The 288358-nt window shown below is 39.5% G+C and overlaps 1 protein-coding gene across 1 annotated transcript; it reads left to right on the forward strand.

Annotated features, from left to right (window-relative positions):
• The first annotated feature begins 1498 nt into the window (after positions 1-1498).
• LOC136858228 (NFX1-type zinc finger-containing protein 1) lies at positions 1499-162943 on the forward strand. Its single transcript, XM_067137614.2, has 14 exons — positions 1499-3887; positions 26748-26831; positions 33954-34225; positions 37632-37775; positions 43058-43500; positions 44667-44922; positions 65812-65955; positions 78839-79241; positions 82914-83082; positions 94258-94369; positions 113620-113843; positions 125289-125379; positions 135241-135424; positions 160734-162943. Exons 1-14 carry the CDS (start codon positions 1727-1729, stop codon positions 161321-161323), a joined length of 5277 nt encoding a protein of 1758 aa, XP_066993715.2. The 5' UTR covers positions 1499-1726; the 3' UTR covers positions 161324-162943.
• Positions 162944-288358: the final 125415 nt, after the last annotated feature.

Here is a 288358-nt window from a genome sequence, read left to right on the forward strand (position 1 = left end):
GGCATTGTATGGAAGTGAAACATGGATGATAACTAGCTCAGAAAGAAAGAGAATAGAAGCTTTTGGAATGTGGTGTTACAGAAGAATGCTGAAGGTGAGATGGACAGATCGAATCACGAATGAAGAGATACTGAATCGAATTGGTGAGAGGAGATCGATTTGGCTAAATTTGATGAGAAGAAGAGATAGAATGATAGGACACATCTTAAGACACGCAGGACTTGTTCAGTTGGTTTTTGAAGGAAGTGTAGGTGGTAAGAACGGTAGGGGTAGACCAAGGTATGAATATGACAAGCAGATTAGAGCAGATGTAGGAAGCAGTAGTTACGTAGAAGTGAAAAGTTTGGCACGGGATAGGGTGGCATGGAGAGCTGCATCAAACCTGTCGATGGACTGATGACTCAAACAACAAAAGGTTGTGAAAATTTAATAATGACTCTCATGCTTCTAAACTATCAATATTATTCTGTTAAACAAGCCATGATGTTGCAGTGCTGTGTCTGTGCTACTGCTGTGACAACATGCAGTACATTTTTGTTCATTTAGACGAGCGAGTGAGTGAATGGGACTTCAGCTGAATCTGAGGAACAGCTCGTCACTCAGGTGCTTGTAGCTGCGTATTCTCTACAGCACTTACCTGGGCATTTTACAGTGTGTATGACAGGCATTAGCATGTCATTGTAGAGCCTGTATTGAAGCAAGAGTACACTTTTGAACAATTTTTGTAAAGGTTTACAAATAAACTGACATGTAATGGAGTTCTATTCTGAACCACTTCAAAATATACTTCAGTTAATTTCTAACCTGTGGCTAATTAAAAAAAAGTTTTCTATCATCCCTAGAACTTTGAGTATTAAATTTTGATGCATCCTGTAGTTATATATTAGAATTTGAGTACCTTTGAAGTTGTTTTCTTTTTTGTGTAGAACAACTTGGCTAGTTTTTAAATTTAAACCATACTATTCTTGAGAAACTCAAAACTTGCAAGAGTATTTGCATTATTATTTTAATGTTCGTAATTGGTTTTGTAAAACATGTTCTGAAATTCTTTTCTCTTTGTTTCAGGAGTGGGAGCTGCTTTCTTTCTCAGATATATCTAGATAGGTGGTTATCCTGAATTAAGTGGTTAAAGTATTATTAGATTATCATCAACTTAGTTTATTGTTATTTCATTGTGCTCTATCAGGGTATGATTTGTTCCCAATGAGATAAGATGATCCCATTGTACAAATTGGATCTTCAAATTATGTGACTTTTCCATTGAAAACTCCTTAAAGGACAACTCCAAACCAATGAAGAACCCGGTCACAACATGTCTAGTACATCAGCAGCAATTGTAGATCCCATGACTGAGGTAGAAAATGATTTGACTGATTCTGTTCTTGAGACTGCATTGCAAGCTCTGAAGTTGGGTAAATCAGAAGAATGTGATGTTCATACCACATCAAAGGTGAAAGACAATGGTAAAAGGAGTGTTGGAAATTATTTGAAACTTCATCACTATGCTGATTCAGATTCATCTGAAAATGGACCTTCTAAAATAACCAAACCATATTCTGTGGAAACTGCTTGTAAGAACAAAGCTTCTGCTATTATAGCCATTAAAAGAAATCACTCAAAGAATTCTAGAGAAGCACACAGACCATTATTGAAACATGGGTGTAATTACTTCTCTAACTTGAAAAATCTAGGTGAACATTCACAGGAAGACTCTAACCATGCACAAATGACTCAGACTGGGTCTCAAGTAAGAACTCGACCAGTGAAAAATTATGGTAATCAAGCGAGAAGAAAGAACAGCTCTCTGAAATATTCTACTGTTGAGGTTGTGGAATTAGGACTGCAGAAATTGAATCTGAGTAGAAAGGCAGTTCAGTCTTTCACTGAAGTTCCTCCAAAGGCTTCAGAGGATGTTCCCTCTCATAAAAAAACAAATAACTGGTATTATGCACCAAAGGTGTCTACAAAAGATAAAGTTAATTCTAAATTCTCAAAGAAAAATGTGCAACATTCTCGATCAGGGGAGTTTTCAACTGACAAGCTTTCTCGTATTGAGGATGACAACTTGCTTCCTGATAGAACCACCGAGTTTCGAAAACATAATGTCTTCCTTGGAAAGATTGATATTGAGGAAAAAGTGGTTTTACAAGCAAACATCATCAAAGGTTCTTTTGATAGTGTAAATCAGTATTTGAAGATTCAGTTTTACTTACTCCGTGAAGATTTTGTGGGAACTATTCGTGATGATATCGCAAATTTTACAAAAGCTAAGCCAAGGAATACACCGCAAGTTAAAATTTATAATAGGGCCAGATTTATAAGGTATGAAGTGAAGAAGAATAAATGTGGTGTACTGGTTCAGTTTGAACCAAAGAAAGGTCAGAATACTTCAGAGTTCATGCAAGGTGCTTTGCTGGGATTTACAAAAGACAACTTTAAGAATTACTTTTTTGGTAGTGTTTTAGAACATACCAAAAAAGGAGAAGTAGTTGTTAAGATGTTTGATCAGTTCACTGTTGGTGAATCGTCCCACATTGAATTCACAATGATCGAACCTGTTGTGTTTTACGAGCCTTATTTTCATGTGATGAAAGCTCTTCAAGATATTGATGATTGTAACTTCCCAATGAAACGGTACATCATCAATGGTGACAATGTTCAGAGACCACCTGCATATCTGTTGGGTAGGAACATGAAGTACACAATTGGTGATTCTGAAAATGTGCCTGTGCTAGATCTTGCATCTGATAAGTGGCCAACTTCTGAGAAGTTAAATTTGGATGAATCACAGTACAGAGCTTTTCAAACAGCTCTCACTCAAGAATTTGTAGTGATTCAAGGTCCTCCAGGAACTGGTAAAACTTATCTAGGATTACAAGTAGCAGAAGCACTGCTTAACAATAAAGATGTGTGGTATAAGGGAAGCAGTCCAATCATGGTTGTATGTTACACTAATCATGCACTAGATCAGTTTCTTGAAGGCTTGCTGGAAGTAACTAAAGACCTAGTCCGAATTGGTGGTCAGTCTAAAAGTGCTTCTTTAAAACCATACAATCTCAGGAACCAAGGTAAGACGGTTGGCTGGGGATTCTTTAGTGAAAAGAAGTTTATTTCACAAGAACTCCATCATTGTGTGAAGATAATGAAACAAGTTTCCTCTGATTTAGAATCAATTGAACGGAAAGAGGGTATCATATCTCTTGGGTATTTTGCGAGAATGGGTATTGTTACTGAGCAAGAAGTTGAAGCCTTCATTGATGTAAGCAAGAAGAATAATTTTCTATCATGGCTTCTATGCAATGATTATAGAACTCAGAATGAAAACTACTTCAATGTTTATGAAAAACCCTCTACGCCATCACAACCTTTGTATGATTGGGGCGATACCGAAGTGGATGATTATTGTCCAATACAATACTACCTAAGAATATCTGATCTTGAGCAATCAATTCTGGCCATTAAGGATGAGATTCATTATTGGAGGACTTCTGATAAAGATCAGCACTTGGTTCATTCTAGGATCTGGGTGTTAGAGGAACAATGTTTGGAAGTGATGGGCCAGTTAGAGAAGCTGAAATCATTTCTTTCCTTAGAGCATTATGCAAGCAAGACACTACTAGCAAAGTTCTCAAGTGGGTGTCAGATATGGAACCTGAGTTATTCTGAAAGGTGGGCAATCTATAAGCACTGGGAGGCAAAACTTAAAAACAAGTTAAGAGAGATTCAGTACACATTGAATAAAAATGCACAAGAAATTGAAGATAGGTTTCAGAGCGAGCAAGCCAGATGTAATGCAGCCAGTCTTCACAAGACTCTCATTTTTGGAATGACTACAACAGGGGCAGCAAGAAGTAGAGAATTACTACACATGCTGAAACCAAGAATAGGTATTGTATAATTTATTTACTTGGATGAATAGTAATTTAATTTTAAGTATAACAGTGTTCTGTTATGTAGTCCATTACTTTTCAGTGGTATAGAAATACGGCACAATTCTTTAGATCAGTTTCTTGAAGGTTTCTTCTTTCACCAATTTTCTCACATCCTGGTTGGGTCATGGGTGCACACTGTGTCGCAATGTGAATTTGGGCCTTTTTTATGGCTGGATGCCCTTTCTGATGCCAATACTATGTGGAGGAATGTAAGCAGTATGTATTAAGACATATGCAAACATCCAGTCCCTGAGCCAGTGGAATTAACCAGACACTGCTAAAATCCGTGAACTAGACGGGAATCAAACCTGGGAACCTCTGAACAGATGGCTGCAATGCTGACCATTCAGCCAAGGAGACAGACACTTTCAAGCTGCCCCTTTACTCAAATAAAATCATGTTTTAATGACTTAACACCTCCAAGTAGTCCAGCTCCATGACTACATGGTTAGCGTGCTGGCCTTTGGTCACAGGGATCCCGGGTTCGATTCCCGGCAGGGTCTGGAATTTTAACCATAATTGGTTAATTCCGCTGGCACTCAGTTTCATATCGTTTGCAATCTCCATCAATGGCATAGTTACTGTTGTTGGGCATGCAGTTGTTCCGTCGATGGGTGTAGATGATGCAGTTCTGCAATGATGGTGGTTGCTATAGGAAGCCGGTAACTGGGTCAACAGATGGGCCCTGCAATGTGACTTATGATTTTTTGTGGTGATAATCTCAGTTGTACACTTCTCCCGGTTGGGTTGTGCATCCCAAACCAGAGCTCCATTTGTGAAACAGTGTTTTACCAGTGGTAGAAACTTGCAGGTTCCTGGGTCTCCATTCTGATAAGCATGATAACGTGGCAACCCCATATCCGTCAGTTGATGGTTGATGGCTTCCTGCATGAAGAGACTTAATATGTTTAAGTTTCTCAGTGGCACTTCAGGGGTGGCTGACTGTGCAGTGCTGCTACATTTTTTCACAGCTATGGGGCTTTTCTCTTGTGGACTATGGTAGTGTGGCTTATGGTTTGGCATTAATATCTATGCTGAACCGTTTAGACAGTATACATCATAGTGGAGTTAGGCTGGCAACTAGAGCTTTCCGTACTTGCCAGATTCCCAGCCTACTCGCTGTATTGGGAGTTCCATCTTTACGAAGAAGTCAGTAGCAGATACTCCTCTCATATGCTGCCAAAATGAGTGAAATGCCACGTCATTCAAGCTATCAATGCCTTTTTAATATCCAGTACCATCAGACATACAAAAACCGGCTGAATGCCACATGACTCGTCAGGATTCAAACTGATAGCTTGTGTCATGAGTCAGATGTGGCTGTCATCAGTTGCCTTGAGTACGCCCTTAATGATATATCTTCATGGCTAGTTCTGTGGCCAGATATGAGGGGTCTAATAGCAAACCTAACAGTATCCACTCTTGGAGGAAATTGAGCTGACAGTGGATAATAATAGTTCAGAACATTATCTTCTATGTCGTCAAACATTCCATAGCATTCTTGACTTTCTCCCTGTTGTATGAAGGCAGGAAATAATGGATTAATAGTAAACACGGCAATGTCCAGACAACGTTGCACTGCAAGGAAGGCATTCTCCATCACAGCCAGTCATGGAACATCACCGGTATTACGTGACTCAGTCATCTGCTGTAGGTCCTTGTGTGTTTTTTCATTTATGTGCTTCAGTGATTGTGCTACAGTTGTAGCATTTTACTGTGAATACAAGAGCATTCAAGAATGGAATTACCAATGTCTCCAGTATCACCAAGGAATAATGTACAACAGGTGATAGTTTAGTCCGCCTTGTCAATATATTATCAATATTTGATTTTTTTACAATGTTTCACATGTACATGTTTCAGGAGCCTTAACTCCCTTCATCAGCGCTTTCTACATCAATATCAATCTTCTCCAAATCCCAAGATCTAACATCCCTCTGTTTTACATTAAACATTGTAATTTATAATATTAACTCTCACCGGTATAAATACATTGTTCATTTCTTGTTAATGTCTGTTGTAATTTAACACATTCACACATACGAGAACACTTTAAAACACTCATGGCAAGTTCAAATATTCCTCATGTATTGTACAACTCTCACAAATATGTACCGTATCATAACCTTAAAATGGATTTACTAGCCGAGTCAGCCACAGATAAACTGATTCTTGTCACTATTTGAATTGTTGTTACCATTTAAGCATAGGCCCATTAAAACTCAACTATTTTATTGTCAAATTAAAATCTTGTTGATATTAAAATCCTTTCTAGGAAGCACTGATTTAATAATAACTCTAACCCATATATATATATGAACAGTGTGTGTATGTGTGTATATATATATATATATATACACACACTGTTCATTTCTTGTTAACGTCTGTTGTAATGTAACACTTCACACATACTAGAACACTTTAAAACACTTGTGAAAAGTTCAAATATTCCTTCTATATTGTACAACTCTTAAAAATATGTATCATAACATTATTGTATCATGTATTATATATGTATCATAATATTGTTATGTGTCAATACGGACCAATTAAGGACTGATAATAGTCAAATTTGTCGATCACCAAGGATGCAAGAAGGACACCGTCGCAACCAAAGACGTGGAAAAGAAATGTAGCAAAGTGTTTGAGGTTTGTTTTTTTATATTTTTCATTATATTCTCCAAAATTACATAAGGTATTGCAAGGTATGTGTATGATTTTATAATTTCTGTTACATTATTTCACTTCTTTGTAGGTATGGTTCTAAATCATTACCAGAATATAAAAGCCACAGAACTTGAAGACAATGGAAGTAATTTTTCCTGTGGTAGATCATAGCTTCATTCCACCTGAGAGTTTTTGGAAATATTCAAAAAGGCATCCAAAAGAAAGAAGTGATTGAAAATCCTGATGACTACTTTGACATTATTGGAGAGCATGCTACTGTTGTAAAACTAGGTAAAAATTGTGCAGTATATGATTGAAAAAATTCTGTTCAGGAACATTTTAAAGTAACTACATCATGGCACTTCCAAATTTTCAAATACAAGAGATTCTGCATATCAAGAACTAGAACAGGAATTTATTAGTGCCATCAAAAGAGGAGAACCTCACTATAAATTGGATGTAGGTATTTATGCCTCGGTTAATGGAAAATACAAAGGTGTGAAAGTGCTTGTACTTCAGGTAATTCAGGGAGGGAATCGTGTTACGGAAACAAGAAAGCATGACGTCTGAAATTTACTGATTAAACATTACGCAGAAGACTGGAACAACATCAACGGCCTATGATATTAGAGTGATCTGTTTGCAAGGGATGAGGGGCATGAAGCTAGGCCTTGTAATGAAGAACCATTGTGTGACGAATTGAAAAATTAGATGACTTAGAGGTCTGAGGACTCAGATTTAAATCCCATGAGTGGCTGAAATTTGTTTAAGAATTAACGAGACTCTAGAGGCCAAACTGAAGAACTAAATGACTAAAGAGTGTGAGAAGAAAGATTTCAATTATAGAACTGTGTAAAATAATTAACATAATATATTGCTTAACCAATGCATAATGGTGAATCATTTGTTTTCTTTACCACACCAAATCTAGTAGTCTCCATCATTTACCAGCATACCTGGCAATCTCCAAACTTTAATTCCAATTTTCCAGACCACTGAGCAATACATCAGCCTCTAATTATCTCCGAAGGCTTAAAATATATTTCCAGATATTATTTGATGAAAATGAGCATGCACTGTACCTGAAACCGTTTTTGGTTTATATCTCAAAACATTTAAAAGTGGAAATTGCCCGGTTTCCTATTAGACCCCTCATATACAGCTAGATCTACTCTGTGGATCCAAGGTGAACACAGATGCCTCTGTTCATTGGAGTTATTTCCAGGACTTGGTTCACCAGTATCTGGACACATGTCTTCACGGATGGTTCTCAAGACAGGAGAAATTGTTGGATAATCTTCAGCCTCTGATAACAGAAGCACAACGATCTTGCTTGTTAGTGTCTGTAGTGTTAATACTGTGGAACTCTTTGCCATCTCAGAAGCTCTACAGCTTGCGCTGAGTGACGAAAGAGGCTACTTTCTCGTGTGTACCAATGCATTCAGTTATCTGCGGTCTATTGATAACTGTTTCTCGCAACACTTACTGGTGCAGCAGATTCATGTCCCAGCCAGCTTGTACAATGCTGACACTAGAATCACTTTCACATAGTTTCCAAGCCACATTGGGATTGTGGGAAATGAACTTGTGGATCAAACTGCAAAAGAAGTGGTAGTTTTACCTCCTAGACTTATGAGCGTACCTGCTAGGGATATTTGTTCTCAGCTATGGGAATCAGAGGGGCCAGCTATCCGAACTTCAGCAAGCTGAGAGCAATTAAGAAGACGACCGCCAAGTGGTGGTCCTCATTCCAGCCTTTACAGAAAGTGGCCGTAGATATTTGTAGGCTGAGGATAGGTCATGGAGGATCTATGCACTCTTTACCTCCTAAAGAGGAAAAACAGTGTGTTCTGGTGCCAAATTCACCGTGGCCCACATCCTCACAGAGTCTGTTGATCTCTCTGATCTAAGACGGAACCTTGGCCTACAGGAGACGCTGGAACTCGTACTAGCCAATGTTGAGAATACTGCCAATCTCGTCATTCACTTTGTGTGAGAGTGGATTAATCAAGGGCATATAAATTTTAAGTGTTTTGTGTGCATTTTGGCTTATAAAATATTTTGTTTTTTAAAACATTCATTTTCAGCCCCATATTTTATTTTCATTTTAGTTTCCACTTAATTTGTTCAGAGAAGATAATTACCTAGTTGTACTTCATGTTAAAACAAAAATTGCCGCCACCACTATCCAGTGTTATGGCTCGAATTTCTGACGTCATGTTTTATCCTGGTCTTGTATTACAAAATTGCATTCCTAGTTTTTGTGAACATGCTGACACAGTTTTTATTGGTCATAAAAATGTATATTTCACTTTATTTCATCATTACATTTTTTCAATCAATTAATCAATCACCACCTATCTGCATTTACGGCTGTTGCTCAGGTGGCAAAATTCTTATCAATTGTTTATCATGTTTTCTTAAATGATTTAAAAGAATCTGGAAAATTTTAGATCATCTTCCTTGGTAAATTATTCCAATTACTAATTCCTCTTCCTATAAACAAATATTTGCCCCAGTTTGTCCTCTAGAATTCCAATTTTATCTTCATATTATGATCTTTCCTACTTTTAAAAACTCCATTTAAACTTATTCATCACCTGATGTAAATCCATGCCATCTCTTTGCTGAAAACTCAGAACATACCACTTAGTCGAGCAGCTAGTTTCCTTACTCCCAATTCTTTCCAGCCTAAAGATATTAACATTTATGTAACACTACTTTTTTTGTGTGCCTGAAATCACCCAGAATAAATCACACTGCTACTACTTTTTTCTTGCAGATCTCACCCAGAAGGAATCTTGCTTCTTTCCTTTGGATATTTTCCAGTTCTTGAATAGAGTAATCCCAGTGAGGGTCGCATACACTTGAATCATAATCTAGGGGACTTATTTGTCCTCTCCTTACTGCAATCCCTAGATATCCTCATAACCTTGTGAAGAGATCTGCAACTTTTATATACAACCTTGTTAATGTGATTACCTCAATGAAGATCTTTCCTTATATTAAAAGCTACATACTTACAGTGATCCCCATTAGATACTTTCACACTAACACACTAATTAAAACTAAGTGGACTTCTCTTCTCTTCTTATTGAAACTTACAACCCTGTGTACCAATATACTGTTAAGAATAAAACTCTGTCTGTTTTATTACTCTAATTTATTTCAGGATTAAAACTCTGTCTGTTTTATTACTCTAATTTATTTCAGGATTAAAACTCTGTCTGTTTTATTACTCTAATTTATTTCAGAATAAAACTCTATTTTATTACTCTTAATTTATTTCAGGATGACCCAATATACATACTCTTTCTAACAATGAATGGCCGCACTTACTAATTGCTGTCTATTTACAAGTCTCGGCTCTTCTCACACAGTGGGTGGTCTGGCTCATTGCTACCTGAGAGAGATTTAAAACCTGAGTGATTGCATTCACCAGTCTAGCCACCCCGCACAGCAATTTCATACAGACAGGTGGCTACTTGCCGCACAACACACGACGATTGTTCCTTAGTTCGTTTCCAGAGACAGTCCAGTAATTCACACAGTCACATGCAGTGAAAAACTAAACAGCAACAGCTCAACAATATTTAACAGCGACTATTAACACAGATCCGATTCGGCACGTGCACGCGCCCACCCACACACACAGTCTTCAGTCCAACTACTTGCTGGACACTCCAACACAACCACCACCACAGCTCCTCATTCAGATCTCGGTGGGACACTAGCAACAGCCAACACCTCGGTCGCCCTCAGCCCAGCCACCAAACCCCCAAAACACACAGACTCCAACACTGAGTCCTACAGCGACTATAACACGGACTCCACCATGGAGTCCAATGCTGACCGACTGTCTGTGACTAGCCTCCCTTTTCATGTGTACCAGAATATTCGCGACATGGCTAGAGACGGAAGATTCTTTTTGTATCTCCCAGAAACTCGCAGGTAAACCAGCCGACCGAGAACAATACATAGAAAGGCCGGCTGGGAGATCCCCAGTCATCTGACTCGCTGGCCCCTTCCAGGAAGTGCCGAAAGGGGCTACCGCTGGGCTGGCATGTAATAAAACCATTGTCTGCTATCCATCTCACAACTTGGTCGAGGTCTGTTTGCAGTCACCACAAGCCTGTAATTTATTTTTCTATACAGCATATCATCTGAAAAAAAGTCTAGAATGCGGGCCCAGCTCTTTACTCATATTGTTCATATTTGACCAAAAGAATGGTATAATAGCATTTTTTTGTTCATATTTGAATTGCTTTTGCTGTTTTCCAAGAATTATTCACATGTTTTGTATTAATAATACTAAGAGATTCTGTGTATGGTTCGTTATTTTGGATTTCCTTCCCTTACTGTCAGAATTATTTTGTGGTTTAATGAATTTGAAGGTAACAGGATTTACGAGCAGAAAATTTTCAGAATGAAATGGAAAGAGGGATGTTAGGAATGGGCTAATTTGCTGTTGGTCTGATGATCGAATAAAAAACAAGTTTTCTAAATTTTTGTACAATATTATATTTCTTTTGCATCATAGTTCCAAGATTTTAAGCCATATCTCAGTATTTTTTGGGCATAATTTCATGCATATTAGTAGTGCTATAGGTCATAGAAATCCAAGGAGGAAGAAGTAGAATCTAATCTAATTTCTGTTCTTCTTGTGGAGCATTACAAAATGTTCATAAACCACTGGCTTGCTTGCACAAGTGCCAGTCACTTATACTGTAGTTATTTGTGCCCGAAGGTACCTTGACGAGTGGAAGTAGCAGTCTTTTTAATTAATTTTTGGCTTTTACATGGTTCAAACTACCACTGGAAGGTGGGAAATGTTTATTGAAACATTCACTACCAGGAACTTGACGTGCAGAAATACAGCCTTATTTATAAATAATTATTTTGTTTCATACTGCTTCCATGTATGTTCATTAGTCTCCATGAGAAGGGACAGATGACAATCTCAAATTTACTAATGCCAGAATATCTACATAATTTTTCACATAAAAATATTAATCATTATACATGAAAGAAATGATATAAATTCACATTGCAAAAAAACCTAAACCAAGTGGTCACACACACTTGAGAAGCCCCCCCCCCCCACCATCTTGTGCTACAAAATTAATTTTCGTAACAACTTTTCATGCTATTTTCATTAGCGCATAATGAATCCCACAGGGGGATACTCTGACATTAGACATCTGGAATGTAGGTTAGGATAATCGTCATTGTCCAGTTTCATTCAAAAACAACTCTGTCCTCACATATGTCTAAACACTACTGCAACAATTTTTGTACATATTCTTTCATTTGTTTTCCAAATCCTTTCCATGCCTTTGCTCTGAGTACACTATCATAAGCTTTTTCTAAATTAAGGAATGTAATCACCATATCTCTTCTGTATTCCCTATGTTTTTCCATTACCTGCCTCATACTGAAGATGGAATCTAGTGATGATTTTCCATTTCAAAAGCCATAAAAATCTTCTCTTTGTAATTGTACTTCCACCTGTTTCCTCATTCTCAAATATTTCTGCTACCTGAGAGACAAGTGTGATTCTTCGATAATAAAATGCATATCTTCTTGTCCCCTTTTTTAAATATTGGTATATTTCTCTTATACTCCAGTCGTTTGGTACTCTTTCTTTCCAAATACATCTAAATAGCCTATACAGCCATTGTAGATCAATGGGTCTTACTGCTTTTATCATTTCCACACACAATTCATCCAAACCTGCTGCTTTTCCCACTTTCATTTGTTTGACAGTAGTTTCCACTTCTTTCATTATGATTTCACTATCGGATTCTGTCTTTGCACACTATATCATCTTGTCTATACCCCTTCTCACATTGCGGAGATCATCAAAGTAATCCTTCCATCTTTTCCTTATCGTGTCTGATTGTGATGTTCTCTCCTTTCTTCCCATTCTCCTGCTTTGTGTACTCTTTTCCCTCTTCCTTCTTACAAGTCCATATAGTATCCACTTACTGCTATACACATCTTCGAGTTTTTGTGTAAATCCTTCCCAGCTTTTCTTCACTTGCTATTTTCCTGCACTTTCTATTAATGTCCTGATACTTTCTTCCTTTTTATCACTGTTCCATACTTGCTATGCATTATTTCTTATTTTCACTGCCTCTTTTTCCCACTCATTCCACCCTGGGGTTTCTTTATCTTTCATTCAGCTATTCTGCCACAAATGTGCTGTGCACAGCTTACAGATGGTCTCCATCAGAGGCTACTCCTGGCAAGGTTGTTACATCTAAGAACTGTTCTACAGTTTGCGCTTTCCACCAAAAAGTAATCAACCTTTTGCTTTGTCCTCCTGTTTCCCCATCCATATATTGTAATTTTTCTACTATTCTTCCTGAACCACATTCTGCTCATTCTTAACCCACCTCTCACATAAAAATCCAACTTCTCTCCCTCTTCATTCCTCTTTCCATTTTCCAAATGTCCAATTACTTCTTCCAATCCTTTTCTGTTTCATCCCACCATTGCATTGTCTCCCATGAGTCACTTCCACACCCTTTCTCTCTCTCTCTCTCCAGTGTCTCCAGGAATTTGTCCATATCTTCTTTGCATCCAGTCTGGGGTCCATGCACTTGCATACCTGCCAACTTTCCCGATTTAGGCGGGAGACTCCCAATTTTCGACAGTTTTTCCCGCCTCCCGATTATTCTATTATTTCTGCTGATTTTAGCTTATTTTTTTTTGAACTTCAAACATTTGTTTTCAAATCCCGCCACTTCAGCTTTGGATTCACAATTAAGTATTTATTTATTTTCCACCTAGTCGATACAATGATTGCTTAAGGCAATTTTTAATGGTCAAAAGTGGTACATGTTTCGTATATTATCAACATCTTCAGCCACATAACATTGTTTAGATGAAAAATATATAAAATTGACAAAGTAATGCTTTGTACGCCAGTGGCTGGAAGTCCTTCGTACATTGGCCACTTTCAAATGAAATATCGGCGTTTATGAATATGAGAAATGCGCGCGAATGTGCGATGTTTATTGAAACCTGTATATCGCGACGAGTATATATCAATTGTCAATCTCTCGTTCTCGCGTGCTATGTTCGTGTTCGTTCACATTAGTCTAGTCTATTCTAGAGACTAGTTGCTAGATTTGGAGTTTTTAAGTAATTTCAAAGATAGCGACTAGTGAATTTTCTAAAGATTTTAGGAGCCATTTGAAGACAATTCTCGCAAATTTAAATTTATTACTTGATAAAAAAGAAAAGCATAACGCTTCACATAATCGTGCGGGCACATGATGCAATATATTAATCTATGCATTTGCTAAGTAATGGCTTCTAAGTGCATTACTGATTCACATGTGTGAAGCACGAGTTCATACTATTTTCGGAAGGCTTATCTGAGACCGATCATCTCACTCACATACTTCCTGTGGTGGAATAGAGATGCGTAATTTTTAGCCTTGTAGCCTCGTATAGCAACAGTCGGGATAGGAGACAATAAGTGTTATACGATAGTACTATATTGCGCAAGACACGTAGAATAAGCAGTTTTGACCAATTGTATCTCCTGATTTTTCCTGATTTTCAGATCAAAATCTCCCAAATTTTTGTTTTGTAAAGTTGACAGGTATGCACTTGGATAAAATCCATTACTCCATTCTCTTTTCTTAACTGTATGTTTATTATTCTATCACTTATGTTGTCTGGCAGCCCTGAAGTTGGTTTTCCATGGTTTCTCAGTTTCACACCTAATCCTGGTCCTTTTCCATCCTTCTGTTGCTGAAAACCTTTGATGTGTTAGTGAGACATTAAACAAGGGAAGAAAAACCTTGCATAGTCCACTTTTATATACTGTCTGGCCGTATATATTGCTACGATAATGAGCAGACCACATAGCCAGTGTCTCAACATTCAACATCGGATGTTGGGTGACAGTAAATAACCCGATCCCCTCTGTGAGCGGATTTAGGTGGTGTGATGGTTCCCTCAGTGTAGGAAATGACACAGGAACCCATCAATTAGTGTCTGACCCCTGGTTAGGGCCAACAGCAAAAGGTGTCGGTATGCCATGTCAGGAGCAGCCTGACACCTGCTGGCAGTAGCTCTACAATACTTTGAGAATGGCGACACCATTTTGATAATAGCCTAAAATGAAAGTGGTACTTTTAAATCGGCATCAGAAAAGGCTAAGGTATTCTCCGGAAGCGACTTGCAGTTCTAAAGACCACCACACACAGAAAGCTAAGCTAAGCTACGCTATACTATGCTACGCTAAGCAATGCCAAGCTGTGGTGTGCTATGACATGAATAAAAAGCTAAGCTAAACTATGCTAGGCAGCACTTTTATTGTCTCGCTGTTGTAAATAATCAATTACTCTCTCTGCACTACTGCTCGGTGGCATGATTTTTTTCGAAGGGGTTCGACTGGCTGAGATTGTGTAGGTGTGGGGGCAGACGGAACAGATGATAAATCAGATATATGTGATAGGGAGTGTTGGTCATCACTAGAGCCCGGATTTCCATGCAAATGCATGTTTTTAAATAAGCTAGCTACACTTCTCAAACTTTGCAAATATTCGTTTTACGGCTTAACAATTCCAAATAACCGTTCTCTTTCCGTGCAAGTTTGTATGTTTTGGCATTTTTCGGAGAAAATTCATGCATAATGCATATTTGGAAGATTTTGGATTTAATAGCGCATATTTGGACGTTTAATATTGCATAATATGACTTTTATTCTGACTTTGATGCATATATATTGTTAACTTGCAGCATAGTGCATTTTCTGAATGTTAGTTTGCAGAATTTGGGACAATTTTTCACGTTGTAGGCTACAGTATGTCTATTACTGAGAGACGGAGAGAATGTATTCCTGGCATCCTATGTGACAACCATAGTTAGTAGCCTATATACGGTACAGGTCCTGCAGTATAATGCAATTAACCAAACACTTTCTTATCTGTTGCTTGAGTAAACAGTGAGGTAAGTCGGAAGGCCCCACGTCGAAATCTAATTCTTAAGAATAAGGTGTCCCACAGTTGTACATTGCTATAAATTGAACCGTAAATTGTGCATTAATCATTGAAGGCTCATTTTTTGTCTGTTAGACGAACAAAAGATACCTTGTATCGCACTTCTGTGGTGCAGCGTTACTGGGATAGCAGCTTACAAATTCTGGTTTTTCATTGAACCCTCTACCGTTGTTATTCTGGAATGTCCTACCCGGAACTCTCAATCGTCACACGTCTGTGTTATCGCATAAAGCAATCGTTACCACTTATTGAGGACATTCAAATGTCTGCAATCATCGCATGGAGAAACAGCTGCCGCAGATAGAGATAAGTTGAACAAACTAATTCGTTCAAATCCTGATTTTGAATTTGTCAAGCTTATAAAAGGCGTATTGTGGTGAAAATGCAAAGGACGTACAATTTGACCTCACTTTGTCCAAATGTCTTCATTGAATTATGCATCTATCACTTCTCGTGACGTAAGTATGTGCTGAATGATAAACGGATGAGCTTAAATCAAGACAATTTGGAGAAATTAGGGTAGTTTTTGTTCATGTTTCAAAAGGAACTGAATTTTGATAGTGCATATTTTCCAGTTTATTGTGCATGTTTTGCCATATGATAGTGCATGAATGCATGCATATTTTGAGATTTGATAGTGCATGGAAATCCGGGCTCTAGTCATCACATTCCGGATTCTCACAGTTATCTCTTGAAATCGATATGTTTCCTGCCTGTTAGTGTTTGAATGTGTGCTGTAAGGAAAATTAAGCTATTAATACACATCCAAAGTATATTAAGAAATGAAGAAATGACATGGAGATCTGTTTATGGAGAATGAACATATTGAACTGTCCTAGTCCTTGTGCTTCAAATGCAATTATCCATGTTGTTCATTTTATTAGTGAAATGTTTATAATGTCTTAGCTGCAAAACATAACAAATCAAGACCTTCTTATTTTCTTATAACCTCGAATGAATTACTTTTGTTTTAAATTATAATATACTCAACATATAAATTCACTTATAATTTCATCAATTTTTAATATTTTAAAAATATTTTAAATATTAGTCATACTACGTGCGTTAAAATGAGAGCTCACCTTCTTGTAGAAATATAAGGCAGAAGGAATTCCATTTGTTTGTGGAATATCCACTCCTTCATTTTTTCCCTTCCTGTCCACTTTTACTCTCTTTTTGTCTCGTTAGTGCCTCCCTAAAACAGTCTCTCAGTCTTTTTCATAAGTTTTAAAGTTCTTTACCTAAAACAATATATGCTATTATTTTACTTTTCACTTTCTTAGTAACTGTTGATATATTTAAGAATATGGCATTCAGTTGCAGAACAGGCCCTTCAGCTGTATCTGCTAAATTGTAAATAATGCACGTCAAGCCATGCATTCTTCTCAAACAATTAGAACTGTCAAAATCGTGATTTTATAGCTAATTAATCAATTGTAGTCTACTTACAACAATTTAAAGTACTGAAGTTATTTCCTGCCAACAGTTTTCCTTTCTTGTCAAATCTCTGTAGTAATTTGATGACATAACATAAAGGCAGGGATATCTTTTCACCTCCTCAGTTAGTCGTTCTTCTTTTGGCCCGTTATCCATTGTATTAAAATCTCGAAGTACTATACCAGAAGAGACTCACACGACACGACTAAACACATACGACAGCCCACCAGACCAACTGCTCAGAAATGAAAAGCGCATGCACCAGGCCAGCTACAGCCAAGAAAATCTCCTGCCTAGCGATCTGTCTAGCTTAGCTTAGCTTGGCATAGTATAGCTTAGCATAGCGGCCTGTGTGTGTCATCGTCCTTAAAGGCATTGGGTGCAATATTTTTCACAACACCGCTTAGCTTAGCATAGCTTAGCCTAGTTTTCTGTGTGTGGTGGCCTTTATGCTGGGATAACTGTGAGAACTGGGCAACCCGTGGAGAACATTATGAAGGTTTTAATAATAAACCTCATGTCACTGATTGGAGAATCGGACGAGGTGATGGATTTCATGAAAAAGGATAATATAGCTACAGTACGATGTGACGAGTAAGGTTAAGTGGACAGAAAAAGGAAGGAAGAAGTTGTAGGGATACACTCTCTACTGGAGTGGAGGATGTAAGGCAAAGAATGGAGTGAGGTTAATATAACCAACCTTATCCTATACGAGGATATTCTTATCTGTACTAAATTCTGTGAATTTGGGCAGTGTTCTTACCACTCAAGATGTTTTAATTGGTTATTATTTATCAAATATAACCACATAACACATTCTCTCCCCTCCCTGCTGAACAAAGTTAACGCCTTTCACCTTTCTCTTGACCCCTTCATAGCAAACAAAGACCACAAGAACATTTCACATTGTTTTCCTGTAGCGCTCAATGAATCCTACAGCAGGCTAACCTGGCACTAAACTTCTGGAATGTGGGTTAGGTTATTTTAATCTGTACTATATTTCTTGAATTTAGGCAGTGTTGTAGTCACTTGATACGTTTTAGTAGGTTATTATTTATCACTAAAAATAATGTCTTACAAGGTTTTCTTTAATTCATGTCCGCATTTTGATTAAGATCATTACCATGCATTTACTCCCTAATACACAAAGTCAACCTAATATCCACAAACTTAATCATAATACAGGGCTTTATTTTTAACTCTTGACCAATGAGAGCATTTTCCTTCTCTGCTGCCAGGCGTGTGATAGCAACAGTCCTGTCTTTGTAAGCCAGGCTGTTGCATGTGATAGCGAGTGCTCAGTCAAGGAAAATTGTTCATTACAACAACACATCTTTGTGTGTAAAAAGTATTTCAAATACAAATCAGCTCATCACATACGTGTTGTATTTGTGAAGTGTTGATCTCTTTCCCCCCTCACTCCCCAGATCTAATGGTGTTGGAATCTTTCTTGTGGGGTAGACTGAAAGAAAAGGTTATCACACAAACTAAAAGGAACTAAAAGAAAACATTACAGTCAAAGGACTCGCTCATGCCTGTTAGAATGTGCTTTCCAGATACAATGCCTGTGTAGCCCAGGAAGGATGGCACTTCCAGCATTACAAGTTATGAATCTCATTATAAAACCGTATTGGATTTCAGAATAAGAAGTTATTATATTAATAAAAACCACCTTTCCAATACACAATAGTGCTTTATATTTAGGATAAAATCATTAATAGATATTACATGTTTCGCTCATTCTTATTGAGCATCATCAGCTAGAGATAACTTAATCCATGGTGGGTCAGGGCCCTGATCCCGGTATATAGCGAAGAAGCACAAGGGTAAGCGCCTTCTATTATTATTTCCTTACAGTAGTACAGCCTTTAAAGTCCAGCAACTGACACACATGCTCTTCTTCTCTCTTCTTTTTACAGGATACACCCGCTTTATGTTTTTTCACCTACATGATCAGTAGTTTTCCATTTGAAGCCCAATATTAATACACTACTACACAAAATGTTAGAAACACAACGCGAGGAAGTCCCATAAGGTTATTTACACCGATCCAGACGACGTTTTATCTATCAGTGCAGTTCGTTTTTCAACCAATATATGTGATTTTAGCATTCCTCATCATGTTTATTTTATGAAACAACATCATAGTTCATTACAAGAGCTCACCCTTATGTGAATAACTGTTTTTAATCACAAACAGTGTAATGCCATTGAGCGAAGATTTTTATGGTCATTGATTTATACAAACAATTAATCACTACATATTATAGTAACATTTTCATGTCATTCATTCCACTTACATTTTAAGCAATTTTAACGATCAATATTTGTTTTAATAGACATAATATAATCTTATTGATTATTTTTAAATTGTTAAAATTCGTATTTTGCCGGGCTGAGTGGCTCAGACGGTTGAGGCACTGGCCTTCTGACCCCAACTTGGCAGGTTCGATCCTGGCTCAGTCCGGTGGTATTTGAAGGTGCTCAAATACGTCAGCCTTGTGTCGGTAGATTTACTGGCACGTAAAAAGAACTCCTGCGGGACTAAATTCTGGCACCTTGGCATCTCCGAAAACCGTAAAAGAGTAGTTAGTGGGACGTAAAGCAAATAGCATTATTATATTATTAAAATTCGTATTTTATCAATGTAATATTAGACGCTATATACCGGTATCAGGGCCCTGACCCACCATGGATTAAGTTATCTCTAGCCGATGATGCTCAATAAGAATGAGCGAAACATGTCCTACTTGTAATATCTATTAGTGGTTTTATCCTAAATATAAAGGACTATTGTGTATTGGAAAGGTGGTTTTTATTAATATAATAACTTCTTACTTCCAGCATTTGTTATAAGGTAAGATTGTATTGTATACACAGTATTTCAAGTAGGGTGGTGGAGGAAAAATGTTAAAAATAAAGCCCTGATTAACCAAGTAGCACTTCCCCTCCCTTTTCTTCTGAACAGAGATTTTGCCTACTGCTTTTCTCTTACCTCCTACATAGCAAACCTCAACTGGAGAAATGGAACTGGTTTCAGTTCAAACGTAGTTGTTGTAGTTGGCAGTTTAAGAAAAGTGCAGAAAACTTTCTCAAAGTTACTAAGGTGTCAGTGAAGACTTCTGCATTCATAACTTGTCTCAAATGTTCATAACATCAAAAGTTCACAATTATTGACAATTTTACATACATACATACATACATACATACATACATACATACATACATACATACATACATACATACATTATCATTATAGACTGTTATGCCTTTCAGCGTTCAGTCTGCAAGCCTATGTGAATTTACTAAACGTCACCACAATCCTCAATTTGCAACTAGTGTTGTGGCGTCATTTAATTCTATACCTCTTATCTATAAATTGTTAGAAACTGAGTCTAACCATCATCGTCTTGGTCTACCTCTACTTCTATTACCTATCCTCCATTCGCCTCACATGACCCCACCACTGAAGCCAGTTTATGCGTACAGCTTCATAGAGTTCATTACTAAATTAGCCTTTATCTCCTCATTCCGAGTACCCTCCTGTCATTGTTCCCACCTGTTTGTACCAGCAATCATTCTTGCTACTTTCATGTCTGTTACTTCTAACTTATGAATAAGATATCCTGAGTCTACCCAGCTTTCGCTCCCGTAAAGCAAAGTTGGTCTGAAAACAGACCGATGTAAAGATAGTTTTGTCTGGGAGCTGACTTCCTTCGTACAGAATACTGTTGATCGCAACTGCGAGCTCACTGCATTAGCTTTACGACACCTTGATTCAATCTCACTTACTATATTACCATCCTGGGAGAACACACAACCTAAATACTTGAAATTATCGACCTGTTCTAGCTTTGTATCACCAATCTGACATTCAGTTCTGTTGAATTTCTTACCTACTGACATCAATTTAGTCATCGAGAGGCTAATTTTAATACCATACTCATTACACCTATTTTCAAGTTCCAAGATATTAGACCGCAGGCTTTCGGCACAATCTGCCATTAAGACCAAGTTGCCAGCATAGGCCAGACTGCTTACTACATTTCCACCTAACTGAATCCCTCCGTGCCATTTTTTACCTTTCAGCAGATGATCCATGTAAACTACGAACGACAAAGGTGAAAGATTACAGCCTTGTCTAACCCCTGTAAGTACCCTGAACCAAGAACTCATTCTACCATCAATTCTTACTGAAGCCCAATTGTCAACATAAATGCCTTTGATTGATTTAAATAATTTACCTTTAATTCCATAGTCCCCCAGTATGGCGAACATCTTTTTTTTCCTCGGTACCCTGTGATATGCTTTCTCTAGATCTACGAAACATAAACACAACTGCCTATTCCTCTCGTAGCATTTTTCAATTACCTGGCACATACTGAAAATCTGATCCTGACAGCCTCTCTGTGGTCTGAAACCATACTGGTTTTCATCCAACTTCCTCTTAACGACTGATTGCACCCTCCCTTCCAAGATGCCAGTGAATACTTTGCCTGGTATACTAATCAATGAGATACCTCGATAGTTGTTGCAATCCTCCCTGTTCCCTTGCTTATAGATAGGTGCAATTACTGCTTTTGTCCAATCTGAAGGTACCTTACAAACACTCCATGCTACTCTTACTACTCTATGAGGCCATTTCATCCCTGCCTTCCCAAAGAGGCCATTTCATCCCTGCCTTCCCACTATACTTCACCACTTCAGGTCCAATTTCATCTATTCCTGCTGCTTTATGTCAATGGAGTTTATTTACCATCCTTTGCACTTCCTGCACCGTAATTTCACCAACATCATTTTCCTCCTCCCCATGAGCTTGGCTGTTCGCAACACCACCAGGATGATTTCCTTTTACATTGAGAAGATGTTCAAAATATTCCCTCCACCTCTCCAGTGATTTCCTGGGATCTATTGTGAGTTCACCTGAATCACACAAAACACTGTTCATTTCCTTTTTCCTTCCCTTCCTAAGATTCTTTATTAATCATTACTGTCCAGAAATGTTTCCCTGCTGCTTGATCTAGCCTTTCCAGGTTATTACGAAATTCTTCCCACAACTTCTTTTTGGATTCAACAACTATTTGTTTCGCTCTGTTTCTTTCATCTACTACGTACAAATCCGTGTCTGCCTCGGCCCTCGTTTGGAGCTATTTCTGATAAGCCTTGTTTTTACGTTTACAAGCTGCTCTCACTTCATCATTCCACCAAGACGTTCGCCTTTTCCCATCTTTACACACAGTTGTTCCTAGGCATTCCCTTGCTGTTTCTACTACAGCATCCCTGTATGCCACCCATTCACTTTCTATATCCTGAACCTGCTTACTGTCTACTGTTCGAAACTTCTCACTAATCATATCCATGTACTTCTGTCTAATTTCCTTGTCCTGGAGATTTTCTACCCTTATTCGTTTGCAGACAGATTTCACTTTCTCTACCCTAGGCCTAGAGATACTTAGTTCACTACAGATCAGATAGTGGTCTGTATCATTGAAAAATCCCCGGAAAACTTGTACATTCCTAACAGATTTCCTGAATTCGAAGTCTGTTAAGATATAGTCTATTATGGATCTGGTACACCTAGCCTCCCATGTGTAGCGGTGAATAGCCTTATGCTTGAAGAATGTATTCGTAACTGCTAAACCCATACTAGCACAGAAGTCCAGCAAACGCTTCCCATTCTCATTTGCTTCCATATCTTCCCCACATTTACCAATCACCCTTTCGTATCCTTCAGTTCTATTCCCAACTCTCGCATTGAAGTTGCCCGTTAGTACTATTCTATCCTTGCTGTTGACCCTGACCATGATGTCACTCAATTCTTCATAAAACTTGTCAACTTCATCCTCATCTGCACCCTCACATTGTGAATACACGGAGACAATTCTAGTCCTGATTCCTCCAACTGACAAATCTACCCACATCATTCGCTCATTTATGTGCCTAACAGAAACTATGTTGCGTGCAATGGTATTCCTGATAAAGAGCCCTACCCCATACTCTGCCCTTCCCTTTCTAACACCCGTCAAATACACTTTATAATGTATGTCTTCTTCATTATCTCCCCTTCCCGAATATCACTTACTCCTAGCACATCCACATGCATCCTCTTTGCTGACTCAGCCAGTTCTACTCTCTATCTTCCATAATCCCCATTAATATTGATAGCTCCCCATTGAATTCCATTTCGTTTGCCAAGTTGTTTCCAAGGAGTCCCTCACCAGTCAAATGGGGGTGGGACTCAGTTACTCCCATAGGTCCGAGGCTTGCTTAAAATGTTCTGAGCTCTGTAAATTCATGAAGCAGGATGCTACCCTACTTGCACATAGTCCAAGTGAGGATCTCTCCTCTAACGGGTTATGGACCCCCGGTGAATTGTATAGTCCTAGCCGCCTAAGCTCAAGGAGGGCCATGACTCGGAATATGTCCAAGGTGCCCACTCCCATTCCATAGCAACTGGTATCCCGATTCTCGGGACCACTTACTAGGCCACTCAGCCGTTGCCCATGGTTCACGAACTAGGACCCACTACAGTAACCCACACCATGAACCATGACAATTTTACACTATTTAAATAATATTAAACATATATACACATGGTTAAAAGTGATTTGACTGGGCGAGTTGGCTGTGCGGCTGTGAGCTTGCATCCGGGCGATAGTGGGTTCGAATCCCACTGTTGGCAGGCCTGAAGATGGTTTTGCATGGTTTCCCATTTTCACACCAGGCAAATGCTGGGGCTGTACCTTAATTAAGGCCACGGCCACTTCCTTCCAACTCCTAGGCATTTCCTATCCCATCGTCATCATAAGACCTATCTGTATCGGTGCGATGTAAAGCCAGTAGCAAAAAAAAAAAAAAAAAAATTTAAAAAAAAAGTGATTTGATAAGAGCCTGGGGATGTTGCTATAGAATGAAACGTGTCATTCTTCATTTATTAGCATTTTTTTACAGGTTGTTATAGTGTTACTAATTATTTTTTTTACAGGCTGAAAAGCTTTCAAGTTGTATCATAGCGAATTGAAATAGCAAGTGAGAGTACTTCGACTCACTTCCTAGTACAGCAATAGAGAAACTAGTGGCTAAAATGCGGAGAATTGCCACTGCAGCATAACAATCACTTTGGATGCATAGGTCGCATTGTTTATACTGGGCACACGTGTTTTACTTGGTGTTTCAGGAGTGATTTTTTAGTATATAGACCATATTTGGGAATATAGTGAGTGTGAAAATGCAGTCGAGCTCTTCACCGCAATGGCGATCTGATTACAGGTCAGATAAACATGTCTTCTCACTTTCTGAAAATGAGGAGCATTTCTCTTAAGTAGACTAGAGCAATCCCAAGTAAAGACAGGCTGCTTACACTTTTCTAGGATTTGCGAGTGTCGCTTTTTGGAAGATCTCATTATAAAGGTAAGACTCGTTCATTGTTAATGGGGAAAAGTTGAAATTCTGAGAATAAGGTGTAGCACAAAGTCAGGAGCTGTCCCACACATTTTTCCAAACTTACTGTCCTATGCAAGAAAGTCCCTGAAAATTCAAAAACCCCCATTGGTTCAAAATGGATCAAAAGTTATTTGAGGACATGCTGGCAATGAAGCAATAGCATAGAATATAATTAACTCAATTTGTCCTCTACATCTAAAATACTTAGTAGTGATGATACTGTAATAATAATAGAATCTCATCTCAATTTGCCCTGCAGGCCCTCTAGGCCTACATCTAAAGTAGCTGATAGTGACTTTTATGCTTCTAAAATTATTCTAAATTTGAGAAGACAGGTAGGAATTTAGTCAAAACCAAAAAGAAATTAGCTGCATGCAGAGCTAAATTCAAGGAGATTGAAAATAAGGTCAGTGTGTCAAGTGAAGCTGAAGAGGTCTTATGTTCCTTAGCAAGAAACAAAAAAATAATTGTAGACTCATTGCTCAAGGAATGTAATACCAGCTCCAAGGGTATGTGCTATTATATAAAGATTCCACACAGGCCAAAATTAAAGAAAAATAATCACGGACTGAGAAAATGGAATAACACAAGTGAAACTTCATGAAAAAAGTGTTTCACTTAGCAGACTACACAGTGGGAAAAAAGTGAAAGATCTGTCAACTGCTTAGATTGTGCTTGCACCCTTCATAGTGGACAGCTACCTGAGTCTTCAATAACCACATTTAGCGGGATTGAGTTGCTCAGACGGTTCAGGCACTGGCTCTCTGAGCTAGTTGGCAGGTTCGATCCTGGGTCAGTCCGGTGGTATTTGAAGGGCCTAAAATACGTCAGCTCTGTTGGTAGATTTACTGGCACGTAAGAGAGCTCCTGCTCTTCTGGCACCTCGGTGTCTCCGAAAACTATAAAAGTAAGTTAGTGGGATGTAAAAAATTATTTAAAACATTTACCCTTATTAAAGGTTATGGCACAAAGAAAGACATCAGATACTTGAAGAGGTCGTCTCAGAAAAATTGCTATCAGAACAAAATTAATGGGGGAATAATTTTTTTGCATATTTGTACAGCTTAGACTTTATTGTTGTTGGACTGCATACTTTGGATGCAGCAGTGATCACTGATATGACCTTGTGGGGAAAATTAATGTTTCATAACATTAGATGTTGCTTCCTCTTCCATTATGAAGGAAATGAGGAAATAAGGAAAGAGTTACCATCATCCAAATAAGCTAAATTATTGCAGAAGTTCTCCAAGGTTTTGGACAAGTGACTCCTTCATGAGAGAGTTAAAACATTTTGAATGACTTAGATAATGTGAAATGCATAATAGTTTCAACTATATCTTAATACATTGTAAATCATTTCAGAATTACTGATGTTCAAATCTTTTTGGAGGATAACATTAAGCCACTAAATTGGTGTTAACCAGCTTCCTCTATTCAAATATTCCTGGTAGGCACACACAAGGCACATGAAAGGAAATTATTCAAAGGTCATTCTGTCAAATGAATGTCTTCGTTTTTCTTTCATGTGTGCTAATTGTATTAATGTGAGCAGCTTAATGCTGCCATAGCTACACTAGCGCAGTCTGCCATCACCTATTAAGTATGATAGAGCACTCATTTTCTCTTTCCATACACAGTGGTTGTATTAATTGATAAATTAATACGATTAAATTTGGAATATTTAAGTTAAAAATAGTAATTATTGGCGTCATACCTTATTAAAAATTTATGTCAATTGTTTGAAGTATGTTTTGACATTCCAAGCAAGCAAAATATGTCCAAAGTTATGTCTATTTCATCTGTTGCCTTCATATTTTCATTTTTAATGGGTGCAATTCTGTGAACTTAGATGGTCTTTGAAATCAAAATGCACTTGCTGATTAATGTAATGCGTCCCTCCACCCCCCACCCCCCTCGCCCTCTAGTCCTTCTCTCCTGCTTTAATATTCAAAGTAAATGCTAAAAATGTCTGTCCTCCCAGCTCCAAATAAATACAGTTACTCTTAATCCTATCAAGGGGAGAGGTGACAGTATTCCAGCATTAAGTCATCAGTCTTCACACACAATCTCATGTAAGCCTAATTTACCAAAGGTATTCTAACAAGCCTGGATCACAAACTAAAGTCCTATTTTTCCCTTTCACCTCCATTGTAAATTGAGCTTACATGAGACATATTCCCAACATTGGCCCCATCAATTATTCTACTGTTACGGCTCAAGCTTTTAAAACTTGTTTTTCTTTTTTCAGTGATTGTGGAAGAGGCAGCTGAAGTCATGGAGTCTCATATTGTAGCTTCACTGACACCATACTGTGAACATCTGATTCTTATAGGTATGGTTTAGCATTTCTATTTCTATTCCATAAAACTAAAATCATTAAGATGGGAAAAAGACATTCCAATTGCTTTTTGTTTCAGGTGAGATAAGCATCTCATTGAATTTTAGTTGATGTGTCTGTCTATGGGTTTTTCTTTTGTTTCATCTTGTAAATGTATTTTCATTTAATTTCACACACACACACACTCTCTCTCTCTCTCTCTCTCTCTCTCTCTCTCTCTCTCTCCTTTTTAGACTATTATGCCTTACAGTGTTCAGTCTGAAAGCCTCTATGAAATTACTAACAGCACTTGAAAGTCAAAACAGTTCTGTGATGCAGGTGGAGAAGATTCGCAGTTCACCTGTTAACGGCCCCGCATCACAGAATTGTCGTCAGTCCATAGGCTGGTTTGGTGCAGCTATCCATGCCACCCTATCTTGTGTTAATCTTTTCATTTCTATGTAACTACTTCATCCTACATATGTTCTTATCTGCTTGTCATGCAGGTGGAGAAGATTTGCAGTTCACTTGCATCACAGAATTGTTTTGACTTTCAAGCACTACTTTTACCTTCAGTTTTTTAAGGACTTTAATCTCTTTGAATGACATGTACCATCTTTCTACATTGTTCACTATGTGTGCGTAAATTGTTTTCTTAACACCACCACTACCTTTGATGACATACAGCTGTTAGAACTTCATAACGAGTGATACACAACTCTAAAGATTCTTCAGTATCCATAAGTTATGCAATATATCCAACACATCGCAGTACAAGGTATCAGAACTTCATAACGAAAGAATTACAAGTCTCAAGATTTTTCAACATCCAAATTGATCATCTTGAGTTCTGAATGACAGCTAAGTGCATTAATTTATGCATTTTATGCATTATCTGAAACTTTTACCACAATTGTGACTATTTCTTCTTCATGTTTATAGTGTCAAATCCACTATGTTTTTGCGACTTTTTTTTTTTACATTTTCTATGAACTATTTGATACATTGTGCAACTCGTGCTTTTGGCTGATGATGACCCTGATAATGGGTCAAAACTATTACCTAATATATGTTTCTTCTGTAAAGTAACCCACTTTATTTGAATTTGTATTGTAAAGGTGGAACTATTGTAATTTTAATAGTAGAGTGTATTCACCATGTGGGGGTGCAGATGAGGATGAAGTTGACAAGTTTTATGACACATTGAGTGATGACATAGTCAGTGTCAGCAGCAAGAGTGGGATAGTTTTAATGGGTGATTTCATTGCAAGAGTTGGAAATAGAACCGATTTTTAATTCAGGAAACTGTTAGGAATGTGTGTTTTTCCAGGGATTTTTTTTTGATATGGACCACTATCTGATCTGTAGTGAACTAAGTATCTCTAGGCCTAGGATAGATAAAGTGAAATGAATCTTAACAGGTGAACTGCGAATCTTCTCCACCTGCATCACAGAACTGTTTTGACTTTCAAGTGCTGTTAGTAATTTCATAGAGGCTTTCAGACTGAACACTGTAAGGCATAATAGTCTAAAAAGTAGAGAGAGAGAGAGAGAGAGAGAGAGAGAGAGAGAGAGAGAGAGAGTGTGAATATGTGTGTGTGTGTGTGTGTGAAATTAAATGAAAATACATTTACAAGATGAAACAAAAGAAAATAACAGTAGAAAATCTTCAGAATGAGGAAATTAGACAGAAGTATATGGATATGATTATGAACAAGTTCCAAGCAATGGACAGTAAGCGGGTTGAGGATATAGAAAGAGAATGGGTAGAATAGAGGGATGCTGTAGTGGAAACGGCAAAGAAATGCCTAGGAACAACTATGCTTTGTCCTGGTTTAAAACTACTTGATGGACTGTACTTAAATTTGGCAAGCTCTGCAGTGAAATCAAATGTGAAGCAATTCGCAGGCAAATGTATGCCTGGGAACCTCAAAAGTGAATAAGCTGAGTGAATGGTTAGTCCTATTACACACTGGAGCAGGGCAGCTGCAATTAAAATTCAGTTTGCCTGAAAAGGTTTATATCAGTTTACTTTGTAATTTAAATAACTTCTGAGAAAATAATGTTTTGTTGTTTTGGTGCATACTTTTGAGGGTTGGAGACTGACATTCTTACTTTGAATGAATAAAATAAGCCACCTAATGGCGGAAGATGTACCATTTAATTTAATTCAAGAACCGTTACACACACATTCGTGTGTGATTCACAACACCCACTCACCCTCTGCCCTTTTCTCTACTTTACACAGTAAGCAAATACAAACCATATATAGTACAACTGGCTGTGCTTTAATTTGAAAACGGTACACTAGCACCTTGTGTGAGCCTGTTTTATTTTGAATGTCTGAGATTGGCAAGGGACATAAATAGATTTTAAAAAGTGATGAAACAGAAGCAGAAATATAATGTGGTCAGCTATCATAGCATGGAGGTTCACTGCAAGATACTGCAGAGAGAGAGAGAGAGAGCCATCTGTCCTCCAATGAGGGTGACCATTTGGATCCAGAAAACAGTTTCAATTTTAATGTAGTTTAAAAATATAAAGAAATGAAAACTGAATCATTAATGCTGTTATCTTCTTTTTTTCCAAGGTTGTTAGTGGGGGAGGAACGTCAATCACATTCTCAAATACAGATGGAAATGAATGATTTGCAGGGAGTCCCTCAGTATCTGTATTACTATTTTTTCTAACTCGCAGAATGGAACTTTCAAGTTTTGTAGGAAGTTTGATGTCTGACTAGGGACTTGCTCCGAATAGCAGGCCTCTGACTATCCACCGATCGATAGGTATTTTATACTTAAATGAAAGGTAGGGCAAGCATGGAACATAAATAGCTTGCTTTTCTAGGTCCACATTCCGAACCTGATTAAGGTCTCTTTCAAAGCGAATGGTGAGGGCCATTGCTTTAATGTCCTCTCTGTTGATGGCTACGATGTCCGTCCTCCGATTAGAGTCATCGGTAGAAATACAGTGAACCTCCTCGTGCACCTCCCATCCACGGTGTCTCAAGCCTTGAGCAATCGACGTTCTTACACGGTGGTGGCGATGGTTGTGCATTAGTTCAGTGCTCCGGCAGAATCCCAGCACATGTCCAAGGGTTTCTGTCTCGTTGCAGCCATTTTGGCGGCAATGGGTTGTGTTGAATGACCTACCGGGAACCGACCTGACTGCGGTGAGGTTGCATGTCATCTTCACTGCATTTATGTATTCAGAAGAGGACAGAGGTGATTTATGAGTCATCCAGGAGTTTGCTTTCGGGCAGTCTGAATATAACACTACTCCTTTTCCTTTATGTGGTAGCTGGCACCACGACTGAAACGATCGATTTCTCATAATTTCACGTAGTTTTCTTGTGTCTTTGGGGGGAGACTTCCTTTCTTTTATGTCAAGTCCTTGGAGTGCCATATCTTGTTCTTCAGGTAACTTCCTTACGTATGGTAGATGAACGTCCTGAACATGGTGTAAGCGATTACAAATATTGTAATGCTGTATATTGGCTTCCCATTCTGCGCAAATTATTCCCATCCCTCTGACCTTTCTGGCAGGTTTTACCTCTCGCTCGTTCGGAGCCTTCTTGTTTCTTAACATTCTCCAAGTTATGACAGATTTAGTGATATGTCTTGGAAATATATATAATAATAAATAAATAGTTTATTATTATAGGGACTAACCCCATTTTCTGTATCTTATTCCTAAAATAATTTATGCTTAATGTTTTGAAGTTCTTTATACTGAGTACCTATAGCAAATGCCATTCCTTTACCGATTGATTCCCTCCAAAACTTCTGCTTAATTTTCCCAGTAATCATATACTCAATAACCAATGACCATGCCAAGTCTAATTTTCTCAACCTATCTGGGAAGTGGGAGAATTAGTGATGAGTAAGTCAATTGGTCAGTGATTTTGATTTTATATTAATTGGTTCTTTCACAAGTTACTCAATCTGAAAATTACTATTACCATCCCAGCAATATAAATTAATTTGTTCATCTTCGTCACTTCATAGAATGTACTTCTTATGGAATAAATTATGTAGTCTGGTTTATTGTTGTCATTGAAGGAGTATTTCTTACCTACATTCCATATTATTTGTAATTTTTTGTCATGCTAAATAATAATAATAATAATAATAATGATAATGATGATGATCATATTGTATGGGCTCAGCTACAGTATTCAGTCTGGGATGATTTAGACTCGGGCAATTATTGCTGTTAATCAAGTAGACTGCTCACACTAGTATCAGTCTTGGATAACCAGCTGGTCTTGACTTGGACAGTTTTAGTATCTGTACTTCTCCTTTAGTAGCAAAAAGGATATAGTTTCAGACAGCTCTCAGAAGTTTATCAATACTTTCAGTATTCATTTTGAAGTACAGTATGTGTAAAATCATTCTTCATCCTTCAGGAGTTGGGAAATCAATGTACAAAATTCTCCCAGTTCATCTCTCAACATGTTTATATCCTGGTCCCAAGTGTTGCTGCTTTTTTGCCTAAAATGAGAATGTCATCAGACACTCTTGGCACGGAAATACATAAGCTGAATAAATAAATCAATCCATTATCTAAAGGCTAAGTCTTGTCGCTGCAGCCACATCCCACGATCTTCAGCAGTCCTTTTCATCGTGACATAGGAAACAAAACCCAGCTGAGTGATTATGTTCCTAAGGTATGAGAGATGTGGTCTTCCTCTCGACTTCTTCCTTAGGACCTTTCCTTCGAAGATATTCTGGAGAAAGGTGTCATGTCATAGGATGTGTCCAAGAAATTTAGCTTTCCTCCACTCTATTGAATAAATTAAGGTTCGTTTCTCATCAACGTCATGCAAGATTTGGATATTAGTCATTTTTTCTGTCCAACTCGTCCTTGTCAGTCTTCTCCAGAACCACATTTCCGCAGCAGTGATTTTGATTTTATATTAATTGGTTCTTTCACAAGTTACTCAATAACAAGTATGACTCACCTGGTGCAGGTCTTTCTACTCTACGCTCATCAGGGTCCTGCATGTCTAGGTGTGAGGAGAGATGATTATGGTGGTGGTGGTGATGAGATAGGGTGAGGGTGAAACCGAGTGTCGGCACATATTCTATTCCTGTCGAATAACACCAGGGTTTTTGCTCAACGTTTAATGTTCCCATCTGACGGATTTATTTATTTATTTGGCGTATGATGAATAATGACAACCTATAAACTATTTACACAACCAGTGAAAGATGAGTACAAAGTAAATACAAATTATCATATCTATACAGTCAAAGAAAGCAATTTACAAAGTTTGAAAGTACAAGAAGAAAACACAATATATTTACATCACTATCCACCTATCAACTCTGACAGTTCATAATATACACACTGAGTGCGAGTGATGTACATGTCACTAAATGTGAATGTCCAAACCCGCCACCCACTTCACTGCTTCGGGTGTTGCTGAGTTGAGGTCTTCCATGGTGCCAGTGAAAGCATGGAGTGGACATTCCTGCACTACATGTTTCATTGTTTGTCGAACCTCCCCACAATCACAGTATGGAGAAACTGACCAGCCTCAGGTGTGTAAAGTAGATGCTGTTCTACCTACTCCACATCTCATGCGGTTTAGTCTACTCCAGGTGCAACGTGGCAGATCAAAGCCTGCCAGCTTTGTGGATGGGTTATTAATATCCACTATTGCCCGAGGTGGGGATAAAGACCACTCTGTTAACGATTTAGAGGTGGGGTTGCATTCGCTAGATGTTATCTCCACGGCTGTCTTCCAAGCAGGCTGGCGAGACTTTAGGCGTGTGCATTTCTGTCTGATATCCTCATGAACAGGTAGACGTTCATTCTTTAGCATTCTGGTCCATAGCTGAAAAAGGGCCTTTTGTCTCCTGATATGTGGAGGTAGTATATTGCTGAGAACCGGTAACCATTGGGTCGGTGTAGCACGAAGTGTACCAGTTATGATTCGCATGGTTTGACAAAGTTGTGAATCTACTAGCTGTGTGTGAGCACTGTTAAGCCAGACACCAGAGCAGTATTCTGCTGCAGAATAGACTAAGGCCAGAGATGTTGTCCTTAATGTGTTTCCATCCGCTCCCCAGGAAGTTCCAGCCAATCGTTGGAGAATGTTATTACCACTTTTTAGTTTGTTGGCGGTTTTCTGCAGGTGATTTTTGTACGTAAGAGACCTGTCCAATGTTACTCCTAAGTAACTGGCATTGGCACAATATTGTAGTTCATGGCCCTTGAAGAATACCCTTGGATGGTGGTTTGCTTCTGCGTTGTTCAGATGGAATGTAGATGTCACTGTTTTCTGTGGATTGGGATGAAGGTACCATCTCTGACGGATGAATCGCCATCAACAGCATCGTATGCCTTCACTCCACATGTACACTGTAGAGAAATTTGGAATTGAATGTAGGATTTTGGCATACAATGTAGTAAATTGAAATTGTGTATCATCAACTCTCCTACTCCGCTGGTTAACATTTTGATGGTGTCATTTTTTCCACCCACGGGCCTTGAACTGGCTAACTGCAGTGTCAGACCATATACACTTGAAACCTTAATGATCATGACCATCAGGCAGTTATTTTTATTGGAAATTCATTCTGATTGCTGCATGTATGCTCCTTTTATGATAAGATTAACACTTTATCCATTACCTTCGTTTTTGTTATATAAAACCTGTCCCAAAATGCACAAAAGAATTTCTTCCTTGCAAAACTATTATAATTTGGAAGAAAGTGTAAATGTACTTTTGTTTGTAGAAAACTGAATTCTAAGTACTGTTAGTGAACTCCAGTTTTTAATAGGGCTAACAGTTTAGGTTTGTATTCACTTTAAATTGTCCCAGATACATAACTTTTCTGACTTGTTCTGCTTCTTGGATAAGCTAGTTTAGTTTTGTGTAGCCCGTAATAATCTGGAAGAAGTAAGCTTTTGAATAATGAGAGAATTACTGAAATCGGTCGACTGATTCCTGAGACTACCCTTCATATACAAACAAACTTGCAAACTTTCTCTCTGTAATATCTGAATAGTTGATATAGGATGATTGATGGAGTATTCAGGTAGCTGTACATAGAATACATTGTTGGAATTAGGGAGATTGTTTACCCACACATAAAAGTTAATTAATTTTTGTATTTCACCAAACAGGAGATCATCAGCAGCTGCGACCTAGTGTCAATGTACATAGGCTGCGGCTTCACTTTGGATTTGATATTTCTCTCTTTGAAAGGATGGTGAACAATGGATTGAACTGTGAAACACTGCAGGTTCAGCATCGTATGAGGCCAGAAATCTCACGTCTCATTGTACCCACCATTTACCCTAAATTGGAGAATCACTCTTCAGTTTATAATTTTCCCCCAATTAAGGGTATGACAGCAAATGTTTATTTCCTGTCTCATGACATTTCTGAGGATGAGGTAAAGTATTCAGATTTGCATTTGTTATTTTTTCTTACCATCTTTTGTGACCTAACTATAAAAAGAACTTTTAAGTTAAAGCCACTTTATTTTTCTTTCTTTACGTTACGAACATTGCTAGCCGATGGATCTAGAGTTATGGAAAACTGCTCATGAAGTTCTGTATTTACTCATCTATAAAATTCCCCTCTGTAGATATTCATTGCTAAAACATTAAGGGTGTTTTTTATGATTACATACCTGGTTCAAAATACAGGGTGTTACAAAATTATTGGTACAGACTTACAGGTAATGAAGCAATGAAGAAAATACTAATAAACATAGGTCAGGAAACCAACAGTTTCTAAGATGTGATGTAATCATATTTGCAACAATTATATTAATTTTTGTTCATGCTTTATGCTCCAGGTACTGGACTCCACATTGGATGTCAACAGTTTCTGGTACTTTACATGTAACAAGCTTTAACAGCTTCATTTTAGATAAAAACTCATATTGATTATAAAATCAAGTAGCAAAAATTTAAGAATAACTTAAATATCATATTTAAGTGGCCCGCCTATTCAATACATATATAATTTCTTAAATCTAGTACATGTTTCTTCCCCTAAGGGACATCATCAGCTAGAATAAATTACAACAATATATCAGAATACAAAAATTACATTAATAGATTGGAAAGACAAATTTAAAACACTGTTATATGCAAGGACATTAAAATTATTAGCAAACGTTCATAAAGTTGTAAGTCATATAGTCAATAAAATTGGTTGAATTGTTCATTAAGCTCTTAATGATAAAGTTCGTGGGAACTAACAATCCTCCTGTGGGTGGGGGACGCATATGAAGAATACACCCCGGTATCCCCTGCCTGCCGTAAGAGGTGACTAAAAGGGGCCCAAGGGGCTCTCAACTTGGGAGTATGGGCTGGCAACCACAGGGCCCTTAGCTGAGTCTTGGTATTGCTTCCACTTATTTGTGCCAGATTCCTCACTTTCGTCTATCCTGTCCAACCTTCCTTGGTCAACTCTTGTTCTTTTCCGACCCCGACACACCCTTCGTGGCCCTTGCCTTTCTTTGTCCGTTACTTCATTTTTCGAATTGTCGGATGACTACTTTTTTCTTTTTTCTCTTTATCTACCCCCTGTGAGTGGGGGACCCAGACGAAGAATACACCCACGGTATCCTCTGCCTGTCATAAGAGGCGACTAAAAGGGGCGACCAAGGGATGATCAAGTTAGAACCATGAAACTATTTGGTGATTAGTACCACCACGCGGGGAACACCATGGGTCGCCTTTACTTGTGCGTAGTACCACTATGTTGGGTACCAAATAGGTTTGTGATTAGTAGCAAACGTGGGCACAATGGCTTTTACAGTACCTGTGATTAGTAGCACTATATGAGCGACACCATTGGATGAAGGAACCCATGGTTCTGGCTTGCCTATGATTAGTATCCCCTATATGAGGAACACCACGGGATAGTACGAGTCCCTGTGGTTAGTACACTTAGGTGCTGAACAACAATTTACCTATGACAGCAATGACATTTACAGTAAGATACAAAAGTTGAAAACTAGAAAAGCAGCTGGAATTGATAAGGTTTCAGGGGATATACTAGACAATGAGTTGGGATATAGTACCGTATCTGAAGTACTTGTTTGATTATTGTTTGCATGAAGGAACTTTACCAAATGAATGGAGAGTTGCTCTTGTAGCCCCTGTATATAAAGGAAAGGGTGATAGACATAAAGCTGAAAATTACAGGCCAGTCAGTTTGACATGCATTGTATGTAAGCTTTGGGAAAGCATTCTTTCTGATTATATAAGACCTGTTTGCAAAATTAATTACTGGTTTGATAGAAGGCAGTTTGGGTTTAGGAAAGGTTGTTCCACTAAAGCCCAACTTGTAGGATTCCAGCAAGATATAGCAGATATCCTGGATTCAGGAGGTCAATTGGACTGTATCGCGATTGACCTATCCAAGGCATTTGATAGGGTAGATCATGGGAGACAACTGGCAAAAATGAGTGCAATTGGACTTGACAAAAGAGTGACTGAATGGGTGGCTCTGTTTCTAGAAAACAGAACTCAGAGAATTAGAGTAGGTGAAGCTTTATCTGTCCCTGTAAAAATTAAGAAGGGAATTCCTCAAGGCAGTATTATTGGACCTTTATGTTTTCTTATATATATCAATGATATGTGTAAAGAAGTGGAATCACCAGGCGAGTTGGCCGTGCGCGTAGAGGTGGGTGGCTGTGAGCTTGCATCCGGGACATAGTAGGTTCGAATCCCACTATCGGCAGCCCTGAAGATGGTTTTCCGTGGTTTCCCATTTTCACACCATGCAAATGCTGGGGCTGTACCTTAATTAAGGCCACGGCCGCTTCCAACTCCTAGGCCTTTCCTATCCCATCGTCGCCATAAGACCTATCTGTGTCCGTGCGGTGCGACGTAAAGCCCCTAGCAAAAAAAAAAAAAAAAAAAAGAAAAAAAAGTGGAATCAGAGATAAGGTTTTTTGCAGATGATATTATTCTGTACAGAGTAATAAATAAGTTACAAGATTGTGAGCAACTGCAAAATGACCCCGATAATGTTGTGAGACTGACAGTAGGCAATGGTATGATGATAAACGGGGATAAAAGTCAGGTTTTGAGTTTCACAAATAGGAAAAGTCCTCTCAATTTTAATTACTAAAAGTAATTACTAGAAGTAAATAAGTGAATGTTTGTTTTTATCAGTTCAAGGAGGCATTGCATATTGTTTGTTCAGAATGTTATGTGGATGTGTTTTAAACCTTGAAAGTTATAAAGCCATCATGTCCAGAGATTTCTGCTGGGTGCATTGAAACAACATTTACAATTTTCCAAAGGAAGATTTTTCTCATCATACAATATAGTTTTGACTTACTGTACAACAAATTTGAAGGACAGCAACTCTGTCACAATGGCAGCTTTTTCATTTGAAAGCTAGAAAATACTATCACTACCATACGTAAAATCATTTCAGAGTATTACAGATTGATTTTTATAACAACTGTATGGAGGAGTTTTTTGAACATTTTCGACCTAACACCAAAACGTTCTGTTAAGTTGAAAATTGACATCTATTTCTTGAAAAAGTAACTGTTTTTGAGGAAAAATATCCATGCTTTTCACTAAAAGATATCACCAATTTTTGTTGGTCCCATTGATTTCTAGTAATGTTCATGTCTCACTTTCACTTCTCTGTTATGATCAAAGAACTGTGTATTTTATTTTTTTAAACGTGTGCATGCACATATCTGTTAGAAATTATTCTTTAAATATTTTAAAAGAGTGGTATGCAATATATTGTATAGTCTATTTCTCTTATTATGGAGTGAATTGCTAAAAGTGTAATGGAATGTACATTTTCTCTTATAGATGAGTGAAAGTCTCAGCCATAAGAACAGTCATGAAGTGATGTTCGTGATCATGCTTGGTAGACACTTGGTACTTCAAGGATATGAACCTTCAGAAATCACAATTATTACCACATACAAGGCCCAAATGCTCTCGCTTTCAAAAGTATGTATGTGGATTCAATTAGTGCTTACTTAATGAAATATATTCTTCCATTATTTTGCATGATTACAGCTTGTAATTGTGAAAAAACTGAAAAGAATTGTATATGTCTAAATGTAGTCATTGATGAAGTTTCACTGAACAAATTTTGGTAGTGACTGGTTGAATAGGTCACAATACCTGCTTTTAGGGAAATAGTTTGTCAGTTTCTTCACTAACCAAAATTTCACTACTGTTTGCTGACAAAAGTGCCATTCTCAATCTCTAATATACTGCTCTCCTTTTCATCGGTATCTGACTCAGATAGTGTTGCCAGATGTACGGTTTTCCCCAGAACAATATATTTTTTATCATTTTGTTCCGCGTATGGTGCACCCTTTAAACTGCACACCCAATGTTCCGTTTTTTAAGTATTGCGGTTTTTGACAGTATCGAAATAGTGCGCGGTTATGATCAAAGTATTCTGTATTCTGACCAATGATCAGTCATCACAGTTGAGAAGAGCACCTCTGGCAATGTGCTAGCGGTACTAGTGGACATGTAGAGCATGAGTTTCCGTTCTATTCTTGGGTTGCATTATCAGCAGATGCAGGACATGTGTTAGGTAAACAACAGCTAGGTTAACCACATGGATTATTTTGAGTGATACCCGTAATGGATAAATTTATAAACAAAGAAGAACGGGAAGAGATCGATGAAGTTGAAGAGAAAGACACAAAGAAGAAAAGGAGGTTGCAGCAGTATCGTTCCATCTCGGAAAATGATTTCCCAGAATTACAGCACGTTGGTAAAGTAAATACCTACATATTTCACACTGACGCTGTTATATTATTACCAGGATTTGTAAATACAACCCTGGTCACTTCTCTTAATCATGGCTATGGTGCCTAAATTTAATGCTATTTGTCAAGGAAAAGGAAGTGTTCCTTATTTGTTATCTGGAATAGAGCGAGTGTTCCTAATTTGCCATCTGGAAATCTGGCAATCGTAGTTTCAGAAGTACTGTAATAATAACTTGTAAAATTGTTCTTCATTGAGCGAACGATTTGACTCCGCCGTTATTGCTTACAAAACACAACCTGAGAATTATTTATAGATTCAGCAGTATAGATACAAAAATGATGTTCAGTTTGTATTGATGGATAACATCAACTCCGCATAATTCAAAAGCAGAAAGACAAGAAAGAGAGATGCCACCATATGTTGTATTGTAGAAGTAGGATTGTACATGTACCGTACGAGCATAGTAACTGATATATAAATCTTCTAAGTGTACCAGTATATTCATAGGCTGCAAGATGTATGTGGTCGTGAATGTACTGGTATGTGCGTAATAATTAAAAGGTTACCTGCTGCCTCTGCCAAGCTTTTAGAACACAAGTTTAGACAGTTTGTTATATTTCTAATTGATGGCATGCAAATGGAGGAGAAACTTTCTACAGGGCGTGGAAAAACTTTGTTTCGTAAATTAACATGGCAGAGCATTGTTCAGGCTCCATGAATGTTTGTTTTGAGGAGTAGTAAACATGTTCCTGCACTTCGTTTTCCCGCTTGTTCCTACAATGCCATTACGGTGTCTTGATGTTTTGGGTGATAGTGCAATAGAAACCCTGATAAACTTGAATTCATTATCTGACGTGGATGACATGATGATGATGATGATGATGATGATGATGATGATGATGAATTATTTCTACTTCTCTCTAATTCAGGTGTCCCAAATATGATATTAACACACTCTGTTTACCCAAATGCTTCGAACTTTATCACATGAAGTCAAAATTTTCTTAATTTTACTGTAGAAAAAGTTACCTTTATAATCACATTTTGTCTTTTAGATAGCATATTAATAATATAACAATTTTAAATGTAAATGTGAAAAAAATATCAATGCACGATTTGAAATAAATGGAAAAAATAAAAAGCTTCAAAATGTGATAAATAAGGTATTAGCCCCCTTTCGTGTTTCAGTGCTGAAAATAAGAGAATCAGATGAGTTCAGAGGTAGTTCAGGATACAAAAGAATAATTTATCTACTTTAAAAAATCAAAGTTATAAATCCTCAAAATATGGCTAAAATGCTCAGTATACAGCAGTTAACATCTATATATATAAAATAAGAGTTTTGTCTGTACATTGCTCAGAATTTGAAAAGAATGGTATTTCTGTATCGATCATGTCCACAGTAACAAGAAAATGCACTTTTTACTTTTCTGTAATTTCTGTCTGTCTGTCTGTCTGTCTGTACACGCATCACTAGAAAACGGCTAAAGAGAATTTAATGAAACCGAGCTCGATAGCTGCAGTCGCTTAAGTGCGGCCAGTATCCAGTATTCGGGAGAAAATAGGTTCGAATCCCACTATCGGCAGCCCTGAAGATGGTTTTCCGTGGTTTCCCATTTTCACACCAGGCAAATGCTGGGGCTGTACCTTAATTAAGGCCACGGCCACTTCCTTCCCACTCCTAGCCCTTTCCAGTCCTATCGTCGCCATAAGACCTATCTGTGTCGGTGCAACGTAAAGAAAAAAAAATTAGTATGCTAAGTCAGGGAATAAGTCGCTACAATCTAGGCTATAAATAATTTTATTCACGCTGAGTGAAATGGTAGTTTAGGGGAAGGCCTAAAATTTAATTTTCAAATATTTATGTTATTAGTGGTCCTATCTTGATAAAAACTGGTATAAAAAGTCGCAGAATGAGCCACTACAATATAGGCTATAAATCATTTAATTAACACTGAGTGAAATGGCAGTTTAGTGGGAGGCCTAAAATTCAATTCTCAAAAATTTATATTATTAGCGGTCATATCGATAAATACTACATAACCAAAGTTATATAAAATTAAATTTCCAACCATTTATGTCTTATACATTTTTACCATACTGGCTATGATAACACATATGTTCATGAATTTGTATTTTTGTTGCTAAGTCCATATAAACGCCAAGTCACAAGAAAATAGGTAAACAGAATTTAATGAAAATCGGTATATAGAGTCGGGAAATAAGAAACTAGAGTCTAAACTATAAACAATTGTATTCACCCTGGATGAAAGTGTAGTTTTAGGGGAAGGCATCTAAAATGTAATTTTTAAATACCTATGTCATTGGCCCTATCGAAAAGTACTAAATAAAAGTTATAGAGAATATAATTTCCGGTCATTTATGTTTTATTCAGTTTTAATGTACCGAATATGATAAGGGTGGTATTTCAGAGTCAGAAGAAAACTACATGTGAAGGACTTCAATATCGAAAGCGCATAACATTGATCAACAATAACATGACATTGACAATTATTTTTGTGATGTTCTTTTGCCTCTTATGCTGCCTCTCAACTCTGATAGATGGGATTACTGCTGCGTACCGAGTATAATAGCCTGACTGAATGTTGGCGGGAAATAGCCAGGGAATTAGAAAACTTTATTCTTTAGCATGCCATTTCTCTGGTTCATACATTTTCTGATACAGCTGGTATGTAACACACAGTGGTACATCATAGTATTCTAGCTATTCGATCCCTACTCTGACGCGCTGTTTTGATTGAGCAGTGGCCATACTTAAGGCAGAGGCTCACTTAGTAGTAGTAGTAGTAGTAGTAGTAGTAGTGGTGGTGGTGGTGGTGGTGGTAGTAGTAGTAGTAGTAGTACGGCATGGTCTAGAATAACAGAGCCTTTTCTAAAGAAAACATTCTTCCTCTTCATTTTTATTAAATTCTACATTCATTTTATTCCAAATTAGCAGTGAAGAGGCGGTTTCTCCTCTGGCTTGGAGGAAAAATTTGGCTCCAAGCCAGATAGATTTTTCCGCCGCCAGTGTAGTAAATTGATACTTTCTGACTCATCGGTACTCCTAGGAAACAGATTAGTAAAAGGGCATAGTTTTTGCCCTGGGAGTCGCCACTATTCGACCTTCTCACCACCGAAAAGGGACGAAGAGTGTTCACGGCCCACAGCAGTCTGCGCCTTGGTCATTCCAGCTCTGGAACTTTGGACTGTTAGATCGGCAGCGCAGTCCTGTTTGTTAAAAGTGAGAAAATGTGTGGTTTTCCATTTGATCTAGTATTTCATATGAAAGCATTGCTTTTTATCGCGCCATTCCTACTGACGTCATTGTAATGTATGTTCATTCCAGTTCGGAAAACCACTAAGACAGTCTTTCTGAGGATGTAAAAAGGCAGGTGGAGAGTGAGTGTCTACCATTATAATGAAAGTTCCCCAACCTGACTGTGACTGATGGTATGCAAGCAGGTCTACCATTACAGTGAAAATTCCCTAACTCAGTCTTCATATGAAAAAAGATGTTTGGTGACTTCCCCGTCGCGTTTCTATGGTATCGCTAAGAGCTATGCAATTTCATATAATCTTCCTCACAACGTGTACACTACCTAGCCTAGAATTCTGTATACAATGTAGAATTCCATAGCGAAGCACAGGTACATCAGCTAGTGTTACATATATGCCAGTGTTCAGTGTGTTAAAGGAGTGTTAGAGGGTGATTACTTTTGGATGCTTAAGTCCCAGACACACTAGTGTTCCCTCCTGTGGGGTCACATTAAAGACCTAGTGTATGAAACCCCAGTTAAGAGTGAGGAAGACCTAGTCACATGGATTGTCAAGGCTGCACATCGTGTCCAAGAAGTGCCAGGAATTTTCCAAAGAACGCTCAAATCAATGTCGCGTTGGTGTGAATTGTGTCACCAAGTTCGAGGGAGACATTTCGAACATCTGCTCAGAGGTACTGTGCATTTTTTTTTTTTCATTGTCTTCAGCTAAAATGTAAACAAAAAGCAAATGGTGTGGCACATTTATGTTAGAGAGCCTGGGAGGTTGGCAGACAATCTCAAATATTTAAGCGTGTGTAGTGCTGAAACTAATTAGTGCAGACCTGTGGTTCCTGTGTTCACAATACTTGTATTTGTACCATCTGACACTCCTTTAATTTATAAAGGAAAGTTTTTGCACATCCTATATGATCAGTCAGTGCAGCTTTGTATAGTTTTTTTTTTTTTTTTGCTTAGTTTCAATAATTATATTATATTTTAATATATTCTAAAATCAACCTATGAACCAAGGTATATTTTTAGATCTTGTTCACAAGCTGTGAACCAAGTTTGTTGTAATCTCATTAAAATTTATTTTATTTTCTACTTTACTATTATAAAAATTAACTAAAGTTGCATGTTTTGACTTTTGAAAAAAACCCATTTTTTCCAAACTGATTTTCTGCACTTTTCTTTATGTATCTAATGATAATTATGCATAAAATTTGTACTTCCAATTTTCAGGAAAGAGACAAATATCTTCAAGGTGTAAGAGTTTCAACTGTTGATGATTTTCAAGGCGAAGAGAACAAGATCATACTGCTGTCTCTGGTTCGTAGCAGTGAAGGTGGACAAATTGGTTTTCTTAAGACTGAGAACCGCATATGTGTTGCCCTTTCGAGAGCCAAGGAGGGATTCTACATGATAGGGAACATGAAGAATCTGACTAAACAGAGTGGTATATGGAAGGAGATTCATGAGACACTGATTCAGCAAAATGCTGTAGGTCCTAGTCTGTTAGTGCAGTGCCAACATCATCCAGAACAAATGAACAATATTTTCTCTGCTGATGACTTCCGTAATAAAGTGCCAGAAGGAGGGTGCAGCTTGTTTTGTAGTAAGCAGCTTGAGTGCAGTCACAAGTGTCCCTACAATTGTCATATTGTGGATATGGAACACAAAGACAGGTACACTAAATTAATTCATTAACATTCATATGTGGCACTTAAAAAGTAAGTTGATTCTTTAAGGTACTCAGATATTTGAGGTCAACGGCCCTGTATACTTAATGTTTTAATGTATAACTTATGAGATAATTGTTACTTTCATGTCTGTCCATGATCCGGAGATAAATAATATATGGTTGAAATAGTAAAATGATGGAAAACTATTTCTAGTTTGGCTGGCTGTTGGGTTTGAACTCGAATGGCTCTTCAATCTTGGTCACCAACCTGGTCGGTAATTTAATCCACTGTAATAACACGGTTGGTTTAAAAATAAATGTAAACTGAAGTAAGAAAGCCAGAGAAGATGAATGTACCCAGCGACAGATGTTGATGGAAGGAGCAACAATGATGGAAAAGTACAAATATTAGAACACAGAAGGACAAGTAGAAACTCCACAACTTCACACACTATCTTCTTCCTCCGTTCTGATCAACCCCAGTTCTGACGTATCTAATATATCTTAGATTGTTTTTGATTCATTTCTGCATCTGGGGGAGGGACATTAATGGGAGATCCTTGATCTTAATAAAAAATTAGGCTGGAAACTTTCATGGCTACAGTATTACTGTAAGGGTTATACATGGAGGACAGTGATTCTTCTACACTGGCAATGAAAGTGTGTTCTTGGGCTGAGTGGCTCAGGCAGTTAAGGCGCTGGCCTTCTGACCTCAACTTGGTAGGTTTGATCCTTACTCAGTCTGGTGATATTTGAAGGTGCCCAAATACATCAGCCTTGTTTTGGTAGATTTACTTGTCCAGTGAGCCATCTGGTGATGAATGAACGCACCACTTCCACTTCCATTATAATGTCTAAATTCAAACCTCATTGCTTGAGAAAGCTTTCTCGTGAACAGTCGAGATTTTCTTCTGATGATGCAGAGCAAAGTTCTCAAGGAATTTCACCTTATTTTCTTGACATGGCATAAGCCCAAAAACCTATATCAAGTAGGGCCTTGAAAGCATCAGTGGAAAGAAAATTAAGTCTGATAAAATTATAAATGAGGAACATGCTTTTTTGTTTTTAGCTAATATACCTTCTTCTCTTAATAATGGGTTTAAGTGGTCTATACAGTGTACTCCAAAATCTATGGTGTTGTGAATAAATAAATCTTCCAATTTTTAACAGGTACAAATGTAGAGAAGTCTGCGATAAGGTAATGTGTCCTGAGAATCACAAATGCAGGAAGGAATGCTGGGAAAAATGTAATGGAAAGTGTGTCGAGCCAGTAGTTCGACTGCTGCCCTGTGGACATGAATGGACATTACCGTGCTACATTGACTGGAAGAATCATGACTGTAAGACGAAAGTTTTGAGAGAGTTACCTTGTCAGCATATTGTACAGCTCCAATGCCACATTGATTGGAAAACTTATCAGTGTACGGTATGTACAGATACGGTAAAATTATTTTTAAATGAAGTAAAAGGAATGATCATCATTTAAAAGTAATGCAAATACTGTTAACATCAATCTTTGTCAACATTTAGTTTCTTGACCAGTTGGTCCATGATGCAATAATCTTTCAGTACATATTAAACACAATGAACCATCTCCATGTTCATTAAAGGAATATTTGATTTCTGACAAGAGAGTAGTGTTTCAAAAATGTTGTGAATTCGGGCTGTGAAGACTTGGGAGTAAGGAGACAAACGGCTTGACTAAGCAGTATGTACCAAGCTGTCAGTGGAGAGATGGCTTGGAATGGCATTAGTAGACAAAAAACGATTAAGTGGAGTTTTTAAAAGTAGGAAAGATCATAAAATGAAAATAAAGTTTTAATTCAGGAGGACAAACCTAGGCAAATGTTTGTTTATTGAAAGAGGAATTAGTGATTGGAACAATTTACCAAGGTAGATCTTTGATACATTTCCAACTTGTTTGAAATCGTGTAAGAAAAGGCTAGGTAAATAACTGATAGTGAATTTACCACCTGGGTGACAGTCCTAGATGCAAATTGATAGATGTTGCATATAGAGATACTATATCTCATGCCGTCAGTGTCTTGTTCCAAGAATGTGTTTCATACGTTCAGTCACAATTAAAGAACTTTTAATATACAGTAGAAGTCCGCTATAGCGAGTGCGACATATAACAAGAACTCCGTTATAGCAACGACCTTTTTCTGTCCCTTCAAAATTCCTATATTAAACTGTGTATCGTTCTTCGGTTACAGCGAGAACCCTATCACTGGCGCATCCGTTATTACGAGCGATTAAGCGCGCGTGATTTTTTCCGTTACCAATATTTATACACCCCAGCGATGATATTGCATGTGATAGATTGCCTTCGACATCGTTTCCTCGCTATGTGCACTAGCGATTTATCTCGTCTACATTCGAAGGCGATGTCGGAGTCGATTAGTAATACCTGCCGACAGCTGTTCCGTAAAGAAAATTTGAAATGAAAGAGAATATATTTTCGTAATAAATGCGTAAATAACGTGTCTGATAACGGTTGTTAACTCGTTAAAAATTAAGGCTGACTAAACTACCGCTTAATTTTGAGGCTAAATACTGCAATTAAGAAAGAATGGGATAAACCTCGAGATATGGCAGAGTGCTTAATTGATTTCAGAGGTTAGTTTATATTTTGTCGCGTCTGGTTAAATTACGGAAAGGCTATTATGAAAATTTATAGCGAGAAAGTTATAGTTTCTCTACTGGCGCTTGAAGTGCGTTTTCATCATACGTATAGTACGGTTAAGATAGGATACATGACGCTGTTTGAATAAGAAAACTGAAACGTTCGCAACAAAATGCGATCGATCATCTTAGGTACGGTATAGTTTTCTCACTTTGTGCATTTGCGATCTCTCTCGTTGACATTCAAAGGCGATGTTGGAGTTGATTAGTAACACCCATCGACTGCTGTTCTCTAAAGAAAATTCGAAATGAAAGAGGATAACACGTTTTCGTAATAAATGCGTAAATAACGTGGCCGATAGCAGTTGTTAACTCATTAAAAATAAAGATTGAAGTAAACGATATCTTCATTTTAATGTAATATATGGAAATTAAGTAAGAATGTGATACACCTCAAGATATGGCAGAGTACATCACTGATTTCAGAGGATATTTCATTACTTCTCGCGTCTAGTTATGGCTATTTACATGTAAATTTTTCGCGTAGAGGTTATTTCTATACATGCGTTTCAAATATGTTTTCATGATAGGCTACATATACGGTTAGGTTAGGTGACGCTGTTTGAAGAAGAAAGCTGAGGTGTTTGCCCCAGAAATCTCTGGAGTGATACCGTATTTTTCCGAATCCAAGATCTTTTTTCTCAGAATCTCATGCAAAAACTCAAGGGTTGTTGCATTCGTGGCCTAACAGTAAGTTAATTGATACCACTGGCAACTACCGCGGTAACCACGCTGCTTCTTTTCACACGTGCACAGAACTCGTTGATAATAAACAATCGCCTCTTTACTACACATCGCTAGCCGCGACAACCGGTTGTGCAGTGCCTGTGTGTTTCTCAAATCTGCAGAATGGCATCAAACCATGCGACCCTTCGAATTCTTAGAAAAGCCATAGCTACTCAGTGGCAGAGTCATAACGCGTCTATTCTTCTTGACGCTTGAAGGTTTATAGACTGCAGGAATATTTTCGTGATGGATAGTCGTATTGTAAAGATACGTGGAAAAGGTATTGCCGGCAAATTTTCAACGGATTCTAGTCGATATTATGATGCCAGTTTTAAGTTGATGTTCATTAAACACTTGAAAATGTAAAATAATTGTGCAGCCGCAAGAACACACGGCATAGGTCTAACTAAAGCCACTATTTGGCGTTAGCGTGAAGACAAAGAGCTAAAAAAATGCGTACTGTACAAAAAATGCATTCAATGGTCTGCAACAAGGACGCTTTGAAGAAGTTGAAGATGAAATTGTGAGGTCTGTGCACGAAAAACGCAAAGGCGGAAAGGCCATACCGTGGCACAAAAAACTCGTTCGTTGACTTTCAACGTTCGTGATTAGGCCTATACATCGCTAGCCGCTGAATTTGGCCAAACCCGAAAAGCGAGACGTGCGTGTTGCGGTAGCCGGTTATATCTGACACTGCGTAAAAGTATCAGTTTTATAGACAGCAAGAATAATTTCCTGATGGATCGTTGTATTGTAGAGACGCATGGAATAGGTATTGCCGGAAAATTTTCAATGAGTTCTTTTCGGTATTATGATGACAATGTTAAGTTAATGGTCCTTAAACCCGCGAAAATAAAGAATAATTGTGCGGCCACAAAAAGAATGAAATACGGCGTGACGAAAGTCAATGTCCGGCGTCTAAAAATAGTCTAAAAATGCGTAGGCCTAATGTACAAGGCATTCATATGATTTTACAAACTTCTTTTTGAGCCTGATTTAAATTTTTTGAAGGGAAAAGTGGGGTTCATCTTGGATTTGGAGAAATACGGTACTATATTTTTTTCAGAATGAAATTAAACATACACTATCACGTAGTATCGGATTACGAAAAATAACAAACAAGTAAGCCATAGTGTGGATATCATCTGTGGAAACACAAGTTTTGAACAAAATGATTGCCGTTTCATACCGATTTTAATGTGCATGGGGGGTTTTCCGACTTTTATACAAACATCGGATATAACGATAATCCGTTATAGCGAGTAAATTTTTCGCTGTTACGAATTCTCGCTATAATGGACTTCTACTGTATTCTGCTAAAAAAAAAAAAAATGAAATTTGGCCTCTTTCCAAAATCCCTCAGCTTGGTAACATTTCCCCTTCACAAATTCCTAGGAACAGAAGACGATAAAATTAATCCGAGATTTAAAAAATAGATTCTGTGTTCTTATTAGCATTAATAATAAATTAAAACAAACATAAATCATAATACAATTTAGACATGAAAACATTAAAAAGAAAGATGATGATGCTTGTTGTTTAAAGGGGCGTGACAGCTAGGTCATCAGCCCCTAATGATATGAGGTGCAACAAAATGGAATGATAATTAAAACTTCAAAATGCATCCGCTAACTAGGATCTGAAATGAATGAATGGATGATGATGATGAAAAATTACCATTAATCCAAAACAATTGGTGGATCTGATTCGCAATACCTTATTTTCTGGGATGATGCTTGTTGTCCAAAGGGATCCAAACTCAAGGTCACTGGTCCCTCATGATAGTATTAATAACTGGTAAAGCAGAACCATAATGTTTCTCCTGTATCAGTACTACACTGGTGTCCAAAGGTTAAGCATAAGTTACGAGTAAGCAGGGCAACAGGAATTAGACAGCAAATCGCCAGCCATACGCACCTACCAACCTTACGTGTTCGATCTGTATAGTAAAGGAATGTTCCCTTCTTTGACTAGCGGCGTAACCGCAAGGTAAACACAGCCAGTGCCTGCGCCCTATATTCCCTCAGTCGTGTTTGCCCTGTTATAGTGTGTATAGTGTAACCTCGTGGTGAACTTGACAGCATAATGGCACAACGACGCCATTTGTACCCCGTTTTGCAGGGTAGAATACTCGGCCGCCTGGAAGCAGGCCAGACACAGGTCGAAGTTGCCGTATCCTCGAATGTACCACAAAGTGTCATTCCCAGGCTTTGGAGATGATTTAGACACACAGGAGATGTTAGCCGTAGGCCAGTACCAGGTTGACCAAGGGTACCTACTCCATAGCAGGACCGGTATCTAGCCTTAACCGCCCGACTAAATCGGAGTGCACCTGCAAGACAATTGTCGGTGGAGCTTGCAGCCGTCTCACGGGTTGCCGTTTCCCGGCAAACTGTGTACTGAAGGCTCAGAACAGCAGGGCTGTTTGCCCGACGTCCAGCGGTGTGCGTCCCGCTCGCTCCAGCACAGAGATGGGCCCATTTACTGTAGAGCTGTCAACATCGAAACTGGACCATGAATGAAAGGAGGCATGTGATCTTCACAGATGAATCCCGCTTCAGTTTTCAGAATGATTCCTGTCGCACATTAATCTGGAGAGAACTGGGTAGCCGATACAACCACAGGAACATCATGGAACGGGACCAGTATGGTGGTGGTGGTGGTGGTGGTGGTGGTGGTGGTGGTGGTGGTGGTGGTGGTGGTGGTGATGGTGTCATGGTGTGGAGCGGCTTCATGCTGAATGACCGTATGGACCTGCACATCTTCATGGGTGTTCCGAGGAACACTGTTAATGCTCGGAGATACAGGTATGATGTACTGAGACCACATGTTCAACTCTTCAGAGGTGCGGTTGGTCCAGACCTCCTCTTATGGACGATAATGCCCGACTGCACTGGTGGATGAATTTCTGGCTGGGGAAGACATTCATCACATGGAATGGCCAGCGAGGTCTGCAGATCTGAATCCTGTAGAACATGCCTCAGATGCACTGGGGAGGCAAATTGCATCCTGCCAGCCTCCACCAAGGACCCTCCAAGATCTTCGAATTGCCCTTTCGGAGGAATGGGATCGACTGCCACAAGAGCTCTTGGACCATCCGACAGAGAGCGTCCCACGCCGCTGTGAAGCATGTGTGGCCTTTAGGGGTAACCATACATCGTATTAACAGCATATTTTGTTGTGGAAGACATTGCCAAGTTTTGTTAGTTGTTGTCAAAGGTGTACCTTAGTCTTCAGAAAACCTTTGACACTGGTTTTTTTTTTTGACACTAGTGTAGTTACAGGTAATGAAGAATTGTGGTGTTCCTCGCATGGCGGTATAATCGCAGGTAATGTTGACCCAGGGTATGTCACATGTAACGGCACTATGTTGTATGTATGCCATCTTACTCATAACCTAACGCTCGTAAAACCTTAAATTATTATGTTTACCGAGCTCGATAGCTGCAGTCGCTTAAGTGCGGCCAGTATCCAGCATTCGGGAGATAGTAGGTTCGAACCCCACTGTTGGCAGCCCTGAAAATGGTTTTCCGTGGTTTCCCATTTTCACACCAGGCAAATGCTGGGGCTGTACCTTAAGGCCACGGCCGCTTCCTTCCCACTCCTGGCCGTTCCCTGTCCCATCGTCGCCATGGGACCTGTCTATGTCGGTGTGACGTAAAGCAACTAGCAAAAAAAAAAAAAAAAAGAAAAAAAAAAAAAGAAAAAAAAAAAATACAAGTCCCAATGCACTGTTCAAGATTCTGAGTTCACTATCTGCAGAAATATTTCAATCACTTTGAGATATTTAAAGTATCACACTTCTCGATTCTATGACTAAGTTCACAAGACTATTGAAATGTTTCAAAGTTCTTCTCACCATAATTTCATAGAGTTGACTGTAGACATCGATTCTGTAATATCACATCGCAGCACCAACTTCCATCAGCCAACCATCCTAGTTCGACTGTGGGACAAGACTGAGTCTTGTCGAATTTTCGCTTCTATTTTATACCTAAGTCGCGTATATTGAAGCTATTTCATTCTTCCCTGTAACTTCCTTAATCTGAGGTGGATTTTATTAAAACTTGGTGGTATTGGAGATATTAAAATGATGTGTGCGGTGATTTTATTCTTATGTTCGTATCTTAATCCATATAAGAGTTATTCATGATAGAAGGTTTGGAAGGTTCTGTTGATCACGCAGTCAAACCTGCCAACTTTCCCGGTTTAGGCGGGAGACTCCTGATTTGATACAGATGTTGATTCCCGATTTTCGACAGTTTTTCCCGCCTCTTGATTATTATATTATTTCTCCTGATTTTAGCTTATTTTTTTGGTGAACTTCAAACATGTTTTCAAATCCTGCCATTTCAGCTTTTTTACGCCAGTGGCCGGAAGTCCTTCCTTCATTGGCTGCTTTCAAACAAAATATCAACGTTTATTAATGCAAGAAATGTGCATGAATGCGCGATGTTTAATGAAACCTCTATATCGCAACGCGTATATCGATTGTCAATCTCTCGTTCTCGCATGTTATGTTCGTGTTCGTTCACAGCAAGACCAACTACGATATCTACAATACAATGTAATTGTAGTTGGTCTTGCTCACAGTTCACATCAGTTTACTTGATTCTGGAGACTAGTTGCTAGACGTGGAGTCTTTTTTAGTTATTTAATGACAGTATTTCAATTACGACTAGTGACTTTTCTAGAGATTTTAGGAGCCATTTGGAGACAATTCTGACTAATTTTAATTTATCTCAGTATAAATAAAATAAGAGTTTTGTCTGTACATTGCTCAGAATGTAAAAAGAATGCTATTTCTGTACCAGTCATGACCACAGTAACAAGGAAAATGCATGTTTTAATTTTCCGTAATTTCTGTATGTATGTATGTATGTATGTATGCTCATCACGAGAAAACGACTGAAGAGAAATTAATGAAAATCGGTATATGAAGTCGGGGAATAAGTCACTACAATCTAGGCCATAAATAATTTTATTTGCGCAGAGTGAAATGGTAGTTTACGGGAAGGCTTAAAATTTACTTCTCAAAAATTTGTTATTATTGGCCCTATCAATATACACTACATAACTAAAGTTATTTATTATTAAATTTCCTATAATTTATGTCTTATAGATTTTTACCATACCATCTATAACAGAGATATTCGTGAATTTGTATTTTTAACCAAGCTCGATAGCTGCAGCCGCTTAAACGGCCAGTATCCAGTATTCGGGAGATAGTGGGTTTGAACCCCACTGTCGGCAGCCCTGAAGAAGATTTTCCGTGGTTTCCCATTTTCACGCGAGGCAAATGCTTGGCTGTACCTTAATTAAGGCCATGGCCGCTTCCTTCCCACTCCTAGACTTTTCCTGTCACTTCGTCTGTGTCGGTGCAATGTAATGATTTTTGATTTTTGTTGCGAAGTTCATATCAGCGCCGAGGTAAGAGAAAATGGGTGAACAGAATTTAATGACCATCGGTATGTAAAGTCGGGAAATAAGAAACTACAATCTACGCTGTAAATAATTTTATCCATTCTGTTCAAAATGGTAGTTTAGGGGAAGGTGCGAAAAATTTAATTTTTAATTACCTATCTTATTGGTCATACCGAAAAGTTATAGAGAATAAAATTTCTGATTATTTATATCTTATTCTGTTTCACTGTACTGACTATAATAATATTGGTGATGGTGATTAAATTGTGAAGAATGAGAAAAAAGTCATGAATAATAACGCAAGAGGGAGTCATGAAAGAAAGGATGACTCGCTTTATATTAGATGCTCTAATATTATAAAGTTGGAAGAAATCTATATGTGAAGGCCTGCAATAATGAAAGCTCATAAAATTAACATTACATTGACCAATGTTTGTTGTGATGTATTTCGTGTATTCTGCTGTGTAGGTGCATATCGAGTATAACAGCCTGAATATTGGCAGGAAGTAGCTGGGGAGTTAAGATATCTCTCTTCTTTAGTATGCCATTCTTCTGGTTCATAAATTTTCTGATACTACTGGTACGTAACACACTGGATCTCATAGTATTCCAGCTATTCGATCCTCACTCTGAGGCAGTGATTGGAATGAGCAGTGTGTACATTTCTGAGAATTCCGTTGTGAAGCATGGGTACATCAGCTAGTTATTTCATACAAATAACATTGCGCTTTGCATAATTGCACGGGTGCTTGATGCAATATATTAATCTATGCATTTGTTAAGTAATGGCATGAGTGATTCACACATGTGGAGCATGAATTCATACTATTTTCGAAAGGCTTATCTTCTCATTCACATACTTCCCGTGAGGGAATAGAGACGTGTAATTTTTAGCCTTGTAGCCTCATATAGCAACAGTCGATCTTTGAGACAATAAGTCTTGTAAATAATCATAGTACTCTGTTTCACAAGACATGTAGAATAAGCAGTTTTGACCAATTGTATCTCCTGATTTTGCCTGATTTTTCCTGATTTTCATATCAAAATCTCCTGATTTTTGGTTTTGTAAAGTTGGCAGATATGCGCAGTTAGTCATGGCGAGTTGGAGCTGGCTCGTAAATCACTCGCAACATGTTTGCTGTAGCTGGCAGCTCTGGTGTGCGGCGTGTATTTTAAGTTTGAAATACTTCATCACTGTAGCTGGACCAGCGTTTCTGGTACAATATGTATTGTACATTTGTATAACTTCAAATACATATTGTGAATATGTCTAGCCTCAAAATCTATGTAGTTGAAAACTGTAGAAAACTCTGTAATATTTGTATATAGGGTATGATCCACTATCATTGTGATACATATGGAGGTTTGTGGAATTTTACTGTAATGATTTATTATCCAGATACATGTAGAAACATTAGAACCGAACATTCGAGTTTGACCTACTCCAATCAAGAGGATGGTCAATCGATTGTTCCTTGTGTTCGGATGTGTTCCATTTACAGTGTTGCAAGAATATTTCCAGAAGTCTATATTTGTAGACTGCTTCTTGAATGGTCATATTGAGCTGAGAGGCCGAGAGGCCAGTTACAGGGAGTGAGTGTGTAGAGTTTGGGTTAGAGCAAGTGTTAGTTAGCTGAGGATTTGGTTGATATCTGAACTTGTCAGAATCAACTTGTTTGAGAGGGTAGTCAGTCTTGCCTTGTGTTGGGGAAGTGAATAATCAGTGAGAATTTGGTTGATATCTCTTCTTTTCAGAATCAGTTGTGTGATGGTAAAGTGAATGATCAGTCTGAGGACTTGTTGATATCTGTACTTGACAGAATCAACAATAAATTGCTTCAGTGTGTTTCCGTTAATAGTGTAGTGTATAATTGTGTGTAACTGTGTATTGTTCAGGAATAGATGTAGAGGCAATAAAGTGGTTTTATGCAAGGAAGTGAACGTATCTCGTGTGATATTTATTTACACCAAAATAAAATAGCATTGAGAATGATAACTACTCCCAGGCAATACAGACCCTTGGTGATCCTCACATAAGGGTACTGCTCACAAGCAACACAGACCCATAAAGATCCTCGCATAAGGGTATTGCTCACAAGCAACGTAGACCCATGGTTTTCCTCACATAGAGGTACTAATCACGAGCGCCGGCTTGATCCATGTTGTTCATCATATAGTGTTCCTAATCACAGGCCACATATACTCGTGGTGTTGCCTGCATAGTGGTACTCATCACAGGATATGTCTAGCCATGGTGTATAGTCACATTGATTATTCACTTTACCATCACAAGGCAAGACTGACCACCCTCTCACTCAAGCTGATTCCGACAAGTTCAGATATAAACCAAATTCTCAGCTCACTGTAACACTTGCTCTAACCCATACTCTCACTCCCTGTTAGTGATACTAATCATAGTCAATGGACCCACGGTGTATCGTACATTATGGCATCACCCACAGGCAACACAGACCCATGGAGTTCTTCATATAATGGTACTATTACCATAGTAATCCTCCCCTGATGGTACTAATCACAGACCCAGCTGAAGGCAGTAGCGGTACGTGTTCCTCAGATAGTAGTGATTTAGCTCTAAGAGGAAGTACAGCCAGGCACATGTAGTAGTACTAATCATAAGTAAAGTCGACTCATGGTGTTCATTGCGTAATGGTACTAATCACAGATTGTCTCATGGTTCCAAAAGTATCATCCCTTTGTTGCCCCTTATATTCACCTCTTATGACAGGCAGGGGATACCGTGGGTGTATTCTTCATCTGCGTTCCCCACCCACAGTGGGTTTAAAAAGAAAAGAACAATATACTACCATTTAAATATATTAACATACGAGATATTAGTATTAGGAACTTGTCCTTACTTTGCATACTCATCACAATTTTTCCATCACAACTTTCAGGAAAGTTCACTCTGATTTGGAGTTCTCTCTTCACAAAGTCCATACACATCTGGATTCTTCATTAAGCTGGAGATTCTTTCAGCAAGTTGGTTACTGGTAGGAACTGAAAAATATGAATGATATAAGCCCCAGGGGTTGGGAATGGGAGACAACAATCGTGGTTTGGTGCTTGAAGAAATCTGGTGTTCTGATTTAGTTTTGTCAAGTCCAGGGTATGCAGACCAGAAGTCACAAAACTCATTGTATATCTGATTCTTATCTAGGCAAGGTTTAGTTTGTCTGCAACCTTTGACAGAGACTCCCTCTGCAAGTAAAGATCTCCCTGGTCGTCTTTAAGCAAAAGGCAGGCAAGGATGTGAAACACATTGTTTTCAGAAAAGTTACAGTTTTTGTACAAGTAATTGATGCACAATAAGATGAAATATTCTGCCTCTTTTTCAAAACTTGAGTTTTTCAAGAATTTCATGAACTTTTATTCCAAAGATTTGTTTTATTCTGCTCTCTAGCTCTCTAAAGGTTCTGTCCTCTTGAACACAATCATTTGAGTTGTCTTCTAGTTTCCTAACAACTGTTTTGAGATAGAGACAAGTTGTGCTGCAGAAACTGTAGGTAGTATTCACGAATTAAACAGGTAGTTTCAGCATCCTCCTTTACATTTGGGGCTGCAAATTGCCAGATTAACTTTCAACAGTCTTCTTCACCCTTTAACAAAAACCATGACTCAATGGCAGGCCAGCAGTGTTCAAATCTCTCAACTGCAGGAAGGAGAGAGAGTGGTTATGTGGAAACACGCTACATGATTTCCTCAAAATGTATCTCTACAAATTCAGCAAATTTTTTCAGTGATGCAACTTTTGATAACAAAAAATCAAAGTCGCTGTAAATCTTTAGGATCGAAACTTGAATGTCATAGGGAAAAGTTTGAAGCCCACGTTTGATGGCACTGTTTATAACATGGCCATTACAGTTTGCTTTATGGATGGATGGATGGATGGATGGATGGATGGATGGATGGATGGATGGATGGATGGATTTACCTTGTGAAGTACAGTGGAACCTTGATTCTCTGTTTTTGGGGGACCACAGAAAAAAAAGGTACAATGTGGAAAAGCTGAAAATCCAGGAGCGAATTAAAACCATGAGCAATCTGGCTAAACATCACAATAATTAACCTGTTTAATTATAATCTTACAAAAACTCCTAAAACAAAACAATCTACAGCCCTAATGGACTTTGGCCTGCCAAGAAACTGCTGCTCAGCCTGAAGGTTTACACATTACGAGGCGATGCATGGTCAGTGTGATGAATCCTCTCGGCTGTTATTCCTGGCACTCTAGACCGGGAACGCCTTCTCACCCTTAGATAGCTTCTAAATTAACGATAGTCACGTAGGCTGAGTGGTCCTAGAACCAACCCTCATCTTCTTTTTCTTCTTCTTCCGTAGCGTTTAGTCCCTCATTGTTGCAGGGTCCGCTTTTAAACATGCTATCCTCCACTTCCTGCTGTCAAGGGCATCAGCTTCAGCGATGCCTACAAGACTTTTTTTGATGTCTTCCTTAATGCAGTCGAACTGTCACTTCTTGGGATGACCTCAGATTCAAGAACCTCCAGGATCAAATTGGAGGACTGTATGTATCATTGAGTCTGCAGGGCTTCTGACGACATGACCATACATCTAACAAGGGGGCATTCCCTACTCGTCACCACCGATTTCGCTCAAATTTATAAAACATGCAGGGCTTGGCTAGAAATGAAAGTACCCGAAGTGGGAACTCCAGATGGCCAAGCGTATAGAAAATAACAATAAAAATGTTGACGTGGCTCTCGCACCGTATAAGCCACTTACGTTAGTGCACATGCGGAGCAGTAGTTGGCCTAGCGGTAAGAGCTCGGACTGGTAATTCGATGGTCGTGGGTTCGACTCCCCGTGTGGAGACTGTTTTTTTCTGTCAAATTTTATATTATTCATTTTCCAATTACGCAAAGAGGTAAATAATTAATTTTATTTATTTATATGCAAAAGGCATAGAAAAGGTTTAAAAAAATTGGGATTTCAATGGCATTGTCTACCTGCGCCAAGAATGTATTGTTTGTGTACAGCTGCCAGGAGCAGCCTTCACTTGTCAGGTGAAAACGAATCTTACAGCGAAACGACTATTGACGTTATGGCCTATTCCCCTAGGAGGGGAGATAGCCAATAAAGGAGAAAAAAAAAGAATTTCTGTTTGAACACGCTGGAAAGTTCGCAACTCCAAATTTTCTACAATTGTGTGCTGATTTTTAAAAAATGACGTCCTATCTGCCTTTTGCATAAGTAAAATAAATGAAAATAAATGAATAATATAGAAATTGAGAAAAATATTCTCCACACAGTGAGTCTTACTGCTACGCCAACAACTGCTCGGCGTGCGCACTAACGTAAGTGGCTTATACGGTGCGTGAGCTGCGTCAACATTTTTATTTTTATTTTATATACGCTTGGTCATCTGGAGTTCCCACTTTGGGTACTTTCATTTCTAGCCTAGCCCTGCATGTTCTATAAATTTGAGCGAAATCGGTGGTGATGAGTAGGGAATGTCCCCTTGTAAGTCATGTTTCTTGCATCTTCTCTGGGATAGGTGCCACTTCCAATCACCTTCGGACATCTTCATTTCTGACATGTTCCAGTCTTGTAAGACCCAGTGACACACTGGGCCGAAACGCTGGCAACCAGGAGTGAGTTAGCTGGAAAATTTATAATGTCCAATAATGGACATTATTAATTTTATAATTTTATTATAAATTTACTCATTCGGGAAAAATATTTCAGGTTCCCTATGGGAATCAACATCTATATCCTCGGATGGTATGTTGTCTGGTTCTGGTGCTTTGTTATTTTTTCATGTTCAGCACAGCCCGTAAGACTTCTTAAATGGTAATAGCTGGGATAGGTCCATAAACTGGGCATTCGCATACTATTGGTAGATGAGGAAATTTCTCATTGCTCAAACCCTTGAAATAATCCCTCCACATGTGAAGGATGGCGGTCTGGTTGTGTATGGTTTGATGATTGTTGTCTTTGATTTGCATGACATGACCAATGTCTTTGGTCGCTCTGATCAGTATTTATGTCAAACGTACTTAGCTTTGATATCAGTTGCTCTCTCTGCTGTGTTAGTTTCCACCATTTTATCTTCTTTGAACCAGTCAGATGGACCTTTGTTGAATGTAGCTGCCCCATAATTATCACATCAAGAACAAGCAGGCGCTATGTTATCAGACGGAATTACCTTGGCATTTGTTACTATCTTGAGGTCATGCCTATGTATCAGCCAATAGTCAATCTGAGTGGATCATTCTCCTCCGGTATAGGTTATGGAGTGGGTAGGTCTTTTTTTAGAGTATGTATTGGCTATAATTAGGTCATTGGCTTCAGCGCAGTTTAGAATCCTATATCCATCATCATTTCTACTTCTGTAGCCATAGCCACCGTGATGCTAGGTATACCCATCCTTGGCTTCTCCCACGTGTCCAATACGTATAAAAATAATTTTAATGCATATTTAGGAGTTTCATTCTCCGGAATTTAAATATGTAAACATGTTCAAAAATTGAAAAAAAATGAAAAAGGAAATTTGTCTTGTTGCACTGATATATGCAGAATTTCTGTCTCAAGATGTGCAAATAAGATAAGGATACAATAATTATAATAGTAGTAGTAATGCTTAATAATAATAATAATAATAATAATAATATTATGAATGGATATTAAAAAAAATCATTCTGAAACTACACAGTCGGTATCCAGTTAAGGATTTATGTTGCTGATCTATCTTGTATCCTGTAGCAGACCTGCCAACCATTATGTATTTTGTGTAATTCGTACAGATTTCATAATAGTATTATGGCGAAGGGCATATTTATTTCGAAAAATCAATATTTTTTTACTTTCTGCATTAACAATTAGAAATGTTTAATCCTAAATGAAGCACGGGGTGAAAGTGTGTTATCACGATGCACATGCGTGTTCTCTTCACATAGCACCATATTCATTCAGTCAGTGATCATGCATGGTTCTTGTCTTGGCTTTCTTATTCCAATTATTTTATGGTTAAGGACTGTTTAAGTGATGCAGAAATGAAGCGGGCGTATGATTCCAACAACAGGACTGGAAATAAAAATACTGTGCTCCAAAAGTATTGCGATAAATATACAGAAGAATGGCAGGGTCTAATAAACTTAAAAATTAGTGTTAACCACGTGTTCTGTAGCATGTGGTGGTGTGATGTTTCTGTGACCCATGGGGATAGAGTTGATTGTAGAAGGCATATTGAATCTGTGAAACACAAAGCACGTAGGAAAAAATAAGACTAATAAACCAATAACAAATATCTTTGTTGGTAGTGGGGAAAATAGTGTTTCTTGCAGAATTCCTATTTACATCGTTCCTTGTAGAACGTAACACTGGCCTGCAAATTTAAACTTTCTGATTATTGCATAATCTTAAGTGATTTTTCATATTTCAGGCATGCTGAATCTGAATCTAAAGTCAGTTTTTCTCCATCATGTAGGGTTTCTTTGTAAAATCAAAATATGTACAGAATTGATTTAGGAATGCTTTTTTCTTATATTTACTCATATGAACACTCCTGTATTACACTGTTTTATATACAGTGAAACTCTGTTAAGAAGTTTTTCAAGGGACTGCAAAAAAAACCCACTTCTTAAGCAGGAAACTTCTTAAAAAGGGGTAATGCCCAAAAACTTATTCTGTACTTTGAAATACACATGAAACACATAGCCAACAGATTTCCTTGTTTGTGAACAATACCTAAATAGGCCGATAAATAAGAGCTGCTAACAGAAAGTCACAATATAAACATTTGATTATCATGACAATATTTTTAGAGATAAAGTAAAATAATTGAACATATCGTATTATAAATATATTTGATAAGAGAAGGGAACATATTATATAAAACCTTGCACAAGAGATAAGAAGAAATACTAAGAACACCAAAACGGTAAACGGGAACTGTACATAATGTAAATTCTGTACTGCATTAGACATTAAATACATTTTCAAACACAAAAGTCTAGTCTCCTACTGGGAAAAGAAATTGTCCTGGGTTGACGGTTTCAGGTTTTTACAGCATTCTTGAAGTATAAAGTTCTCCATCTCCCACATTGCCTTTATGTGTTCTGAGGCACACTGGCTGAACGTTCCATAAACCGCCTCAGTAAGGCAGATGTGTGCCTCACTGCACGATGGTCTTGGGGGATTCTCTTCCTCAACCTCTTCTTCTCATCTCCTGCCTGAATTTCCTTGCAGATCTGATCGATGGCCTGCTCCTCGCAAGTGAATACCATTACATAAAATCAGCTTCATGGTCCGTATCGCACTTCAGTAGATTGAATTGAGTGATTACCATATCATCAATGGCAGTGAAGTCGTTGAAACTTCTGGTAATCTCCATCTTCTCCTGTATAGTTTTCCAGCACCCAGGCTGTTCATCACCAACTTCCATAACAATGCTGTTGGTACCACCACTGAAGGCTGCTTTCTTGAAGCAATTTGCTGTTATTACAGGCTCCACTGAATCCCATGATGAGGCAATGAAATGCATTATGTCCAAAAGAGATGGTTTGTAGATAGGTTTGCCTGCTTCCATGCGTAGCAGCATACGGCGCACAACTGATTTTCGGTACCTCTGCTTCAATACCTTATTGATTCTTTGATCCATGGGCTGTAGTACCGATGTAGTATTCAGTGGAAAAAATTCTACCTTGATGTTCCTTAAATGGGGCCATTCCTTGGGATGAGTATGGGCAGTGGTCCGTAAACACCACAATCTTCCTGTTCTGGCTCCTCATTTTCACATCTAATGCCTGCATATACTCTTCAAACAGGAAACTTGTCATCCAAGCTGACTTCTTGCTGGTGTACTTGCACAGTAAATTCCTGACATTTTTTAAACAACGTTGCTTCCTAGACTTCCCTATCATCAGTTGAGCTAGTTCTTCAGTTCCTTCCATATTAGCACCAACCAATACCGTAACTCGCACTTTACTTAATTTTACCCCATGGCAAGATTCTCCCTTCAAAACTAGAGACATATCCGGAATAAGCTGGTAAAAAAGTGCAAATTCATAGAGTTTAAAAACGTTGCAAGGTTTGTTTATTTTAGCAGGCAGAACCATTTCCTTCCATGCTTCCCTTTCCTCCACACTTACACTCTCTGCTTCACCACAAATTGATTTGTAAATGATGCGGCTCAATTTTTAAAGCGGTCTAGCCACCTGTTCAATGCGTTATAAGGTACCCTTAATTTGCATGCAATTTTTCGGCTTTCTCCTTCACAATAGTCCCACTGAAAGGTATGTTTAAACTTTGCTGCTGTTTAAACCATATTAGCAGAGCTTGTTCTATTTCATCGTACTTTTCAGATTTAACTTCCTTGCAATTTGCTGAAGTATTCCCAGCAGAAGCAAAGATCTCTTCTTTCTTCACTATAATGCCATTCAAAGTAGACGGCGGCATCCCCAGCTCCTTTGCCAAAGCAACACGGGAAAGTGTAGATGACTCCACTTTCCTTATAATTTCCACTTTGTCTTTTATTGTTAGTGCCTTTCGCTTGATATCTTTCCTCTGAGTTCCGCTCATTTTCACTTAAAACGTTTGTACGTTGATATTACAAGTACAACTAACTTCACCGACTCCTATTCATACAAATTACGACGCTACACTATGCTTGGCAATCCGTAGTTTAGGCTTACAAGCCGCAAAGACAAAACGTGTACTACAGTTTGTTAGCATGTGGTTTCTATCTTCCTCACACCCCCGACACCTGCTTCAAGGATAACGGCAGCAAATGGGAAATCTGGCAACTTATTCTTAGAGATTCTTAGAACCTAGGCCTAAATCGCCCCTGCATTCCTACTGGTTGTCACGGCAACGGACGTAGTTTCTGGCTGTTTCGCAAGTACCGCATGGCCAAGCCAGTATTGAGTTTATTTTCCCGCTTCAATCCTCTTCATGCTATAGGTAATGAAGAAAAGAAACACAGGTTCGAAGTTGCAGAAATGAGTGCACGGAAAAGTATCTGGGGTATTACGTGGGAGTGATAAGGGCGCAGTAGCAACACTAGCACATCTAAACGTAAACAGTTTCTTTCCCCGCGAGAATTTTATTTCATGTCTCCTCATCCTTGTGCTACGTTCTAATAATGCGATGTAATAATTACGAGTGACATGATAATACAATGTTTAGCTCGTATAAAGTTAAAATTAAAAATAACTTGCAATTTTATGCCAACACATGGTATTGCAATGCCTCTGTGTGCCTCCCACCAACACCCAGTTGGCTATCAACATTCGTTCAACTTCGTAGGCGATTGGGATCTTTTGGCCGGCTGTTTGGTGGCATGTGTATCAGCTGGCTGCTGACAAGTCTCCGTTTTCTGCATAGAGTCAGAAAGTTGTTTTTGTTCACCTCACTAATAATGGACACGGAAAATCACCTCGCTAATAATGGACACGGAAAATCTTATCAGTTTAGTTCAAAAACGTAACTTCCTCTACGACAAGACCCATAAGTATCATTGCAACAACAACATAAGAGAGAATGCCTGGAAGGAAATAACCAGGGAAATGAAAAATCAAACAGGTTAGAATATTAAATTTTGTGGTAGATCAACAGTAATGTTGTGGACAAATACACTTTACAGGTTTTAATTAATGTTTAGGCCACCTCGAATAACGACTTCACCCTGTCGCAGCCCGGAAATTACTGCATTTAAGTTTTATCAAACCATCCATTGCGTGCTTTATGTTTCCCATGTAGAATCCTGTTCGATTCTATTCTGCTAGATGGAATGGTGGAGTGGAAATTTCGACTGATGGGTTTGATTCAATTCCACAAGGTGAGAGAGAGCATCTGGTGTCCATGTTGTCATAGCATGACGTCGTATGGCCTTGGCAAGCCCCCACAGGTTCTGTGACACCAGAGACACACTGCAAGCATGCAAATGGTCTAACACAGGGTGCAACTTGTGCGGATACTGGAGGGTTCTAACCATGGGCTGCTTTGAGGGGACGTTTTCTATCTCAAGGGGATCTAAAATCTGAACTGTTTAACTGGGAAATATATTTACAACAGAACACTTTAAACGGGAAAAAACACATATATCTTAATGCAGCTGATCAAGGGACCAAGAATATCACACTTCTTAGGCGGGAAAACTTCTTATGCGGGACCTTCTTAACCGAGTTTCACTGTATATGTAATCAGGCTTGAGGAAAAACACTAATTTAAAGCATCTGTAAACACCACATTGTACTTATTTTTTTATATTGGTAACATATTCTAGAGTGACAATCTACAGTTTTAAATTTGATATGTTGACTTATTTTAAAAACTTCTTTGCACTGATTTTTGCGTATGATTTGTAGTTGGATTTTCTCTCTTCAGTAACCAGCAGTAATCTGCCAGCATATTCTTGCTCCATTTCTCTTAGATTCTATCTCATTGCTCTTTGCTCGGCATTCCTAGGATTGATGTTTCTTGGAGTAAAATTGCAAATTTAAAGAATGAAAGTGGTCAAGTGAAATATAACACACTGGGTAAGGTTATGCATGTTGTTTTATCAGTGTCGCATAGTAATGCGCAAACAGAAAGAATCTTTAGCATTGTAAGAAAAAATCAAACTGTAGTTAGGTACTCATTAAGTACAAATACATTGTATGTTTCAAAAAAAGATTCACTGAGAAACAGTTAGCCAGAATAACTAAACAGGTATTTAAATACGTATATTTGTTTTAGGTTAAGTATACTTTAAAAGTGAAAATTTGCAGCATCCATGTTAATGCTTCCCTTTATTACGATTACCCTGATTACTGATTTCCCATTCCAAAGATTGGCAGGTTTACTGTTGTAACAAAAAAGAATTTTTTTCTGGAATTTTCTTAATTAGCCTACATATGGCTTTTCGTTTTGCGAACACAATCAGTTTCCCTACTTGGCTCGGATTCAGTGGCCTTAAATGTTGTTGCCTGGCTGTTGGCATAACAAATTCCCTCTTTCTGCTGTGCAGTACTCTCAAATGTTGTCGAACAGATATTTCCTCCTTGCTGCAGTCATGGCTTTTACTTCCAACTTCTTATCTGTCTCACAAATCTTCACAATTACAGTTGATCTGCCTCACAAATCTTCACAATTACAGTTGGACCACCCAATTTTTGTTGACATTAAATGACTCCAGGCAGATTCTTTTTCACAGTAATAATAATTTCGTGTGACTATTTATAGCAGAGTGTAACTCTTGTAAGGCAGACCTTCCGATGAGAGTGGGCGGCATCTGCCATGTGTAGGTAACTGCATGGTATTGTGGTTGAGGATAGTGTTGTGTGTGGTGTGTGAGTTGCAGGGATGTAGGGGACAGCACAAACACCCAGCCCCCGGGTCATTGGAATTAACCAAAGAGGGTTAAAATCCCCGACCCAGCCAGGAATCGAACCCGGGACCCTCTGAACCAAAGGCTATTACGCTGATCATTCAGCCAATGAGTTGGACTTTTTCATAGTAAAATGGCTGAAAGATGTGATCTAAGGAACTTTTTTCCAACCATATTGCCAGTCATACATATTTACTGTATTAACAGCTTGCCGGTTTCTTCTCCCATGATAACAGCGTTACGTTTTGACTCAGGAGTACTGTCTTCAATGACTGTGAAAATATCTGTCAGAGTAGAAGTGTGTCACATGGTACTTCTTTTTCATGAGAGCAAAAGTTCAGTCACAATTTTCATGAGAGCAGAAGTTCAGTCACAATTTTCATGAGAGCAAAAGTTCAGTCACAATTTTTTTTTGTAAGACCCACTGACAGAAAAGAAATTATTTCCTCATGTAAACCTGACAAAACTCTCCACGTGATGTTATTTTTGTTTTGTGTGACGCACTTGTCAGCATGAAGAAACAAATCGCAGCACTATGACTGGGCTCCTGAGCAGGCAGTACAGCCCAGTACACATCTATAATTGTAACCATACATTATCTTGATGCACAAGCTGGTTATTTCATATTTTGGTGCAAGAAGACAATGCAGTATCTTCATTTAAAGAAACCATACCTTAAGTTGCCAATGTTAAATTCGCATTGTGACTTTTCCATATGCTCACCTCACAATTTTTTAGGTTAACTGAAACTAGTATGAATCCTCAATCATTTATAATGTATGTAACGTGTAAAAATAAAAGATTTAAGAGAATATTATGATTTTATGAACCACAATTTACTTTGCTTGGTAGAAGTTTGATGAATACAGAATATGTTATTGTAAACAGTGCTAACTTGAACCAGTGAACGTCAATAGAATTGACAATTTTGGTTCATTTTCACATGTTTTTATCCCCTTATCCATTCATTAAACTGAAACCATTCTAACCTAGCTAAAGTGTTTTAAAGAGTTTTTCTAAGTAAGGCCAGGTTAAGGAAACTGACCTTATCGATTGATAATATCAACTGATATTGATATTACTCTTATAACTTATAATTAATTGGAATGAGTTATTTGTTTGTTACTGTTTTAGGAGGATGTTCAGAAAAAAGCTTCCTGTGGCCATATTATTACTGTGAGATGTTGCACTGATATGAAAAATGTGACTTGCCCTTCAAAATGCTTGAAAATTTTGCCATGTGGCCATAAATGTAATGAACAGTGCCATACATCTGAGGTAAGTTGGCAAATGTTATACTGTTTTTTATTTTTATTTTTATTTTTTATCTTTTATTCTACTGGCTCTCATATTTAAGATCAGAATTTTACCTTTGTTGTTGGATGTAAGGAAAACTTGTGCAGGATTTGAATGGGCAGATGAGGTAAGTTGGCAAATATTATACTGTTTATTATTTTTATTTATTCTACTGTGTCTTGTATTTAAGATCAGAATTTTACCTTTGTTGTTGGATTTGAAGAAAACTTAGGGGGATTTGAATGAGTATTCTTGGAGCTCCGTCACACAAGACCACTTTGGCCGCAACACCCAGTGTTTATATTATTTTAATTTAGGCCCTTCTGATGAGGTCATGGGTACGTCCTTGGTAATGACTAGAATTACCAGTGACAGGCAGGACGATTTCATTTTTTTACTAAGAGGATGCCACAACTGCAGAGAAACGCTCATCTGTAGAGGAGTGAATAACTTGCCTAGATTCTGTCAAAGATCAAAGTACAGTGTATGAAATACAGTACGTCCTTCCTTAATCTGTCTCGGTAAAGTGAGTGAAGTCAAAATTTTGTTTCTTTGTGTTTGGTGATTATATAACCATATGTACTGATAAATAGAAAGTGCGTTTTCCACTTCGTTTTTGAGACATGATGGAGGCCCTCCCCTGCGGATCATGTGAACTTGCTGTGGTGAGGAGGCTTGTGCGTCTCGGTGATCACATTGCTGAGCCATAGGTGCAACCATAACGGATGGGTACCTGTCAAGAGACCAGACTAATGAATTATTCATCAAAATTTAGGTAGCAGCATTTTGGAAGTTGCAAGGGTGGCAGTCTGGATGATTGACTGATATGGCCTTGTAATTATACTTAAGGTGGCTTAGCTATGCTGGTACCGCTACATGGCTGAAAGCAATGGGAAACTACAGCCATAACTAACTCCCGAGGACATGCACCTCTCTTTGTGTGAATGAATTACATACTGATAACGGCTTCATCCTCAGTAAAATATTTCAGAGGAAAAGTAGTCCCCATTCGGATCTCTCGAGTGGGGACTACAGGAGAGGGGGCAGTCATCAGGAAGGTGGATACTGACTTCTGCTAGTTGGAGCATGGAATGTTAAAGTTTGAATCATAGTGGTAGGTTAGTGAATATGAAAAGGGAAATGGATAGATTAAAGTTAGATGTAGTTGTTAGAAATGAAGTACATTGCCGGAAAGAGCAATACTTTCAGTAAGAAAATAGGGCAGCGGGTGAGCTACTATGACCAGCATAGTGGAAGAATTACTGTACTGTTATCATGATATACTAAGCCAATGCCTACCACAATAATGCAGGTCTATATGCCCACTAGTTCAGTAGGTGAAGAAATTGAAACAATGTATGAAGAGATAGAAGATTAATACTCGTACACTATGTAAAAGGTGATAAGAACAGTGTTGCCAACTTAGCGGATTTTCCGCTAAATTTGGCGGAATTAGAAGACTGTCAGTGGAGAAATATACCATTTAGCGGACAGCGGATTTTTTGGCAGAATTCTAGATTTATTATAGCGGAATTTAGCGTTTTATCCATTTTACTTTTAAAAAAATGTACTCCAGTCTGTCTCTGAGCTATTCCGTATTTTTTGTCAAGAGCTTGCAGTCACATGAGGAAAACATGTTACTTGGATTCGATGTTATGAGATCGTGGTATCATAAATTTGTAATGCGTGGGGAAAGGGTACTTATTTCTTAGTTGACAAAAATGATGACAGATAATGAAACTGTGAGAGAGTAGTATTTATATTTATGCTATGAAGGAAGACCGTTTAATGAACTGACCTGTTCTGTGCGTGGCGCTTGAGGTAGGAGATTCACCTAGTTTGCACCCAGCAGTAAAACGCCTACAAGTTTTAGCTCGCCGGCTCACAGGGAGGAGGTTAATCCCAGTGGAACTCACAGATCAGGTGAGTACAGACATTTACTGCTACTGCTACTACTACTACTACTGCTACTACTACTACTACTACTACTACTACTACTACTACTACTACTTGCGTATGGACACAATGGATCACGCAAAGCTCTAACGATTCTGTTTTCTGAGTTGCCAAACAACTCTCATCCTTTCTCTGTGGATCCTTTTTTGTTCTTCTGTCCACTTTGCTCCAGTCTTCTTTTTCACTTCGTTCTCTGGTTGCTCTTTCCATTCATTAAATTTTTTCCTATAGAGGTTTCTGTTCATGGTGTCATTTGAGTTCATCTGGGCTTTTTCCAGATCCTTCTTCACTTCCAGTACCCATGGAATATTTTTTAGATGTTCTATGTAGGTGAAAATCTTGGTGTCAGTCTACTTGCTGGCAGTCTGCGGACGTGCCCATAAAATTTCAGACGTCTTTTGTGGATGTCTGCTGCAATGTTGGAAAGCTCTTCTGTCACTTTGCATGACCTCAGTCTATATCCATCTTCTGTTTTTCAGGGACTGATATTTTTCCTCAGATTATTATTATTATTATTATTATTATTATTATTATTATTATTATTATTATTACTGCCCATTTTTTGAGATCGTATTTCTTGGCGGAATTTTAGCAGATTTTTAGTAGTATTTAGCGGATCTTGAAAATATAAGTTGGCAACACTGGATGAGGATCTAATTGTGAAGGGAGAATGGAATGTAGTGGTAGGCCAAGGAAGAAAAGGTGAAGCAGTAGGAGAATTCAGACTGGGACAAAGGAATGAGAGAGGAAGTTGTCTGGTTGAATTCTTCACCGATCATAATTTAGTCCTCACTAACACTTGGTTCAGACACTCCAGACGATAGCTGTATGTATGGACGAGACCTGGAGATGCTTGAAGGTATCAAATAGACTTCAGTATGAATTAGGCAGAGTCAGGTGTTTGATTGTAAGACTTTCCCAGGAGCAGGCATGGACTCTGACCACACATTAGTGGTCATGAAATACCATCTGAAGTTAAATAAATTGAAGAAAGGAAGGAATGCAATGAAATGGGATCTTGACAAGTTGAAAGAAAGAGTGTGTGAGGGATTGTTTCAAGGAACATATTGCTCAGTGGCTAAATGTAAAGGCTTAAGGAAACGCAATAGAGGAAGGATGGGCAGTCATTAGGAATGAGGTCAGTGGGACTGCTGAAGAAAGGTTAGGAAGAAAGGAAAGATAAACTAAGAATCAATGAATAACTCGGGTGATACTAGACATGATTGATGAATGATTAAAAGTTTGTAATATCTGAAGCCATCTCTTTTCAGTTTCGACTCAGTTAATTTGTAACTGTTACGCTCTTCAGTCTGCTGAATCTAACTTTGAGTAAATAAATTTATAAACTACACTACCTGAAAGAGAAAACATATGGTATCAGTATTACACCTGCAAAAGAAACAACTTAATACTGTGCAATAATTTGGCAGACATTGGAACACTGTCTAAAAGAGACCTCAAAAATGAGTTGAACACTATTCATAATATAGCTAAATCCAATGGATACAACAGTTTCTTTATAGAAAAAATAATCAATAAATATAAATACCACCCTTCTACCACCTTGAAAAAACAACTCCTCCCTTTCTATCTTTACCTTCAACGAACAAATCTACAAAGTCAGCAACATTTTTAAAAGGCACGATGTAAAAGTAGTTTTCAAAACAAACAATAAGAATGCACAGGTCTTACATAATGCCACATCCATAAACAAGTTCAATAGTTATTCAAAATCAGGAGTATACAGGATCATTTGCAACAGTTGTAATTCTTTTTACGTCGGACAGACCGGGAGGAATTTTAATATAAGGTACTCTGAACACATCAATGCCCTGAAATACAATAAATTTTCAGCTGTAGGACAGCATATGCATGACTATAATCACAAATTGACAGACATAAAACAAGATATGGAAATTCTCAAAATCACCAACAAAGGACTTCTCCTTAACATTACCGAAAGCTGCTTCATACATTTAGATCAATATTTCAACCCAATTCATAATCTTCATTGAAATTTCAGAAAAGCCAAATATCCTTTTTGACCTTCTAATTCCCGTTTTCAGAAACGTCAAACCAACAAGTCATAATTCAGTTTTTCATAATATTCACAGCACCTTTCCTCAGCTACCATCCTTTTTCCCACATCCTTCAGCCCAGCCTTAATTCCCCCCTTTCCCTCCCTCTCTCCTCGACCTCACCCCTTGCCCCGCCTCTCCCTCCTTGCCTGCCCCTTCCTTTTCATTTGAATCTCACAAGTTAGTCTGCAACACAGACAACAATAGACCAAACACCACATGCCATATTTAGAGGCAAGTCTCATATAACCTATGCCATCTAACTAACACATTCTCTCCTTCAATTCATTAATTTAATTTTATCTAATTTATTCAGGTTAACTTCATGGGCACCGCAATGAATTGCAAATTTTATACCAGACACATATCTGTTTTAACCACATCTTCATGTGCAGTCTTGACACAATGTCCAACATCATCTCAGCATGATTTAGCAAGCACCACTAGAGCATCTCATTTTATTAAGTTGATTGATGTTGAAACACCATCTAGCAGTTCTACATCAGCTGGTGGTTATTTACAGCGGCGTCCAATGACTTGCATACGGCTAACACCACTCAAGTAGATTTGGTGATTGACTATGGGATCAACATTTACCAGCTCCCGTTTACAATTGAATTAGTAATGATTGGCAGTGTTAGAACTAACACTTCTGTGAATATTAATACATGAAAGAGTCTCGATGATGAACATACTCAAGATGCAAGAATTTAGAACCTAGTTACTTTCAAATTTACTTTTCATTTCATCCCAGTTTTTAATGTCAATTTGTATATATTTGTTTCATTTGTTTTATGTCAATTGTGTGCATGTACATTTGTTTAGTTATTAGATGTTTTACATTAAAGCTGAAGATGGCCAGCCCCAGCCGAAACTAGTCCCTAGATAATGTAATTTAGATTATTGCATATTATAGTATTAAAAGGTGGAAGATTACGACAAATATTTATATTGTGATTACAATTCAAATACGGATGTAGATATATACCCCCTACAATGCTAGAAATATCTATAAGATCCTCTTTTTCTCTCTCAAGTATATTTGTTATTAACATTATCGGGGGGTTGTATATCAATAAGTTATTATTAATTAATGTACCTTTTCTATATGTAATTAATATTATATAAATGTATGTATATATATATATATATATATATATATATAACTATTGTAACTGACCAAATTTTCTTACTAAAAACTATTAACTATTCCAAGAACAATCTTAAATAAAGGCTTTATTTAAAAATTTTTAAATTTCAGAAAATTTCAAAATTGTTACTAATCTTTATCAACTAAACCTATTTTAATTATTTTTTCACTAACCTCAAAATTTCCAAGAATTCTTGATTACCCACAGAGTACAAGATGAAAAGAAATTCAAAACAAAAGTAATGGAGTGCAGACGAATGAAGTCTGGTGATGCTGGGAACTATTAAATTAGGAATGAAAAAGGAAGTAGGTGAATATTGTTACTTGGGTGATAAAGTAACTAATGATGGCAGAAGCAAGGAGGACATAAAATGTAGACTAACACAAGCAAGGAAGACCTTTCTTAAGGAAAGAAATATGCTCACTTTGAACGTTGATTTAGCAATTAGAAAGATGTTTTTGAAGACTTTTGTCTGGGGCGTGGCAATGTATGGAAGTGAAACGGGGACTATCTCAGGAAGAAGAGAATATAAGCTTTTGAAATGTGGTATTGCAGAAGAGTCTGAAGGCAAGATGGGTAGATTGAATCACGAATGAAGAGATACTGAAGTGAATTCAGGAGAGTAGGATGATGTGGCTAAATTTAATGAGAAGAGAGACAACCAGAACTTATTCAGTTGGTTTTTAAAGAAGTGTAGGCAGTAAGAACGGTGGGGGTAGGCCAAGGTATGAGTATGACAAGCCAATTAGTGCAGATGTAAGATGCCGTATATTATATTTTGAGAACTTGCTAGAGGTTTATAGGAATAAATGAACATTTGCAAGATAATTCAATTGAGGATGAGCAAATGCACATAATTAATTCAATAGATGTTATCTACTATGTGCCGGCTCCGTGGTGTAGGGGTAGCATGCCTGCCTCTTACCCGGAGGCCCCGGGTTTGATTCCTGGCCAGGTCAGGGATTTTTACCTGGACCTGAGGGCTGGTTCGATGTTCACTCAGCCTACGTGATTAGAATTTAGGAGTTATCTGACGGTGAGATAACGGCCCCGGTCTAGAAAGCCGTGAATAACGGCCGAGAGGATTTGTCGCGCTGACCACACGTCACCTCGCAATCTGCAGGCCTTCGGGCTGAGCAGCGTTGGCTTGGTAGGCCAAGGCTCTTCAAGGGCTGTAGTGCCATTGGGATGGAGTTTAATCTTCCATGTAAGTAAAAAGTTAATTCCATCTGTATACTTCAAATTTTTACCTCTTCATTTGTATCTCAAATTAAGTACACAAAAGTTGAAGGAAGCTTCGATTCAATTTTTGTCTGCTTGTGGCAACATCATGAGAAAATGGTTTAACCAAACTTCTCAGAACTTTGGATTTAAGTTCGGGGATAACACAGGAAATGTCTGATTTCTCTGTTAATATTATATGCACTGAAAAACTGTAGATAATAATAAATGTTGCGCAAAATATAATTTGCAATCTTGTAATCTTGTGATAAATACAGAGATATTTGCAATTTTTGTATTTTTCACAAACTTTAAAATGTTTCTGAAAATATAGTTCTATCTAAAAACTGTACATAATAAAAGTTAAAGAAACTATAAGTTCTGATTGGTTATGTCTTGTACATTTTTACCGCACCGGCTGTTACAATGGAGATCTTCATGAATTTAGATTTTCAGTGCAAAGTCCAATGACATGAAAATATTGGTTATTTGTCAATATAACTGTTAATTGTTGATGATTGTTATAATTGAATTCATAAGGTGCATATTTGCATGGTCATCAGCCCTATTGATGAGGAAGATAATGAAGGTGACCATCAAATTTAGAAGGAACCTGTGAAGAGCAGCACAGACTGGCTCACTTTCATTGAAGAAAAGAAATTGGTAGGAAAAAGACTGAAATGGTAGGGTGGCAGGAGTAACCTAGAATAAGAAATCCAGGTATAGCTGAAGCTCCATGGTTAATAAAATATAGCAACTGAAGCCCCGATAGCGAATATATGTTACAGTCCCATGCAAATTAATTGTAACATGACAACATACACATTTTCTATTTTTGCACTCTTTCATCTACCAGTCTTTGCTAATAGCTAATACATCCTCATTTCTATTTTATAAGTTGCTTCACATTATTTGGCATAGATTCCACAAGCTCTGAGAACATATTCTTAAGTTTATCATCACGAAACCACACTGCAACAAGACTATCATACGTATTTTTGTAGAACAGTCAAGTTTTTCTGAGTCTCTTCCTACAAATAGCCCGCAAGTTTTATATTGATTATTATTATTATTATTATTATTATTATTATTATTATTGTTGTTGTTGTTGTTGTTGTTGTTTTGACAAATTGTCGTATATTCGAAGGGCGGTTGTAACTGTAGCAGTGAATCTCGACACAATTTGGTCTTTGTGTGTTTCTTTGTCCATGAGGAGGAATGCGAAACGGATTGTCTTTTCAGATTTCTTTAACTGTGATAGTTTAACAGTACTGGAGTGCTGGATAGTGTGAACAATTATATGTGAGCAATTAAAATTTTGTGGTCAATGTGAATGAACTCTGCAGACACACGTCAGTCATTTTATATTTTTTGTGTATTTCTCTTGTTGCAAACCTCATTAGTGGGAATTAAATTATATGTAGTAGGTAGTTAATGTAATTCAATTTTCAGATGTTGTGTACACCAACTGATATGAGAACGTTCTATTCTAAATTCTTTTTTTTTAATAAACAATAACTCCTCCTACAATAATATATTTCTCTGTCTGCATGGTATCGTTATATCGAGATTTCACTGTACTACAGTAATTGCCAAATATTCCACAATCATTCTTGTCAAAGATAGAACAGAGTGGGGTAGCTGCACATGTTAACATGCTAAGGGTCTATGGACTGAAGCTTTGCATTTGGGAGACGTATGGGTTCTAACCCCCCCCCAGTTCCTTTCACCTCCTTATACAATCATTAATTTTATCTTCACTAGCTGCTCAGCTAAGGTTGGCATCAAAAAGTGCATCCAGCTGTAAAAGAGAGTCATATAAATTCAGCTCTTCTCATCTCCAACTCCATATCAAGAACTGGGACTAAGGGGTGGACACAAAACAATAAAATAAAAATTCCTTGTTTTAAGATGATGATGTCCTTGTTTCCCAAAAGAGGACAAGTATAAAGAGCATCTTTAGGGATAAGACTCCATTTGAACAAGTTCTAGATACATACATACATACATACATACATACATACATACATACATACATACATACATACATACATACAGTGATGGAAAAACTATAAGAAAATAGTAATTGGGCTCAATTACAGTTACCTTAGAAATGTTTGACCTTTAATCGGTTCAACTTAAAGTATAACTACTGGGTGAGTTGGCCGTGCGGTTAGGAGCGCGCAGCTGTGAGCTCACGTACGGGAGATAGTGGGTTCTAACCCCACTGCCGGCAGCCCTGAAGATGGTTTCCTGTGGTTCTCCATTTTCACACCAGGCAAATCCTGGGGCTGTACTTTAAGGCCACAGCTGCTTCCTTCCCATTGCTAGGCCTTTCCTATCGCATCGTCGCCATAAGACCTATCTGTATCGGTGCAACATAAAGCAAACAAAAGTTACTGCCTGCACTTCTCTAAAAAACCAACTGAACAAGTCCTGGTTTGTCTTAAGATGTGTCCTATCATTCTATCTCTTCTTCTGTCTGACTTGTTGGCTAAACGGTCAGCGTACTGGCCTTCAGTTCAGAGAGTCCCGGGTTCGATTCCTGGCCGGGTCAGGGATTTTAAACTTAATTGGTTAATTCCAATGGCACGGGGGCTGGGTGTGTATGTGTTGTCTTCATCATCATTTCATCCTCATCACAACGCGCAGGTTGCCTACGGGAGTCAAATAAAGACCTGCACCTGGCTAGCCGAACCCGCCCTGGGATATCCTGGCACTAAAAGCCATACGACATTTCATTTCATCTCTTCTTCTGGTCAAATTTTCTGGTCAAAATGTTCTCTCACCAATTCAGTTTCAGTAACTCTTAATTTGTGATTCAATCTATCCTTCTTGCCTTCAGCATTCTGCTGTAATATCACGTTTCAAAAGCTTCTATTCTCTTCTTTTCTAAGCTAGTTATCATCTTTGTTTCACTTCCATATGCTCCAGACAAAAGTCTTCAAAAACATCTTACTATACCATTGTAGTGAGCATATTCTTTTTTTCTTAAGAAGGCCTTCCTTGCTTGTGCTACTCTCCATTTTATATCCTCCTTACTTCTGCCATCATTAGTTATTTTATTACCTGAGGAACAGTATTCATCTACTTCCTTTAAGACTTCCATTTCCTAATCTAATAATTCTAGTATTACCAGATTTTATTCGACCACTCCATTACCCCTTTGTTTTGGATTTATTTTCATCTTGTACTCCTTCACCAAGACTCTGTCCATACCATTCAGCAATTTCTCCAAGTCTTCAGCAGACTCAGATAAAAATAACAATATCATCGGCACATCTCAGGATTTTGATTTCCTCTCCTTAGATTGTGATTCCTTTTGCAACTTCCTCTTTCATTTAATTTACTGTGTGTTCTGTATAAACATTGAAAAGAAGATGGAACAAACTACAGCCCTACCTTACCCCTTTCTGGATTGCAGCTTCTTTTTCATTGACTTCAATTCTATAGGTAATCACTGTAGACTGATATTTGTACAGATTGTATACAATTCTTCTTTCTTGGTATCTGATCCTGATCAACTTCAGAATTTCAAGCAGCTTGCTCTAAGCATTATCGAATGCCTTTTCTAGGTCTATGAATGCCATGTATGTGGGCTTGTTTTTCTTAATTTGATCCTCCAAGATCAGACGTAATGTCACGATTGCTTCATGTGTTCTTACACTTCTTCTGAAGCCAAACTGATTTTCTCTTAATTCAGTTTCAACTTTTCTTTCCATTCTTCTGTAAATATTAAGAGTTACTTTGTGAATTTTTGCAAGCGTGAGATATGAAACTAATGGTGTGTTAGTTTTCACACTCATCAGCACCGGCTTTCTTAAGAATGAGAATAAGTATAACAACATTGACTAAAATTGGATGGCTCTTCTCCTGTATCATACATCTTACAAACTAAGTAGAATAAAACCTTGCCATGCTGGTAATTCTGAGGATATGTCATCAATTCCAGTTCTTAATTTGTCTTCAGCAGACCTACTGATATCATTCTTCATTACTGTTCTCTCTTCATCTATTGTGTTTCTTTCAGTCTTTTTGTCTAGTCCTTGTGCAGCATGCTCCTTGAAACAGTCCAACACACTCTTTTCTCTCAACTTATCTAGATCCCATCTTCTTGCATTCCTTTCTTCCTTCAATTTCTTCAACTTCAGATGGCATTTCATTACCACTAATTTGTGGTTAGAGCCCATCTGCTCCTGGAAAGGTCTACAGTCCAATGCCTGGTTTTTGAATCTCTGCCTAATCATAATGAAGTCTATTTGATACCTTCATGTGTCTTCAGCTCTCATCCATATGTACAGCCATTGTTTGTGGTGTTTGAGCCAAGTATTAGCAAGAACTAAATTATGGTTGGTGCAGAATTCAACCAGCTGACTTCCTCTTTCATTCCTTTGTCCAAGTATGAATTCTGCTATGGCATTACTTTATTTTCTTTGGCCTACCAATGCATTCCAGCATCCCATCACAACTAGATTCTCGTCTCCTTTACATACTGTATTAAATCTTCTATCTCTTCATATATTCTTTTGATTTCTTCCTCATCTGCTGAACTAGTAGGCATGTAGACTTCAGCTATTTTGGTGGGCATTGGCTTGGTGTCTTATCATGACAACAATAATGTTTTCGTTATGCTGGTCATAGCAGCTTACTTGCTACCCTATTAAACCAACTCCTGCATTTCCCATGTTTGAGTTTGTGTTGATAATTCTATAGTTGTCTGACCAAACATCCTGTTTATTCCACCAACGTGCTTCACTTATACCAACTACATCTAACTTAAGTCTATCCATTTCCACTTTTCGTATTCTCTCACCTACCACAATGATTCAAACTTGTAACATTCCACTCTCCAACTTGCAGAATGTGTCTGTATTCTTCTTCCTGATGATTGCCCCCTCCTGTGTAGTCCCCACCTGGAGATTAAAATGGGAGACTATTTTACCTCTGGAATATTTTACCCAGGAGGAAGCCATCATCAGTACATCAATCGTATGGAGAGAACTGCATGTCCTCGGGAGTTTGTTAGGGCTGTAGTTTCCTGTTGCTTTCAAACATGCAGCAGTATCAACACAGCTAAGCCATGTTATATATTATTTACAAGGCCATATCAGTCAATCATCCAGACTGCCACAATGCAGCTTCTGAAAGGCTGCTACCCCACTTTTGATGGACCATTTGTTAGTCTGGTCTCTCGACAGGTACCCATCCAATATGGTTGCACCTACTGATTGGCTATCTGCTCCACTGGAACACGCAAGCCTCCCCACCACGGCAAGGTCACTTGGTTCACAGGGGATGATGATACTCATATGTCTCCTTATTATAAGGAACTGTCGTGGTTATGCGTACACCAGTGCAATGAACTTCATGTTATCACTTCCACACAAAATACTTTCTACCGATACTCCCAACCATCTTTATTCACTTTTTCTTACATCTCATCCTACCATGACCACAATGCAAGATCTGGCTCCTCTCTTGTCATACATGTAATCCGCACTTCTGTTTACAATCACTCCTCCATAATTTCCACATCCAGGTCATGGAAGGAGTGAATGAACAATTGAATAAGATGAATGATGTGGGGGTGGGGATGAAGTGAAATGAAATATTATTGCATGTTTTTTATGGTCGGCTGCCCATCCTGGTGCCAACCTTGGTTGAGATGTTTATATAAAGGAAATGAATGATGGTGAATGAAATTAAGTAAGCAGTTGGAATCTGCTGTGGCCTATGCTAGGAACTGTTCCAGCATTTGTCTGGAAGTGAAAGTGGGAAACCATAGAAAACCAGTCTCGGGACAACCAGTGGTGCGGTTTGAATCCTCTCGTCTCCACTGGGCTTCATACCTGTAGTGCATTACCATACACGACCACTCTACTCAATTACCTTAGAAATATTCTACTTAATTATAATTAACCGGGCGAGTTGGCCGTGCGCATAGAGGCGCGCGGCTGTGAGCTTGCATCCGGGAGATAGTAGGTTCGAATCCCACTATCGGCAGCCCTGAAGATGGTTTTCCGTGGTTTCCCATTTTCACACCAGGCAAATGCTGGGGCTGTACCTTAATTAAGGCCACGGACGCTTCCTTCCAACTCCTAGGCCTTTCCCATCCCATCGTCGCCATAAGACCTATCTGTGTCGGTGCGACGTAAAGCCCCTAGCAAAAAAAAAAAAAAAAAATTATTACTTCAGACAGTTTCATGGGGCTGATGTATGGTATATCAATTAATAGACTGTAATGATCTACAATTTTATTTCAAGAAGTAAATTATGAGTAAAAAAATTTTTTTTTGTAAGGAGTAACAATTACAAGTAAAAATGTCTAAAAATGTATTTGTTACAAGCAGTTCAATTACTGGTTCTCAATTGCAACCTAACTCTACATACATACATAATCTTTATCAGAATTTTTCTTTAAACTGTTTGACATCTTAATTCACAAAACTTATTTTGCAGTGTCCAGGTTGCACTTTTCTCACTGTGAAGAAGTTTTCTGCATGTGGACATATAGCCATGGTTCAGTGTTCTGATGATATAAACAAAATGACCTGCTCTTCTGTGTGTTCAAAAACACTGCCATGTGGTCATCGTTGTGCTGGAAAATGTGGAGCCCCATGTCCTCATTGTCGTGTTGAGATCAGTGACAAATCTCTACCTTGTGGGCATGAAATCAAAATCAAGTGTGGAACTGTGCCTTCATCCAGTGACTGCTATGAGAGATGCAACAGGAAACTGCCCTGTGGACATTTGTGTACTGCATTATGTAATGAACCTTGTGTTGCAGAGTGCATGGAGCTTTGCACATTTAAGAAACCTGGTATATGTGGACATGAAATAAAATTTCCATGTTTCCAACATGGTAAGTACAAATAATATTATGTTAATTTCAGTGTTTTTAAGTGTTGACAACTGGTTTGTGTGTTTATTGTAGAAACTTATCTTTCTTGTACTCCTACATGTAGATGTGATAGGTCAATGACACAGCGTAGTTCTTTCCTAAATAACGTCCAGTGACTTGGTGAATAATTCTGAATGTAAATATGTAAAGAAAAGTCATAACTTTTCGCCTTCAGTGCATGCAATCTGGATGGCTACAAAATATCCATGCATCGCTTGAAAGCCTTGACCTGACCATCGTATGTGTCAGTGAGACATGGTTGTCCATTAAAATGAATGATTCAGAAGTGTTTTCTGACATGCTGAAATTGTTTCATAAGGATTGGTCCCATGGCTTTGCAGGGGAGTTCTAATTGGAGCCAAGCTAGAATGTCTCCCAACATGAGTTCATCACCTGGAGACAACAGCCTAAGCGCTGTGGGTAGAAGTGACATGCAACAAATACAAATTCCTTATCAGATCTATTTCTCGTGCCCCTAAATCGTCCCTGGAAAAGGATGAATTAATTCCTTCTCTCGAGTGTGTGCAACAAGTACAACAAAATTACAATGCCATTTATATTGTCAGTTATTTCAACCTAGAAATTACATAGTCCAGAAATGCTGCCCCTGTACCAAGTAACCCCCTTGGCAATAGATTCCTTTCTGCTTTTTATGATTTATTTATCCAATTAGTATTCAAAGCCACATGTATTATGCAAACAAAATGCTCAACCCTTGATCTTTTCCTTAGTAGTATATCACAGTCCATCCACTCCCTTAATATTATTCCTGGATTTTGTGACCATCAGGCAATTCTTGCAACACTGACCCATATAAAACCATCCACCAAACTCCATACGGGAATAACTTATAACTTTTCATAAACAAACTGAAATGATCTATCCACTTCACTATCCAACCACCTCCCTGTTCTCATCTCAGAATTCACTGGCAGTTTAGACATAACATATGGAAAGACTGGAAGAAAATTTTCTTCCAATGCATAGAAGAAACTACACCAATAGTATATATAACCAGAAAATAAAAATCCTCATGGATCACCAAGAAGACAGTATGAGAGATTTGAAGGAGAGACCTGCCAATTCCAAAATTGGTAATAAAGAAAAAAAAGGCTGAGTGGGAGAAGTACAGGCTGGCTAGGAACTGTCAGACATTCCTATGATTCTTATATTCACAGTCTCAACACGAACTCCAAGGAACTGAGGGCTTTTCTCAGGAGTAACGGTTGCAACAGAGCTCTATCCATATTTAAACATAATGATACAGCAGTCTCCACACCATAAGAAATTGCAGACACATTCAATAGGAAATTTAAAAATAACTTCTCCACCTCTACTGAGGAAGAGAATAAGCTTTATTCAGGTCAACTACCCCTCTCTTCCCTTTAACCAACCTGTACTTCTCAGTAAGTGAAGTCAAGGAGAGGCTTCTGAAAAGACCACATGCCACAACAGAGCCAGATCAAGTGCCATGAAGAATTCTGAAGAAATGTGCAGCCACCTTGGTGCCCTCTCTTTGCGGGATCTTCAACCATTACACGAATACCGGAACTGTGCCTGTGGAATGGAGAAACCAACGTAGTCCTGGTTTTCAATGATGGAGACAAGGAAAATATAGATGATTACTGTTCAGTTTCAATTACATCAGGGGTCTGTAAATGTATGGAATATCTAGTTGTTAAATATATGTTGGATTTTCTCAAAGAGAAAACCTATTGAACTCAAACCAGCACAGCTTCATTCCTGGAAAATCCTGCACAACACTTTTAACAAAAGTCATTGATGACTGGCAGTTTTCTTTGTAGCAGATGGATGTCTCACAAATACTGTGTGACTCTGGACTGGAGCAAAGCTTTTGACCAGGTGTCACATCAGAGACATCTGTTAAAACTTAACAACTGTAGCATTCGGGGTAAACTGCTGGCATGGCTGAGGTCATTTTTGGTAGGTCGAACGCAATGTGTTGTGTATGGAGAAGCCAAGTCAGACCAAACCACAACTACTTCTAGAATAATTCAGGGTAGTGTGATAGGGCCCCTCCTGTTAATGATTTATGCTCTTGATTTACCAGATTGTGTAAATTTGACCATGGCACAGTATGTCGATGACAGTCATTTACAGAGGTATGAAAAATAATGATGATCTGGTACAATTCCAGTCAAATTTGGATAGTATAGCTCTCTGGTGTGATATAAATCAAAATGTGTAAAATGTGAAGGAAGTGTACATATGACTAAGCAGAGCTAGACAACCACAACCACTTTAGAACCAGCCTACTCTATGTGGAATCCAAATACCACCTTCAAACTCCATCAAACTGCTTGGTATCCATATTATGAAGAATCTAAAATGGAATAAGCATGTGGAGGAAGTGAGGTGTGAGGCATACAGAGCACTAGGTTTTATTCATAGATGCCTCTCCGGAAGAAGAAGTAAAGCCCTATGAATGGCATATATTTCCTTGGTGTGGTCCATACTACTCTATAGTCTTCCTTCCTTGCACCCAACGACAATGGAAAATATGAGAAAACTAGAAGGTGTCCAGCGCCAAGCAGAACTTATAATAAACCAACACAGCCAGTTCATTGCCACCAGTGAAGTCATTATGTAAACAAATAGACGTAGCCTTTCGTAAGAAATCCCTGACAGACAATGCACATCTTTCCCCTCTCCGCCGCAGCTTAATTACCACTCTGTTACGAGAGGGTCTTGATTCACCCCCTAGCCAGAACCACCTCATATTTAAATGGATTTTATTCATGGTCTGCTTGTCTATGGAACCTTCTACCATCTGAAGTAAAACTACTTCCTCTTCCTCATTTCATCTGTGCAGTAAAGAAAAGGTATATGTAAATAAAAACCTGTATGTGATGTATATAACTATTCTAAATTAGAAATCTAGAATGATGTGCGCAAATGCAGGTGAATGTAGATTAATGTGTTTGCGTGTGGGTGTGGGATTGGTTGTGAATGAAGTATCAGTTTGGAAGAGTATGTATAGAGGAGTATGAGTGAGGTTATGAATGACTGGTTGTTTTCACTCTTAATATGTAAAGCATAAATCAAGATAATTATTATTGTAAGAGTACAGTGTTTGGAGTGTAAATATGTACATTTAAAATTGTCCATATATCTGTAAATATTCAGATTTTATGTAAACATACATGTGGGGATGGAGGCACTTCTATGTATGTGGGGCTTGCCCTTTGTCCATCTACTATCCTTAAATTGTACATGTACTTAAGGAAAATTATTAATAATAATCTTAATCATGTTTTTAATCTACCAACACATGCAAGATTTTTTTCTGAAAGTCACTTCCTTGTAATTTAGAAGTCACTTCCTCATGTCAGTTAGTCCTACATGTTGTGGTCCAAGTTTCTTCTATTAGTAAACCATATTTTTGGTATCCTTTTACCTTTCATGGATGTTTATACAATAGAAATAAGTCACAATTCCAGTTAAAACATAGTCTCAGAAAACTTGCCAAACCTTAAGATTATATTGAAAATGAGCAGACTCTGCTTCAAAAAAGATTACAAAAGATTGTAGCGTGCTCTGAACTGAAGAATTCCAAACACATGCTGCTTTTACCTTTCTTCCTCAATTAAATATTTGTCTTTTCTTACCAAGGTTCTGTGGATGCCGATTCAGAAGAGCTTCTCTCATACTGTGATGCTCCTTGTGGAAAAATACTCCCATGTGGACATAAATGTAATGGTAGTTGTAGTAAGTGCTTGCAAGGACGGCTACACACTCGATGCACTGAGATCTGTGACAAGATCCTTATTTGTGGACACAGGTATAGTATTTTTTCGATATATAGCCTGTACTCTTAGTTTATCTTCGTCAATATACTCATTTTCCTCTACTGTACCGTATCACTGGTACTTGTCAAAAGTAATAAAGTTAGGATATTTCCAAAACATTTTGTAAAATAATAATAATAATAATAATAATAATAATAATAATAATAATAATAATCCATATATTTAAAATAGACTGATTTTTGTTACCGCGAGTTTGAGTTTGAAAGAACGGCTGAACTGATTGACATCGTAAATATTCTGACATCCCCTGTGGGTGGGGGACACAGACAAAGAATACACCCACGGTATTCCCTTCCTGTCATAAGAAGTGACTAAAAGGGGCCTCCAAAGGATGATCAAATTAGGACCATGATACTACTTGTGATTGGAGCCATCATGCAGGGAACACCATGGGTCGCTTTTACTTGCGCTTAGGATCACTATGTTAGGTACACAGTAGGTTTGTGATTAGTAGCGACAGTGTGTGCTCAGGATGCATTTTAGAGTACCTGCGATTCGTACCACTATATGAGCGACACCATGGTTCTATCTTGCCTGTGATTAATACCCACTATGTGAGGAACACCACGGGGTACTGCAAGTCCCTGTGGTTAGTCCACTTATGTGAAGAACACCATAGGTTTGCATTGCCTGTAAATAGTGACACAATGTGTGAACCACCATAGGTCTGTGTGCATTACATTACCTGTGAGTAGTACCATACTGTGTGGAATACCGCGAGTCTACGCTACTTTTGATTAGTACCACAACATGACAGATACCATGGTTCTACTTTCCTAGCGATAAGTACCATTATGAGGGGCTGATTACCTGGATTTTTGACCCGTTTAGACTACAAGCATCATCGATTCACTATTGTGCTTTAGAAGCAGTCCCTTGGTCAGTAATACTATTGTTTAACGCTAGTTTCTGGAATTGTGGGGCATTGCGGGTTGGATCCACTGATTCATATCCATCTATTCATTCTTCGTCCTCACGTTTTGAATTCTGGTCAGTGGAGGATTATGAATTTTTAATTGTCCTTACCTTTTGTCCCATTTCGTGCCATTAGGGGCTGATGATCTAGATGTTAAGCCCCTTTGAACAACAATCATCACCATCATCAAATATTCTGATGAAAGCTCTTGGCCTGTAGATTAACAGAGTGTCTTTAAAAGCATTCAAATTCCATGCCTTATATTTTTAAATGAAAGAAAAATGTAGCATTCTGAATGGCCAAAGCACTCGCCAGTACTTCAATGCCGCTTGAACTATGAGAGCACTGAGGCACTTGGCATGATAGAAGAGGTGAAATGAGGTAAGGACACTTGTGCAGTCAGACGTCTTCCTGGTCAGCAATACTTCGGCTCTTCAGCCTGTGTTTTAGAGAGTCGTTTGGCCGAGAAGAAGCTTTTTAGTGCAATTTTACTCTCTTTTCTGTTGTTCCCCTTTATTTGCTAGCTTGAAGCGATTTTGGATAAATTTAAACATTTTCCTTATCCATATCTTCTCTCCCTATATTTGTTAGATTGAGTGATTTCAGAGAAATTTTAACTTATTCTCAGGCAGTCTACATACCACAACAGGCTGGATTCAGATCAGGAAAGAGTTGCACGTCTCAGGTGTTAAAACTAACACAGCACATAGAAGATGATTTTGAAAGGAAAGAGATTACAGGAACTGTATTTATTGATCTAACAGCTGCTTATGATACAATAAATCACAGACTACTTCTTATGAAACTTTATAATGTTACCAAAGGTTATCAACTAACTTCCTTTGTAAGAAAAATCCTTGAAAATACAACATTCTTTGTTGAATTTCAAGGACAAAGAAGCAGTTGGAGGACGCAGAGGAATGGATTACCCCAGGGTAGTGTGCTTGCTCCAGCGCTGTTCAACATTTATACTAAAGATCAACCATTACCTGAGGGAACGCAGAGTTTTATCTGTGCAGATGATTGTGCCATACTTGCCCAAGATCATTATTTTTAAATGTTGAGCAGACACTAAGGCATTGACAGAATTATAGAGAGAACCATCTAAGACCAAATCCCAGTAAAACACAGACTTGCGCTTTCCACCTTAAAAACAGAAGGCTTCAAGAACCCTTAACATTACCTGGGAAGGAATCGCACTAGAACACCGCACAACTCCAAAATATCTAGGAATCCCCCTCACTTACAGGAAGCATTGCCTCAATACCAAACAAAAAGTGGCAGCCAGAAACAACATTACAAGAAAAATAACAGGCACAACATGGGGAGCTAACCCTAACCACTGTAAGAATATCTTCCCTTGCACTCTGTTATTCTGCCAGGGAATATGCAAGCCCAGTGTGGTCTCGATCTAGTCATGCGAAATTAGTAGATGTTGCTCTTAACGATACTTGTTGGATCATCACCGGGTGCTTAAAGCCTACTGCACTTGACAAGCTTTATTTCCTTGCTCGTATTGCACCTCCTGACATCCGTAGCGAGGTAGCGGCAAAACATGAGATGTACAAGGTGCAAACTTCTCAAGCACATCCTTCCATTCCGGTAGTTAGCAAAGTGAGTCGATCCTCTGTGTCATGATAATGTGTTAATTTTTAATTTCAATTTGGCGGATTTGGTACTCGTGCCTGTCTGTCTGTCTGTTAGGTCATCAGTCCAGAGGCTGGTTGGATCCTCAAATAGTACCACCAAAGCTTATGCGGTTATAAGGAAACCCCAAAAACCAATGGCAGCACCAAAATGAGGCGTACTAGGCAAGATGAGGAGTGAGGTAGTTTGCCATTGCTTTCTTCACTGGGTCAGAAAGTACTATTGCAGCATGACTGACCCTATGAGCAGCACCTTTCATAACACTCAGATGCACTAGTCATGCTCCGAATGTCATTACTCAGCACTACCCGTACCCCAGCAACTTCCATATTGTCACAGCCATGGATGTTGACTGGGACTTCGGTGGAAGCTACACTTTACTCTGGCCTGTGCCAAGAGATGGATGCAAAAGTACTGTATCCATCAAGAAATGACAGCAGGCATGGTACTCATAACAAACCAGAAACAACTTTCAGTTATTAATGAAATCATTGACATGCTCCTACAAACAGCACAAACGTCAACCAGAAACCCCACAACTAAGATCGAGGAACAGCTTCCTCAGAACAACAGAGGCTCTTGTCGGGACACCCCAGCATTCCCAAACTGATCTCTGACATGCAGGGTTTAACAGCCCTGAGGGATGGCTTACACCCTGTGAAAAACTTCCCGCTGGATACAGAAAGAAATGGACCACATGGAGATTGCTCAATAGATTACGGTCAGGTATTACTAAATGCAAGAATAATTTAATGAAATGGGGTTTCTGTATGGAGTCACCGCTATGTGAATGTGGCAAAGTGCAGATGTCCTTCCACCTGCTCCAATGTAGTCTGTGTCCAACATCATGTACTCTGGAAGACCTGATTTGTGCTACACCAAATGCAATCAATGTTGCTAACTTCTGGGCAGCAATAGTGTAAATGAACTGTCAAATTCAGTGTTATATTGTACATATTATGCATTATTACCATATTAACTTTAATCATCGTAAGTGCTTCTGACACAAATTTTAAAAGAAAATGTAATTTCAACACACTGGCTGTTAACATCTTCCATTCCGGTAGTTAGCGAAGTGAGTCGATCCTCCGTGTCATGATAATGTGCTAATTTTCAATTTCGATTTGGCGGACATGGTACTCATAACAAACCAGAAACAACTTTCAGTTATTAACGAAATAATTGACATGCTCCTAAAAACAGCACAAATGTCAAGAATGCATTTTTCATTGATTGTTTGGTTCATGTTTGTGGGTTACTGTAGTCACGTCCTAGTTCGTGAACCATGGGCAACGGCTGAGTGGCCTAGTAAGTGGTCCTGAGAGTCGGGATACCAGTTGCTGTGGAATGGGAGTGGGCATCTCGGACATATTCTGAGTCGTGGCCCTCCTTGTGCTCAGGCGGGTAGGACTATACAATCCACTGGTGGTCCATAACCCGTTAGAGGAGAGATCCTCACTTGGACTATGTGCAAGTAGGGCAGCATCCTGCTTCATGAATTTACCGAGCTCAGAACACTTTAAGCAAGCCTCGGACCTATGGGAGTAATGGAGTCCCACTCCCATTTGACAGGCGAGGGACTCCTTGGATACAACTTGGCGAACGAAATGGAATTCGATGGGGAGCTATCAATATTAATGGGGCTTATAGAAGAAAGAAGGTAGAACTGGCTGAGTCAGAAAAGAGGATGCATCTGGATGTGCTAGGAGTAAGTGATATTAGGGTAAGGGGAGATAATAAGGAATAGATAGGAGATTATAAGGTGTACTTGACGGGTGTTAGAAAGGGAAGGGCTGAGTCTGGGGTAGGGCTCTTTATCAGGAATACCATTGCATGCAACATAGTTTCTGTTAGGCACGTATATGAGCAAATGATGTGGGTAGATTTGTCAGTGGGAGGAATTAGGACAAGAATTGTGTCCGTGTATTCACCATGTGAGGGTGCAGATGAGGATGAAGTTGACAAGTTTTATGAAGCATTGAGCGACATCGTGGTCAGGGTCAACAGCAAGGATAGAATAGTGCTAATGGGCGATTTCAATGCGAGAGTTGGGAATAGAACTGAAGGATACGAAAAGGTGATTGGTAAATGTGGGGAAGATATGGAAGCAAATGGGAATGGGAAGCGTTTGCTTAACTTCTGTGCTAGTATGGGTTTAGCTGTTACGAATACATTCTTCAAGCATAAGGCTATTCACCGCTACACATGGGAGGCTAGGGGTACCAGATCCATAATAGACTATATCTTAACAGACTTTGAATTCAGGAAATCTGTTAGGAATGGAATTAAAGGTAGATTATTAAAATCAATCAAAGGCATTTATGTTGACAATTGGGCTTCGGTGAGAATTGATGGTAGAATGAGTTCTTGGTTCAGGGTACTTACAGGAGTTAGACAAGGCTGTAATCTTTCACCTTTGCTGTTTGTAGTTTACATGGATCATATGCTGAAAGGTATAAAATGGCAGGGAGGGATTCAGTTAGGTGGAAATGTAGTAAATAGTTTGGCCTATGCTGACGACTTGGTCTTAATGGCAGACTGTGCCGAAAGCCTGCAGTCTAACATCTTGGAACTTGAAAATAGGTGCAATGAGTATGGTATGAAAATTAGCCTCTCGAAGACTAAATTGATGTCAGTAGGTAAGAAATTCAACAGAATTGAATGTTAGATTGGTGATACAAAGCTAGAACAGGTCGATAATTTCAAGTATTTAGGTTGTGTTTTTTCCCAGGATGGTAATATAGTAAGCGAGATTGAATCAAGGTGTAGTAAAGCTAATGCAGTGAGCTCGCAGTTGCGATCAGCAGTATTCTGTAAGAAGGAAGTCAGCTCCCAGACGAAACTATCTTTACATCGGTCTGTTTTCAGACCAACTTTGCTTTACGGCAGCGAAAGCTGGGTGGATTCAGGATATCTTATTCATAAGTTAGAAGTAACAGACATGAAAGTAGCAAGAATGATTGCTGGTACAAACAGGTGGGAACAATGGCAGGAGGGCACTTGGAATGAGGAGATAAAGGCTAATTTAGGAATGAACTCGATGGATGAAGCTGTACGCATAAACCGGCTTCGGTGGTGGGGTCATGTGAGGCGAATGGAGGAGGATAGGTTACCTAGGAGAATAATGGACTCTGTTATGGAGGGTAAGAGAAGTAGAGGGAGACCAAGACGACGATGGTTAGACTCTGTTTCTAACGATTTAAAGATAAGAGGTATAGAACTAAATGAGGCCACAACACTAGTTGCAAATCGAGGATTGTGGCGGTGTTTAGTAAATTCTCAGAGGCTTGCAGACTGAACGCTGAAAGGCATAACAGTCTATAATGATAATGTATGTATGTATGTATGTTAGGAATGTACGAGTTTTTCAGGGATTTTTCGATGATACAGACCACTATCTGATCTGTAGTGAACTAAGTATCTCGAGGCCTAGGGTAGAGAAAGTGAAATCTGTCTGCAAACGAATAAGGGTAGAAAATCTCCAGGACGAGGAAATTAGACAGAAGTACATGGATATGATTAGTGAGAAGTTTCGAACAGTAGACAGTAAGCAGGTTCAGGATATAGAAAGTGAATGGGTGGCATACAGGGATGCTGTAGTAGAAACAGCAAGGGAATGCCTAGGAACAACTGTGTGTAAAGATGGGAAAAGGCGAACATCTTGGTGGAATGATGAAGTGAGAGCAACCTGTAAACGTAAAAAGAAGGCTTATCAGAAATGGCTCCAAACAAGGGCCGAGGCAGACAGGGATTTGTACGTGGATGAAAGAAACAGAGCGAAACAAATAGTTGTTGAATCCAAAAAGAAGTCATGGGAAGATTTTGGTAATAACCTGGAAAGGCTAGGTCAAGCAGCAGGGAAACCTTTCTGGACAGTAATAAAGAATCTTAGGAAGGGAGGGAAAAAGGAAATGAACAGTGTTTTAAGTAATTCAGGTGAACTCATAATAGATCCCAGGGAATCACTGGAGAGGTGGAGGGAATATTTTGAACATCTTCTCAATGTAAAAGGAAATCATCATGGTGGTGTTGCGAACCGCCAAGCTCAAGGGGAGGAGGAAAATGATGTTGGTGAAATTATGCTTGAGGAAGTGGAAAGGATAGTAAATAAACTCCATTGTCATAAAGCAGCAGGAATAGATGAAATTAGACCTGAAATGGTGAAGTATAGTGGGAAGGCAGGGATGAAATGGCTTCATAGAGTAGTAAAATTAGCGTGGAGTGTTGGTAAGGTACCTTCAGATTGGACAAAAGCAGTAATTGCACCTATCTATAAGCAAGGGAACAGGAAGGATTGCAACAACTATCGAGGTATCTCATTGATTAGTATACCAGGCAAAGTATTCACTGGCATCTTGGAGGGGAGGGTGCATCAGTCGTTGAGAGGAAGTTGGATGAAAACCAGTGTGGTTTCAGACCACAGAGAGGCTGTCAGGATCAGATTTTCAGCATGCGCCAGGTAATTGAAAAATGCTACGAGAGGAATAGGCAGTTGTGTTTATGTTTTGTAGATCTAGAGAAAGCATATGACAGGGTACCGAGGGAAAAGATGTTCGCCATACTGGGGGACTATGGAATTAAAGGTAGATTATTAAAATCAATCAAAGGCATTTATGTTGACAATTGGGCTTCAGTGAGAATTGATGGTAGAATGAGTTCTTGGTTCAGGGTACTTACTGGAGTTAGACAAGGCTGTAATCTTTCACCTTTGCTGTTCGTAGTTTACATGGATCATCTGCTGAAAGGTATAAAATGGCAGGGAGGGATTCAGTTAGGTGGAAATGTAGTAAGCAGTTTGGCCTATGCTGACACTTGGTCTTAATGGCAGACTGTGCCGAAAGCCTGCAGTCTAACATCTTGGAACTTGAAAATAGGTGCAATGAGTATGGTATTAAAATTAGCCTCTCGAAGACTAAATTGATGTCAGTAGGTAAGAAATTCAACAGAATTGAATGTCAGATTGGTGATAGAAAGCTAGAACAGGTCGATAATTTCAAGTATTTAGGTTGTGTGTTCTCCCAGGATGGTAATATAGTAAGTGAGATTGAATCAAGGTGTAGTAACGCTAATGCAGTGAGCTCGCAGTTGCGATCAGCAGTATTCTGTAAGAAGGAAGTCAGCTCCCAGACAAAACTATCTTTACATCGGTCTGTTTTCAGACCAACTTTGCTTTACGGGAGCGAAAGCTGGGTGGACTCAGGATATCTTATTCATAAGTTAGAAGTAACAGACATGAAAGTAGCAAGAATGATTGCTGGTACAAACAGGTGAGAGCAATGGCAGGAGGGTACTCGGAATGAGGAGATAAAGTCTAATTTAGGAATGAACTCGTTGGATGAAGCTGTACGCATAAACCGGCTTCGGTGGTGGGGTCATGTGAGGCGAATGGAGGAGGATAGGTTACCTAGGAGAATAATGGACTCTGTTATTGAGGGTAAGAGAAGCAGAGGGAGACCAAGACGACGATGGTTAGACTCTCTTTCTAACGATTTAAAGATAAGAGGTATAGAACTAAATGAGGCCACAACACTAGTTGCAAATCGAGGATTGTTGCGACGTTTAATAAATTCTCAGAGGCTTGCCGACTGAACGCTGAAAGGCATAACAGTCTATAATGATAATGTATGTAATGTATGTATGTTCCAGGGCACTACAAAAATATTTGGGATATAGAGTATAATACAATAGTGCTTCAGTTTAGGGCTTCATTTTGTATTAGTAACGTGGACAGCAATAGCCACTGTTTTGTTTCCCAGCAGTTAAACAGTGCACATTACATTCAAAATTCCTCTAAATTTAAATGAGAGTTTGGTGTCTGGATTAAAAATAAATTCCAAAGCAGCTGACGATAGTTGATTAGCATGGCTCAGTATGGAAGAAAGCCCTAATGGCAAATAGTCATTCATTAATGTGTGTGGACCATCTTCTAAAATATATTACAGGTAATGGCATTCTATTCCTTCTGGTGGGAAAATGATTGTTCTTGGGAGAGATTTTCTAAAGGTTGTATTAAATACTCACCTCTTTGACCCTTCTTCAAAACACACCACTTATATAAAAATATGCAGGTAAAACCACAAAAAAATGTAATTCACTGATTTTTTTGCAAGAAATTGGTAACGGCGACTACCCCTCTGTAGTTCGTGATGGATCAAATGTTAATTGTACTACCAGTCAGAATTTCAGCACATGATGATAGCATGATTGAAATCGATAGCAAAACGTTCACTTCTGTGAAAGATGTCATCATTTTCCTGAAGGGTTTCATTCTTAATTAATTTGAAAATCATCGGGCCTAAACTAGTTTAAACCCTATACACTAGCGCCAACAGATTAATACTGATGGTGAAAGCTAGCTACTACAATTTTGCACATAATTCTTGAATTACTTGGAATGAATGGTTTGCTTCCACAAATTCTTATTCTCAAAATGGAATCTTTGTTATGCTTCTTGGAAATCTAAACATTTCCCAACAGCTCCTAAATGGAACCAGATCAGGGCCTAATTGTAAGAAGTATGTATGAAAATTGTTTTGATTTGTAAATAATAAGTGGAGATAAGCTGGACAGAGAGCTCTAATCCCTCCAGTTGACTTGACAACATACAATATAACACTTCCATTTTTTTTCAAGTGGCATTAATTGCCAATTTGCATGGCATTTTATATCGCGATCAATAAACCTCAAAGGATGTGAAGGCCTCTATTTACCTCAGCCAGTTTTCAGCCATGGCCAGTTAAATGTTGTGATGTCAAGAGAGCAATATTTTAAAGTTGCAATAGTGCCAAGGTACCTGTACAAGGAATGCACCAAGCACGTGGTTGCATGGTTTGGGTCACATAGCTATCAGCTGCTTTCAGGAGGTAGCGAGTTTGAACCGCGTTGTTGGCAGCCCTTAGATGGTTTTCTGCAGTTTCCTATTTTCACACCAGACAAATGCTAGGGCTGTATCTTAAGGCCATGGTCACTTCGTTTCCACTTCTATCCATTTCCTGTACTGGTACCATCACTGGCATAAGATGGTGCGACATAATGAAAAAAAAAAAAAAAAGTACAAGAAGGATGATGATAATAATAATAATAATAATAATAATAATAATAATAATAATAATAATAATTCTTGATGGGTGCAGTAGTTTTGCATCTGCCTCTTGGCACAGACCAGAACAAAGTGTAGCTTCCACCTAGTGCCAGCCTCGTCCATGGGTGTGACAATATGGAAACTGCTGGAGTATGGGCGGTGCAGAGTAATGACATTCGGAGCACGAATAGTGTTTTGAGTGTTATGAAAAGTGTTGGTCAAAGGGTCAGTCATGCTTCAATAGCACCTTCTGGTCCATTGAGGAAAGCATTGACAAACTACCTCATTCCTCTTATCTAGTACATCTCATTTTGGTTCTGCCATTGGTTTTTGCAGTTTCCCTGTAACCACATAGCCTTTGGTGGTGCTATTTGAGGCTGATGACCTAGCGGACAATAGTACTACGAGTAATAGTAATTATAAATGGCCTCGGCTACCATATGCTGGCATATTGATTTGATGCCATCTAGACTGCCTGCTTATAAATTGTGATGTTCATTGTAACGCTGCTGTGATAAACGGGATATCTCTTGGTTGCTTGAAGGCTGAGTTTTAATTGATTTTGTTGGTTAAACACTAAATATATCATAGAGATCATTTTCATGCCGACATGTTGAGTAGAAATTTTTCCACCCTTCAAAAATCTGACTGCCTGTGCTGGGTTTGAACTCGCACTCTATCATTGATCCACAGAGGGAGCTAAAACATTTAGTTCATCAGTGAGGTACAAATATAATACCTGACTACTAAGTGAATTATATCGCTAAATGAATGTGCATATCCCTCTTGGTCTTTGGATCATGCTAAAAGCCGTGTTAGAAGACCCAGGTACACTAAATTTCTGATTATTCATGTGCAAGTTATCTGTTTTGCGGGTTATTCGTGCAACCTAAAGTAAAAATTTAAAGAAGGGTCTGTATTGTAGCGTCCATTACTTTTGCTCACGTTTGAGTTGAGAAATACAGCTTTTCTGATAACAATGAAGCCTGTGTTGTTTGTCAATAGAGTACTGTATCCATTGTTATCACCAATTGGTTTGTGATAGGATGATGATGATGATGATGGTGATGATAAGGGAGCCAAACATTGGGTCATTGACCAATTATAACTTGACATTCAATAATCTCACTATGAAAGTAATTTTACTGCGCAAGCTGGCTACACAGTTTGGGTCATGTGGCTGTGAGCTTGCATTTGGGAGGTGGTGGGTTCAGATCCCATTGTCAGCAGCCCTGAAGATGGTTTTGTGTAGTTTCCTATTTTCACGTCTGTTCCTTAGTTAAGGTTCCTTCTCAATCCTAGCCCTTTTCCATCCTTGCACCTGAAAATGTTTGATGCATAGTACAATGTTGAACCACTAACAAAAAAAAATGTAAGTAATTTTCCTCTCCTTTTTCTTATTAATGGCTATTATAAAATGTTCCCTTTTTCTTTTGATAAAATTGATAACAATTGATTTTCGTTATACTGTTGTAAATATTTACAGTATGGCCCTTGTTTCAGGTGTGCGGCACCATGCTATCTTTCCTGTCCACCTTGTTCTCAGAAATACACATATACGTGTTGCCATCAAAAGCAAGACAAACGATGTTTCAAGAAGTTGGATCTGTGCACTGTAAGTATGCTAACCATTGACTCAATTGGAAATGAATTAAAGTTAAATAAAATTTTTATTGCAACCTTCACAACTTTCTCTGAACCTGCTAATGAAATATAAGGTGTTCCTTGCTTGCAGAAATCATTCCCCTTCTATTTTTTCTCCCATAAGCCCAGATCATTATCTATGAGATAGTTTCATCTTTCTTATTCAGCTCCGCATATGAATAGTACTATTTCAAAATATTCAAGGTACTTTAATATGAACAACTTAAAATAATCTAAATAAAATGGATTAAATAAGCAATGTAAACCAATTACCATGTCCACACTCTTCAGATAGGGCTGCAGGGAAGAGTGGGTTCTGGCAGGCTCCTGTGCATTCATCCAATGCCTTGCCTTAATTCCTGAGTGGTAGACATAGAGCTTAGTTGTGCCTTGCATGTGTTCATTTGTAGGAGATGTCAGATGTGTTGCGACCGTGAGAATAGTTGATGGTAGTTCTGTCAGTTTCCTTCATAGAATAAGGGTAATAGTAATGCTGACATAAAGAAGACAGAGATGCCAACTATGACTATTCAATCGTAATAATTACGAATTACCCATAGTAATTACGCCTTTACGAATCACACACCACAAATTATGATTTTTTGTTGATTTTTAAATCTAAGCGTATGAAGTGTTCAAAAAGATACATAAGGAATGCCATTACAGCTTGAATTCTCAGAATATTATTTCCGGATTTCTCAGTAATCATTTATACCCCTTTCCTGTCCCTCGATTAAGAATATTTCGAGTTTTCACGTGCCGAACGCAGTGTGTGCTTCCAGTACCGGAAATATAGGCACCTGTGAACTGGTATATCTTGCGAAGTTGTTGTTTTTGTTCCTAACATGATCAGACTTCCATGCAAGTATGAGAGTTCGTTTGTCTTTGTTTTGGCGTCAAAGTGGTGACAAACTCCGTTTAATTGTGAATACTGTGTGCGTGACTGTTGAAAAAGTATTTATTGCTATTTTAGTTGCCAAATTGACATATATTGCTCTTCTGGGATATATGGTTATCATGTGTTACGAAATGCAAAAGGTTTGAAATAATGAAGCGATTCCTTGTGCAGGAAAATATGTGCGATTACGTTACCGTGACTAGTGACGCTAGTAATAAACCAAAAATAGTTCAAAAATTTAGGGAGGAATCACGAAAGAATGACCCTGTTTACTGTGTTCATCAGAATCTAATTCACATGCGTTTTGTAGTGTGTGTAGCCACGATTTTTCAGATGCGCATAATGAGGAAGAACAGGACTGAATCCCGCGCTAATATGAACTCCAAACTGTTGAAAAAAAAATATTCTATGACCGCCTCGCCCCCGGTGTCTTAGCGGCTGCATTACGAAAATTGCCTTTCTTGAAAGTTGGCATCTCTGAGAAGACTGGGAATCAAAATAAAATAATGAGTAAGTAAAATTATTATTATTATTCATCCATTCCCCTTGCCCAGCTCATACTGGGATGGGATGTTTGTGACACTTTTCCATCTTCCTCTATCCAACCACAACATTGTTCCTCCTTAACTCTGTTCTAATCCATGTTTCTTCTAATTATACTATTCTTGATCATTTTCAACAACCTTAGTCGTGCCTTCATAGCTGGGTCTCCATCATCTGCTTTGGGATCCTTTCCTCGTTCATCCTCTTAACGTGTCCGAAACATCCAAATTTATCACTCTCCATTCTGTCGTAAAGCTTTTCCACTCGGATTTCCTTCCTGATGTCCTCATTTCTTACTCCGTCCTTTCTTGTCTTTCCTATCATACTTTAAAAAATTTCAGTTCATCGGCCTGGATTTTGTTCTTTTGTCTTTGTGTCAATGTCTAGGTTTCTGCTGTATATGTATGTCAGTATTGGGTGGCAGTACATCGTATACTTCACCTATTTAATTGGTACTTCTTTCCTCCACACCAGGTTTCTCACACTCGGGTAGAATGCATTTCACTGTTGAATCCTTTTACTGATCTCCATGTAGAGCCCTGAATCCTACATCCATTCACATTTTTCGAGTACTTGAAACTCTCCACAATTGCAAGGTTTTGTCCCTCTATTTTTATAATTCCTTTCCCTTCACTTTCTTCTCTGGTCAACATCATCGTCTTACTCTTTTGTATGCTGATTTTCATTCCATAATTTTCAATACTCTTTCAACATGTCAAGTTGCCCTTGTACTTCCTTTCTATTTACTCCTCATACCACAACATGATCTGCAAACAGCATTACTTTCAGCTCCCTGTCCTCATATTATATCCTTGTCTCCTTCACAATTTTGTCCATACTCATGAATAATAAAGGTGGCAGCAAACTTCCTTGTTGTAGCCCAGTTTCATTCCAAAACCACTCGGTCCCCATGCCATACCTGTAAACTGCTGAGACTTCTCTTGATGTGGACATAGTACAAAACCAATCAGATCATGACCTGGGAACAAGAGCAAAACCACATGCACAAGAATGTGTGATATATATTGCATGATGAGACTGGATTTTCTTTCCTATTTGAACATTATTATTATTATTATTATTATTATTATTATTATTATTGTTGTTGTTGTTGTTGTTGTTGTTGTTATTATTTTAATAAGTGGGATGCAACTATATTACTGCACTGATTGATGGCTTCTCCACACATAACCAAACATTTGCAAAGCGATCCTGAGTGGCGAGGTGTGGGTATATGTCCTGTCTTGCTAGCTTGTCTTCAGCATTCGGGTTGAATAAGAGCTGCACTTCATCTGGAGTTGGTTTTTCTGGCGTGAGTCTAAGGAAGTTCATGGCGTAATACGTGGGATGACGAGTGACCTGTCCACACTTTGGTCCATCCGGTCACATGTGAATTAGCAAGCTGAACAATTTACAACAGCCTATTATTGACAATGTCAACATTATTTGTTTGGAGTAACGAATTGGTTCTGGAGATTTTGGAATTGTAGCAAAGCGAACATATTATACATGATCCCAGACACCCAGTACATAAAGGTGAATGATGCATTGAAGAGGATCAAGAGTGATTTCAATATTGATATTCCACAGTGAATGATGGTGGGGGGGGGGGGGGGGGGGAGGAATCTCCCTCATGACATCTTTCTGATGAAGTATATAAGCCAGCATGGTGCACCTACGAAATTATGAAGGGACTTTTGGGTTCGCTTTATGACTTGTGTTTCTTCCACCTTCACTTCTTGTCATATAATAAGCAAGTGGTATGCTCGTGATGTGTGTACAGGTACACTCACCTTCAAATATTCAGCGAACATTCGTATGAGTGTATTTGGCAATGTGTGGAGGAGCCATGATATACTGAGGTGTGTTCTTGCTGTGTAATGTAATAAGGCAACTACACAGAAACACCTTACTGTCCTCCCAAGCATGTCACTTTTTACCCTGATTGTGAGGGAACTATTCATCCTATTTCAAAACTTTTTTTCTTTCATAATATATTTCAGTTGTTTTGCAAAAACGTTCCTGCCGATAACTTTACTTTTAGAGCCTTTGTAATCCAAATATCACAAAATTGGTTCAGAAATGTTGAAAATGGAGCAGTTTTAATTGGAGCTTCCATCTAATTCACTGCAAGATTGCACAGTTCATCATGACTGATGTTTTAGCAGTGTATTTATTCCTCATGCTATATCTGCAAACCTCTGCAACTTCTTGTGACGTGGACATAGTTCAAAGCCATTCAGGTCATGACCTGTGAACAGGAGCAAAACCACATTGCATGATAGCACTCTGTTGTTGTAGATGTTCTTGTTTCAGTGAAACAAATTGAACAGTAGATGACTAGTTGGTTTGCAGAGAACATCTCTTTAATTCAAGGCAGACTGAGACTTTCAGATAAGGATAAAGATGTTAAGATGGCACCAAGTACTGCAGATATATTTGTTTCATTTCCTGTGTAGATGCTGGTATAAAGAGATGACATTGGTTCCAAAATGTGAAATGATAAGATGCTGTCTTTTTTAAGGGTCATGTTGAAACTATTGAGGAGCAATTATCTATATCCCTTTTCTGTTATATTGCAGGAGTTCTAAATAAAGCTTTGCACACGTTACCAAGTAATAATTTTTATGTGTTTGAAACTAGAAAGCAGAGCAACAAAGTTTGTCATGTAGCACATCAAAACAATCCAGCACCAATGAGAAGTCTTCTTCTTCCATATCCAGTCCTCTAGACATCAGCAGTCAGTGAAAGTACCCCTTTCTTTGGCTGTTCTGAAAAGTTGTTCATTATTGTCGATGCTGATCCATTTGAAGCCATGACCTCGCTGTTCTATCAGCTCTTTGCATTTCCCCAATTTTACCTTGTAATATCAGATGTAGTAGCCTGTACTTTCTGCCTCATAAAATATGATCTATATAAACTGTTTTCCTGGCTTTGATGATGCTTACCAGCTCTCGCTGCTCTCCTTAATACATTATTTGTTGAGATCTGCCAAAGGTATTCTGAGCATTCTCATATGTAACCGCATTACAAATGCCTCTAATCCGTTCAAGGAGGAAGCTTTGATAGTCCAGGACTCTACTCCATAAAGCAATGTTTGTGACCAGATATAACATTGGGTGGTGCATGAAATGTTGCCCTATTAAATTTTTTTTCTTAAAGCTACACTTTTTGGATATCAGCCTTCAAACTGTGTGCACAAGTATTTACTTTCATTGAAATTATGCTTGGTAGTGTATTTCAGACATCTTTAGACTGTGATAATGGTGGGTAAAGAACTGTTGTACAGAAGGCAAAGGTTGTGTTTCTAGTTGCAAAAACAAAGATTCTTACAGTGACCCAGAGAAGTTTTGTGATCATCTTAGTACACAGTGCCGGCCCTGTGGTGTAGGGGTAGCATGCCTGCCTCTCGCCCGGAGGCTCCGGGTTTGATTCCCAGCCAGGTCAGGGATTTTTCTCTCGACATGAGGGCTGGTGCTAGGTCCGCTCAGCGCACGTGATTAGAATTGAGGAGCTATCTGACGGTGAGATGGTGGTCCTGGTCTCGTAAGCCCAGAATAACGGCAGAGAGGATGCATCGTGTTGACCACACGACCCCTCATAATCTGCAGGCCCTGCAGTCGCTTAAGTGCAGCCAGTATCCAGTATTCGGGAGATAGTAGGTTTGAACCCCACTGTCGGCAACCCTGAAAATGGTTTTCCGTGGTTTCCCATTTTCACACCAGGCAAATGCTGGGGCTGTACCTTAATTAAGGCCACGGCCGCTTCCTTCCCACTCCTAGCCCTTTCCTGTCCCATCGTCGCCGTAAGACCTATCTGTGTCGGTGCGACGTAAAACAACTAGCAAAAAAAAAAAAAAAATCTGCAGGCCTTTAGGCTGAGCAGGGGTCGCTGGGCAGGCCAAGGCCCTTTCAAGGGTGTTAAGTGCCGTGGGGTTTGGGGGCGGTTAGTACACAGTGATCCTCCTGTCCACAAACAGTATGTGGATTTTCTTGCCAATTTGAATGTGATGGGTCTGTGTTGGAGAAGTGGCCATGTAATGTGTGCGGTTTGTACTCCAGCAAACATTCTGGCCCCATGAGTGGCTTTGACTCGAAGTCTGAGTAAGTCGGCAAGAACAGCCAGTGTTGAGTTGAGAATTTCATGCCAGTCTGTGCAGAATATTATTCATTCAAATCTTGATTAGTGTTCTTAAAAGATGACAGTTCTGTATAACCTAATGTTGAACAGATTGCTCGACTATCATGAAGGTGGGTGAATGTGGTCACCTAATAGCCTGGTCGTTAACCTATGTGACTTTTCCCTTTGAGGTTTCTTCAAAGAAAAGGTGTACCACTGGAAACTCAGAAAATGTTGTGCAATTCAAGGCCATCATTGTGAATTATAGCATGTGAATTTGAAGATACGTGTTCGAGAGTCATCGCCAAATGTAAGGGTGTGTCTTTAAGAAGCCATGAGACAAAATGGTGGTCATGTAGAACATGTTATCCATTAAGAAGATATTCCATGCTGTTGGGATTACATTTTTATCAATCTGTATAAATCATGTCCATAATTAATACATAATTCATAAAACAAATGGGGTGACACTGTATATAGGTATACAACATACTTGCCTCTGAGGGGCATTTAACAGTTTGCTCACTTCCGTGACATTGCTAGAGAGGGGCAAAGAATTTACATACACCTTGTGTCCTGTGTATCATTTTATCAACTACTTTGTGCTTTGCCATGAATATAAACAAATAGTCTGTTGACAGATGAAATCATGCTGATGACCAATTAAAAGTAATGAGTCCCCAGTATTAATTTGTTTATACTTAACCAGTTGTTGACTCGACTCCTTTCTCTGCTTGTGTACTCACCTGAAACAAGGGAGAATTGTGGAAGGTTAGTAATGTACAAAGAACTTCACAATTACTAGAGCAACATTTAGAACTGATAGCATTTTTGTACTCCTTTTTTTTTTACAGCTTATATAAATATACAATTTGCTCACTTCCATTTGACCTCTTAAATTTAAAAAGATAAACCTTCTAGCTCTGTACGTAGATGTTTGAGCTGGGGTCAGTAGCTCAAGGCGGTTAAGGCGCTGGCCTTCTGACTCCAACTTCGGAGGTTCAATCCTAGCTCAGTCCAATGGTATCTGAATGTGCTCAAATACGTCATCCTCATGTTGGTAGATTTACTGTCATGTACAAGAACTACTATGGGACAAAATTCTGGCACATTGCCACCTCAAAAAACCATCAAAAGTAGTCAGAGGGATGTAAAAACAATAACATTATTTGTAAACATTCAACATTAGTTGGCACGGGGGTCCACCTTTTCAATGCAATATATCAAGTAAATGATATTGCATAAGTCTTGGTAATATGGAACAAAAATTAAATTTATGGCTTATAATTAGTCAGCACGTTGAAGATGAGGATTACCATCTCTGAGACACTTGCCTGAAGCATACTGTATTCATGTAAGTCATATGAAAATGAGGATAAAAGCATTTTATCCATTTCATCATCAATCAATCAATTTATTTATGCTGTCGCCCAGGTGGCAGATTCTCTATCAATTTTTTGCTTAGTCTTTTTAGCATCAATCACAGAAATGGTACACTGGGAATCCTATTATAGAATTATTTGGGCATTAATATTTTACAAATGTTGCCTATACTAAATTAGCTGCTATCTAAAATATTTCACAACCTTTGCACCAAATAAATATATGCTGCTGCAATAAGACAACACATCAATGGAAATTGTGAACAACAGATTATCTCAACATGTGGCATAAAAGAACAATAAATTCTCAAAAACTTTGTATAATTCTTACAAAATATTCTTACAAAATATTGTTAAAATAAAATGTTATTCAGAATTTAATTTCTGCAGCCTGTATGTATTTTTCATCCTTCTTTGCCTCAGGCCATATCTCAGCCACATATCTATATATGTAAAAGAACATTTCCTGACTGACTGACTGGCCAACCACATCCAATGGCACTTAAACTTGACGCCCCGCCCAACACATCCCCACCTCCGTGCCCTCCCCCTGCCAATCTTGCATCGGTATAACACTAGAAGCACAAATATCGGTCATTCAAACGCTACCATGGCAACTAATTAACATTACAACAGTTGAAAAGATAAATGACATTCACTCACAACATAATTTCTTCAACTCACCTCATATTTAACCAAATTAACATCACGACTGTCGAAGGGGTAAGTAATTTTCACACACATCGTTTTTTCTTCGTTTTTCTCTCCTCCTCTAATTTTATTCCTTAACATTTCACTCTCCTCTTATTTCAGACATAACACTACAAGCTCTACACAACCTCATATAGTTTCCTTTCGACTTTTAATACAAGAAGCTACAACCACGTCTACCAGCTAATTATAAAAACAGCTGTATTTCTGACGAGTACTTGTCCTCACTCCTAAGTCCTTCAAGAAGTTGGTCGTATTATCTTTTCGTATAAAATTAACAACTTACTACCACTAAGAGTGACTTTTATCCTAAATATTAAGCTGTTATAAGCTCCTTACGCCATCTCCAGAATAAGGCACCATATTTACCAAATTTTATTTCAGCGCAGCAATTTACATATTTTTGAACTTTTAACTAACCACTTGTTACCACATTTTAAAAACAGACACATTTGTAAAGATCTACAATAAGGATTAATTATAAGACTTTGTCATAAGAGTACTTATAACTACTATATTATACTTGCTAGTCATTTTATACACATTTGTACCTAAAACAATATCCTCTTATTTAGGTATAAGAGCAATCAGGATCCTGATCTATCTTTCTTTCAGGTATGAGATTTTTAGGCTGATGATGCCCTCATTATGGGTGAAACATGTCCCTATTCTAATACGTTAAGAACTTCTTAAATTTAAATAAAAAACTGTTATGTATTGAACAGGTGGAATTTATAATTGTAGTATTATTATTTGACTTTTTTAAAGTATATTTCATTACGGACCATAACATGAGATTTGTAACATGTAATGACTGACTGATTCATCATTAATAATATAAGAGAATTTATTGGACTCCAACCTATTCAATACATTACAGGATGTTAACATTTTTAGTTAAAGATCGTTAAAATGGAGACATGTTTCGCCCCCCATGTGGGGCATCATCAGTCATATCAAATCACCTCAAAATTAAACCAGACGTCTGGTTGGAAATTTTGAACATAATATGTAAGAAAGAATACATTAAAAAACACGTACAAGGTCCTATTCTAAACGAAATAACAATAGACTAGTTACACATAGTAAAATACGCTAGTGGTTTCTTAATATTAAAATGAGGCCATCATATGTATAGTCCTCTCCGTGTAAGGACGTACCCTAAGGGTGCAACCTTACCCTTTCTCCCCTGTAATATTAAGATATTGATTTATAGTTACTTTTCTTGCTGTTGGGTCTTTTTCAGTGTCGGTAACCATACAGTTTAGGGACCCTACTTGCCGATACGACGTCTTACATTTACCGTTAATCTGGCACGTTAGCAACGTTCAATCACTGCTCTAGCGTGAAGTGCGTGTTGCCACCGCATCGCCGTTAAAGTCACTAGTGATACATTTGCGAGAATATTTAAAGCATAATTTCTTTTTCTGTGGGATTGTAAATCTATTTGGCTAATACCAGGTAAGTAGGATTGTGGCATGTTCGGATAATGCATTTAATAACATAGTTTGTGTGAAATGATGAAAGTGCTCAAATACGTCAGTCTCATGTCTAGATCTACCGGTACATGAAATAACTCTTGCGGGACGAAATTTTGGCAGTAGAACTTATAACATTATTATTTTCAAATCCGCAGTGAACTTGGAAGCTGACCTAAATTCCGTTCACGGAGCTTGGCACATTAGTATTCCTATATGTTTCCTGATAAGCTTGAAGATATAACCAGCCGGCTGGCTGAAAATATGCCCAATAATCTCTCTCCTTACTGGTTACCGGTATTGAAGAGAGAAGGAAATATTCGCGCAAAAGAAAGGGAAGTCATTGGATGTCTGGAACTTTCGAAAATCACACTGCAAAGACTTATTAAATAAATTGCATCGTTTAACACGCCCCTCTTTTCAAGAATATGGTTATAGTACGCCTACTGTATATCAAAATAAAGACAGATAATTTAAGTGAGAAAGTGTGTTTATTTCCTTAATTCCTCATTGAGGAGATATTCATAATTATCTTGATTTATTTCATCTTATCTTTTATCATTTACTAGGGTAGGGAAACATTCATTATCGGTGTTTACATTGAGGTTAGTTTGTTATGGTTATGTCTGATGATTTTAATATGTAACCAGGCAGGTTGGCAGCAGTCATCAGCCATTACAAAAAAGAGAAAAGAAGAGCATCGGGCGGCGATATTTACTTTCTGGGGTATTTCCTTACGTGGCAATTACTATACAGTAGGCCGTACTGTACCTCTGATGACGTCACGCTTTGGGGGGGGGGACTTGAAGGCGATACGCATACGCTCCGCTTGAATAACACACTCATTTAAATTTCTTAAAGAACTGTTAACACCTTACAAAACCAAAACCTATCCTCAGATATTTGTTAATTCTGACATACAATGCATATCCTTCTCCGTAACGTTCTATTTCTCATGTATATACGTTCGTTTGCGTGAGTACAGCCTAACACTTTGAGACATATTCTTGCAATTTTATCCATTCTCTGGTCAACTGGAACATTCACATCACACACACTGACAGAAAACATGCAGCCAATTATCATTACTATTTATTACAAATATAAATTATTTCTGTACCTCACTGTTTCCACTCCATGAAGGCTGCAGCTTTCCTGGACCTCTTACAGGAAGTTACACCAGTATGGAGTAGGTCTGCTCTCTTTGAAGCACTTTGTTGAATACACAAGTCGGTGTGAATTTTGGAAAAGTTATTTAAAATATATTCACCCAAATATATATAGGCCTACACTGTCCGGCCAAGTCTTCCAATTTCTTCCCGCAGTCACAAATGACTAGGGAATCTGCCAACTGCATTGACTCCAAAGCCAAGGATTTTATGACGCACTTAGGATCGTCTAAATTCAGAAATACCATCTTATATGTATCTGACACTAACACACAAAATACTTTGTACACCTCAATTCCAAGTCCTATTGACATGTCTTATAGATACTTTAAGCCCTCTCGATTTAGGAAATTCAGATATCTTACTTCTGGAGGTAATTCATAAGATCTGAATCTGTCAGAAGATAAGATTTACATAAATCACACTGCTGTTTGATGCTCATAATTTATTTATTTTATTATTATTATTATTATTATTATTATTATTATTATTATTATTATTATTATTATTATTATTATTATTATTATGCTATTTGCTTTTCTTCGCACGGACACAGATAGGTCTTACGGTGGCGATGGGACAGGAAAGGTCTAGGAATAGGAAGGAAGCTAATTAAGGTAGAGCCCCAGCATTTTCCTGGCGAGAAAATGGGAAACCATGGAAAACCATCTTCAGGGCTGCCGACAGTGGTGTTCGAACCTAATGTAACCCATTGTCTCCCGAATACTGGATACTGGCCGCAGTTAAGCGACTGCAGCTATCGAGCTCGGTGATACTCATAAATAAGACTTCCATTTTCAAATACACCAAATTCAGGTAAGCCGTAGGTCTGATTACATAAAAATATAGGGCCTACCTAATGTTACCCATGTTTATGACATAAAAAATTAACTCACCATCTGGACGAGACACTCTTATTTCTCTCAGGATGTGATTTTCAGGAAAGTGCTTAATACACACAACTGTGTTGTGATTAACTATTAAATTCTCCCTGGGAATAGCCTTCTTCATAACTTAACTCGTTCTTTATCAGAAGCAGCACTAATACGGGAGTGTACTCTCCTTGTTTACAATTGGCTTTGCAGCCAGGCACACAGCAACTCTTAGGTGTGGAGATTTCCCTCACTGATCATCTTAATGCAAGTATATACAATTCGTTGTTAATAATAAAACACAGAATGCACTAACTCAATTAATTTTACATTATAAATATAACTGTACACAAATAAACTACAAAATTAAAACACTGAAGAACGATCTTCTTAACCTATAGCTTCACATAAATACACACTCACACTAAGTTTTCTTCACTAATTAACGACTTTCCACTTAATAATGCAGTCGATGACGACTCATTCTCGCATATATCTGAGTGAGCACGCGGCCATCGTTAAAAATTTCAATAAAACTGCGAAGATCTATGTTTAACTCTACTAACTCATGTGCTAAACTTCCCCCCTAATGATCAGCTGATTGCTTTACCGCGCTTGTTACAGTACGGCCTGGACATCACGAAGGCAGTGGTACAGTATAACAATGAAAGTAATCAAAGTCTATATGATATTGAGTTCGATGGTAGTTCTACGTAGTATATACAAATGTTGGCAAAATAAAATACAATTTATAATTACTGTACACTTATTTATAATTGTCAAAATTGATGAGGTAAAACATTCCAATTTGTCTATTTGTAATTTGGCTCCAACCAAAATAATTCATGAGGTAGTCAACTCCATTGGTCACTCTCTGTATGAATGGAGTGCACAGTGCCAGTGAACAGCTTTTGTTGATTATAAAATGAGGCTGTGCTAAGACAGAGTTAAAACAACACCGGCTTCAAATGAAGATAGTTAAAACATCATTAGATTCTTCCTAGTTGACTAGAGGTTTGCGTATATTTTGTTGTTGAAGTGTGGGAAAGTCAGTTGTTAGTTGAATGGGCAACGGTTGAAATAGTGCAGTGCATCGGTGTTTGAGCTGTCCTACATGTGAGAGAATCTGAAAATGGAGGATTTGTCTTAATTAGTTAAGTGAAATAACGGAAAAAGAGATAAAAGGGGGGAAATCATTGAGAAATGAAAGATGTGAAAGTTAAAACTTACCTTGAAAGCTGTTGAGCTGTTACCTAATTGCTGGGAGGTTTGTGGAGCACTGGCTGTCGCTAATGTCCTGCTCCTCATGTTGTACTTGTGACGTCTTAGAGGAGGGGAGTGGATTTGAGAAGGCTTTGAGGTGCTTTGATATGACTGATGATGCCCCACATGGGGGGCGAAACATGTCTCCATTTTAACAATGTGTAACTAAAAATGTTAACATCCTGTAATGTATTGAATAGGTTGGAGTCCAATAAATTCCCTTATATTATTATTGATATTCTTTCAATACGGAAAATAAAATGATTTTCATTACTTGTAATGATTCATCATTGCCGAGCCAAACCTACTGGACATAAAGAAATGAAGTTTTGAGGATACAATTGTATTACAATACAGGTGCTCACTAAGGGAGGATTTTTGGATACTCCATCGCTAAGGACGTGGACAGGAGGTGAATTTTTAAAACAAGTGCTTCTATATCTCAAAACTCTAAAAAGTTTACAGATGTAAAAATTAGTATTTAGAATCTCCTTTAAAAATAAAGGAACATGTATTTTTTTTTGTTTTTGGAAAATCCCACTAGGAGGGGTGAAAAAGTGGTTGAATGCCTTTAATGAGGATAGTTATATCTCAGGAACTGAACATATTACAGACCTGAAAATTGGTATTTGAAATCTCCTTTAAAAATAAAGAAACACATATTTTTTGTTTTTGGAAAAAACAATTTAATGGGGGTTAAACAGGAGTGACAAATGGGGTGAATTTTTAGAAATTTTTAAAATAAGTGTATCTGTATCTCAAAACTTTAACAGTTTACTGATGTAATAATTGGTATTTAGAATCTCTTTTCAAAATAAACACATTGTTTTTGGAAAACCCCACTAGGAGGGGTGAAAATGGGGTTGAATGCCTTTAATGAGGATACTTATATCTCAGAAACTGAAGATATTACAGACCTGAAAATTGGTATTTGAAATCTCCTTTAAAAATAAACACATATTTCTTCTGTTTTTGGAAAATCCAATTAATGGGGGTAAAACAGGAGTGACAAATGGGATGAATTTTTTGAAAGGTTATATCTACAGTATATCTCAGAAACATAAAATGTTAAAGAAGTAAAAATTAGTATTTGGAATCTCTTGTAAAAGTAAAAAAACAAATGTTATTTGTTTTTGGAGACTCCACTGAAGGTGAACTAAAAAGGGGGTGAAATTATAAAATGAGCATGTCTGCAGTATATCTCAAAAACTTAACATGTTATAGAAGTGAAAAATGGGTCTCTATTAAAAATAAAGAAATGTTATTTTTTGTTTTCGGAACAAACACTTACTTGGGGTTAAAAAGGACTGAAAATGGGGTTGAATTCTTTTTATTAGGATACTGATATCTCAAAAACTGAAGATGTTACAGTCGTGAAAATTGGTATTTGGAATCTCCTTTAAAAATAAAGAAATACGTATTTTTTTCGGAAACCCACTTAAAGGGGGGCGGGGGGGGGAGAATTGAAGAATTAGTTTAAATATTTGTATGAAGATACTATTATCTCAAAAATGAAAGATGTTGCAGATGTGAAAATTGGTTTTTGGAATCTGCTTTAAAATTACAGGAACACATATTCCTTTGATTTTGGAAAATCCAATGGAGAGAGAGAGTGTGTGTGCGCGCGCGCGCGCATGTGTGTGTGTGTGTGTGTGTGTAAGAATTGAAAAATTAATTGAATTAATTGTATGAGGATACTTGCATCTAATAAAAACTGAAGTTGTTGCAGACGTGATAGTTGGTATTTGGATCTCCTTTAAAAACAAACATATTTTTGGGGGGAAAAGGAGTTGAATTCCTTTTGACACATATCTCAAAAACTGATGATGTTACAGTCGTGATAATTGGTACTTAAAAGATCCTTTACTAATAAAGAAACAAGTATTTTTTCGGAAAATTCTCTTAACGGGGTGGGGAGTGTGAAAGGAAGTGAAAACAGTGAATTCTTTTTTTGGGGATAATTTTATCTCAAAACTGAAGATAACAGATGCGAACATTGGTATTTGGAATCATCTTTAAACATAAAGAAACATGCCTTCTTTTTTTTTTTTGTGGGGGGGGGGGGCTAAATCAACTTAATGGTGGTGGGGTGAAAAAGGAGTTGAGACCAATTGATTTTGCTGTTCATAATATACTTGAATCTGATCATTTTTAATCTCTCCTGGGTTCGTTTTCAAGAGCCATCTTTTCCTTTGGAGAACTTAAAAGTTAGATTACAGTAGATTCTCCTGGCATATAAATAAAAATTTAAACACATTTGAAATAAACGATAGGAATGATATTGACAGTGCAATTGTTCACCTCTATAATAAGGTCAGTAATGCATGGAAGTTTATAATTTGTTATTTATAAATTTGTCTGGTATATCATTTGTATCGCCAGAAAACCCACGCACTTGCCTGCGCGCGACAATGGTGCTGGTCACATTGTCAGCAATGACAATGGCAGCAGATGTAATTTACCGCCAAGTAGCGGTCTTGCGTCTTGCTGTGGGGTCCAGAATATCAATAATAATAATAATAATAATAATAATAATAATAATAATAATAATAATAATAATAACCTAAATTCAACTAATATCACCCACCATAATAATAATAATACTACCGGGCGAGTTGGCCGTGTGTTCAGGGGCGCGCAGCTGTGAGCTTGCATCCGGGAGATAGTGGGTTCGAACCCCACTGTCAGCAGCCCTGAAGATGGTTTACCGTGGTTTCCCATTTTCACACCTGGCAAATGCTGGGGTTGTACCTTAATCAAGGCCACGGCCAATTCTTTCCCACTCCTAGCCTTTTCCTATCGCACCGTCGCCATAAGACCTATGTGTGTCGATGCGACATAAAACAAATAGCAAATAATAATAATAATGATGTTCTGGACCGTCGTCCAAATGTGCGGACCGTGCTGGAAACGGGTCCTGGCCGAGTAATGACTACGAATGCAGTCCGGCCGTGAGTTCAGTACCGCCAAGGCACCCAAGACGACACCACGCCTGATCTCCTCAAGGATTTGATCCACATTAAAAATGCTTATAGGAAAAGATGGCAAAGATTTAGGGACCCAACTGACCGGGCAGAATACCTGGACCTAGCCCGGGAAGTACAAAATCAATTGCTGGACAGAAAGGTTGAAAAATGGGAGGAACTTTGCTGTAATCTCTCAGAAAACGAGTCAGATCGTGAATTTTGGCGGATTATATATAAAACGTTAAGTATTCAATTATAAATTTCAGTATAATACCGTAGCGAAGCACAGGTATCTTGCTGGTGATAGATAAAATGCCTGCAATCAACTGTATTTATTTAGCCTTCACTGTAACATATGATTCATAGTTGATTTTACAGTCTGCGATCGAAGATTCTCTAAGTTGTATCCTCTTACCGAGTGAGTTGGCTGTGTGGTTAGGGTCACGCAGTTGTGTGCTTGCATTTGGAAGGTAGTGGGTTCAAACCCCAGTGTCGGCAGCCCTGAAGATGGTTTTACTGGTTTTCCATTTTCACACCAGGCAAATGCTGGGGCTGGACCTTAATTAAGTCCACAGCTGCTTATTTCCCACTTCTAGCCCTTTCCTTTCCCATCATCGCTATAAGACCTATCTGTGTGACGTAAAGCAAAATTGTAAATTAAGAAAAAAAGTGTCCTCCTACCAATTTCCATATTTAGTCTTGAAGATTCACTTCTTGTGCTGGGTCAGGATCACTGGCTCTTTCACTGGGTATCTGCTGTGATAATGGAATAGATTATACAGTCACTATTAAAAAAAAAATATATAGGCGCACTCTTAATAACAATTTTTGCAAAGTCCCAACAGCAGATTTACCCGAACCTTTACAGCAGTGTGAGGGATTATAAGTATATATTTTGAGATCTCTCTACTCATTCCTGTGAGATTTGGCTCTGGACTTCAGAGATAAACAGGAAAGAAGGTAAAAATATGGCATGAGACATAATTACAATCTTTACAAATAAAAACAAATGGGAATACATCAGAAAGAAATGAAGTGATACAGAGAACCACATCTGCTCTACATCTCTACAGGAAAACATGACTTCATCTCTGAAGACTGTATCTTCCCATGCAAAGTTCAGGATTCGAATAGCATATGCGAGGTGATCAATAATTTGGTCCTTGGTCAAATGGACCTCCCTAGCGGCGACATAATATCAGCCGTGTATCCCTAATTCAGTTGCATGCAGTATGCCATGAAAGGAAGACACGGGGAACCAGCTGATTGGAAGAGATTCTCCTCTGGTGCTGCTAGGTGGGCTTTATCTTGCTCTCAAGTAGAGATACAGGGTGGCTTGTAGAATGTCTCCCTGTTCCTTGAGCATGTTCCCAATAAAATTTGACCAATTATCTAAACAGTAGAGTGGTAATGCCTTCGCTATAACCAGCTTCTGTTGCTAAGAAACCAGCCTCTGACCAGTGTCAGCGTGGCTGACCTGTGATCCAGAAACTCCGACATTATAGGAATGATGGTAGTAAATATAGTATGGGAGCAATGTAGCAACATGCAAGGATATCAGACTGCTGGTAGTAAAATGTATAAAAATATTCTCTTGGACATGGCACAAGAATGGTAGAACAATTGGTGTTTCATAAGAAACACAAAAGAATGGAATGACTAAGATAAATTAACTATGAACAATTTAACTAACTACAACATTCATGAGGCGAATGGTGATATGTATCTTTAAAATGCACAAATAAAAAAGTGTCCTGGATGGAAATTAAACTCACGATGTTTGAATCTGTGTTTGCCTATGCCTCAGTCATCTGCGCCACCTGGTACAGGTGCAAAGTGACTGGTATGCATCATATTACTGAATTTGGATGACTGCAACATCCATGAGGCAAATGGTGATATTATCTTTATAATGCACAAATAAAAAGGTGTCCTGGATGGAAATTGAACTCACGATGTTTGGATCTGTCTCTAGGTATGCCCCAGTCATTTGTGCCACTTGCCACAGGTATGAAGCGACTTGTTGCACTTCACACTACTCAATTTGGATGGATGATGGACCGAATTACAAGCAGCATGTGTATTTCTTAATTTGCTGGATTAATAAGAACTAATGTGAACTTGTTGTCCTACAACACTTACATTAAGCACTCCGCGTACCTGTTGCAGACCCTGTATCACTGCTGTACAGTATCTTATCATTTGCAAATTTCAGAGTTTTGATTTGCTCTCCTTGGATTGTGATTTCTTTTCCAAATTCCTGTTAGATTTCCTTTACTGCCTGGTTATATACAACATTGAAAAGGAGAGGAGACTATACAAACTGCAGCCCTGGTTCTCTCCTTTCTGCATTGGTGCTTCTTTTTTCATAGCCCTTGATTCTTATGACTGCAGATGACCCTTCTTTCTTGGTATTTGATTCCTCAGAATCTCAAATAGCTTGGTTCAGTCAACATTACTGAGTGCCTTTCATAGATCTAAGAGTGCCATATGTGTGGTCTTGTCCTTCTTAATTTGATCCTCGTAAGATCGTATAAGTTTTACAGGTATTTTGTAATGTTCTAAATGTTATATTTCATGCTTCAGACTGAAGAACTTGAAAGTTGGACACTGAAAAATAATGGCTTCTTTCTTAACATCTTAAGATTTGATGTAAATTCAGTATTACTTCGTATTTTCCTTAATTTTTTCTAATGCCAAACTGATCTTCTCCCAACTTGTATTGAACTTGCCTTCCTGTTCTTAAATGTGTTAAATTTTTTGCAAATGTGAGAGACTAAAATAATAATGCAGTAGTTTTCATACTTGTCAGCACCTGCTTTCTTGGGGAATAGGTATAACATTTAAATGGAATAACCCCACCATGTTGGTTTCTCCTAAAGCAGTCTGTAATTCTGAGGGTGTATCATCAATTCAAAATGCCTTGTTCTTATTTAGGACCCTCAGTATTCTATCAATATTAGTGTATATTGCAACTTTCAAGGAGTCCTAGTTGGTCCCTCAGTGGGGGAAATAACACTGAAATCCATTGAACAGCATTTGTTCTCCTGATTTGGTGTGGCTGAGTAGTGTATTGTCTCCATGTTAGGAGGTATGAATTACCTCTGGGAGTTGCAACCTCCTTATGATAGTAGCCTGTAAAAAACATGAATGCAAATATGGCACTATTTTATTTCTTAATTTAAGTATTCAAACTACTCGTATTTAGGCCTTTTCAGTCGTGAAAGTACTAGCATTTCGCCACAGTGTGGCAGTGGGCTAGTTAGTTGAATTACCATACTGGCAGGTAGCCTTGTTGTAGAGACATCACTGGAAATCACCTTTGTAGGACAATGAAGTGCCTGTACACTAGGGTGATATGTACCTTCACTTGAATAAATATGCCTCCCTTTGGCTTTAACAGTATATCAAAAATTTAGTTCTGAAAGAAATGATAATTTCATTTCACCCATTGAAAGTATTAAAGTATTCAAACTCTTTAGGCCTATTCACTTGTACAATTACCAGCTTTTTGACCCAGGCAATTGGTGAAATAAAATTATGGTACCCTTCTGGAAACTTAATTTTTGATATTTCATTATTGATAAAAGTTCATTAGAACTGGTGATTGGGTAGAGAAGTATGAAAAGATACCATTAATGTCTCAATTGACTGAAGCTGAAACAAGTAAATTTATGATGTTTTAAAAATATATTTTAATTTTTTTTAAATTTGTAAAGGTCAACAAATGACTGCATTTTTTCTGTGTTGAAATGATAACATTTATAGAACTGTGTTATGTTTCGCTTTCATTGATTGTACTATGTTGCTTCTTCAACAGAAACCGTGCATGTGGGAATGTGAACATCGCAAGTGCTCCAAGGCATGTGGTGATTTGTGTACTCGTAAACCATGTGAAGTTGCCTGTAAAGAACTGCTGCCCTGTGGCCATTCTTGCATTGGTTTTTGTGGTGACCCTTGTCCTCCATTATGCATAATCTGCGATAAGGATGAGATTACAAATGGCTCTCTTCTTAGTGAAAATGTGGATGGTACTGCATTGAAGTACGTATGTAAAAGTAGCAGCTTTCCTTCATAATTTTATTGTTTGAATTTTGTTTAATGTGACATAGTTGCCCGATTATAGTCTCCCCACTTCCTTTCACTTGTATTCATGTTTTTTTTTTTTGGGGCACTCTTTTGCCCCTTAACCTTGTTAGTGCCAGCGTCTGACCCTGTGCTTGTGCTTAGAATGCTGGTGGAAAACAACCTGACATGCAGAGTAGAGAGAAGCTAAACAACTTTCTCAATTTTCAAAATTTGACTACATTGTTGGCAAATAAACATTCCTTTTATGTAACAAAGAATTACATGATCAGGAAGTAATTCTACCATGCATTGAATATATAAATCTATTTCATTACTCAAAATGCATGGATAATATTGAGAGCATTCTCCCATTTTCTATATTTTTTGACATCTCGGTTTGTTACTGGTCACCATAGGAACTTTTAGGCCGCGTGCACACCGAGCGCGCTTCGCATAGTGTGTTGCATGTTGCTCAACGCTAAGCGTCACGCTAAGCATAACCAGTGCTTTGTTCGTAATCCAGGTGCTCACACCGTCCGCGCTCTGCTGCGCTGACCGCCTACCTTACAGCTAAGCGAAGCGCCAGACAACACGCAGTGTTGGTTAATTGCTTAGCGTTACCTAGCTGGTTCTGAACCTATGGAAGAAGAAATTATTCATGCAGTGTTTCAATGAGAAGAAATATGGAACCCAAGATACAAAAACTATAAAAATGTAACTGTTTTGCAAAATAAATGGACTTAAGCATCTACAACAGTTGTATCGCATTCCTACAGTAAACATATACAGTAATATTACTTCTACTGTCACACTTTACTGGGCTTAACATTGTGACATGATGAAATTGGGTATGGATTTTAGTGTCAGAGGTGTCCGAGGAGAAGTTCGGCTTGCCAAGTGCAGGTCTTTTGAATTGACGCCTGTAGATGACCTGCATCATGATGAGGATGAAATGATTATAAATACACACATCCAGCCCCCGTGCTAATGCAGTTTATTAATTATAATTCCCGACTCTGCCGGGAATCGAACCCGGGACTTTGTGACCAAAGGCCAGTGCGGTAACCATGTAGCCATGTAGCCGGACACTTTGTGACAATGTGCATAAAATCTCCCAGACTTTGTCATATTGGTTTATAATTTTGCCAATGGAGGGTGGTAACATGAAGAATATCACTCTGCAGGCTAGTAGTGGGCTTGGAAGTAAATATTTCTGTTTATTAATTATATTTGTCACACATTTACCCCACTTTGGTTACAATGATTGTGTATGCTAATTGTAACAATATTGCAAAATACTATTTATAATTATTATATACAGAGCGTGATTTAGCTGGAAATTTAATTTCCACGTGTTTGCTGCACGGTGCTCCTAGATAATTTGGAAAATTGAATTTCTCCCAATACTTCTCTGCTACTTGACGCCACATTTCAGTTGCAGGGTTTGGAGGGTCAAAGGTATTTTTTTGTCATTCTTAACTAATCATAAAATTTATTGCGATAAAGTCTTACATCTCTGTGCAAACGATGGAATTCTCTGAAAGTACCGTAATCGTTCTTCATTAAATTCATGAACCCACTTTCGATTCTTTTTCCTAATTTTCAATTTTAGGTAACTGTTATCCATCAGTAAACTGCTTCTAGTGTACTGGGATAACGGCATTCGTTTGTGACCACCCTAAAACGCCTCGCACCAAACTAAGCTGAGAGCACGGTGTAGAGTTTTCGGTGTGAACAGCAAGCACGCCTTGCGCTATGCATAGCATTTCACGCTACATGCGACACACTATGCGAAGCGCACTCGGTGTGCATGCGGCCTTACAGTTCCATGTTATACAGTACCTGAGATATACAGTAGTTGGATGTGCAGACTACACATTTAGGTTTCTCTTGTCACTTTCCACAATATTATCATAAACAACCATGTTATTGCAACTTCTGCATCAGCTGATGTCAGTCACAACCACAAAGACAATTCAAATCATTGGCTAAACCATCATAGTTTACAAATACTGCTTTTAGAGTTAGCTGTCATTATTCTTACAAATATGTGAGAAGCACACAGTTGCAAGGAAGAAAGGCATTACAGAACTTTCTGCACAAATAGTATGAAAACAAACCTACAAACTTTGAGGTATTTAGAAACTAAAACTTTTCTTTTCTTTCATGAAGCAAGTGATTAGTGCTGCCATCTGTACAACTGAACTACAAGCCATTAAATAACGGACTGCATCATGAGCAATATATAGCTCCTGGCACTTTAAGTGAGTACACACAAGGGCTGTATCGTCGCTTATCGTCTCTCTTAGGGTGAATGTGTCTAATCCTTTCAAATTTTTTTATTGTTTCATCAGTCAATCCAATGAGTCAATCAATCAATTAATCAGTCACCACTGATATGCATTTAAGGCTGTCACCCAGGTGGAAGATTCCCTATGTGTTGTTTACCTAGTCTTTTCTTAAATAATTGCAAAGAATTTGGAAATTCATTGAATATCTTTTTTGGTAAATTATTCCAATCCCTAATTCCTCCTCTTATAAATGAATATTTGCCCCAATTTGTCCTCTTGAATTCCAACTTTATCATATTGTGATCTTTCCTATTTTTAAAAACACCACTCAAACTTATTCGTCTACTGTTGTCATTCCACATCATCTCTCCACTAACAGCTCAGAACATACTAAACATACTACTTAGTTGAACAGCTTGTCTCCTTTTCCCAAGTCTTCTCAGTTCCAACTTTGCAACATTTTTGTAACACTACTCTTTTGTCGTAAATCACCCAGAACAATCGTGTTGCTTTTCTTTAGATTTTTTCCAGTTCTCGAATCATGTAATCGTGGTGAGGGTACCATACACTGGAACCATACTCTAATTGTGGTCTTAACAGAGACATATATGCCCTCTCCCTTACAACCTTACTCATCATCATTAAGTCTTCCTGTAGGTCTTTTCCCCACCACCTGTCTTTCCAAATTTATTCTGGCTGTTCTTGTAGGCTCCATCCTCATCACATGCCCGTACCACCGTAGTCCGGACGAACCGATTCGGTCTATAGAGCGTTCCAACCTTAAATTGCAGTACAGCGTAGATGGAGCGCGCTGTTGCGAAATAGACTCGTGAAGATCACGCTCGAGTGTGACTCAAACAGGGTGTCACAGTTCCACAGTTTTTGTTTGTAAGTTTGTAATTTTAAGTTCATTCGTTCATAAATTAATATTTGTAGGATGGTAAAATAAATACAACATACCTTAATCACTGGCGTTGCTCTCAGACATTGGACGTACACCTTCTAACATTTCTGCAAGGCCTGATGTTCCCGCTTTGGATGAAACGGGTTCGGGAGATGAACTTGAGGATGATCTGGACGATGAAGAAAGTCGTATTAAAAACTTTTCATCGTCGACATCGTCCTGTAATTCGTCTGCTTTCCACAAAACTCTTTCATTTTCTTTACTTCGTTCACATAATTTGCCCAATTGTCTTATGTTTTTATGGCATAAAATTTTAGTTCAGCATTTGGAACAAAACAATGTTCATTACCCGCGTGGACTAAGGCAAATCACGGTCCTCGGCTTTTCGGTGGCCTAAGTCCCGAACTCACCCCTTCAAAAGCGGCCTGCCGTGCACTTTTCACTGTCGTATCCTTCCATTCTCTTGTCACTGTCTGCCCAATATTTACCCACGATTCATCTGTGTAAATTATAGCTTTATTTTGTGCCCTCAAACGTTTTATCTCCCTGAGATATCTGTGCCTCCAATTAATAATTTCATCGGTTTCAGTGAAAGCTGCTTTATTACCCCGTCTTAAATAACTGAAGCCTATATCATGTAAGAAGCGATACAACGTAGTTTTGGAAAATCGTGGCAAAGAATCTTCTCCATTTACACGACTCAAAATCACGTTCAATGTCAGTGGTATGTTAGCAAATAAGAGAGTGAACCACCCGACGCATCCACTTCTAACAATTTCATCATATTTAATTTTTCTGTCCTTGTCTTTTTTTTTCGAGAGTTTGCAAAGGACCATGTGTGTGTTCCTTCCTTATAGCATAGATTGTTCTTTCGGAACAACCTGTAGCTTTAGCTGTTTCACTGATTGCGCTGCTCATATTCATAGTCTTTAAAAAATAATCCAGGACACTCATTATAATATTGCGTTCTTTTCCCCTGAGTTTACCTACGGAACGTTTCTTTTTAATTTGACGATCCATTATACATCCTTCTGCACTTTTTCTTCGAACTAAGAACTATACATACGAGCACGAACTGACAACTACACAGACTACACAAACACAATCCACTTGTCCTCAAGAACTATACATTTATCACTGATCTTGTTCGGCTCCATGGCTAAATGGTTAGCATGCTGGCCTTTGGTCCAGAGGGCCCTGGGTTCGATTCCCGGCCGGGTCGGGGATTTTAACCTTCATTGGTTAATTCCAATGGCTCGGGGGCTGGGTGTGTGTGTGCCGTCTTCAGCATTAGAATTCAGCACAGGTAGGGGCCCCATTCTTACAGACGCGCAGGTCGCCTATGCGGCGTCAACACTGGAAAGACCTGCACTCGTCCTCTTCGGAGGCCACACGCCATTATTATGTATGTATGTATCACTGACCTTTATTTAATCAATCTTATAATACTGATTAAATGAACACCACTGCACACGGCTGCCAGTATATTTAAAAGCTCAGCCAGCCGAGTCACTCGTGAAATGTAAACAAACGAGACGTTCTACCTGTCATAAATTAACCCTCAAGCACACGCGCCAAATCTTAGGACGCAGACACACGCGTCGGGGTGCTTTCGATCCCACATATCATTGCATTGTAAAATACGAATTACTGTATTAATTGGAGATTTTAAGATAGATTATGTACGAATGACTCTTTCTGCAGGGATCCAGCCAGAAATGTACAAGAGCGGGGAGAGCACAGGAAAGGTATTTGTACACTTCACTAAGAAATAAAATGACCTGGGGTGGATTCCACCCCATACGCGTGTGTTTGAGGGTTAAGAGATAACGAGATAGGGACTTGAGGTATGATTTAAAAATAACTTCCATATTCGAAGAGCGTTTGCTTTGCTTTAACCACGCCATTATCCTTCTGCACATTTTCTTCGAAATTAGATCCCCACGCACGAGCACGAACTCACGAACCACACAAACGAAATACACTTCCCTCAAGAATTGTACATATACCACTGATATGTATTTAATCACTATTATACATACTACTGACGAAATGAGCACTGCACTGCATGCGACTGTCTGGAAATGTTAAAAGCGCATGTTTGGGAGATCACTACCGGTACTTCAGCCAGCCAGCCAGACAGCCAGCCGAGTCACGCGCGAAACCAAAATTCAAGGAGATATTCTTCCTGTCACAAATTAATAACTAAGCAAGATAAGAACTTCGGGATTGTTTTAAAAATAACTTCCATATCTGAAGACCATTTGCCTCGCTTTGACCCCCCATGCAAATTCAATAGGAAAGACGCTGGCCAGCGACTGACTTTTTCGTGCCTACACATAAAATTCCCCGAACATGACTGAAAATAAACGCATATACTGAGTTTTGTTATCATTTAAATTTAAAAATAAACTTATCTACATCGAGCTGAAATGTTTCTTTACCAGCAGTGAAAAAATTAGGAACACAATAAATATAAAATAGGAGTTATGGCATGATAAGTTCTATGCAATGGAGATTTTGCATTTGGCGAAACTTTTCATTATATTACCATTTTCACACTAAATTATTTTTTTACATTTTTTTTGTTAATGGCATCAAATGCGCCTTGAAATTTTGTACATAACACGATATTCACCCATTTTAACCGATAACATTCTGATTCACGGATATTTGGCAAACCCGCTGCGTTAGAGTAGGACAGCGCTACCCGCAAAACATGGGAGAAGGAAAGAGACGGAATTATCCCATTACTGCTGTACTGCAATTTAAGGTTGGAACGCTCTATAGTAGGATGTCTTTATTCCGGCTTCTTTTCTCACTTCCTCATTTCTTAACTTGTCCATCTTGGCCTTCAGGATGGTGGATCTAAGAAATTTCATCTCTGATGCTTGCAGTCTTGATGAATCTCTTTTTGTGAGAGTGCACACTTCAACACCCATAGGTCAATATTGGTATGAAATAGCTGTTAAACATGATCAGTTTGGCCGGTTTTGGAATCGTGTTATCCCATAAAAGTGTTCTTACTTGTTGGTAGAATTCTGATCTCTTTTGCACTCTGTAATTTCCTTTCTGACCAAATTATCACTGGAGATTACACTTCCAAGGTAAGGAAAACTATCCACACACTCTAGCTGGTGGTCTCCTAGTTTTACACTTGCTGGACGCCCTTCTCTGTTGACTGCCATCACCACTGTCTTGGTATCACTGATGTTGAGGTTATATTCCTGGAACTGGGATTTCCATACATTGAGTCTGATCTGTACTTCCTCTTCTGTCTCACCCCAGATCATGATATCATCTGCAAAGGCCACTGCCTTCAGTTCGCCTAGCTTTTCCTTGATGTTCTTCATAATATTGTCCATAACATTGATGAACAGTAGTGGGGACAATGCACTTCCTTGCTGAACTCCACTCTTGGTCTCAAGCCATGATGATCGACCTTCCCCAATTTGTACACAGCTAGTACAGTTTTTGTACATCTGAAATTTCTTTACCAGTCCTTCAGGCACATTTCTTTTCCTCAGGCACTCCCAGATCTTTTCTCTTATAACATTATCGTAGGCCTTTTCTATATCCAGGAATACAATGACCAGGTTCTTGCCTTTCTCCCAATACTTTTCCATCAGCATGCGGGTGTTAAAAATTAAATCCATTGTTAATAATAATAATAATAATAATAATAATAATAATAATAATAATCGTATGGCCTCAGCTACTGTGTGCAGACATTTCAGTTTGATGTCATCTGGCTGTCTGCTCGTTAATTTTGACGTTCCGTTTAACTCTAGACCCACTAGATGGCAGACGGAGTAAACTGGATCTCTCTTGGATGTTTGTGGCTGAGATTTTTAATGAATTTTGTCGGATAAACACCAAATGTGTCACCAAAGATCATTTACATGCCGACATCGTACGATATGGAGTGTCAAATGGACTTTTCCACCCTTCAAAAATCCGACTACCTCTGCCGGGTTTGAACCCACTATCTTGGGATCCGGAGGCCGACACTCTACCACTGATCCACAAATGCAGCTGGTTGCTCACTATATAAGATGAGATTCATTGTTGATCTGTTACTTCTGAATCCATATTGCTCCTCCTCTAACTGTGGTTCAATGATGGTTCTCAGTCTCCTTTCTGTGTTCTTCTCTAGAATTTTTAGCCCATGATACAGCAGTGTTATTCCTCTATAGTTGGTGGGTTTCCATCTGCTGCCTTTCTTAAACAGGGGAATTAAAACGCCCTTGCTCCAACAGGTATTTTGTTGTCTGTCCATATGGCATTTAGTACTCTGTGCAGCCATTGCATACCCCGGATGCCTGTTGCCTTTATCATATCCACATTCACTTCATCTGCACCTTACATCCTTACTACAACCCCTAAATACCCTCATAACCATGTACAGAGATCTGTTCGCTTTATTTAAAATCCTGTTTATGTGTTTGCCCCAGTGAAGATCGTTCCTTATATTATTAACACCCAGGTACTTGCAGTGGTCCCCATAAGGAACTTTCACCCCCATCAATATATATTAGTCACCTTCTCCAACTGGACATTAACCTTGTAACCAAAATCTTTATACAGTGGAACCTCATTTCCCAGTTTTTAAAGGGACCCGGGCAAGAAACGTACAACACAGGAAAACTGAAAATCTGTGAATGAATTAAAATCAACAATTTGGCCAAACATCACAAGAATGATATGTGTATAATTATAATCTTACAAACACTCCTAAACCAAACTACAGCTCTAATGGGCCTTCGCCTACCAAGCGACCGCTGCTAAGCCCGAAGGCTTGAAGATTACGAGGTGACGCATGGTCAGTGTGGCAAATCTTCTCGGCAGTTATTCCTGCCTCTCTAGAACCGGAGTCGCCATCTCATCATTAGATAGCTCCTCAATTACAGGTAATCGTGTAGTCTGAGTGGACTGTTAACCAGCCCTTATATCCAGGTAAATATGCCTGGCATACCCGGGAATCAAATCCAGCTCTTCCTGGTGAGAGGCAGGCAAGCTAATCCACAGGGCTGGCTACAAACATTCATCTCTATACTGTATGATCAGTTTTACTGGGAAACCTCAACTTTCCTGTGAAAACTTCTTTCATGTCAGCAAATGTGATCAGCCAAAAACATCGAAAAATCTTATAACATCAAGCCAAACAACAGTTGACCACAAGTGGTTTTTAAATTCTCTAATCTAATACAGTAAAGCACATTAGATACAAAAACACCCATAGTAATGGCAGAATCCCTTCGTTTTATTTTTATCTTCCATTGTAATTTGATCACGGGTATACAGTTTGTAGTAATTTTATGGAAACGTTGTACTGCATAAATTAGGCCTACATAGGCTTTTAAAGGTTATGTTGATCTCGAGAATATGGTTTTGAAATATCGATTCTCAGAAGTTCTTGAATGCATTATATATTTAATTCTGCCCATCACTAATCACAAGCATGATAAAGATGTTGATTGCAAGTGACTAATCTCATGTTTTAATCCGTATTGAAATATATTGAATAGGGTTTTCAGAAATGTCATTCAAATTAAAATTAGGGTTGAAGTATTGGTCAAGGAGAATTAAACAATTTTCAGTATTTTAAGTATTTTTATGTTTCTTTCAATATTGGTGATATTATGCATGGAGTCTTGTATGTGTTGTCCTATAGCAGAGAATCTGTTGTATTTAATGGCATTGATATGTTCGAAGTATCTGATGTTAAAGTTGCGGCCAGTTTGTCCAATGTACAAGGAGCTGCAGTTGTTACAGTTGAAGCTGTATACTCCGGAATTAGAAAAAGCATTAGATTTATTTACTGATTTAGAGTTGTGTAATATATCAAGATTTCTGTTATTGGTTCTAAAAGAAATTTTCATGTTGTGTTTTTTAAGAACATTAGTTATTTTATAAGCATCTTGAGTGAAAGTAAAAGTGGAAAATGCAGTGGGTTTGGCTTTGTCTTTTGATAACGTAGTTTTAGGATGGTATTTGAATTTGTTGATACGGTTTAAGAAAGAGTTGTTTAAGCTATTAAATTCAGCGATAGTACGGATGGTGTTCAATTCGTTATTTAAAACCCAATATACTATTTGACTTCCTAATTCTTCTTCGCAAAAATTCTAAATTCCAAAACCCAAATTGAATTTTCCATGCCTTACAAAGTTCCTAACCACATTTCCTACCTCCAATAACCCACCCTCCTAAGCCCCCTAAACTATCCCTCCTTTATTTCCCTATCTTATCCTTTCCCATCCTATTTCTCCAATCCTTTTAATCTTTTCTTATCTACTAATCCTTTCACCTCTCCTCTAAAAAAAAAAAGAAACCACCACCACCACCCTACTTTCCGAATTGAACTGTATGTACTATAGTGCCACCTGCATTTTGGGTCTTTACATTCTAATTTAAACTCGTGCCTTGCACTGCCTTGGACTACCTCAATTACGACCTGAATTCTTATCTTTAAGAAGTAGGGCACTGTGCATATACATTTTTCATTTATTTCCGGTATTGCGCTTTTTACTATTTTTCTCTTCACAATTGTTTTTTACGTCAACCGTTCTAAAGAATCTACAAGATCATAGTTACATTCTTCAATTATATTAAATTGTATTACACATATATATACATACACACATTTTTGCAACCGAAACAATTACAGACTGGACCATCAAGCCATTCACAGAGTTCTATCGGCATATGAAAGCACAGTGCCGGACATTTAAGTGTGTTGCGCTGATCTTCAGGAGCTAGCAATTCGCTTCAATCAAGCAACTCGTCTTCGGCTTCTACACAATTTTGGGACTTCATATTTACTAAATAGTGTTGTGACTTCGCGCCTGATAATATATGCATACTGTTCACCTCTTCTCGTAAACATTTTGAGATTTTGCCGAACTTTGCGTGTGTTGTGCTACTATTCAGAAGATCTTACCTTACTTCTTATAAGTGACTGACCTACTTCTAGTTTTTACGATTTAAAATTGCACAGTGCCAATCCCCATTATCTTATTTTGCCTCTTCAACTGTTTTTGTGAAAGATTCATTCTTTAATTTCTGATTTTCCTCTGCATTGTTTTTGCATTTTATTCGGCTGATGATGACCCAGATTGGGCTCGAAACTGGTACCGCTTCCACTTATAATTAAATAGAAATATAACACTACATTTCTCATTTATTTGTATTGAATAGGTTGAACTACATTATTTATTATTTCAATTTAATTGCGATTCATTTCAACACGGAACATCATGAAATTTTTATCTTTCAATTCAAGTAGAGCTGTCAAAATGCACTGTCTTCTTAGAGTTGTTGCAGCCACACTCTGCTCTATGATTTTCGAGATTTCCCTAAACAATACCAGCAGAATGAGATGCTAAGATAATCCCTAATGCATGTTTGCCACCGATCACTTTTCCAGTACTTGTTCCTACTCTAACTACTGCAATAACAAAACGTTAATGCCAAGATCTATAGGTATGCTGTAGCCGTCCTTTCATGAGATACTGTTTAGTGAAAAACGCTTGATCGAGGATTTAGCATTGATGGGACTGACCTTTCTTGACGATTGATCTGGGAAATCATTTCTTCGAGGAATGAATGATGCAGGATTTTTACAATATGATTTAATTAGGATGCTCGTGGGGCCATGTGATTTGAACGCAAAATCTGAGAAAGTGTAGTTTCCGGGAACAGATAATCAAGGTTCCACTGTATACTGCTGATTGAATATTTCTACCTTCTGTAGATCCTCACATATACGCTCCTCTTGTTCTTTAATGATTCCTGGAATGCTGATCCATTTTTCACTAAAATTTATAACTGTTAATTATGCTTGCCATCATGTTATCCTTAGCTGACTTCTTTGTTAGATTCAGTTTCCTAGTAAGTTCCTTCAAATTCTCCTTGCTTCCACAACCATTTCTAAGTGTTATTCACTTCAATAGCCAAGTTGAGCGGCTCAGATAGTGTTGTTCTTCTGAGCCCAAGTTGGTTAGTTTGATTCTAGCTCAGTTCAGTGGTATTTGAAGGTGTTCATAGTTTGAATTTTTGTTGTTGATAAATCTCATCTGAGAAATGCTCAGAATTGTGTAAAAAAAAAAAAAAAAAAATCCATACTTGGCTGTCACCCTTATAAGATTTTCCTAGATTGTACGGCCTTTGACTATGAGACATCAGTTATTTAGTCTAATGTTACGTATATGTGCATGAACATTGCAGGTTTGTCTTCTTGGTCGACTGTAAGCACACAATTGAAATCTCAGAATTGGAAGATCGAATTTCTAAGTGTGAGGAGCATGTTTTAATGCTGGTAAGTACTAAAATATGGTTATCAATCTTAAACATTTAGCAAACTACTGCATTTTTAATTATTACTGCATAAGAGGAAACATGCAAATCTTGGAGAGAATAATAGTTTCATTCTAACAGTTATAATTGTTGCTTTATAATAGAAATATTCCAAAGATAATATAGGAAGCTTATAGAAGTGTTATTTGCAAAAGCTTTATAAAAAAAGAAGGGTCTTTAAATGAAAAACTTGGAAGGCAGAGATAAGAATGAAACTGTCAGTTAAGTGTTTTTTAAATTTATTGGGCATATGAAGAGAGAGGTATTTTGAACTGATGATATATTTTATTTTCAAGATGCTTGCCTATTATCTAAGGATAAGGGATACTAAACAAACCGTATATTGGTGAGGTTTTCTTTGAAATAAGTGAAATATTATGCATCTTTAATAAAGAGTAAAACCAAACCAAACCCCATGGCGCAACAGCCCCGAAGGGCCATGGCCTACCAAGCGACCGCTGCTCAGCCCAAAAGCCTGCAGATTATGAGGTGTCAAATAAAGATTAAAAAGCAGTTTTAATTAACATCTGTTGGAATTATCCCTGTCTGTCCTGTCAAGTGATTCCTGACTATGGCTAAGTAATATTCTGACCATTAGGTGTGATTACATTAAAGCAAAAACTGTACCGTGTGGGCTGTGTAGGTATAAGGTTGCGTTCGGAAAATAGTGTATTTGAACCCAACCATTGACACTTTTGACTATTGTTTTCTTTGGTTTTCCATTTTCACATAAAGCAAATGTTTCTTCCTTCCCGTTCTACCCCTTCACTGTTGTCAAAAAACCTACCTGAGTTAGTGCAGCATTAAATCATTGTATGACAGAGGGAGTTGGCCGTACAGTTAGAATCTCATAGCCGTGAGCTTGCATTTGGGAGATGGTGGGTTCAAATCTGAATTGTTGTGTGGTATTATGAACATTCATTCCTGTACACTCTCTTTATGATGATTACTGAAATCCTTTTTGATTTTAAGTTGTTTCAAAGAACTTGGAAATTTTTATCAAACATTTCGTATGATAAATTATTCCATTCCCTAATGATTATGAGTAGAGACAGGAATTTGCCTATTTGCCTATTTTATTCCTGTGTTCAAAAACGTAGGCTTTTCAGATATAAATCCGTTTTAGGGTTCTTTAAGCTAGATTTCGTTGGTTTTATTGTGCCTATAAATGTCTATTTCAGGGGTTTGTGCTATTTGGAGTATAATTGCCTATTTGATGTCGATTTTCTTCCACGGCATTATATTGTAACTGAATTGCTCATGGTATTATCTTCAAATTTCTCAAGACCTGTTTACCCCACGAACAAAAATGGAAATTCTCAGAAGTCACCAGAAATAGTTCTTGGGAGATTTCCATCAGGAGAAACAAGGAACAATATGACCTGGAAGCCTTCAACCCCTCCAACCTTCTAAGACATATGCGAGTACTACGAAGTACGTTGCACTACCCATATCCCTTATACCTCTTTCTCGATGTCAACTGTTGTACGCGTACGCTTTATCTTCAGGACATGTTGCGATTTATTGAGAAGAAGAAATTTGTCTGTGGCAATGCCCAAAGGAAAATTACTGGGTGAGTTGGCTGTGCGGTTAGGGGTGCGCAGCTGTGACCTTGCATCCGGGATATAGTGGGTTCGAGCCTCACCGTTGGCAGCCCTGAAGATGGTTTACCGTGGTTTCCCATTTTCACACCAGGCTGTACCTTAATTAAGCCCGCGGTCACTTCCTTCCCACTCCTAGGCCTTTACCATCCCATCGTCACCATAAGACCGATCTGTGTTGGCGTGACGTGAAAAAATGTTATTGCAAAGAAAAATCGTCCTATTGGCTGAAGTGGTGGGTCACATGGGATCCCAGTTTCATTACGCATGGAAGGGTAGTCTTCTGCCAAGCTTGCTGTAAGGAGATAAGTTGGTTTGTATCTTTTTTGTGACTGAACTACGATCGCATTTCATTGTGGCATTTATAGGCCTATTAATTTACGTATCGTGGAAAGTTGTTTTGTTGCAAGGCTGTATTAGGCATGAATTTTCAATAATTTATATTGCAAAAATGTAAATAATCATTTAATTACTGAACGAGGAGTTAGAATGCTGGTGGTCTCTTGTCACAGAGTGGATGAGAATAAAAATCGGTATTTTGAACTCTGATTCATTTCCTCTGAAAATAGAGATTTACAACTGAAATATTTTCTTTCTTTCTTTCTTTCTTTCTTAATCTCTTTACCCTCCAGGGTAGGTGTTTTTCTCGGACTCTGCGAAGGATCCCACCTCTACCGTCTCAAGGGCAGTGTCTTGGACTTTGGGTTGGGGAATAAAACTGGGTAGGAGGACTAGTACCTCGCCCAGACAGCGTCACCTTCTCTGCTGAAAAGGGGCCTTATGAAGGCATAGGAAGATCGGAAGGGACAGGCAAAGAAGAGGGAAGGAAGTGGCCGCTTCCTTAAGTTAGGTACCATCCCGGCATTTTCCTGGAGAATTGGGAAACCACAGAAAACCACTTCGAGGATAGCTGAGGTGGGAATCGAACCCACCTCTACTCAGTTGTCCTCCCAAGGCTGAGTGGACCCTGTTCCAGCCCTTGCGCCACTTTTCAAATTTAAGGCAGAGTCGTGAATCGAACCCGTGCCTCCGTGGGTGGCGGCTAATCACGCTAACTACTACACCATGGAAGTGGACTACAACTGAAATGGCATTTAAAAAATCTTGAGTAACTTTCACCAGCGCTACATGTAGGCTCTAGTGAACTCTATTGCGCTTCCGCTAAGCCTTCCCGAAACACAGGTTGAAGATCAAATGTGGTGCAGCTAGGACGATGTCACAGCATGTTTTGCAAGGCTCCGAAGACTATCTTTACAAGACCAGGCCAGGGAAAAGACCGTTGATCTTGATTGGTGATGTCCGGTTAGTAACCGTTGTGCTGTGGGGAGGGGGGCAAGCAAAGAGTGTCTGGGGTGCGTAAGCTCTAGCATCCCATTTGAATCCTGCTAAATTGTGACAATAAGTAAGGTTATGGGTGCATGTCACCACACTTGCAAATCACGTGGTTTTCTAATTTTCAATGAGGGTGGCAGCCTAATGGACACACATGATGCAGGATCTATTGCAGGCAACAGAAAATAGTTTTCATGACAGCTGACCCAGCTGACCAAAGCCAGTGAATAGTAACATAAATGTTCACAAATCGGAGATTTATAGTGCCTCTGTTTTAAATCTTCTAAGTAAGAATACTGCTAGGGAGAGTTGGTGAGTCCCTGACAAGCATATAGGAAGGATCTCTCTTCTCCGCTACTCAGGTATCGTTTCACATCATTTTTTATTATTTTTTAACCCGGTGAACTTGACAGGAAACTGTTAGATTACAGCTGAACATTTCTGAGGACATATTTCCACTTAATTACGAATTCTCTTGTTCCTACGTTAAAGTTTTGTACTTCTAGAAACATCACCTCTAACAGTCCTGTTTTTTTTTTTTTATGAAACAAATGCATGTTATACTTGTTATATACTAAGCAGAGTTGCCAGTTAGCCTAGTTGTAGAAATTTAAGATATAGGAACATTGTAATTTAAGTAAATTTTATTATTTTTCAGATCAAATGTGAAAAGATACTACATAGATCAACATTTAAATACCGCGATGTATTTTATACGAGTACAGAAAGCGTTGTCATCCCAGCTTTTCTATCAGTCCACTGTGAACAGCGACCAACAACAATTTTTTTTTTCCTATTTGATTTACGTTGCGCTGACACAGATAGGTCTTATGGCGACGATGGAATAGGAAAGGCCTAGGAGTGGAAGGAAGCGGCCGTGGCCTTAATTAAGGTACAGCCCCAGCATTTGCCTGGTGTGAAAATGGGAAACCACGGAAAACCATCTTCAGGGCTGCCGACAGTGGGATTCGAACCCACTATCTCCCAATTATTGGATCAATTTTCTATAGACCTGTGCACTGCAATGGTGGGAGCTAATATCCGCCTGCATAAACTGGTGCATCTTCAAACTTCAACAAGTTTCCGGGAGCAATCACCGAGTTGGATAAGAGTGGCTTTCCCTGGTTGAGTCATTTAGGGTTGTGGAAGAAGACAGGAGAAGTTTTGACTGAACCTCTGGGAAGGTAGCCGCTGTCAGCAAAAAGTTGCATAAGAGTCCTGCAGCAGAATCCATTATGAAAAGCGACGGTAAAAGTAGCCAGGGTCCTACGAGGTGAGGCAGATGTAGCAGCTGAAATAAAACCAGATGAAGTGGCTTCATTGAAGTTTTGTCCAGTTACTTCCTGTGATGCTGAGAGATCTTTCTCTCAGTAGAAAACGTTCTGCCCGAAAGGAGAACAAGATTGTTACTGGAAAACATTAAAAAGTTGCTTGTTGTAAATTCCTTTTATAGTTATTGAGTGTGTTATTAAATTATAAGTATTTTTTCATGCCTATTTTGTTCCCTATTTTACACATTAGTGCCTATTTACATGCCTATTTTGGCTAATTTAAGAGCCTATATGCCTGCCTATTTTAACTGTTTTTAGTGCCTATAATTCTCGTCTGTAGTTATGAGCAAGAGATATTGTAACTGCTACTATTTCATGTAAAGGACTTGGAACATCTAGACCAGGGATGGTCAATCTTGTGAAGTCTGAGGGCTAATATTTAAAAAATGTTCTGATGGTGGGCCATAGCGTCTTATCTGCCAATCCTCCATATACATCTTACTAATATTGATTTGTTAATGTCACATAGTTAATGATTCAACAATGACATAACTATTAATAATAAATGTAATTTACAAAAGCTTCAAATTGTATCTCATTAATGAGAACTGTGGCACTGTTCAATGTCATATTCAATGTTTAATGTTGCATTTTGCGTATTTCCCACCAAATGTTTGTCACTATGTCGGGATTGTCTTTCGGATTTCAAATATTTCATCACTGAAAGTGATTGTTCCACATGCAAGTGCTACCAAATAAAGTTTTCATTTTCATTGCATAGGTATTGAAATGGCCCATTTCTTTAGATAAGAACAGCGTATAGAAATCAAGGAGTGACGCATTGCCAGATTTTCTTTTCAATTGTGGGTTACCTGAATATCAATTAATAGCATCTAAAAAATGAGAGTACTGTGATGTGTTTAGTTAGCAAGACTTGGTAGTTTCCAAGGTCAGTAGATGTCATAGTTGCACTGCCTAGTTAGCAGACTTAAAATGGCAAGTGAATCGACATAGTCCATTTAAATATTATTTAATTTTATGTTTGGCAAACTGCGCTGCTGTAATGATAGCGGTGGGCCACGGGTTGTGCACGGCTGATCGAGACCAATATCTCTAAGCACATGAAATCTCTCTTGTTGCTTTGGTATATCTACTCTTATAAAAGGAATTTCATGTTTATATGTAGCACCAGTAGAATGAAATGTCATGCCAGCTCCATGGTGTACAGTTAGTGCACTTGCTTGTCTCTTACCCTGTGTTCCTGGGTTCAATTACTGACTTCTACAAGGATCCCCCTGTGGGTGGGGGACACAGAAGAAGAATACACCCACTGTATCCCCTGCCTGTTGTAAGAGGCAACTAAAAGGGGTGACCAAGGGACGATCTAATTAGAACCATGTGACTACTTGTAATTAGTATCACCACACGGAGAACACCATGGGTCGCTTTTACTTGCACATAGTAGCAGCACTATGTTAGGTACAAAATAGGTTTGTGATTAGTAGCAACAGAGTGCGCTGTTGGCTTTTAAAGTATCTGTGATTAGTACCACTATATGAGCGACGCCATGGGTGAGTGACATCATGGTTCTGGCTTGACTATGATTAGTAGCTACTATACGAACAACACCATGGGATAGTACGAGTCACTGTGGTTAGTACACTTATGTGATGAACACCATAGGTTTGAGTTGCATGTAAATGGTGCCACAATGTGCGAAACACCATAGGTCTGTGTCACATGTGCGAATTTCATTACCTGTGAGTAGTACCGTAACGTGTGGAATATCGCAAGTCTATGCTAGATTAGTACCACAACATGACAAATACCATGGTTCTACTTTTCTAGTGATAAGTACCATTATGAGGAGCTGGTGACTTGGATTTTGGACCCCTTTAGACTACAAATATAATCGATTCAGTATTGTGCTATAGAAGCAGTCCCTTGGTCAGTAATACTCTTGTTGAACGTCAGTTTCTGTGAACGTGAGTCATTGCAGGTCGGATCCACTTGTTTTAAATTCATTTCCATCCATTCATTCTTCGTCCTCATGTTTTGAATTCTGGTCAGTGGAGCATTTTGGACTTTTAATTTGTCATTACATTTTGTCTCATTTTGTACCATTATGGGCCGATGACCTAGATGTTAGATTGCTCTAAAGAACAATCATCATCATCATCATCACCACAAGGATCTTAACCTTGAACTGAGTGAGTGCTGGAGCAGGGTTTACTCAGTCTTCAGTGGCCAACCAAACTGAGTTGATATGAGAGGCAGTGGACCCAGTCACAAAAGCCACGCAATATGGATAAGGATGTTGTCACATTGACCACGTGGCACTCAATATCTGCAGGTCATCTGACTGGGCAGCAGTCATTTGACAGACCTCTGGTTTTATTTTGTTTTTGTGATGTTACGTATGAATAAGTGGTGGTTGGAACTTTTACATTCCTGTCTTAGAATGTTGTCATTTATAATTAAAATGAGAGTATGTTTTATGGTACATTTCCTGAAAAGATATAGTCCATGTAGTAGTAAATTTATTGCTCCAGACTACAGATGTTCAAATCGAATGCCAGTAATTCCATTCTACTCTTGACATTTCATTCAGCCCTACTCCTGAGTTATCCTGCAGAACAATTTTCAAAGTTCTTTGAATTTAGATGCTTCGATTATTTTTATTGGAATACAGTATTTCAAGAATGAGGAGCATGATTCTATCATATTTATATTGTTGCTGCCAAGGCCCAGATTAATAGACATATCATCATTTGGGTCAGTGGTGTGGGGTGTGTATAGGCATAGGGTAATGTCTGGAATTTGTACAACGATGACGATAGTTACTATGATGATAATAATTAGCTGGTATAAAGACAGTAGGTCACAAACTCTTCTCAGTTAAATTTGAATTCCAGTTCTTCTAGTCTTACTGCAAAATGTTTTAATTATGGCAGCACTGAAGTCACATTTGGGATTGTTTCTTAATTCCATTAGTAACTCATTTTCAGTGGAAATTAAAGCATCTAGTATAAGATTTTATTCTTTTTTTAGGGCAGAAAATGAACTTTCCACTGTTGCAGTTGTTGCCAGAATGACAAGGATGAGTGCATCAAGTTTGTATATTTCGGACATAGTTAACATTGTATTTCTTGCACATGTATTTCACTAAAAGATGCACTGGTTTGCTCCACATCTCTTAGTCCAAGGAGGAGTAAAACACAGTAAGTTTGTAGCATTGAAAAATCTATTGTATGCAGCTAACAGTGGTGCGAAACCGAGCTCGATAGCTGTAATCACTTAAGTGCGGCCAGTATCCAGTATTCGGGAGATAGTGGGTTCGAACTCCACTGTCGGCAGCCCTGAAGATGGTTTTCCGTGGTTTCCCATTTTCACACCAGGCGAATGCTGGGGCTGTACCTTAATTAAGGCCACGGCCGCTTCCTTTCCAGTCCTAGCCCTTTCCTGTCCCATCGTCGCAATAAGACCTATCTGTGTCAGTCCGACGTAAAGCCAATAGAAAAAAAAAAACACACACAAAACAGTGGTGCGAAAGCTGAATCAGGAAAGGTTTCTTTCATTTAGGGAAACTTTCGTGAATCTAGAAGAATTGTACAATGTAACTTCTTGTAATCACGTAATCTGTCTTCTAACTGAATTGTTAGATTGTCCATAATTTCACAAAATGTCGTGCTGTATATAGTTTCAGGCTCTAGGTTCCTATGTTTTCTTTGCATTTCATGTGCATTTTCCTGATCTTCATTCCAAAATTTTTCAAATTTGTTGAGGCATGTGTTTCTGAACACTCACTTATCTCGATTTCTTTCACAGCAGAAGACTATATCCATGGTTTTAGTTTGCAGCACATTGTAAAGCACATCTGCATGACAAATCAATGATGAAAATACTTCCAACAGAAAGCAACAAAAGAAACCTTTCAGAAAAACTGCACAACCATCAGCCTGTAGAACTGTTTCAGTTCCATTTTTGGGTATTGTCAACAATGGTTTCAAAACGTTTGATGTGATTGTACCTACTCTGTTTGACTATATTTACTAGTCATGATAAGAAATTCCATGTAGTAGATGAGACGGTAGTCTAGACAGCATATTTTTAATCTTTTCCTTCAGTTTGTGAGTACGTTTAGCTGATTTTGTAAAGAAGGAAACAATTCCTGCTAGTGTAGTGAATAAATTATTGGATTCCTTAATCTTCCTGACACATTGCTGTAATACTATATTCAAAACATAACCATAGCAGTGCACAAACAGTTCTTGAGTATTTCTCTCTTACTAGTGTTTGCGAGCTTCCAACATTGCCAGATAGTCTGACTCGTTGGCTGAATGGTCAGCATACTGCCCTTCGGTTCAGAGGGTCACGGATTCGATTCCCGGCCGTGTTGGGGATTTTAACTTTCATTAGTTAAATCCAGTGTCTCGGGGGCTGGGTGTTTGTGCTGTCCCCAACATCCCTGCAACTCACACACCACACATAACACTATCCTCCACCACAATAACACGCAGTTACCTATACGTGACAGATGCCGCCCACCCTCATCGGAGGGTCTGCCTTACAATGGCTGCACTCAGCTAGAAATAGCCACACGAAATTATTGTTATTGCCAGATACAATCAGTGAACTATTGTAAGTTTGTCCTGTGATTTTATCTTCTATTCCATACGGCTTCAATGGCTTCAAGTTGCTCACATCAGAGAATATTAAATGAATCTCTCTCGAACATGTCCATATTTATCTATGTACCGAGTGAAAGTTGATAATTGTGATGCATTGGAAATCCAGAGGTTTCATTTATGAGAATGGACACAAATTTAGATCCATTTATTTCAGTCTTTATTGCCTCATTAATTGTACCACTGACTGCTGCAATGAAATCATTTTGAATTTCAGGAGAAGTTCCTCTAAACACCATAGATTTTAAACAGTCATCCAATTGCTGTGTAGTTCAGAAGTTCTTTATAATTTCCTGTGTTTAATGGATCTTCATCTTCATTGTGCACACAGAAAGATAATTCCTGCCTACCTAGAAAACTAACTGCTCATACAGCAGAGGAGTCCATGGATACAATAATTATGGAAGTGTTTAAAGATGGTGATTAGTGCTGGTTTATGGCCCTTCTGCTCCCCATATCTAACAGTCCATGATTTTTATTTGTGGGATACCCTGAAGGACAAAGAGTACCAGGCAAACCCATGCACATTGGAGGAACTTAGGGAAAACATATGAACTGCAATTAGAAACGTTACACTGTAAAAACAAAACCCACAATGAATTAATTAAATAAATTAAAGACTTGTTCTACTTCCAAAAAACACCCCACATACTTCTTTTCTGGGGAAAAATGACCCAATTTTGATTGATGACAAATGTAGTGTTTGTAGTGGTTAATCCCATTAATAATATAGGGATTGGGAATTAATAATACATATAAAGTGTAAGTTAATCCTTAATTTTTAAGTGGGGGGAGGAATTGGGCCATACTGACTGTTAGAAATTATGATAATCTGTCAATAAATTATTGTTTAGGATGTGGTAAAAATTAGAGGTAATTTTTTTCTGTGTTTTCAGTTAAAACTAAAGTTTTTTATGTTTTCTATTTTCAGACCTGTCCTAAGTGTGGTACAGCCATAATTAACACTCCACGATTTAGGAATTATGCCAAGACTTATTTCCATTACGAGATGGCGATTAAGTCACTTGTATTTAAGAAGAAAAGGAAGATTGAATCCCAGAAGAGTGGTGATGTGTCATTACTAAGATCACTGATCCGTAAAGAACACATTAGAGGTTAGTAATATATTATTATATTTCATTATTTTAATTATATTGTACCTTTAGGCAGCATGAATTATGCACAAAATTTACGTGCAATATACTTAGGTCTACGAGATCTCATTAATACATTTATTACAAAATATAAACAAATCATTGCATGTTATTTCCAATCATGAGTCCTTTCTGGATGTTTTGATATTTTTGAAAGTTTTTAATTTTTATGCTTTAGACAATCAGGGATTTAAATGAGACTATGGAGTGGGTATGTAGGAAATTGGGGGAGAGATTTGTAGTTCGTAATGGGTGGATAGGAAATGGGATCTATGCTCAGATGGCCTTCACTTGAACTGAAAAAGGTACATATTTGCTAGGGTGTTTGTTTAGAAAGGTAATAGAGAGATACATTTAAGGAAACACGGTGGACTAGAGAACAGTGGTGTGAGTATAGGGAGCTGGAAGTTAAGTAAGGATGACTTAAAATTGTCAGTGTTAAACTGTAGGAGGATTAAAAAAAAAAAAGAACTAAGTAATTTAATAGATGTACAAAGAAGTTCAGGGTGAGAAACATGAAATTCTAGGTGTAAGGTTTATATCTAAAGATAATAGACAACATGATGTTTTTGGGGTGTACACACCTGGCAAGGGCTGATACTGATGCAGATTTGTTTGATTAGATATTCAGTCATCTGGGGAGCAACACAGATAGGAACGTTATTTTAGTGGGTGCTCAAGTTACCAACTGTTAAGTGGGAAGGTAATGTGAATGATGGAAAGCATGACCAACAAATTGTAAATAAGTTAATTTGGGAAGGACGGTTGAATCAGAAAGTGATGGAACCAACTAGAAGGAAAAATATTTTAGACATGATGCTGATAAAACCATGAAGCTGTGTTTGTTCTAGTTAAAAATAAGTGCAATGGAAAGTAAGGTTGAAAAATGAGAAATATTAGGCAATACTATGTGGCTGATAAGAGAGGCATGGGCAATTTATTAAAAAGCAATTATGATTGGTAGAAAATGGTGAATAAAAATAACATCCTAAGGGTTGGTTTAAAGCAGTTCTTGAGAAGTATGGAAATGGGGGAAAATGAAAATCCGCAGTCTGTTTCAGGGTGCAAAATGAGAAAGAAGTGGTGGGGGGAGAAGGAACTTAGTGTTTATTTCAGGCAGTATCTGGTGGGGGAGGGGGTATAAAATTACCCTGTAATTTAATTACCCCCTGCCCCCAGAAAAATGCAAATTTTAGATCTTTTTGGTTAAATTTTGTTGTTATAACAAGAATGATAAACATTAGAACGTTATTCCAGTCAGCTGAGAAGTTTGAGAGACTGTAATTTTCTTAAGAAAGGCTGAACAAGGCGCAATTTGTCCAGATTTATTGCTTTATTAGTGAAACCTTCTTCTACCAGGGCTAAGCATTGACTGAACAAATTTGCCGATTTATACACTGCTTAAGCGAGTCTACCTATCGGCCTCTCCAAGAGGTACAGGAGGGTTGCAAGCTCGAGCTACTTAGAGCGATGACAAGGGAGGAGAGCTTCAAGTAATTTACGCTTTTGCCTGGGTTTCAGATGGACTTGTCAGAGTGAAACAGGTGAGGAGTTTTTATTTTATAATGAAAGAATTCCCCCCCCCCCCCCGGGCAATTTTAGTGGAGGGGGGGACCTTTGAGTCAAAATCGTCGGTGGGGGGAGAAATCCCTCCCCTTCCCCGCGATTTCGCACTCTGGTCTGTTTCCAGTCATTGGACCGGTTCAAGAATGGAATGAATGAAAGCCTCATCTAGCGGCGAGGATAGGAAATGTGCTGGCTGCTGAAGCCTGTCGCACTCCTCTGGGGCAATGAAAAATGACTGACAGATCAAATGAAATGTTGATGGAGAGTGTGGCTGGAATGGACAGGGAAAACTGGAGTACCCAGAGAAAAACCTGTCCCGCCTCTGCTTTGTCCAGCACAAATCTCACATGGAGTGACCAGGATTTGAACCACAGTATCTAGCAGTGAGAGGCCAGTGCGCTGCCGCCTGAGCCACAGAGGCTCTATGGAAATGGGTATGTACTATTAAAGGTGGTAAGGACCAATTATAACAGAGGGAAATAGAAATTAAAAAGGAGGTGCAGGTTGGAAAGAAATAGTTAGGAATGGTCATGGAAGGTTAAAGGAAATTACTAGGAAAGTGAATTGAGCAGAAACATTAGCTAAGAATACCATAATGGAAAATATAACTGGCAGTCTTAAGAGTTCTAGGAAAAAATGGAAGGGTATGTATAGGTACTTTAAGGCAGAAACAGGTTCGAGGAAGAACATTTTAGGGATCATTAATGGACTTGCAGAGTGCAGAATAATTCAGTCAGCAGTATGTTAAGATAGTTGGGGCGTAAGGATAATATCCAGATTGAGAAGGTGACTAATACAGGCGGATTACTAATATTTACCTTCGGTGATAAATATATTTACAAAAGATACAGAGTTTGAATGCAACAAAATCAGCTGGAATTGATAAGATTTGAATGCAACAAAATCAGCTGGAATTGAAAAGATTTCTGGTTATATGCTAAAGGCAATGGGTTGGGATGTAGTGCCGTATCTGAAATATTTGATTACTGCTTGCATGATCAGAGTTTGAATGCAACAAAATCAGCTGGAATTGATAAGATTTGAATGCAACAAAATCAGCTGGAATTGAAAAGATTTCTGGTTATATGCTAAAGGCAATGGGTTGGGATGTAGTGCCGTATCTGAAATATTTGATTACTGCTTGCATGATGGTGCTACACTGAATGAATGGAGAATTGTAGCCCCAGTGTACAGAGAAAGGATGATAAACATAAAGCAGATAATTACAGGTCAGTCAGCTTGACATGTGTTGTTTGTAAACTCTGGGAAAGCATTCTTTCTGATTATATTAGACACATTTGCAAAATTGCTCACTGGTTTGATAAAAGGCAATTCTGGTTTAGGAATGGTTTTACCAGTATGGTAAAACTTGTAGGATTCCAGCAAGATATAGCAGATATTTTAGATTCAGGAAGTCAAATGGACAGTAGCGTTATTATCCTATCCAAGGCTTTTTAGATAGGGTATATCATCAGAGACTACAGAAGAAAATGAGGGCTGTTGGCCTAGACAAATGAGCGGTTCAGTGGATGGCTAAATTTCTAAAAAAATAGAACTCAGAGAATGAGAGTAGGTGAAATATCTGATCCTATAATGATTAAGAGGGGTCCCACAGGGCAGTACAGTGAAACCTCATTAGTGCGTTCCTCATTAACACGTTTTCCTGCTTACCACGTTGTAAATTCAAAGTCCCGTTTCTCATTGCAATAAATCTATATAAAAGTACCTCACTTATCACATCACAAAATTTTGGTATTACCGCTTGGTACGATCACATTTTTCTTAGCCCTGAAATTATTTGTCATCCCTTGTGGAAGGAACTTGATTTCCAACTCGGGTAAGAGCTGTCGCTGCAGTTGCGTGATAACGGGAAAAGGCCTTGAATTCATGAACTTCACAGGATAAATTGCACCTTCGGGGAGCAAGCCATTAGCCTCAGAAATGCTCAGTTTTTTTTTTTTTTTTTTTCTGATTAGCAGTGAAACTGCAGAATAACACAATGAGTTTGTTTGTGCTTGAATTTCACATTCCATTCAAAAGTTAGAAATGTATTTCATGTCTAAGTCGTACAGTGAAGGGTAGTGAATATTTGTCGCGCGATAGCCTATATCTGGAACATAATCGTGTGAAGTTTACCAGTGTAGTGCATATTTGTCTTGTGATAACCTAATTATGGGTACGGAAAAAGTAATGAAATTCCTTACTAAGGAAGACAAGTTGACTGGCATCCACATCTTTAAGCACGCAGAGTTGGCATGAATGTTGAACTCACAATTTCCAGTTGCAACTCAATTACTCGAATCGGTCTTCGTCGGCTCAAGTTTTGTTCGATTCAAAATCGCGGCCAAAGTCATTATATTGCAGTTGCAGATGGCCATGTATAACCTCCAATTCATTGTCTAAGTGTATGACCAGAAATATTATGTTTAAGAACCCACTGGTCCGAAATAAAAGGCTTCTACTAACATTTGTTTTGGAAACACTGTGATCTGCAATAATACTTCGATAATTTTATGGGCCCTGTTCATATGTTTTCATGTTTGTTGTTTGGTGTTTTTAACACTTTTTAGTGCACTGTTGTTATTTTATAAGCCCCAGCGGAATAAGTTTTCTTACTTGTTCTCTTGTGCTTTTTCACACCTTTTAATGCTCTCTTCTCGTAAGTTTTTCACTGTACCCGCAGATATATGACTTAAAATCCGTCAGAAAAAATCGTATCTAGTTTTTCCATATCCCTGTTGGATAGTTTTTATTCGTGTATTCAGTACTAAGTTTTCTCGCTTAACATGTTATTTTTCCTTGTCCCCTGCAGAAATGGCTTAACAAGGTTTTGCTGTATTATTGGACCTTTGTTTTCTTGTTTATGTGTTTATGTAAATACCATATTAGGCATAGGGATGTGGTGACCCCATCATGCAGTGAGAAACCACTGCAATCAGCTACCAGATTGTTGGCGGGAAAACCATAATGTTTGTGGGGTATGGAAGAAATGCCTACTCCCAGTCCTGAACAACAACGATGAAATAAGGCAGAAATCCTTCTTCACAATTTCATAGAATCATCCTTCATCTCTCATCTTCACCTTTCTAAATAACATTTAGAATTGTAACTCGAGGATTTATCCTCATCTCAAGGTGACACCTTAGACCAGGGATGGCGAACCTATGCCACGCGTGTCACTAGGTGACACGCGAACATGATTTCGGTGACACGCCAATTGGACATAATATTTTTATATACGTCTTTTACTACATACAATACATATCTTGTAGTGTTTCACGTGTTAGAAATAAATATTGAAAATCTGAATACTTGTTTCATTCGGACGTGCAATATGGCAAAACTGCTTCACTGATAGGTCTGAAAGTCAAGTTAGATAAGTGTCGTTTTCTGGTGGTTTTGTATATGGACCTTGCAAACATGTTTTCAGTGCCGAAAAGAACAGAAACTTAACAAAGGTAGTGACCGGATTTTTCAAGAACAGTGGACAAGGGAAATCGGACTGTTAGAAAGATGTATTGCGTTCGAGAACAGTTGTATTCCCTACATTTAATGTAAAGCGCCATTTCGAGACTAATCATTCAAATGTTTGTTCCATGCCAAATGAAGAAAGAAGCGAGTTCGTTTCACAAAATATCGAACTTTACACAAAATAAATTATTTTGCATCATATTTCCACCTGAGGAATAATATCAGTGCAGCTGTTATATCTGTGTCACTGCATAGTACAGCATGCATGGGAAACCGCTTTCTGACGGTGAGTTCTTGAAATGAACTTTCTTATTGATGTCCGACACATTATTTGAGAACTTCCCTAACAAACAACAAATAATTAACAGAATTAGTTTAGTTTAGTTTATTTAATGAACATAACAGGCCTCCAGCCCAAATACACGCTCATAATATAATAATCGTAATAATTAGTATACTAATAGTCATAAAAATAACCCTAATAATAATAATAATAATAATTATAATAATAAACAGAATTAAAGGAATGCCAGGCAGCTGAACTGCTGTCAAGGATAGAATAATAAGAATGAGTGAAGAAGTTTTGGAGCAATTGCAAGACAATTTGCATAACTCCCAGATGTATGCAGTATGTTATAATGAAAGCATGGATGTGACCTTACAAGCAAGGATAGCTTTTTTTCCGATTTTGCTTGCTTGCTTGTTGTTTAAAGGGGCCTAACATCTAAGGTCATCGGCCTTTTCCGATTTTCTTATGGAGATGTGATGAGAGAGAAATAAGTAACATTGTTGAGCATACAAACTACGACAACATAGAAAGATAATGAAGCTAAAGGAGGAAGTATAGTCCATTTGAAATATTCGTACTTTTGATTTTTATATCTAATATTTATTTTCTTACAAGTTGTTTTACATGGCACTGACACAGATACCGGTAGGCCTTATGGTGACGATAGGAGAGGAAAGACTTACGAGTAGGAAGGAAACCACCGTGGCTTTAAGTGAGGTACAGCCCCAGCATTTGCCTGGTGTGAAAATGGGAAACCACGGAAATCATCTTCAGGGCTGCCGACAGTGGGGCTCGAACCCACTATTTCCTGGATGCAAGCTCACAGTTGCGCGCCCTAATCGTGTGGCCACTTCGCCCGGTATTAGTATTTAATGACAAAGTGTGTTAAAATGGGAGCATATTATGTACATTTCTACAATTAATATTAGGTACCGGTAAGTTATTCTAAAAACATATTTAAAATGTTCTTTTTGCAGTAGTTGCAAAATACAACCATGGAACATGTAATCAAATGTATTTACAAAATATCTAAAAAGTAAATAAATCAGTAAATAAATATTATGAAGTAATTGGAATTTGGAAAGAAAGTCATGGAAGAGGGTGGGTGGTTGTAGGTTTTAGCCATTTCTTAAAGGAAATTGACAAGTGGCACAGTCAACAGTGGAGAATAATAAACCAGACATAACATGGCACACTAGTTGGAAAAGGTTCGCCATCCCTGCCTTAGACAGTCGACCATGAAAAGTCTTGAAGAATTCCACCTTCTGCAATCATATATTGCAGAAAAGACAGCATTCAGATGCAGTGGGCTGTCATTCAGAAGATTGTGATGGATCGGAACATCTGAAAACTCAACAGCCAGCATCTACACAAAAACTTCAAAGAATTAAACTTAAACAAATCTCTTTCTTTTTGACACACAATGTTAAGTCTTTGTGCCAAATTGGAAAATTAAAGATTGTCACCGACATCATGGACAAACATAAAATTCTAATCATGGCCCTTCAAGAAATAGTGATCAAGACCCAATAGAATCACAAGAGTACCGACTGTATAAAGGAATCCCTGGAAAACGAATGTTGAAAAACTGGCCGCAGTTTGGTAATGGATATCTAATAAATCTCAAAATCATAGATTCAGTCATGGAATTTAAATCTCAATTCCCCAGACTTGCAACACTAACCCTGAAATCTTCAAATAAAATTTACACAATTATCAATGTACATGCTCCCACTAATCAGAAAAATAACACCCCTAAAGAATAAAGAAAAAGCACAAAAATCTGGGATCTCCCGGATCAAACTTGAATCAACATACCTCCATCACACATTAAAATTCTCCTTGGTGATTTCAATGGACAACTGGGACAAGAAAGAAGGTACTGAGATATCATTGGAAAATGGCCAGCACATAAGAGGAAGAATTAAAATGGTCAAAGATTGGTTGAATTATGCAGAAACCACAATCTTATCTCAAAATCAACCTACTTTAAAAAGAAACCTCACAAATTAAAAACCTGGAAACATCCTGATTTCCGAAAAGGTGAATAGCAACTGGACCACTTTTGCATGGATAAATTTCACCACTGTAAAATCTACAATGTCAAAATCCTAAGGTGGGTGGGGGTGGGGGAGACTCGGGGTCAGATCACTATGTTGTTAAGATCAAAATAAAATTAACTCCAAGGGTTAAGAAAAGACCTCCAAATGAAAATAGATAAAAATTTGACCCTACAAACTTAATAAATAATAGGGAGTACATACTATAGGAAAACAGGAGAAGGATCTGTCAACACTAATACATTAAAAGAACTGACCACCGAACTAAAATAGATAGAAGAAGAATTAGCTCCAACAAATTCTAGGAAAAAACATGAATGGTGGAATGAAGAATGTAACCAGGCAATTGAGAGAAGACACCAAGCTTAGATAAATCAAGCCCAAAAGTCAGATAAATTAAATTTAGAACTAACAAAACAAAGCAAGTCAACCCATAAAATCAGACAAACCAAACACAAATATCTTAGAAATATCTTACAAAAGATAGAAGAGAGTTTTAACAAAAAAAAACAATCACAATATGATTATAAAACCTTTGGCAAATACCTTTATTAATATGAGTCCCCAATATTAATGCTCAGAGATAAATCAGGAAGGTTAGCCCATAGTAATCAAGAAAATGCAGAGATCCTCGCAGAGACATTCAACAAACTTTTAAATTGCTATCACCTAGTGGAAACGTTGGAAGTAAATACTGACATACTCATTTTAAGCACTCCAGATTTAATAGGTTCTCCAACCATCAGTGAGGTAGAATTTGCAATTAAGGAACTAAAAAATTATATGGCATTTGGTGAAGACCTCTTTTTTGCAGAAATTTGGAAAAATGCAGGGAAACCACCAATCATAAAACTACATCAGCATCTAGTCAAAATATAGATCACAGAGAAAATCCCAGAACATTGGACCTCAGGTGTAATCCATCTATTATTCAAAAAAGGAGAGGAAACTAATGCAGACAATTACAGAGGAATAACCCTTTTGCACTGCACTTACAAAATTTTCTCCCATATAATTTACAATAGGATAAAAAAACATTCTGAAACCACAACTTGGAGAATACCAAGGAGGATTTTGCCCATACAGAAGTTGCTCAGATCAAATTCTCAGCCTGAAACTAATAATGGAATATTACAAATACAGAAATAAACAGCTGTTAATTTCATTCATAGATTTCTAAAAGGCTTATGATAGTATACACAGACCCACTCTTTAAAAAATCCTCAGATCATATGGCCTTCATCCTAAATCAACAAAAATTATTGAACTAACTGTAACCAACACAATTTCAAAAGTAAAGTTCAGGGGAGGAATGTCAAATACTTATACAACAAATACAGGTCTCAGACAAGGTGACAGATTATCACCACTGCTTTTCAATGTGGCCCTAGATTACATCATAAAAACTTGGCAAAAAGAAAACCCACTGAAAATCAAAATTGGAGCAAAACCAAAAACCCTCAATAAGGACAAACTGCAGGGTTTGCAGATGATTTAGCTCTCTTTCACCTTGACATGGAAGAAGTCTGTGCTCAGATTACCAGTCTCCAGAAAATTGCATAAAAAGTAGGATTACAAATATCCTTTGAGGAAACTGAGATCATGCCAATGAAACCCCTTAACGTAAACGAAGTCATTATAAATGATCAAAAAATTATCATAATCCTACAATTTAAATACGTTGGGGAAATCATTATGTACAACTTAAGCGAGAAAGCAACATGGATAAATAGAAAATGAAAAATGAAAAAAGCACAATTTCTAACCTGGTCAACTTATAACAAAAAATGCTTGTCAATAGACACTAAGATCCAGCACTACAAAACTGTAGCTTTGCCCGAAGCCACTTACACTTGCGAAACCTTGTTCCAAATTAAAAATGAAAGAACCGATCAGCTCCTCCAAACTGAAAGAGGAATTATCAGAACTTATAAATAAAAAGTACCAGGTTGAAGGAGTCTGGAGAATCCCCCCCAATGAAACTGTCTATCGAGAGATTGACCCAGTTAACCAGCATGATAAAGAAGAATAGAATCTCTTATTTCTTTCATGATTACCAGAAAGCAGGATTTTATGACAACTAGTGATGAGAAATATGGGAAAGCAGAAATTCAAGAGGATACAGTTGGACTCGAAATTACAGATGCAGAGAACAAGGATAAAATTATCACCCTTCTTAAGAATCACAAATTTTCAACTGAAATGATGCTCAGAAGGCCTGTAGAGATTTCAGACGAATTAAGAACATTGCGATCAGAATGAATATTGAAGTTCTGGGCAGAGAAGAAGAATCAAACCGTACATCCTTCAAAGAAAAAGTGTTCATGGAAGACTCAAGTGGTCCAATGTGGCCAGTAAAGTTAATAATAATAAATACCATATTTCACAGCATAATCATTGCATCCTTTATTTTCAATACAAGATTCAGATTTCAAAATTTCATCACATACTCGTCCCTCGTCCAAATTTTGTTCATCAGTCTGTTTAAAAGTTAAATAAAACTGCAATGTAAGTTGCATATGAATGCGCTATTTAAATACGTATATGGCTTATTGGCAATTTGGCAACACAATCACATTTGAGAGATGTTGTACAATCTATATATATATAATAACTTGTCCTGACTGACTGACTGACTGACTGATTCATCATCGCCGAGCCAAAACTACTGGACATAAAGAGATGAAATTTTGGGGATATATTCATATTAAGACGTAGGTGCTCGCTAAGAGAGGATTTTTGGATATTCCTTCGCTAAGGGGGTGAAAACGGGGGTGAAATTTTAAAATGAGTTGCTCTATATCTCAAAACTTTAAAAGTTTACAGATGTAAAAATTGGTATTTAGAATCATCTTTAAAAATAAGGAAACACGTATTTTTTGTTTTCAGAAAATCCCAATAGGAGGGGTGAAAATGGGAAAAAATGGGTTGAATGCCTTTAATCAGGATACCGGTACCTATATCTCAGAAACTGAAGATATTACAGACCTGAAAATTGGTACTTTTGATCTCTTTTAAAAATAAAGAAACACGTAATTTTTTGTTTTTGGAAAATCCAATTAATGGGAGAGTGAAAAGGGGGTGAATTTTTAAAATGAGTGAATCTATATCTCCAAACTTTTAAAGTTTGCAGATGTAAAAATTGGTATTTAGAACCTTCATTAAAAATAAAGGAACACGTATTTTTTTGTTTTCGGAAAATCGCAATAGGAGGAGTGAAAAGGGGCTAAAAAGTGGTTGAATGCCTTTAATGAGGCTACTTATATATCAGAAACTGAAGATATTACAGACCTGAAAATTGGTGTTTGGAATCTCCGTTAAAAATAAAGAAACACGTATTTTTGTTTCTGGAAAATCCAATTTAAGGGGGGGGGGGTGAAAAGGGAGTAATATTTTAAAATGAGTGTATCTATCTCAAAATTTTTAAAGGTTATATATGTGAAAATTGGTATTTAGAATCTCCTTTAAAAATAAACACACGTCTTTTTTCGTTTTTGGAAAATCCAAATATTGGGGGAAAAAAGGGGGGAGGGTAAATTTTTTAAAATGAGTGTGTATACATCTTAAAACTTTAAAATTTACAGATGTAAAAATTGGTAGTTAGAATCAATCTCCTCTTAAAAATAAAGGAAAACGTATTTTTTGTTTCCTGTAAATCCCAATAGGAGGGGTGTAAAAGGGTGAAAAATGGGTTGAATGCCTTTAATGAGGATACATATATCTCAGAAACGAAAGATATTACAGAACTGAAAATTTGTATATGGGATCTCCTTTAAAAATAAAGAAACACGTATTTTTTAGTTTTGGAAAATCCAATTAATGGCGGTTAAACAGGAGTGACAAATTGGGTGAATTTTTGAAAGACTATATCTACAGAATATCTTGGAAACGTAAAAAGTTACAGACGTAAAAAGTGGGTGTTTGTAATCTCCTGTAAATCTAAAGAAACATAGGTGATTTGTGTTTGGAAACTCCACTTAAGGGGAACTCAAAAGGGGTGAAATTTTAAAATGAGAATTTTTACAGTTTATCTCAAAAATCTTAACGTTACAGAAGTGAAAAATGGTATTTTTTTATCTCTATTAATCATAAAGAAACGTGTATTTTTAGCTTTCGGAAATACCACTTGGGTGGAGGGGGGGGGGTAAAAGTGACTGAAAATGGTGTTGAATTCTTTTAATTAGGCTACTGATATCTCAAAAATGAAGATGTTACAGACGTGAAATTTGATATTTGCAATCTGCTTTAAAAATAAAGAAACACGTATTCTCGGAAAATCCAATGAAGGGGGGGGGGGGGGTGAAAGAATTGAAAAATTAATTGAATTAATTGAATGAGAATACATACATCTAATAAAAACTAAAGTTGTTACAGACGTGAAAATTCGTATTTGGATCTCCTTTAAAAACAAAGAAAAACGCGATTTGGGGGGAAACCATCTTGGAGGGTGGGAGTGTAGAGTTGAATTCCTTTCATGAGGACACATAAATCAAAAACTGAAGAAGTTAGAGTCGTGATAATTGGTATTTAGAAGATCCTTCACTATTAAAGAAACAAGTATTTTTTTGCGGGAAAATTCACTTGGGGGGGGGGAGTAGTGTGAAATGAAGTGAAAAAAGTAAATTATTTTTATGGGGATACTTATATCTCAAAACTGAAGGTAATAGACGTGAACATTGGTGTTTGAAATCTTCTTTAAACATAAGAAACAAGCCTTTTTTAATTTTTTTTTGGGGGGGGGGGGGGGTGCCGGTAAATAAACTTAACGGCGGTGGGGTGTAGAAAGAAAAGAGGTGAGACCAATTGATTTTACTGTTCTTAATGTACTTATAAGGATCCTCGGCAGCGCGCCGGCCTCTCACAGCTGGGTTCCGTGGTTCAAATCCCGTTCACTCCATGTGACATTCGTGCTGGACAAAACGGAGGCGGGACAGGTTTTTCTCCGGATACTCCGGTTTTCCTGTCATCATCCATTCCAGCAACGCATAATAATTATAATAATAATAATAATAATAATAATAATAATGTTCCGGACCGTTGTCAAATGTGCGGACCGCGCTGGAAACGGCTCCTGGACGTGTAATGACTAAGAATGCAGTCCGGCCGCGGGTTCAGTGCCTTCTAGGCACCCAATATGACACCACGCCGGATCTCCTGAAGGATTTTATCCATATTAAAAATGATTATAGGAAAAGATGGCAAAGATTTACGGACCCAACTGACCGGGAGGAATACCTGAGCCTAGCCCGGGAAGTACAAAATCGATTGCTGGAAAAGAAGATTGAAAAATGGGAGGAAACATGCCGTAATCTAATGGAAAACGAGTCAGATCGGGAATTTTGGTGGGTTCTCGCAGAAAACGAGTCAGACCGCGAATTTCGGCGGATTATATATCTAAAACAATAAGCATTCAATTACAAGAAGTAAATAAATGATCAATACTGGTACGTGTATGATGCATGGATTACTGGTAGTTTGACGTGGTCGAAGACAGTGTACAACTTATACACCAGTGACATATTATGAGTTCTCGTTTGAAATACGTAAGGCTGTACATTATTGCTTATCAGCAACATCACTGGGAAATATGGGCACTGTACACACTTGTTTTCTAGTACAGCTTTCAGAGCCTTGCAACCAGGGGTGCACTGGTTTCGGAACGCGCAGGCAAACAGTGACAGTCATTGAGAATCTAATTCATGATTAAAAAAAAAAAAAAAAAAAAAACCTTAATATTTGCTCTTATCAATGGTAAACAGAATGAATGTTCTTTTTTTCATAACATTGTCATGTTCTTGTTGTCTACTGTAACACATAATCGAACATTCTGACAGTGGGATTTACGAGTAGGTACACCCCTTCTTGCAGCCCTTGTACTTCATCTCTAGTGGACCTTTCCATGTTGTGGGGATACGTAGGATTTTCCCATTTCATGTTTATTAAACACTCTCATGGGAGTATGAACTGTTCTCGAATGTACTGATGCATATGTGTGTTTGTAAGCGACTTGATTACTGTAGATATGTTTGTGTAAGAATTTAAGTTTTTTTTTTTTTTGGGATGTTTGAAGAAATATTTTGTTTTTGAATACAATTGTATGGAACAGTTAGACAGTAATTTTCATAGCAACACATAAGCACCTGAAGCATAAAATTGTGATTGTAGATAACACTAGCCTGCGCAAAAAAAAAAAAAAAAAAAAAAAACTTTTTTGTGCGGTAAAAACGAAAATAGGTAAGTTTTTATGAATTTCTTAACGCAGAATTCGAGAAAAAATTAGTTTTGGCGTATCATGTCTGGTTTAGTGGCAATTTTACAAAATATTATTTTGTTCTTACGTAAAATTGTGATACTTAGTATTAATGTAAATTTCAGCTTACAAAATGTAATCATATTTTGCATGCATTAAATACACATAAATGCGGCTTTGTAAGCAAGTAGATGCTTTGTATTATATTTTTAATGTATTTTTGAAATTCGTGAAACTGAATCATAAATCGCCTATTTAGTTTCGGCTGTACAGTTGCTTTTAATTAATATAACCGTACCTTGAATAAAAATTACATGGTTAAACATACATAGTTTAGTTACATTATGTGCAGGTTAGATTCACACCTCTGTCTTTTCCTGTTTTCCGTGTAATTTCCGGGTTTTTGAAGTTCTTGAATGATCTCTAGAAGGGTCGTCTCGTGCAATTGACCAACAGTAATCGGCCATCATATAAACATCCCAACGTCCCTGATAGCGTCGTTCTGCAACCTTTGAGATTCTAGTGAAACCTTTCACCTTGTTCTTCACTGACAACTGACAGGAAGGAAATAATCCAGATGCGAAGCTAAGGAATGAAACTTAAGGCTCATATTACAACAGAGTTCCTTAAACTTTACCAACATTTTCCTTACAATTTCTTTGTATTGAGGGTCCTTAATGTTGCCAAGGAATTTAGTCACTACATCTTTGAATGCGTTTCATGCCTCTTTCTCAATTTTGGTAATTGTGTCTGTGAAATTTTTATCCTTCCACAGTTTACGAATCTGTGGTCTATCAAATACGCCTTCTTTGATTTTTGCATCTGATAATGAGGGAAATTTAGTGGATAAATATTGGAAGCATAGGCTACATTTACCTAATGCCTTGACATACTGTTTCATCAATCCTAATTTGATGTGCAAGGGTGGAAGTAGAATTTTTTCATGGTCAATAAGACTTACATTCAAGACATTTTTGGATCCTGGTTGTAGTTGTTTCTTTTCTGGCCAATTCACTGTATTCCAGTGTTTATCCCGTCCCCTGCTATCCCATTCACACAGGAAACAGGGAAATTTTGTGTAGCGTTTTTGTTATCCCAGCAACAATCCAATGATCTTCAAATCACTGCAAATTTGCCACCCATGCTCGTGATATTTAATTTTTTCAAGCACCAACTTTAAGGTCTCGTATGTTTCAGACATTTTTGTTGAGTGTGGAAGTGGTATGGATGCCAGAACATTTCTATTATGAAGCAAAGGGTCAATAAAAACACGCCAGTTACTAGGATCATACTCTTTCTCTCCCAATTGATCTAGAAGATTTGGAACATCCGTACAAAATATAAGTTCATCTTCGTGAGTACGATACGATCGGACTGTTATCTTTGAAAGGAAACTGCTTTATGAGTCCATCATAAACATTGCATAAGGGCTGGGGCTTTTAACACGTCTGTTTATTCAAGTGGTCTAAGATGAAAGACAAACGCTCAACTGTCTTATCTTCAATCCTACATACCTCGCGGTCTATTGCATATCTGGGGGAGTTTGTTATGAATTTACCAGGAAACCCCCAACTACAAAATGGAAATTTAGACAGCAATAAACCTATAATAAAATGCAAACAGTAACAAATCAAATCACATAATTATATTCTAAAAGAAAGTTGTGCGAGAACATCTCTCAACATTACATCTTACAAATTCATGCAGATACTAAAACACCGAATTGCGTCAAAACTAGACGTGATAGGAAAAAAAAAATAGCATCATTTTCGGAATCAGGGCAGCGATTTCCATAAGAATTACATATTTTCTATTTTACCGCAAAATCATGTTGGCTAGTGTAATTACAAAAACCTTTGCGGCCTTCAAGCTAAATGTAATTGTCTTTGCTGAACAGTGCGGTAACAGTTGTGTAAAGAAAATTTTCAGTGAGTGGAAACTTGGTGCGTGACTGGCAGATTTTAAAAGCAAGCAAAGTCATCTCCATACAGGCCATGAAGGTCCTTGGAGGGGTGGAAGGTAAGGGCTTCCACTATCCGTAACCTTGGCACTTGATGGGGTAGAGTGGTTAGCTCTACGCCTGGCCGCCTTTGCCGCCAGGAATTAATCTGGTACTCATTTTTGGTGTAGGCTGAGTGAACCTCGGGGCCATATGCACCTCCGGAAGTGGAAAGCTCGTTTCTTAAATTTTACGACTTCCTGATGGGGATACGAACCTATTTCCTTCCGGGCGAACCAAACACGCCTTTACCGCCTCAGCTAGGCAGCTCCTAGATTTTAAAAGAAGCTAAAAAACACACACTCTTCTAGACACGTGTTTAGATGTCCGGAAACGGAAGCGTCCGAAAATTGACGGAGTGTACGTCAATGAAGTACCTAATATTGGGTGCAGTGTATCATAGAAATGTTACAAATGAAGGCATGGAAGGTACTGTAGTGCGCGAACATGGCGTTCCCATAACTTGGTTTAAGGCAAGTTGTGGGTGGGTTATTAGGTTCGTGGAACGACAATATTTTGGTGCGAAGCAGAATAACAGTGTGTCAAAGGTTGCCTGATGATTACACAGACAAACTGCAAATTTCCACAGTTTTGTCTTACGTTTGTGCCAGAAAAATTTGTACTTACTTTTTCAAATCGGTAATGCTGATCAGGTTCCAGTCTTTTTCGATACCGTATGCCTAGCAAGAGCACTGTCACACTATAAGGATCATGGAGTGTATTTATGAAAACTAGCAGTAGTGAGAAATTACGATGCGCGGCCATTACAGCTGATGGGAAAGAGTTGCTGCCTTACGTAATATTCAAGAGAACAATGATGCCAAGCAAATACAGTTTCCCCATGGAATTCGTGTACGAGTGCAACCAAAGGGTTGGATGGTCGTAGAACTCATGCTGGACTGGGTTAAAACTGTGAACTGCGTGGGATAGAAGACCTGGTGCACTACTGAAACAGCCAGCTCTGCTTATTTTAGATAGATTCCGAGGTAACCTCGTGAACGAAGTGAAGCAACTTCTCAGTGAATATAAGACAACATGTAGTCATTCCTGGTGGCATAACATGACGTCCGCTGGAAATATTAAGCGTCCATCCTTCAACTTACTATGCTCGTGGGCAGTGAAGAGTTGGTACCTTATACCACCTGAACTAGTCTCTAAGAGCTTCAAAAAGACTTGGATTTCTAATGCACTAGAAGGATCTGAATATGCCACTTTGTAGCAGAGTGACAAAACTGAAACTGGTATGAGCAACGGCGAGGATTACACATCAGATTCCAAAACCAGCAATATCGACACAAAAGATTTTGAGTAAATTGTTTACCAAGAAGTCCGTATTTCACAATAATGCAATAATTTTTTGCTAGTGTCGTATTTTAACTTTAGTGCTCCTATTATTGGCAACGTAATAAGTTAATTATTATTTTCAGATTGGTGAAACGTTCGTCGAACTTTTGTGAATAAATTATTTCCTTGTTACTGTGGAAATGACCGATACAGAAATACCATTCTCTTCAAATTCTGAGCAGTGTACAGACAAAACTCTTATTTTATATATATAGATTTATTCATTTGTTTGTTCATTCATTCGTTTGTTCTTTCATTTATTTATGTCTTTTAGTGCAGTGAGTGTCCGAGGAAAGGTTTGGCATGCCAGGCGCCAGTGTCTCTATTTGACGTCCATTGGTGACCTGCGTCTCTAACTGTGGGATGTTGGTGAGGTAGGGAGAGGGTGAAACCTTTTGTCGGCACATAGCCTACTCCTGTCGAATAATACCAAGTTGTCCCCTCAAGGCTTAACATCTCCATCCAATAGACAAATTACCATCATCAGCATCATGTGCCCTCACTTCATATAAACACTGTAGGGAGGTTTGGAATCGAATCCAGGCTTTCGGATGCAATCTAGCGATAGAAATTATGTACCACCACCTCTCCCACCCTGCCGGCCAGCATTTTGGTGGTGACATTTTTCTCCACTTTCAGTACTTAAACCGGCTAACCACATTGTCATACCATATAGACTTGATGCCATAATGATCATGGCCACCGGGCTTTACTATTTGCAGAGATGTGTTCTATGAATTAAAATGAAGACAAAAGACTGTGAACAGTAAACACACTTGCTTTGTGAGAGCGCAGTCTGTAACTATCACTGGCTTATAAATGGGACCACGGCGTCTCCATACACGTTGAAGTCCATCACGCTGTGTCAGGGGAAAAATGGACTGGTCTGTAAAAAACACAGGTCTCCATTGGCGAAGTTGACAGTTGATTTGGGTACAGGCATATAGAAGGTGAGCTGCATGATGTTGCTGCGTTAAACGGGGCACTCGGAACAGGATGTCTGGGTCGTAAGGACACTTCTCTTAATCTGTCCCTTACTGTCTGGTCAGACACTGTGACTCCAGTGACCCTCCTGAGGTCTTGTTGCAATTCTCTGGCAGTTACTCAACGACACTGCAGCGCACAGATGGTCAGATATCGGTCATCCTGTGGGGTTGTCATGCGTCCATGACCTTGTCCAACCCTCCTTGTGAATTGGCCTGTCTCATTGTAGCAGACGTGTCAACTCTTTCGGTTTAAGTGGGAGACTCTTGGGTATGGCTGATTGATAGTAGTTCTAATAATGACAGCCAATTGGCAGTACGGGGCACGGTAGCCAGTCGTGCTCCTCTTTTGTCTATAATACAGTCAAATACTCAAATAGCTTAATAATAGGAAGTGAAAGTCTCAAGTGAGTAACGTAACCTCAGAAGTAGCATGCCATAGCCGTCCACCCGGGGCAGGACCTGCATAAGTGCTCGTATTAAGTCACGTAGTGGTGGTTCTTGGTTGTATGTCTTAATATTTGTTTTGGCCAAAATGTCAAAAAAGAAATATGATGCAGTATTTAAAAGCGCTTATAAGGAAGAGTTTCAGTGAATCCAGGAAAGGACCAACATTCACATTCTTTACTGTATGTAGGTGTGATTTTTGAGTTGCGCATGGCGGGAAGTGCAATAAACTCAAACATATGCAAAAGAGAAAATATAAGGAGAGTGCCCAGTGTATAGAAAGGAACCAGAAACTGAACTCTTAATGTAAAAACCAAGATGTCAATTCTGTGATGAATGCCGAGACTTTATTTACGTCATTTATTGTAGAACATAACCTGCCTGTAAATTGTGCCGACCATGCAGGACCTTTGTTTCGTAAAATGTTTCCTGATTTGGAGATCGCTAAACGATATGAGTGTGCTAGAATGAAAACAGCGGCTATCAATAGAGAAATGTGCATGGAAGAAAAGGCGAAAATTGTATTACATTTGCAGGTAAATGCATTTTCTGTTGCTACTGATAGTAGCTAATTTAGAAGGGATGCTACTGGAGCTAACATTGCCAATCTTTTGCTCTCAACTTTTCAGAAATTCTGCATTCTATTAAAAAACTGCCTAGGTCTTGTTAGGATTAAAGAATGGTGTGGCAGGAAGTTTGAAGTGGGAAAATAATAACATGATCATCGTAGGCTGCTCTTGTCACCTAATTAATCTTGCTGCAGAGAATGGTGTGGTGTGCTTGCCTGTAAATATACTGTAGATGAAAGTATAATTGATATATTTCTGGAAAGAAGTGCAAAGACGAAAAGTTCATGAATTCCAGATTTTACACAACAAGGAGATCAGGAAAATTCTGAAGCATGAGCCTGCTCGATGGTTATCACTTAGGTGTTTAGATAGGATTTTGCTGCATTGGGACCCTTTGGTTACTTTATTTAGGAACAAAATTGTGAGTAAGGATTCTCAGATAGGAACTTTGAAGACTTACAAAATTCCTAAGCACAGTCTAAGTGTAGATGTGTCTTGTTTGTCTGAAAAGGTGAAGCATTGTCATAAAATTTCCCCACACTCCTCAGTTAAAACGAAAACCCAGTCATCAGTTTCTCTCAAAAAAGAAAATATGAAACTACTGATGACGCTAAGAGCCATGCTTTGTCATGTGAAGAACGACTGTTCATGTTCCTTTCATCAAATTTACATAAATCTTTTTTTCCTGTTTTTCTCAAGTTTTATGGACATATTTGAGAATCCAAACGTAGCTCTTCAGTCAAGTATGCTGCACATCCACTTATTGAGGTCAGATTTGGAGGAACTATTGAAGATAGTGATGGCAAGGTTTGTGAAACCACACTTCATTAAAAGCCCTTCCTCTCTCCTTGATGTAGATTATCATACTCCAGCAAATCAAAGGGATGATTGTGATCTGATGATAGGGAACTCTGTTTCTGTTTTGGTGAACACTTTGAAGTCTGAGGAAAAGTGCATATTCTTAAAGTCTGTTAGAAAGTGTTTCTCTCCATCATGTGACTACATGATACACAAATTTCCATTCAAAGATGAAGTTTTAATTAATGCAGAGGTTGCAAATTTTGAGTAAGGATTCTCATAATTTTCTAGCCTTAGATTTTCATTTATAAGTTTCCAAACATTCTGACTAGTGAAACAGAACATTTAGATAAAGAAACTGATATTCTGCACTCTCAGTTCTGTAACTTTCAGCACCAAGAAACAGACCTGGCAAAAGGAAGAATTGATGTTCAATGGGCATTGGTAGGTCAGATGAAATCAGCTGATGGTGTACTTAAATATGACAAGACTGTCTGTGATTTTATCAATTCCACATAGCAGTGCAGATTGTGAAAGGATTTTTAGCAGAGTCACAAAGACAAATACACAGTTTGTCTGAACAAACTTTGGAGAAACTTTTAACCTTAAAATCAGTTCAGCAAGGCAAGTGCTTTGAGCAAAAATTTAGTTCCAAGTTTCTGAAGAGGGCTAAGTCAGCTATGGGTGTGTTGAACTACAATTAGTCATAATGTGATCATGACCTAAATGTTAGGCCCCTTTAAATAACAAGCGTCATAATCATCATCATTATAATGTGATCAGCATGTTGAAGGATTAGAAGTCTCATGTTCCTAAAGTTCAGGTATGTCCAGTATTTAGTAATGACATATAAATAATGAAAAATATGTATGTAGGTCAAGTAGAGTTGTTAATGTATTGAATTATAATGAATTAATAATGTTCTGCCATCAGTGATGTGTCATAATACGCCGCGGTTCGCTGCCAAATTTATCCTGATTTTTTTACTTTTGAAAGTTGGCATGTCTGTTGTAGCGATTCCACAAGCGTTGAATAACTGAGGGAGAGACATTGAGATCCACAGCAACACGACAAAAAGTCCATCCTTCTTGGATCAAAGCAAAAAAAAAAAAGATGTCTCGTGGGATGTGCTGGTCTATGTACAACATGCTGAAATGAATGCAGTAGTCTGTGTACCTCACGACGACACACAGACACACCGCTATTCACTTCGTTTCAAGGGGTCGCCTGACAGTTTAATGCATGGCTACGCCTACAGATGGAGTGTACCTTTGATTTAATACCCTGAGTAGCTAAGGTCTCAATGTATGCTGTACGACCATTGAAACCCCATCTACTAAATTAACGTTCACATACCAGAAGTTACAAAACATGTTCTCCTAATTTTTTTTTCACTGTGTAGTTGTTTTGTTTTCATTCCTAGTCCTAGCTCTGTTGTATCCCTTCATTGTCATAAGACCTATCTGAGTCAAATGTCAAAAGAGAAATGTGAATTTTAGATTGACCGGGCGAGTTGGCCGTGCAGTTAGGGGTGCGCAGCTGTGAGCTGGCATCCAGGAGATAGTGGGTTTGAACACCACGGTCTGCAGCCCTGAAGATAGTTTTCCATGGTTTCCCATTTTCACACCTTAATTAAGACCATGATCGCTTCCTTCCAACTCCTAGCCCTTTCATATCCTATCATCGCCATAAGACCTATTTGTGTTGCTGCGACATAAAAGCAAAAAAAAAAAAAAAAGATTGTTTGTGTGAATGCTGCTCAGTGGATAAATAGGAAAAAGAGAAATAAGGTAGGGGCAGTTAAGAGCAGATGCCTCTTGACCAGAGTACCAATTAATTTACTATCCAGTGAGAAGAAAGGGGTAAACGTTTTTGGATTTCAGTGATGAAATTGTTGCTATGTATGGTTTGTAAGACCTTGGTATGAACAAGGATCCAAAAATTGCCTTTAGGAGATCTGCAGATGCAGTCTAACGCCTTTTTAACAAATAATTACGTTCATAACTAGGGATGGAAAAAAAAACAAACAGAGAGACCGCTCTAGAGGTGACGTCATGAGCACTTCGGGCATTCAAATATAGCTGGGCTATGATCTTGCTTCATCAACAGAATAGGCTCGAGTGATTTGGCAAGTGCATTTCTAAAATATGCATCAATAGCAAGAAGAGCAAATATCTTGTTATGCTCACTTGTCAACCACGAGTGTAAAATGGTTTAACGCAAGATAGTCAGGTATTCGATGCACACTCAAAATAGTTTTACAAAAACTTCCCAGTTATTACAAACAATCAAGTAATCATTTCAGTGCAGAAAATAACTCCTGTCAATTTAAGGATACCACACAACTCTCAAGCCTGTGTCAAAGTATCTACGAAGCGTGTTTTTTAAGTAAGGTTCGTTTTGTTGTAGTCACTAGTAGTTCGCGCGCATATTGCAACGAGCGTGTGCGTTGTGTACCAGCATGCCGCGGGAACAACTGTGCTCAGTTTTAGCTCTCTAGCTAACCTGTACGGTTCTGTTCTGTGTTTTCAAAGTGTTTGACTATCAACTCGCCCGCCGTGTGTGAGGTTCGGTCAGTGACACGATTTTTGTCAGCAAGGAACCTGTCTGCTGCAGTAATTCGACAGATTTGCGAAGTGTATGGTGATACTGTTGTGACTGAAAGCAAAGTGCGTAAGTGGGTACGACAATTCAAAGATGGCCGTGACAACGTGCATGATTAGGACCGCTCCGGTCACCCTTCTTTGATTACGGACGATGTGGTGGCTTCAGTTGTAGCGAAGATTCGTGAGAACAGGCGCTTCACAATAACAGGTCTCTCAAACGATTTTCCTGATGTGTCGAGATCAGTGCTTTAAAACATTGTTTAGGAAACTGTGCTCCCATTCGGTCCCGAAACTCCTAACAGAGGACCACAAAAACCAAAGATTTGAGTGTGCGATGAAGTTCTTGACTCGTTATAACGAAGAAGGTGATGGCTTCTTGAGTCAGATCGTAACTGGAGACGAAACATCGGTTTCGCATATCACGCACGAATCGAAGCAACAGAGCATGGAATGGAGACACACACACTCACCTGTAAAGGTGAAGACCAAACAGACTCTGTCCCAGCGCAAAATCATGGTGTCAGTGTTTTGGGATAGGCATGGTGTTTTGTTGGTCGACTTCATGCAACGAGGAACCGCTATCAATGCAGAAACATACTGCCAAACCCTGAGAAAGCTACACACAGTGATTCAAAAGAAAAGACACGGCATGATGCTGACAAAGGGAATTGTCCTTCTCCATGACAATGCAAGACCTCACACTGCAGGTCAGACTTGCGATTTATTGGACAGTTTTGGCTGGGAAGTTTTAGACCACCCCCCACAGTCCTGATCTTGCGCCGAGCGATTACCATCTGTTCCTCCACCTCAAACATCACCTCAGTGGCAACCATTACAGTGACGACGACGACGTGAAAACGGCAGTGAACTCTTGGTTATCGGAGCAGGCGGCAAGTTTCTATGAAGAGGGTATTTTAAAATTGGTTACGAGGTATGATAAGGGTTTGAACAAACTTGGTAACTATGTCAAAAAATAAGAGTTGAGTATGTACTTTCTGAAAATAAATTTACTTTTTTGAAATAACCTTTCGTTGTGTACTTACTTTCAAACGGACCTTACTTAAAAAACACGCCTCGTATTTCATGTTTCTCAGCAGCAGTGACACCATAATATAATACATTTGTGTAGATACTGTGTTAGTCAAGTTTACATGTACATCATTTGCATAAATGTGTCTGTTGCAACATGTTTTCTTGAATGTTCTGGCAAGGACAGATAGATGCCATCAGCATATGCATGTATGCTCTACAGAATTTCTGACATTTTTTTCATTCGGTACAGATGAGCAGCTCTTGCTTGGAGATTGTACTACTTTACACCTTAGTATCACTAGACCAGGTTCAGATTCATTTGAACGATGACCACACACTATTAAGCCAATCATGTTATCAGTATTGATGATGCCTTTAGAAGTCTATAGTCACATTCGATACATAACAAAAAGTATAATTGATTATTTATATCACTCACAAATTTCTATTACTAAAATGCACTCATTTTTAATGAAAATGAAAACCTGCAACCTGTTTTCCAGTCAATGACCGGGTCAGGGATGTAATGATTGAAGCAGATATAGGCTATTAGTACGATGGGGTCGCCACTCCCAAAGTGATTTATTTATGACTGTAGATGCTATGAAATGAGAATGGAGAGTGTTGCTGGAATGAAAGATGACAGGAAAAACCAGAGTACCCGGAGAAAACCCTGTCCCAGCTCCGCTTTGTCCAGCACAAGTCTCACATGGCGTGACCGGGATTTGAACCACGGTATCCAGCGGTGAGAGGCCGATGCGCTGCTGTCTGAGCCACGAAGGCTCTACTCATTTTTAAATCCATATAAAATCTTTTCCTTAAAAACAATTTTTTCTGTAAAGTGGAATTCTTTATAAGCAGTCTGGTTTATATAACTTAGTGCTTATGGTGGTTTTGCTGGATTCTTTTCTTGCAAATTATTTTAATGAAGCTTTTGGTTTTTGTTTCTAATGTTTTTTATTTTTTTAATGTTGGTTAAAAATGGGATTTTATAAAAAGTAGAAATGTTAAAATGGGATTCTGCATACTATTATTACCAAGTAGACAGTGTGTTAGTAGTCAGGCCATTGTAAAATACTGAACAGATTCTGCAGTCAAGATGGTAATATACTGGTGTAGGCTTTCTCAACTGGTGTCAACTAACAAATGATAGTCTTCTCATCAGTTACTAGTTTATGAACATTTTTACCTTAAAGAGGACTGCTGCACAGTAATTTTAAATGACATTCATACAATGTCAACATGGCCTGATATAGTGATAGAAGACAACCACTTAGAAGCTGATGGTGATAGTTGAAATATAGTCATTAGGGAAAACAAGGAGGAAGTGGTTTGTGACAGTGAGAATCTTGTAGTGATTTGGTGAATCTCTAAATATGATGGAGGTATGCGGGGAGTAGGTTTTCATTATGATTTAAATTAAAATAATCCAGGAAGAACTCAAGATGAGGAATTCTCTGTACGTTATTCCATGTATAGTTGGGCATGGAAAGGGGCCTTGCTGGTCTCCATAGCAGTGATCTGGCAATATTTGTATAAGAGTGATAGAGTGGAAATTTGTTCTATTAAGATAGTTGAGGTTTGAATCCTAGTGTCAACAGCACCGATCCTGATAGTGGGCTTGATATAGTGTTTTTTACTCTAGGCAGGTACTAACATATTACTAACTTCTTGGACTGTTTGCTTAATGCTTATTCCAAATTTATAATAATTATACACACACATGTTGTTACAGATGTTACAAAATACTTGAGCAAGTGGAACAATTAATGTAATGAATGTATGTATGTCACAATTGTGATTTAAAAAAAGTCTTACAATTGAGATAATACTTCTTCTTTTCTTTTCATGTTCAGGTGAATTTAAAACTGCTCTAAACACAATTTGTCTCAAGACTCGTGGAGACTATTTTGATGCTGAAACTTTCCACCTAGAGACTTGTATAGCAAATCAGATAATGAAGAATCTACAGAAAATTGTTGAGTGTGGTAATCATTCCATAAAATGGAAAGCCACAGTGTATCTGCAAACCTTAGTAAATGCTTTGGCTGGACGAAGTGATGATATGAGCACAGAAGAGTTAAATGGCTGGCTGAGAGAACTATTGCGTTTGGAGCGTATTGTGCAAGTCTGTGAACTGATGAATATGCCCAACCTGGACGATGGCTCAAAATATTTGACTCTTAATTCTGCCACAAAAATACTTTTTTCTATAGAGTCATTTAGCAAGGAGAATGATTCTGTTGTAGAATCAATATTGAAAAAGATAATACTTCCCTCTGATTGGAAAATCTCGTCTGAAGTTCATGATCTTCATAACACTGAATTGTTGAAAATTGCAGGCATGAATGAAGGATATTGGTTAAAGTCACATATTCAGTCAGATGCTGTAATTCCTGTAGTTACTATTGTCCAGAAGGAAAAGAAGATAAGAAAGAATCAATAATACATACACTAGTTTGTTTTATCACTTTTGTATTTGTTGTGGGGAGAATATCACTGTACTTTGCATATGTTAGTAATAATGTTTTAATGTCAACATTCTCTCTTTCAAGACTAGTCGAGAAGCTTGTGTTCTTAGTTTTTTGTAAATGCATGACATGACAGAGCTCTGAGCCCAAGTTGGCAGGTTCAATCCTGGCTCAATCTGGTGGTATTTGAGGGGGTTGAAACATGCCAGTCTTTTGATGGCAAATTTACTGGCAAGTAAAGAACTCCTGGGAAAAGGTTCTGTCAGTGGGATGTAAAACCAATAAAATAATTTACTGGTAAAAATTATATATATTTACATTTTGTATAAATATGTGTACCATATTAAATTTGAAAGCTTTTGAAATCAAATGAAATATATACCGTATTGTATAATATTAATCAATTGTTATATTAATGATTAATGGTGAACATGCAATTTTTGCCGATGAATACTTTTGTGTTTGTGATATGAAGCTCTTATAATGAAGGTGTGTCAAAATATAATGAAAAATGGAACATTTATGCATTAACCCGTTAAGTATTCATTGCATCTTCCATTTGTTGATTATTTGTACACACATGCCCTGCTCACTTTCATTTTCAAGATAGAAATGTTTAAATATGAAATTTTAAAATATATTAGTGATGTGTTCTGTCAGAACTATTGTTTGTTTTAACTGTGTTTCTACAGTTTTTAATATCACTTCATAAATTCTTCCTTCAGTGTCAATGTATCGTGAAGGAAAGTAAAGGTCCACTCAGATGACGTTATGTGGTACTCTTGTGAGTTACAAGTTATGTTCACATGACAGTGAAATGTTCGAGTATAATTATAAAATGAAAAGAAAAAAACATGATATTTTAATAAATATGGAAAATAGTACATTATTATATACTAACTGCTGTGTACCTGTTGATGAGTTAGTTTTTGTAAATGCAGCATTAATCGTACGTGGGCGGAAGCGTGAACCGAAAATATGGCAAATTAAAACTCGTCCAGATTTATCAATCACTAGCTATAAACATGCATATGTACATACTATTTATTAATTACTTTGAATATTGGATATTTTCCATTGCAGAGGTGTGTAGGATATTATTTAAAAAAATTGTGGCAGCTTGTTAGCGCAAAAAAAAAAAAAAAAAACAAGGGCCAAAGAGTCATTCCACGAATAAGTTATGCCAATCAAATCCCTTATATCAGAAAGTGTTGGAGATGATAAATCTTTGATTCTACATCTTCTAGTTGGAGGTGTTGCCTCTTGTTTCCCTCAATTAGTGTTAATTATGTGAATTATGTTAAAATTTCAGTATCTAAATTTAGTGAAAAGTGCTTTGTAGGTTCGGTCGCCATGTCAGAATATGAGTGTAATTGATCCCAGATGTATGGGAATGGTACTCGAAGGTCTTGGATCTAAGTTATGTCAGTCCTTTCATCAGCTGTTTCGTTCTCTGGGTCACTTGAGTTGCTCTTGCACTGGTTCTCCGGGTCACCTGAGTTGCTCTTGCACTGAGAAGACTCACTATTTCAAGTTGTCTTTGGACTCCTCAAATGCAAAATCACTTATATTTACATCTGTGGAGTCCAAAATAGTCGCAAAATAGGTTTATAAATTGCAAAAAGCCAGTCTCAAAACTCACGGCACACACTTGACGGAACATAAGCCTCTCACAGCTTGTAAAATGCTAGCAGGGGGATAACGCAACTCTATTCGAGGATTCTCGTTTCAGCCAGACCTAAAAGTGTTGTTTGCTATCATCTGTCAAGATTTTTTATTACTACTTGTGCCAATAATGCCGGTTCTCTGACAGTTTAATATATTAAATTCCACTCGGGCAACCTGTTATGGGATTTTATATTAAAATCCGCCTTCTAAAAGTTAATGCCATTTCAAGGATAAGAGATGACTGAAGAGACGCACACCTCAACTAAGAACAACAGTCAGCCAGTCCAATACTACTTTTGATAAGTTTTAGGGCACTGGTTCTTAATCTGGGGTCCATGGGCCCCTTGGGGAGCTCTAAATGAGCTTCAGGAGGTCCGTGGAAGTTAAATAAAGATGCAACATTTACATTCAATGTAATTTTAATGTGAACAGTGGAAGGGTACCTGAGAAATGATATTTTTAGCTGTACATAGTGATAATTAAAGCTTCACAGATACAGTTAAAATTTGTGTCCATTTTTTGTTGTAATCCAGCTATTGTACTTGTCTTCAACAATTTGTTATGAAGGAAGCAATTTTTTTCCAGTGTCAGTCAATCAACTCACTTAATATAACTTCAACAAGTTGCCCATGTAGGTGGTTCAGGTGAATGGGGAGAAACAATCTGATTCCATGCTGGATTAGGAGTATGGTCAGATTTTGTGGAAAGCAGTGCTATCATATAAAATGCTGCAAGAAATGTAAAGCAGCACTTTTCATGAATTATACTACTGTGAAATTACAATCTATCTATGCAAAGTTTCATTGATGGAATGGCCTGGCCACAGGCAGCAGTGAAGATACAGCTCTGCCGTGTTTCCTTCAGGGGCGTAGCCAGTGAGGGGTTACTGGTTACTGGGGTGGTTTAGAAACCCCCTCCCCAATGGAATTTTACAAAAATAAATAAACAGAACCTAACAATAAACTAAATAAACATTCAGAGACATAATTGTAGAACCAACACCACTGTAAATCACTTGTATCAGTTTCCTTATAATGACAAGTCATTCATGCACCTTCATTATGTTCTAACATTTTGTAAATACAAAACAGCCCCTCCCCCCCCCCCCTCCCAATCAGCCAATCCTGGCTACGGTACTGGTTCCGTTCAGTGTGTAAACCCCTTATTCCTATTAGTGCCTCTATAGCATGGACCAAATAGCTCAAGTACTATGATGGATCAGTGGGTCAATTTCACTAGTAGAATATGTATGATTCAGAGGAACAGCAAGATAAGGTAAAAGTCATATAATTTCCCACCACCTTCCTGCCAATACTCTTTGTTGCAAATGATTTTTTGGTAAGATTAAAGTTAACCACTGTAGGATGCAGGAAATAAATACAAAATCATGAATATTTCTGTTATTATTTGTTGTAGGATCAACTTATACTACAAATAAGATCAAAATGTTTATTTATTACAACCTTTTCAAAGGACCAGTGTTAAGAGATATTTGAGATTTTTTTAAACTGTGACGGTAGTATCTTCTCCCCTGGCCTTAATTACAAATTTTCATGAAATTCTGTTCTGCTGTTTGCTCGTGATGTACGCGTGTGCTAACATATAAATAAACATGACAGAAATTTATGAATTGCCTTTCCTTGCTGTTTTGAAAATAACCTACATATAAATACAGTTTCTTTGAAAATTCTGTCTGAAGTAGACAATTTATTTTATCTTTATAGACAAATTTTAAGTACATTAATTAATAATTACTATTATTAATGGAGAAACTTGACATTTCCTGTTTGGCTCCCTTAATATTGCTATGCCATTACAATTTAATCAAATAATATATAGTCTAGTGCACAACCCAGCTATCCCTGAACTTTGGGAAATTCGGGTAAATTGAAGTGTAATGACAAATTTTTTTTATATGTGTAATAAATTAATTCATAATATTGAAGTAGTATATTAAAACAACTTACTCTCTTTTTAAAAGGAGAGATGCTTATAAATTATCAATACTATCATATTCCTCTTGGGACACTGTCTCAAATAAGAGTAATGGCTTTTGTGTTGTGAAATTGAAAATCAGGGTGTTGTTTCTCTCCATAATTTTCTATTATACTAGGGACTATTATACTAGGACTCTATAGAGTCTAAGTCCTCTAAATTCATTTCACCTGTTTTAAACCTTTAAAATGTCTGTCCTGTTTCACGTATTGATCTTATTCCTTTTTAATATAATGTGTAATTATTGTATATAATTCTTGAAGTTCAAACATTTTTGTTTGAATATTATTGTAATAAGTGTGTTTTCTGTAATAATGGTTAGAGAATTACTTTGTACCTATTGTAATTGTGTGAATACATTTACTTTTATTTCGTATGAATACATTTTCTCTTCTAATCCATTTTTTTTTTTTCCTGCCATGGTTGTCGTCAATATTATCCAAACTTGAAAGCACAGAATTTCCTCTATGTCAGTTAGGCAATTTTATCACTAAAATAATGTCCTCTCTATGAAGGAATACTGAACTGTGTAATCATTTCTACAAAAATACACTTCTTTACACCCATACAGTCAAGTACCATAGTCAGACTGACCCTATGCTATAGCAATGCTGGTAGGAAGAAACTCCATAGGATATGCAAAGAAGTAACAAAGAGGGAATGAAAAATTATAAGATTACTTGGTCAAAAACATGGTACATTTTATGTACCTTTTCTCATGAGCAAGATTTGACATACAGTGAATTCTTGATTTAGCAGCTAGATGCAAGTTTGTTCAGTTGTGAATCTTAGGAATTGTATTGACAATAAAAGGCTTCCTGTAGTATTAATGCACTGTTACTTTAATAAAACAGTTTTTTTTTTTTTTTTACACACACAATTTTACAGTAGATTTGGCTTGAAAGAAGCATCAAGTTTCAGTTGCCTTCCAATTACAGTATGTAATGTCTGTAGATAATTATTGATCAAAATTAAAATGTCTGTAATAAGCAGTCGCTTCTGGATTTAACGAGACATCTATGAACAAGATGTCATCCATGTGTTCTTTAACCACCAGTAGTTTTGGACCAGCTGAAACCCCTCAGTCTTCTTCTTTGTCCCTTATAACATCTTCATTCCCCCTACATAATACTGAAGTAGAAAATCCCAAGTTGGAAAATACCCAGTAATCCCAAACAATGCAACCAATGAGTACAGTGATGGAATTGCCAAAACAAATGCGTGGAACAAAATTATGGTTTATTTCTTACCCAATTTTGAGGACAAGAATGTTGTTGACAAGAAAATTTGAGGAATATTTAATTTTGCAAACAGTATCCTGACTTGAGGGCAGCCAGTTTCAGTTCTGAATAAATTTGTATGTATAGTTTTTAAGTGGTTTCATTTAGAAAACAACAAAAGCACATTATAAGCAACTAGCATAAAAGTAGGTCCTCACGTGTTCATGATATCTTTTAAAATGAAATGGCGTATGGCTTTTAGTGCCGGGAGTGTCCGAGGACATGTATGGCTCGCCAGGTGCAGGTCTTTCGGTTTGACACCCGTAGGTGACCTGCGCGTCGTGATGAGGATGAAATGATGATGAAGACGACACATACACCCAGCCCCAGTGCCAGTAAAATTAACCAATGATGGTTAAAATTCCCGACCCTGCCGGGAATCGAACCCGAGACCCCTGTGACCATAGGCCAGCACGCTAACCATTTAGCTATGGAGCCGGACATCTTTTAAAATGGATGATGGTGACACCAGTGTCTAGCGAACTTCTGCGTTGGCAACAACTTCAGTGCCACCAGTGTCCTAGTATAATAGAGGCCTAAGATGTGAAGGGATGAGTGGAGTTTTTCTTCTGTTTCTTCTTCAGAACCAGGTCTATTAGGTGTAAAAGATATGGCTCTTACTTGTGCAATCATTTACTTTTCCTTCTTTCTTTCTTTCTTTCTTTCTTTCTTTCTTTCTTTCTTTCTTTCTTTCTTTCTTTCTTTCTTTCTTTCTTTCATGGCACACTGCCAGTTTAATAAATGAAATGTTCAGTGCCTTCCGAGGTCAATCTTTCCACCTCAGCTCCTGAAAATTAATGATTATTTTGAGCAACATAGCCCTTAACTTGAGTATTGTAAGGTTCAAATTAGTGTGGCAGGGAGAGCTTGGACTGTTTGATGACCGGGATTCTTTGCCAATTTAGCAATTTCATAAAGCAAGTTTCTGGGTTATTCATGTTCACTACCTCCTGCTGCTCATCATTATTCAAGTGGAGCTATATTGTTAACTAAGATGCATAGCATTTATAGAGACAGTTTAGCATCCTGTCCTCAAATTTTTTCTTCTCTTCCAGACATTCAGTTTATTCACAAATAGGCCTACACACCTACTTCACATTGCAAGCTGATCAAACTCCATAGAATTGGCACTGTCTGTAACATTCTTTAATGATTTATAATAAATATTATTCAATTTTGAAAGCAATTTAGAAATTATCATTTAGACTTCCACGGCCCGCATAGAGTGTGTTTATATTTATTTACACGGCATAAGCCCAAAAAATACCTCGTGAATAATTTAGAAATTGTTTGACTACTGGCAACTTGCAGGGATCTGGAGTGGAGCTGAAAATTATTTTTCTGTTATTGGGGTGGGTAGGTGTGCAGGTAAGTAAGGAAGGGTTGAAAATGGAGGAGACCATGTTAACTAAGAAATAATTTTAGCAGATGTACAATTACAGCTACAGCATAACACTGCAGTGCTCATTCACTGCAATTTGTATGTTCTAACATGTTCCAGTAAATCCAGGATAACTCTTCTAGTGCCTTAAAAATGCACATTCTTAGTCCAAAAAATTTAGACATAACATTGACTTGGCAAATGATCCTGGAGGCACCCCCCACCCCACGAAACAAATTTCTAAGTACCGTATATACAGTACTTGAATAATCCCTGCACCCTAATTTTAGCAAGGGTAATTTTGTAAAGTTTTTTCGGTATTTGTATAGCGTTGTTGAATATTTATTTTGAAAACTTTATATACTTCAGTACCTTAAAGTTACAAAACTATGAAGCAATTCACCATGTTGTAATCTTCATTGGCATAGTCCAGCGGCATTTCAAAGTACACTGACATCTGGTATACATTACCAATTTGGGAGGGTTGGATGAGTATACATTTCTCTGGTGCAAACAGTTAATAAATCTGGAGATTCACAATCTTTTCCTCAAAACTGGCTGGGAATTGTTTTGCAATGCTAGTTTTCGTACTAAAACTGAAGTTATTCCATTAAAAAGTATGCAGGAGTCCTCCACGGCTAGCCTTACTACCCATAATTTTTAACTCTCTTGCTATTACTGTAACTTTTAATAGACACATTTCACTCATAACCATATGTCCAAACTGTCGATTTTGAGTCACATATTCACACATCCTGTTTTCGATTTCTGGAAACTGCTTTTTTGTCTGGGAAACGCCTACCAGTTAATCTTTGCTTGAGGCAAGCTTTATTGTATACCTGTCAACCCATATTTTGTACACTTACTAAAATTAAAACTATTTGTATCAGTACACATTGTAATAATTTAGTCCAAAACCAGTTTTTGGGATTTAGTTCCATCATCAGTGAATCATTAAAATCAAAACATTCAAATTCGCATAATTTGTCTTAATTTTAAAAATGTAGAAGAGAGTTGTACTGTAATAAAGATAGAAAAACGAATAAAACAAGCCAATATAACAGAAAAATGTAAACCTAATGAATGTAATTTTAATAAACGTACGTGCAACCTTTATGCTGCTAGCGAATAAGTAGCTACCCTTGCTGACAAAGAAAGTTAAAGCATTTGTGTGGATTAGTTGAAAAGAAATGAAACTACACATGATGAAAGGTCGTGAGCAGAGGCGTGAAATTAGACCATTTTTCTATTTATAGGAAAATGATGCTAAAATAGCATTAATTACTTGAAGAAATAGCAAAACAGGTTATTGCTAATAATTGCTATTTTATTAGGCTTGTTTGAAATTGAAATTTTAGGCCAATGTGCATAGACACAAACGGTTGAGGTGCTGTCCTTCTGACCCCAACTTGGCAGGTTCGATCCTGGTTCAGTTCGGTGGTATTTGAAGGTGCTCAAATACGTCAGCCTCGTGTCAGTAGATTTACTGGCACGTAAAAGAACTGTGGGACAAAATTCCGGCACCTCGGCATCTTTGAAAACAAACATATCTATTCAGTAATAATAATAAGAATCAATTGCAGTGTTCAATTCAATAATTGTACCTTCTTCTTCTTCATGTGCCATGTCCTCGCAGAACGTTGGCGATCAGTAGCATGATCTGTTGTTTGTTCATAGCTGTTCCGAACAGAGTAAGCTTTGTCACCCCAAATCACTGGCTCAAGTTGCCGAGCCATGATGTCCTACTTCTCCCCAGACCACGTTTTCCATAAATTTTTCCTTGGAGTATTATTTGCAGAAGGTGGTATTTAGAGTTCCGCATCATATGACCAAAGTATTCTAGTTTCCTTCTCTTGATGGTAGTGAGAATTTCTGGTTCTTTGTTCATACGGTGCAAAACATCTATATTGGTCATTTTAGCTGTCCAAGGTATCTTCAGGATCCTTCGGTACGTCCACATTTCAAATGCTTGCAATCTCTTGCACATAGTCTCAGTTAGTGTCCATGCCTCAACGCCGTATAACAGAATGCTGAAAACGTAACACCGGAGTAGTCGTGTCCGTAATGAAATGGAAAGGTCACGGCTTGTCAAAAGTTTTCTAAGTCTCTGAAAAGAAGTTCTGGCCTGCTCAATTCTGCATCGGAATAATTGTACCTGTGGACTTAATAGTTTCAAAAATGTTGCAAAAAAACAAAAACCAACAAAACAATGTCATTCTTTGGTTTATAACCACAAATGCTTAGAGTTCTGTTCCAAGATTTGAATTTTGATAGTAAATAATTTGATAAATCACCACATTGTAGAAAAGTTTCAACAGTTTTTTCCTTAACTGTTTCCAATAAAAACACAGAAACCGAACGAACTTACGTACTTAAATTTGACGACAATCTGCGATTCTTGTAATAATAATAATAATAATAATAATAATAATAATAATAATAAAGGGAATATTACAAATTACAAACAGCGCGCGTTCGCCCGTCCCAAGGAAGGGAATTAGATTTAAATTTTAACACTGATGATGGACCTTAGTGTCCGAAAACCGGTTATGTTTAAAAAAAGTGTGTGCTGATACGACTGTATACAATTAATAATAATAATAATAATAATAATAATAAAATAACTACATCAGCACTGTTAATAAAAAATGGCTTTGATATTTTATAATGATTATAATACATATTCAAGAGATAAATCCGGATCTAGTTCCACACTTGATTCGCCAATTGAAGTTGCATTGACTTTTTACATATCGCTATATCCTGAATTCTTGGCTACCACTTTTTTTCTGGCGGGCATTAAAAATAATTAATATGCGATCTGTTAATAATCCTTCGTCAGAAAACCACATACATACAATCGCAATTCTACAGTTGAGAACTTACAATCTAGTGGCATTTTAACTAATTTTTACACTGAATGAGCAGAAATATAAACTGCATTGAAGTCGCACCCAAAGCTCATACGTAGCTGTCGATGGTTCGCGAAGTACTGACTAGAACATGTTAACCTAACTGGTGTTAATGTTCTACTAATTGCCTGGACCCAGTAGCAGCGATTGGGAATTAGAAGTGAGGTGGCAAAAAATGTACAGACAACAAAAAAAATACCCGGGTTTTTGGGATTTAGCGGGTGGTGGGCGGTCGGGGTATATACTTCAACATTGAAAAAGAAAAGAAAAAGCTAAAAACTGGTAAGTTTTTGAAGCGCTCTGGGCGAATTTCCACAGAGGTAAACCAACTTACGTGCGGTAATGATAAAGTAGTTTTTGTTTTGTTTTGAGATTTTGGTTCTATACAATACAGTTTTCATCAAAGAAACAATATTACACATATATTACAATTAAATAGAAGTACGGTGTGATAATACAACTAAACATCATTTAGTATTTAACTACACACTAAGAAACTAACAGACACTAAAAAGATTGCCTATCAGGCGAGTTGGCCGTGCGGTTAGGAGCGCGCAGCTGTGAGCTCGCATCCGGGGGATAGTGGGTTCGAACCCCACCGTCGGCAGCCGTGAAGATGGATTTATGTGGTTTCCCATTTTCACATAAGGCAAATGCTGGGGCTGTACCTTAAGGCCACGGCCACTTTCTTCCCATACCTAGACCTTTCCTGTCCCATCATCGCCATAAGACCTATCTGTGTCGGTGCGACGTAAAATAAATAGAAAAAAAAATTGCCAAACTGACGAATGCGCGCGGCAAGTGGGTGAACCATACCTCAGTGTCCATGACTTGGCAACAATATGCCCCTGCTGCCGAGGCCTCGTCTGGTACCCTTCCATACAGCACATGCAAAGTGTCCACTACTTCCTGAGGTGCTATACAAATCGGTATGTCGCGACGAACGACATTTTTTTATTGCGTGTTTTCGCTCATATATATAAAATAACATGTCCTGACTGACTGACTGACTGATTCATCATCGCCAAGCCAAAACTACTGGACATAAAGAAATGAAATTTTGAGGATACATTTATATTAGGGTGTAGGTGTTCACTAAGGAAGAATTTTCGGGTATTCCGTCGCTAAGGGGGTGAAAAGGTGGGAGGTGACATTTTTAAATGAGGATATCTACATCTAAAAAACTTAAAAGTTTACAGACGTAAAAATTGGTATACGGAATCTCCTTTAAAAATGAAGAAACGCGTGTGTTTTTGTTTTTGCAAAATCCCATTAACGGGGGTGAAAAAAGGGGGAAAAGTGGTTGAATACCTTTTATGAGGATACATATATCTCAAAAACTGAAGATGTTACAGACATGAAAATTGGTATTTGGAGTCTCCTTTAAAAATAAAGAAACACTTTTTTTTTTAATCCAATGAATAGGGGATGAAGGGGAGTGGCAAACGGAGTGGAATAAAAACGATATCTAGGCCTACAACATATCTCAGACAATTAACATATTACAGACTTGAAAACTGGTACTTGGAATCTCCTTTAAAAGTAAAGAAACATAGATAATTTGTTTTCGGAAATCCACTTCAGGGAAACTGAAAAAGTAGTGAATTTTTAAAATGAGCATATCTACAGAACATCTCAAAAACTTCACATGTTAAAGATGTGAAAATTGGTATTTTTAATCTTTAAAAAATAAAGAAACATGCATTTTTTATTTTCGGAAGAAACCACATAAAGGAGGGTGGGGTAAAAAGGAATGAAAAGGGGGTTGCATTTTTTATTTGGATAGTGATATCTCAAAAACTGAAGATGTTACAGACGTGAAAATTGATATTTGGAGGCTTCTTTAAAAATAAAGAAATATGTATTTCTTTTTCTCGGAGTATGCACTTAAAGGGGGCGAAGGAATTGGAAAAAAGAGTTGAATTCTTTGTTTGAGGATGCTTATATCTCAAAAACTAAAGATGTTGCAGAAGTGAACATTGATATTTGAAATCTCCTTTAAAAATAAAGAAAGACGGATTCTTTTGTTTTCGGAAAATCCACTTAAGGGGGGAATGTGAAAGGAAGTGGAAAACGTTGAATTCTTTTTATGGAGAAACTTATATCTCAAAAACTGAAGGTTACAGACGTGAAAATTGGTATTTGAAATCTTCTTTAAAAATAAACACGTATGTGGTTGGGGGGCGGGGGGGGGGGGTGAAAATGAATTGTATTATTTTTTGAGGATACTTATATCTCAAAACTAAAGATGTTACAGACGTGAAATGTGATATTTGGAATTTCCTTTTAAAATAAAGAAAACATGCATTTTTGAGTGGGGGTGGGGGGTGGTGATCAAATTAACGGGGCAGGGTGGAGGAGGCTGAAAAAGGAGTTAAATTCTTTTTATGAGGATACTTACATCTCAAAACTGAAGATTTTACAGACATGAAAATTTGTATTTGAAATCTTCTTTGAAAATCGGAGGACGTGAATGAATTGAAAAATTAGTTGATTTCTTCAAAAACTAACGATGTTATAGACGTGAAAATTGGTATTCGGAATTTCATTTAAAAATAAAGGAACACATTTATTTTGTTTTTGGAAAATCGACTTAAGGGGGTTTGAAAATAAGTAAAGAAGGAGTTGAATTCCGTGCATGAGGATACTTATATTTTGAAAACTGAAGCTGTCTCAGACGTGATAGTTGGTATTTTGAATTTCCTTTAAAAACAAAGAAACACGTACCTTTAGTTTTCGGAAAGTTCACTCAAGGGGGGAGAGGGGTGGAAGGAAGTGAAGAAGAATGTGAATTATTTTTATGAGAATATATCTCGAAAACTGAAGGTGTTACAGACGTGAAAACTGGTATTTGGAATCTCCTTTAAAAGTAATGAAACGTAGTTTTTTTTTTTTTTTTTTTTTTTTTTTTTTGCTTTCGGAAAATCCATTCAAGGGGCTTACATGAATTGAAAAAGCGAGTGAATTTTTAAAATTAGTACCGGTATATCTGCAGTATATGTCAAGAACTTAACATGTGAGAGGCAAGAAACTTGGCATTTGGAAAGTCCTTTAAAAATACAGGAACAGGTACGTTTTTGTGAAAGGAAGTTGAAAAGTGAGTTGAATTATTTTTTGTGGGATACTTATATCTCAAAAAATGAAAATGTTACAGACATGGAAATTAGTATTTGGAATCTCTTTTAAAAATAAAGAAACGTGTATTTTTTTTTTCCACTTGAGACAAGACTGTTTCTCACATGTACAGTTCTGTGTCGCATGGTCGTCTTAGCTCCAAAAGGCAATACCTCAAACGTGATTTACAAAGAGTTTCTGCGGTAAATGAAACTGTATTTTTCGGTGAGTTTTTATACTTGAGGAATTTTCGGATTATGTCTCAGTACAGTGCCGAGGAACGATTACTTTTATCAAATTACGTAATCGACGCGAACGAAGCCGCGGGTAACTGCTAGTCTTTTATATAAAATAACATGTCCTGACTGACTGACTGACTGACTGACTGATTCATCATCGCCGAGCCAAAACTACTGGAGATGCTCAACAAGGAAGGTAAATAAGGCACCGGGAATTGACGGACTCTGCTCTGAACATCTAAAAGCTACATACCTTACCTAGAACCAGTGTGGACAATGCTAATGAACAAGTGCGTGGAATCCGGTAACATACCTGATGCATGGCGGAAGGCAGTCATAAAGATGCTATATAAAGGACAAGGGGACACGAGCAAACGAGAATCTTGCAGAAGTATAGCCCTGGAATCGGTGGCATTTAAAATACTCACCAAACTATCAGCACAGAAAAAGTAACCTGATGGAACCACTGTTACCTGATGAACAATTTGGATTCCGGAAAGCGAGATCCACCCTGATAGCGGCGAGCTGTCTGCTAAAGGACATACAGGAAAGAACACAAGCCCACGGGAAGATGTATGTAATCTTGACACTGTCAATAGAAGGAAATTAATCGAGAAACTGGAAAGCCTCGTCGGACGCTCGGATATAACGAATTTAATAGCTAACATACCAGCGGCAAACCAAGTGCAAATCAGTAACGGGGTATCTCAATCAGACTGGATAGATCAAACCATCGGAGTGCTACAAGGAGACCCATTGAGCCCTTTATTGTTCAATGTGCTGACGCAGGATCTTCCTACAAAAATCAAAGAGGGACCACAAAATGTAAGCATATACATATAAGCAGGTGATATGGCACTAGCCGCTAATAACATAAAAGATTTGCAAAATGGAATGGAGTTTATCACACAATGGGCGGATGACAACGAGCTAAGGATGAATCTAAAGACAGAATTAACGGTATTCAGGAGAGGAGGACGCTTATCGATAGGGGACGACATTGTATGTGGGGGACATACATTAACACCGAAAAATCAGATCATATATCTAGGGATCACACTACAAATCTCCGGGACGACCTTCTCAGTACACATAAAGAAGAGACTAGCTGCCGCACTTAGAAGCTTAAGTGACATCAAACATCTGCAAAGAATGTCACTGGAGACGGCCATGAAACTTTTCCAAGTCAAAGTGCCACCAACGCTCACATACGGATTAGAAGTACAGTAATATGGGAGTACCTATCACGTGAACAGCTACGAGAACTGGAAAGCATGAAACCGAGATACCTTAAGAGGGTTCTAGGGGTATCTAAATTCACCCGATCCCGGTACGTATATGTTTTAGCCCGGGAAACCTTCTTGATAGAGGATTTAACACTACAAATCCCTCTACAGCAAGCTTCGGCATACGAGGAACTGTTACGAGAACTACGAGAGAAAAGGGACTCGATCGAGGAAAGCACTGATAAATAAGGGTTGAATGAAAGAGGAATATGAGTTGAGACATTTGGTGGCACGCTTTGCAATACACGGCTTTCACCACCGTATCTGTGCCAAGAAATCCTACCACCGGGCCAGCCAAGAGTGTGTATGTGTATTGTGCAATGAACAGTGTGATACATATCACGTAATGAAGTGCAAGAAGAGAACAGTCTCTCTGAATCAATTTTGCTCTGAACAAAGTTCTCCTTGAATGAATTGTAATTTACTTGATGTAATATGAAAATTTTGCACATTGTGCGCAATAAAATTTATTACATAATGAAATGAAATTCCGTCGCTAAGGGGGTGAAAAGGGGGATGAATTGTTTAAATGAGCATATCTATATCTCAAAAACGTAAAAGTTTACATACATGAAAATTTGTATTTAAAATCTCCTTTAAAAATAAAGAAATCCGTATTTTTTCGTTTTCGGAAAATCTCCTTAAGGGAGATGAAAAAGGGATTGAGTACCTTTTAGAGGATACTTATATCTCAAAAACTGACGATGTTATAAACGTGAAAATTGGTATTTAGAATCTCCTTTAAAAACAAAGGAACGCGTATTCTTTTGTTTTCGGAAAATTAGTTAAGGGCGGGGGGTTAAACATTTGAAAATTTAGTTGAACTATTTGTATGAGGATACTTATATCTAAAAACTAAAGATGTTGCAGACGTGAAAATTGGTATTTGGAATCTCCTTTAAAAATAAAAAACACGTATTTTTTTCGGTAAATCGACTTAAGGTGGGGGATGAAAATAAGGAGAGAAGGTGTTGCATTCGGTTTATGAGGATACTTGTATATCAGAGACTGAAGATGTTACAGACGTGAAAGTTGGTAGTTTGAATCTCCGTTAAAAATAAAGAAACACATATTTATTGTTTTCGGAATACCCAAGAAACACGTACTTTTTGTTTGTTTTCGGAACATCCATTTAAGCGGGTGAAAAGAATTGAAAAAGCGGATGAATTTTTAAAATGAGTACCGGTATATCTACAGTATATGCCAAAAACTTAACATGTTACAGACGTGAAACTTGGTATTTGGAAAATCCTTTAAAAATACTGGAACATGTTTTTTGTTTTCGGAAAAGGCACTTAACGGGAGGGAAAAGAAATTTAAAAATTGTTGAATTTTTTATGAGGGTATTTACATCTCAAAAACTGGAGATATTACAGACGTGAAACTCAATATTAGGAATCTCCTTTAAAAATAAAGAAACGTGTATTTCTTTATTTTCGGAAAATCCTCTTAGGTGGGGGGGGGGGGAGTGAGGGAAGGACTGATAAATGGGCTGAATTCTTTTCATGGGGATACTTATATCTAAAAAAGTGAAGATATTACAGACGTGGAAATAGGTATTTGGAATCTCTTTTAAAAATAAAGATGCATGCTGATTTTTTTCGAGTTGAGAGAAGACTATTTCTCACATGTACAGTTATGTCGCTTGGTCATCTTAGCTCCAAAAGGCAATACCACAAACGTGGTTTACAAAGGTTTTCTGGGGTAAATGAGAATTTTTTCGGTGAGTTTTCATACTTTAGGAATATTCAGATGGTGTCTTAGTACAGTACCGAGGAACGATTACTTTTAACAAATTACGAAATCCACGCGTGCGAAGCCGCGTGTAACTACTAGTTTCGTTAGTAATTTTTTAAATAATATAAAAGAAATAATTAGCTGAGAAGACAACAGGGCTTATACAAGTTGCTTGTATTAATAATTCGTAGTTTTAGCCGGCTAAAATGAAATAAAAATGTAATGTTTTCTCCACAAAGTTGTGATAGTACATACATCGTACCCTCGCTCTGTATTTAGAAGTGAGATATTATTATTGTCAGTATTCGATGTAGGGCATCAAGGGGAGGCTCTAACTCCTAGTGTGCTTAAGTCGCTGTTTAACCATGTCAGTAAAGAGTTGAAGGATGAATTGTCCAGTAAGATTGATAGAGTAAGGAGTTAAATTCAGTGAGTGTTGAATTATCCAGTAAGATTGATAGTCAGAGTGAAGAGTGAACAGAGTTTTTTAAGTACCTAATGAAATATACAGCATTATTAATGAAATAAATTCTGTTAGTACGGAACTGTCCAGTAAGATTGATAGTGAGAGTAAGGGGTCAAATTCAGTGTGTGTTGAATTGTCCAGTAAAATTGATAGTTTAAACAGTGCTGTGAATGGTAGAATAGATGAATTAAACCACAAGTTTGACCATCAAAGGAGGGAAATTCAGGAAGTCAACAATAAGGTAGAAGCTCAATGCTTGGAACTGACTGAGAAAATTGAATGCCGATTTAATGTAGTTAGGAAGGAATTTGTTGAAACCAGCAAGGAGTGTGATAAGAGAATAAAAATAGTGGAAGATAAAAGTCGAAGAAGTAGACAGAATTAAAACCAATCAGAATGTTTTAGCGAAGCGTATAGATGAGAAGAATGAGAAATTGGAGAAAGACCTTAAGTCGGTTAAAGAAGACAAGTGGGTAGAAGGAAATTGCAGAATGGTAGTGGAAGAAGGAATTAAAGCATGTCATGTGAAGCTAAGGCAGGAGATATCAAATCCAAGTAGGTAGCAGTATATGTAGTAGGTACGTATCTTGTACGAAGGACTGAATTACCCAAGTTTAATGGTCGACAGTTTAATCCAATGGAATTCTTGAAAATGGTGGAGAAACGGATTTTCAAGAATCTTGACGAGAGTTTGATTGAGTGGAGTATGGTTGATGAGATGTTGGATGTTGCATTTGTTGGAGAAGCGAGATCTTGGTTTCAAGTTTATAGACTGGGTATTTCGGGTTTGGAGAAATTTAAGGAGAAATTTAGTTCTAAAGTTCGGAGTGAAGCTATTCAGGGAAGGGGAAGAGATCGCGTGCTATTTGGCAAATATAGACCTCAGGAAGGTATGTCTATGACGGAGTATTTCTTGTCGCATGTTCTGATCAGCCAGAATATTGAAGGTCTAGCAATGGGGAGAGATACAATCCGCCAATGTTGAGGCATTTTCCTGAGAAGGTCGGACTAGCTGCATGTATGCACAATATCGTTACGATTAAGGAATCAGAGCAGCTTTTAGAGAGGTTTGATGCTTGCGAAGGGCAGGGGAGGACTAGTCAAAGTGAAGGTAGGAATTATGGGGCTAATGGGAGAGGTGGCACCCAGGGATATCTGCATCCAGCTGGCTAGGGATAATTTAATTAAGGCAGGTATTAGGAAAATTCGCCACCAAAAGGGGAAAGTACAGGACGAGTTTCAGGTGGGTGACGAAGTCGTTCTCAGAGTTCCCCCATTTGTGGAATGCCGATCAGAAAACTATGCGTAAGTTTTTTCATTTATATCAGGGCCTGTATACTGTGGATAGTAGAATTGGCAAGTGTGCTCATTGGCTTCTAAATTCTGACGACAAGGTCCGTGGGACATATAATATCTATAGTTTTCGCAGATATAAGAGATGGGATTTGCACCTTGGATAGATGTATTATCGTTCGTTCGTAATCTGTTTACCCTCCAGGGTCGGTTTTTCCCTCGGACTCAGCGAGGGATCCCACCTCCACCGCCTAAAGGGCAGTGTCCTGGAGATTCAGACTTTGGGGCGGGGATACAACTGGGGAGAATGACCAGTACCTCGCCCAGGCGGCCTCACCTGCTATGGTGAACATGGGCCTAGTGGAGGGATGGGAAGATTGGATGGGACAGGGAAGGAAGCGGCCGTGACCTTAAGTTAGGTACCATCCCGGCATTTGCCTGGAGGAGAAGTGGGAAACCACGGAAAACCACTTCTAGGATGGCTAAGGTGGGAATCGAACCCTCCTCTACTCAGTTGACCTCCCGAGGCTGAGTGGACGCCGGTCCAGCCCTCGTACCACTTTTCAAATTTCGTGGCAGAGCCAGGAATCGAACCCGGACCTCCGGGGGTGGCAGCTAATCACGCTAACCACTACACCACAGAGGCGGACAGGATGTATTATCAATTGGACAAATTGTATTTCGCGTGTGCGAATACAATGAAGTAGACGCAATGTATATATCTTTATCACAGTCATTTATGTGTACAGTTATGTTATTCTAGGATTGTTTGTAAAGTTCTGTTTTGTGGTGAATCATAATATGTGATATCATCGATTCACCAAGGGGCGTTATGTGATGGTATATATATATATATCACACCCTCGCACTGTATTTAGAAGTGAGATATTATTATTGTCAGTGTTCGATTTATTATTATTTTTTCATTTATATATTTTATTCTTAATATTTTAACCTGGAACGTCTCCATATGTGGTATGAGTAATTTGTTTTGTACATTGGCTGGGGAAACATAGCTTTCACCTCGGGAACTTTACATGAGTCATGCAGGTATAGCCCGGAGTCTGATGAGGTAGACCTGTTGTTGCAGTCGGAAACTTCCGATGACTCGTGTGAAACACTCCACAGTCTGTTGATGCTGTTATTGTCGTGTGATCCGGAAGTGGTTCAGAGTGTGGTCTTGACAAGAGGAACTACTCGTGATTGGCTGGACCGGATAAATCTCGACGTATCATGTGAGAGCTGAGGTCTATATATGCATCTGATCAAAAGACGGGGACGAGCTTGACTGTGCTAGCGGAAGGACGTACGTACCTCTCGCTCCGCTGTCCCTCTCGTCGCCAGGCGCTCTGTACTTTCTAAAAGCTAGACAGGCAACTGTACTTGTTAGTACAATTTCGAGGGAACTTTTATCAAAACTGAGCATTTCTGAGTGCTTGCTTTCTGCTCTCTTTCAGGATTTCTTTTCAGGAGGACCAGGATGGAGAAGCTAACTGTTCTAGCGAGACCGGCCGACTACGACCACAAGGGAGCCGTGGCGAAACTACAAGCGGAGCTCAGGTCATTGGACACCCCCGATTATCGACGTCCGTCGCTGGTGGTGTACAACCGGTGGGGGATGCACACCTACCAGGGGACGAGTCACATGATCGATCTCCTCAGTGTGATCGCTGAGTTCCTAGGAGAGTCGATCACCAAGATCATCGGCGAGGTGATCCCTTTTTGGGCGGTCATCATCCGCCCTAAGGACGCACGCCGCTCTGAGGTCTACGCGGAGATGGTGTCCCAACTATACCAGGTTGCCCGGCTACCAGGGCTCAGGGAGAAGCTGGATGCAGTCACTCAGACGGAGCCGAGGACTGAGGACGACAGCGGCGCCCCCGAGCGCCGTGACGGCGCGACCCCAGTTGGACCGCTGTACTTTACGAAGTACACGCAGACTAACAAGGTCGCCAATCAGGAACGTCGACCACCTGCCAGGGCGAAGTGGACGCAGACCCAGGCCCAACAGGAAGGGCCTGTAACCCGGGAGCAATCCAGGAAAGCGCCCTCGACGGCGGATGGCACCACAGCAGTATAGGCGTTCAGAGGCTGCTGTCCAGGCACAGCCTGCCAGTGTGACTGTCGAGCTGCAGCCATCGATGTGCGCCCCACAGGACACGGAACGCAGTCGAGTGTTAGCATTGACCAAAGCCACCACCGCCAGCCAGCATGAGGAAGAAGACGGCAACGCAGCGGAGCCACCCGCTACCCCGGGGTTACCAGGCCGGGAGGAGGACCACCAGGAAGAGGCCTCTTCCCCTGCCGACAAGGGGCCCCCGGGAGAAAGAAGACGCCGCCCCCGGATTAGGAGGAAGAAGAAGACTCTGAGCCACCAGGAGAGGGCCGCCCAGCCGCAACCCATGACTGCTCCCAGGACAGCAGCCGACCGAGGAACAAACCAGGAGAGGACCTCAGCGGGAAGCGACAACCAGGTGAGATCGAAACGTCTCCCTCAACAGCTCTTGCAGTGTTTCCGCTGTTCGAGGTGCGGCCACCGGTAGGAGAGTTGTGGACTCCAAGTGAGGTGCATCCGTTGTGGGGGTGATCACCACTACACGGCCTGTGCAACACTTAAGGAGGCGCCGGTGTGCGCCAACTGCGCGGGGGGCCACCCGGCCTCGAATAGCAGTTGCCCAGTTTACCGAGCCATGGCGCGGGCAGAGAGGAAGGAGGCCCAGCGTCATGACCCACCCCCCTCCAGGCGGCCCCCACCTCGGCGGGCTTGGCCTCATTCTCCGGGATCGGAGACTGGGTACGAGGGACCCCAAGGAGGTGGCGCTGTGCGGCGAGCCCTAGTGGTACTCGACGCATGGCTCCGCAGCCGGCAAGGCCCGCGCTAGTCACGGCAGTGCCCAGACGGACTGATCCCCTGACAGATGGAATGGCGAGACTATGGTTCATGGCTGGTGCATGATACCTCTTCTCAACTAACACTACCACTGGACCTTTCCAGCCCACACCCTTGCATGTGCTATAAAAAGATGTCAGGTTTTACATGTAGGCTCTTTCTCTTTTCTGCCTATGAGGTTTTTCCCTGACCCTTCACTACGACGCCTTAACACCATCCTACTAATACAAACTCGCCTGGTAACGTGTCTAACATGGAAACCGGCTGCCGTGGAAGCGAGTTTACTCGGAAACCGGCAGATACTCCTTGTATCACTTTCCACTCTTCCATGCTATCACTTTCTTCTTAGAATTAATAGCATGTCGAAGGCCATGTAGATTGAGTCGATGGTCACGCGGGGGGAGCGGGCTTCGCCCCCCCCCCGAAGAAAAAAAGGCGAGAAGGACACACGGGGACACGGGAGTAACACTGCTACACTAGACGGTACTGGGCTGGACTTCAAACGTTTGTGAAAGGTAGTCTTATTATGTTTTTGGAATGTGACTTACAGAATTGTGGCGTGCTTAGGCACTGAGTATTGTATCACTTGTGGCGGCTTGATATTATATGTCGGTGAAAGCTGTGGGCTGCTATATCTCAGACTTTCCAGAAGTTACGTTTTAGAACGACAAGCGTGTGTTGCTCAAGTGAATATACAGTATCTTTAAAACAAGTGCTAGAGTCAATGAACACAGTATTATGAGGTACAGTATCTGTGTGATATAATAAGTGCCAATTATGAGAATCTACAAGTCGTGTTGATACAAAGAGGTAGTGAAGGGTACTTATCTACATATTTGTGCATTGTTCAAAGGAGTAATTGCAAGTGGTGACTGAGTTCTCGCTTTCGTTTTCCCACTGTTTTCATTGTTGTTGTAAATATGGAGTCTTCCAGCAATATTTTGTGTGTGTATTATATGTATATAGGGATGTGTCGATGAGGTGCTTATGCACGGATTTTATTGAGAATATAGTCAGTTATTTTAGAATCAGTGGAGTTATTGATGAACCTAGGTGCAGTTCCTACCTATTTAGTAGTTTTCAGAAGGTCAAGTAAGGCCTGAAGCAGATGCACCAGTACGCAGGTTTTATGTACACCCCCTGGGAAAGAAAGATTATCATGCTCTATCAAAATTTGATAGATCCATTCTGGTGAACTCTGGAGCCCCTACTACGGACATTTCGATTAATTATTTTTATTAATTGAATTTATTTTAGTACATTACTCAGTTATTTGTTCATCTATTTTGAATTAGATTACAATTTATGCCCAAGCGTGAGGCGATTAAGTATTTTATTATATTCACATTTTATTATTTTAATCGTGTTGCAATGGTTAATAATTCTTATTTTAATTGTTATTCACAATAGTTACAAAGTGGAGCCCCCTTTATCGCCGCTACTGCCTGGACCAGACCTGTTGAGGTCAGGTATAAGGAATTCTGTCACGGGTTTACTGATCAGGCCAAAACCGAGGCCCAGCAATTAACCAAGGAATGTGCACACCTCACAACGTGTTTTCAATATTCTATAGAAATTTAAGAATCCAGTTTTGAAATGCAGATGCTAGTAAAATACATTTTAAATTCATATCTAACGAGAATATAATAAAAATATGTTCCATAAAATATGGAACATATTTAAAATAGAACTTTCAATTGTGAAAAGATGTACACGTTTTTCTACAATTTTTAAGAACGTGTAATGTGCCCCGAAATATGGACAAATATGAAAAATCAAATGTTCCTTTCCTAGGTCCTAGGTCGCGACGCCATCGCTTCTCGGCCCCTTAGCTAAGATCAAAGTGAAAAAAAAATCAATTAAGCACTTAGCCAAGAGGCCGAAACCTCCATCTAGCTCCTTCACCGATTCAATTCCCCTCCCCCACGTCCTAACTCCATGAAACCTCCAAACCCGCCGAATTTCCTGGGCAGAGAGAAGGCATTAGCTTTTAGTTGGCCTGCCCCTCTCATTCGGAGAGGGGAATGAAAACCTTCTCTAGGTCCTAGGAGTCGACCCCCACTGTCAGCAGCCCTTAAGATGTTTTATCCGTGGTTTCCCATTTTCACACCAGACAAATGCTGGAGCTGTACCTTAATTAAGGCCACGCGTGGCCACGGCCGCATCCTTCCCACTCATATCCCTTTCCTACCCCATCGTCGCCATAACAGGGGAAACCTGGGCAAGATGACGAATCGACCATAACTTTTGTAGTATTCAGTTCAATAAGTTGGTTACCGTGTAACCTTGGGCCTGAATTCTCGCACGTATAACTTACACATAGTAGGAAATTCCTTTCAGTCTGAGAAAAGCCAGTGGAAGGAGGTTTTCTGTCTGGCGCTGTCGCACTAAAATATCGGAGATGTGTGCAGGAAGAAGCTTCCACTACTAGTGTGCTCACAATACGAATTAACCCGTTTTATTTTCTTTAAATATTAATGTATTTAAAACATACTTCAGCGTTAACAGTATCCTGATTATAAGACATTGGTCGATTATAAGGGCAAATGATTTCCTTAGCAGCTGTGGCTGGATGATGGGGGCAAGTTAAGGAATTCGTCATCTTAACGCCAGGCTACACTTAGCCATTCCTACTCTTACGCTAATTACAGAAATCCCTAGAAATTATCAGCGGAAGACGGATAGACGGAACTGGGATGAAGTAAGCATGATATCCGCAATGCATGCTGTCAAAGAATCTCAGATGTCTTGTAATGCAACTATGAGCAATTCCATTAAAGGATTTGAAGCATGTGGAATTGAGCCTTTCGACCCGAAAATATTTGATGAAGATTTCTCTCCAGCAGTGACAACAGAAAGAGATTGAGAAGAACAGTACCAACCTTCTACCTCAGGAGCACACGATTAGCGTAATGGATATGGAGATATGCCTTTGGACCCTGATACTTTAATTTCAGAGGAAGATACGGCTATCAGGATTCGCTGTGATGAAACACTACAACCTGAAGTGACAAAATCACCACAGCCTGGAACGTCGACGACGATATATGACACTCGACCAATAGCCTCGCCCTCAAAGACCTGTCACAACGAAATAAAGGGCTGGGAGATCAGCATCCATCATAATCAGCACAGCCATGGAGGACATGCTACAACAAAAAGAAATGCTGAAGAAAGAGCAGGAACGTAAAACCCAGATAAGAAAAGTAGGTAGGAAGTTGGGCTTCATATCCGAATCTGAAAATAATCGGCAACAAGAAAATTCTGCATGTCCTGTGTGTGAATGAATGTATGTTCATCCTCGAAATGAAGACTGGATTGAGTGTGATAACTGTAAAGTGTGGTAGCATAAAGACTGCTCAAGTTATGAAGGTAGTGGACGCTTCCTCTGTGATATATTTTATTTCGTGTGGCTATTTCTAGCCGAGTGCAGCCCTTGTAAGGCAGACCCTCCGATGAGGGTGGGCGGCATCTGCCATGTGTAGGTAACTGCGTGTTACTGTGGTGGAGGATAGTGTTGTGTGTGGTGTCTGAATTGCAGGGATGTTGAGGACAGCACTAACACCCAGCCACCGGGTCATTAGAATTAACCAATGAAGGTTGAATTCGCCGACCCGGTCGGGAATCGAACCCGGGACACTGTGAACCGAAGGCCAGTACGCTGACCTTCAGCCAAGGAGTCGGACTGTGCTGAGTATATTCCTATTTAAAACTGTTTTCTTCACAGTTCTTGTATTCAGTGTAGTAAATGGTAGTTATTAATTTAGCAGGAACTTCTAAATAGTATTTAAAATTTATTTTTAAGTATTTTAAAACCATTTTACAATGTATGCTCTTCAAAAATATATGTCCTTGTGAAGTACATAATTAAAATTAAGTTACTTCAAGTTTTGATGGTGTGTTCCTTTAACCTTTAACGACTGATGGCACTAGTTGAAGTAAGTCCCAGCATTTGCCCGGTGTGAAAATGGGAAACCATGCTCAGTGCTGCCAATGTTGAGATTCGAATCCACCATCTATCAAATGCAGCCAACTTACTCGATACAACACATCAAGAAATAGCATGAAGTGGTACGAAGAAGTTAATGACTGGTATTATTCGGAAGAGCTCTTCACCGAGCTCGATAGCTGCAGTCGCTTAAGTGCGGCCAGTAGCCAGTAATCGGGAGGTAGTGGGTTCGAGCCCCACTGTCGGCAGCCCTGAAGATGGTTTTCCGTGGTTTCCCATTTTCGCACCAGGCAAATACCGGGGCTGTACCTTAATTAAGGCCACGGCTGCTTCCTTCCAATTCCTAGGCCTTTCCTCTCCCATCGTCGCCATAAGACATATCTGTGTCGGTGCGACGTAAAAAAAAGAAAAAAAAGAGCTCTTCAGTTTCATTATCAGCCTTTGACTCAAGTGATGCAGCCTTTACAATCTCCATTTAACGATCATCTCGTTCCGAGAATACCATGACAATATCTCTAATGATATATCCACGTACGATATACCTCAGTAGTTTATGATCATAAATTAACCTTTTTGATGCTAATATTATTGTGAAAGACGCGTACTTCTGAAAATCTCCTGCGGTTATAAATCACCATGTACTGTCCTGGTGTAAACTAAGACTTTATTGAGGTGTTATTTCGCTTTCACGCATTCAAGATTACCGTGACTAGTAATACCGTACAGTCTTCTGATTCTGGTCGTATTCCTTGCACAACATGATGGATACAACCAATCAATCAGCCAATCACCTCTGATCTGAATTTAGAGCTTCCAGTCTTCTCTTAAATCATTTTAGCGAATTTGAACATTTATCGAACACTTTCCTTGGTAAATCTTCATAATTCCTCTATCTATAAATTAATATCTGTCCCAATTTGTTGTCTTGAATTCCAAATTTATCTTTTCTACTTTTAAAAACTCCATTCAAACTAATTCAAGCGAACATTCTACTAATGTCATTCGTTCAACACCCTCGGAACACACAACTTGGTCGAGCAGCACGCCTCTTTACTCCCAAGTCTTCCCTGTCCAAAATTTGCAACTTTTCGTAATACTAATATTTTGTCGCAAATCACTCAGAACAAATCGTGTAGATGTCCTTAGGATCTCTTCCAGTTTTCGGACCAAGTAATCATACCGTAATTGGGGTCTCACCAGAGACGTATACGCCCTCTCTTTTACATCCTTACTACGACCCCTAAATAGCGTCATAACCACGTGAAGAGATCAGTAACCTTTATTTACAACCTCGTTCATGTGATTATCCAAATGAAGATCTTTCCTTAGTCGCTCACAATCCTGTACCTTATTTATTACTCTGTAAAGAATTATCCGCAAAAAGCCTTATCTGTGATTCTAGTGGAAGGTAACTCATGCACCAGAGTAACGCAGGTAAAAAAAACGTGGGAAGAGGATCACGATGTCGCAAGTTTCAGGTTTGTAACTTGCACCTTTACGCTATATCACAATGAAATCAGTGATGTAAAGTGTTAACGGCTCGAAACGCAAGACGATGGAGTGTACAAACACCTAGGAATAAGTATCAGAACAAATGCTTATATGTTATTTGTCCTGTATTTCAATGCGTTTAGCGGTAGAAATATTAGAATGTTATGACTTGAATGGCAGCAAAGAACATGTGGCAACACATACTGCTTAGCCATGGCACAGTTCACATCCAGGGAATGTTTGGACATGATTTTCATTTGCGGCGAAGTATGACAGAATGCTCATGCAGCTGCGGAGATGTATACTGAACGATTTCCACAAAGAAGAGCTCCATATCGGCGCACGATTTTAGCAGCAGGAATATAAGAGTCTGGATGTATTATGCCCAGGCGTGAATCTGATGGACCTGGACGTCTTCCTGCAGAGAACCGCATATTAGAACTTATTACACAGTACCCCAGCAACATTTTACGCCAAATCGGGGCAGTGATAAGAGTGTCCCATTGGACCGCCCTACGAACTAGTGTTGGCTACTGAGTGTATGATTCGAAGCAGTGCATCGATTCATTCAAGTGTCCGAGTGAATCGATTCACAGGAACGGCGAGCTCACGGCACACGATTCAGTTGACTCGCAGTAGAGAGTGCTGAGTGGCTCACTCACGGATCAGTGAGACACAACACACACACGGTTCATTATCGGCACACTGGACATTGGCGGGAGGCCGAACTTCTGCTGCAGGCGAGACATACAGAGCCATAGCACACTGAAAGAATCGTACGCAATCACGGCTCAGTGGGACACAACACAAACACGGTTCATATCGGCACAGTGGACATTGGTAGGAAGCCGAACTTCCGCTGCAGCGAGACATACAGAGCCATGGCACAATGAAAGAATCGTAGATAAGACGGGCTCTCGCTCTCAGCTCATTTGAAAATAATACCCATTTGCATTCACTATCCTCTTCTTACAGGGAGTTTTAAATAATATATGGATTTATTTGCAGTGTTAAAAAGGTAGTCAAAACACAATTCCAAAATAACTAGCTAGTAAATAGGTAGGCTATTAGGTTCTTTTATTTATTAGTTTAGTGAATCCGTATTATAACTTAGTTGACATTCGACAATTAATTCGACTCAGCTCTCTAGCCTACCGTATGACATGACTATAAGTCATGCTCGTGACCACTCGAAAATGTCTGTTTTATATTGGGAAGAACCGTTCAGTATTTTCTCAGTTCGTATGTCACATCATTGCACAACACTTCAATAATCGAAACACGAGATCACCGGATTACGCGGACAATGGGTAAGTGAGCCGACTGACGCAATGCCATAAATGAAAAGATGTTGAATCAGAAAACTGCCGGGCTACTCTGCATCTCGGGTAACCTATACAAAATATGACGATTTATAAAGATCCTCTACTGATGGAAAGAGACATATTTTCAAAGATGGCCAAGCGAGTTGGCCATGCGGTTGGGGTCGCGTAGCTATGAGCTTGCATTCGGTGGATGGTGGTTTAGAATCCTACCCTCGGCAGACGTTAAGGTGGTTTTCCGTGGTTTCCCATTTTCACACCAGAAAAATGCTGGTGTTGTACCTTTTAAAAAAAATGCTCATTGTTCGGGGCGTCGACCTATGTGGATCTTTTGTCCCTACTGGCACCATAGTGTATGGTATTGGAATGGCGGTAGTGTAGAATGTTGTGTGTGAAGAAAGGAAGGTTAAGGACGTCACAAACACCCAGTCCCCAGGCCAGGGATATTAATAATTACAATTAAAAGCCCTGACCTGGCCGCGAATCGAACCCGGGGCCCGCTTGCCTACCATCAGTCACAATCAGGTTGGGGAGTTTTCATTATAATGGTAGACACTCTCCACCTGCATTTTTACATCCTCAGAAAGACTGTCTTAGTGGTTTTCCCAACTGAAATGAACATACGTCATTACAATGACGTCAGTAGGAATGGCGCGATTAAATGCAATGCCTTCATATGAAATACTCGATCAAATAAAAAACCACACATTTTCTCACTTTTAACGAACAGTACTACGCTGCCGATCTAACAGTCCAAAGTTCCAGAGCTGGAATGATCAAAGCCGCAGACAGCCGTGGTCCGTGAACACTCTTCGTCCTTTTTCGGCGAGGAGGGGGTCGAATAGTGGATACTCCCTGGGCAAAACCTATGCCCTTTTACTAATCTGTTTCCTAGGAGTACCCGATGTGCGAAAAATCTTAATTCACTACACTGGCGGCGGAAAAATCTATCTGATTTGGAGGCAAATTTTTCCCTCTTCACTGCTAATTTGGAATAAAATGAATGTAGAATTTAATAAAAGTGAAGAGAAAGAAGCTCTTCTTAAGAGACGGCTCTTTTCAGGTTGAATTTTGAGTTATTTAGTGAATTGTGGTGCTATAATTTGGAATAGGCCTAAATTGTTATTCTAGACCAGGCCATACTACTACTTTTTTTTCGCTAGTGGTTTTATGTCGCACCAACGCAGATAGGTCTTATGGCGACGATGGGATAGGAAAGGCCTGGGAGTTGAAAGGAAACGGCCGTGGCCTTAATTAACGTACAGCTCCAGCATTCGCCTGGTGAGTAAATGGGAAACCTCCGAAAACCATTTTCAGGGCTGCCGACAGTGGGATTCTAACCCACTATCTCCCGGATACAAGCTGACAGCCGCGCGCCTCCAACCGCACGGTCAACTCGCATACTACTACTACTACTACTACTACTACTACTAAGCGAGCCTGTGCCTTAAGTATGCACACTGCTCATTCAAAACAGCGCGTCAGAGTAGGGATCGAGTAGCTGGAATACTATGATGAACCAGTGTGTTACGTATCAGCTGTATCAGAAAATGTATGAAGCAGAGGAATGGCATGCTAAAGAAGAAAGTTTTCTAACTCCGCAGCTATTTCCCGCCAATATTTAGTCAGACTGTTATACTCGGTACGCAGTAGTGATCCCATCTATCGGAGTTGAGAGGCAGCATAAGAGACAAAGAACATCAGAACAAACAATGGTCAATGTAATGTTATTGTTGATCAATGTTATGCGCTTTCGATATTGTAGGCCTTCACATTTAGTTTCCTTCCGACTCTGAAATACCACTCTTACCATAGTCGATACGGTAAAACTGAATTAAACATAAATGATCGGAAACTGTATTCTCTATAACTTCTGTTATGTAATACTTTTCGATAGATCCAATCAATCAAAATCAGCCAGTACTGATCTGCATTTAGGGCAGTCGCCCAGGTGGCAGATTCCCTATCTGTTGCTTTCCTAGCCTTTTCCTAAATGATTTCAAAGAAATTGGAAATTTATTGAACATCTCCCTTGGTAAGTTATTCCAATCCCTAACTCCCCTTCCTATAAATGAATATTTGCCCCAGTTTGTCCTCTTGAATTCCAACTTTATCTTCATATTGTGATCTTTCCTACTAGGACCAATAACATAGGCATTTAAAATGTACATTTTAGGTGCCTTCTCCTAAACTACAATTTCATCCAGGGTGAATAAATTTGTTTATAGCTTAGACTGTTGTTTCTTATTCCCGACTATACATACTGATTTTCATTAAATTCTGTCAACCCATTTTTCTCGTGGCTCGGCGTTGATATGGACTTAGCAACAAAATTACAAATTTACGAATATCTGTGTTATCATAGCCGGTACGTTAAAAATGTATAAGACTTATATGTTCGGAAATTTAATTCTGTATAAGTTTGGTTTTGAAGTATTTATCGATACGACCACTAATAATATAAATACTTGAGAAATAAATTTTAGGCCTTCCCCTAAACTAACATTTCACTTAGCGCGAATAAAATGATTCATAGTCTAGATTATAGTGGCTCATTCTCCGACTGTACATACCAATTTTAATTGAGGTAGGACCACTCATAACGTAAATATTTAAGAAGTAAAATTTTGGTCTTCCCCTAAACTATCATTTCACTCAGCGTGAATAAAATTATTTATAAGCGAGATTGTAGCTACTTATTTCTCGACTTTGCATACCAAGTTTTATTAGGATCACTAATAACATAAACATTTGAAAATAACATTTTAGGCCTTCCCCTAAACACCCATTTCTATCAGCGTAAATACAATTATTTATAGCCGAGATTGTAGCGACTTATTCCCCGACTTTGAATACCAATTTTCATTAAATTCTCTTTAGCCGTTTTCTAGTGATGCGTGTGCATACAGACAGACAGACAGACAGACAGACAGACATTACGGAAAAGTAAAAAGTGTATTTCCTTGTTACTGTAGGCATGGCCGATACAGAAATACCATTCTTTTCAAATTCTGAGCAATGTACAGACAAAACTTTTACTTTATGTATATAGATATGTAGACTACTTATTGCGAACACATGCGTTTTTACATCTAATTCTGTTTATATAATAGAGTTATGATTTTCAGGTAACTGAGGGAAAACCATACATTAGTGTATAAAATTTGACTTATGTCAGTTTTCTTCTTTTCCTTATTATTAACTACGTAAGTTTTGTACTATAAAATAACAAGCATATATAATACTGCACAAGTGCCCATTTTTTTCCTGCATTTCATTTTTAACTTACTTGTTTTGTATTGTGTATTTACCGTGAATACAATGACATTTCCATGTTCTTTGAAATAATTTCAGAAAAGACTAGGCAAACAGCTGATAGGGAATCTCCCACCTGGGCGACAGCTCTAAATGCAGATCTCTTATGATTGTGTGTACAGATATCTTTTCATCTAATTCTATATACTTATTTAATGGAGTTGTCACTGTGGGGGCAAGGCTTTGTAACATCAAAATTTGATGCGAAGAGGTGGCTGCCAGGAGAAACCTGAATCTGAAAGCTAGATGACGCATAGGAAAGCAGTTCATAGAATGAAGACCAGATGGCAGCAGCAAGTTTTGAATATTGCAAGGTCTGTTTAGGGAGGTCTGGTCACGCTACCACAATCCTTTGCGGTGGCGGCCATATTGGGTCTCAAATATCGTTGTTATGTGGGCGTGCCCGATGTAATGATGTAAGTTATTACTTGTATTTTGAAGGTAAACGGGGATACTGCGCCGCACCAAACTGTCAAAATAAGACAACTGACGGAATTAGAGTGTTTCGCTTCCCGAGAGATAAGCAAAGGAGAGCTCAGTGGGTACAAAGCTGTAGGCGTGACAAATGGCAACCTACAGATAATTGCTTCTTGTGCGACCGAGCTCGATAGCTGCAGTCGCTTAAGTGCGGCCAGTATCCAGTATTCGGGAGATAGTAGGTTCGAACCCCACTGTCGGCAGCCCTGAAAATGGTTTTCCGTGGTTTCCCGTTTTCACACCAGGAAAATGCTGGGACTGTACCTTAATTAAGGCCACGGCCGCTTCCTTCCCACTCCTAGCCCTTTCCTGTCCCATCGTCGCCATAAGACCTATCTGTGCCGGTGCGACGTAAAGCAACTAGCGAAAAAAAAACTTCTTGTGCGAGGTTAGTGAAGTTATACATTCGTATTATTCCTGAACAATAGTATGTTTATATGAACGATGTTTTATATTTATAGGTCTATTATGTATTTTCTTCTAGCATCATTTTGAAGAATCGCAATTTGAATTAAAGAGGGCAGATGGACGGAAACTACTCAAGTGGAATTCCATCCCAACAATTTTCAACGTCCCTAATCCACGTAAGTCTTTGACATATAATAGGAAACCTTCCAAAGAAAGAGAATTGTCTTTCAAAACAAGCAAGAAAAGTAACAGGAAATGTGTAATAGTAGTATTGATGTTTATGAAAATTTCCTTTTCATGTGTCCGGCTCCATGGCTAAATGGTTAGTGTGCTGGCCTTTGGTCACAGGGGTACCAGGTTCGATTCCCGGCAGGTTCAGGAATTTGAACCATAATTGGTCAATTTCGTTGGCACGGGGGCTGGGTGTATGTGTCGTCTTCATCTTCATTTCATCCTCATCACGACGCGCAGTTCGCCTACGGGAATCAAATCTAAAGACCTGCATCTGGCGAGCCGAACTTGTCCTCGGACGCTCCCGGCACTAAAAGCCAAACGCCATTTCATTCCATTCCTTTTCATGTAAACTACAGACAGTATCATTCTAACCCTACATGCAACGTAGAAATGTTTCACAGATATTTGAAATGCTTGTCCTTGTTCATTTACCAATTATAATCACAACAAACAATAGGCCTATCACTTCAAACCAACAATTTATGTCCAGCTTGCCATCATTACAACAATTTTATTGATAATAGCAGTCTTATACTGTACTGTCATTATTTATAGCTAAATTTCATTAATCTTAAATGCTCTATAGAGTACATTATATGGTTGGACAAATACTTAAAGATCACAACACTCGCTTCACTCGCACTAACAAACTACTGTAATTTAATGTACCGTAACCTAACATGATATCCTAATGTAATCCCTAAAATAGCCTAACCTAGGTTAACTCAACTTAATAGTGACTGAATTTCTATTTCTTATGGAATCGTGTCTACCAATGTCTTTAATTTTCTTAACCGTTATTATTATTATTATTATTATTATTATTATTATTATTATTATTATTATTATTATTATTGTTGTATGCATGAATGTTAGGACTCAGCTAAGAGCCCCGTGGTCGCCAACCCACGCTCCCTCGTTAGTAGCGCCTGACGCCCCTTTCAGTCGCCTTTTATGACAGGCAGGGGAGACCGTGTGTGTTGTTCTATCGCCCCCACCCACGGGGGGAAATCTATTTTGGGTTGTGACTACGAGGCCCTTAGCTCAGTCTTGACATTGCTTTCACTATTCTAGCCCATCCGACCTCCCCTGGTCAACACTTGTTCTTTTCCGACCGCGACGGCATTAGCGCATTCGAGGCATAGGAACTTTTTCATTTCCACGCGCTTTGTCGCCTTAATCTTTCTTTTGCCGATACCTTCATTTTCGAAGTGTTGGTCCCCTTCCATTTATTTTCTTCTGATTAGTGTTTATAGACGATGGTTGTCCTGTTGTACTTGCTCTTAAAACAATAATCACCACCACTTTGTACTATATAGCTGCATGGGTTATCAATAAACTAGTTAAGAGTAGCTAAGAACATCACTCTTGTTGCATATGTGCAGAATACTTTTGCCTTAGAACCCAAAGAAATACCACATGGATGGATAACAACAGTTACCATACGTAATTTAATGCACTCAACTCAAGAGGCTTTCAGTGTTTGTCAACATACTGGGGTAACCTTTTAGAAACGCAGTATCGGAAATTACTTTCTTAATAAAGAAAACATTGAAGGTAATTTATTACAACCGTCGTTTAGTACTTTAAATACAGTACTTAAAGTTCAGTATTTCATGTACCGGTAATCATAATATGACTCAGGTACTGTACAGATTTCTATGTTTCTGTCAATAAGATTACGTATTTGACAGATGATATTAATAAGAAACACAGTAAGACCAAGTTGTAAGGAAGTAAAAGAGAAGAACATGAGTTTTCTGTTGATTCTCGTTCCTCAAAAAAGAAAAAAAAAAAAGAATTTCAGGCTCTATTAATTATCTTCATATTCAAATAGCTGTGAATGTATTCATATCATTTAAGTGTTATACAGTTATATATACATGACCAGTACATGCCCTATTAAATTATTTATGAAAAATAGTTTGTATTTTGTTTTTATTTCAATGTACGCTACCGAAATCCTCTAAATTCGAATACACTTGCCTTTGGTTACGCTCGCTTAAAGACCCAATATTGCGGCTCCATAAGTAGCATTCGTGACTTGACCTCCCTAGACAGACCTTGAATATTGTTGCTGCTGTCTTATCAGTAAACACTGCACAGATGTAATAGGGACGGTGACTCTTATGTGCCGTGAATCGGATCACTGTATCTATTTAGTAACATGAACCAAGACCGACTACAGCGTATCAGACCTTCATGCTACTATCGATTGGGAGGAAAATGGCGCCTTCGTGGGCGGACGTTTGAGACATGTGGTTGGTACATATCTGTGTTTACATTCTGTTAAAGAGTGTTATTTTGATCGAATTATTGAAGTATATATTTGGTAAAATAGTAATCTTTAACGGTTTATTAGTTTGGTGTATTGTTAGGAGTGTTTATGATGGTATTTTTAGTGTATAATAGTGTTCATATTGCCGTGCTGTAGCATTTCACGAAATGGGTCGTTACTGCTGTGTTCGTGGTTTTAGATCGAATTATACCGTTGCTGAAGCTTTTAAATTCCCTGAAGATAGATCTTTACGGGGGAAATGGATAAGGAATATTTATTGGGAATATTTGGAAGTCAAAGACCAAACTATCGTATGTGCGTAACCAAAATTTGTGGTTAGGGAAATCTCTTTCCAACCAAAAATGGTGAGCCTATTCGGTTTTGTTTTCTTATTCAGTTGGAGTAATTTCATGAAATTTGACGATAAATATTAGTTTCTAGAATATAAGTGCGTGAGTGTATTCAAATGGGTTAGTAGTCACTTAGAATCTGTAATTATGCGCAATCATGTGAGAATGTGTTTGTTTTGATCGTGTTGTGAACCTAATTTAAACAACTGTCCTTTAGTTTTCTAAGGAATAAAATATTAAGAGAGGGGTGGATTAAGAACAAACATCGTGAATATTAGTACAAAACAATAGTGTGCACATGTCATCTGAGAGTAAGTCTGAGGTTAGGGAAGACTTTTTGCCTAATTCTAAATGGTGGACCTATTCGTATTCCTCGAAAAATAAACAGTTCATTTAGATAGATGATAATTGATACGGTGATGTTCTGTCAGTGTCTTACGTGCTTCAAAGTGTCGCGTGATTTAAATGCAATTGTATTTTGCAAGAATCTGCGCTTGCCTGCGGAAACATTCGGCTGGATCTTGGAGTATAACAAAATAGTGGGACAGATGGAGTAAGCTGTACAGTTACACAGAAGAAATAGTGACTTGCAGCGATTAGCTTCGTTTGTAACGCAGAGGTTTTATTGTACCAATATCTTCCGATTCATGCTGTGGATATCTCTTATCAAGCAGTCTACACCAAATTGAAGCTCGTTCATGTTGGTTAAAGACATCATTGTTTAGAGTCAATAGAGTTTTTATACTCATGTTCTTCAATGGGGAAAATCCTATTATATCTTTAGTGGCTGAACGTTTAGTATTTCTATTAGTATTATTGGAAGTTCTGCTATACCATATGTCAACAAAAGGTCTAAGATTTTCCAGTAAGGAAGGCTTAACATTACTAGGGCCGTTCATTGTGCTGGCATAATCATTTCGGGTGTACTCCCCTTTCACGTTATGTTTCATAGTTTTCATGAGAGTGAAGAAATTGATGAATATCGCTCCTTAAATTATTTTTAAACATTAAAAATGATGTTATAAATATCATTTTAACAGTTTTATAACGTATTTCCATCTATCCTGAGAAGTGAAATCTAACAGAAAACGTTATTTGACTGAGTGAAATTTCTAAATAATCAGCTTGCTGTTCTCTTTTGCTGTGGGTTTGTCCATCTATTCTAGCAGAGTATGTGTGATTCTAGTTGATTATATGTGATGAGTAGTTGTTGGCGAAGCGTTTTCATAGGTGCAGCAGTGATTTTACCTAAGATGTTACATTTATCATGTTAAATTACCACCGCTGGCAAAATATGTACGTGATCTTTTCGTAATTTCTGGCGGATTGAACTAGATATTGTGTAGCTCTTTCAGTGGTATTGACACAAGTAATTTAATGTGACGCAGGGCTGAGTGGCTCAGACAGTTAGTGCGGTAGATTTAAGCTGTACATATAAAGTTCATCCTTTTATTAGAATATTAAAATATGGCAACCTGATCGAATTTAAATCAAAACCAACTTGGCGGGTTTGATACCGACTCGGTCCGGTAGTGTTTGAAGGTGCTCACATACGTCAGCCTCGTGTCGGTAGATTTACTGGCAGGTAAAATAACTCCTGCTGGACTACATTCCGGCATCTCCGAAAACCGTGAGTTGGTTTATCGTCGAAATTAAGTTATTGCGTGCTATCCTAACCTTCATCAGTCGGCAGCTACTGCGCCCACGACGTCCACCATCTTGATTTTGATATTACGGTCTGATATATTGTAGTCGGTCTTGCATGAACGGAATCAAATAAATCGATTCAGTAAAATGAATTGAATATCCCATGTTGGCAATGGCTGAGTAGTGGGTATGTGACGGTAGTGCTCCTCAATATTTTGTGATTTTGGTTGTACGTAGTTTGAATAACGAAGTGAAACTGTGTGCCGCTGGATCACTAAGGTTTGAAGAACTGATGTAGGCCTACGTATTACATTTTTATTAGATCTTAATGAGTGATGTATTGCGGGCCAAGTTTAAGTTATTTGGGGAAGAATCTGTGTATGAAAACACTGAGGTGAAGTGCTACCAACTTGAACATATTTCCAAAGAGTAGTGAAGAGCAGTTACCGTCAACCTACACAATCGATTTCTATATCGATCGTGATACCATTCTTCGCCACCATGAGCTCTTGTGTAGCATGTCAGAAGGCTATTTATAGGCAAGATAGAAATTCTAAGATTCAGTGTAGTAACTGTCAAGGTTGGTTCCATTGCAAATGTGGTAATATAGGAGACGTTGAATTAAATTTCTTAAAATATGAAAATCAAGTTTGGAGGTGTGCTCGTTGTGAAAAAGAAAGACGAAATAGTGTTCATGGCCTGGAACTAGCAAAAACACCATCTACTGGGGACATCTATCAGCTCTTACTTGAGTTGAAGAAAGAAATTTCAGAGGTTAAGAAATCAAGTGTAGAGGCTGAGCGAGAGTTAGGCAAAAATTTGGAGTTAGCTCCCGTAAATATGGATGAGAATGCAACATTTATTAAGAAACCGTCGGAAGTAATAAATCAATGCATGGAGAAAATGGAAAAATTGAGAGAAGAAAATTTAAATCTTAAGAAGCAACTAAAAGAGACACAAATACAGTTAGATGAGCTTGATCAGTATGGTCGTCGTAACACGGTTGAAATTTTAGGCCTACCTGAACGAGTTAATGAGGATGTTTATGAAATTGTTAAGCATGTAGGTAGAGTATTCAATGTGGAGATCGAGAATGAATCGATTGATGCATGTCATAGGTTGAAGAGGCAATTGCATCAAGTTTAGGTGCCATTGTAGTGAAGTTTGTACACCGTAGTGTCAATAATTAACTCATTCAAAAACGCAAGTTTAAAACGGATGTAAATGCGTCCCATCTCGGATTTTCTGAGTATGGGATGGTGTATATAAACCACAGTTTGACGTCCCTAGGAAGAAAGGTCCTTGGCCAAGCTCAAAAAAAGTAAGAAGGAGAGAAATTATGCTTATCTATAGGTAGACCATGGAGGTAACATTAAACTCCGTGAAAGAGAGGGTGATCGGCAGGTGTTTATAAAAACCCTTGGCGGTGTGAATGGATTAAATGAGACTGTGTAACTTTTGTGTTTTGAGAAAAAATATTTTTCTTGCAATTAACATTTACTACCAGAATGTAAGAAGGTTAAACACTAAAATTTCGGAGTTTTATGTTAACAATAGTGAATCAGAATACGATATTTTGCTGATTACGGAAACATGGTTACAATCTCACGTTGGTGACAGCGAACTGTTTAGTGGAGATTTTAATGTGTATAGAAAGGATCGTGGAGGTACAAAGAAAGGAGGAAGGGTATTAATAGCTGTTAAAGTTTCTGTAGTTTCAAGACAAATAGCGTTAGATTTTGGCGATACTGAAGCAGTTTGTGTAAAAATTATATTTAATGGTCACAGTTATGTAATAATGTCAGTGTATTTTCCACCTGCAACCAAACTGGAAGCATATTTGCACTTCTATAGATTGTTTGAAGTTAATAAGGACCTTTTAAATTTAGATATTATAGCTGGTGATTTTAATTTGCCATTAATTATTGGTGAGCAAAGTAATCTTGTAAATTTTGGACCTGCATATAGATCCTTAGCTGAGTTTATGTCACTCTATCAGTTGCACATGGTCAATAATGTTCTTAATGCAAATGAAATACACTTATATTATTATTACGAAAGTTAACACATTAACAGTATATAGAGATGAGTGCCCCTTAGTTAAGGAGGATAGTTATCATCCTGCAATTGCAGTCACGCTACTATTAAACAGAGAGCGTAGCCCTGTTTCACAACAACCTGTACAACCTAAGCAGTCATTTGACTTCAGAAGGGCTAATTTCTTTCAAATGGATAAAATGTTCGAGCGAATGGATTGGTCTAGGATTGTAGAATTTACAGACGCTGACCTGGCTATTGAGTATTTTTATGCTCAGGTACACTCCGTATTTTGTGAAACGGTACCAATGAATAATTTTCACACAAAGAAAAAATATCCTCCATGGTTTTCTAAAGACATAATAAATAACTTGAAACTGAAAGAAATCCATAGAAAGCGAGGGAAATATTCAGAGTGCAGTAGGGTAATATTTAACCAGTTAACGAGAGCAACGAAATATATGATCATTAAAGCATATACAAATTATATTTCTAGACTTGGAGAGAATATCAAAAGCGATGTTAATCAGTTCTGGTGCTATATGAAATGCAAAAGAAGTACCCAGGAGGGTCTGCAACAGGGCATGAAATTCAACAATATCTTACTTAATAATAACAAAACTATAGCTATTAAAAATTCAAACCTATAGGGTCATGTGGTATTGATGGAATACCGCCGTACGTACTGAAAGCATGTTCGAATGTGTTGGATTTCCCCTTACGAGCCTTATATAACATTGTGGTAAAAACGCAAACCTTTCCAAAAGTATGGAAGATAGCGAAAGTGTGTCCAGTTTTTAAATGTGGGGACAGTAAAAATATTGAAAACTATCGGCCTGTTTGTATTTTATGTGCACCGGCTAAAGTATTTTATCAAATAATGTACACGCGTATATTTGATCATGTGAGGGTCGGTATACATATTAATCAGCATGATTTTATGCCATGTAGATCAACTACGACTAATCTATTAAAATTTATACATTATGCGTAATCCGTTTTGAATAGTCAAGAACAGGTCGACGTAATACACACAGAATTTTTGCAAAGCTTTCGACACATTAGATCATGGCAGTTTAATTAGAAAATTGTCATGCTTTGGTCTGACTCCTCCTTCGTTAAAACTGCTTGCATCTTAGTGCACGAAAACAATTTGCTTGTTATCATTAACATGAGTCTTACGCATACAATGTTACTTCTGGTGTACCACAAGGGTCTAACCTTGGCCCTTTATTCTTTATTTTATATATTAATGATTTGCCCACTAGAATTAGGTTTACTCAGTGTTTATTATATGATGATGTCAAACTTTATAAAGAGATAAAAATGTTGATGATATGTTGGAATTACAATACGAGTTGGATTACTTATACACATGGGGTATTGAAAACTGTTTGCAACTTAAATAAATGCTGTTTCCTTCAGATTTCAAATAAGGAAAATACAGTGAATTATAAATATAAAATTAATGATGAAGAACTCAAAGTTGTTCACTCTGTTAATGACTTAGGGGTAATTGTTACAAGAAATTTATCTTTCAAGGAGCATATTAATACAATGGCTAATGATTCCTATAAGAATTGGGTTTTATAATTAGAAATTCAAGATATTTCACTAGCACGTATGCAATCACCTTATTATTCAATAGTATTGTCCGATCAAAACTTGAGTATTCATGTATAATTTGGTCTCCGTGTTATAAATCTTATCGAAATCAAGTTGAAAGAGTGCATACACGCTTTTTAAGATATATTTATTATAAAAATATAAGACATTCCCTTTTAGAAATTATGTTTCATATGTATTTTTGTTGAATGAATTTAAATATGTATCGCTAGCCAGTAGGCGTGTGACAGCACAACACATTTGTCTCTATAACATTGTTAATGCATTAATTGACGATAATAGTTTGCTTCACGAGTTATGATTTAATGTTAGAAAAGGAAATTTAAAATTTCGGCAATTGTTTATAACTCTAGTCTCCAAAACTGTATTTTTTAAGAACTCTCCGTTTATCAATATGTGTGAAACATACAATAACTTAATTAATAAGTATCATATAGATCTTGACTTTGCTTATGAATATGACACATATGTAAATATATTTAAAACATTTTACTCGTCGAAGTGATTTGTTTATATGTATAATATTTACAATTGTTTTGTTTGATCTATTACAGGCTTCTGTATATGAGATATTGTTTCATCCATTTCATACAGAGCATTATCATTTCATTTACATAGCTTTTTCATATTTTCTTTTTTGTATTTCTGTGTTATTTGTGTCAAATGACTTGTAAAATCCACCTATAATTGGAGTGTGTCTCTGTTGGTGGCACATTTATTAAATAAATAAATAAATAAATAAATAAATAAATAAATAAATAAATAAATAAATAAATATGCACCGCGCATGGCCTTCTGTGAATGGGTCCATCGTCAACCCGAAGACTTTGTTCATAGAGGAGGCCTCGTTTATGAGGAGTGCATCTTCGAATTTCACAACACACAGGACAGGAATGTTGGGAAGCATTTCATAGGACCTGTCGTATTACCTCAGAGACTGACTGGCTTATATCATCTATACACTTTCTGGAAGCCAATCTGCCACTACTTTCAGTCTATTTTCTAATACCTCCTGAAGCAATATACCGCGTTGTCGCAGATCAGTGCCACATCATCAGCAAACAGTAAAGTCTCAAGAAGAGCATTTGTACTTTCCGATGTCAGGGGATTCATGTCTGGTGAAAACAAGTGTTGTAGCATATTGCATAATATTTCCAAAAGTAGAAACCTTAGAAATTTATTTAAATGCTCCTATTATTATTATTGTTGTTGTTGTTGTACCGTGAGGTACACCCTCCCCGTTCATTCAAATGAGGCGCCTTGAAGAATGTTATCTTCAATACAACCTTGCAACAACTAGTGCAAAATGTTTGATCTTTTCTCCATAGATGTCTTTACTAAAAACTCATGTTATGCCCTCTAGTGTGAAGAGGAACTATTAAGACTACAAAGTAATTTGTTATTTTAAGGTTTCCTAAACTGAGTTGATTAGTCTTTGTTTTTTTGTGTATCACAGTTTGCTACACTTCTATTTAGACCTGTCTCCTTGATTACTGAGTGGATGGAGCTATAGTGCTCAAGTAACGTTTGTAAAATCGGGAGCTATAAGCTCGTATTGTTAATTAGCAATTTTGTTGATCTTTCTGATATCTCCTATCTTGTATCTAAGGTAACGAGCTAGTGCTGTACCTGAAATCTTGCGCCGTCGCTGAGCAACTTGTTTTGTCAACGTTTTGCATCTGAAAAAAGAAAAGGAGAAAAGACATATAACTTTAATTTTAAAGCTTTTAAATAATATTTTGATTGTCGTAGATAGACTCATTCATGCCCGCACCTTCTTTCACCTCTGTGATCCACAAAAACACGGTAACAATTATTATACCCGTTTAAAATCACACCAACACCGAAAATACTTTTGGAATACTGTATTAGAAAAGGGCTGGGAATGATAGTGGCTATTGCCTTAATTACGGTACGAAGTAAAGCCACTTCCGTACAAGACATGATGATCCCCGGAAGAATGGAAGGTAAAGGCTTCCACCATCCGTAACCTCGGCACTGCGTGGGGTAGAATGGTTAGCACTATGTCCAGCTTCTTTTGTTCCTTGAAATTAACCTGGCACTTATTTTTTGGTGAAGGCTGAGTTGACCTCACGTCCACGTGCCTCTCCTGAAGTGAAAATCTCGTTTCTAATTTCTTTTCGATTTCCTGAGGGTGAATCGAACTCACGAACCACGCACAGATTTGCCCCCTCTGCTATGACCAACAACAGATGACTTTCGATTAATAGCATGCTGGAGTACTTCAAAAGCATGCAGGTCCTGGAACCGGCTCGCTTGTCAGGCCTCCAGTGTTGCACAGCTGCACGCAGTTCTGTTCAGCGTCCCTGTTCGCTCTCAATTGCTATAGAGTTAAACCGGAGAGTTGACAACGCTGTGTCTCGAGTTGGGGAAATTCTGGCATTCCGCGGACAAGGAATGTAAATACAGATGGACAGCTAGGCTTCAAAACCGTGCCGGTCGTTAAGGAGGAAATTGCAAGAACTGTATCTACCATGACGTGCCACGCATTCTTGATAACTATTTTAAAGATTATTGAAAATGTTGATGTACAAAGGATGTTGTAAGAACACAACATGTTATCTTCTCGCGAAATTCGGAACTATTTGTAGATGGATCACCTGTCTTGAAAAGTGATTCTTTCGAAATACCCTATATGTAGGCAACTGGGGCCGTGAAATCCGGTAAGCAGGAATGGAGTTCCAAGATAAATTAGGCGATCTCCTAAGTGTCGTTGCAGAAGTCTAAGTGACTCCCAGTGGCGTGCGGTGAGCATATTCATTATCCCAGCTGCAAAAAAGCTTTGAATTATAAACAATCGTAGCCCCACTACACTCTCTAAAGTCAACATTACCATTTTATAAGGCTGCATTTTTCGTGGAAGGGTCTACCTGAAAAAGATCTTTCAAGAATATTTTCAACCACACGCTCGCACTTACTTCCAAATTGATATTCACGGCAGTGACGACACCATCATAACTTAATCTATAGCAGATTATAAACAATGTACTCACAGTTTCATCCGGTGATGCTTCGTGATAGTACAGTAGTGGTTTTCAAAAAACATACACTGGGACTATTTGTTTTTTTACTTAAAAGCCTAATCTAAACTAACCAGCAAAATTTAACTGGTATTTTACTGTAGTTGAAGTTTTATAGTTTCACTTGCATGCTGAGTGTACGTGCATCAACGACAAACGAAGGAAAATATTTGTCACGGCGTATAACCAACGTTATATTCATGAAAAAAGCCACAGAACTCTTGAAACCTTCACCTATAATCCAAGAGAAACACTACAAACATTCACTATATACCACCATCACAGACAACCATTCGCACTTAACACTGTGTTCATGCTGAGCAACCTAAATATTTTTCTGCGGTTATTGGAACGCATACTCTACAGGTGCCATCAATGAATTGCTCGAAAAAACTGTATCATGCGTTGTAAGGAATAATTAGAAAATGTTAATACAAATTTGCTGCTGGGGTAGATAGGGTTCAGTGCATGCCACTGGTGACTCCCCCGTGGTGTGGGCTTTAGCTCCATCTTGCTGCTCAAATTGAGTTTCAGCATTGTTCGTCGTATACTACGCTTTGGTGACCGTAACACCTGTTAGAGAAGTCATCCATAATTCTCGTTTGTGGTGAAGGTCCTTAGGCGCCCTTTCGTTGATATAAGACTGATCCCGCGTGACGGAACTTGTCACCAATAGCTAACATTGTTCTGTTATTTGGTGCCTCCTTATTAAATCGCTCCTCGTACTGTTCTGTAACGTGAAGCAGTCTTGGCCAATTCTGACGCCCCACTCCATATGACCGGAAGTTATGTTCCACGATAAACACCGTCTCCTCCGTTGTGAGAACCGTAATTGTAGAAATCAACACAACATTGAATTCACAATATGTCAACCTAACTTATCAAATACAATAAATACATACTTCGTTGCTAGGGAAACGTGGAATGAAAATAGCTATAATTTCAATGTTGTTGGTTTTGCCGCATAGCATACTTACTACTGCTACTAAAACGTTTTCAGACGGTTACTAGAAGGTAACGTAGCTGCCTCTGTGGATCAGCGGTAGAGTGTCGGCCTCCGGATCCCAAGATAGCGGGTTCAAACCCGGCAGAGGCAGTCGGATTTTTGAAGGGCGGAAAAAAGTCCATTCGACACTCCATGTCGTACGATGTCGGCATGTAAAAGATCTCTGGTGACACATTTGGTGTTCACCCGACAAAATTCATTAAATCTCAGCCATAGATGCCAAAGAGAGTTTCGGTTTACTCGGTCTGCCATCTAGTGGGGGCCTAGAGTAAAACGGAACGTCGAAATTGACGAGCAGACAGCCAGATGGCGTCAAATTGAAATGTCTGCACACGGTAGCTGAGGCCATACGAATATTATTATTATTATTCGCGTATTTGGAGTTTTAACTCGCAGTCGCATGCATAAGAAGGAGTGAGAAGTCCACTCACTCAACACTCACAATGCATGACCTCACCCAGTGGAGCGGTGACGGAGGCAGACACTCATTTCCGGGAGTGCTTTCTCCAGGGTGGTATGCATAAAATCGAGTAGCGATAGTTTATACTCGGAAATCAGTGAGTTACCTTTGCAGTTGACTCAAATGGAATTATAAGGGCTACGCGCGAAGTAATGGAGTGTTATATGGATGTTCCAGGAAGAAGGAAGACCTATAAACCTCGCCGAGACTCTGATATCCTTAATTATAAAGAACTTTATAAATTTGAAAAGGAAAACGTGCATTGGATGGCGCAGTATTTTCTGGACAAAAATGATGAAACAAGAGGTGCTGCAAGCAATGAAGAATACGTGATTTTTTTTTTTTTTTTTGCGCTGCGTTGGCGGTCCTGGTTTTCAGAGTGGCTTGGCTGAAGACGTAGGTGTTAATCAAAGTACAGTATCCCGTACAATTTCCGAAGTTTCGATTGCGATTGAAGCGAAAGATAAAGTTTCCAGTGACAATCCAAGCTCTTCAGGCTGCCAAAATTCAGTGGCAGGAAAGGTATAATTTCCTTCATGCTATAGGGGCTGTTGACTGTACAAATGTTCTTATAAAAAGCCACATCGGCATGGTGATGAACATATTAAGAGTAAAGGGGTACCCATAATAAATGTGCAAGCCACTTGCAACGCGAGTGAAGAGTTTAGTAGTGTGGACGTCACTTGGCCTGGTTCAGTACACGATTCCCGAAACTGGTGAAGCTTTGATGTTTGTAAAGTAATGACAGACAATCGTGCAAATGCCCTTCTTGGGGATGCGGGTTATGTATTGCACCATGGCTTATGACCCTGTAACGGAATCCTGAAATCGCTGAACAAACACCCTACAGTAAGTATATAACAAAAGAGAGGGTGATAACAGAGAGATGTTTTGGGCAGGTAAAACAACGCTTTCCAATACTTCATAATAAAATACGATAGCCACAGAGAAAGTACCGTTAGTTATTTCTGCACAATGTAGCAAATATCTCAAGGACGAAGACCACGAAACGCTCGAAATTGCGAATGCAGATGAAGAGGTCGAACAAGTTGATGACAAGTTGATGATGGGCGGATATACGAGAAGGAGAACAAAAGGGAAGGGATAAAATGGTAAGGCTACTACAAGGGTTGTAATCGCAAGTACTTGCCGAATGTGTTCCTTTTAATAATATTTTATTAATTATAATCTCATTTTAAACCCTATATTAGGCTTCCGCTTGTGGTGAAGTATTTTATTATAAGCTACATATAATTATGTCTTTCAAACCGTGCTCTTAACAAGTGACTGAAACTAGTTTTCGTTCCAGGGCTTAAGAGTACGTCATTCTATGTTTGGGCCCTGATACTACAAACCTTTCCTTTTTATTTTTGAAGTGAGCAGGAGAAAATCATTGCTGAAAAATCTATTCCCTGAAATATGTTGGTTTTAGAGATTTAAAATATTTTACAGTTAATGCTGTCACATTTAAACTACCAACCCCTGTCCAGAAATCTAGCTACTTTTTTGTACTTTTTAAGTCCTGACACGGAAGACACGGAAGAAAGTGGACTACGGAATAGAATTCGTTTAATCTACCGCTAAAAATAAAATCTGCCAAGACCATAGGACATTCAAACGGAAAGCGACACATAGAATAAATTTATTTGAAAAATTACACAAATGCAGGTTTGAACGTTGTGTGAACACATTTAATATTTTGTCGCTAAATTTTTATCTGCTCGCTTTTCTCCATTTCCCACAATAATTTCTCTTCTTTGAATTCAAAACTCGCAACTGTTTTGTTAGCACTCGGTTTCTCAATTCTGCAAATGACATTTCGACACCGGTTATTCCTTTTTTCTCCTTCCTGTTCAACGTTCTTTCCTGGGTGTGTTATAGGTGCGTTGCTACAGATTCTAGGGGTGGTTGTGGTGGAAGAGACCGGGCGAGTTGGCCATGCGGTTAGGAGCGTGCAGCTGTGTGCTCGCATCAGGCAGATAATGGGTTCGAACCCCACTGTCGGCAGCCCTGACGATGATTTTCTGTGGTTTCCCATTTTCACGCCAGGAAAATGCTGGGGCTGTACCTTAATTAGGGTCACGGACGCTTCCTTCCCGTTCCTAGGCCTTTCCTGTCCCATCGCTGCCATAAGACCTATCTGTGCCGGTGTGACGTAAAGCGGAAGTCTTTTTGAGGATGTAAAAAGGCAGGTGGAGAGTGAGAACTGCCTTTATAATAAAAATTCCCCAACTTGATTGTAACTGATGGTAGGTAAGAGGGCCTACCATTACAATGAAAATTCCCTAACCCAGTCTTCACATAAAAAAGACATTGTGTGACTTCCCCGTCGCGTTTCCAGGGTAACATTAAGAGCTATGCAATTTAATACTGTCTTACTCACAGCGTGTACACTACCTAATCGAGAATTCTGTGTAGTGTAGAATTCCGTAGCGAAGCACGGGTACATCAGTTAGTATTCATATAAAGATTGAAGAGCTGAGAAAACCTTTTCGCAGATATGTAAGATATGTCCAGACCAAGTCATGCGTTCGTCCATGATTACGCCGATGTTCTTCACTTGTGATACAAAAGGAATAGGAACAGTCTGAAGGATTACTCTGGCCCAAGGACGTTTATTAATAATTGTCATTTGATTTTGATGGCCAAACAGGATTACTTGTGACTTTGTACGGTTCAAATGCAGGCCGTGGGCAGCAGACCAGGTACTAAAAGCCTGTAAGTCAATGTTTAGTAAGTCTATATTTTCCTGAATATCTCGTGCTCTGTGTAGAGTTGAAGGTCTTCATTGTATATGTGGTATTTGCAATGTCTTAAATTCGATGATATGTCATTCACAAAGAGTGCCAAAAGAAGAGGTCCAAGTACAGAGCCCTGAGGGACGTCTCTATTCACGTAGCACCACGAGGAAACCATTCCATTATTACCTTTCAGACACTGTTGACGTCCGTGAAGATAGGAATGCATCCAAGCAATCGTACTCTAAGAAAATGTAGAGCCTTCAGCTTTACAAGTAATATGTCAATGTCTACGCTGTCAAAAGCTTTACTGTAATCTAGTAGTACCAGAACTGTGACTCGTCCTCTGTCTATTGCTTGTTGAACGTTCTCAGTCACTTTGAGTAAGGCTGTAATTGTATTATGTCCTTGTCGGAAACCGGACCGGAAAGGATTAAGGAGATTGTGCGTGTAAAGATACGCTGACATTTGTGTATGGACTATAAATATATTCTAAGATTTTAGAGAAAGCTGATACAATACAGATTGGACGATAGTCTCCCTCGACCGAAGGCATTTGACTTTTCGGAAGAGGTAGCACAAATGCCTTCTTCCAGAGAGTTGGGTATGTGGAGTATAGAAGGGAAAAATTGATTATATGAGCTAAGGTTGGTAATATAAAATCAAGAATTAGTTTGACCATGTCAGTCCCAATGTCATAAATTCCTTTCGCTTTCGTGCTTATGCTAAGGACTGCTTTTCTGACTTGGAGGGGTGTCGCGTGACTGAAATAGAATTTATCTCTGTGAGGGGTGGGGTGTGTATCGTAATGGTTCATAAGTTTCTGCTTGTCGTCAGGTCGTACTGTGGAGGAACTAGCGATAAAGTACTCGTTAAGAGACTCTAGAGGTACTGTAATTTCGTCTTTCTTTTTGCTCTTCGTAAGTCAAAAGTTATTAATAGATTTCCACAATGCCGTCGCTGTTCTACCGTTAGGCGTAATTAAACTGTAAGCGTGTCGCAGTTTAGCATTCCGTATTTGTTGTGTTGCTTTGTTTCGTAACTTCCTATATTCGTCAAACTTTTGTACAGTAGCGTCATTTTTGTATTGTCTGTGGACGCAATCTCTCTGTTTCATTAGTTGTGTAATGTCGTCATTTAACGACAGGGAGGGTCCTTTGGATATTCTCGCTCGCCGCCTTGGGACATGTTTGTCAAATAGTTTTTTTTTTTTTTTTACTAGGGGCTTTACGTCGCACCGACACAGATAGGTCTTATGGCGACGATGGGATAGGAAAGGCCTAGGAGTTGGAAGGAAGCGGCCGTGGCCTTAATTAAGGTACAGCCCCAGCATTTGCCTGGTGTGAAAATGGGAAACCACGGAAAACCATCTTCAGGGCTGCCGATAGTGGGATTCGAACCTACTATCTCCCGGATGCAAGCTCACAGCCGCGCGTCTCTACGCGCACGGCCAACTCGCCCGGTGTGTCAAATAGTTCCGTTACTTTGCTGTTAAAGAAGGTGACTTTGTCGTGTAGTTTGTTATAGGTCGTTATGTTATACTAGGGTATTTTGCCTGCGTCCTCGAAGAGTCTATCTTTATTTATATTTTTCAATAGTCGATAGGTAATAAATTTCTGGGAGGGTTTCGGTGGTCGGAGGTTATACGAGATGTATATTGCGTCATGTGCAGAAATACCAGGTACACAGGTTTGACCAACATTCAGAACTCTGTCTGAATTGCTGGTACTATATGATCTAACAGTATGTGCGAATAAGATGTGTGCTGAGTTGGAGAGAGGGGCAAGATGTCTATGTTATAGGCGTGAAACAATGTTTTAAGTCGCGTGGTTTCGGAAGAAGTTACGTCAGTTACGTCCGTATTAAAGTCTCCCATTTTTATTGTGTGAGGGTAGTCTGACAATAGTTCAGTGAAGTCAGCTTCAAAATCTTCTAAGTGGCCTGTATTCGGAAATTTGTAAACTTCTTCTACAAGGATTCAATCCCGTTCGCTGTTATTTCTACAAACATGCATTCTGGTTTCCTCTTATACCTGCCTGGTGAATGACCTAACAAGTTGGGTTTGAGGCTATTTAAGAAATAGCCACATACCCCTCCACCTCGTTTGTGGGTGAGGTCATTTCTCAGAAGCGACCACCCTTCAGGATGACACTAAGAAGACGGGCTCATATCTGTTAACCATGACTCAGACACTAGTAGGACATAGAAAACAACTGGGCTGAATATTTCTGTAAGCTCGTCCATTCGATTGGCTGCTAATAAAATTTGCCCGTTTATATGACAGACGTGAAGGGCTCTGGGATGTTGCGAAACAAATTCTTACGAATGCTATATGTCTTTTCACGAGAGTTTAATCCTGATGTAAACAAATAGGCGGAGCACGTTGCCTTTGCACGTGGCATAGACGTAGTTGATTGGAGAAGCAACCGTCGCACTCACTCGACTGTATGCGAGCTCGAAGGAAAGAAGTACGTGGCATTAATTTTATTTTATTTTAGTGTATTACATTTAGAGAGCCTGAAAGAGTACGTAATCAAATGGTTGTCATATATACCGGTATATATATGTTTTTAAATATAAAATAGTGATTAAATAACGAGAAATGAAGGCACAAGGCGTGGTGTAATACAGGAAGTCTTCTCGTAGTGAGGAAAAGCCCCAAGCTGTACAGCGGGGAGATAAGGTGTTGCATCTTGCAGCAGCAGTCAGCGAGTATTCATAGTGAGAGAAATGGAGCAAGAGGCAGGACCATCGCGTGTAGTGAAGCACAAAGGAGGAAAACTGTTCAGAAGTGACCATAGGCAGTGCATTGTGAATGTGTTTAATAAACTAAGTTAACAGAATCCAGGTTTAGTCGTTTATTCAGAAGTTCAGATTTTCGCACTATTATCGTATGCGATGCGCAGCCCTGTACATCCGAACACGAGACGTTGTCGAGGTGGAGGTCGGTACTACATGCTCAGCGAATCACAACTCTTTCTTTGATGGAGGCGTGGACATACCATGTTTACATCAGGATTAAACTCTCGTGAAAAGACATATAGCGGTACTTTTGTCAGGTTTGGTGCTAGAGGGTGGGGTTAGCGGAAAGAAGGGAGAGGATAGCTGGTCTGGTGGCTGCTGAGATAGACTAGTGACGTCAGAGAAATGTGCATTGTCACTCGTAACTGTAACCAACATGGTAGAATGTAGATCACCAAAATAGACACATAAACACGAGGGGCTAGAAGGAAATTATCATTAACTGAAGTGCAGGGTGCAGGTAATGAATCAACTGTGCACACAATTACCTAATATTTTTAAAGTACAACTAAATTAGGGGTGTCGTGTCTAAAATTATTGAGATATAAATTACTGGTAAAGTATCGAGACTATTTAAAAAAAAGTTGCAGGCTAGCACAAGTAATGAAAAGGAGCAAAGAAGAAATTTGCTCACTTCACTAGAAGAAGAGATAGAATGATATATATGCTATTTGTTTTACGTCGCACCGACACAGATAGGTCTTATGCCGACGATAGGATAGGAAAGGCCTAGGAATTGGAAGGAATCGGCCGTGGCCTTAATTAAGGTACAGTCCCGGCATTTGCCTGGTGTGAAAATGGGAAACCACGGAAAACCATCTTCCGGGGTGCCGACAGTGGGGCTCGAACCCACTATCTCCCGATTACTGGATACTGGCCGCACTTAAGCGACTGCAGATATCGAGTTCGGTGACAGAATGATAGGGCACATCTTAAGATACCCAGGATTTGTGCATTTGGTTTTTTGAAGGAAGTGTAGGGGGTAAGAACGGTCGGGGTAGACCAAGGTATGAATTTGAAAAGCAGATTAGAGCAGATGTAGGATGCAGAGCTGCGTCAAAACAGTATGTTCTGATGACTCCAACAACAACAACAACAACATGTAAGGGATTGTATGTTTAGTACTTCTAATTATTATAAGTAAGTGATTGCTAGTTTGGATATACTGTATACTAGTTGTAATCAGGGGTGTAGCGTGGTTTTCTTCTTAGAGGGAGCTGTCAACTAAAACGTTATTGAATTCATTTACGATTATCTTTAAAACTAACACAGTAGTTTATTAGCTTTCTAACAGTTATTGAATGGTTATGAAAACATTTAAGTAAAAGGTTGTTTCCCTTACTTCTTGTAAACTAGATGATCAACTCTCCGGTTTTTCGTGGATAAGTATGGTAAGAATTAAGGAAGAAAACCGCCCCAGTGGTAGTCAACACCTTAGAAAGAGAGAGAGAGAATGAGAATGAGAATGAATATTAAATCATTCTGAATGTCGGGGGAAGTACCACGAAAAAATACTGAAGTGTCCAAGTAGGTTCGAAGTTGACTGTCGTAACGTGGCAAGATGTTCAAACTCTGAACATAGATACCTCGGTTCAAAGGTACACTACTTTCTTTTTGACCCCTAAAAGCAAGTCCGCGAGAGCCTAGAAATTAAACAGTAGTTATTAAAAGACACATAATTTTCCTGTTCTGTTGAATAGCATTGCGCTTTTCATAGCTCCTTTATGATTTTCTCAGACAAAATTCAATTCGCGTATTTTTCAGTTTTTTTAATTTATTTTTTTAGATTTGTGTCTTTCATCTGCTTCATAAATGTTATGCGTGTTCCATACTTTCCTTTCTTTCGGAAAATAAAAAGCAGGGCCAACAATATATTTAATTGTTTACAGCCACACAGTCACGGTATAGAGTCATAAATGCGCTCATTGAAATGCTGAGTAAATATCATCATCATCATCATCATCATCATCATCATCATCTGTTTACCCTCCAGGTTCGGCTTTTCCCTCGGACTCAGCGAGGGATCCCACCTCTACCGCCTCAAGGGCAGTGTCCTGGAGCTTCAGACTCTTGGTCGGGGAATACAACTGGGGAGAATGACCCGTACCTCGCCCAGGCGGCCTCACCTGCTATGCTGAACAGGGGCCTTGTGGAGGGATGGGAAGATTGGAAGGGATAGACAAGGAAGGGGGAAGGAAGCGGCCGTGGCCTTAAGTTAGGTACCATCCCGGCATTCGCCTGGAGGAGAAGTGGGAAACCACGGAAAACTACTTCGAGGATGGCTGAGGTGGGAATCGAACCCACCTCTACTCAGTTGACCTCCCGAGGCTGAGTTGACCCCGTTCCAGCCCTCGTACCACTTTTCAAATTTTCGTGGCAGAGCCGGGAATCTTGATGACACCAGGCAAAAGTGGCGGACCTCCGGGGGTGACAGCTAATCACGCTAACCACTACACCACAGAGGCGGACTGAGTAAATGTCTTCGTTTTTAATTTGAAACAAAGAGTTAGCTTTGGTGGATCATTTTCAACAATATCTAATTTCTCATGAAATGGTAACAAAAAGAAAGGAGCCTTAAGTACAGTAGTTTTCAATTGAACACTTCCACCTACTTTCTGTAATTCCTGTACCGCAGTGCGTACGCCACTTTTGCCTGGTGTCATCAAGACTTTGATGCCGGGTTCAGTGGAATGTGAGTTTCTAATTTACATACATCTACGATAGTTCGCAGCGTACTGGAAGACTCAAATGTGTAACTTAATTCATCTCTAGCGCAAGATTATTTACTTCACCGATTTACATAACGGGGGCTGCCTGGCCGAAGCGGTAAAAGCGTGCTCGGTTCGCCCGGAACCGTGGGTTCGAATCCCCGTCAGGAAGTCGTAAAATTTAAGAAACGAGATTTCCACTTCCGGAGGTGCATATGGCCCTGAGGTTCGCTGAGTCTACACCAAAAATGAGTACCAGGTTAATTCCTGGGGGCAAAGGCGGCCGGGCGTAGAGCTAACCACTCTACCCCATCACGTGCCGCGGTTAACAATGGTGGAAGCCTTTACCTTCCACTCCTCCAATTCCTACTAGTGACTTAGAGAATGCATCTAATGAAAAATAAACAGCAATACGGAAGGTAACTTTACTATGCGTTCGTACAATTTCGTCATCTTGCCTGTAAGTTCCGAATCACATCCATGGGGCTCGGAAGTTCCTACGTACTACCATTTGACGGCCGACCTTGCAATGGAGGTTGGGAGTTTGTGCGCTAGCCAGCATGCGGATTTACTAGAAAAAGTTAAATAATAAATCAATGAAGAATTTAAAATATGAACGGAAGCGGCGCTTCCAACATATCCATGGACACTACGCGCCTGCTTTTAACTGTTACGTGTAAATGATGGTTTGTAATGTAACCCCTTGCCATACCAAATATATGAGTCGTCTACTTGCAAATCCTGCAAACGTAACGAAGGAAATTGGCAAAAACTTCTTACGGCTAATCCCCGTGAAATAATTGCATGATTTTTTCTATAAATCAGCAAAACATCGCTGATTTTAATGTTAAAGTCTATATAATCTCACCAAAATGTTTTTCGAGCTATAATAATGCAAAGTTCACGGAAGCAGGTTTTGCAAGTGCAAGTAAAATTTAGCAGGTTTTGCATCTCCATCTACGGCCATCTTGATCACATTCTGATTTGAGAAACCTGTCAAATTTTACTTCCATTTGCAAAATCTGCCAGAGAGTTATAGCAGGCCTGACTTTCTCTTGTCTACGTATTTTGAACTCATTTTAAGTTATAAAATGCATGGGGCTGCAATATTACAATATTTTGGAACAAGTATCTGGGGAGTGACAGCGAAATGAAATACATGATCAAAAAATATTTGATATCAAGTAATTTTTGCTAACACCCTCTTCTCTTGAGCTTACAGAATAATCATTTGAACACATTAGACAATTTAGCTCCTGCTTGAGCTGAACTCGGGAGGAACTGAACAATTCCTATGAAAGATTAAAGTAAAAGTCTGGTAAAGTAACTAACAAAATTGACTCTTTTCGTGGACCGAATATCACGATGACTTATACATTTAACTAAACAAATCGTACTTGCAAAATAGAGGAGAAAAAAGGCAATCATTACTTTTAAGAACGCAAATTTTTTATAATTATTGTGACCAAACATATTAACTAAAAATCGTAGTAAAGCAAACCCAGATAGTTGAAACTGCAGAAGTAATGAATTCGAGAACGTTCGTTAATGTAACAATCGAATCAAAATTTTAAAAACATACTGACAATGTTCGAAACGATCAAGTAATCTCAACGTTTTCAGTGCCCATCACATCAAACACCTCTCCATCCTCGTTGTTACTTTCATTGCCAAGTAGGAGGTCGTGTTCCTTGGAAAGGTCCAAAAAGAATTTGAACTTCCCAGCTCCTCTTAGTTGTCCTGTAGTGCTTTCTTTCTTTCTTTCTTTCTTTCTTTTGTTAATGTTTTGACATCATTCTCTTTTTGGCTGCTCAGTACGATGCCTTTGGGGATGGAATTAGGAAGTAGTTTGTTCCGAACAGACTTCCCTCGTTTGTTTAAGCTATTCGGCAGTCCAGATTGGAAATTATAAAACGATTCTCCTTAAACGAAGGGAAAAATCTTTTATTCTTCGTTTTCATTAAATATCTTAGCTTTTCGAAACTAGAGATTCGACTGTCCGGTTTCCTTCAAGACACTGTCTGACCAGTGTTTCCAGTCTCGAACAATATATTCTTGTCCTATATGACGTTAGCATGTTTTTTCATGATATTAATGTAGCTGTCGGGATGCTTTATGGGGTGTTATGACTGTGTTGAAACGAAAAATTTAGCTTGTTTTGCAAGTGTATTTTTTAGCAGCTTTGCATTTGCATCCACCTCAACTTTAGCAGGTTTTACAAGTTGAAAGAACTTTCGTTTGATCATTTTAACCTATTTTATCAGGGTGTGCAAATGGAAAATTTCACAGCCATGTAGAGGGCGTTGAGAGCTTTCCATTGGTATCAATAACTTCAATTCGAAAAAAAAAAAAAAAAAAAAAAAAGTGTCGTTTAGCAGGGTTTAAATATGGGCAACTCATATATAGGCCAACACGTAGAAATCGCGATAGTTTTTTCAGCGATACATGCATATCAGCAATGTAATGGATTGTGTTGCAAAATACTTTTAATAATCAGTCGAATCAGCAGATCCATCGCGTTCTTCAGCTCGCAGTGTATGGTATGTACCAGTGGCGGATATGCTCTAAGGTGACCTCTACCGAGCTCGATAACTGCAGTCGCTTAAATGCGGTCAGTATCTAGTATTCGGGAGATAGTGGGTTCGAACCCCTCTGTCGGCAGCCCTGAAGATGGTTTTCCGTGGTTTCCCATTTTCACACAACCATCACAATCTTATGGCGACGATGGAAGAGGAAAGGGCTAGGAATGGGATGGAAGTGACAGTGGCCTTAATTAAGGTACAGCCCCAGCATTGGCTGATGTGAAAAAGGGAAACCGTTGAAAACCATCTTCGGGGCTGTCGACAGTGGGGTTCAAACCCGCTATCTCCGGCATACAAGCTGATAGGTGCGTGATCCAAACCAACATTTAAGAAAAGGCTACGAAAACAACAGGTAGGGAATCTGCCATCTGGGCGACTGCCCAAAATGCAGATCAGTATTGATTGATTGACTCGGCCACTTGCTTGGTAGCCGCTAGAGTTATTTGTATGAGACGTCAATTGTGTATTTTAATTAGAAATAATGGACAAGGTGAAGTTTTCACAACGTTTTATTTATTTATTCATTTGAATTTTCATTTGCACAATTTTTAGCAATTATACAAATTTTATTGAATAATGACGAATGATAAGTAAGAGAGGTATTATATAAATAATTACAGTATATTTATTACATACAAGAGGTCAGTACTAAAGGTTCAAGTTTGTGACGCTCTCGTAGTCAACACATTAAATTTGCAGATGTACTTCTGACCTTATTTGATCACTTATTGAGTCTAGTTTCCTCCCGCATACGTTTTCTATAGATTTTTACCCGCTTATTAGTCATATGATTGGACAATTTTGTATATGTCAAAAATCACTAATTCTCAGTCACAAAACCTTCAATATTTCTTATTTACTGTCCCATTTTTTGGTGTCTAATCAAGACGAATCTAATGACATCTCACTCATCTATGCGCAATATCTATTGTACATGCCACGCTACACCACGCGGTAAGAGATTTTCAGTCACCAAAAGCAAATGTTAATTGGGCGGCCATTTTGTGATGTCATCATGCGCATTACGTCGTGGTCGCGTCTTATGCATTCATCCTTATGCTATAAAGTAAGCGTATGTAGTATTTTTTGGTCTACAATCACATAAAATATCAGATTGATTTTCCACAGAGACTACGACCCCAATTTGAATGAAATTTCAGGTCAAAAATTTAGCAAAAGATAACTTTAGCATGTTAATGTAGGTATTAAGATGCTTTACGCATTGTTATGATTGTTTTGAAACTAAAAATGTAGTAGGTTTTTCAAATGTTTTTTAGCAGCGTTTGCATCCATCTCAATTTTAGCAGGTTTTGAAAGTTGAAGGAACTTTCTTTTGGCCATTTGCGTACTTAAGCTGTTCCGATTTTGAACCGTTGTTCTCTGGTACCAAGTTATAGGTTTCTAAGGTGTCTAGATGTGCCTCATTAATTCATGTTTATTTTCATTTTTATATCTATCTTTATACACAGCTACATTTCGACTTCATTCACTTGTACAATAGAGTCTCGATTATCCGAGTCTCGACCAAGCGAGCTTCCGTGCTATTCGAGCCCAATAAAAAGATACTCGTATATGTAACTTTTTATGCTACACGGAAAAGGACGAGAGAAGAGGAGAGAGCGAGTATAGATTCTTTGGTTTCCCTTTTAGTAGCCTCTTACGACATACTACGAGGTGTGGAGTACAGATAATGAATGCATCCTTTCACTCTACCCACAGGGGAGATAAAGAGTTCCGATAAATCAAAGGAAAATCATATCTTTTCCTTCTGCAGTATTCAGAATTTTTTAAATTAATGTTTTCCGTTAAAATTATTCGCCATTACTTCATAGGTCTAATACGTCCTACGTCAACATCTTCCAAAACATGTCTTCCCGTCCACCAATTTGTAATTGTATGTACAAATCTTCTTTTCCAAACCATAAAGATATCTTATAATCTCTAAACTTGGTGCTGAAAATATTTTAGCATCATGATCCATAGAAAAATCGAAAATTTCGTCCGCCTCCGTTGCGTAACAGAGCTGCCGTCCTCGGGTTCGATTCCCGGTTCTGCCAGAAATTTAAGAATGACAGAAGGGCTGGTATGTGGTTGAAATGGTACATGCAGCTCACCTCCATTAGGGGTGCGCCTGAAAAGAGCTGCACCACCTCGGGATGAGGACACGAGTTTACTTTAGTCCGGCTCCATGGCTAAATGGTTAGCGTGCTGGCCTTTGGTCAGGAGGGTCCCGAGTTCGATTCCCGGCCGGATCGGAAATTTTAACCTTAAATAGTTAATTCCCTTGGCTCGGGGGCTGTATATTTGTGCTGTCCCCAACATCCCTGCAACCCACACAGCACACATAACACTATCCTCCACCACATTAACACGCAGTTACCTACACATGGCAGATGCCGCCCACCCTCATCGGAGGGTCTGCCTTACAAGGGCTGCACCCGGCTAGAAATAGCCACATGAAATTATCGAAAATTTGAACTCTTCGATGTGGCAAAATACCATAAGCACACAAGCGTAAATATTTTCGCACCCAGCGGGAAAAAAAGAGAAAAAAATCCGAAGTGATGACTAATATATTTCATGAGCTTAAAAATACCTTCTTCTTCGTGGCCTTTTCCCAATTACCTGGGATCGGCACTTTGTTTTACGGCCGGACTGAGTGACTCAGACGGTTAAGGCGCTGGCTTTCTGAGTTCACGTAGGCAGGTTCGATCCTGGTTCATCCGGTGGTATTTGAATGTGCTCAAATACGTCATCCTCGTGACGGTCGATTTACTGGCACGTAAAAGAACTCTTGTGGGACAAAATTCTGGCACCTCGGCGTCTCCGGAAAGCGTGATAGTAGTTGGTGGAGCGTAAAAATAATAATATTATTAATATTTGTTTTACGGCTGGATGCCTTTCTTGACGCCAATCCTATTATGTGGAGGAATGTATTTATTATTGTATGTTTCTGTTATAGTTTGAAGTGTGACGTGTTGTTTGTATACGAAGATGTGCATTAAAATGAACACAAACACCCACCCCCTGAGGTAGAGGAATTAAACAGACGCGGTTAAAATCCCCGGCCCGACCGGCTATTGAACCCGGGGCCCTCTGAACCGAAAGCCAAGCCGAAAGCCGAAGAACCGTTCGGGATTAAAAACTTTCATCAAACTCCAAGAAAGCGTTGGCGCAAATTTTCGATATGTTAAGGAGGTAAGGAGATTGATGAATGGAATCGAAGTATAGCGATGTATAAAGGCAATGATAATTAAATAGAAATAATACTGAGGGACTTCCAGATACCTTACCTGATTCTCTTCTTTCTTAATCTGTTTACCCTCCAGGGTTTGTTTTTCTCTCGGATTCTGCGAGGGATCCCACCTCTATCGCCTCAAGGGCAGTGTCCTGGAGTGTGAGACTTTGGGTTGGGGATACAACTGGGGAGGATGACCAGTACATTGCCCAGCGGCCTCACCTGCTATGCTGAACAGGGGCCCTGTCGGGGGATGGGAAGAGTGGAAGGGATAGACAAGGAAGAGGGAAGAAAGCGGCCGTGGCCTTAGGTATCATCCCGACATTTGCCTGGAGGAGAAGCGGGAAACCACAGAAAACCACTTCGAGGAGGGTTGAGGTGGGAATCGAACCACCCTCTACTCAGTTGACCTCCCGAGGCTGAGTGGACCCCGTTCCAGCCCTCGTAACACTTTTCAAATTTCGTGGCAGAGCCGAGAATCGAACCCGGGCCTCTGGGGGTGGCAGCTAATGACACTAACCACTACACCATAGAGGCGGATCTTTCCTGATTCATCGCAATATAAATCTATTTTCACTTCTTTGGATAAGTTTTTATTGGTTAGAATTGTCCTTTCCTTGTCGAATTCCTGCTTGGATTGGGCAATATACCTGCTCCTTATATCATTTGTGCTTCGCTCATCTGCAGTAATTTAGCACCCTAATTTTACGCTAAGGTTTAACAGTCTGAAACTACCCCCGACCTCGTGTGGATCTGCACCCCGTATTTTTGGAACAGCTAATTGCTGTCTCACTCCATTACTGATTCCATTAATCTACCTTGAACAAAAGGACCCAAGGTAAGTTCCAGAATGTGTGATTATGTCATCTACCCTAATCTTCCTCAAGATAAGATCCAGGTTAGATAATGAAGCGCCCAGGAAGTGACCGGGTATGGAATCGTGCTGGCTGGCAAGGTCTATCGTACATCTCTGAGGCGATGACTAGTGAATAATGTTAAGAACTATTATAAGAAGCTGCCTCTGTAGCTCAGTGGTATGGTGTCAACTTTCGGAACTCAACATCACTGTTTCTATGAACGGAAATAGTCCATTCGGCATTCCATGCCGTATGTGAAAGTTATCTGGTGACACATTTCGAGTTAACCCGACAAAATTAATTAAAACTCCGCCATAGATTACTCGTTAGAGGTCCCGTTTACTCTTTCGAAGCTGAGACGCATGACGTCTAAATGGCGTCAAATAACTGTTCACAGTGGCCTTACGATTATTATTATTATTATTATTATTATTATTATTATTATTATTATTATTATTATTATTAGAGTGAAATTCACAGCGGAAAGCGGAGATGTCCGAGAGAACTTCTTTGTGTTTGCTAGTAAAATAATTTCGTATCACTATTTCCAGCCGGATGCAGCCCTCGTAAGACAGACCCTCTGATTAAGCCGTGTATGGAAAACAGCGTGTTATTGTGTTGGAGGATAGTGTTGCGTGGGTTGTATGAGCACTAGGGATATTGAGGATAGACATCGATCTCCGAGTGAAGGAAACCATTTAGGACTTCAATTCCTGACCAGACCGGGAATCGAACCTGAGGTCCTCTAGCACGGAGGCTACTATGCTGACCGTTCAGTTAACGTGCCTGGCTATTTGCTAGAGGCTTAACTTAAGGGGACACTCCTGAGATAAACATATACTTTTACCTAGTGCATGGATTTTCACGAAACTTTGTGGGAATGCCACATATATAAAAGTAGAGATATCATGAACATAACTTTCATGTACAATTAATATTTTTTTCCAATATATCTGTTTTTAAATGTTTAATTCCATTTTTCATGAAATTTAATTAACATGTTAATGGAAATTTGTAATTAGGTAGATAATCTTTAAAAATCACTACATATAGATTTTTTCTGTACATAGTTTAAATAAGGAGATATATCGTACTAAAGTTTGTGTAATTTTTCTTCTTCTTATTCTTCTTCTTCTTCTTCTTTATCTGTTTAACTTCCAGGGTCGGTTTTTCCCTCGGACTCAGCGAGGGATCCCACCTCTACCGCCTCAAGGGCAGTGTCCTGGAGCTTCAGACTTTGAGTCGGGGATACAACTGGGGAGAATGACCAGTATCTCGCCCAGGCGGCCTCACCTGCTATTCTCAACAGGGGCCTTGCGGGGGGATGGGAAGATTGGATGGGACAGGCAAGGAAGAGGGAAGGAAGCGGCCGTGGCCTTAAGTTAGGTACCATCCCGGCATTTGCTTGGAGAAGTGGGAAACCACGGAAAACCACTTCTAGGATGGCTGAGGTGGGAATCGAACCCACCTCTACTCAGTTGACCTCCCGAGGCTGAATGGACCCCGTTCCAGCCCTCGTACCACTTTTCAAATTTCGTGGCAGAGCCGGGAATCGAACCCGGACCTCTGGGGGTGGCAGCTAATCACACTAACCACCACCACAGAGGCGGACTTGTGTAATTTTTATGGTCTAAAATTTTGGATTTAAAAATCCGTACTACTTGAAAAAATTCTGCAATCAAAAATTCCGTACGCAGGTTTCCTAATCTAGCTGTGATGCATATACCATACAAATTTTGTTACATTTGGCAGAATATTATGGGAGATAAACGGGATTTAAAAGTAAAATTACAATTGGCAGGAAAATTAAAGCAAAGTTCAAGTGACGTTTTCTTCCTGATTCATTACCTAAAAGTCAACAGAACCGAATGTTTTTACAATTGGTAGGAAAATTAAAGCAAAGTTCAAGTGACGTTTTCTTCCTTATTCATTACCTAAAAGTCGCCAGAACCGAATGTTTTTCCTTCCTTTTCTTTCTTAGCACCTTCTGTACGAATATTGGTAACTCTGGAAGCTTGTTTCTTCTTCTTCTTCTACTCCTTCAAAGAACGTAAAACGATTCAACCGCATCTTGTTTTTCACAATGTAACTTTTCCTGAGTCGAAGTTATGGGGATTGTAGTTTCTGTCATGCCATGATTGTTGGCTATAGGTGCAGAACTTACATGACTTGAAGTTGATGCGACCCTTTCCTGATGAGAACAATCTGCTTCCGATAACATTTCATGACCTTTTGTCTCTCGTTTCTTCAATGGAGACTCCTGTTCGGTAATAGCTGATCCCCACGTCTTTCCTATCAAAAGTTCAGCATTTCGTCGCTTAGCTAAGGCTGATTTATGTTATATTGTTTATTTCCTTGGATACAAGCTGTCAATTATTACAGCACACTGTATTTTACTATCTTAATACACAACTACAAGAGGTTATTTGCGCGCGTACTTCACAGAAGTAAACAGACTGGTTACCACCACAGAACTCGCAAAAAAGATTAAACATACAATAATAACAAAACTTATATTTGTAGGCAATATTTTAGTACTTTCAGTAATACCAATAAAAGTACACGATGTTGCTCAATGTCAGTCGAGTACTGAAATATTATTCCGTAACCGGTTTTATTAATTCCTTCAGAAATAGGGTAGATCTTACAGCTGGATTCTGTATAAATATATTGGGAGAGCGGGAAGGAGGCTGTTGGCCCATCCCATGCGTAATTGCAAAGAACAGGCATATTTGATTGAATGGAAACATGACAATGACATAATTACCTAACAAAGCAGTTCAGTAGATGCCACGCCAGTTTCTGCCGTGTGCTGACTGGCAAACAAAGCAGTATTAAAGTGATAAATTGTTTGAATTCAACGGAATAACTTTGTGACAAGAAAGAAGTAACTCAATCCTTTCAATTTCATCATACATTTGTTTTGCCAAAATGACCAGAATATCAATTTTTATCTCCGGAGTGTCGCCCTAACAGAAACACGGGCAGATTATCAGCGAGGATGGATTAGGAAAGCGTTAGGACTAGGCAGCTCCAACATTTGGTTGGTGTGAAATCACGGAGGATCATCTTGAGACCTGCTGACGATGGGGGCTCGAACGCACCAACTCCTGAATGCAAGTAGACAGCCTACGGATTACACAGCACAGTAGGTTCTCTCGGTTTCGAGGAAACATATCCTCTGTTATCTTTGACCATGCAACTATTACCCGTTTCAGGAATCATTGCCGTTTTTACGTGAGGTCGCTAGTAATGATGTGTTTGCATTTCCGGCGATCTCCAATTGGTTCATCAGTTGTGCTTCTTTCATGTGTAGGGGCTAACTGGCCGAGGCGGTAAGGCGTGCTCGGTTCGCCCGGAAGGACATGGGTTCGAATCCCCGTCAGGAAGTCGTAAAATTTAAGAAACGAGATTTTCACTTCCGGAGGTGCATATGGCCCTGAGGTTCACTCATCCTACACCAAAAATGAGTACCAGGTTAATTCCTGGGGGTAAAGGCGGCCGGGCGTAGAGCTAATCACTCTACCCCATCACGTGCCGAGGTTGACAATGGTGGGAGCCTTTACCTTCCACTCCTCCAAGGGCCTTCATGGCCTGTACGGAGGTGACTTTGCTTTGCATGAAGTAATTTCTGGACAGTTAGAATTTGGTTTTGCTCTTCATAAAATTTCAGGTACGATCTACAAACCACTGATGTCATATTCATGAAGATCGGTTTTCTTGGGATGTGGTCGTCCCTTCCCCGGGCTTTCAACTTATGTTCCATTCTTTTAGGCCTTGCCATATTTTCGGATATTCCTCTCGCCCTTACCCACAGCTTTTGCTGTCCGTACTTTATTAAGAGATGATCTTCTCTACAGAATTTTAGCATGTTATACATTATTTTTCTGCTTTCAGAATGCATAACGTCCTTCGATATGTTTATCCCAAACATTGTTCACTAGGCAGTGAATTACTACTCGGCAAAACTACCCAGTATAGGCAGTGGTAAGTAAGGCACACTCGGTCGTTCCAGATGTAGCCCACTTTAGATTGCGCACATCATTACGTAGGTGTCCGACTCGTTGGCTGAATGGTCAGCGTACTGGCCTTCGGTTCAGAGGGTCCCGGGTTCGATTCCCGGCCGGGTCGGGGATTTTAACCTTAATTGGTTAATTCCAATGGCCCGGGGGCTGGGTGTTTGTGCTGTCCCCAACATCCCTGCAATTCACACACCACACATAACACTATCCTCCACCACAATAACACGCAGTTACCTACACATGGCAGATGCCGCCCACCCTCGTCGGAGGGTCTGCCTTACAAGGGCTGCACTCGGCTAGAAATAGCCACACGAAATTATTATTATTACGTAGGTGGTATATTTCTATCTGGAACACTTCAAGTTACAATGCCAGCTGTAATAGTATTACTGACTGTGTTTAGCAGCAGAAGAGATTCGAATACAGTTTGTAATACACACACCGTTCTCATGTGATCGCTCGTATACAGCTTGAAAATGAGTCAGTAGCCTACATCCCTACCATTTTGCTTTAGCAATTCTATCGTGCAGCGTAGAACTATCCCTAGCAAGAGCAACCTAAGTAATCAGAATGCTTTTGCAGGGCTCTACCGGCAATAATTCATGAAACGGGAAATACACACACTGCGACCGACGGCGACGACACTACATAAAGAAATATTGTTACAAGCAGCAGCAGAAACAACTACAATAACTACAACAATAACAACAATAGAACTAAAACTCTCTTTGTCCAGCACAGATTTGGCAGTGTCTCCGATGTTTGAACATTCAGTGGTGAAATCTCAGAATAATAATAATAATAATAATAATAATAATAATAATAATAATAATAATAATAATAATAATAATAATAATAATAATAATAATAATAATAATACATCCAGTCCGACTCCTTGGCTGAATCGTCACGTAGTGGCCTTCGGTTCAGAGGGCCCCGGGTTAGATTCCCGGTCGGATCGGGGATTTTAACTTCGTATGAATTCCTCTAAGAAGCGGGACTAAGGAGTAGATATACACATGCTTAATTCCTCTAACTCGGGGAAAGGGTGTTTGTGTTCGCCTTAATGCATATCTTCATCTACATAGAACGCATTACACTACCAACAATCACAGAAACACAGTGAATAGTTCCCTCTATATAAGGTAGGCGACCGGAAGGGCATCTGGACGTAAAACCAGGCTAAATCCACACAAAGTGCCGACCCGGAGAAATTGGCAAAGGGCCAGGAACAAGAAGAAGAAGAAGAAGAAGAAGAAGAAGAAGAAGACGACATTCTACACAGTACATTTGCAAGAAGCAACATCAATCTCTCTTTGTTCAGTACATATTTTGGCGAGTGGTTTCCGGGTTATGAACTCAGGATTCAGTGATGAAAATCGGCATAATAATAATAATAATAATAATAATAATAATAATAATAATAATAATAAATAATTCCCGGACAACACAATAATACTATTTGTACATAATGCTCATAATTTTCAGTTTAGGAATGAGTTACGATCTTACCGTTCCGGGGATTCCTGTGGAACGAACTGCTCGTTAGCGTGACGACCACAACGAGCACGCTGCATATCACTAGGAACATGAAGGTGATGATGACAATCAAGACCACAGTCCTCCGTCGTCTCTCCTTTGGGGGGAGGTCTGGGTGAGGCAGGTGAATGGACTGGGACCGTCTGGAGGTAGACGCAGCGCTACTTTGACGACGGACAGTCACAGCACTCGATCTTACACTTCCTGCTCTTTCGAGAGGTGTCCTTCTGCAGCTGCCTCCACTTCTTCGGCTCCCAGTTCGTTGAAAGCGGCGAGCGGGTCCGATGTCGGAGCCATGGCGATACAGTCTCGGTCTGTTTTCACTTTCAACCCTGAACGACCTACCTCGAGTATAAGGCTGATAGAGGTGACGGGGGTATTGCTTCGACGATGAATGCCTGCTGAGTGCAGGAGAAATGTCATAGACTTCGTCATTGGAAGATATGACGGCATCATCCATATAGAAGGAGACGCGATTTGCGAGAGGATCCGCTACTTCCATACTGATTGTGCTGATAATTTCTCTAGGACTCGGAGTTCTGCTTATTCTCCGAAGTCCCTCATGCACTCGCACTGGCTCTGGTGTGTTGTTGTCATATCCGTCAGCGAAGCGATTGGCAATCATTTTGGAAAGCTGATTACACTGGGCAAGATCAATAGAGATTTTGCAGCACTCCTAAAGAGCTGACTGTTTACTGAACTTACACCTTAAACACTGCGCACTGTCATCACTCAACTAAACATTTACCAGTATATTTAAAGTCTCTGTCTATTTATTCCAATGTATTAAACAGAATTGAGTAGTAATTTCCAATTTCATTTCTAACCTCTGGCACTCTGTCAATAACTGCCCTATTGGATATAATTAGTGCAGCTGTAGATTGTGTCCTGTCGATAGTTTTTCTTCTTTTACCAATGCTTGGTAATTCCATTGTGTAGGTATGTGTTTATTCTACAGGAATATACACGTGCTTCAAACTGACACCAGCCGAACTGAAGTTACAACTTCTGACAGAAACTACACATCTGAGTAAAAATTCCAAATTGAGGTGACAGCGATCACAATGTAGAGATATGTTTACATTTTACTGCATTAGAAATCTAACTTAACACTTCCGTCTTCATTGTGTTGTTTGCCATTGGAAAACAAAAAGAGGGTTGCGTCACACACAAGTCATATAATTTCATAAATACTGCGAACTTAATTTGGAAGCATATTATTGTATTGTTCCATTGACACAATCACAAGTTTGTTTTCAGTATGGTCACGTCTTCGCACGGGAGTACGGAGCAGCCAGCCAGCCTCGCCTCGGGACAGGGCACCCACGGATACTGATCCGCGGAGCTTTAGCACGCTGGAGATGACTCCCTCCCTCCCTCCCTCCCCCACGGCGTGCCACCTCTCCCATGCGCCATTCTCACGGCACCGTCGGCTCGCTTTTATTTTGACAGTTCACGACCCACACGTGCAGAACAGTTGTCGGTTGCTTCTCTAATCTCACATATACGCTGAAAATTAATCTGAAGGAGAAATTAAGGTTACCACGTTAAACTACGATAACCGATTCGATGTGAATGAATCAAGATGAACATTTTAGAACGAACATTGGTGAAAGACGTAAAATAAAATAAGTGGGCACCCCTTGAATAATGGATAACCGATGCACAGAAATATATTTCATTAATCTGCTTGACGGATCCAGATTATTACATCACATTTATAAATGAGAGCCTCCGTGGCTCAGACGGCAGCGCGTCGGCCTCTCACCGCTGGATTCCGTGGTTCAAATCCCGGTCATTCCATGCGAGATTTGTGCTGGACAAAGTGGAGGCGGGACAGGTTTTTCTCCGGATACTCCGGTTTTCCCTGTCATCTTTCATTCCAGCAACACTCTCCATTGTCATTTCATAGCATTTATCACTCATTAACAAATCACCTTGGAAGTGGTGACCCCTTTGTAATAACAGCCTATATATGTTTCATTCATTACATCCCTGACCCGGTCAATAACTGGAAAACAGGTTGTAGGTTTTCATTTTCATTTATAAATGAATAGCCTACTATAGGTATAAATAAAGGAAATTAATCATAAATACCACAACAAATGTGTTTTGCGGTGCATGGAGTGCGTGGACATGGGGTTAAATGTATATTCGCCGGGCTGAGTGGCTCAGACGGTTGAGGCGCTGGCCTTCTGACCCCAACTTGGCAGGTTCGATCCTGGCTCAGTCCGCTGGTATTTGAAGGTGCTCAAATACGACAGCCTCGTGTCGGTAGATTTATTGGCACGTAAAAGAACTCCTGCGGGACAAAATTCCGGCACCTCGGCGTCTCCAAAAACAGCAAAAGTAGTTAGTGGGTCGTAAACAAAGTTACATTATTATTATTATTATTATTATTATTATTATTATTATTAAATGTATATTATGTCTCAATATCTTGATGACCGGGCGAGTTGGCCGTGCGGTTAGGGTCGCGCAGCGGTGAGCTTGCACCCGGAAGATAGTTTTCTGCGGTTTCCCATTTTCACACCAGGCCTTAGTTAAGGCCACGGTTGCTTCCTTTCCACTCCTAGGCCTTTCCTATCCCATCGTCACCATAAAACCTATCTGTGTCGGTTTCGACGTAAAGCAAATTGTAAATATATATATCTCGATGATTCCCTTCCATGCAGTGAGGGCAACGGCATGGATGACATCTTTGTTAATTCTGATATCTTAAGTGTACAATTTACTTTTTCGTAACACTCTTCAGGTAAACAAATGAAATGGCGTATGGCTTTTAGTACCGGGAGTGTCCGAGGAAATGTTCGGCTCGCCAGGTGTAGGTCTTTTAAGTTGACACCCGTAAGTGACCTGCGCGTCGTGATGAGGATGAAATGATGATGAAGACGACACGTACATCCAGCCCCCGTGCCAGCGAAATTAGCCAATGTTGGTTAAAATTTTCGACCCTGCTGGAAATCGAACACGGGACCTCTGTGACCAAAGGCCAGCACGCTAACCATTTAGCCATGGAGGCGGACTGCAGGTAAACAGTTTAGGTCTGTAAGCAAGAAAATCTTTCTGCAGACGTGTAGTTGTTCTTTATGAATCTTCATAGTGTTTTGAAACGAAAGAAAGAAGAAATAAAGAAAGGAAAAAGAAAGAAGGAGGGAAAGAAAGAAAGAAAGAAAGAAAGGAAATGTGCGGATATTTCTAGGACCTAGGGAAAGTTTTCTTTCCCCTCCCCGAACGGCAGGGGCGGGCCAACTAGAAGGTGACGCCTTCTCTCTGGCCAGGCGTGTTTCTACTAATATTCATTAAGTGCGGCCATTATCCAGTATTCGGGAGATAGTAGGTTCGAACCCCACTGTCGGCAGCCCTGAAAATGGTTTTCCGTGGTTTCCTATTTTCACACCAGGCAAATGCTGGGGCTGTACCTTAATTAAGGCCACGGCCGCTTCCTTCCCATTCCTAGCCCTTTCCGGTCCCATCGTCGCCATAAGACCTATCTGTGTCGGTGCGACGTAAAGAAAAAAAAAAAAAAAACACAACTAATATTCATAGAGTTGTATGTCGTCAGGCACTGGCAAGCCGCGGCGAAAAATACGTGCTTGGATCACCGCGAAATTCCCCACGAGAAGTCGAAAGATTTAGAAACGAGACATACTTGCGAAGAGGTACATAACCCTCGGATTCACTCAGTCTACGCCCGGCCTTGGCTGAACGGTCAGCGTTAGTGCTCTTCGGTTCAAAGCGCCCCGCGTTCAATTTCCGGCCAAATCGGAGATTTTAACCTTGAAGTGGTTAATTCCCTTGCCTCGGTGCTGAGTGTTTGTACTGTCCCCAACATCCCGGCAATTCGCACACCACATACAACACAATCCTCCATGACAACAACACGCAGTTTACTACACATGACAGAAGCCTCCCACCCTCGTCGGAGGGTGTGCTTTACAAGGGCTCTAACAGGCTAGAAATTATTAATTACCCAGCCTACGTCGGAAATGAATAGGTACCAAATTAATTCCTGGAGGCAAAAGCGGCCGGGCGACGTGTTGACTACTCTAACCACCCGCCTGGTGGTCATGATCGTTAACGCATCAAGTCTGTATGGTCTGACAACGTAGTTAGGCGGTTCGAGCCCCGTTGTTCGAAGAAATATACTTCGTCAAAATGTTGGCCGGCAGGGTAGGAGAGCTGGTGATATACAATTTCTAATCACTAGATTGTGTGAAAAAAGCCTGGATTCAATTCCAAACCTCTCCGCAGTGCTCATATGGAGTGAGGGCCTATGAAGCTGTTGATGGTGATTCGTCCGTCGGATGGAGACGTAAAGCTTTGAGCTGACCCCTTGGTGTTATTTGACAGGAGTAGACTACGTGTCGATACCAGGTTTTACCCTCTCCCTATTTCATCATTCCATATTCAGACGCGCAAGTCGCCCATGGGGGACAAATAGAAAGACCTCCACAGGGCGAGCCGAACGTGTCCTCAGACGCTCCCAGCACTAAAAGCCATAAATAAATAAATAAATAAATAAATAAATAAATAAATAAATAAATAAATAAATAAATAAATAAATAAAATGAAATACAGTACATGTCCGCTTCTGTGGTGTAGTGGTTAGTGTGATTAGTTTCCACCCCCGGAGATCCGGGTTTGATTCCCGGCTCTGCCACGAAATTTGAAAAGTGGTACGAGGGCTGGAACGGGGTCCGCTCAGCCTCGGGAGGTCAACTGAGTAGAAGTGGGTTCGATTCCCACCTCAGCCATCTTGGAAGTGGTTTTCCGTGGTTTCTCACTTCTCCTCCAGGCAAATGCCGGGATGGTACCTAACATAAGGCCACGGCCGCTTCTTTCCCTCTTCCTTGTCTATCCCTTCCAATCTTCCCATCCCCCCGCAAGGCCCCTGTTCAGCATAGCAGGTGAGGTCGCCTGGGCGAGGTACTGGTCACCCTCCCCAGTTGTATCTCCGACCCAGACTTTGAAGCTCCAGGACACTGCCCTTGAGGCGGTAGAGGTGGGATCCCTCGCTGAGTCCGAGGGAAAAACCGACCCTGGAGGGTAAACAGTTTAAGAAGAAGGAGAATTAAATAAATGACGAGGTTACGGATAGCGGAAACCTGTACCTTCCATTTCTCCAAAGGCCTTCATGGTCCGTGCGGAGATGACTTTGCTTCGCTTTGCTTTTAAACCTTTCGTCAACGGTTCTTTCATCTTTTTTTTTTTTTTCTTTCAAAAGTGTGTAATTTACTGTGTACTGAGTTGTGGCAATCCAGCTCACTTAACAGTGCTACTAAAAACTATGCACTCAGTAATCGGGGTGCTCTGTATTGGAGACAGATATTCCTTCGGCGTTTCTGCTATAAAACTGTACAGGGCACTTACATTTTCGGCAGCAATTACTACTACTCGTAGGATTGTATCTAGACATATCAACTCGTTTGCAAGTCACTGTTTAATCCACTTAAAGTATATCTTCTGGAGCATTTTATACCTACTGCTATTATCTAGGAAGGCTTGTCCAGGAGTATTCTAACTCACTACATTGCATTAGCTTGTGGTGCGGTATAGGTTACCTTTAAGTTAACATTTTCATTTATCTGAACAAATTTATCTAAGCGAACACTTCATATATTTTGTACCATATCAGTGGATCTATTCGCTTCTCTTCGATTTGATTCCCTCATGGAACTGATCACTGTAAAACATTTCTGATTACAAGTGCAACGTGACTGATAATATCGTCATCATGGTCAAGGGACTTCTAATTTTACGTGCAGTCCGAGCCACAAGACAGTAAAATTTATTTCAAAAATTCCATATACATTAGACGGGATTCGAACCACGTCTGTTTTATAGTTAAACCATTGACTATGTCACTCAGTTGTCATGACGTCATGAGACTGAATATTGGTAATACTATTTATTTGTACATTAATGTGTATAATGAGCCGTTAATATAGTTATGCCATCAACGAGAATTTAAAAATAATCGCTATTCCCGGAGAGGAAATTGAACTCAAGACATTGGTCTATGATACTGTCAATGAAAATGAGTTGGTAGCGTTTTTTAAATATTCAAGTATCAAGATTAATTTAATTTAATGTCTTTGTATCGTAGAAAAATGTCACATTTGACACAAACCCGCTTTTTTTTTGTTCCTTTCAGTTTGTGAAAAACGCTGGCCACCAACGTAATTTTTTTAGCGGTGAGAATAGATGGGAATCACCTGTCACTAAGTCTATCTCTAAGATTAAACATTTTCCAGACGAATAAAATGGGGACCCTCTGTGGCTGGAGGCGGTAGAATAACACCCACGGTATCCCCTGCCTGTCGTAAGAGGCGACTAAAAGGGGTGGAGCGTGGGTTGGCGACCACGGGGCCGTCAGCTGAGTCCTGGCATTGCTTCCACTTACTTGTGCAAAGCTCCTCACTTTCATCTATCCTATCCGACCTCTCTTGGTCAACTCTTGTTCTTTTCCGACCCCGACGCTATTAGGTTTGCGAGGGCTAGGGAGTCTTTCATTTTCACGCCCTTTGTGGCCCTTGTTTTTCTTTGACCGATATCTTCATTTTTTGAAGTGTCGGATCCCTTCCACTTTTCCCTTTAATTAGTGTCCTATATAGAGGATGTTTGCCTAGTTGTACTTTCTCTTAAAAATAATCACCACCATCACCACCACCAATAAAATCGAGTAAGATCAGTAATAATGGATATGGAAATAACATTTCAAGGAAGTAGATATATGTATTGGCTGTATTTTGGTAGTAAATGCGCGATGACAGAAATATGAATATAAAAAGTAGTAGACTGATGCAAACAAGATATGTCTATTTGCAAGGAATATCACTCACTTCAAAAATAAATGTACACTAGACCGTCGTTGAGAATTTCAATAGGCTAATGTCTAAGATGACCATAATAATGTTATTAATATTCTAATAGCATGTTTTACATATCTTCAATTACCTACGGTCTTGAGAGACGCCGGAGTACTGCAGTAAATTTACTGACACGAATCTGACTCATCAAGGCACTCTGACCACCGATTGTGCCTGTATTTGGTAACACAGCCGTGGCCGCAAGATGTGAGTATATCCGTAAAATAAATTTGGTCATGATCGATATAAGTTATGTGTACTTATAGTGTTTGAAATAACTGAGCGAGTTGACCGTGCGGTTAGGGGAACGCAGCTGTGAACTTTCATTCGGGAGATGGTGGGTTCGATCCCCACTGTGGGAAGCCCTGAAGATGATTTTCCGTGGTTTCCCTTGTTCACACCACGCAAACGCTGGGGAGGCCACCGCTGCTTCCTTCCCACTCTAGCCTTTTCCTGTACCATTGTTGCCATAAGACATACCTATGTCGGTGCGATGTAAAGCCAATAGTAAAAAAAGAGAAGCTGAAGTTGTATTTTTGACATGCGATTCTGTTCCATAGAAAGAGTAAGCACTAGCGATAAAAAAACCAGGTGCGAGTGCATGGAAAGGATACACCATTGGTAAATCGATATTCCTAATGCATTTATTTATTTGCCAACGGCCGTAGCCGTGTTGAAACACCGGATCCAGCGAGATCTCCGAAGTTAAGCAACATTGGGCGTGGTCAGAAGTTGGATGGGTTGCCACGCGCTGTTGGTGGTATGGGAATGGAGGAGCGGAAAGGAACTGCCCACCCTACCGCACGTAAACTCCGGCTCAGGAACACCTCTGCGGAGGTTCGGACCTGCCTTCGGGCAGTATAACCCTTACCTTTATTTATTTATTTAGCATATTACTTTTAGTGCCGGGAGTGTCCGAGGAGATATTCTGCTCGGCTGATGCGGGTCATTCTAGTTGACTCCATGGGTGACCTGCGCCTCTGCATGAGTGGATAATGAGGTAGGAAGAGGGTGAAACCCGGTGTCGGCACACATCTTACTCCTGTTGAATAACATCAAGGGTTCTGTTTAAGGCTGAACGTCTCCATCCGGCGGACGAATCACCATCAACAGCGCCATATGCCCTCACTCCATAGGAGCACTGCGGAGAGATTGGAATTGAATCCAGGCTTTTGGCACGCAGTCTAGTGATTCTTCAATCCTTTACCGAATGTTGGCAGTCCACATGACAATTTTACATTTGTTGACTGCTGTTTAAAAGCCATACGCCATTTCATTTTGAAGTAGTTCTGTCGATGAAATATTGAACGAAATCTTAAATGTTTTAGCCAGGTCATCCGACGTCTTTCACGCCTACGACTGCCAGCTACTTTCTCTCAAAGTGTTAACGCTCTTGCTTGTTCTGTGAACTGGTGCAGTTAATAACCTAACAAGTTTTAACTCTATGACACACCAGCGGCCATGTTGCAGGAGGTTAAGCATTATTTAAGGTTTATAGTAAAGTTTCATTCGGTAATAATGCCATTTTTTGCGATTTAAAAAAGTAGCAAAGTTCCACATCCATAACCTCCCACTTGTGGAAAAGTAATTTCTTTACGTATTCACTTCCTCAACACTGAAGGAGAAAGGAGAATTTAGATGCAGCAAGATAAGATTCAGCTCATTCAGGGAATATTTGTGTGAATATGAAGTGGGTTCCATCATTTTACGACTACAAATCACGGCATTAACAATCTAAAAGACAAAATGTAAAATTTATCGAAAAAATGTATTTCCCGTTTACCAGTATTCACCAAAAATATTGTAATTAAATTCCTGTTCCCAGGAAATTCCCGGAGAGGAAATTAGAACGACGTGGCTGATTTTACGATCACTATCGAATATCCACTAACATAACCGAGTTCACAGTAATTAGGCTTGCTGTTTAAAAGTATAGTATCTAAAAATAAATAAATAAATAAATAAATAAATAAATAAATAAATAAATAAATAAATAAATAAATGATGACAAATGGTGACCAGTGGATTTATACATTTATATTTATACATATTTCCAGTATTCTATTGATTGAAAAATGTTTTCTATCTAGTGGCTAAACTTACGTCTGTTACAGCTTACAGTTCGTAAAAAATGCAGTTCTTCCTCATCAGTGAGGAATTCAACCTACGTACAACCAATGGAAAGTAGGCTACTGTAATAACCCAATGGATATTCTTTGATCTAAATATCATGTACTTAAATAGGCCTACTATGTTAAATTCTGCCAAATATCCTTACCATCAGTTTGAATTAAGCCCTATAAATGCTAGGAGCTTTCTTTCCATTTTAAAACCCTTCAAACAACATCTTTACTCCCGTTCAACAACTGAAAGGTATCAGTACCTTAACTTCCGGTATAGTCCTGTCAAATATCAGTTCTCTTTCATTTAAGATCACCCAATCATCTATCTTGATTTTTAACTAACCCCTACCGTTTTAAGACTCACTGAGGACTACCAAATATCAGTAGGGCTACCTTTACTGTCATTTGAGGCTCACCAAACACCAGCAGGTACTTTTATTCCATTTAAGGCTTTCCAAATACCAGAAGATAATTCTACTTCTATTTAAGGCCTATCAAATATCAGCAGGTATGTTTACTTCCATTTAAGACCTTCCAATTACCAGCAGGTAATTTTACTTCCATTTAAGGCTTTCCAAATATCAGAAGGTAATTCTACTTCTATTTCAGGCCTACCAAATATCAGCAGGTACTTCTACTTAATGCTTTTCAAATATCAGAAGATAATTCTACTTCTATTACGGCCTACCAAATATCAGGAGGTACTTTTATTTCCATTTAAGGCTTTCCAAATATCAGAAGGTAATTCTTCTATTTCAGGCCTATCAAATATCATCAGGTACTTTTACTTCCATTTAAGACTTTCCAAGGTAATTCTACTTCTATCTAAGGCCTACCATATACCAACAGGTACTTCCATTTATATCTTTCCAAGGTAATTCTTCTTCTATTTAAGGCCTACCAAATATCAGCAGGTACTTTCACTTCCATTTAAGGCTTTCCAAATATCAGAAGGTAATTCTGCTTCTGTTTAAGGCCTACCAAATACCAGCAGGTACTTTTAATTCCATTTAAGGCCTACCAAATATCACCAGTTACTTTTATTTCCATGTAAGGCTTTCCGAATACCATAGGGTAATTCTACATCCATTTAAGGCCTACCAAATATCAGCAGATACTTTTACTTCTATTTAATGCTTTCTGAATATCAGAAGGTAATTCCACTTCTTTTTTGAGGCCTACCAAATATCAGCAGATACTTTTACTTCCATTTAAGGCTTTCCGAATACCAGAGGGTTATTCTATTTCTGTTTAAGGTCTACCGAATATCAGCAGGTATTTTTACTTCCATTTAAGGCCTGCCAAATATCAGCAGATACTTTTACTACCATTTAAGGCTTTCCAAATACCAAAAGGTAATTCTACGCCTATTTGAGTCGTGCCAAATGTCAGCAGGTACTTTTACTACCATTTAAGTCTTTCCAAATACCAAAAGGTAATTCTACGCCTATTTGAGGCCTGCCAAATGTCAGCAGGTACTTTTACTACCATTTAAGGCTTTCCAAATACCAAAAGGTAATTCTACGCCTATTTGAGGCCTGCCAAATGTCAGCAGGTACTTTTACTACCATTTAAGGCTTTCCAAGGTAATTCTACTTCCATTTAAGGCCTATCAAATATCGGCATATATTTTTACTTCTAGGATAAGACCTGCCAAAAAACAGTCCATTTACCAAATATCAGTACCATGGCTTCCACTTATCAAACCCTATAAAATATCATTAACTTTACTGCCATCTTAATCCTCTAATGCTCAATTCAAATAACGGATTTCTCTTAGCAAACAGTGTAAAATTTTAATGCATGGAATTTTTGCTCAAGACGTTCGTGACAACGTGTGTGGAGATGTCACACGGTCACGAGTTATGATGGACAATAATAGAAATAGGCTATAGGAATTGTTTCGAGGCGTCATGCCTCTGAGGTCCATGTTATGACTTGAATGTCTAATACCTTCCAAATATCAGTATCTTGAATTCCAATTAAGCCCTATAGAATATCAGTAGCTTATTACCATTTTAAGGCCTGCTATATCGATACCTTGACTTCCAGTTAAGTCCTATAAAATCTACACTTGAGAGCCAGACTAACCGAAGTCCATGGCCTCTTGCATTAGAACTAAATTTAATTATATCTAAAAGTTCACTTAAAAAGGAAACAGGCAAGTTCAAAACGATGCAAGTCCTAATGCATCTAGGAGCTAAACAAACGTAAGTCACGTTACTACAAAATTATTCTAAATATTTTAGGGATCTATAAGCGCAAGTGCAAAGGTGTTGTTGTAGCTCTAAGCAAACAATCATATAATCGGTTCAAGTCCTTATTGTGGGACACAATGTGCATATCTTTCTCTTGTCAAAGGAAATGTTAGTGATTCTTTTAAAGACAGGCTATGAAGTGCACTGAAGGCGATAAGTTTCAAAATGTCTTTGGTGGTATGGTTGCAGTGGATTCCAGAGAATTATCCTTTCTACTGCACAAATCTACCTCATGAAGATGAAGTTGAAGATGATGTTTGAGGAGTCGTGTTTATCACAATGAAAATGAAAATCCACAGCCTATTTCCAGTTTCAACCAGAGTTTCAATGGAATGAATGAAACCGCCGCCCCCCCCTCCCCACCGCACCACCATCTACCTGCGACGACAGAAACTGTACCGGCTGTCGAAGCCTGTCGCAGATGAAATGAAATGGTACTGGAGAGTTGCTGGAATGAAAGATGGCAAGGTAAACTGGAGTACTCGGAGAAAAACCTGTCGCGCCTCCGCTTTGTTCAGCACAAATCTCACATGGAGTAACCGGCATTTGAACAACGGAATCCAGTGGTGAGAGGCCGGCGCGCTGCCGCCTGAGCTACAGAAGCACCTGTTCATCACAATTTTAACCATTATTAAGTGTACTTGGGTCCGCCTCTGTGGTGTAGTGGTTAGTGTGATTAGCTGCCACCCCCGGAGGCCCGGGTTCGATTCCCGGCTCTGCCACGAAATTTGAAAAGTGGTACGAGGGCTGGAACATCGTCCACTTAGCCTCGGGAGGTCAACTGAGTGGAGGTGGGTTCGATTCCCGTGGTTTCCCACTTCTCCTCCAGGCAAATGCCGGGATGGTACCTAACTTAAGGTCACGGCCGCTTCCTACACTCTTCCTTTCTATCCCTTCCAATCTTCCCATCCCCAGCAAGGCCCCAGTTCAGCATAGCAGGTGAGGCTACCTGGGCGAGGTACTGGTCATCCTCCCCAGTTGTATCCACCAACCCAGAGTCTGAAGCTCCAGGACACTGCCCTTGAGGCGGCAGAGGTGGGATCCCTTAGTGAGTCCGAGGGAAAAACCAACCGCGGACGGTAAACCGATAAAGAAGAAGAAGAATTAAGTATACTTGGATGTGGTTGAAAATGAAGACCTACAACCTGTTTTCCAGTCTTTGACCGGGTCAGGGATGTAATGAATGAACCATATATAGGCTATTATTACAATGGGGTCGCCACTCCCAAGGTGATTTATTAATGAATGATAAATGCTATGAAATGATAATGGAGAGTGTTGCTGGAATGAAAGATGACAGGGAAAACTGGAGTACCCGGAGAAAAACCTGTCCCGCCTCCAATTTATCCAGCACAAATCTCACATGGAGTGACCGGAATTTGAACCACGGTATCCAGCGGTGAGAGGCCGACGCGCTGCCGCCTGAGCCACGGAGGCTCTTGGATGTGGTTATTCTAGATTAAATTTATTTAATGTTTTCATAATATTTTAACACTATAAGTCGGGAGTATCGATATAAACTTAAGAGCTAAGTCCACTGTCATTTTAAGTGTAAATTATATTAATGAATGTGTTCAGTGATCAAAATTACACAAAATATATCAAGAACAATGATGAACACTCATTGCCTAAGTCACAGTGTAGTAAAAATGCTCTACAACTGACGTTTTCCGCTCTCCAGTAAAAGGTCTAAAATGTGACTTAGTCGTTTAGTTCTCAGCACAGAAATATCAATAGATTTACTTACTTTTAAAACCTGGCAAGTGCTAGAATATTGGCTTTCAACTGAACCCTGAACCAGTGATGTAACAGCCAGTCAAGAATATTTCAGGTGAATGGCTTCTAGGTGAACAGGTAGAAAATTGTCATATTTATATATATCTTCTTTTCGTTGCATGAAAAATATCAAGTTATGTTCTAGTGTTCGTCCTGAGAGTAGGGTACAGTACACTAACGAATAAAGTGGTCGCTCGCACTTTAACGAATATTAAAGAAGAGATGTGAGCTCCCACCTCGCTACAGACTGCACGTATCTTGAAAGGAATATCATTTTCTCTGTCCTGGGGGGTGACTCGCAGACGCAAATGTAAGCTAACGTAGATCGAAACTTGGCCCCATTTTCCTGGAGCGCTCACTTAGCAGAAGGTGTCATTCATTTTTAATATAAACATTGAATCCTGAAAATTAGCTGATTAGTATTCAGCCTCTTTTGTGTCATGATTAAAACTCACTACCTTCATATACCGGATAAAGAAACAATATTACTGCAAAAAGTTAGAAATTGCTTCATAGGATAGCTGCTTTTAAAACTGTCGCTTATAAATCAGAAATGAATTGAAGTTGGTAAATGGCCTAGGACTCGAAAGTTAATTTATTTAGCGTATGATAATACAAAGATATATACAAGTTATGTCTTTGCTGGTGAGACATAGTGTTTACAGTGCACTATGTCTTCTTCTTTTTTTTTTTTTGCGAGTTGATTTACGTCGCACTGACATAGATAGCTCTTATGGCGACGATGGGACAGGATGGAGCTCGGAGTGGGAAGGAAGCGGCCGTGGCCTTAATTAAGGTACAGCCCCAGCATTTGCCTGGTGTGAAAATGGGAAACCACGGAAAACCATTTTCAGGGCTGCCGACAGTGGGGTTGGAACCTACTATCTCCCGAATACTGGATACTGGCCGCACTTAAGCGACTGCAGCTATCGAACTCGGTCACTATGTCTTCTGGTATGGGCTAAATTTGTTGTCATTGACCGTCTCATTCTCATCCTTGGCTTTGACAATATGACTGTGACTGAAGTATGAGCGATGCTAGTAATATCATTCCTTATGCAGCCAGCCCCTGTTATGAATGGTGTGAAAATATCGCTCATAGGGTCATTTTTTACAAGTTGCTTTACGTCGCACCGACACAGATAGGTCTTATGGCTAGGAGTGGAAAGGAGTTGGGCTTCGCTTTAATTAAGATACAGCATTTGCCTGGTGTGAAAATGGGAAACCACGGAAAACCATCTTCAGCGCTGCCGACAGTGGGGTTCGAACCTACTATCTCCCGAATACTGGATACTGGCCGCACTTAAGCGACTGCAGCTATCGAGCTCGGTCGAAAAAGCGAGTATCAGCGACAGTTGGTTTTGCGAGAATTCGGTTGAAAACTATTCGTTGTCGTACCGCCCATGCATGAGTTGAATGGGTATTCACTGCTTACAAAATCCGCAAAACAGCTTTTTTAAAAAAGTTGAAAATTGACCCTGTAGTGGCATTGATTACTGTAAGGGGGGAAATTTGAATAAAGTAAGCGGTACATTCATTTTGAGCCGGCAACAACCATGATGACGAACAGAGTGTGGAAAAATGGAGCCAATTTTTGGTGAGCGAATAAACTAATACACATTTAAATTGCCGCACCTGATTTTATGATGGCAGATAAAACAAGTTCGTTTCATTTTAAGTGGTGCACATATGATAGTGGCTTTTGTTCATCCATGGTCATTGATGTTTCAATTGATATTCGTTCTAAATAATCAACTAATTCTAAATTTTTAAAGAGAGTGTTTTGCTTGAAAACTGGGTCATTTTGTGAGACTGTATGGTAATTTTACTGCTAGCCATTGGCAATATTTATTATATTAAAAATGTGCTGTTCTGTAATATTAAATAACATGTACTTATTATATTTAAAACATTTACAGTCATATTTACAAGCTGTTGCTTATTTATTATTCTACTGTAAATCCAGTGAGTCCTGATGTATTGCAGGGCTGAGTGGCTCAGACGGTTAAGGCGCTGGCCTTCTAACCCCAACTTGGCAGGTTCGATCCTGGCTCAGTCCGGTGGTATTTGAAGGTGCTGAAATACGACAGCCTCGTGTCGGTAGATTTACTGGCACGTAAAAGAACTCCTGCGGGACTAAATTCCGGCACCTCCGAAGACCGTAAAAGTAGTTAGTGGGACGTAAAGCAAATAGCATTAATTAATTTAATAGTCCTGATGTACGGCTCTTTGCTTTCCAAAATACGTAAAACCAAACAAGTTCAGGAATGCAGAAGACTGTTCAAAATTTGTGAACTCAGGCAAAATATTAGAAATACTTATATAAAATGGTGTACATTATAATGGACACAGTGTCTGAATGGACTCATAATAATAGTAATTGATAATAATAATAATAATAATCTTCGAATTTTACAGCTTTCCCCACAACCCAGTGGAGTCACAGGTGCAAAATGTGTCGCACATGCAGATTTGGCCCTGTTTTACAGCCAGGCAAAGGCAGTTACAAACACTCAGTCCCCGAGCGGAAGGAATTAATCAGACGTGATTAAAATCCCTGACTCGGCCAGGAATCGAACTTCGGACCCTCTGAACCGAAGGCTTCGCTGACCATCCAGCCGAGGAGTCGGACGAACTTTCTTCCGCTCATTCTATCTACTTCTGAGGTCGCTGGAGCTACTCCGGCTCATTTTGGTTTTAGCCAGAGATTTAAGGTCGGATGTCCTTCCTGGCACCACGTGATGTTTGAGATGAAAATCTCAAACCAAGGTTGATCGGGACTCGAACCTCAGCCTTCTGCGTGAGAAGCCAGCATCTAAGCCACTGAGAAAAGCACACCATAATGTATGGCGAATGTGATGCAACTGGTTGTGCTTTATACAGAGAATGAATGGTGAAACATTAAAATGGAAAATATATTTGCTAATCTATTAGGTTGAAAAGGGGCTGCCTGGCCGAGGCGGTAAAGGCGGGCTCGGTTCGTTTGGAAGGACGTGGGTTCGAATCCCCGTCAGAAAGTCGTAAAATTTAAGAAACGAGATTTCCACTTCCGGAGGTGCACATGGCCCTGAGGTTCACTCAGCCTACACCAAAAATGAGTACCAGGTTAATTCCTGAGGGCAAAGGCGGCCGGGCGTAGAGCTAACCACTCCACCCCATTAAGTGCCGAGGTGGAGGTCTTTACCTTCCACCCCTCCAAGGCCCTTCATGGCCTGTACGGAGATGACTTTGCTTTTTATTAGGTTGAAAGTCGGTTTCGATTACAATGCGGTCGTGAAAATTCAATATTCATTATATTTGCTAACTTCATCTCAAGGTAGAAGTAAAGGACATCAAATCAAAAGATGGGGGCAGCAATAGATCTCGGTACTTAGCACTCGTAGGCTAAAGGGAAGATGAAGGAAAAATTAAACATTAGGTCGGTAGATGCAGAGTGGATCTCGGCCCATAAGTGGCCACGGCTGGTCCGTGGTCCAACAGTTCTGTACTCTGGCCAACCGAGCACAGGATGGGTGGTCACGGCTCTACCGTGGCCCTACGCCTCTGTATTTGGGAGAGGGCTTGACTTCATGGCTGGCCCCAACCGTCGGCTGTCCTGAGAATGGTTTTCCGTGGTTTTCCATTTACCTGCACTAAGGCGAATGTCGGGACAGTTCCTGTATAGGCCACGGCCGCCCACCCCCTCACCTTCTCCAAGCATCTCCCCATCCCCATCCCCATGGCACTACAGCCCTTGAAGGGCTTTCTTCTACCAAGCAACCGCTGCTCAGCCCGAAGGCCTGCAGATTACGAGGTGTCTGTGGTCAGCACGACGAATCCTCTCGGCCGTTATTCTTGCTTTCTAGACCGGGGCTCCTCAATTCTAATCACGTAGGCTGAGTGAACCTCGAACCAGCCCTCACGTCCAGGTAAAAATCCCTCACCTGGCTGGGAATCGAACCCGGGGCCTCCGGGTAAGAGGCAGGCACGCTACCTCTAAACCACGTGGCCGTCCCGAGCATTCCTTCACCGCAACAAATCTCCCGACCTGAGAGATGGCTTCACTGACTAAGAGGCCCGCCTCCCACTTCAAGGGAGGAATGAAAACGGTTTAGTAGTACGGGTAGTAGATAAACATTGAAAAAAAAACAATTAGAAACACGTCAGGGTTGTACACTGTATCGGCAGTTGTAGGATCATTCGGATAGTTAGGAAATATGACACTAATACTGTACCTAGGTATGAAGTTATCCTCTCCGAAATACGTCATGTGAACCATATGGGAACTTATTAGTAAGTTGATGATATTTTCAAAAATGTCTATTTTTCCAGTAACTGCTGAACATGGGGAATGAAGTTAAAAATCCGTATTAGGCCAAATGATGACGAATACAAATTATTTGTTAGTGCCTATAAGTACCTATTTTGTGACAAATGCCTATTTAAGTGCCTAAATTATTATTATTATTATTATTATTATTATTATTATTATTATTATTATTATTATTAATTTCTGGCTTCAATATATCTCGGTACTCGGCCGGGAGTATAGTCCAATTACATTTTCGAGGTCGAGAGGACATTCACTTGATTTAGAAATATCCTGACTGGAACGAGCTATGAATTTACACCAGAGAACTCGAAAAATAGATTCAACTAATTGTAGCTGGAGAGCAAGTTGTTTCAGAAGTTTCAGTAGATCTGGAGTTTCATTCCGTCTTCACAGAATTGACATCAATAACAAACTAACAAACTAGTTCTTTCGTGGCTTTTTCCCTATTATCTGGGGTTAGCACTGATGGTGATGACGCCCAGTTTTACGGCCGGATGCTCCTCCTGACGCCAACCATGTGTAGAGGGATGTATTCACTATTGCGTGTTTCTGAGGTGGTTGAAAGTGTGGTGTGTTGTATGTAGAAGAGGATGTGTATTAAGACGCTCACAAACGTGCAGCCGCGGAACTAGAGGAATTAACCAAACGCGGGTAAAATCTACGGCTCGGCCTTGAATCGAAAACCCAGCCCTTTGGCTGAATAGTCAGCATGGAAGCTTTTGGTTTAGAGGGTCATAGGTGCGATTTGTGGTCGGGTCAGAGAGTTTAACTGTGTCTGGTTAATTCCTCTGACTCAGAGACTGGTTGTTTGAGTTTGTCCTAACCAGGGTTGGGAAGAAATTCAGAAAAAAGTAATCGAATTACTTCTAACGCATATTTTGAAAGCAATCGTTACTCGTAATTTGCTTCTTCGTTACATTCTAATAAACAATACTGGTATGCATCGCATGAAAGCAGAAACGGGGAAAAATTAAGTGGTCATGAAGATTACTTTCTGAATTCTACTACAACAGAATCAGTAGTTTCACCAGTTGTCGATGAGGTACTTTCTTTCCTCTCCGTTACTTCCAAAGACATTAAACGTATCCTACAATATCCATCACTGCTAGGGATTTTCTTAAAATTGAACACAAGTAGAGCGTCTTTTCAGCAAGTGCAAAGATGTAATTTCTATGAAGAGACAGAGGCTTCTCTCTCTCTCTCTCTCTCTCTCTCTCTCTCTCTCTCTCTCTCTCTCTCTCCGTTTACCCTTCACAGGTGTGGTGGCATGTCATGTGCGGTTGCAGAGATTTTGCCATGCTCTTCTCTCCTGCGCTAGATACGTCGCTTGATGTAAAGACCTCCCAACCAACTCCTTCAATCCACCTTGCTGGAGCCCTTCCTCGGGTACTTGTTCCTTGCACTTTGCCCTCCACGATCAGCTTTTCCGTATCTCCAGCTCTCCTTGATATGTGGTCAAAGTATCGAAAAAAGGCCTGACTAATCTTCTTCATGAGCCTGTCCTTGATCTTGAGCTCTTGAAGCGTTCGTTCGGTCCAGGATGCTCTTAGAACTTGGTGGTACACACACATTTCCAATTAATTTGTAAAGGGAATCACACATTTTTGAAATGCTAAAGTCTCTAACTAAAATATGAATTATGGGAATCCTTTTGACAGTTCCACTTAGGTGGAGTCTCACTTAGGTGTCGATAGCCACTCAATATCTATATGCTCAAAACGATAGAAAATAAAATAAAAAATAAATCAAGAAATATCTTTTTTCTTGCAAACTTTGATATAATTTCAGCCCCATGCGAAGAAAAGATGTTAGTGATTTTCTTAGCCCTTAAATGTGCAACATTGCGTATATGTGAAAGAGAATTTCCTTTCTTGCTGTACACTCTCTTATCCTGCTGATTGTGAGTATTGTTACAACAAACCGAAATCCAGAAGACGGTATTTGAGATTTTCCTTACTATCTGGTCAATATGGCCAGAATTTTATCTAGAAAACTAAACAAATTTAAGCAAGCAAATTGTAAGACCTTCAACCAGAAAAGAATCCGCAAATATCTTGCAAAAATCCTGAGTCAGATTAGAAAGTGGAATCCCTAGCGAGGGAGACCAAGTTAGGACATCAGTGGGAAAAGGAGAACAAAGTTTCGAGGGTCATCAATTCCTTCCAACTAATGTTAAGAAGAATTCCAGAATAATAATAATGATAATAATAATAATAATAATAATAATAATAATAATAATAATATGACCACAGCTACCTTGCGCATACATTTCAATTTGACGCCATCTGGCTGTCTGCTCGTCAATTTGGACGTTCCGTTTTACTATAGGCCCACTACCCTAGACGGCAGACAGAGTAAACCGAAACTCTCTTGGGCGTCTTTGGCTGAGATTTAAGACATGGGGTGTCGAATGGACTTTTTTCCGCCCTCAAAAATCCGACTACCTCTACCGGGTTTGAACCCGCTATCGTGGGATCCGGAGGCCGACACTCTACCACTGATCCACAGAAGCAGCTAGGATTCCAGAGACCACTGACCATTCTAGTACGAAAAAAATACTCAAAAGCAAGTTGCACTTGTGTAAGAGCACATCTTCGTCTTATTGCGAGAAATGTGAAGTGAACCTCTGTCTAAAGAGGGGAAAAAATTGTATCAAAGCTTTCCATGCTAATGAATTGTGTGAGCTGTAAACTTTAAACGGTGAAGGTAAAATTATCACTATAATGTTGTTCGTCTCAGCGTGTGTTCGTGCGCATGGACATTCTCTAAGGCTGAAGTATGCTAATATTCTCTGCAGCTAATTGCACAGCTTTGCATGTATGCAATACATTTACATTTTGACTTCGAATTAAAAAAATAAATATACCCTTCTGATAATTACGCATTACTTTAAGAATGAAAAACATATTTTAAAGAAATAATAAATAGCGCATTTAAGGGTTAAGACTAGCGTTCTTTAAAGTAATTGTACTGATTACTTGTTGAAAAAGTAATTTGTAATTGAAAAAGTTCTTGAGTAACTGTAATTCAGCCCAATTACATTTTCCTTGTACCTTTCCCATCATTGATCCTATCAGTAGTGTGCAATGCACACAACGCACTACGCTACGCTACAATCCAGCGCAAGAAACCTCGAATACACCCCTCTACACAGAGTTGGCGCCAGGAAGGGCATGCGGCCATAAAATAGAGCCAAGTGTACATGTGCATCACGGTCGTAACAGTGATCCCGCCAGTCTGTGGCAGAAGAAGAAGAAGAAGAAGAAGAAGAAGAAGAAGTAGAAGAAGAAGAAGAAGAAGAATGTTAATGCAAGTTCATAGAAATTTGGATAGTGTCTTACTTTTAGCAGCTATTTTAACATTTTAATGCCTACTGGCAAATGTACCTATGCTTCGCTACGTTATTCCACATTGTATACGGATTTCTTCTTAAATTGCTGTACATACAGTCAGTAAGATTATATTACATTGCATATCTCCTAGCGTTATCTGAGGAACACCACTGGGATGATCCCACATGATCCCCTACGTTGTTTGCGATGTAAGTTGCGCGTTGGGAAGTTTTGATGAAAATGGCAGGTCACGTTTCCTACCGCAATTCACAATCGAGTTCGGGAGTTTGTACTGTAACAGCAGGCTCACTTCCCCACTACCATTCACAATGGAGACGTGGAGTTTTCATTATAATGTCAGGCCCCTTTTCCTAATGCCAGTCAGAATCGAGTTGGGAGGGTTTTGATTATAATCGAGGAATGCAGCTCTATCTAAACCTGAACACGAAGAGGATGTATTGCAAAAATGAAATGCCCCTCACTAATTTGTGATGATATGAGTTACGGATTTAAGAAAGCGGTAACAGAGGAGAAATTTATGCGCAGGGATTTTGACGGTGTTGTTACTTAAGGCTAAAGAGGCAAGACAGAGACAAGAAATTAAAGCAGAAAACGAAAGTAGAAGGGAAATGCAGTAAACATTATAGCGAATGATAGAAAACACCTCACCGTGTGAAATAATGGGCTACACTACGCGTACTGTTGAAATATTAACAACCAAGAGGATTGTAACCTCCAACGGTATTCGGTAAATATCGCGCAGAATAGCAGCTTGACGTCTAACTCGCTTTCTACTCAACGAACAACCACTAGTTTACAAGAATAATGACGAAAATGGATGGTATTACGTTACTTCCCTGCTGGCAAGCAGCCAGAGACGTTGTCGTAGTAGCCGGTAGGTTCGTTGTCGGTCACTCAATACAGAGCATGAAACCCGCAGAAAATAGTACATTTCTCCTTCATTTGAAGGGTAAGCGAAATTATGTACAAAACAAAATTTGTTTAAAATGAAGAGAAGTTTCACACACGGTCTTCGGATTTTACAGAAAATCAATAGTATAGTCCGCCTCTGTGGTGTAGTGGTTAGCGTGATTAGCTGCCACCCCCGGAGGTCCGGGTTCGATTCCCGGCTCTGCCACGAAATTTGAAAAGTGGTACGAGAGCTGGAACGGGGTCCACTCAGCCTCGGGAGGTCAACTGAGTAGAGGTGGGTTCGTTTCCCACCTCAGCCATCCTGGAAGTGGTTTTCCGTGGTTTCCCACTTCTCCTCCAGGCGAATGCCGGGATGGTACCTAACTTAAGGCCACGGCCGCTTCCTTCCCTCTTCCTTGCATATCCCTTCCAATCTTCCCATCCCTCCACAAGGCCCCTGTTCAGCATAGCAGGTGAGGCCGCCTGGGCGAGGTACTGGTCATACTCCCCAGTTGTATCCCCCGACCAAGAGTCTGAAGCTCCAGGACACTGCCCTTGAGGCGGTAGAGGTGGGATCCCTCGCTAAGTCCGAGGGAAAAACCGAACCTGGAGGGTAAACAGATGATGATGATGATGATCAATAGTATAAGAGAAAATTAAAAAAAAAAACCTGTTCTGGTTTTCGTATAAACTCCCAGTCTAGTCAGTGATTTTTAAATTATATGCATATTTAAACCTGTTCCTGGATGATTATACTCTAAATATGAAGTTTGATCGATATCTATCCTTCCGTTTCGTCGTGATGGTGGAACAACCGGACGGACAGATAAACAGACACGAAAACTAAAAACCACGGATACACTCTTGAGTTGACCTAAAACAGATAAATAACCGAAAAATTGACAAAATAAACGAAGTTACAGACAGCGGACCCCTTACAACTTTATTTGCATAGATTTACGCTGCCTAAGACAGGATTTTTAATGCCTAAATGTCTCAGCTTACTTATTCGTTACCTGTGTGATTACATTCTGTTATATATTATGTAGATTTTCTCTTTACTACACAATTTCTTAGAGACTTGCCGGCACTGACAGCAGCTGGTTGGGAAACTGGCACATGACTGTTTGTGGTAAAACTCCATGTCTAGTGCAATAACACGGCCAATCCATCTCGCTAACCCAGTTCGCAATATCTCCTTTAAACTCCATCTGGAACTTCTCATCATTTCGTCTCCAGTGGCAAGCGAAGTGTATATTCAATGCAGATGCCATTTCTAGATATAGAAAGGGAAGTGTGGGAGCCGCACTTGCTAGAGATGTAGACTATTGCTCCTGCCACGCAGCTTTACTTGCGGCGAGGGTGCGAATTCAAATCCTCGTCTGTGCTGGGAACGAATATTTATTTACCGCAATCCTCGTTGCTGTAGCGCAGCCGCTACGCTCGTCAGATAGACTTATCTCGTCCCAAGTCCGGCTCCATGGCTAAATGGTTAGCGTGCTGGCCTTTGGTCACAGGGGTCCCGGGTTCGATTCCCGGCAGGGTCGGGAATTTTAACCATCATTGGTTAATTTATCTGGTACGGGGGCTAGGTGTATGTGTCGTCTTCATCATCATTTCATCCTCATCACGATGCGCAGGGCGCCTATGGGAGTCAAATCGAAAAACCTGCACCTGGTGAGCCGAACATGTCCTCGGACACTCCCGGCACTAACAGCCATACGCCATTTCATTTCATCTCGTCCCAAGATCTCTGTGCTTGGATAAATTATTCCAAGTTCTGGTTTGATAGAGCTTTGTGCTGCCTTCCTATTCTTTGTTACCCTTTCTTTCACGGAACTATTTCGGATTACACACTGAGCGAGTTGGTTGCGTGGTTCGGGTTGTGTAACTGTTAGTTGGCATTCAGGAGAGGGTTGGTTCGAACTGCACTGGCGGTATCCCATTGTTACGTCAGGCAAATGCTGGGGATGTACCTACATTAAGGCCACGGTCGCTTCCTTCCCAGTCCCAGCTCTTTCCTGTCACAACGTCACCTTAAGACCTGCCTGAGTCGGTGCGACGTAAAACAATTAGCAAAAGAAAAAATATCAGTTTAAGCCTACAACATGTATACTTACTCATAAAAAATGAGTGTAGAGAGCATCTGAAAATGTGCATACCGTACTTCTTTATCCCTGTGTAGAATATATCTACGGTATCTCCTGTCTGTCGTAATCCCCTGATCTCAGGGGCTAAGTGGGGGAGCGTGGGTTGGCGACTACGGGATTGCCTTCAATTACTTGTCTCCTCAATCTCTTCTGTTCTATCCGACCTCTCTTGGACAACTCTTGTTCTCTTGCGACTCCGACGGGATTAGGTTTGCGAGGCTTAGGGAGTCTTTTATTTTCAGCCCTTCGTGGCCCTTTCCTTCATGTATCGAAGGGCTGAAACTCTTCCATATATTCCTCTGATTAATGTCAGTTATACTTCTTTTTAAAACAATCACCACTACCAATACCTCGTTCAGTGACATAATCTTTCGTAATCAAATATTTATTTTATCTTTTTCTTTTTCTTCTTCTTTATCTGTTTACCCTCCAGGGTCGTATTTTCCCTCGGACTCAGCGAGGGATCCCACCTCCACCGTCTCAAGGGCAGTAGCCTGGAGCTTCAGACTCTGGGTCGGGGGATACAACTGGGGAGGATGACCAGTACCTCGCCCAGGCGGCCTCACCTGCTATGCTGAACAGGGGCCTTGCGGGATGATGGGAAGATTGGAAGGGATAGACAAGGAAGAGGGAAGGAAGCGGCCGTGGCCTTAAGTTAGGTATCATCCCGGCATTTGCCTGGAGGAGAAGTGGGAAACCACGGAAACCACTTCGAGGATGGCTGAGGTGGGAATCGAACCCACCTCTACTCAGTTGACCTCCCGAGGCTGAGTGGACCCCGTTCCAGCCCTCATACCACTTTTCAAATTTCGTGGCAGAGCCGGGAATCGAACCTGGGCCTTCGGGGGTGGCAGCTAATCCACTAACCACTACACCACAGAGGCGGGCATTTTATCTTTCTCTTACTCATTTTGCCAATAAACTTACGCAGTTATGCTATGGCCGCCTCTGTGGTGTAGTGGTTAGCGTGACTAGCTGCCACCCCCGGAGGTCCGGGTTCGATTCCCGGCTCTGCCACGAAATTTGAAAAGTGGTACGAGGGCTGGAACGGGGTCCACTCAGCCTCGGGAGGTCAACTGAGTAGAGGTGGGTTCGATTCCCACCTCAGCCATCCTCGAAGTGGTTTTCCGTGGTTTCCCACTTCACCTCCAGGCGAATGCCGGGATGGTACCTAACTTAAGGCCACGGCCGCTTCCTTCCCTCATCCTTGCCTATCCCTTCCAATCTTCCCATCCCCCTACAAGGCCCCTGTTCACCATAGCAGGTGAGGCCGCCTGGGCGAGGTACTGGTCATACTCGACAGTTGTATCCCCCGACCAAGAGTCTGAAGCTCCAGGACACTGCCCTTGAGGCGGTAGAGGTGGGATCCCTCGCTGAGTCCGAGGGAAAAACCGAATCTGGAGGGTAAACAGATGATGATGATGATGATGAGTTATGCTATGTTAAACATAATGGAAAGCAACAAAGAACAAATCAAGTCATATATAATAATGTTATTGGTTTTACGTCCAACGAACTACTTGTACGGGTTTCGGATACGCCAAGCTACTGGAATTGTCCTGCAGGAGTTCCTTAAAGTGTCAGTAAATCTACCGATACGAGACTGACGTATTTGAGCACAAGTACCACCGGACTGAGCCAGGATCGAACCTCCCAAGTTGGGCACAAAAGCCCAGCGCTTTACTGTCAGAGCTATTCATCCCGGCCAACTCAGCTATAGAAGGAGAGGTATATGAATCTGTGCGTTAAGTCATCAGCCCGGAGGCAGTTTGAATCCTCAAATGGTACAACCGAAGGTTATGCTGTTATAGGGAAACCTAATAACCTACCTTGGCGGTGTTATGAGCCACGATGACGCGAACGGAGTAGCTGCGCGTGTTTACGCGCTACGGCTATGAGCCAAGCTCTGTATTCGAGAGACGAGTGGGTTCGGTTCGAAATCCACCGTCGGCTGTCATGAGTGATTTTCTTTGATTTCTCATTTTCACTTTCAGGCAAACGCTGGGTAAGTTCCCATTCATAGGCCACAGCCGATTCCTTCCCCTTCCTTGCTCAACTTCATTCACCACCATTCATTTTATCTTCATTAGATTGGCGGCCGCAAAAAAGAAAAGCAATGTAATTTCATCTCACCTCATCTGCGACCACGTATCAGGAAACAGGGCTGTGGGGTAGGCATACTAAGAGTAAGGCTCCTTTCACACTACACGGTTTCGACCGTACGTCAAAAAAACCGTACGGCTCTTTCGCCGTGGATGTTGCTTTCACACTGCAACGGTTTTTTTGCCGTACGGTTTTTTTTTGCCGTGGGAAGCTCAGTGCATGTCTTGATGCTAGTCATACAAGAGAGTCATTTTAATAATAGGATGATTTCTTAATATTAGTAGTATGTGGCTGAACATTAAACTGTGAAATTGTATCATAAGTATATATTTGTGAATCTGTATTATGTAATAATATACACTATATATCTATACTGAAAATACACTTAAGTTACCAAACACACTTTTTTCTTTGTCTTAAATTAGATCAAAATCTGGTTTTATTTCTAAGTAAACTTCACGCCAGGCTTCACGGATCTTTATAAATTAGGGGGCGAGGGGGTGCGATCGCCCCCGCCCCACTTTGTGGAGGAAAAAGACAGACACACCTCCGTACAGGTCATGAAGGCCTTTGGAGGAGTGGAAGGTAAAGGCTTACACCATTGTTAGCTCTACGCCCGGCCGCCTTTGCCCCCAGGAATTAATCTGGTACTCATTTTTGGTGTAGGCTGAGTGAACCTCAGGGCCATATGCACCTCCGGAAGTGAAAATCTCGTTTCTTAAATTTTACGACTTCCTGACGGGGATTCGAACCCACGTCCTTCCTGGCGGACCGAGCACGCCTTTACCGCCTCGGCCAGGCAGCCCCTTAAGGGAGAAAACATTACATTATTATTCCATTTTAGGTGGCTGAAACTAGGACTTAATTTAATTGTTTAAAAAAGCAATTTGTACAAGCCCTGTTGTCTTATCAGATAAATCTTTCTTTTATTTTCTTTAATTATCAATAAAATTACTAGCGGAAATACGCACAGAATGTAGTTTGTCGCGGCTAACCGATTTGTATAGCGCCATACCAAGTAGTGAAGACTTTGCATGTCCTATGAGGAAGGGTGGCAGGGGTATATTTTATTGCCAAGGTCATGGACGCTGAGGTATGATTCACTCGCTTGCCGCGCGTTTTCGTCTATCTGGAAATCTCGTTAGTGTGTTAGTTTCGTAGTGTGTAGTCAAATACTAAACGAATTTTAATTGTATTATCACACCGTACTTCTGTTTAATTTTAGTGCATGTGTAAAATTGTTCCTTTGATGAAAGTTTTATTGTATGGAATTGAATCAAAAGTCCGCCTCTGTGGTGTAGTGGTTAGCGTGTGATTAGCTGCCACCCCCGGAGGTCCAGGTTCGATTCCCGGCTCTGCCACGAAATTTGAATAGTGGTACGAGGGCTGGAACGGTGTCCACTCAGCCTCGGGAGGTCAACTGAGTAGAGGTGGGTTCGATTCCCACCTCAGCCATCCTCGAAGTGGTTTTCCGTGGTTTCCCACTTCTCCTCCAGGCGAATGCCGGGATGGTACCTAACTTAAGGCCACGGCCGCTTCCTTCCCTCTTCCTTGCCTATCCCATCCGATCTTCCCATCCCTCCACAAGGCCCTGTTCAGCATAGCAGATGAGGCCGCCTGGGCGAGGTACTGGTCATTCTCCCCAGTTGTATCCCACGACCAAGAGTCTGAAGCTCCAGAACACTGCCCTTGAGGCGGTAGAGGTGGGATTCCTCGCTGAGTCCGAGGGCAAAACCGAACCTGGAGGGTAAACAGATGATGATGATGATGATGATTGAATCAAAATCTAAAAAAAAAAAAAAAAAAAAAAAAAAAAACTATTACCGCACTTAAGTTGGTAGTCTGACAATCTTTACCTCTCTGTCGATATTAGCCTACCACTTTGAGCTTTTCTTAAAAGTTTTGGTGTATATACACACCCCGACACCCTCACGCTATACACCACAAACCCGGGTACGTTTTGTTGTTTGTACATTTCGCCCCCCCCCCCCCCCCCCAACACACACGTCCAATACAATCGCCACTACTGTATAAATGTCTAGCGTTATGTCCCAGTATGGACCAGAGTAATAAGAATTTCAGAATCTGCATCAGCCATTTCACAAAACCAACGATAAATCCTACAAAGCAATGCACTGAACATTTTAATAACAAAGTAAAACAATAAAACACTACGATACCAATACGTATAAGTTGTGTCTAGATACCCTCGCGTTATCTCCTCTACAGCTGCTCGAGAGCTGCCGTACGATTAAAAAACCGTGCAGTGTGAAAGCATGCATTTAGCTGCGTGCGGCACTGAGTCAACGGCAGCCGTCCATTCCAGTGGCAAGACACGGCGACCGTGCCGTTGCCGTGCCGTGTAATGTGAAAGGTCTAATGCTCTTCTTCACGCCACTAATGGAATGTCACCGTACGGTTTGGGTCAGCTAGTATTCGGGAGACAGTGGATTCGAACTCCACCGTCGACAGCTCTGAAGATGGTGAGGCTGTAAGACCTGTCGGTGCGACGTTGAGCAAAAAACAAAAACAAAACCAAACCAAACCAAACCAAACCAAACCAAACCAAACCAAACCAAACCAAACCAAACCAAACCAAACCAAAACAAAACAAAACAAAACAAAACAAAACAAAACAAAACAAAACAAAACAAAACAAAACAAAACAAAACAAAACAAAACAAAACAAAACAAAACAGTAACACATGCTATTATAGGATAGACACAATTACAGGTCAAAACCAGAAGAGGGAGCAAGAGAAAAGGAGACTGGGCTTTCTACTTCGCACTCTAGAAGGGATTTGCTCCAAAGTGATTTAAACGCTTTTCTTGTTGTCAATTTTGATCTGAACGTCGATGTGAATTCGTAAAACTCTGAGCTACTATGATGCATGGTATTTTTTGTACGAAGTGAGATATATCTCCGTTAAAACAATATGAGACAGCTCCCAGTTACTCTATTTCACTCAACCAACAGGGCAACATTTTTAAATTGTTGTGAAGACTTGGTAACAATGTGGCAAGTTATCCTATTTTTGTCAACATTTTACGGTAAATAAACTGATTTATGTGCTCTACATTCCGCTTGAGTGGCCTGGAATACTAGGCATGATTTTCTTTTGAATTTATGACATGTGATACAGGATGAACTTCTGGAAAATTTTACATTGAACAGGGACCTTGCTCAACTTCCTCACTTCTATCTTGATATCTCGAATACATTTGGCTTTAGGGGTCGGAATGAAAACTTGTACAGTAGTAGTAATTTGAAAGGTCACATTTTACATTAGAAAGTACTCATGTGTTGAACTAATGTCGCACTGGGATGCACACGCAAGCAGCTCGGAGCTTCCGCGGGGTACAGAGCTGCATGATTTGTAAAGTTGGCTGAGCATTACCAAGGCCAGAATAATACCGTAGTAGTGCACGGCGTTTGCAGCGGACAGATGCTGCGCTCATGTATAAAAAAACACAGAAGCCATTATACTATACGTTCATATTTATTTACATACTCGTTGGCTGAACGGTCAGCGTACTGGCCTTCGGTTCGGAGGTTTCCGGGTTCGATTCCCGGCCGAGTCGGGGATTTTAACCTTAATTGGTTAATTCCAATGGCACGGGGGCTGGGTGTATGTGTTGTCTTCATCATCAATTCATCCTCATCACGACGCGCAGGTCGCCCACAGGAGTCAACTTGAAAGGCCTGCACCTGGCGAGCAGAACCCGTCCTGGGATATCCCGGCACTAAAAGCCATACGACATTTCATATTTATTTACATGATATTTCTTGCGTCCGCCTCTGTGGTGTAGTGGTTAGTGTGATTAGCTGCCACCCACGGAGGCCCGGGTTCGATTCCCGGTTATGCCACGAAATTTGAATAGTGGTACGAGGGTTGGAACGGGGTCCACTCAGCCTCGCGAGGTCAACTGAGTAGAGTGGGTTCGATTCCCTCCTCAGTCATCCTGGAAGTGGTTTTCCGTCGTTTCCCACTTCTCCTCCAGGCAATTGCCGGGATGGTACCTAACTTAAGGCCACGGCCACTTCCTTCCCTCTTCCTTGTATATCCCTTCCAATCTTCCCATCCTCCCGCAAGGCTCCTGTTCAGCATAGCAGGTGAGGTAGCCTGGGCGAGGTACTGGTACTCCTCCACAGTTCATCCCCCGACTCAAAGTCACACGCTCCAGGACACTGCCCTTGAGGCGTTAGAGGTGGGATCCCTCGCTGAGTCCGAGGGAAAATCAACCATCGAGGGTAAACAGATTAAGAAATAATAATAATAATAATAATAATAATAATAATAATAATAATAATAATAATAATAATAATAACACATCGTTAGTAAAAATGACGACAGAAGGAGATCTTTTATCAAGCGAACTATGAAGTTCATTTAGAAATTCCATGGCTAGTTTAATTTCTTCCACCAATGCTCCATCCATTCTGAAACATTGGGATCTATGTAATCTCCGTTATTACTTCACACTAGGCGTGGCGTGTTCTTGTTCGACCGCTGTTGACGCCTCTTGGAAGAGGAAAAGGAGTAAAATAAACTCCGCACGAGATGCCTTATTTGCGTTCCTTTGATTTTCCTGAAAGCATTCTTGAGCTTTGGCAGTCTCCAGAGGGCGAGAGCAGTAGGCTTTGTGCTTTGAAGGCTCAACACTGCATCATTACTTTGTTTGAGATATGACGCATTTACTTAGTCTTCTCTGACCGGCTATGGTTCCTACTTTGCGTATTATTACGTGAATGAAATAGTCCTTGAAGAAGAAAAATATTGAAAAAATAGGGTAAATTTTAATACCATTCATACTTAGATTCGGAACTTTAAATTATAACTTTTATATATCACTTTTCTTCGCTTTTAGCATGAAGATATCAAATTCATGGGTCGTACATATTAAGGATTTTTATTAATGTTTAGTCTTTCTGTAAAATGACAAACTGTAGTATGGTTTTAAGCGCAATTAAAAAGTTAGAACATTTCGTTACTGACATTCTTATACACTTTTTGAACTGTCTGATATATTTTTAGAGTTACAGTATCTGTTGACAGATGAAAAAAATTGAATGAAACTGAACAGAAGTCCAAATGACATCGCTTTACGCCACTATCCTACTTAGAGACGTAACTTTATTAGGCTTATATTGAAATAGACCAACTTTAATAATTTGTGTTAATATTCTTAACAGTGAGCTTATTTTGAGATATAACTCCGGTTTTCACGATTTTCACTACTTCCTAAGTAAGAATAGAAATGATAATGAATATTTGGTTAAGCCCTCCCCACACCACTCTACACTCTCACAAGGAAAATGAAATGGCGTATGGTTTTTAGTGCCGGGAGTGTCCGAGGACAAGTTCGGCTCGCCAGTTGGGCGACCTGCGCGTCGTGACAAGGATGAGAGGATGATGAAGACGACACATACATCCAGTCCTCGTGCCTGCACGATTAACCAGTGATGGTTACAATTCCTGACCCCGCCGGGAATGGAACCCGGCGCCCCTGTAACCAAAGGCCAGCAAGCTAACCATTTAGCCATGGAGCCGGACACACTCACAAGGGAACTATTTGGTTTAGATCAGACCCATCGCAATTGAAACTTAGCAGGATGATCAATTAGAACATCAGAACTTGGCTGCACGCCTGCAATGTTTGGCACGCCAAAATGAATGATTCTGAGGAGGAATGCGGCAGTTCCTTCGTATGTGTTAAGAAAATATTATACAGCATGCACGTTTATACAGAGTAGTCGGAAACAACGTACATGAGCGTTAGACGGTGTTGCTAAATCTTTAGGTGGCTTAAGACCGGCGTGAGAGCACCAGTCGAACTTTGCCAGGGAAGGGGTTTGAATACAGACCTCCGAGCTGAAAGCATCGTGCCAAAGCAAGTGGGCTACGGTGACACTGGCTGAAACGCACTGTGTGTTTGTGTTTGATCATGGCTCTCAAGCCTTTCTTAAGTCACGCGCAGATTTAGCAGCGGTGCCGCACAGAGCCCATTTGAATTCAGCCGCGAATCGATCTGATTGGTTAACATTAGCAGCCGATAAAATAACAACGGTGCGAGATATCGAATTATTTCATTTAAATTATTTATCTGTATGACCAACCCCCGAATGCTCATATACCCGGTAAATACACTATAGAAAATACTGGACACTTCCGTATTCTCCCGTACTAAGACATGTTGACAGCGGCGCACCTGGAGGCCCCATCTTAAACATCAGGCTTCAAGATTGAAACTAGAAAAGTTACATGTTGAAACTGGTAGAAATAATGAAACTCAATAATGATTTCATTTTCATCGAATCCTCGGCTGAATGGTCAACGGTGATGGCCTCGGTTCAGAAGGTCCCGGATTCGATTCCCGGCTGGATCGGAGATTTTAATCGCGTCTAATTAATTCTTCTGGATCGGGAACTGGGTGTTTGTTCCAACAATGACATTTACAATAAGATACAAAAGTTGAAAACTAGAAAAGCGGCTGGAATTGATCAGATTTCTGGGGATATAGTAAAGACAATGGGTTGGAATGTAGTACCATATCTGAAGTACTTATTTGATTATTGTTTGGTCGAAGGAGCTATACCAGATGAATGGAGAGTTGCTATAGTAGCCCCTGTGTATAAAGGAAAGGGTGATAGACATAAAGCTGAAAATTACAGGCCAGTAAGTTTGACATGCATTGTATGTAAGCTTTGGGAAGGCATTCTTTCTGATTATATTAGACATGTTCGTGAAATTAATAACTGGTTCGATAGAAGGCAATTCGGTTTTAGGAAAGGTTATTCCACTGAAGCTCAACTTGTAGGATTCTAGCAAGATATAGCAGATATCTTGGATTCTGGAGGTCAAATGGACTGTATCGCGATTGATATGTCTAAAACATTTGATAGGGTGGATCATGGGAGACTACTGGCAAAAATGAGTGCAATTGGACTAGACAAAAGAGTGACTGAATGGGTTGCTATATTTCTAAGAAAATAGATCTCAGAGAGTTAGAGTAGGTGAAGCTTTGTCTGACCCTGTAATAGTTGAGAGGGGAGTTCCTCAGGGCAGTGTTATCGGACCTTTATGTTTTCTTATATATATAAATGATATGAGTAAAGGAGTGGAATCGGAGGTAAGGCTTTTTGCGGATGATGTTATTCTCTATAGAGTGATAAATAAGTTACAAGATTGTGAGCAACTGCAACGTGACCTCGAAAATGTTGTGAGATGAAGAGCAGGCAATGGTATGTTGATAAACGGGGCTAAAAGTCAGGTTGTGAGTTTCACAAATAGGAAAAGTCCTCTCAGTTTTAATTACTGCGTTGATGGGGTGAAAGTTCCTTTTGGGGATCATTGTAAGTATCTAGGTGTTAATATAAGGAAAGATCTTCACTGGGGTAATCACATAAATGGGATTGTAAATAAAGCGTACCGATCTCTACACATGGTTATGAGGGTGTTTAGGGGTTGTAGTAAGGATGTAAAGGAGAGTGCATATAAGTCTCTGGTAAGACCCCAACTAGAGTATGGTTCCAGTGTATGGGACCCTCACCAGGATTACCTGATTCAAGAACTGGAAAAAATCCAAAGAAAAGCAGCTCGATTTGTTCTGGGTGATTTCCTACAAAAGAGTAGCGTTACAAAAATGTTGCAATGTTTGGGTTGGGAAGAATTGAGAGAAAGAAGAAGAGCTGCTCGACTAAGTGGTATGTTCCGAGCTGTCAGCGGAGAGATGGCGTGGAATGACATTAGTAGACGAATAGGTTTGAATTGCGTTTATAAAAGTAGGAAAGATCACGATATGAAGATAAAGTTGGAATTCAAGAGGACAAACTGGGGCAAATATTCATTTATAGGAAGGGGAATTAGGGATTGGAATAACTTACCAAGGGAGATGTTCAATAAATTTCCAATTTATTTGAAATCATTTCGGAAAAGGCTAGGAAAGCAACAGATAGGGAATCTGCCACCTGAGCGACTGCCCTAAATGCAGATCAGTATTGATTGATAACACGTTTCTCTTCATATTCAGACAACACACTATACTTTCAACCACCACGGAAGCATGCAGTGGTGTTTACTAGACCTCGGATGTTTAGGCCCTAAATTTTATTTTATCTGCCTATAATAGACTCTCAAATAGGTTCTAAAATATTTCTAGGCAGTTTCAATTTTAAGCATTTTAATAGGCATCAATTAAAAAGCATTTTTATTATCAATTTAGCAAAAGGGGAAATATATAAAACAAGTTTCACTCACCTCTTTGCTGCGCGAACGTCACAGAATATAATTTTACCATCCGATGTGAAATGGGGTAACTCCTGTAACCACTGTTTAATTAACGACGGATTGGAGCCTGACACTTTCAGCATAATTTATAGTGTTTAGTGCACTAGTACAACACCTAGTTTCAAGGCTGTCCCGCTAGGTGCGCTGGCAATCAATATTTTGCGATACCTCGCAAAGTGGCACGTATTCTCTATAGTGTGTTTGTACCCGGTTCACATTGTTTCCGACCATTCTGTATATAGATGATCAATATTTCATACTGCATAATATTTACCTTCTATCATTAACAAGACAGGAAGGAGTATACAAACCCTAATGTTTTGGTTGGAACTGGAACTCCGTCCCGACACTTTACTTTCAAACTTAGGATGATAAGTAGGCCTACTATCAATGTTACCTCGTACGACCAGTAGGAGTGTTCATTGCCGCTGCTGGAGAACGACCACCCAGCCCTAAATAGTCAGACACGTTACTTTTATAATAAAATATAATAAAATACAACAGTTCAGAAATTAGGGAAACGAAGGAATATTGCTATTGGCTGAATCCTTTAATATGGCGTCATTCCCATAATTTATTGCAAACCTTTCTCGGTTGCTAGGTTCGCAACTCTCTAATATCACTCAAAAAAGTATATATGTGAACACTGTTTACAGTACTTTACTTCACAGGCTAGGTTAGACAATCGCATGATTGATTGTGTAACTCAACCAGCCGTAAAACTCATCTTTCCCGAGTCATTGCCAACTACGCTACAATAAAAACTCATAAATGAATAGTGATAAAGGTTGTGCTCCCAGACAAACAGGCCTAACCTTCTCGATAGATTGGGCCTTGAGTGCAATGTATTGGAGGCATTTATAGTTTACTTGGACATCATAGACGGCAAGTGGCTGAACGAAATCGAACTGACCAGAACATAGCCTGCACCCTAGGACGGTGGGTTAGTTTAGAATAACTTTATGCCTCTTGTAACGGAGGCCTTCGGTTTTATAATCACCTAATGAAGAGATGACGGAGTTGGTAGTGGTTTCTATAACAGATTAGAAATCTCGTGCGTTCTTCTAAATTCTGGTATAGATTTCTTCGATGATGATATTATTGTCGATGTCTCGATTCCGTTAAAACCATTGAGCACCAGGGATAAGGCATAACGATCTGTTCCGGACGCGCTGAATTCTATCCAGGTGTGTCTTACGTTAGTTGCAATTCCGTAGACGGAACTGGCATACTCGAGGATTGGTCGTAAGGAAGACTTATACAACGTGAGTCTGTTTTCTACGAATAATAATAATAATAATAATAATAATAATAATAATAATAATAATAATAATAATAATAATAATAATAATAATAATAATAATAATAATTTTCTGCTAGTTGCTTTACGTCGCACCGACACAGATAGGTCTTATGGCGACGATCGGACTGGAAAGGGCTAGAAGTGGGAAGGAAGTGGCCGTGGCCTTAATTAAGGTACAGTCCCAGCATTTGCCTGGTGTGAAAATGGGAAACCACGGAAAACCATTTTCAGGGCTGCCGACAGTGGGGTTAGAACCTACTATCTCCCGAATACTGGATACTGGCCGCACGTAAGCGACTGCAGCTATCGAGCTAGGTAATAATAATAATAATAATAATAATAATAATAATAATAATAATAATAATAATAATAATAATAATAATAATAATAATATGAGCGTGTGGGTATTTTATTCTGAACACATACTCTTCTTACACATGCCTTACGTGAAGTTTGAATGGTATCTGCTGTGCGAGTTACAACGTGGAGGGACGTGCTTTGTGTTGGATCTGAAGTGTAGAGACGTCACATATCCTAGACGTTCTACCATAGGAATTAATTAACCGTGTTTAAAATCCCGCAGCCCAGCTGGGAATCAAGCAGGGACGCCTGGAATTAAAGGGCAGTGCACTTAGCCACGACGCCAGACGGAATACGGCTGTAAGCAAAGCAAACAAAAGCTTGTACTTTTACGTGACTGTTGATATCGTTATCACAATTACAGAACCACAGGATCGTGATTATTTCTTTATAAAATCCTAGGTGCATTGGTCGAATTCGAAACGAAGAAGCCAGTGACTAAACCGCTCGGCTATTATTCCTCTTAGAGTACAGGTGAAGAGAGAGGATTTGAGGAGCAACCAATAAAAACATATAATCTCTGGTCAAAATTGAGTTCGATGCAGTTTCGTAGAGTATTATTAGTACTCTACGTGTTACCGCATTCAGATTTTATCTCTCTGCATATTGTAACATTGAAATAATACCTTGAATGAGCGTTTAAAACAAATCGTATATTGTCCACGCGGGTGGCTGAATCAGAACGTATAATGTCCACCAATGACAAATCTTCATTTTACTTTAATAAAATGTAATAAATGTAGGCTGTTCTAGGCAGTAATATCTGTCTATAACACCAATGAACTAGTTTTTACAAAGTAATTTCAGTCTTTGTTGAATTCCTTCAGGCAGATATTCACTTTATGCCGTACTAAGCAGGTACTGTAAATTTGAAGTGATTGAAAGTCTAATTTTGTAAGTTATAATTTTCAGGTATTAAAATGAATGTGAAATAATGACGATAACAATACAATAAAAGCATCAAAACATATAATGTCCTATAAAATAGATCACAACGTATATTGTCCAAAACGTAAATTAACTTTCTAACACCCCTTGATCTCTTGCAGCATAGCATCTAATTCAGTATCCCAATAAGAACCTAAGTGTCAAAACTGCATTATATTTTAACGAATATTTTAGGAGCTATCAGATTTTTTATTTTCCTGAAAAATTAGTACTAATGGACATTACACATTTTAATTTGTTACTCCTCTTTTTATATCGACATCAGAACAGTCTGTTCTAAAATAAAAATCTTGACATTTCGGTATAGGCCTGATAAAAAATTCCACTCCGTCCATAATTCATGTAAAAAATTTCGATCTAAAGAATCAACGCAAAGTAAAATAAAAAATGAAATGAAAGCAAAGCATACCTTCAGCGATGAGACTAGATTTAGAAGAAAAGGTAGTAGAGCCAGTATTCAGAAAAGTCTTTGTTGGAGTTACTGTCGACACTCCTGTTAAACTACAAATAACAATCAGCGATGGGAAGAGTACAAGAAAAAATAGTCGGGCTGAATTACAGTTACTTGAGAAATATTTTACTCAGTTACACTAAAAAATTACTTCTTCAACAAGTAAACAGTACTAGTCTTAAGGAAATCACTATTTTCTTTCGCACTAGACTGTAACAATGCCAATGTTTACAAGGAAAATTTATTACGGTATTCATTTTGTGTTGGGTTACAACTAGGTGACACTAAAGCTTAGAACTTTTAAAATGATCTTTTCCCATAATTTTTTAATTAATGACTCGTGGCGTTTCAAATAACTTACCAGTTACTTTACAATTAAAATACATACATACATACATACATACATACATACATACATACATACATACATACATACATACATACATACATACATACATTATCATTATAGACTGTTATGCCTTTCAGCGTTCACAATCCTCGATTTGTAACTAGTGTTGTGGCCTCATTTAGTTCGATACCTCTTTAAATCGTTAGAAACCGAGTCTAACCATCGTCGTCTTGGTCTACCTCTACTTCTCTTACCCTCCATAACAGAGTCCATTATTCTCCTGGGTAACCTATCCTCCTCCATTCGCCTCACATGACCCCACCACCGAAGCCGGTTTATGCGTACAGCTTCATCCATCGAGTTCATTTCTAAATTAGCCTTTATATCCTCATTCCGAATACCCTCCTGCCATTGTTCCCACCTGTTTGTACAAGCAATCATTCTTGCTACTTTCATGTCTGTTACTTCTAATTTATGAATAAGATATCCTCAGTCCACTCAGCTTTCGCTCCCGTAAAGCAAAGTTGGTCTGAAAACAGACCGATGTAAAGATAGTTTCGTCTGTAAAAAAAAAAAAAATTCTCATCGCTAAGCTTTGTCCTGTTTGGGGGAATACACCTTTGCATTTACTGAAAAGATGCCCTACAGGAGCACTAGAAGGAATACTTGTGTTTAATTCTAAGAACATCGTTGGGATAAGTATGATGTACAGTATTTGAAAGTACTGGAGAATTAAGAAAGTACCACATCCGGAACTGGTGAAGCCACTGGTTCTGCTGTAGTATAACTAAGATAGTTATCTTTATCATCATTTATTTTTCCCCATTTCTGCTTCCGTTCAATGTACAGTATATTAATTACAAGAGAGCAACGATTACAAGTATGTAACCGTTACAGTTTTATTTCAAGGAGTAAATTATACATAATTTTTTTTGTGTCCGCCTCTGTGGTGTAGTGGTTAGTGTGATTAGCTGCCATCCCTGGAGGCCGGGGTTCGATTCCCGGCTCTGCCACGAAATTTGAGAAGTGGTACGAGGGCTGGAACGGGGTTCACTCGGCCTCGGGAGGTCAACTGAGTAGAGAGGAGTTCGATTCACACCTCGGCCATCTTCGAAGTGGTTTTCCGTGGTTTCCAATTTCTCCTCCAGGCAAATGCCGGGATGGTACCTAACTTAAGGCCACGGCCGCTTCCTTCCCTCTTCCTTGTCTATCCCATCCGCTCACAAGGCCCCTGTTCAGCATAGCAGGTAAGGCCACCTGGGTGAGGTACTGATTCTCCTACCCAGTTTCACGCTTCAGGACACTGCCCTTGAGGCGATAGAGGTGGGATCCCTCGCTAAGTCCGAGAACAGATTATGAAAGGAGAAAAAAATACTTTTTGTAGAAAGTAGCGATTGCAAGTAAAATTAATTAAGAAGGTAATCTTACAAGTAATCCGATTACTTTTATTCAATTTCCAATTTTGATAACAATACCCTAAATGACATACGAGTTATGCGCCAAAGATCGTTTCCTTCCAATTAAGAAGATAAAAGTATCAACTGAAGATTATAGTATTTCCGTTTTCTCGTTTTTCAAACCGACACATACATTTGCCAGATTTCTTGATGTGAACATCAGTATTTAGGTGATTGGTTGACCAAGCAAGCCAGCATGTAGTTTTACGTGACTGTTGATATTATGATCACGGCCATGGGACGCCCAGATTTGTGTGGGATATGAACCACTTTTCACTTTATATACGCAGTGCCCAGATTCGAACCGCGGCCGCCAAGTCAGTGAGTGCTACTCAGCTATCACTCCCCCAAAGCCATACTTTTCAGTGCCGACTAATTAACAGTGAGATTACGAAAGAAAAGCCCAATAGGTCGAACACAATTGATCTATAATTTAGACGAAAAGTTAGGCCTAAGACATAACAAGTGAAACGAAACCGCCATTCTGTATTTAACAGCAACTTTGTTTCTGCTGTTATGTCTTAGATTTCATTTAAATCACCCTTTCTAGTACCCGGCTTGTTTAATAAAATAATGTGCATAATGACCAGCAGGTGTATTGGAAAAGACCAAGGTATATTGTGTTCATCTTTTATAAATATATAATATAGGTTATGACTGAGATTTGTACATGAATTTTAGATTTATTCCATCGATGGAGTATCGCCAACTTTTTTCTTTAGCTAGTGGAGTCATTGGCGATATATCAGTCGGCGTTTTTCGTAACGGTGGGCATTGACGATATACCGTTGGTCCTGTAAGGGTTAAGAACGTGTTCAACTGACATAATATTTTCCACATGTCCATCAGTTGATAATTAAAATAAAGTGGATGAAGATATCAGCCTGTAAATATTACTTTGCTCACAGGAAATAGCAACACAACAAAGTCGTTAGGGGCAGTAGATAACTAATTTGTCTCTATGTGAACAGGCTTAGGTTACTCTGATTAAAACGAATCTTGATTTGAGTTGAAGGAAAACAGAAAATATGAATGTAAGTGATTTCTTTTGAAGACATTATTCAGGTGATGGCTGTATCTGGACGACAGAGGTGGCATTTACTAAATTTACAGGAGAGCAAAAAGAAGCTGCTGAAATGCATATTTTGCTACCTTTAAGGCAGGTCGAATTGACAGTTCTGACCATGGTAAACTATTGTAAGGGCCAATACAATAAATAGTGCGGTGGGCAGACTGTTATGATTACTTACCATTGTTTATCGCTGGGTTCTCCTTGCACATACGATATTATCACACAATCTATCTTCATTCCTGTGAAACATACACATACGATAGAGTATCCGTAAAAAGACACGACCAAAATAAGTCACATAGATTAAAACGTCAAAATCGTCGCCTTTTCACGTACGGTAGTTTACATCTGACTTCCAGAATTATAAGGAAATTAGACTTGGTGAATAAAGAGTATAATTTTAGTTTTCTCCGTGCCTCGTCCAAAATACTGAAATTCAGTTACGCTTTGTTGAATTCCGCTTTAGTGTGTAGCAGTTTGACCTTAATCCTCAACGCCTGAACCCGGAATTTATTAATGGCCATTGCGAAGCAGAAGCTGACCGGGAACTGCTCACGTTTAAACTTTAATGGGGAGCTGTTCGGCGTTACGAGAATATGGAGACTGAACATTGTTTTCCTCTCCTCTCACCTTACTAATAATGTGGCCAGTGTAAGCTTTCTCTAGAGAGCCCCTATACATAAACCAACGCCATCGCAGAACGTGTGGGAGTTAAAATCGCACATCTTTCTTCTTTCTTAATCTGTTTACCCTCCAGGTTTGGCTTTTCCCTCGGACTCAGCGAGGGATCCCACCTCTACCGCCTCAAGGGCAGTGTCCTGGAGCGTGAGACATTGGGTCGGGGGATACAACTGGGGAGGATGACCAGTACCTCGTCCAGGCAGTCTCACCTGCTATGCTGAACAGGGGCCTTGGTGGGGGATGGGAAGATTGGAAGGGATAGACAAGGAAGAGGGAAGGAAGCGGCCGTGGCCTTACGTTAGGTACCATCCCGGCATTTGCCTGGGAGAGAAGTGGAAAACCACGGAAAACCACTTCCAGGATGGCTGAGGTGGGAATCGAACCCACCTCTACTCAGTTGAGCTCCCGAGGCTGAGTGAACCCCGTTCCAGCCCTCGTACCACTTTTCAAATTTCGTGGCAGAGCCGGGAATCGAATCCGGGCCTCCGGCGGTGGCAGCTAATCACACTAACCACTTCACAACAGAGGCGGACCCCAGTGTGTGTTTACGGGCTAGAAGACAGCAGCAATCGTGAGCGCCACTATTAATTCATTACGGGTAAAACGAGTACAGAGACACAGAACGCATACTTTAAAACAGGAGGTGGACGCACGGACCGAGAGCACGGTACTGTATAGGCTGGGAAGTGGGCGCCGTAGGTCAAGTGTCGCAGTAGCTCACATGGCAAGCGGGCGCCCGGGCGGGCGGGCGGGGGGAAGTGAAGTGATAGTGGACAGTGTTCGAGGTAGGAGGTTCGAATCCCACATACAAATTTTAGCAGCCAGTTGCCTGGGGTGTGGCAAGGTTGCATACTTGATAGCTTCCAAGGACTGATTTGTTTATTTGATCCTGTAAAAGACCGTATGTATCGTTGCATTCGGTATGGTGCTGGGTTGGACGAGGATGAGAGGATGATGGTCTGTGGCCAGTTAGGTACGTCGTACATGTTCCAAGCTTCTAAACCACAGGTAGGGCAAAGTATGTCCCATTGTAACGATACCAACATGTGATGGCAGGTCAGTACGTAGCTGCGCGAACTCCCCTCCTTCGAAGCATTTCGCAACACAAAGATTATTCACTGCCTCGAGATGCATTCCAGCGACGAATATGTGGATATGTTACTTATCTATGGAGGAGCTATAGTGAATGCATACCAGGTACAACGCCTGTACTAAGAACGCTATCCAGATAGACGACAACCGACGGGCATGACATTTCGGAGTGTGGAAAGACGCCTGCGGGATACTGCATTCCTGGGAAGGACACGGCTTGTTCGAGATCATCCCGTGACGTCTGCCAACAATGAGGAGGACGTGTTTGACGCTATCCGGCTTAACCCTCATACTAGCACACGGGTTATTGCATAGGAGACGAACATCAGCCGAGCATCTGTTATGCGGATATTGCATACCCACCGGTTTCACCCGTACCATCTGCACTCACACCAGAAGCTCCATGGTCATGATTTCGATGCCCGGGTGGCGTTCTGTCAATGGATCTTACAGCATGTGGACACTGATCCTGCTTTTCCAGCGACTCTCTTATTTACGGACGAAGCACGATTCCACAACAATGGGACCGTTAATCGCCATAATATGCATTACTGGAGTGTGGATAATCCCCATTGGATGCGACAGACAGCCTTCCAGATACAGTGGGGCGTGAATGCATTATGTGGAATCATGGGTGATCAACTTATCGGTCCCTTTTTCTTTGAGGGCCGTCTTACCAGCCAACGCTATCTGCGGTTTCTCCAAGATGAACTACCACCGTTTTTGGAACATGTGCCACTCCTTGACCGCTGCAAGATGTGGTTTCAACATGACGGAGCTCCACCACACGCGGTGGTGGTTGTCCGGAACCATCTTCATGCGACGTATCCTAATAAATGGATAGGAAGGGGAGGACCTGTCCCCTGGCCCCTGGATTTTTTTTTCTGTGGGGCCAGGTAAAACAACCGGTGTATGTACAGGAGCTGGCCAGTCCTTGTATCCTTAGACAGGTCATCACCGAGGCATGCCGATCCGTTTCGCCAGAGATGTTGCAACGGGCGAGACGGTCGTTACAAGATCGCACGCAGCTCTGTATCGACCACGGAGGTCGTCAGTTCGAGCAGGTGCTGCGTTAAACGACGTGGATAACTGAAATCCTGTCACATGTTTCCTAGCCTCTATCAACCCATCTCCATACCAACGGCCCTTTTCAGGACCAAATAAACAAAGCAGTCTGTGAAAAATACCGGTATGTAGTATACAACCTTGCCACATTCCAGGCAAATGGCTTAAAAAAGTACTTGCATGGGACTTAAACCTTCTAACCCTCGAGCACTGTCGACTATCACACATCTTACTATGCGCTAGCTACGTGAGCTACTGTGACATTTGACCTACGGCGCCCACTTCCCAGTGTATACTGGTCACATACCATCATCTCCACATCCTCGTCCAACCCAGCACCATACCAAATGCGACGATACATACGGTCTTTTACAGGGTCAAATAAACAAGTCAGTCCTTGGAAGCTGTCAAGTATGCAACCTTACCACACCCCAGGCAACTGGCTGTTAAAACATTCTTTTGTGGGATTCAAACCTCCTACCTCTAGCACTGTCCACTATAACATATCTCCCCGCCCGCTTGCCATGGGAGCTACTGCGACACTTGACCTACGGCGCCAACTTCCTCCAGCCTATACAGTACCGTGCTCTGGGTCTGTGCGTCCAGCTCCTGTTTTAAAGTACGTGTTCTTCGTCTCTGTACTCGTTTTACAGGTTTATTCGAGGTACCCATAATGAACTAATAGTGGCGCTCACGATTCCTACTGTCTTCTAGCCCGTAAACACACATCTCATTATATTACCCCGGTTTAGGAAAAGGGACCAATGTCTTTCAGAATTGTGGTAAATGTGAAGGGATGAATAAAACTGGATCGCAAGGGGCTGTTAGACCACCCGGTATATATATAATTATATTCTTTGGTCACAGGTAGGCACAAGGAGGGGCCTGTCGAACCCACTGAGTAAAATTGCAAACAGACTTGTATGCTACACGGCACATTCGTCTGACCAACATGTCAATTTAGAAACCACAGACGTGAGTTTATTGCTGCCAACCATCATAAATCATCATTCCAGTCTACACCCTCAGACTAGACATGGCAGAGGGGGAGATCAAACTCGGGACCTCAAGGGTGGCAGGTAAGAATGCTAGCCACTGTTCAACGTGGCGTTCTGTGCAAATCTTACTCACTCATTGCTATGCTTCAAAAAGCTGTTTCATGCATGTCTAAGGAGGGGGCTGCATGAGCTCACGCTTTACTCCAAATTTCAATAAATTTTCTTGAACAATAATAGTGTTTTCTTGTCGGAAACAGCCTGCAAACAATAAATAAAAACATAATTGTGTTACTTACACAATTAGGCCTGGTAAATGTAAAACATCAGAGCAATGCGTTCGATGAGCACCTCTCCACGGATTGGACTTCCTAAACTTGAAGAACTGCTACTTTATTTACTACTAAAATTTTTGTTTTTAGCTTGGTTATATGCAAAATTCAATACAATCTTTGATATTCTTTTAAAATAACATATCACGATAACAATCTATACTACCATCTTAGTAAATCTCACTAAGTTGTGGTTAATATTAATACTAATCTTAATACTTCAAATCAGTATTGATAATTGCAAATTTATGACCCATATATAAATGGGTCATCTGTACTTTGCAATCAGTTGTTCGCTGATTAGAATAACGCCTATCACGATATGACCAACCTCTATCTTTTGTGCAGGGTTCCAAAACAGTCCATTTTCTTATTAAAACTCGGAATTTTGACTTGACTTCGCATTTCGATATATTTTACATTTTTATGTCCGCGTTATTTCTGAGTTGTCGAGTTCGATGCTGGCTGTGCCCGTTAGTGCCAGTAAATACACATGAGTCAGTTGACCCCAATGTCCTAAGTCTGCAGCCGAGAACGGCATCACGGCCGAGAGAAACGTGAATTAGTGTCGAGGAACGTTAGTTCGGCAACAGGTTGAGTGATGGAGGGTTGTGCTATTGATTTCTGTTGAAGTGTTTCTTAGGGTAGTGAGGGCAAAGAACGCGCTGCAGTCCGTGCTCATTAGGAGAGCTTAGTCTGCCTCATCAGAGCGAAGGTTGAGCTGCATTGTCTACAAGTGCACTTCACATTTAAAGTGGATGAAGACACCTCGGGTTAAAGTTGAACACCACATGACGTCAGATCTAGTGACGTTGTGTGGTGTCGATATCTGGTATGGCTGAGTGGCGGTCTTTGGGAAAAGCTCCATTCTTCTGGAAACCAGACACAGCAGCACCCGTGAATCCACCCGGATTTAATTCAGCATTATAAAATCGGTTTTAAATACTGATGGTGACAATACTGAACAATCCAGTAATAACTTACCTCTGATCAACCTCCCTGTCATATTTCATCTCTGTCCACATCATTTACGAGGGTTGGGGCATAAGTCATAGCAGAAATAACGGGATCTACCAGGCAAGTGGAATTATACAGATGGAAGTGGGGACTGTAAGATGCTATGAAATAAATGAATAATGACGGGCAGGTTTGCCAGATGTAGGATATAAAGTGAGAAAACTGTCAGCCACGAGATCATTGATTATGATGATGCTGTTGTTTAAAGGGGCCTACCATCTAGGTCATCGACCCCTCATGAATTCCTTGTGCTACATAATGTTTATTCTCAGAGAATGTGTAGATTCATGTTTCACAGCGTTGACAATGTCCTCTCGTGTTCCAAACCGTCTCCTACGTGATGGTTCTTTCACTTTGGGGATGAGGTCAAAATTGCACGGGGGCAGATCCGGTGAGTATGGCGGGTGTTCCAGCACTTCCCACCCCCAGCACTGAACTGTACAACCTCAGCTGCATGAGATCTGGCGTTGTCATGGCGGTGTTGAGAAGATCCGGACGCAACTTTCTCTACAGGGAGGTTCTGTAAGTACGTTGGTGCCACCCTTATACCATGTGGAACGAAGTGACACGCAATCACACTTCTGACGTCTTAAGCCACAATGGCCATCACCTCTACGGGGAAGGGTTTTGCTGGAACTTCTGTTTTCGTGGTGATCCTGCATGACGCCATTCTGCAGACTGGCGTTTCAGATCTGATTAATAAGCCCTGCGCCAAAATCCATCCACGGCCACTATTCTTTCTAGCATTTGCTCGCCTTCCTGACGATAGAGTAGCAAGTAGTCAGAGCATATGGCATACCATATCCACTTTTGTGACGTACCCGCTCTTGCCCGCAGATGTGCGACAATCCGTGACGTGCCGTGTCACCTCAATTTTAATATACATAAATACTTGTTCATTTACTTCTCCATAAACAATATCCCGTGGGCGCTAGCCTTCAAACTTATGGCTTGAAGACGATAGTTGATAATTAATAATAATAATAGGTAAGGAGACTCTGAATACTCCCAGAGATAGGGTGACAGAACACTAACCATTAAGTACACACTAACTTGGAAATTAAGGATCATTAATAAGACTTTATGAAGGTACCAATTAAGATAACTGTTTATTAGGATGATAAATGTGACGGCGTATTAACGAAAACTGAACTTACGGAAACAAGAGAAAATTGAATGAAATAAAATTTAAGAAAATGAACTGTTACGCGGAGATTTGCAGTAATTTATGCCATTAGCTCACCATTTGTAGACTCTTTTATCTGGACACATTCGATGTAGCAGCTGATGTTTGATGGTCCTCTCGGACAGGATGTCATCTCTCGTTGTGGGTACCAGTCCTATTACTTATTCGTGCATAGCCCACTAATTGGACAACGACTTTCCTGTCTTTGACACTTCCTATGCTACTCATTACATGATGTTGCAACGAGCTCTAGTTTCAATATCAAAACCACCTTAGGTTACGTTCATGGAGAGAATACACTTGTATTCTTCCATATTACAGAATTGTAGCGTAACTAAATACACTGACTGACAGAGCAAATGCAACACCAAGAAGGAGTGGTCAGAACTTTATGCCAATTGCAGGGTAGACTGACGTCACTGAGGTATGCTCATGATGTGAAATGCGCCGCTGTGCTGCGCACGTAGCGAACGATAAATGGGACACGGCGTTGGCGAATGGCCCACTTCGTACCGTGATTTCTCAGCCGACAGTCATTGTAGAACGTGTTGTCGTGTGCCACAGGACACGTGTATAGCTAAGAATGCCAGGCCGCCGTCAACGGACGCATTTCCAGCAGACAGACGACTTTACGAGGGGTATGGTGATCGGGCTGAGAAGGGCAGGTTGGTCGCTTCGTCAAATCGCAGCCGATACCCCTAGGGATGTGTCCACGGTGCAGCGCCTGTGGCGAAGATGGTTGGCGCAGGGACATTTGGCACGTGCGAGGGGTCCAGGCGCAGTCCGAGTGACGTCAGCACGCGAGGATCGGCGCATCCGCCGCCAAGCGGTGACAGCCCCGCACGCCACGTCAACCGCCATTCTTCAGCATGTGCAAGACATCCTGGCTGTTCCAATATCGACCAGAACAATTTCCCGTCGATTGGTTGAAGGAGGCCTGCACTCCCGGCGTCCGCTCAGAAGACTACCATTGACTCCACAGCATAGACGTGCACGCCTGGCATGGTGCCGGGCTAGAGCGACTTGGATGAGGGAATGGCGGAACGTCGTGTTCTCCGATGAGTCACGCTTCTGTTCTGTCAGTGATAGTCACCGCAGACGAGTGTGGCGTCGGCGTGGAGAAAGGTCAAATCCGGCAGTAACTGTGGAGTGCCCTACCGCTAGACAACGCGGCATCATGGTTTGGGGCGCTATTGCGTATGATTCCACGTCACCTCTAGTGCGTATTCAAGGCACGTTAAATGCCCACCGCTACGTGCAGCATGTGCTGCGGCCGGTGGCACTCCCGTACCTTCAGGGGCTGCCCAATGCTCTGTTTCAGCAGGATAATGCCCGCCCACACACTGCTCGCATCTCCCAACAGGCTCTACGAGGTGTACAGATGCTTCCGTGGCCAGCGTACTCTCCGGATCTCTCACCAATCGAACACGTGTGGGATCTCATTGGACGCCGTTTGCAAACTCTGCCCCAGCCTCGTACGGACGACCAACTGTGGCAAATGGTTGACAGAGAATGGAGAACCATCCCTCAGGACACCATCCGCACTCTTATTGACTCTGTACCTCGACGTGTTTCTGCGTGCATCGCCGCTCGCGGTGGTCCTACATCCTACTGAGTCGATGCCGTGCGCATTGTGTAACCTGCATATCTGTTTGAAATAAACATCAATTATTCGTCCGTGCCGTCTCTGTTTTTTCCCCAACTTTCATCCCTTTCGAACCACTCCTTCTTGGTGTTGCATTTGCTCTGTCAATCAGTGTACATGACAAGGATATCTCCTGTTCTCGACGAGTCAAAACCGCTCTCGTTGACTTTATCTCTCGTCACTGAGATGTAATTTTGAGTAGTGCTCTACTCAAATGCGAAGTGAATGAAGTGAACTAAGTTAAGACCTTCTCCAATGTAAAGACGTTCTCCGATGTAAAATAAAGACGTACAGCCTTCCTCCGATGTAATTATGGAATCGACGGTTAAATTAGAATAACATAGATGCTCTCCATCTGTTGTCGTTGATGTATATAGGCTCCAAAATCTCCCTCCATCTACCATATCACATGGTCCAGTACGATCTGATTTTCTACCCCTTCTACTATCCATCGTTGTATCTCCATCATCTTGTTTCATAACGTTCAATCGCATAGGTTGAACTTTCGAGGGCAATCAAAGCGTCATGTAGCGAAATTCGAAAAGTAGGTGTTAACAATTTATAACTGTCTCTTCAGAGTATGGAGTGGGGTAAGCAATCTTGCAAGCTCGTAGATGTCCTTTACCTGGTAAAGGGCTAAAATTAGCATGGCGTGTCCGGTCACCTGACCTCGGCTACTGGAAATTTACTGTATGGTATTAATACAAGTAATGTTGCAATACTTTACACAAGAGTTAGCTCGTTCAAAATTCGTTATTGCCGTGATACAAGGAGATGAGACGATAATGTGAAATGGATGAATGAAAACCCTATCTATAAACATAATAATTTAAAATGTCCTACCACCAATTAAATATATACAACTTTCCAATTAATTACACAGTTTAATAATTTTATATACATTCTGTGATGTTCCAGACATCACATTTTTACACACTTGGCACTCTCCATGATGAAATTTTACACAGATGAAGATCTTCCTGTAACAGTCTGTGGATGGTTCGTTTTTCGATGCCTGTTTCGGCTTGTTTATCAAGCAGTATCCATCTTCTGTTCGCGTCCATGAACTGTGTAATTAGACTACTGCACGTGACACATCAATCCGAACACTAAAATTATTCCGTACCGTTACACGTCGGTGCTTATTTCAGGTTTGTGCTTAAATGTCCCTGCCCATCTCGCAATGGTTCGGTATAGAAGGGCATTATTCCCTACGGCTTCCACAGGCTCTCTATGACATTCTTCGGCATCGCGACCCCGGCGAACGGTCAGTTTGATATATGCTCGCTGTTCTTACCTTTTTACATCTTTTCTGCACGGAGCCTGACTCACTAGTGTGGTCCAGTCGCCCTGTGCGTGGTACATGTCCAAAGCATCACCATCTCTTGGTGTCAGTGCTGGCTACTATAAGTGTCATTCTCTCCGGGGCATACGACCATTACATGTTAGCACCGTGCAGTTTGTCAGTTCTCGCTGCCAAGGCACATTACCTGTATAGTTGTACTTCTTGTACATGAGGACCAGTTCATCCCCGGCCTGTCTGGGCAGACAGCGAGCCCGGCAGGAGAGAGAGAGCAAGTGCGTGGAAAGGAGACGGAGGGGAGTGAAGTCTATGGACGGCACGGTTAAGCGAACGAATCGTATCCAAGAAATTTCATTATAATTTTTGTCCTAAAGGGAAGATAATAGTTGATTTTAAGCAAATCAAGAGTAAAAGCATTGGTAAATTAATATTATTACTAGAGAAATACATGCATACATACTTTGCTACATTTCGACTATGAATTCTAGGTGTTAGGCTCATCTCCAAAGATAATAGACAACTCGATGTTTTGGAGTGTACAGACCGGGAAAGGGTAGCGCAGACGCTGATTCAGAATTATTTGATAAGATAATCAGCTATGTTGGAAACGATAAGGAAAGGAACGTGATTGTAGCGGGTGATTTCAATTTAACAGATATCAATTGGGAAGGTAATGCGAACGACAGGAAGCATGACCAACAAATGGCAAATAAGTTAATATGGGAAGGGCATCTGATTCAGAAAGTGATGGAACCAACTAGAGGTAAGAATATTCTGGATGTGGTGCTGGTAAAACCACATGAGCTCTATAGAAAAACCGAAGTAATAGATGATATTAGTGATCACGAAGCTGTTTTTGTGGTAGCTAAAAATAAATGTGAAAGAAAGGATGATATTAAAATTAGGACTGTTAGGCAGTACCATATGGCTGATAAAACAGGCATGAGGGAGTTTAAAAAAAGTAACTATGATCGGTGGAAAACGGTAAATAAAAATGTAAACAGACTCTGGGATGGATTTAAAGCAATTGTTGAGAAGTGTGAAAATAGGTTTGTACCTTTAAAGGGGGTAAGGAATGGTAAAGATCCACTATATTATAAATGAGAAGTAAAGAGACTAAGAAGGAGGTGCAGGTTGGAAAGAAATAGAAATGGCTGTGGAAGTAAGGAGAAATTGAAGGAACTTACTAGGAAACTGAATCTAGTAAAGAAGTCAGCTAGGGATAACATGATGGCAAGCATAATTGGCGGCTATACAAATTTTAATGAAAAATGGAAGAGTATGTATAGGTACTTTAAGGCAGAAACAGATTCCAAGAAGGATATTCCAGGAATCATTAATGAACAAGGGGAGTGTGTATGCGAGGATCTTCAAAAGGCAGAAGTATTCAGTCAGCAGTACGGTATGTAAAAACTGTAGGTTACAAGGATAATGTCCAGATAGAGGAGGTGACTAATACTAAAGATGTATTAAAATTTACCTATGACAACAATGACATTTACAGTAAGATACAAAAGTTGAAAACTAGAAAATCAGCTGATATTGATAAGGTTTCGGGGGATATACTAAAGACAATGGGCTGGGATGTAGTACCATATCTGAAGTACTTATTTGATTATTGTTTGCATGAAGGAGCTATACCAAATGATGGAGAGTTGCTATAGTAGCCCCTGCGTATAAAGGAGAGGGGGATAGACATAAAGCTGAAAATTACAGGCCAGTCAGTTTGACATACATTGCATGTAAGCTTTGGGAGAGCATTCTTTCTGACTATATTAGACATGTTTGTGAAATTATTAACTGGTTTGATAGAAGGCAGTTTGGGTTTAGGAAAGGTTATTCCATTGAAGCTCAACGTGTAGGATTCCAGCAAGATATAGCAGATATCCTGGATTCAGGAGGTCAAATGGACTGTATCGCGATTGACCTATCTAAAGCATATTGATAGGGTAGATCATGGGAGACTACTGGCAAAAATGAGTTCAATTGGACTTGACAAAAGAGTGACTGAATGGGTGGCTATGTTTCTAGAAAATAGAACTCAGAGAATTAGAATAGCCGAAGCTTTATCTGACCCTGTAATAATTAAGAGGGGAATTCCTCAAGGCAGCATTTTTGGACCTTTATACTTTCTTATATATATCAATGATATGTGTAAAGAAGTGGAATCGGAGATAAGGCTTTTTGCAGATGATGTTATTCTGTACAGAGTAATAAATAAGTTCTGTTTGAAATTTAACTGGAGCCTGATGAACATTCACAGAAAAAAGACTCCATAAAATGTTTAATTCAGGTGACATTTCTTCGATATTTCTACACCATGGTCGGGTTGTTGGATTTCAAAATTACTATTACTACAAATCTCATAGTTTAATGCAGTATATTAGGAAAGGCCTTCATTGGGGTAATGGCATTAACGAGGTTGTAAATAAAGGTCACAGAAATAAGTTGCGAACTCTGGTTGGGGAAAACTTGGGAGTAAGGAGACGAGCTGCTCGATTAAGCGGTATGTTCAGAGCTGTCAGTGGAGAGATGGCGTGGAATGACATTCGTTGACGGGTAAACTTGGTCCTTTTAAAGGTAGGAAAGATCATAATATGAAGTTAAAGTTAGAATTCAAGAGGAAATTTTGGGGCAAATATTCATTTGTAGAATGAAGAATTAGGGAATAGAATAATTTAGACATTTGCAAATTCTTCGAAATTATTTTTAAAATATACTAGGTAAACAACTGCTAGGCAACTGCCACTTGAGCGACAGTCCTAAATGCAGATCAATTCAGACTGCTTGATGGTTTTAAAGAACGGAATTTTTCAAAATCTGTGTTTTGTAATTGTTTTACGAACTTGTTGTTGTTGTTGTTGTTGAGGGCGAGCACATGAAAGTCCCAGAGCGAAAATTATGCCCCTCTACTCATCTGTTTCCGAGAAATGTCGATTAGTCGGAAAAGTCCCTGGTTCAACTCTGGCGGGCGAAAAACAATCTGGTGAGAGCCGGTATTCACTTCCCGTCAGAGAAGAAACACCCTCTTCGCTGAGATATGGAGTCCAATTTTGAGCCGGAGAGCTATTTTCAGAGTGGGGGGGGGGGCGAATCTTCTCTTCCAACAAACGGCCCCTTTTAGGGAAAGGTTCCATCTTAAAAGCACGAAATCTTTCCCACACAGCACCGATCAAAACATTTTTGCCCTACAAGGGAACATTTAAATCACTCAGATGTTTTTTAAATGTCGGCTAAGAAAGCAAGGTTAGCAACCCAGCGCGTACATTCCTGCAAAGAGTAGTGGGGGTGTCAACTCTCAAACACTGTTGGAATGGCCTGGGTAGGCAGTGTCCGAGACGTACAGTCACTCAAGAATTATGCATATGTGGTATTGTATAGGTTCATGTTAAGGCACACTTTTCTTAAAAACAATTGAATCTATAGATGTAATGTTTGTTGCGGGTATGGACAGAGTTTGTATCTACATGGGTGGTGAATTACGTTTATTTTAATAATAATTGAAATTAAACCTCCGATTAAGAAAGAATAGATATTAACATAGCCGGGCTTAGTGGCTCAGGCGGTTGAGGCACTGGCTTTCTGACCCCAACTTGGCAGGTTCCATCCTGACTCAGTCCGGTGGTATTTGAAGGTTAGCCTCGTGTCGGTAGATTTACTGGCACGAGAAAGAACTCTTGCGGGACTAAATTTCAGCATCTCGGCGTCTCCGAAAATCGTCAAAGTAGTAGTTAGTGGGACGTAAAAGTAATGACATTATTATTCTTTCTTTCTTTCTTCATCTGTTTACCCTCCTGGGTTGGCTTTTCCCTCGGACTCAGCGAGGGATCCCACCTCTACCGCCTCAAGGGCAGTGTCCTGGAGCGTGAGACGTTGGGTCGGGGGATGAAACTGGGGAGGATGACCACTACCTAGCCCAGGCGGCCTCACCTGCTATTCTGAACAGGGGCCTTGTCGGGGGATGGGAAGTTTGGAAGGGATAGACAAGGAAGAGGGAAGGAAGCGGCCGTGGCCCTAAGTTAGGTACCATGCCAGCATTTGCCTGGAGGAGATGTGGGAAAACACGGAAAACTACTTCGAGGATGGCTGAGGAGGGAATCGAACCCCTCTCTACTCAGTTGACCTCCCGAGGCTGAGTAGACCCCTTCCATCCCTCGTACCACTTTTCAAATTTCTTGGCAGAGCCGGGAATCGAACCCGGGCCTTCGGGGGTGGCAGCTAATCACACTAACCACTACACCACAGAGGCGAACATTATTATTATTATTATTATTATTATTATTATTATTATTATTATTATTATTATTATTATTATTATTATTATTATATATAATTCGCTGGGACTATCAAGGACCACGTTAAGTCTTGTTGCATTTGACACTAAACTTGGCCTTCTTTAGAGCCCAAATTTCCCTTATTCTTTGTGAGTGGGCCTGCTTACGCTCCTCTGTCCAAGGGGCACCGTGTCTTCTCTTCGGTTGCTCGTCTCGGTTTAGCCCGTTCGTCAATATTTTCTTGCGGAGGAGATCTCTGTTAAGGGCGTCTTCAGCTGAGAGATGTAGCATTTGCAGGTCTTCTTTGGTATTTCTAAACCAGGGAATTGTGGTTTTGGGGTTTGAATAAAAAAAAGTGAAAGATTTCTTTAGTTAACTTTCTTCCGTCCATTCTTTTCAGATGACCGTAAAATCGTGCCCTTCTTTTTCTGATTGTGTCGGTAATTTTCTCTATTTTGCTGTAGACTTCCTTGTTGGATCTCTTTTGATGGATTCCATTTCTGTACTTTGATCCCAAGATTCCTTTCACAATTTTGCGTTCTCTTTTCTCCAGTTCTTCAAGGAGTCCTTTGTTGGCATTTAGAGACAGGGTTTCGGCTGCATATAGAACTACTGGCTTCAGAACTGTTTCATAATGACGTATCTTGGTGTTTTGGGAAAGGCATTATTTTGTTGTAGATTGTGCGGGATGTTTGGTAGGCTATTTCCAGTTTGCGTACTCGCTCCTGAAGTGCTTCTTTGTCCAGTCCATTTTTCATGATCATCTCACCCAGGTATTTGAATTTGTCTACTCGGGTGATGTCCCCGTATTTTGTATGGAGTTTTGGTGGAGCCTCTTTGATGTTAGTCATTACTTCTGTTTTCTCAAACGATATCTGCAAACCAGTTTGTTCGGCAATTTCCTTTAAAATTTCAACTTGAGCTCTAGCGGTTTCTATGTCGTTTGAGAGAACAGGAATATCATCGGCAAATGCTAAGCAGTCTGTTGCGATCCCGTTGGATTTGGTTCCTATTCTCAATGGACTGTAGTTGGTTTCCTGTAATCTCACCCGCCAGGTTCTGATGATCTTTTCAAGAACACAGTTGAAGAGTATCGGGGATAGCCCATCACCTTGTCGGACTCCTGTTTTGATGTCAAAGGAATGCGAGAGACATCCGTGGAACTTCACCTTGGATTTTGTATCGGTCAGGGTGTCTCTAATTAATGCCAGCAGTTTCAAATCAACTCCAAATTCATTTAAGATGTTTAGCAGGACTTCCCGGTCAATGGAGTCGTACGCTTTCTTCAAGTCCACAAAGACAGACACATACTGCTTGACCTTAGTGTACAATATCTGATGATCGTTTTGAGATTTTGGATCTGTTCAGCTGTTGAGCGACCTTTTCTGAACCCTCCTTGGTATTCACCTATTTGATGTTCGACTTGTGCTTCCAAACGCTCCAGGATGGCAAGTGATAGAATTTTGTAAGTCACGGGTAGCAAAGATATTCCTCTGTAGTTGTTGATGTTCTTCATGCTGCCTTTTTTGTGTAATGGATGGATGAAAGCTATTTTCCAATCTTCGGGTAGGGTCTCCTTGTTCCAAATTTCTTCTATTTGCTTTTGCAAGATATCAAGTGATTCCTCTGGGGCATATTTCCATAGTTCTGCTACTACTGAGTCTTCCCCCGGCGCTTTGTTATTTTTGAGACGGGCAATGTGGCGCTTGATTTCATCTCTGTCGGATGGTCTGGAATCTGGGTACCTGAGTAAGGGTTCCTTAGTCTCAATGGCGCTTTGCGGTTTAGAGCAATTAAGTAAATTCTTGACGTAATCTGCCAGAATGCTGCAATTTTCTTCATTTGACGTCGCCAGTGTGCCGTCCGTTCGCTCAAAGCATAGAGATGGTGGTTTATAGCCAGTGAGTTTGCGTTTGAAGGCTCTGTAGTACTCTCTGCTTTCATTCTTCCTAAAGTTTTGTTCTATCTTTTCAATGAGAGATTTTTCGTATTTACGTTTCTCAGTTCTGAACACCCTAGCTGCTTGGGCACGTTGGGTTTTGTAGGTTTCCCAATCATTGTCTGATTTTGTAGAGTAGTACTGTTTCCACGCATTGAGTCTTTCTTGGAGGACTGATTCGCAGGTACCATTCCACCAGGCATGCTTTTTGCTTCTCTTGATTTCTGCAACGTCTTTGGCGGCCTCAACAAGGAGACTTTTGTTAAAGTCACAGTCATTTGGTCTAGCCTTCTCCTGGAACTCCTCGACCCTTTGCCGAAGTTTATCATTGTCGAAGCGTGTGATCTGTTTGGTTGTCTTCCTTGTGTTTGCGGGAATTGGTTTGAATTTGATAAGAGACATATAATGATCTGAGGCCACATTGATGCCTTTCTTTACCTTGACATTCATAATCTCAGGGCTGTTTCTCCTGGAGATTGCAACATGATCAATTTGGAACTCTCCGAGAGCTTGGACGGGAGAACGCCAAGTCATTTGCTTTCTGGGTAGATGGCGAAACCTGCAGGTTGTGATTTTCGCAAATGGACACCAGTCTTTTGCCGTTGGGATTGGTTCTTTTGTGAGCAAGGTAATTTCCTATAACTTTCTTGTACTTCTGTTCACGACCTAGTTGGGCATTGAAGTCGCCTAAAAGAAGCTTGACATGGTGTTTGCGGATTTTGTTTTATTTTTCATCCAGTAGGTCCCAGAAATTATCAACTTCGTCTGGATCAGACTTGTTCTTATCGTTTGTAGGAGCATGTGCGTTAACTAGGGCGTAGGTTTTGTTCGCGCATTTAATTGTGAGTATAGACAATCTGTCATTCACAGGTTCGAAATTTGCAACCGATTTAAGGATCTTGGTTCTAACAGCAAACGCGGTTCCAAGCATCACAGCTCCATTGAGGATTCCTCTTTGCGCTTTGCCCTTGAAAATTCGGTAGCCTTCGGATTCAAAAATCTCTTCATCTGGGTACCTTGTTTCCTGTAGGGCCATCATGGATATCTGGTTTTCGTGAAGAGCTTTGGTGAGGGTTTTCAGCTTGCCAGTTTGTGTAAGTGAATTTATGTTGAATGTTGCTAGAAAGGTTTTAGATTTTGGCCTGAGTTTTTGACTCTTCGGGGTACACCGAGACGCTCCGACTCGTCTCTTGCATGATGTCGAGTCTCCCCCAGAATCCGAACGAGACTCGTGCGCCGTGGGGTTCACGACGAGGGATTTATCCGAAGATTTACCCCCTGGGGTATGTTTCTTGAAATGTTGTGCCATCATGCTTTTTGACTTGACTTTGCTTTGGACGGGTACCCATCCTTTTACAACTAGGGTTGTTAGCCCTAGAGGTTGCCTCAAGATGTTTTCTGGCTTCTGGTCATTTACCAGTCTTCGCCGTAACCCTGGCAAGGGACCAGTTTTATTTTTCACGGTGGTATTTTATTTCCCTACTACCCTCTGACTCTGCTGGCGGCAGAGCCAGCGAGCTTCCCCAATTCCAATGGGACGCGCCCGATGGAGGTAACCGGTAAATCCCCACACGGGTTATTCTTCTTCTTCTTCTTTCGAATGGGGCACCAGAGGACCACGTGTCAATTTCAATTCCTTCTTCTTTGTTCTTTCCTTTTCTTCCAGTACGCTTTCATCTGTTCACTATGTTTCTTCTTTCTGTCTTCAGACCACTTTGAACCAGTCTTTTTTACTTTCCTACCTTGGAATCCTTCTATTTTCAATACCTTTTCCCGAAAGCGTTCTCTATTATTTATTTCTTCTGTTGTTATATTGTTTTTTTCTAAATCCTTTCTTACTTCATTGACCCAGCTTTTCGTTGATTTCTTACTCCACAAATATCTGAAAATCTTACTGGTTAATCTACTATCTTGCATTCGATATAAATGTCCAAAAAACATAAGTCTCCTTTTCCTTATTACATCTGATATATTTTCTATTTTTTGATATATTTCAGCATTACTTCGTAATTTCCAACCTTCTGCTGTGTTTTGTGGGCCTAATATTTTCCTCATGATTCGCCTTTTTAGTATTTCTAGCTTATCTAAATTATAGTTTAATGCCAGACACTCGCTTGCATATAGGCATTCTGGCTTCACTACTGTGTTATAATGCCTTATTTTTGCATTTTTGGATAGGCATCTTTTATTGTAGATATCTTTGGTGACACCATAAGCTCTCTCCATTTTATGTACCCTCTCCTCGACTGCAGATTTTCTAAACCATTTTCTTGGATTATTTCCCCTAGATATTTGAATTTTTTTACCCTCTCTATTTGGCCAATATCTGTTTTCAGATATTTTGGTGCATCCCAAATATTTGTTAAAAATTTTGTTTTTTCGGCAGAAATTCTTAAGCCAGTTCTGCTGGCGATTCTTTCCAAGACATTTACTTGGGTTACAGCAGATGTCACATTTTCAGAAAGTATTGCAAAGTCATCTGCAAATGCAAGACAATTTATTATTATTATTATTATTATTATTATTATTATTATTAGTATTATGGAATGTTTACAAGGCAAAAGGGAAAAGAAAGCTGGTACAAAGTGGTCTGAGGAGAGAAAGATGAAACACAACGAAAGGAGTGTTGGAGAGCAAGAAAGAGGAAACATCAAACATCAAACGCTAAGGAATTGAAATTCGCACGTGGTCTCTAGCAGGCCACTACAGGAAGACAAGATAGAAATTAAGTCTGATAAAATATTCAATGCGAGGAACGTGCTATACCAACCGCTCATTCTGTCTTCAGGGATCATGCATTTCCTTTGGTTTGCTCCACATTTTCTTTTCCTGGCCACTGTCTTCCACCTCAATAAACTCACGGAGTGGAAAAGCCTAACGATTATTGGACTTGCAGCACTAATGGACACCAATAACGATTTGCACCCTAATTCATCCAGCTGTTCCACGCTCCATGCGTGAGCCCTCTGGACTGCAAAAGGGCAGTCATCTGCCGAACCCAGGAAAGGCATTCCTTCCTAGAAAACTACTGCAGTTGAGTTAGAAGAAAAATGCTTATGGAAATTTTATAGTAAATTTAATTATAAATATTGCATGCTTGCTCCGTTTTTAGTCCGGCTCTACGGCTAAATGGTTAGCGTTCTGGCCTCTGGTGCAGGGGTGCCGGTTTGGATTACCGACAGGGTCGGGGATTGTAATCTTAATTGGTTAATTCGTCTGGATCGGTGGCAGTGTGTGTGTACCGTCTTCATAATTAAAAATCATCTTAGGTAGGACCCCATCCTCACGGACATGCAGTCCATCTATAGGCCATTTACTAGAAAAAAGACCTGCACTGGGCCTCTCTGGAGGCCATACGCGATTATTATTATTATTATTATTATTATTATTATTATTATTATTATTATCATCCGTTTTTGCTCGTTATTTTGTTTTAAACAGGATAAAGTAGCGTATTCACTCTTAAAGGTCCCGGGTACACACATTTCCGACTTGCTCCACTTTCTTTTTTAAGCACCTGTATTTCCTGATAAGCTGCCATAATTATGTGTAGCTGATGACAATTTTGAAGAAATTTTTCTTTCCTTCTTTCTTAATCCGTTTACCCTCCAGGGTTGGTTTTTCCCTCGGACTCAGTGAGGGATCCCACCTCTACCTCCTCAAAGATAGTGCCCTGGAGCGTGAAACATTGGGTCGGGGATACAACTGGGAAGGAGGACCAGTACCTCGCCCAGATAGTCGCACCTGTAATGCTGAACAGGGGCCTTGTGGGCGGATGGGGAAATTGGAAGAGATAGACAAAGAAGAGGCAAGAAAGCGGCCATGGCGTTATGTACCATCCGGTATTTGCCTGGAGGAGAAGTGGGAAACCACGGAAATCCACTTCGAGGATGGCTGAGGTGGGAATCGAACCCGGGTCTCCGGGGTTGGCAGTTAATCACACTAACACTACACCACAGAGGCGGACATCTTGAAGAAATAAGCTTTCTAATGATGAAAGAAGCTAAGGAAGAGCAAAGGAATAATTTTTAGTATTATGTTTGTATTTAGTAAAATTTACTGGGGTCGGCTCTTTGTGTGAATTTAGCTCATTTTTAAGGCCTGATGGATTTCCTGACACCAACCCTATGCTGGGTTTGTGTTCACTATTGCGTGTTTCTCTGCTGGTTTTTGTAGTATGGTGTGTTGTAAGTGAATGAAGACGTGTATTAGAACACAAGCACCCAGCCACCGAGGTAGAGGAATTAACTAAACGAAGTTAAAATTCCCGATCAGACCGGAAATCGAACCCGAAACCCTCTGAACCGAAAACCAGTACGCTGAACATTGAGCCAAGGAACCGAACTTATATTTTAACAATATCTTCGTTAATAAGTTGAATCGCAGCTTAAGATCAGTTTTTCAACCAGTACAGTACCAGTTTTAGGCCATCTATAATACGAGTATGAACAGTGAAACTTATTTCTGATGAAGTTTCGGACTTTATCTCCAGATGACTCTACTGTCGATTTATGTGCTTCCTCTGGCGAGAGGATGGACGATTACATTTCAAGAGAATTTTGTTGTGTCAACATTTTCAAAACTGAATTGTTGGTTTTTTTTTTGGTGTTCTAAGGTTACTAGCACTCCTATCTCTTCCCGCATGGTTAAAATTTACGCCAATCACAAATTTCGGAATTTAATTTTGTAACCACCAGAAATTGGGGTGTGTGTATAGGGCTTCGGCCCAGAGAATTCTGGAACCTTCCTCTCCGCTATAAAAGCTGGGACCTTTTGGGCCATGTTGTATTTCGATCGCTCCAGTCAAGAGGTTTAGGATGTGTTCATAGAGGATGCAAGGGGCTTGTCTCGTCCATCTCCGGAAGCTCACCAGCTCAAGGTAATGGCAGACATCTTTTAATCATGTAGTGGTCTCAGAAAGCTAACTCGAGAGGAAGGTTTCAAAATCCTTTCTTAGTGTAAGCTTTCAATGAAAATTTTCTATCCGGTCTAAGACCTTAGTTTAACTTAGGGAATAAAAAGTGGGAATCCTTCTTGTATTCCCCTTCAGCTTGGTATTGAGGTGACTATGATTTCGTAAACTTTAAAATTTGCCTTTGTAATTTAAAACTTTCTCTCCGTCTAGTCACCTCTGTAGTATAGGCTTAGCCTCTGTAACTTCGGGCCATAAGCCCACATAGGGTTTTTAGAATTTTCAAGTGAACTTCAAAGGAGTGCAAGTGTTCGCCTTCTAACATTTTGGTTTACGGCCGACAATCTTAAATCTTTTCTTTTTCCACTAAGGCCATGTAGAATAGGCACCTTTTGCCTCTGTTAAAAGTTTATCTATTTAAATGTAACTGAGACTGTCGGGCGGATAAGACAATGACTGCCGTTTGTTTTTGTAAACGTTAGATTGTGCCTTGGAGAGGCTTTAATGCTGTAAATTTTGGAGAGTAGTCCTGTAATGTAGTGTGTGGAGCAAAGGCGCTCTTTGAATGTAATAAATTTTGGAGCTCAGTCTCCTAGTGGATTAATTTAGTGGAGCAATGGTGCTCTTGTGAACACTTGTAACTTGGCAGCTTCAAGCTTATTTTGTTAAATCGTTGTTGTCTACTTTTCTAAGATTTCTTCTCGAGCTCTAGAGCTAGCCTTTACCCATACAATTGTTATTTGTTATTGACTGATAAAGTTTAAAATCTGAAAAGAAACAAAATCAAGGAAAGAAGTAAAATGTCAAATTTTAGAGTTTTTATTTAAAATTTGATCTTTTCTCTATCCACCCAATCATTTTCACACCTTCTTACACCTCTGCGTTCCACAGTATCCCCGGAATAACAATAATATTATTAATAATAATAATACCAGGTGTATAACTTCCCTCGCTATTTAAACTGCGCGCCTTCTCTACGGCCATCTATGCCAACGGGCATGAACTTTAAAACCCTCAAAACATTCTTCTTCGATGGTGAGATGGCTCTGCCGTTTATTTACTAATGACATCTCATGGACTAAAAACAAACTAATAGCTTAGAAAATGTCATTTTTGTTATTGGTAAACCTTTTTGTGAGGGTTTTTTAATGTACTGAAGTTGTCAATACTTCAGCTGGTTCGTCCTCAATTGTAACCTATCTATCATATGCTTGTAAATATGGTCTCTAGCCAATCAAACCGCGGGGTGGTTATGGAAACTCAGCCTCTCAGCATAGCGGTTCAATTTAATCTGGAACTTTCCCTTACGGAACTACATAAGCAGGGCACTTTAGGGCCGTGTGGTCTGAATTGCTCCAGTGCTTGAGAGTGTGACTTCGCGGATGGCTAGGGAAGCAGGGGGGCGAGCCCTGCTTGACGAAGATCCAGCGATACAAGGTAATGGCAGCATTTACCTAAACATGTGATCGTGCCTGCGGATAGTCTGAGGGGAAGGTCTCAGCCGTTTCTTAATGTAATTGTGTAATTTGGTGGTTTAAATGTTGGATCTTCGGCGAAGTCTTCGAATTCCAGTTCTATTTCCTGCTGGGAAATATGTAATGTAAGGGAACGCGAATGGTGACTCTCAGTCGCCTGCCTTCAACTTTTGAATTGGGTGACTAAAGTTTTCAACCTCTTAATTTTGTAAATATTGTCTCAGCTTTAAATGTTCCTCCTTTAGTTACCTTTTTTTTTTGTATGGGATCAGCCTCTGTGTCATTGGGCCTTAAGATCGCTTAGGTTTCCAGAAATTCCTAAGGATTGGTGGTGTTTCACCTCCATGCCTTTTGTTGATGGCCGGTTTTGTGCAACCTTTTCTATTTACTCTTAAGGCCGTGTAGTATGGGTAATTATGCCCCTATTTATTCCATATTATTATTAGGGGAACTGTTTCTTCGTTTTGGTTCCCTTGGGGAACATTGGCAACTGATAAGCCCACCATGGGGCAACCGTGTATGAACAATTTAAAGTTGAGTCATCCGATGCGTTGTGTGTCCAAAAAAACTGATTGCCTCTTCGAGGGTGGACTCTTGTATTTTGGAGCTCAGACTCCTGTGAAGTGTACCTTATCGGGGC

Source organism: Anabrus simplex, chromosome 1 (assembly GCF_040414725.1).
Source record: "Anabrus simplex isolate iqAnaSimp1 chromosome 1, ASM4041472v1, whole genome shotgun sequence".
NCBI lineage: Eukaryota > Metazoa > Arthropoda > Insecta > Orthoptera > Tettigoniidae > Anabrus > Anabrus simplex.

Coding starts and splice junctions, on each gene's coding strand:
- LOC136858228 (XM_067137614.2), top strand. CDS start 1,727: ATGACTCAGACTGGGTCTCAAGTAAGAACTCGACCAGTGAAAAATTAT. Junction 37,776..43,057: donor AAATGCTCTCGCTTTCAAAA/GTATGTATGTGG, acceptor TCCAATTTTCAG/GAAAGAGACAAATATCTTCA. Junction 43,501..44,666: donor GATATGGAACACAAAGACAG/GTACACTAAATT, acceptor AATTTTTAACAG/GTACAAATGTAGAGAAGTCT.